General features: G+C 37.6%; 1 protein-coding gene across 7 annotated transcripts; it reads left to right on the top strand.

The window, feature by feature from the left end:
* The first annotated feature begins 69,713 nt into the window (after positions 1–69,713).
* PDLIM5 (PDZ and LIM domain 5) lies at positions 69,714–283,651 on the top strand. 7 transcript variants are annotated; one of them, XM_073805583.1, is made up of 15 exons: positions 69,714–69,823; positions 72,935–73,072; positions 135,098–135,249; positions 184,112–184,154; positions 189,148–189,164; positions 192,341–192,355; positions 194,614–194,631; positions 194,911–195,083; positions 195,448–195,484; positions 231,421–231,608; positions 262,856–263,030; positions 273,178–273,358; positions 275,985–276,105; positions 278,564–278,679; positions 280,107–283,651. In XM_073805583.1, exons 2-15 carry the CDS (start codon positions 72,977–72,979, stop codon positions 280,194–280,196), a joined length of 1,422 nt encoding a protein of 473 aa, XP_073661684.1. In that variant the 5' UTR covers positions 69,714–69,823; positions 72,935–72,976; the 3' UTR covers positions 280,197–283,651. The 7 variants fall into 7 exon arrangements, with proteins under 7 accessions (XP_073661684.1, XP_019781988.1, XP_033713277.1 ...); XM_019926429.3 differs by lacking the exons at positions 189,148–189,164; positions 192,341–192,355; positions 194,614–194,631 and adding an exon at positions 186,115–186,206; XM_033857386.2 differs by lacking the exons at positions 189,148–189,164; positions 192,341–192,355; positions 194,614–194,631 and adding an exon at positions 185,788–186,206 and having other exon boundaries at positions 231,424–231,608.
* The last annotated feature ends 4,707 nt before the right edge of the window (positions 283,652–288,358 follow it).

The following is a 288,358-nucleotide window of genomic DNA, read 5'->3' as shown; positions in this document are numbered from 1 at the left end:
CATACTGTCTTGATTACTGTAGCTTTGTAGTATAGTCTGAAGTTCAGGCACTTGATTCCTCCATCTCCATTTTTCTTTTTGAAGATTGCTTTGGCTATTCGGGGTGTTTTGTGTTTCCATACAAATTGTGAAATTTTTTATTCTAGTTCTGTGATAAATGCCATTGGTAGTTTGATAGGCATTGCATTGAATCTGTAGATTGCTTTGGGTAGTATAGTCATTTTCATAATGTTGATTCTTCCAATCCAAGAACATGGTGTATCTCTCCATCTGTTTGTCTCATCTTTAATTTCTCTCATCAGTGCCTTATAATTTTCTGCATACAGGTCTTTTGTCTCCTTAGGTAGGTTTATTCCTAGATATTTTATTCTTTTTGCTGCAATGGTAAATAGGAGTGTTTCCTTAATTTCTCTTTCAGATTTTTCATTATTAGTGTATAAGAATGCAAGAGATTTCTGTGCATTAATTTTGTATCCTGCTACTTTACCAAATTCATTGATTAGCTCTAGTAGTTTTCTAGTAGCATCTTTTGGATTCTCTATGTATAGTATCATGTCATCTGCAAACAGTGACAGTTTTACTTCTTCTTTTCCAATTTGGATTCCTTTTATTTCTTTTTCTTCTCTGATTGCTGTGGCTAAAACTTCCAAAACTATGCTAAATAATAGTGCTGAGAGTGGGCAACCTTGTCTTGTTCCTGATCTTAGAGGAAATGGTTTCAGTTTTTCACCATTGAGAATGATGTTTGCTGTGGGTTTGTCATATATGACCTTTATTATGTTCAGGTAAGTTCCCTCTATGTCTACTTTCTGGAGAGTTTTTATCATAAATAAAAATTTTGTTGTTGAATTTTGTCAAAAGCTTTCTCTGCATCTATTGCAATGATCATATGGTTTTTCTCCTTCAGTTTGTTAATATGGTTTATCACATTGATTGATTTGCATAAATTGAAGAATCCTTGCATTCTGGGATAAACCCCACTTGATCATGGTGTATGATCCTTTTAATGTGCTGTTGGATTTTGTTTCCTAGTATTTTTTTTTTTTTTTTTGGCTGTGTGGGTCTTCGTTTCTGTGAGTGGGCTTTCTCTAGTTGCGGCGAGCGGGAGCCACTCTTCATCGTGGTGCGTGGGCCTCTCACTGTTGCAGCCTCTCTTGTTGCGGAGCACAAGCTCCAGATGCACAGGCTCAGTAGTTGTGGCTCACGGGCCTAGTTGCTCTGCAGCATGTGGTATCTTCCCAGACCGGGGCTTGAACCCGTGTTCCCTGTATTGGCAGGCAGACTCTCAACCACTGCGCCACCAGGGAAGCCCTGTTTCCTAGTATTTTGTTGAGGATTTTTGCATCTATATTCATCAGTGATATTGGTATGTAGTTTTCTTTTTTTATGGCATCTTTGTCTGGTTTTGGTATCAGGGTGATGGTGCCTCATAGAATGAGTTTGGGAGTGTTCCTCCCTCTGCTATATCTTGAAAGAGTTTGAGAAGTATAGGTGTTAGCTATTCTCTAAGTGTTTGAGAGAATTTGCCTGTGAAGCCATTGGTCCTGGTCTTTTGTTTGTTGGAAGATTTTAAAACACGGTTTCAATTTCAGTGCTTGTGATTGGTCTGGTTATATTTTCTATTTCTTCCTGGTTCAGTCTAGGAAGGTTGTGCTTTTCTAAGAATTTGTCCATTTCTTCCTGTTTGTCCATTTTATTGGCATATAGTTGCTTGTAGTAATCTCTCATGATCCTTTTTATTTCTGCAGGGTCAGTTGATACTTCTCCTTTTTCATTTCTAATTCTATTAACTTGAGTCTTCTCCCTTTTTTCCTTGATGCGTCTGGCAAATGGTTTATCAATTTTGTTTATCGTCTCAAAGAACCAGCTTTTAGTTTTCTAGATCTTTGCTATTGTTTCCTTCAATTCTTTTGCATTTATTTCTGTTCTGATCTTTATGATTTCTTTCCTTCTGCTAACTTTGGGGGGGGTTTTGTTCTTCTTTCTCTAATTGATTTAGGTGTAAGGTTAGGTTGTTTATTTGTGATTTTTCTTGTTTCTTGAGGTAGGATTTTATTATAAACTTCCCTCTTAGTACAGCTTTTGTTGCATCCCATAGGTTTTGGGCCATTGTGTTTTCATTGTCATTTGTTTCTAGGTGTTTTTTGATTTCCTCTTTGATTTCTCCAGTGATCTCTGGTTATTTAATAAAATATTTTTTAGCCTCCATGTTTTTTTTATTTTTTACGGTTTTTTTTTCCTCTAATTGATATATCTAGTCTCATAGCATTGTGGTCGGAAAAGATACTTGATACGATTTCAATTTTCTTAAATTTACCAACGCTTGATTTGTAACCCAAGAAATGATCTATCCTGGAGAATGTTCCATGAGCACTTGAGAAGAAAATGTATTCTGTTGTTTTTGGATGGAATGTCCTATAAATATCACTTAAGTCCATCTTGTTTAATATATCATTTAAAGCTTGTGTTTCCTTATTTATTTTCATTTTGGATGATCTGTCCATTGGTGAAAGTGGGGTGTTAAAGTCCCCTACTGTGATTATGTTACTGTCGATTTCCCCTTTTATGGCTGTTAGCATTTGCCTTATGTATTGAGGTGCTCCTATGCTGGGTGTATAAATATTTTCAATTGTTATATCTTCTTCTTGTATTGATCCCTTGATCATTACGTAGTGTCCTTCTTTGTCTCTTGTAATAATCTTTATTTTAAAGTCTATTTTGTCTGATATGGGAATTGCTACTCCAGCTTTCTTTTTTTTTTTTTTTTTGCTGTACTTGGGCCTCTCACTGTTGTGGCCTCTCCCGTTGCGGAGCACAAGCTCCGGACGCACAGGCTCAGCAGCTATGGCTCACGGGCCCAGCCGCTCCGTGGCATGTGGGATCTTCCCGGACCGGGGCACGAACCCATGTCCCCTGCATCGGCAGGCGGACTCTCAACCACTGCACCACCAGGGAAGCCCCCAGCTTTCTTTTGATTTCCATTTGCATTGAATATCTTTTTCTATCCCCTCACTTACAGTCTGTATGTGTCCCTACATCTGAAGTGGGTCTCTTGTAGACAGCATATATATAGGTCTTGTTTTTTTATCCATTCAGCCAATCTATGTCTTTTGGTTGGAGCATTTAAACCATTTACATTTAAGGTAATTATCAATATGTATGTTCCTATGACCATTTTCTTAATTGTTTTGGGTTTGTTTTTGTAAGTCTTTTCCTTCTCTTGTGTTTCCTGCATAGAGAAGTTCCTTTAGAATTTGTTGTAAAGCTGGTTTGGTGGTGCTGAATTCTCTTAGCTTTGGCCTGTCTGTAAAGGTTTTAATTTCTCTGTGAAATCTGAATGAGACCCTTGCTGGGTAGAGTAGTCTTTGTTGTAGGTTTTCCCTTTCATCACTTTAAATATGTTCTGCCACTCCCTTCTGGCTTGCAGAGTTTCTGCTGAAAGATCAGCTGTTAATCTTATGGGGATTCCCTAGTATGTTATGTGTTGCTTTTCCCTTGCTGCTTTTAATATTTTTTCCTTGTATTTAATATTTGATAGTTTGATTAATATGTTTCTTCAGTGTTTCTCCTTGAATTTATCCTGTATTGGACTCTTTGTGCTTTCTGGACTTGATTGACTATTTCCTTACCCATAGTAGGGAAGTTTTCAACTATAATCTCTTCAAATATTTTCTCAGTCCCTTTCTTTTTCTCTTCTTCTTCTGGAACCCCTGTATTTCGAATGTTGGTGCGTTTGATGTTGTCCCAGAGGTCTCTGAGACTGTCCTGAATTCTTTTCATTCTTTTTTCTTTATTCTGTTCTGTGGCAGTGAATTCTACCATTCTGTCTTACAGGTCACTTATCCATTCTTCTGCCTCAGTTATTCTGCTATTGATTCCTTCTAGAGAATTTTTAATTTCATTTATTGTGGTTTCATCATTGTTTGTTTGCTCTTTAGGTCTTCTAGGTCTCTGTTAATCATTTCTTGTATTTTCTCCATTCTATTTCCAAGATTTTAGATCATCTTTACCATCATTACTCTGAATTCTTTTTCAGGTAGACTGCCTATTTCCTCTTCATTTGTTTGGTCTGGTGGGTTTTTACCTTGCTCCTTCATCTTCTGTGTATTTCTCTGTCTTCTCATTTTGCTTAACTTACTGTGTTTGGGGTCTCCTTTTCACAAGCTGCCGGTTCATAGTTCCCATTGTTTTTGATGTCTTCCCCTAGTAGGTAAGGTTGCTTCAATAGGTTGTGTAGACTTCCTGGTGGAGGGGACTGGTGCCTTTGTTCTGGTGGATGAGGCTGGATCTTTCTGGTGGGCAGGACCATGTCTGGTGGTGTGTTTTGGGGTGTCTGTGAACTTAGTATGATTTTAGGCAGACTCTCTGCTAATGGGTGGGGTTGTGTTCCTCTCTTTTAGTTGTTTGGCATGCGGTGTCCAGCAGTGGAGCTTGCTGGTCATTCATTGGAGCTGGGTCTTCGTGTTGAGATGGAGATCTCTGGGAGAGCTCTTGCTGATTGATATTACATGGGGCTGGGAGGTCTCTGGTGGTCCAGTGTCCTGAACATGGCTCTCCCACCTCAGAGGCTCAGGCCTGACACCCGGCCAGAGCACCAAGACACTGTCAGCCACATGGACAGGTATGTGGGGAGTTCCTTTCTGTTTGGGAAGTCTGGGGTCTTCTGCCAGCATTCAGTAGGTGTTCTGTAGGAGTTGTTCCACATGTAGATGTATTTTTCATTTATTTGTGGGGAGGAAGGTGATCTCTACTTCTTACTTCTCAGCCATCTTGAAGGTCCTCTGTCTTGCTAAGAGTTTTTTTATCATGAAAGGCTGTTGAATTTTGTCAAATGATTGTCCTGTATCTATTGAGATGATCGTATGATTTTTAATCCTTCATTCTTTTAATGTGGTACAGTACATTTATTGATTTATGTATGTTGATCCATCCTTGCATCCCTGGAGCAAATCCCATTTGATTATGGTGTATAATCCTTTTACTGTGCTGTTGAATTCAGTTTGTTAGTACATTATTGAAGACTTTTGCATCTATGTTCATGAGGGATATTGGCCTGTAATTTTGTTTTCTTGTAGTGTCCTTGTCTGGTTTTGGTATCAGACTAAATCTGGTCTTGTAAAATGATATTGGAAGTGTTCTCTTCAGTTTTTTGGATGAGTTTGAGAAGGGTTGGTATTAATTTTTCTTTAAATGTTTGGTAGAGTTCACCAGTGATGCCATCAGGTCCTGGGATTTTATTTTTGATGAGATTTTTGAATACTGATTCAAACTCCTTATTCATCATTGGTCTATTTAGATCTTTTATTTCTTCATGATTCAGTCTTTGTAGGTCTTATGTTTCTAGGAATTTATCCATTTCTTCTATTTGTTGGCATGTAATTGTTTATAATAGTCTCTTATGATCCTCTGTATTTCTGTGGTGTTGGCTGTAATGTCTCCTCTTTCATTTATAATTTTATTTGTTTGAGTCTTCCCTTTTTCTTTCTCTGTTAGTCCAACTGAAGTTTGTCAACTTTGTTTACCTTTTCAAAAAACCAACTCTTAGTTTCATTAATCTTTTCTTTTGTTTTTCTAGGCTCATTTCATTTCTTTCTACTCTGATCTTTATTATTTCCTTCCTTCTGTTAACTTTGGGTTTAGTTTATTCTTCTTCTTCTAGTTCGATGAGGTGTAAAGTTAGTTGTTTGTTTAAGATCATCTTTTTTCTTAATGTAGGCATTTATTGCTATGAACTTCCCTCTTAGACCTGCTCTTGGTGCATCCCATGAATTTTGGTATATTGTGTTTCCATTTTCATTTGTCTCAAGATATTTTTGATTTCCCTTTTGATTTCTTTTTTGACCTATTGGTTGTTTAGAGTGGGTTTTTAATTTCCATATATCTATGAATTTTCCAATTTTCTTCCTATTACTGTTGTCTAGTTTCATACCATTGTGGTCAGAAAAGATACTTGATATGACTTCGGTCTTCCTAAGTTTGTTAAGACTTGTTTTGCCGCCTGACATGTTCTATCCTGGTGAATGTTCCATGTGCACTTGAAAAGAATGTGTACTCTGCTGCTGTTGGACTCTTCTGAATATGTCTGTTAGGTCCTTTGATTTATATTGTTGTCTATGGCCATACCACCCTGAACACGCCCGATCATATCTGATCTATATTTGGTACAAGTCTGCTGTTTCCTCACTGATTTTCATACAAATGTTTTTGTAATTTTTATGAAACACAAGCACCAGAGCAAAAATCACCAGAGTATTTGATATTTAGCTCAATCAGTTATAATATGTTAATAAGGCCAATGATGTTACTAAGAAATAACTATTTAATTAATGTATTAATCATGTTACATAAATTATCACATTTAGTATTTACAAAAACACTTAAAGATACATACTGTTATTATCTCCAATTTTCAGGTGAGGAAACTGAGGCTGGAGAACTTAAGATGTTTATCCAGTGTCACATAACTACTAAATGTGTAACAATATATTCAAACCCACCTCTCATTGAGTCCAAAATCTGAGTTCTAAATAATTAGCCTAGTAACTCTATTGCTCCACACAAGGATTTTCCCCTCAGTTTCATAACCAAATTAATTCCTAACTAACAATTTAATACATTATGCACCCCTGATTACAACTTCAGATCTGGAAAGGGAAGGAAAATATGTTGCTGAAATTTAAATGATTACTACTATTTTTAAAATTAATTTTTATTGGACTAGAATTGCTTTACAATGTTGTGTTAGTTTCTGCTATACAGCAAAGTGAATTAGTTATATGTATACATCTATCTACTCTTTTTTAGATTTCCTTCCCATTTAGGTCACCACAGATCATTGAATAGTGTTCCCTATACTAAATAGTAGTTTCTCATTAGTTATCTATTTTATACATAGTAGTGTATTTATGTCAATCCCAATCTCTCAATTCATCCCACTACCTCTCCCCCCTTGGTATCCATACATTTGTTCTCAACATCTGTGTCTGTATTTCTGCTCTCAGATAAGTTCATCTGTATCATTTTTATAGATTCCACATATAAGCGATATTATATGATATTTGTTTTTCTCTTTCTGACTTACTTCACTCTGTATGACAGTCTCTAGGTCCATCCACGTTTCTGCAAATGACACAATTTCGTTCCTTTTTATGACTGAGTAATATTCCATTGTATATATGTACCACATCTTCTTTATCCATTCCTCTGTTGATAGACATTTAGGTTGCTTCCATGTCCTGGCTATTGTAAATAGTGCTGCAATGAACATCAGGGTGCATGCATCCTTTCGAACTATGCTTTTCTCTGGATATATGCCTAGGAGTGGGATTGCTGGGTCATATGTTAACTCTATTTTTAGTACTACAATTTTTTTAAACTTACAATACACATATTACAGTGGCATGATTAATATACTCACTAATAGAATACGTAGTTTTTAACTTCCAATATTTCTTTTAAGATGTGGCCAAGTAGGTAGTCAAAGGGAAAGGCTGGGAAAGCAATATCTTCAAGGTATGGGCCATTAATAAGTATAAAGATAATCTTTGGCATTCATATGACTTAATTCCATATGATATTGGCATTGGTGACACTGGCTTCTTTTGATTTCCTTGACACCATAGACCTAGATTTTCCTCATGTCTCTTTGGGTTATCCATCTCAGTTTGTTTTGCAGGTTCATCTCACTCAACTGATTCCTTTAATGTTGGTCTCTTTCATGGTTATGTTTCAGGTCTCCTCTTCTTTTCACCTACACATACCCCACATGGTTATATGCATAGCTCACGGTTTTAATTATAGTCTATATGCTGATGACTTCCAAATCTTAATCTGGAAGGTGAATTTCTCTCCTGTGCTCCATATCATATTTATAACTATTAATATCTCTACCATCCATCAGTTGCCCTGATAAGAATTGTGCATATTATTTTTTAATTCTCTCTGTCTTTCTCTCTCCCTGTCTCTCACCAGTTAATTATCAAGTCTTTTAAAGTCCACTTTCTAAATCTCCCCCAAATCTATCAACTTCTCTCCATCCCTTGATTTAAATCTCCATCATTCTTGCTGAGATCATTGCAACATCTTCCTAATCATATTCTTAACAGTATTTCCCAGCACTGATCCATTTCCAATTGCAGACAGTGTGGTTTTTATATTGTCTGTTTCCTACTTTAAAAGTCGACAATGGCTGCTCATTGCTTTCATGGCAAAGCTTGAAATCCTAACAAGGATGGAAATTGTCTTCAATATTTGACATCGCCAACCACATCTCTTCTCATTCCGTCCCAGTGTCTAGGCTCACATCATGCTATCTCTAACCTTTGGGGCCTTGCTCATGCTGGTACCTCTCATTGAAATGCTTTTCCATCTTTCTATTGCCCCTCCCCTCCTTCATATTTGGTCTTCAGATCCTTACTCCTACTTGTCCTTCAGTTTTTATTTCAGGTATTACTTTCTCTGGGAAATTTCCCAGTGTCAAACGTTGAGTTGTATTGCTTTCCTATATGCTTTCATAGCACCTTGTAACTTAACCTCATCCTAGAACTTATACTTCTTTATAGTGCTGTATCATAATTGTCTACACACTTGGTTTTATCCTACTTAAGATATCAAACCCATAGGAGTGAGGAATGTGTATTCTTTACTATGTATTCTATGCTGTGCTAGTAAATGCCTGGCATGTGGCACATACTCAAGAAATATCTGTTGTATGGAATGAATAGCATAAACCAGACACCAACTTGACCTTTTTAAGATTTATAATCAATTGAGATGAATAGAACCCATATTCTTTCATTTAAAGGATGGTATTCTAAGCCCAGTAGGATATGAACAAATTTAAAGAGGATAATAGGTCACCATTTCTTCTTAAGTAAATATAAAATATTAAAACTGAACAATTGGGATTTCCCTGGTGGCGCAGTGGTTAAGAATCTGCCTGCCAATGCAGGAGACACGGGTTCGAGCCCTGGTCCAGGAAGATCCCACATGCCGCTGAGCACCTAAGCCCATGCACCACAACTACTGAGCCTGCGCTCTACAGCCTGCGAGCCACAACTACTGAAGCCCACGTGCCACAACTACTGAAGCCCGCACACCTAGAGACCGTGCTCCACAACAAGAGAAGCCACCGCAATGAGAAGCCCTCACACCACAAAGAAGAGTAGCCCCACTCACCGCAACTAGAAAAAGCCCGCGTGCAGCAACAAAGACCCAATGCAGCCATAAATAAATAAATAAATAAATAAATAATCTTTTTAAAAAACAACTGAACAATTAATGATTCAGGCTGCACGGAGGAAAATATCTCCTGAATAACAGATACAAGGATGTGCTAAGCTTCATTTATTTAGAGGTTTACAATTATTTAGAAGTTCTTATTTAGTAAGTAAGAGAAGATAATTTACCTTTGCCAGTTCCTAAGTATATATATGGTTGATTAATCAAAATTGATAAGCAAAGGAGAAGAGAAGTTAGTGAAGAGCCCACTCCTCATTCTTTAGGTTCACACACAAGCCTAGAGCATAAGACTTTCACTTAAGCCCTAACTAACATAAGCCACATCTGTCATTTCGGTTCATTGCCTCTGCTCTATAAATAGGAAGAAACCAGGGCATACCTCATCACTTCCAACCAGTGACAAGATGGAGTGCTAAAGAATGGAGTTGAACCAGGGATAGTTAAGTATGTGGAATCTGGGCTCAGTTAGAAAAGGTAAAATGTATTTTAAAATAAGCATTATGGCCCAGTTATCTCATTTATGCAAGGGGAAAAATATCACAAAACCATACAAGAAATTGGATTTTTGAGCATTTCAAGAGAATTTTTTTTTTTGCCTCTACCCCAGTTCAAGTTATAGGGTAAATATTTTTACAATCTAAGTGGGAAATTTTTATTTTTTTCTTAAGGGAGCTTTACTCTTTGTACACGAATTCTTTGTTATTCTTACTAGAGCTACATATTTTGGACTTGTCTATGTTAAAGGGGTTCTCATGCCAGTATGTCTTGATCATGATTTTGTTAATGGATGCCAAGTGATGATTCCAGCACTTTTAGGGCCATTTGCCTTTGAACTTAGCACACTGTGTAGATGATAACAAACAGGGAGATTTTATCTTGGCTGTGAACTTATTTTCCATCGGTAATGAAAAGCATAGCATGCTTTTAAAGAAAGTTCTATTTTAACCACAATCTTCTCTCTTTGATCCTTACTTAACCCATACTTTGGCTACTGGCCTATGTATTTATTTCTTATTCCCAAACAGTGTCAATTGCAGCAAAGCTTAACATTCCTTTGTTTTTTTGTTTTTTAATATTTATTTATTTATTTGACTGCATCAGGTCTTCACTGCAGCATGCAGGATCTTTTGTTGTGGTGCTTGTTGCAGTGCACGGGCTCTTCATTGCAGCTTCTTTCTAGTTATGGCATGCGAGTTTTCTCTCTCTAGTTGTGGCACGGGCTCCAGAGGGCATGGGCTCTGTAGTTTGTGGCAGTGGGCTCTCTAGTTGAGGTGCGTGAGCTCAGTAGTTGTGGTGTGTGGGCTGAGTTGCACCACGGCAGGTGGGATATTATTTCCCCGACCAGGGATCGAACCCGCATCCCCTGCATTGGGAGGCAGATTCTTTACCACTGGACCACCAGGGAAGTCCCAACATCCCTTTGTTTTAATTCAATGCTTTCATCTAAGAATATCTAGAAAAAAGGCCATTATTTTTAATTGACTCCAATCTAACATAAACATAAAATTAGTTCAGATTTTTAAAATATACTTCTTACTAAAATCAATACTTTGCAAAAGATGTTTAAATCAATGCCTAAAATGCCTAAAGGAAATATTCACCCTCTTAACAACATTTGAAATTAAACATTTGGAGTTTAATTTCAGACTGTTTTGCTTGTTTTCATTGTGTATTTCAATAAAACAGTATCTATAACATCTTGTAATTAAAGATTAAAGTTCCTATCGTAAAAAATTTTCCTGAAATAGTAAACATATCAAATTAGTTGGTAGCATTCCAGAGTTTTTCCAGCAATTGAAGGTTTTTATTATTTATACATATATACAATAGTAAAGAAGTCAAGGAATTTCAGATAAATTTTAACAGGGATCATTGTGTTAAATTCCTGATGATCCCATAGCTCAGTCTACAGAGAAAAGGACTCTGAACATTTAGGAAATCATTAAATGGTTTAAGTTTCAATTCTGTATCTCCTACCCAAAGGAAAAAAAATTGTAGTGTAATCTCTCTCCTCTTTTATCATTTATTAATTGCAAAGTAAGCAGCTCTTCACTGCAGTGGGACATCCTCTTAGAGTAGAATAGTAGGTCAGTGCTACACTATTTCTAGGAATAATGTTGGAAAGCATTTGTTTTTAGAATCTACTGGTAACTTTTGCATATAGTACAAGATCTGGTAAGCCTGAAGATCCCCAAGCTTATTTCTAGCCACTCAGTCTACAGCATTCATTGCATATGGTCTGCTGTTCCTTCTCCAATCCTTCATCACGGACTAAAGAACAAATTCCTTAGGATAATGAGTGATGACAGTGGAGTTGATGGAGTAACTGTCAGCTTATTCTTAGTGTCCAGCAGACTTTCCATTTTAAACAGCAGTGACCTATACCTTTTATAAGTTAAAATGTTTAAATTACTTGGGGAGCAGTGGCTCTTACCTCTTTTTTTTGAATAAAAATTCCAAATATATCAAAAAGATACAAGAATAGTATAATGAATCCCATTGTACCCTTCAACTAAGACTCACCAGATTCTTGGCATTTTGCCAAAAGGTTTTCTCCATCTCTCTGTCTCACCCCCTTCTTGTTCCTCTCTCCATATATACTTATTTCATAATAGTAAATTTCGTACTACTATTTTTACTGAATCATTCTCTTATATAACCATAATGTAATTATAAAATCGAGGAAATTTTACACTGATAAATTACTATTATGTAATATACAGTCCGTATTCAGATTTTGCTAATTGTCTCAGTATCATTCTTTATAGAAATTTTTAAAAAATCTAAGGTCTAATCCAAGATTATACTTATCATGAATTTTATATTTTAAAACAATTTTATCCTACCTAAAATTAGAAAATGCAGGTGATGTCGTTGTGTGTAAAGATTGGTAATTTCATCCTTACGATGCAAAAAAAAAAAATTAAAATTATTAGAGGAAAATTTTAATCAAATTGTCTATACATTGTCAATTAGCTAAAATCCTGAAGATTTCAGAAAAGATTTCATGGTTCTTGCTCTCAGATAACTCAAGTTTAGGTGCTGAGGCAGATCTAGAACCCAAGTAAAAATTGACTGATAAAGAACTATTATTATATATCCAGCAGCTTTTGCTGCAAAGCAAGCCACCCTTAAAAGTAGTGACTTAGGACAACAATCTTTTTTTTTCTTTACCTAGCAATTCTATGAGTCGGCAATGCCTACTGGCCAGTTCTTCTGTTGGTCTTGCTTGAGCTCAGTCACGCAGCTGCAGTATGTTGGCTGGCTTGTTTGGGGGCTAGCGGCTCTAGGGCAGCCACACTCATATGTCTGGCAGTTGATACTGGCGTTTAGTTGGTACTGACCCTGGATTAGGGAGCAAGGTTGACCGGGCCACATGTCTCCATCAAGGTAGCCTAAGTTCTTTCACATGGTTGGTCTCAGGGTACCAAAGAGCAGCAAGAGAAGGCAAGCTCCAGGGCACAACATTTTTCAAGTCTCTTTTTACATGGCACTTGCTTATTGCCTCTTTGGCCAAATGTCAAATGGCCAAATCCATTTGGAGTCTCTCCAAGGCCACAGGTACAAGGAGGCATGGATGAATCAGGGTCATCACTGAAAAAATCTATCTCGACAGTATAAAATTTGACTAGAGTGAAATGATGAGCAATATCATGGAATAAGTATTATTTTGTAACTATGCCTTATTTTAAAAGTATTAAATGTCAGTCAAAATACACTATGGGAATTATGATGCAAAATTATTATGGTTAGACTAGTTTAAGAAGACCTCAAGAAAAGAATGACATGTAATGGCTCTCAAAGAATAGATAAGAATTGGATGCATAGGGAGAAATTTATGGACAGAGGGTTTGGAGTGGGAAAATGAAAGATATAACTTTGTCAGTTATGGAACTGACAAAGAACATGACATATATGTGGGATAGTGGAGGAACAAACTTAAGTTGAGTAGATGGCCCATCAGAAATAATAGAAAATAAGATCAGGGTGAAATCAGCATAAACTGTGAATGGGGCCGTTTAAAGGTCAGCCATAGTTTAGAATTGTAGTTCCATGACACCAACAATATTTTAAGAGAAATCATTTAGTAACAGCATTAAGATGGATGAGGTCAGGGGTGAGCTGTAAAAACCAGATACACATTTATTGCAATAATCCAAATTAAAGTAATGACATTGAGAATAAAGAGACTGGGCCAAATCTAGGAGACATATTAAGTGAGAAGAAAGAAAGGTATGAATTTGATACATATTTTATATAGAAAAAAGTGGAATTTTTAAACTATAGGTTTAGACTCAATATCTGTTTCCTCTTTCATTTTCTTTCCTTCTACATCATAGTCTTACATATATATATATATATATATATATATTTTTTTTTTTTTTTTTTTTTTTTTTTTTTGCGGTACGCGAGCCTCTCACTGTTGTGGCCTCTCCCATTGCGGAGCACAGGCTCCGGACGCACAGGCTCAGCGGCCATGGCCCACCCGCTCTGCGGCATGTGGGATCTTCCCGGACCCAGGCACGAGCCCGTGTCCCCTGCATCGGCAGGCGGACTCTCAACCACTGCGCCACCAGGGAAGCCCAGTCTTACATATATTTAAAACGAGCTAAAATATCATCTTTAGTGTTTTGCCCCAGTTTGTTTAGCTGTTCTCCATACAACTTCCAAAATTTCCTGCTTCTGAAAACTCTGTGATTAGTTGACATCATTAAACTCTGACACCCAGAATAGAACACAGTATCTCACACGTACCTGCCCAGGACAGAGAACAGTACTGATCTGAATATCATACTTATATTAATGCAATTGATGTCTTCATTAGATATTTTTCCTGTGATATCATATGATCTGTTCATATTTATACTATAAAATCAACTGAGTTCCTCAGAAATCTTACATGAGGGCATTCCAAGTCAGGTTATCTTCTAAATCAATTTTTTTCAAATATTTTTAAATGTATGCCCCCCAAATAGTCTTAGTTTTAAAAAGAAAACTTTTTAAGCCTATTAAAATTTAAAAGAGACTCATTCTACACATGGGCAAACTTTTAAAACTCTTTAGGAATAATTTTAAATCTCTAAGAATACCTTTTATTAGTATTATCTGACTGCCATTACATAGTCCTATAATGTGTGGGTCCACAATCAAATGTAATGTTTAGTACAAATTATATTCTTTTACTTGCATGATAAGAATTTACTGAACATACTTATAGAAACATTTATAAGACCTCCTTTTCTGTTCTTAACATACAACTATCCCTAGAGAGCAAGGAATCTGAAATCATGAGGTATAAATGCACTGGGAGGCTAGACATTTTCTGGATACTCATGCACAAGACAATGTGCTCACATCTAAGTACGGCATTAGGGTGACAATTAGTCCTATAATGTCCTTTATTGACCTGGAAAAGGAATGAAAATTATCAGCGATGTCTTACCAGTCTTTCGTCTTCTTACAAGCAAGGCAACGAGTAAATATGACAGTTTACGAAGAGGTGTAAATAAGGGACACAGCTAGGACTGTGTCCTCATCCTCCCCCATCACACACACCTATGCCAATTTTTGTAACATGGGCATCCTCTAGCACTGTAATTTTCTTTTTAAAAATTTTGCTAAACACTGAAAATCATCTTATCTCAATGACCAGTGAGTCAAGCATGTAAAACCAAAGAATTGTTTTTCTAGTAAATAAAACTCTTTGGCCTTCATGATAAAAAAAAATTTCATGTTTGTTCATATCCTCTCCTATATTAAAAGTTTCTTCAGGGTGAGAATTATCTCATACTTTTTCTGTGAATAGTCGCATACAGGTAGTTTCATAGTAGATATTCAACAAATATTTTCGGTTAAATGTAAAAATCCATGATAGCGACAAGCAAAACCCACATATATATACATATTATATATATATATAAATATATATGAGTGTGCCTTTAAGCCAGGGGGATAAAATCTCTTGGGATTTGAAGATGAGAGTGGCAATAGACTGCAAACTCTTTTTTGTTTCTTTTTTTTTTTTTTTTTTTTATGGTGCTTTGATTGAATAAGAGGAAACAGGAAACTTCTCAGGGAAATGTCTCGGGCACTTGAGGTGAGAGAGAGACATCCGGAAAGAGAGGGAGAGAGAGAACCACTAACCACTAGAGGGCGGCAGCCATCTCGCTTGCCATAACTAGCTTCACTCAAGCATAACCCCTATACCTATAGCAGTTTAATATTTCTTCTAACTAATACTTTGTCATTTTCTTCCTCTTAGAGCAAATATCTGTTATGTAGTTGAACTAACTTTAAAATACCAGTGATTTAGATGGATAATACCTGGCATCATGAGATCAAATAAAACATTTAGAATCTGTTGTTTTTATTGTTATTTTGGTCCCATAACTTAGAAATAAGGTGACACCTTGGATTTGGGAGAGAAATCACTTCTCACACTAAGCGTTATTCTTACAAGTAAAATTTAGTCTGTGGCCTGTAGAATACTAGTTAAGGTTACTTCTTCTTAAGACACGTTTTGCCCTTTATCCTAGCATACACGCAGCTACAGCCAGAGAGCCCCTTTGCCAAAAATACCTCTCCATCAGCTGTCACTCTACCTGAAATCCATTAAGACAGTGGATCCCAACCTTTTCAAAGTGAGGGCCCTTGACAAGCAAAATATCACAGACCCCCATGTGATAACTCTTGAACTCTTAAGATCAGTAGATTAAATAAATATATATATGCACACACGCATATAAACATAAAAACAATACTGTAAAAAGACATAATGTCAGTAATACCTTTTAATGAATTAATATTGTATTAGCTACAGTAGTGTACATAGCAGTACAAATAGACAAAATATATTATTTAATCAACCAACAGTTAAGGCTCTTTGCCGAAGCAAGTTCATGAATCCCTTGAAGTAAATACACAGTGTCCTTACCTGTAGCATAAGGTCTGCGGTCTGAAAGAGAGAATCATTGAATTTATGTGTTATCCCACTAAACCTCCACTTTTAAGATGGAAACATCATATTTTTTGGTTAGATTTTTTTTTAACCTCACCAACTCTTGGAAATGGAAAATGTGTATCTTTCTACATACAATTAAGAAATGCCACAATTCCTGGCAGTCATCAATTAAGACACCCGACATAAGTGTGTCTGTAGCTCCCGACATGTGTTCTCCCTGTGAGGACTTGTGAAGCTCAAAGTTTTTAAAATATCAGTGGAAGTTTGATCTCTCAAAGACGTCAGTTCCAAATACAGTTTCTCTGTATGACGCAAGCAACTTTCTTTGGTGTCCTGCTGAGTACATAGCCTACATTCTGAACTCAGCTATCCTGTGGGTTTTGACATCACAGATATCTCCTGGCACTGTGAAAAGAGTATCTGGCACCATGTGGCTAGCTCTGCAGAGAGCCAAGTTTCCATAGCTCATGTTAGCTGACAGTGAGGCTCCACCAGTCAATTCTGGCAAAAGTCAAATTGCATCTTTTATGAAAATAACTCATTGCATACTCTGCTTCTGCTTCTCATTGGAATCTATCACCCAGAGGATATTTTAATTAAATCAAGCACGTAATCACAAATCCATGCTTGTTTAATTATTATCAGAGAAAGGAGCCAAATATAATAAAGATCATATGTGGCACTTAGCTGAGGAAAACAAACATACTCAAAATACAGCATTCAATTCCTACATCAACGAAAAAGCCATCATATAATATGGGAGAACTTAATTGATTATACTTTTCTATGCCTCAAGGTTATTTTACTATAAAATAGAAGTGATTATTCTTATCCTTGTCAAATATAGAGGAAGGGTCCATGAGTTAAAAGCTAAGAGAGAGAGAGAGAAGCTTGTTCATAACCTATGGCGGTGTTTTCCACCCTTTTCAAAAGTCTTCTTTGGAGACAGTAACTCCACAACCTTTCACATGTGGTAGCGGTACTCAGTCAGACAATTCTGGGCTGCATAATTATTTGCAGACCCTTGTCAATAGATAGGACATTCTGGAATTTGAGGCCCATCAGTTGGGAAATGCTGATCTGGGCTAACGTTCATTTCTGAGGTCCAAAGAGACTAACCAGTTTGTACAAAATTACACAATTAACTAGAGCTAGAACTCTAGAGCTAAAATACAAGTCTTTTCAAACTTTGTCACATACAATTTCCACCATCCCAGAATTACAGAGGAAAGTAAAACCATGAAAAGAAGATTCTTATGCTAAATCAGAGAACTGTATTTTCAGGCAAATCTATCAGCTAAGTGCCAAGAACACTGCTATAGTTTATATCTGGAAACTCAGAAGGGTGCTCAGGAAACTTATAAATAGAATGGTTACAAATGGTTTGATGTGGTCTTAAGACATAAATAATGTTTAGCAGGTGTCAAACCAAGGCCAGGCTCTATTTGACATTTTCATCAGTGACCTAGAGAAGACATTGGCAACCGAGAGAGCCAAAATCTCTCAAAAATATTTTACATTTTAGGAAGCCTTCTGATGTCTCCTGCCCACAAATTATCACTCCTCTTCTCCCATAATCAAGTTCCATTTCATTCCCACAGCTCAACTGACCTCACCTAGGGCTTAGATTATTTAATTAATTACCGCTAAGCTATGAGTAACTAATATAACAGCTCTTCCAAATGCCTTGGAGATCTTTAATTTTTTAAAAATTAGTTTATTCATCCAGAAGAATACTAGTAGTATTCTAGTAGTAGTAGTGGGTGGAGGTAAGCATCTCTGTGCTGCTTACTGACAAGAACGTTTCTTCTTGCCAAAAATAACCATAATTCATCTAAACTCATTAACATTTTTGAGAAAATTCTTGAAGATTTCAAAATCACATCACTTTCTCTTGCTGAGCCTGAACTAAACTTCTAAACCCTTCTCCATATGATTCTCCAAGCAGCAACTAGCAAGTGATCAGTGACAACTGATTGGCACATGCAAGGAAACTTAGTTGCCATTTCTGATCTATATGATGTGAGTATATTCCTGGCTGGAGGTAAAGAATGGTATTTTACAACCTCTCAAAAACACCCCCTCCCTATAGCTCATTTTATAAAAAACGTACTTCTTTTTTTGCTCCCTACTTCTTGTTACTTATAAACCATGTGGAAGCTTAAAGAAAAATAACATAGCAGCAGCTTTAGTTTGTATTAAAGAGAAAGCAGATCCTTCTTCAGGGTCACCTAGATCTAAAAATTATTTCTGGAAGTAACCAAAATACCTGCAGTGGTGTGAAATTATATAAAATGAAGTTGTAGCTGTATGTAGTGAATGCTTAATGAATACACTACTACATTTTTTTTTTTAGTAAAAAATGACACCAATTTGGGACCAAAAAAAATCCACAAACAAGGGTTTCCAAATGAGGCTACTTCGAAGCAGCCACAAGAATCTGACAGGTCATGAAAGTAAATTGTCTCATACAGGCTTTGCTGTTAAAAATACTACAGTGATGTATTTTTATAGGCAGGAGAGGGAAAATTGTCTATAAATAGCTCTAGGAAGTTTAGCCAAGAACTTAAGTTGCCAGTAAAAATATTAAATTGACCATCATTAGAAATATTTCAAATTTAGTTAATACTTAAAAGGCAAGCATAGTAAGAAACTGAATTATTGCAGTTTTTAAGTTTGTAGCATTACCTTGTCTCTTATATTGTATTTTTCTAATTTCTTCCTCCATTTTCACATCATATGATTTTCTTCATCCCCAATTTTATTTACTTATTTATTTATAAATTTTTATTTATTTATTTTTGGCTGCGTTGGGTCTTCGTTGCTGTGTGCAGGCTTTCTCTAGTTGCGGTGAGTGGGGGCTACTCTTCATTGCGGTGCATGGGCTTCTCATTGCGGTGGCGTCTCTTGCTGTGGAGCACGGGCTCTAAGCACGCAGGCTTCAGTAGTTGCAGCACGCGGGCTCAGTAGCTGTGGCTCGCGGGCTCTAGAGCACAGGCTCAGTAGTTGTGGCGCACGGACTTAGTTGCTCCGCGGCATGTGGTATCTTCCCAGACCAGGGATCGAACCTGTGTCCCCTGCATTGGCAGACGGATTCTTAACCACAGCACCACCAGGGAAGCCCCCCAACTTTATTTTTATTCATCACTGATTTAACTGTTTTATTTCTTTTCTGTTCCAAAGTGTGGATTTTTTTTTAAACCTTATCCCAGCAACTTTCTCTTCTGCATTTCAAATCTTCAGTGCCAATCAATTTCTTTTTAAATGGGTGTGGTGAGTTGGGAGGGAGAACGTCTCCTTTCTTACACTGGCAATCCATATCAATAAGATGCCCTCCATCCTGACTTCCTTGAGTGTCAGCTGTCGGCCCTCGACCATGAACTATGACTTGGCTGCTATGATCTCTAATCCTAACTCAGGTTTGTGAAGTTTCACAACTTTTTCCCTTGAGAACAGCCAGTGCTGAGCTGGCACGACACAAGCAATTACAGATCTTTGAAGAGCACGCTGCTCAAGTCCATGTAAGGAATACGGTCCTTAGTCAAGGCAGCTCCTCCTCATTCAGTAGCAGCCCTGAGAGTGAGGGGAAGACTTTGGAACCTCCCTCTGATAGCCTTCTCCCATGTCAGTTTGAGAAAAAGCGAAAAGGAAACATGTTAAACATTTCCGACAGCATTTCAGAAAGTCTGATTCATGGTGACTTCTAACTTATTAAAAATGATAAATATTTATATATATGAAAAACCAATTAATTGGACAGTTACCTAACTGGTTATAAGTTTAAAAATTAGAAAGTTTCTTAAATCAAAGTCTTAGGTGTTTCAACTCCCTCCTGTGAAGAATTTAAAAGAATCACTTTAACCCTTCATTTATGCCTTGGCTTGGGAATGAAACAAGGAACAGAAACAGGGCTGGAGCTCAGAATCAGGATCAGGGCTTAATGTGAACAAGCTTCCTAGTCTTTTGATTTTTAAAAGCTACCTCATGTAGATTTTCTTTAGACACAGACAGTATTTTCCCATGTCTAAAAGTGTACCTTCTGGGCTTCCCTGGTGGGCAGTGGTTGAGAGTCCGCCTGCCGATGCAGGGGACACAGGTTCGTGCCCCGGTCCGGGAAGATCCCACATGCCGCGGAGCGGCTGGGCCCGTGAGCCATGGCCGCTGAGCCTGCGCGTCCGGAGCCTGTGCTCCACAACGGGAGAGGCCACAACAGTGAGAGGCCCGCGTACCACAAAAAAAAAAAAAAAAAAAAAGTGTACCTTCTTGTCCTCACTAACATAATTTTTAACTTATTAGACGTGCTGATTCTCTCTTACATTCCAATGTCTACGCCCCCCACTCTCACAGCTCTTTACTAGTTACTACAATAGAGGTCCTCTTAGCTAGCAATTTTGGAGAATATGTTATATTTTAATATAAGAACATCCTTCCCCAAATTCTTTCAACAGATGACCCATGTCATTTCTTCTGATACTCTACCACTGAAAGCTACAACTGAGGTTAAGTGTTGACCAAAGACCCCTTTTCCTGTTTTCCTCAGAGTTACTGAAGTTTCAAATTCTTCCTGGGAATTTCAACGTAAACAAGAAAGAGTTTGCAGTGATTTTCATAACATGTTCCTTGAAACCCGGGAGCCTCTTAAACACCACTAGGGTTATGTAGAGGTATGCAGAATGATCACAGCTGGATTTAATTTATTTCCCACATTTTTTTTTTCTTCTGTAGCCTAACTTTAAAAGATTGAGGTTTAGGGACATGGAAAACTAGCCTTATGATTTGGCAACACTGCCCAAATGACCCTTACCCCGTTGAAGAAGACAATTTCACAACTCACTGCCAGTTATTTTGGGACACATTCACTGTCTTAGACTGAGCTGTGCTAGCCTTCAAAACAGAGTAAGGACAACTTTGCTTTTGGCAAAGCTTATTCATTTTATACAATGACAGGAGTGAAACTAGTGAGGCTCCTCAGTGTTGCTTCTGTTCTTTATGTTTGCCTTTGGCAAGTGTATCAAAGGTTAACTTTACTTAATCCTTTGGAATTTTAATTTCCAAAACACTGTCACTTATAAACTTAAATTCACTACCAGTTGATTAGAAAGTGGTACTATCGGGTGTGAATGCTGCTTGTTTCACAGGCAAAACGTGTCTGGCAAACAATACTGGGAACTGAGCCAAGAAATGTCATTTCTCTCACTTTATACTTCCATGATAAGCCTCCATCCCCAAATACTTTCCCCAGTTCCATCCTCTGACTAATCTACCCACTCCAAATATTTCCTGTTTACACTGTGAAAGAACGGTATTAAAAAAAACACCCCTTAGCAAAAGTACCCAACAAAGCTTTGCACATAGGGACATGTAATAAAGGTCATTTTGAAAATCTTTTAAAATGGATATTCTTTTATGAATGTCATAGATCATGAAAAGAAATAACTCAAAGCTAAACCCAGCAACGGACTCTCCATTATAAAATTGCTCATAATTGAAAGGAACCAAGGAGCCGCCCCCGCTGCTGCCGCAGGGAGGTGGGGTGGGGGAGTGAGTGGAAGTTACTGCCATGCCACCGAGTCCTGACCGGAGACTTTGGGGCCCAACTAGCTGTGTGGCTGACAGGGTCTTGGTGCTCTGGCTGGGTGTCAGGCCTGTGCCTCTAAGGTGGGAGAGCCAAGTTCAGGACATTGGTCCACCAGGGACCTCCCAGCTCCACATAATATCAAATGGCGAAAGCTCTCCCAGAGATCTCTGTCTCAACGCTAAAACCCAGCTCTACTAAACGACTAGCAAGTTCCAGTGCTGGACACCCTATGCCAAACAACTAGTAAGACAGGAACACAACCCCACCCATTAGGAGAGAGGCTGCCAAAAATCATAATAAGTTCACAGACACACAAAACACACCACTGGATGCGGTCCTGCCCACCAGAAAGACAAGACTCAACCTCATCCTCCAGAATGCAGGCACCAGTCCCCTCCAACGGAAAGCCTACACAAGCCACTGAAGCAACCTTAGCCACTGGGGGCAGACACCAAAAACAACAGGAACTATGAACTTGCAGCCTGCGAAATGGAGACCCCAAACACAGGAATATAAGGAAAATGAGAAGACAGGGAAACATACAACAGATGAAGGAGCAAGGTAAAACCCACCAAACCAAACAAATGAAGAGGAAATAGGCAGTCTACCCGAAAAAGAATTCAGAGTAATGATAGTGAAGATGATCCAAAATCTTGGAAATAGAATGGAGAAAATACAAGAAACATTTAACAAGGACCTAGAAGAACTAAAGAGCAAACAATGATAAACAACAAAATACATGAAATTAAAAATTCTCTAAAAGGAATCAATAGCAGAATAACTGAGATAAAAGAACACATAAGTGACCTGGAAGATAAAATAGTGGAAATAACTACTGCAGAGCAGAATAAAGAAAAAAGAATGAAAAGACTTGAGGACAGTCGCAGAGACCTCTGGGACAACATTAAACACACCAACATTCGAATTATAGGGGTCCCAGACAAAGAAGAGAAAAAGAAAGGGACTGAGAAAATATTTGAAGAGATTATAATTGAAAACTTCCCTAATATGGGAAAGGAAATAGTCAATCAAGCTCAGGAAGCACAGAGAGTCCCATACAGGATAAATCCAAGCAGAAATACGCCAAGACACATATTAATCAAACTATCAAAAATTAAATACAAAGAAAAAATATTAAAAGCAGCAAGGGAAAAACAACAAATAACATACAAGGGAATTTCCATAAGGTTAACAGCTGATCTTTTAGCAGAAACTCTGCAAGCCAGAAGGGAGTGGCAGAACATATTAAAAGTGATCAAAGGGAAAAACCTACAACCAGGATTACTCTAGCCAGCAAGGGTCTCATTCACATTTGACGGAGAAATTAAAACCTTTACAGACAAGCAAAAGTTAACAGAATTCAGCACCACAGAATCAGCTTTACAACAAATTCTAAAGGAACTTCTCTAAGCAGGAAACACAAGAGAAGGAAAAGACTTACAAAAACAAACCCAAAACAATTAAGAAAATGGTAATAGGAACATACATGTCGATAATTACCTTAAATATAAGTGGACTAAATACTCCAACAAAAAGACATAGACTGACTGAATGGATGCAAAAACAAGGCCCGTATATATGCAGTCTACAAGAGACCCACTTCAGACCTAGGGACACATACAGACTGAAAGTGAGGGGATGGAGAAAGATATTCCATGCAAATGGAAATCAAAAGAAAGCTGGAGTAGCAATTCTCATTTCAGACAAAATACTTTAAAATAAAGACTACTACAAGACACAAAGAAGGATACTACATAGTGATCAAGGGATCAATCCAAGAAGAAGATATAACAATTGTAAATATTTATGCACCCAACACAGGAGAACCTCAATGCATAAGGCACATGCTAACAGCCAGAAAAGGGGAAATTGACAGTAACACAATAACAGTAGGGGACTTTAACACCCCACTTTCACCAATGGACAGATCACCCAAAATGAAAATAAATGAAACACAAGCTTTAAATGAAACATTAAAAAAGATGAACTTAATTGATATCTATAGGACATTCCATCCAAAAACAACAAAATACACTTTCTTCTCAAGTGCTCATGGAACCTTCTCCAGGATAGATAATACCTTGGGTCACAAATCAAGCCTCAGTAAATTTAAGAAAATTGAAATTGTATCAGGTATCTTTTCTGACTACAATGCTATGAGACTAGATATCAATTACAGGAAGAAAATCCGTAAGAAATACAAACATGTGGAGGCTAAACAATACAGTACTAAATAACCAAGAGATCACAGAAGAAATCAAAGACGACATCAAAAATACCTAGAAACAAAAGACAATGAAAACACAATGACCCAAAACCTATGGGATGCAGCAAAAACAGTTCTAAGAGGGAAGTTTATAGCAATACAATCTTACCTCAAAAAACAAGAAACAAATCAAATTAAACAACTTAACCTTATAACTAAAGCAATTAGAGAAAGAAGAACAAAAAAACCCCAAAGTTAGAAGAAGGAAAAAATCATAAAGATCAGATCAGACATAAATGAAAAAGAAATGAAGAAAACAATAGAAAATATCAAGAAAACTAAAAGCTGGTTCTTTGAGAAGATAAACAAAATTGATAAACCATTTGCCAGAATCATCAAGAAAAAAAAAGGGAGAAGACTCAAATCGATAGAATTAGAAATAAAAAAGGAGAAGTAACAACTGACACTGCAGAAATACAAAAGATCATGAGAGATTACTACAAGCAACTACAGGCCAATAAAATGGACAAACTGGAAGAAATGGACAAATTCTTAGAAAAGCACAACCTTCCAGGACTGAACCTGGAAGAAACAGAAAATATAAACAGACCAATCACAAGCACTGAAATTGAAACTGTGATTAAAAATCTTCCAACAGACAAAAGCCCAGGAGCAGATGGCTTCACAGGTGAATTCTATCAAACATTTAGAGAAGAGCTAACACCTATCCTTCTCAAACTCTTCCAAAATATAGCAGAGGAAGGAACACTCCCAAACTCATTCTACACGGCCACCATCATCCTGATACCAAAACCAGACAAAGATGTCACAAAGAAAGAAAACTACAGGCCAATATCACTGATGAACATAGATGCAAAAATCCTCAACAAAATACTAGCCAACAGAATCCAACAGCACATTAAAAGGATTGTACACCATGATCAAGTAGGATTTACCCCAGGAATGCAAGGATTCTTCAATATACGCAAATCAATCGATGTGATAAACCACATTAGCAAATTGAAGGAGAAAAACCATATGATCATCTCAATAGATTCAGAAAAAGCTTTTGACAAAATTCAACACCCATTTATGAAAAAAACCCTTCAGAACGTAGGCATAGAGGGAACTTACCTCAACATAATAAAGGCCATATATGACAAAGCACAGCCAACATCATTCTCAATGGTGAAAAACTGAAAACATTTCCTCTAAGACCGTGAACGAGACAAGGTTTTCCACTCTCACCACTATTATTCAACATAGTTTTGGAAGTTCTAGCCACAGCAATCAGAGACAAAAAAGAAATAAAAGGATCCAAGTCGGAAAAGAAGTAAAATTGTCACTGTTTGCAGATGACATGATACTATACATAGAGAATCCGAAAGATGCTACCAGAAAACTACTAGAGCTAATCAATGAATTTGGTAAAGTAGCAGGATACAAAATTAATGCACAGAAATATCTGGCATTCCTATATACTAATGATGAAAAGTCTGAAAGAGAAATTAAGGAAACACACACATTTACCACTGCAACAAAAATAATAAAATACCTAGGAATAAACCTACCTAAGGAGACAAAAGACCTGTATGCAGAAAGCTATAAGACATTGATGAAAGAAATTAGTAATACAGACATATGGAAAGATATACCATGTTCTTGGATTGGAAGAATCAACATTTGAAAATGACTATACTACCCAAAGCAATCTACGGATTCAATGCAATCTCTATCAAACTACCAATGGCAATTTATCACAGAACTAGAACAAAAATTTCACAATTTGTATGGAAACACAAAAGACCCTGAGGAGCCAAAGCAATCTTGCGAAAGAAAAACGGAGCTGGAGGAATCAGGCTCCCTGACTTCAGACTATACTACAAGGCTACAGTGATCAAGACAGTATGGTACTGGAACAAAAACAGAAATATAGATCAATGGAAGAGGATAGAAAGCCCAGAGAGAAACCCATGCATATATGGTCACCTTATCTTTGATAAAGGAGGCAAGAATATACAATGGAGAAAAGACAGCCTCTTCAATAAGTGGTGCTGGGAAAACTGGACAGCTACATGTAAAAGAATGAAATTAGAACACTCCCTAACACCATAAACAAAAATAAACTCAAAATGGATTAAAGACCTAAATATAAGGCCAGACACTATCAAACTCTTAGAGGAAAACATAGGCAGAACACACTAGGACATAAATCACAGCAAGATCCTTTTTGACCCACCCCCTAGAGAAATGGAAATAAGAACAAAAATAAACAAATAGGACCTAATGAAACTTCAAAGCTTTTGCACAGCAAAAGTAACCATAAACAAGATGAAAAGACAACCCTCAGAATGGGAGAAAATATTTGCAAATGAAGAAACTGACAAAGGATTCATCTCCAAAATTTACAAGCAGCTAATGAAGCCCAGTAGCAAAAAAAAACCGAACAACCCAATCTAAATATGGGCAGAAGACCTAAATAGACATTTTTCTGGAGAAGATATACAGATTGCCAACAAACACATGAAAGGATGGTCAACATCACTAATCATTAGAGAAATGCAAATTAAAACTACAATGAGGTATCACCTCACACCAGTCAGAATGGCCATCATCAAAAAATCTAGAAACAATAAATGCTGGAGAGGGTGTGGAGAAAAGGGAGCCCTCTTGCGCTGTTGGTGGGAATGTAAATTGTTACAGCCACTATGGAGAACAGTATGGAGGTTCCTTAAAAAACTAAAAATAGAACTACCATATGACCCAGCACTCCCACTGTGGGGCATATACCCTGAGAAAACCATAATTCAAAGAGTCATGTACCACAACGTTCATTGCAGCTCTGTTTACGATAGGCAGGACATGGAAGCAACTTAAGTGTCCATCCACAGATGAATGGATAAAGAAGATGTGGCACATATATACAATGGAATATTACTCAGCCATAAAAAGAAACGAAATTGAGTTATTTGTAGTGAGGTGGAGGGACCTAGAGTCTTTCATACAGAGGGAAGTAAGTCAGAAAGAGAAAAACAAATACCATATGCTAACACATATATATGGAATCCAAAAAAACAGGAGAGAAAATGGTTCTCATGAACCTAGGGGCAGGAGAGGAATAAAGACGCAGACGTAGAGAATGGACTTGAGGACACGGGGAGGGGGAAGGGTAAGCTGGGAAGAAGTGAGAGGGTGACATGGGCATATATACACTACCAAATGTAAAATAGCTAGCTAGTGGGAAGCAGCTGCATAGCACAGGGAGATCAGCTTGGGCTTTGTGCCACCTAGAGGGGTGGGATAGGGAGGGTGGGAGGGAGATGCAAGAGGGAGGAGATATGGGGATATATGTATACATATAGCTGATTCACTTTGTTATACAGCAGAAACTAGCACACCATTGTAAAGCAATTATACTCCAATAAATATGTCAAAAAAACAGAAAAAAAAATAAAATTGCTACTGTCATATTGCTCTGGAACCCAAGTACAAGATTTAAACTGTTGCAGTTTTTACCTTAATTAGCACACAGTTTACTCAGTCCTGTGATGCCCTGAATCATTTTCAGCACTTCAGAAAAGTTGGTCCTGACTTGGCAGAAACTTTGACTTAGTTTGTGAAATTGATCCTTCCCCAACGTAGATTATTGAACTTTGTAGGAGACATTATTAGGCATGAGCAGTTTATTCTTGAAATATGATAAAAAATAAATATTAAGTCACACAGTAAGTGCCAATCATTTCCTTTATAAAAAAAAAACAAAAAACAAACAAGAAAACTGCCTTCAACTAAGAAGTCCAGAAATACATTTATGTGACAGTACCTGCAAAAAGGTCAACTTAGAGTTAATTTTACTTTCTTCCCTTTGTGGGAGTTGTAGAAACCATCATATCTTTTTAAAAAAGTCTTCATAAATCAGGAGTTGTTTGGATGTCTCTTTAGAGGCATTGCATTGATGCGATTAAATTGTTTTTACTTTCTCTCTACCAAGGGAGAAATTTTCATCCTATAGTTTCAGCAAACATTTAGGAAGATACTCAGAAAAATTGTCTTGTTTCCCATCTCCAACATAACTCCAATTCAGCAAGATATTACCATCTCTGAGTCAAGCTGACCTTGGCAAACACAAATGCTGTTGTATCAGTGTCTACCACTCAAATCTAGCACTCTCTACCATCACATTTGACAGTTTCATGACTGTCCTGCCATTATGCTATTATAAGATCTCAAAGTCACTGTGACTGCCCCAATTATATTTTGCCTCCCTTACCTTTGTGGTTACCAGAGCTTGCTGGTTCTCTTTTTAGGCATCTCTTTGACTCAGAGCAGTTATTTTTACAAGCCTTTGTAATTCGCCAGTTGACTCTTATAATCTCTTGCCCCTCGGTTTCTCTCCCCTTTAATCACCCTAAATGCTACTTGCCTCATAGTAATACATAAGAAAATTTCGTACAATTGTATTAAGTAATTAGCACCAACTAACTTTTGTTCTTATTTTCTGACACTCAACAGACCTGAGGCCACGGCTTGGCAGGTGAGGACTGAGCACTCCTCTCCCAGCCCAGGCTGTTGGCCCTAGAGAAGGAGCCATAAGAAGAAGATTGTTTCTGGGGTCACAGCAGAGATGGTTCACTCAATAACACAGATCAGTGACAGTTCTGGGCCAGGAGGGAGTCCGGCCAGGAGCCTGCTCAAAGAAATTAGGGGACAAATGCGAGTAGAGCAAGGTCTCAAAACTTGAGCTCAGGCTTTGGCAAAATCAAAGAGTAGGATGAAACAAGGGGTGAACCAAAAGCAGGAAAAGATGGGAAGAAATTTAAAAGAATAGCCAGCCTATCCATATAAATACCCTGCACTTTATAGCAACTCTAAACCTTGTCTCACTACTACCCACTCACCTGGAACACTCAGCCCAAAGAATTTTGTTTCTCCTCACTTTCTTTCTTTGTCCCTTTCCCTACTCTTTATTATGTTGATCTACCAACTTGTCTGCCTTTTTTTTTTTTAAAGTTTTCTGTTTGCTTTACTCATTCTCCTTACTGTACATAAACAAAACCCAAAATTCAGTTTTGCAAACAGTTTTGCTCTTCTGAGATGGCGAGGAAGAGAGAAGGCTGGGAATCCTTGTTCCCCTCTAACACAACGGGAATTCTTGTCCCTGTTGTATTATAATAACATCTAGAATTGTTTTTTGTCTTTTTTCAAGTCCCATTTATTAATTTATTTCAACTGGGCTAAAGATTCTTTGAGAAAAAGGAACATATTTTACTCTTCTTACTTTTCTTTGTATTCTCTTGATGGCAGTTAATAACCGTTCAATGCTGGTTAATCAATATACATATAAGATATACTTGTGTTATGATTGTGTCAAAAGGTTTAGCAAAGTTTTATGATATGTGCTACTGAACACTTAACAGGAAAAACAGTTGGAATAGGTGAAAATCATGGGTTTATGTATGAAGCTGAAAAAGTCAAGTAGAAAAGGAAAAATACATGAAGGAATGATTTTTAAGAAGAATTTTATTTCAAGGAATTTTGTATAATATATTATTGGCAAATTCCTACTGTGTTCTAGTTATCCTTCTAGGTGCTTCACATGTGATATCTCATTTCATTTAATCTTTACAACAATAATAACAGTATGAAGTAAGGACTCTTATTATCCCTAATTTGCTAATCAAAAATCAGAAGCACATAGCATTAGCTTGTTCAAGGTCACACAGGGAATAAGTTATGGAAACAGGATTCTAACACAGGCACTTTGACACTTAGCCCATGTTATAACTCCCCCACGCACTACCTCTTCAATGCAGGGGACCCTTGAGTGGAGAAAGTGTGACCAGTGACTCCAATCGTCATATTTGTGATGATTTAATTGTATGTTTCTACTTGACTGGGCCACAGGGTGCCCAAATATTTGGTCAAATATTTTTCTGGCTGTTTCTGTGAGGGTATTTTTGGATGAGATTAGCATTTAAATAGACTGAGTAAAGCAGACTGCCCCACCTGTTATGGATGGGCCTAATAGAACAAAAAGGCTGCCCCTGCCCTTTTTGAGAAAGAGAGAGTTCCTCCTGTCTCAACTGGGACGTTGGCTCTTCCTGAGCCTCCAGCCTGCTGGCTTCTGGCCTGGAACTACCCCATGAGTTCTCCTGGGTCTCCAGCTTGCTCACTCACCCTGCAGATCTTGGGACTTACTAGCCTCCATAATCATGTGAACCACTTCCTTATAATAAATACACACACACACATCCTATTAGTTTTGTTTCTCTGAAGAACCCTGATTAACACAAGCTGTATCTATGTGCTTCCATGAAGAAATGAGGTTCTTTTTTGAGATCCTTAGGTTTTCTCAAGAGGAAACTGTTTCATTATCATTCCCTTAAAATGTAAAGACATTATTTACATTACCTTATGATATAACTTACTGCTTGAGATGAAAGGTCTTAAATGTTCACAGGAACAATAACTTTGAACTTTAGTTTTCAAGCGGTCAACTTACATGTAATACTGAGCAGCTGAGCAATGGGTATTCATATTTCAATTGAGTCACATAATGAACACTCTAGAAGCCCAATTTTAGTACTGATCTGTTGTGACCTACGTCTACTAAAATGTAGAAATCATTTAGGATTTTTAGCTGTCAATGTATAGCACTCCATTTTAAAAGGAAAAGTGCTTTTTTCACTCACTATGTCCTTCCTCTAAAATAGTTAATCTATTTGTCTGTATTTTGACTTTGCTCTTTGTCCCAAATGGAAATATTGCACTCAGCTTTTTTCTTCTTGAGCAAGTCTCAACTATTCCCACTCACTTTGCAGTTTTTATTTCCAGGTTTGATTGCCACATGAGCTTTTGTAGTTAATTTTTCAAATTAGATATCTTTTACTTGGGAGTTGTGCATTCATGCAGATAATTGATCAAATTACAATCTCAGGTTGAAACAGCATCTCCAATTTCAACAACCTATGATTTAGTTCCTTTTGTAGTTATTTCAAGGTACTCAGTTCCTCCTACTGATAAGCAAGTTTTGACATGGAACTTGTTCTTTCACGGTGAGCGTTCTGAAGTCCAAATTAGATAAAAGACCAGTTATTTCCTTTACTTTATGGCGTATTAAAAATTGTTTGGAACATGAAGACTAGACAAATCCCAATCAAAACACTAAAAATAAAACTCTTAAAGAATATAAGATAACATACTTATGGTTTCCTAAAGTTTTTATTCCTTTAACACAATAATACTCATAAATTGGGAACCTCATTAGCTCTGTTTACTCTCATCTTTGTGTTTTTTTAAATGAAATCAAATTAAAGTTTTTTCTTAGATTTTGAAACATTTAGATTCTCTCCTCCCCTCCTAACAGGAGTTCAAAGCAAAGGGATTGCTTGACATTATAAAGTAGAGGTTAAAACAACTAGAATCAGTCATCAGAATTGTTTTAATTACTTTAATGTCTGAGAAGGTAGAAATAAAATCCTGTTTCTATGCTGCTAAACAGTAACATTCTACACAGTTGGTTGGGCCCACCCTGGATTGGTGAGTTTTCTTAATCTTATACTCATGTGTCTGAACTACTTTATAAAATTTTAAACATATATAACTATTTAATTGATAGTTGAAAATAGATGAGATCAGTCCGATAAAAATGTAATATTAAAATTTTAAAATCTACTTAACTGCTGATTTATCTGAATGATTCCCCAATTATTTGGGGGTAAGGATATCTTATTCAGCCTTGCTAATTATTGTGTACTACAGGGGAATCCAAATTACATCATTTTCCATTGTTACTAGTTGATTAATTTAGTATTTCATTCACTCCATACGGGAGTTATAGGAAATTTGTGTTCAGTATTAAGGATGCAATCTTCAGTGTGCTCTTATTTTCTTTCAGTAACATATTTTCATGATGTGATTCCTTTATAATTCATTCACAGTCTCTCTTATTTTCTCCCTCCAACCTCTTTCCTCCCACGGCCCCAAAAAGAAAAAGACACATCCTCAATTTGACCTTATCTTCAGAGCGTATCCTTTCAAAACTGCATTTTCCTTCCGGTGCGATTTGTTTACTTTATAACCTATGTAACTAAGTTGTTTTTCACTTGTAAGTCCCAAGGAATAGTTAAATAAAAACTTTATAGCAGGACTTCCCTGGTGGCGCAGTGGTTGAGAGTCCGCCTGCTGATGCAGGGGACACGGGTTCGTGCTCCGGTCCGGGAGGATCCCACATGCCGCGGAGCGGCTGGGCCCGTGAGCCATGGCCGCTGAGCCTGCGCGTCCGGAGCCTGTGCTCCGCAACGGGAGAGGCCACAGCAGTGAGAGACCCGCGTACCGCAAAACAACAACAACAACAAAAAAACTTTATAGCAGCATTTAAAAGCACTTATGTACATGTATGTGTGTGTCAAGGACAAAGCTGTAATTTTCCTTCTAAGCTGTTTTGTGTGGTGTTCAGCATAAGTAAGAAAGTGGCTTAAATAATTACTCTAGTTCATTAGCTTAGAATTTGATGCCTCCTCCAGTCACTGAGGAATGGGTCCAGGATTGAAATGAAATGAGCCTTTTACTATGTGATTAATAGGAACAGAGTGATATGCTTGATAATAAAAAACATTTTTTTAAATGTGGGACTGGAGGCCTAGACACAAAGCTCAATTGGAGAGACAGTTTAGAAAAATATTAGGACCATTTAACTCTAATCTGGAGTTTTCAAACATCCCATAGGACTTTAATCTTAAATACTAGGCAGTTTAGCAGACCATCTGTAAGATAAGACACATTAGTAGCAGTATAACTTAAAGGTGACAGCACAGAAAAAAAACACTTCTTCACTCTGGTTATATCTTCTCTGACAAGATTAGGTGGGCTTTTGGGGGCTTAAGTTATCCTCTGCCTTGAACCACAAGTCAGATTGCAAACCACAGGATTATGAATACTTCTGAACTTTCCTCTTTATCTTAAAATTGATAATACCTAGGGGTTTCTATGGAAAGGAGATTTTATTTCTTTACATTACTAATGATTCATCTAAAATTTAACCCTGTTACAATCTGTGTAGAAAATATTCTGGTATATCTTCAGGAAGAAATGATTAATAAAAAATTTTTAACTACAGGTACTCTTCAGTGATGGCATATCTGAGGTATAATAGAACACTTTTTAAGCAGGTAAATTCCCCCAAATCAGTGTCTTTAATATGATGTGTTTTGTTTTAATTTTCTTGCTCACATAAAGTCAAAATAGGGATTTCTGATAAGTGGACAACCTTACAGCTTTACTGCAAGTGGTAATTTGGTTCTGTCCTTCTTGTACCTTTGCCATCTTCCATATGTGACTTTCAGGGACACCCCAACAAATGGAAAGACACAGTGGGTTGTGTATGGGAGGTTTGCATGGCCTAGGCCTGGTAGTGGCACTTATCTCTTCTCCTCATTTTTCACTGGCAAATGTTCAGTCACATCGTTACATGTAACTCCAAGGGAGGCTGAGAAACAGTCTAGACATGTGATCAGAAAAAAAGACCAGAGACCAAGTTTGGTGCTATGGCTTGGTGTTCTGGAAGTACATCAGCTATTTGGTAAAGAAAAACTATTAACCACTTGCACAGTTAAGCTACCATTATCTCTTTTTTTTGTTTGTTTTTAACATCTTTATTGGAGTATAATTGCTTTACAATGGTGTGTTAGTTTCTGCTGTATAACAAAGCGAAGCCACCATTATCTTTAATTCTCTTTTCTTTACTTATTCTTGTTAATGTTCCCCTCTTTTGCAGCAATTAATTTTTGCTTTTTAGATACTGTGAGGGAGCCACAAACTAATTTCAAAGTAATGAAATGCACAAGGGCCGTGTATATGTGCACAGGCTTGTATATTTGAGTTTGTCAGAGCTTCAGAAAGAGACCTGTTTTGTAGCAATAAAAGTTTGAATGGGATTTAGGCTTCTGGATATGATGGAGTAACAGGGACCAAGTTTACTTTCCATCTTAACTAACAAATGGACAGTCTATATGAAACAATGCCTTTCAACACTGGATAACTGGCAGTGTAACACTGTCATCCCAATAGAAGAAAACAAACAAGGAGAACCCGATAACTGCCCCAGCCTGAGGTCTGGAGGCATTTTCCACACCATAGCACAGGCAGTGAAACCAAAGGAGAGCCCAGAGTTCTCAATGCACTGAAGAAACAGAGATCAGTGTTCTGGGAGGTCAAGGCAGTTAAATTTACAAGACAGGAGTCAGCTGCACAGAGAAAGAGAGAGCTCCAGAGATATGCAGAAGGCTCTCCTGACCTTTTGGCTGGCTACTGATCTGCACATGTGTGAGAAGAAACTACTTACTCATAGCTTGGGAAAGAACCATCAGAAATCAGCAAACCAAATAATTCCTGGGATTCAGACAGAGCTGAGAATAGTTTGTGTTCCCACCAGCCAGAGCAGAAAAATCTATTAATATACAGATAGGATAGAGTGATTGGAAAGATATTACCTTAGGAGTGAGAAAACTTGGAACTCAGACTAAAGGCTGCTCTGGACACATCCTAACAAAGCTTTCAAAGCAAGCTTGAAGGGATTAAACTAATTCCCAGTAATTTAACTGTGTCTCAGAACAAATTCCTATACTACATAAAAGAATACAACAAAATATAGCGCCCATCAGTGTAAAATTCTCAAAGTTCAGCATCCGATCAAAAATTTCTAGGCATGCAAAGAAGCAGGAAAATATGACCCATAACCAGGAGAAAATTCAATCAACAGAAACAGACCCAGAAATGACAGAGATGATGGAATTAGGAGATAAGAACATCAGAACATATTTTCTATATGTTCAAGGAGGTAAAAGAAAACATGATGCAGAGAGAAATGGAAAAGATTTTTAAAGATCCACATGAACTTTCTAGAGATTACGTATATAATATCTGAATAGAAATTATACTAGGTGTGATTAAAAGCAGATTAGACACCACAGAAAAGATTTGTGAACTTGAACACACAGCAATAGAAAGTATCCAAAATGACAAACATGGAGGAAAAGAAGATCAGAAAATAATGAACAGAGAGAGCATCATGACAGAAAGGACAGTATCAGGTGTTCTGACATACACGTATTTGTGTCTCAGAATGGTAAGAGAAGCACATAAAACTGTAAAAGCAATGGCTGAGAAATTTCCAAAATTAATTAAAAATATAAACCCATGGATCAAAGATCATCAACAAAACCCAAGCAAAATAAACATGAAGAAAACCAAAGCACATCATAAATGCATTGCTGACAAGTCCTGATGAAGACAAAGATCTTAAAGGCAGCCTGAGAGAGAGAAAAAAAGAAAATATAGGGGAACAAAAATAAAGACAACAGGACCTTGTTGTCAGAAACTATGCAAACCAGAAGACATGGAACAATATCTTTACAGTACTGAAAGGGAAAAAAACAAAACAAAACCCTGCCAACCTGGAATTGACATTCAGTGAAAATCTCTTTAAAATTGAAGGTGAAATACAGGCAAATAAAAACTGAAAATTCATCAGCAGCAGACCTACACTAGAAAAAAAAAGTAACAGGAAAAACAAAAATAAAATGAGACCAGATGGAAATTTGGATTCACACAAAAAGTAAAGATGCCCAGAAATGGGTAAAAGATGGAATATAAAAGGTATTTTTCTTTTATTTTAAATCCCTTTAAAAGACTATTGACTGTTTAAAGCAAAAATAACAATAGTGCATTGCAGAGTGTATAATATATGTAGAAGTCAGGTATACGACAAAAAAAGCACAAAGAAAGATGGGAAATGGAAGAATACTGTTTTTAAGTTTCTTACGTGTGAAGTGGTATAATAGTATTTGAATGAACACCATGATAAGTTTAAAAACATATTGTAGGGCTTCCCTGGTGGCGCAGCGGTTGAGAGTCTGCCTGCCAATGCAGGGGACGCGGGTTCGTGCCCCGGTCCGGGAAGATACCACGTGCCGCGGAACGGCTGGGCCCGTGAGCCATGGTCGCTGAGCCTGCGCGTCCGGAGCCTGTGCTCCGCAACGGGAGAGGCCACAACAGTGAGAGGCCCACGTACCACAAAAAACAAACAAACAAACAAACAAGAAAAACATATTGTAGATCCTTTGAGAAACCGTGAGAAAATAAAACAAAAAGCTTAGGCTGATAAACCGATAGTGGAGACAAAATGGAATACTAAAAATAATTAATCCAAAAGAATTCAGGAAAGCGGCAGGGGACAGGGTGGGGTGAAAGAGCTGGAAACAAATGGGACAAATAGAAAACAAATAGTAAAGTAGTAGATCTAAATCCAACTCAGCAATCCTACCTCTTGGTATCCACCCAAATGAACAGAAACCTATGTCCACACAAAAATTTGTAAGCACCTTTTTATAAGTTTATAAAAGCTAAACAACTCAAATACCCATTAACTGGTGAATGAATGAATAGAATATGGTATATCCATATGATGAAATACAGCACTAAAAAGGAAAAAACTACTTAAACATGCAAAGACAGGGATGAATCTCAACACATTATGCTCAGGGAAAGAAGCCATCCACGAAAAAACTACACACTATGTGATTCCATTTATATGAAGTTCTAGAAAAGGCAAAAATACAGCAACAGAGAGCAGATCAGTGGTTGCCAGAAGCTGGAGTGTCAGGAAGAAGATTCACTGCAAAGGGGCAGTGGAGGAACCTTTAGGGGGTGATGGAATTGTTCTGTATCTTGAACGTGACGGTGGTTTCACAACTGTGTATATTTGTCAAGACTTCTCGAATTGTACTTTTAAAGCTACCCCTCAATAAAGCTGGCATTAAAGTGAATTAATGATTTGACAATCACATTTTAAAAATAGTAAGTTGACATTATAAGTGAGCTAGTGAACGCCCTTGAAATAAGACCCCACTGTGGAGAGAAGGGTAACTCATTGGAAGAATGTGAGTGGAAAAGATTAGCAGAATAACCCATGTTCCAGGAATCCCGGGACTGAGTATATTAATAGAGGCCCTAATCCCTTCTCTATAGAAATCTGCTAAAATGTCCCTGAGAGCTTTGGCAACTCTCTTATCTTAACAGAAAGAGTGACTTCATAACAGCTACTATGCTGACTGATTTCATGTCAGAAGCATCAGGTAATACGGCACGTTGGAATACCCTTGTATTTTCTACCTAGCTCCAAAGAGCAAACAAACAAGCCTCATTTGACTAATCGAGGCCAGCTGGTTTTGGTCTTAAGCAGGCACTGGATTAGGACAGATGACAAATGCTTTTGAGATAGATGTGTATAAACCATTTTAGAGCCTGAGGCAGGGCATATCGTACTACAAGTGGAACAGCAGAAGGCATAGCTGGGGAAAGAAAGCAAACTTTAATCTAAGGAGCAATGTGTCGTTAATGCCAAATGTCAAGTTAGAAGGGAGAGCCAAAGATGCACCTGTCTGCTTCTAAGGCTCATTAAAGGGTTTAGAGTTTGGATAGTTTTAAAATCTCTCTAAGCAGGTAAATGCAATTGAGTTTTCATTCTGTTTACCATATAATCTCTCATTAACTACTTAATTCTTATTAATTTTTGACATATTAAAATTTTTAAAATAAAAATAATACACGGACAAGATTTTTTAAAAAGCCTTGAACATGCCCAGAAATGTATTTTAGAAAATGAAAGCATCTCTTCCCATTACCCATGTCTATTCCCTTCTAGAAACATAAGTAATGTTAAAGTGTCCCGATTTTGTATAAATGTGATCTTTACGCTGTGGCACTTAAGATTTAGAGATTTCTTATTTCTCATGCTATACATATTTACATCATCAAGCGTCACTCTGATTTTCCTTAAGAACCTTTGCTCTCCTGTTTACCTTGACCCCCTCTGCATCTCAGTTAACAGCATCCTCACTCATATGCTTAAGGCAAAAATCTTGGGATCCTTCTTGATTCCTCTTTATCTTAAAAATGACACTCCATATTTAAGCCACAAGCAAATACCTTCAGATCCACTCCTAAATTATTGTAGCATTCTACAACTTCCTACTGTATCTACCATTACCACACCTAGATTCAAGCCACCATCTTCTCCTAACTGGTTTCCCTGATTCTACTTTCACCTTTTAAAGTTTGGGTAACTTGTGGAATTATGTCCTACCCGTATTAGAAACCTTCCAATGACTTTCTGGATACTGGAATGAAAGCCAGACTTCTTTGTGGGCTACAGAGCCTGTCATCTTGTCTTTGGCTACTTCCCTGATCTGACATCAGACTTCTCTCCTTCTAGCTCATCGCACTCCAGTAAAACCTGCCTCCTTGCTGCTCTGAAAACAAATTCAATGCATTTCCGTCTCAAGATCTTTTTTGTTCGTTTTTCGCTTTTTATTCTACCTGAAATTCTCTTCCTCAGATATCTGTGTGGCTCACTCTTCTGTATCACTCAGCAGTCTACTTAAATGTCACCCCCTCCAAAAGCTCTTACCCCACCCCATCATGTCATTACTCACTTATCCTTACCTGCTTTATCAATCTCTACGGCATTTATCACCACTTGAAATACTGTATGTACCTGTTTTATTGCCCATCAGATACACTAAAACGTTAACTCCATGAGGAAACAGTTTACTTTTAACAGTAGTTACATCTCTACCTGGAACAGTGTCTGTCATAGAACAGACACTCAATAAATGTTTTTTGAATGAATTAATGAACCTTCAGCATTTTAGCTATCTAGATTGTTTAATGAAATGCTTCCTACTTCATTAAAATATAATCATTACTGTGATCACCAAGCACAGATCAGTTAGAAGTATCTGTTGTTTTTCTCTATCTGAGATGCAAAAAAAGAGCTAACCAAAAATAACTGAACTAAGCCCATTGCTGGTTTTTAATATATTATCAATAATCAAACACACTAGACTGGTGATTAGTTATGTCTTAGGATCTTTGCCTCAAGGTAAAGAAAAAAAATTTTAAAATAGTGTTAATGTTTATGTATTTCAGAGGCTAGTTATTTGATCTATTCTTTTTAGACACACAATCTCATTCCTCAAGAAATCTTGACAGATGTCTCCCAGCGAAGGTTGGATTCATCAGCATTAATCACACGTTCATTTGCTCCAGACACTATACTGGCTTTCATGAGTCTTCAGGGCTGCAGTGTTCTATATTAAGCTGGATCACTCTGATCCAGCTGGTTCTGGAATACTGCCAAAGCTAGGGACATCTTCAAAGGCCTTTTTAAAATTGCAGGGTAGAACTGTATTCTCTGAGAGTTTGTGTTCTTCATGACTGAGATGATGAGCTTTCTTAACTTTGGACAACATTGTTAATAGATGGTTTCTATCTATTTACATCTACAAGAATACACAACACAACTAAAAGGAAAATTTGAATCACTCTTTACATCCCCCAGCTTAAACAAATGAGATCCAAACCACACTCACTTTGCTCCCCCAGCATATGTAACAATTTAATCCATTTCTCTGGTCCCATCGTACATCTGGCAAGAGAGCATCTAGTAATTAAGTAAAACAGCCAATTAAAGGGGAAAATTTTACTCTGTTCGTGGTTTCCAGTGAAATACAGATGATGGTAAAATAAATTTAGGATGTTAGTCTGAAATATTGCTAAGGCTGCCTTAATGAAAAGATGTCTTGATTTGAAGGTTGCTTGTAGGTTTCACACACTTAAGTGGTCCTCATTTAATCAGGAAAATAATCAAGTCTCAAATAGGCTAGTAATTTAATCTGGTAGTCAGGTATTGACATAAATCCATAATATTTGAAACCCTTAGAGAGGAAGGGACTAGAACAGAAAGAATGGACTTACCAAAAACTGGATTATAAACTTATCTTGAGTTTAAAATATAATGAAATCTGTCTAAAGTGGCGATTGTGATGGTACTGATGGGAAACAAGGTGACATGGTTGAAAATCCATGGGGATTACCCATAATCGCCTTAAAAGTCAAGAAAAAAATACCAGACTGCTTTCCAGATACAGTTGTTATATTTGTGGAATTGTCAATTGATCCATGTAATAATAGACCTTATTAAAGCTAAGTTCTATTGTACTTCTTTAGTCCTCTCATTTGTAGTGAGGTCAGCTTGGAGGTCTTCTTTAATCATCTTTCTCCTGGTAGTGACCTATGTAGACTGTTCTTTAAACGGGAAAATGTTCTAGGGTTTTGATGAAACTGTAACAAAATTAAGGGCTTCTCCCTGAGCTAAGCATGCAATAGGCATTCAATAAATTCGATTTTCTTTCATTTTTATGCCGTGTTGTCTAATTTCTGAAATGATGCTTGTATTCAGGTTTGGATTCTATATTGTATTGTCTTATATTTGCTAGACAGGGCCATGAAATAAATAGAACATGTAGAAAAGCTTTTATCCTTGAGTATCTGTTACTGCATATATAGCTTTCATTAAGAACTTGTTTATAACTTTCAAAGGAAATAAAAGGAAAAATTACTCAGTGAGTAGTGAGTGGTAGAGTTTAAGAGATTCTCGGCAATGTTATTTTGAAGAATAAAAATAATTCCAAACCAAAAATAAAAAGTAATTCCATACAGAAAAGCACTCACGTTTGGCCAAATAAATAGCTACTTTCCACCATGTAATACGTTACCTCTCTTTCAACAAGGTTATGCTGTTCTTCGTATCTCAAGGGATCTCACAGTTTATAGAGATCAAGTAGTGGGGATGACTTGGAATTCTTGGGCAGGCCTCAAAAAAAAGAATCAGTATGAAAGGTAAAGAAAAGTTTGGTTGAGTCTATTCATGACTGTATTTATTGTTGTTTATTTAGGTACCTATGGGCAAATATGAAAATGCTGCTTCTTCCGTGTGAGTAAAAGTAATTACACTATAAACTAATTTTATAAACCAATCACCATTGTTATAATGTGGTATATTACTGTTAAAAGATACACAACACTTTCCGTTGTTCCTAACCGCCTTCTTGGTTCTCCCTATAACCTCATTCACTATTATTAATTCCTTCCCTATTTTTCTTCGTACTCTTAGGAAAAAACAAACAGCAACAAAAGTATTTATCTCTTTGTAGAAATTCAGATACCATTTTATTTGTTTGTTTGTTTTGAGTAGTTTTAACTTTATCTTTGTATCAAAGAAATGGATGGAGGGTAGACTGGAATGACAGTGCTCTAAATCTGAGGGAGTTAAGAGCATCATTTATGGAATCACAGGTACCCAAACTGGAATTCCACCTCTACTATTTACAAGCATTGTTACAACAGAAAAGTGACTTAACCTCTCTGAGCCTCGGATTTATTATCTATAAGATGGAGGAAATAATAGCACCAGAAAGTAGTAATATGGGGCTGAGAAAATTAAGTGAGATAATGAATATAAAAGTGCGTGGCACAGGTCCTCACACACATAATACATGACAAATGCTAGCTAGTGGTTTTTCTATTATTTACAGCGGTTCCTATTCTTTTCTCCCTTACCAATATTCTATTGTAAAAATTTTCAAATATACAGAAAAATTGAAAAAATTGTACAGTGAACACCCATGCATGTTCCACCTAGATGCTACGATTAATATTTTACTATACTTGCTTTATCACATATCTATCTGGTCATTTCTCCAGGCCTCTATCCATCTAGCAATCCATCTGTTTTAGTTATTGTTGTGTAACAAGCTCTTCAAAACTTAGTGACTTACCATAGAGCTATTTTGTAATGCTCATAGATTCTGTGAGTTAGGAATTCAGACAGGGCACAGTGGGGTTGGCTTGTCATTTCTCTACCATGTCTGTGGCCTCAGCTGGGAAAGCTTGTTGGCTGCACACTGGAATCATCTGGAAGCCCCTTCACTCCCATGTCTGGGGGTTGATAGATTTAGATATAGATATAAATATAGATACATAGATATATTATTTTTCATATTCTTTTCCATTATGGTTTATTACAGGATATTGAATGTAGACCCCTATGCTCTGCAGTAGGACCTTGTTCTTTATCCATCTTATATATAATAGTTTGCATCTGCTTATCCCAAACTTCCAATCCCTCCCTCCCCCACCCCCTGGGGCAACCACAGATCTGTCCTCTATGTCTGTGAGTCTCTGTTTCATAAACAAGTTTATTTGTGTCATATTTTAGATTCCACATATAAGTGATATCATACGGTATTTGTCTTTCTCTTTCTGACTTACTTCACTTAGTATAATAATCTCTAGGTCTGTCCATGTTGCTGCAAATGGCATTATTTCATTCTTCTTTATGGTTGAGTATTATTCCATTGTATATATGTACCACATCTTCTTTCAGATACCATTTCTTTTTTTTTTTTGGCCGCCCTGAGTGGCCTGCGGGATCTTAGTTCCCTGACCAGGGATTGAACCCGGGCCATGACAGTGAAAGCACTGAGTCCTAACCACTGGACTTCCAGGGAATTCCCTCAGATACCATTTTGAATAGTTATATAGGTAATACATGGAGGTAGGAATGACAAATTTGGAACCTGTTAAACAGGAAGCAAAGGGCAAAAATCTGACATTGAATGATTATTAATGGAGGTAGGCATTTCCCTTTCCCACCACCTCCCCAGTGTTGGTATAACGTTAATGAAAAAACAGGAGAGAAATCAACTATACTTCAATAAAAAACAAAACAAAACAAAAACAGAAGAAGAGATTACTCTTTAAAAAAAAAAGGCATAATGTTTTCTTTGCATTTTTATTTCCTAAGTTCGTATATCAGCCAAACTTCAACCACTAGCTAGGTAACCTTGGACAAGTTACTTAATCTTTCTGAACATCTGTGGCCTCATCAGAAGTATGATTTAAAATTGTTGCTGCCTCTTAGGGTTGTTGTGAGAATATGCACACAAAACATCTAACCTAGTGAATTGTAAACAGTAGGCACAGAAGAAAGAGGACTATTATTATTTGTTATTCTTCTTAAACTAGGTAAGCAAAAACTTCATGCAGTTATACCGAGAAACACACTTATCCCTTTTCTCTTGCTCCATCCCACAAGAGAAATTCACTTATTACATAAATATTTATTGAACACCTACTATGTGTCAATCACTCTGATAGGTGCTAGGGATATATTGGTGAACAAGACAAATTCTGCCCTCATGGTGCTTGTGGTCTGGAAGGCAAGGGTGACATTAAACAATAATTACTCATATTATTGTGTAACTACTATCATAACAAGGGCTGTGAATTTAGAAGTAATAAATGCAGTGTGTGGAGGTGGATAACTTACTCGGAAGAGTCAGAGAATGCTGCCCCAGGAAAGTGAGATTTAAAACGAGATCTAGAGTCAACAAGACAGATTTGGAGGGGTGGCACTGACAGAATATAGTGAAGTCATTCAAATGTATAAATAAAGCCACAAAAAAGATCTCATTTCAGCTGAAGAGATTTTTATTTAAAAGTGATAGAAGAAAATTTCCTCAGGGTCCTTACAGTTGGAAACTATTATTATAGGGTATTACTAGATTATTAGACTAAACATGAATATTAAGAACATTTTATTTAGGAAAATACATTTAAATAGATTGATTTGTTACAAAGTCAGGTGTCTTATATTTAAAAAGCTAGAATTTTAAAAATCAATCTTACTAAACTTCGGGCTTCTAAGGTGCAACTTGCAAGTGGATAAGGTTTTATTTGCCAGGCTTCTAAGGTGCAACTTGCAAGTGGATAAGGTTTTATTTGCTTTGGGGAGTTTTTTATTTGTTTGTATTTTTAGGCATCGTGAAGTGGAAAGAACATTGAATCTGACGTCAGGAGGTCTGGGTTCTATTTCTGACTTATTTGCTCACTGGGGAGCCATAGGCAAGGCATTTAAACTACTGCTTCCTTGGAGATATTACTTACAAAGGCCTTGCATGACAGAAGCCTAGCAGAGCAGTACTGTTAGCTTAGGAGATGACCTGATGGTCCGGATTAGGGTCAGAAGGTTCCTGAAACCTTGTTCTTTCACCTAAACATCTGTTTTCTCCTCTTTTCTGGCTTTATAACAGTACAGGATCAGGTGTCTCATTATCTTAAGACTGAAAGGAAAGTGAGAGAAAAGAAAAGACCAGCAGCTTTGGGTAGCAGCAATGGAAAAAATTAATACGAGCAAAAGTTAACAAGTGTAAAGAGGATATGATGGGAATTGAAAATGTATCACTGCAGCTACATGGCGGCCTTTTATCTTCGAGCGTGCTTGGGGTCCTGTTGCCAGAAATAATCTTACTACCATGAGAACCAACCAAACTACTCCTTTCTCTCAGAATGTTTTTTCTCCATCTTGCTCTTTTTCCTAAGCAGATTTCTGCTTTCCCCCATTCCACACTTTCTTTTTCAGTTTCCTTGTCTCTTCTCCTTTGTTTTCTTTGCTTTCTCTCTCGTACTCTTTTCCCTGTTCCTTCTACTGTCCGCTTTCTATTGCTTCATCCCACAAAAACACAATCGTTAATTAAAATTCCCTGAAGCAAAAATGCATTTCAATAAAAACCTTAACAGTTATAATCAGTTGTTATAACTACATAGAACAATAGCAAACTTGTCAAACAAATAACGTAGAAAGGTCATTCCTCATGTTGCCCAGTACTACTTGCAAGGTTTCATTTGCAAGATAGTATCCTCCCACTCACAAGGCGGCACTTAATGTTTTTTAAGGGGAAAAAATGTGAAGAGTAAGCTCTACATTTACGCTCAACGTGTAGGCCAGTCTGAGCTAAACATATTATGCTCTGGTATTGTCAGATAATGTTATTGTTATTTTGCAGGTGGGCTCTTCAGAGAAATTATTTGTCAATCCAATCCAAATAGTGGTTATAGTTATATAGATAAGAAAATAAACACAGGTAAATAAACCTGAAGGAAAAAAAAGAATAGATTGCCTTAGATTTTGTGGAACTCACCAGGGTATTTTTTTATCTTCAAAACTAAGAAGTGAATTATTTTTGGTGAAATTATTTACATCTAACATTATATTTGCATAAAGATAACCAAATGTCATTATTTTGGAGCTCTTACTGATAATGCTATAGCCCAAGAAATTCCTCAGCATCTCTACCATTTGTTACTACATGGTCTACTAGCCAACCGTCTTGGAATAGACTAGCAGAGAAGGAAACTGCTCTTTATAAATGCCAGAGTCAGAATGTGTTGGCAGCCCTTAAGGGTACAATGGAGGGCTCTCCAATATTATTCTTTGGGTTGGAATTGATTTTTAAGAATTCATGTCAGGAACTTCCCTGGCGGTTCAGTGCTTCCAATGCAGGGGGCACGAGTTCACTCTCTGGTCGGGGAACTACAATCCCACATGCCACGGGGCGCAGCCAAAAAATAAATAAATAAAAGTCAGTGGACAGGCTGTTTGATCTAGTCAAATTCTTATTGATTGGCTAGGGTTGGGTTAGAAAGGAAGCCACTTAGAACAAATGAAAGAAGTCCAAAACCTCTGGCTCTGTTAACTAAAGTGTCTCATTTGTTACTTACTGTGAGAGACAGAGAGCTAATGAAACAGAAATTCTAAACCTATTATCTGAGAGCTCTTTGAAATTGTTTAAATTCTCAACACTTTGATAAGGAAAAGCTAAGATAGGAATAACAAATTGGTAGCAAGTGCATGCACAAAGGAGAAACAAAGAGTATGTTTTATTAATGTTATAGAGAAACAAATATTAATAGAATCAATAAGCTTGTAAAAAGATGAGAAAAAAATTTTTTTTGGTGTTCAAGTTGAAAATCTAAGCGAGAACTTTGATTCTTTGGGAAGCCATCCCATAGAGATTGAGTTGTAGGCTAGTCTTTCTTTAACAATCCCAGAAAAAAACCGCCAGGGTCCTTTCTCTGAAAGCTGGAAAAACAGGAAAAATCTGTATTTGTGTTTTGCCTGTAGTCAAGTCTAAATGACCTGAGGGATGGTAGGTGGCGCACCCAGGAATCAAGTTTCTAAGTAGATTGCTTCCTAAACGTCAGCAACAATAGTTTCTAAGTAGATTGCTTCCTAAACGTCAGCAACGGGGCTAGGAGTTTCTTTCCACTGGAAGACATTCATTTAAAATGCTACTCAGGCAGGTAAGCTACAAGCTTAGAAATTGGATATCTTCATAGTGAAGTGTTACAGTAATGGGAAAAAAGCGGAAATTAGTAACTTTCCGCTTTAGGAAAAGTTTGAAAGAAAGCCCTTGTTAGTGTTCTCCCGCCCTGGACTGGGGAAGGTGTGTTCTGAGCATCATAAGTGACCTACTGAAGTAGTCCCCAGCAAGGGAAAAGTCCATCTGATCACCCCAATAGGGTGAGGCTCTCCTTAACTTCATTCACCTCATTTTACTCTGATTCTATTCTTGCTGAGCAAACTTCTAACCTAAATTTTATTTTTCAATTAGACTTTCCTAGAAGTGAAATGACCAGAACCTTCCAGATTGCTTCACAAGTATCCTTCATTATAAATTAATAAACTGAACTTCTGGGTTTTTCATCGGCTTCTAGTGAGATTACTTTTAGCACTAATGTGTTCCTGAAAGTCTGTCCATTCCATAGTTGGACTAATAAAAGTGAATTCTGAACATGCTCAGTTTCATCGTTGGCCACCTCACGAAGATTTATTTACACTGAGAGTTTCAATCTGAAAAAACCTGCCAATTGTTTCCTTTTTTTTTTTTACTAACTCTTTAAGAGTAACATGGATGAACTAAAATTCACATTCTTTCACTGAACCTGAAAAATAGTTTGGGGAATCTTGTCATGTATGAAACTTATTTTTGCTTAAAACTATATGTAAAACTTTAAAATTATATTCTTGTTGGTAATCACTGAGGCCGGGTAATGGATACACTGGGAGTTTTTTATATCATTCTTTCTATTTTGTGCATGTTTGGATATTCTACAATAAAAAGTAAAACAAAAACAAACAAAAAGACATATCAGGAGATTTAAAATTCATCTTCAAAGAACTCTCTAAAATTGAGGTAACATGATTTGTTCACTGCCTGGATTTTCAGTGTATCTGTCTCCATAACAAGCAAAACTTGAGCTCAAGTTGCTGGGGCAGTGCTCTCAGGTGTCCACCAGCTTTGCCTCTGCTCTTTCTTTGCCAGGAGGTACTATATTTGGATTTGTGTGTAACAGGTGATACTTTGGCTCAAGGTGGAATGAACCAACTCATTTCTCTTCCAGGAGGGGTTCATACTTGTTTGCTCCTGTGGATCACATTGAGCTATCTGTGAAACAGATAAACTATCTGTGAAATAGATAGGATTTTGATTTTCCTAGGGGTGTTTCTGCTTTCTCTTAAAATAACTAGATGTTCTCCTTGTACTCTAAGGTCTCTGTCCCTTTGTACACCAACAGGATCTCTTATTCAAAACTAAAATATGCTCTTGTCTTTAGGTCAGAAACGCTTAAGTGTTTCAGAGGCTAAGTTCGGAAATGACGACACTAATTTAATTATTATATGTACAATTCACATATTATATTATACTATATAATATTGTATAAGTTCAGTATAAAATTCAAAATAGTATAAATTGAATAAATAGTATAAATAATATACTTTATAAGTAATATAAAATTATATTAACTATAACAACGAGGCTCCAAGCAGTTTTCAAGAAATCTGACCAGACAGAAAACTAGAGGTGCCCTGTTTTTTCCCCCTAAAGATTAAATCCTACGTAGAACAACTTATCAGCCTAATAAATTTCATTAAAGGAGATGTTCAACAGATGTTAATTTGGAAAATGTGCCTCATTTATCTCACTGTGGTATTCATTTTGCCTATGTTTTTCACAGTATTTTTTGTCATATTACTTTAATACTATGGTATGTTGAATGTGTTTGTTTAAAAAATTATCAACATTTTCTTTTAATGTTGTATGTAGCTTTGATTAAGATGGCTCTATTAAAATTGATTAAGGTGTACCTATACCAAGTGCCTTGGTTAAATTAAAAAATAAAATAAAATTAGATATTAAAAATATCTAAAAGTTTGGTTTTATCTAAACCAAATTTGTGAGTATTTGATTTTTCAGATTTAATTTGGATGTTTGACTTTGTATTGATGGAACAACCATATACACATTCTCAAATTTTTCTTCCTATGTTACCGACCAGGGTTCTTGGCCTCCTTAATCAATAGAAATTAATCAGAAGCCAGACAAGGGACTTCCCTGGTGGTCCAGTGGGTAAGACTCCACGCTCCCAATGCAGGGGGCCTGGGTTTGATCCCTGGTCAGGGAACTAGATCCCGCATGCATGCTGCAACTAAGAAGCCCGCATGCCGCAACAAAAGAAGCCTGCATGCCACAACGTAGATGCCACGTGCTGCAACTAAGACCCAGCACAGCCAAAATAAATAAATAAATATAAATGAACAAAATTTGAAAGATTAAAAAAAAAAGAAGCCAGATAGTGTGTCCAGGGGTCTGCTGGAGGAGTGGCTTAGGTGTTTTGCCCACCCCTTAGGTCGTGTTGTGTGCAGGGGGCATGCACAGTACCCTGCTTTGCTCCAGGCTCTTCCAAAGCGGCCGTTAGGTTTTTTGGCCTCTTTGTATCTTTTGTCCAGAATTTGCCCTAACCGCACATGCATGCAGTTATTTTTAGTCCCATATAGTTTCCTTGTATTTGTAGCTCGAGGAGAGGTGTGTCCAGGTACAAGCACTGCAGCACTGCAGCAAAGGGTCCCGGGTCCCAGCCTGTCTCATCACCCTATAAGAGACTCTACACACTTATTCTTAAGGGGTAAGGGACCGAAGGTCTCTTCTGAAACTTCTTCCTACTGGACAGGGGCTGCAGACCCTAGCCTACCCTAGAGCTGTAGAAGTCCCTCGCTGACTGTTCTAAGGACCTGTAGGGACCTGGGCCACTTTCCACTGGAATGGGCTGAACTCCTTGGGCCATCGTGAGCCTTCAAACTGTTGGAGCTTAAAAGACACAAACTTAACCAAAAGGTTAAACAAACAAGGGCTAAGAAGGAGAACAACAATAGCCATCAAAGGGCCAGAAAAGGAAGGAACCAGGTTAACTTTGGGCTTCCTTAACTGTTGACCAGACAGGGGAGGCGATATCGCCCCACCAACATTGTGAAGCCACTCTGCCTAGGCATATATTTCCTTCATATTAACTTTTACCTGTCCTGTCCCATTGATCCAAGTGCAGCAGGAAGTATCAATTATCGCACAAACGCTACCTTGTTCTGCCGGAAGGTACTCAAGGGCCAGACAATGGTCAAGAACCACATCAGCCAAGAAAATAAGAGAAGTCCCAAGTCCCGTTAGGGCTTCAGATAGGGACCAACCCACTACATCATTTTACTTATCTGTTGATGGTGCCTGTCTTTTGAATACGTATCTCAGATCTTCCACTGGCTCAGAGGTGTATTGTTCTTCTGTTGTGACCTGCGGGGTTTCTGGAGGTAAAAGCTTTAGTCTGGACAAATGTACCCAACTAGATACCCCTTGCACTTTGACGGCAGTAGGGGTGGTTAAAATAACTTTATAGGGGCCCTTCCATTTTGGCAATAGTTGGTCTTGGGTTGGGGGGGGGCTCTTTCCAGGTTTTAAGAAGAACTTGGTCCCCGGGGTTTATTTGTGAGGGAATTGCTCCTTCCTCTGTATTTTTAGTGGGAGCTGGCAGTGCCTTGTGGGCACAGTTCTGGATGGCCTTCTGAACTTGTCCTAGATTAAGAATATATCTCAGGACCCGGTTCACTTCCTCATCCAGTAGAATGTCAGTAGTAAGAAAAGGCCTCCCTTAGGTCACTTCAGATGGGCTAAGCCTCAGACCACTTCTGGGGGCTCCATGGACCCTGAAGGGTGTGATAGGAAGCACGTTGGTCCAGGGTGCATGAGTTTCTTGTCAGAGCTTTGCTAAGGTTTTCTTTAAAGTATGGTTCATTTTCTCTACCTTCCCCGAAAACTCGGCGTGCCAAGAGGTGTGTAGCTTGTAGTCTATCCCTAGGGCCACTGTGAACCCCTGTGTGATTTTGGCTATAAAAGAGGGCCCGTTATTGCTCCGCAGGGACTTTGCAAGTCCAATCCAAGGAATTATTTCTTTTAAGAGGGACTTACAGACTTCCATAGCCTTTTCAGATCGGGTCGGGCAGGCTTCAACCTATCCTGTGAAAGAATCAACAAACACCAGAAGATATTTATAACCTGATTGCGGGGGCATTTGGGTGAAATCTAACTGCCAGTCTTCCCCTGATATGTCCCTCGGTGTTGAACTGGCCTGAGAAATGAAGGAGGGATTGGATGGGTCTGTGGGTTATTAAGGGCACATAAATCACTGGCTAGCATTACTTGTTTTACTGTTCTTTTAATCCCCTTCCCTGAAAAAGCCTTTTGCATCAAGTCCCGCAGTGCATCCCTCCCATAGTGGGTGGCATCATGTAACTCTCAGTGAGTTTCCATTGTTGGGCTTCAGGGATTAGAACTTTATCCTCCTTTTTATACCAGCCTGTGCTTCCCTTCTCATAGCCCCATTTCTCAGCATTTTCTTGTTCCTGTGGGGAATACTGGGAAAGGCTAGGGAGTTCAGGGGGACAAATCACTAGAGCCGTAACTTGTTCAGGTTCCTGCAGTCGAACTGCCTGTTTTGCAATTTGATCAGCTTTGCTGTTCCCTTGGCTCACGAAGGATCTATCCCTCTGATGGCCTCTACAGTGGATCGCTGCCACCTGGGTCAGAAGCTGCACTGCTTCTAAAAGAGCCAGAATCAAATCTTCATGTTTTATGGGGGAATTTCTAGCGGTTAACATTCCTCTTTCTTTCCAAATGGCAGCATGAGCATGTAGCACGTGGAACCCATATTGAGAGTCAGTAAAAGTATTGAATTTCTCATCCTTTGCTAATTACAAAGCTCTCATTAATGCAACTAGTTCAGCCTCCTGGGCTGATGTCTGGGGTGGCAGGTCCTTGGCTTCTATGACTTCATCTAGACTAACTGTTGGCATACCCCGCCTTTTGGGTTCCCATCAGTAAATCATTTGACCTCAGGGCTGTCCAGAGGCTCATCTAGATCAGTCCTGCTGGAGTAAGTTTGTTCTATGGTCTCTATACACTGATGCAGTAAGTCTCCACTCTCGAACGCCAGAAGCAGAGTCGCTGGGTTCAGGGTTTGACATACCTTTAACGTAATGTCGGGACTGTCCATTAGGAGGGCCTGATATCTTGTTAACCTTCCCCCAGTCAACCAATGATGTCCTTTGACCTCCAGCACAGATTGTACCTGATGAGGGGTTAACACATCTAAGTGTCCCAGAATGAGCTTAGAAGACTCATTAACCAACAGGGCTGGGGCTGCTACTCACCACAGGCAGCTTGGCCATCCCAGGGCCACTGAGTCCAGTTGTTTTGAAAAGTAAGCCACTGATCTCTGATTCGGTCCCAGCTTTTGGGTCAGGACCCCTTGTTCTATCCCTGGCCTCTCGTGAACGTAGAGTGTAAAGGGCTTGTCCCAGTTTGGAAGCCCCAGCACTGGTGCTGCTACTCAACTCAAGCTTTAGAGTCTCAAAGCCCTGCTGGCGGTCCTTATTCCATTGAAGGGGTTCCCTTTCTCCTCCCTTTAGAGCCTCATATAGGGGTTTGCCCTAAGGCCATAATTTGGAATTCAGATAGGACAAAACCCAGCCATCCCAAGAAAGCCCCGGAGCTGTCTCTTTGTGGTTGGAGATAGTAATGCACTAATTGCTGTTTTCCTGTCTATGGCCAGGGCCCGTGCCCCTGGGGTCAAAACAAGTCCTAAATGTTGAACCCATTGTTGTGAGATCTGAGCCTTGGAAGTAGAGGCTTTATATCCCCTTTTAGCCAGAAAATTTAGGACCCTAAAGTATTTTGATCTGAATCTTGTGTGGTCTCTCTAATTATCAATAAATCATCAACATACTGTAGCAGAGTTCCCTTCTCAAGGCTGAGTTCCCTCAGTTCTCTTGCTAATGCACTTCCAAAAAGATGGGGGCTGTCCTGAAAACCCTGCGGAAGCACTGTCCATGCATATTGGGTAGCCTCCAGGGTGTCAGGGTCCCTCCATTCAAAGGCAAAAATGTATTGAGAGCCTGGATATAGGGGAATACAGAAAAATGCATCTCTGAGGGCCAAAACAGACAACTGCTGGGTGCTCCCTGGCACTTGGGCGAGGACGTGTGTGGGTTTCGCACCAGTGGGTGAATAAGGATGACTGTCTCATTCACTGCTCATAAGGCTTGCACAAACCAATACTCCCCATCAGGCTTCTGAATGTAGAGGATCGGGGTGGTGCAAGGGGATTGGCAGGGCCTAATGAGTCAGTGTTTTAGGAATTTGCTGAGCAGCGGTTGGATTCCCCTTAGGGCCTCAGGCTTTAAAGGGTATTGTCTCTTCCAGGGGTATTTTCCCCAGGCCTTAACCTTGTTTTTATTGGGGGAACACGTTTTGCCCTTCCTGGCACTGAGGTATCCCAAACTGCAGGATCTACTTGTTCTCTAATTTCTTGAGGGATGTCTTGGGGAATATTCTGATGCCCAACAGGTGGGTCATCTGGGGCTACTAAGAGATGCATTCTCTGTTTCAATTGTTTACATCCTTGGACTTCACCCAGTCCTAAGAAGATACTAGCTCATAACTTATTTAGCAAATCTCTCCTAAGGAGAGGAACAGGGCGTTCTGGCATATACAAAAAGGAGTAATAATAATGGACCTGATTCTGCAGGCAAGGGAAGACGTAAATCTCCTTACCTTTGGCTGTCCATCAACTCCTGTCACAGTACAGTCACGGTTGGAGAGGGGGCCAGCTGGCCAAGTCAGAACAGAGCAGGCGGCTCCAGTGTCTATCAGAAATTCAGTTCTCTTACCTGCCACATTGAGGGTGCCCCAAGGCTCCACTGGAGTAATGAGGATGGATCGGGTGGAATCTGGAGCCCAACAGGCGATCGGGCCCCATCAGTCAGTGTAGGGGAATCTCTCATCAGAGAGATTGTCAAGGAACTGGGGCCGGTTGGGGCTGCGCCTCGGGCATCCCACAGGAGGGCGCTCAGGACATCCCCCCTTCCAGCGGCCCTCCTTCCGACAAAAGGTTCGGGCTGGTTGGGGCTCAGGCGGCTTCTTGGTGGTCTGTCCAGGCTTCTTGGCCCTCCAGGGTGCCCTCAAGATGGTGGGTGCATCCGAGTAGCCAAAAACTGTTTTCTTTATTAGCCTCTTGTCCTTATTGGCCTCTGTTAAGTCCAGGTCGTTATCGACCTTGAAGGCCTCCTCTACCAACGTTGACAACGGAGTCTGGGGCCCAACCTCAAGCTTTTGTGATTTTCTCCTGATATCAGGAGTGGCCTGGGTGATAAAATGCATGGCCAATTGTGCCCTCCCTTCTGTGGGCTCAGGGTCTGTATTGGTGTCCTTCCTGAATGCCTCTGTCACCCGGCTCAGGAAGACTGCTGGGTTTTCATCTTTTCCCTACGTAACCTCTCAGACCTTATCATCATTTACAGGCTCCACTATACACCTTTCATTCCTTCTGATAGACAAGTAATAGAATGTCTCATCCTAGCCTGGCCTACATATCTTCACAGTCCCAGCGTGGGTCACGTTCTGGGATAGCGTCCCCACCCACCTGATACATTTGCTCGTGTGGATTGGCAGCCAGTAGGTCATCTGGGTGTTCCCTGGCCTTTCTCAGTACGCGCTCCTTGTCATCCGGGGTGCAACAGTGGGCCAGAATAACCGTGATGTCCTGCCAGGTTAAGAGATCACTAAAAGGCACGGAAACTCACACAATCTGTTATCAAAAGCAGCATTCCAGGACAACTTTGTTCTCTTCTGCGAGAGAGAAACCGAATCCAGTCTTGCATCAGCCTACTTGTAATAAAATCCATTTACCTAATTAAATTTAATCCAACCCTAGAAAATCCTGACCACATACAAAATTCTTTTCTCAATGTTCCTCCTCCACACACCTTCTGCAACTTTCTGTAGCCATACTTTGTCCCTTATTCTTTTCCCACTCAGAAACAGCCAGCTCTAGGACAAAATCACCCTTTTTCTCTTAACAAAATGTATTTCCGTTCCTCATACCTTCCTTTTTGAAAACACACGTCCTACTTTCCTTAAGCAACCATGAACTGTCTTTTACATTAGCGTTCCGTAAACTGGTAGAGAACATCTCAAGGCAGCATCAAACGGTTTTAGTTTCTCTCTCACAAGAAGACAAAAGTAGGTAAATTTTGACCTGTTTAGCAATTAATGTTCCAACATTTTATCTTATTTGACATGGCCTGGATATTCAATTAATTCCTATCATTTGACTTAATTTAGCTTCAAATTACCAAAATTTGGAGAGACTGGTTTAGATGAATGTTTCCAAAACATAATTATTCCTATAGAGTTTACCAAAATGTTCTTATCCCAGTTACATTTACTTAAAAATGTAATCATATCAGATTTTTTTCCCTGTTGGCAGATTTTATAACAGAAACAATATGCACTTATTGACTTCCAGGAACCCTAGGTACAATGAAAGTATTGTACTTTATGTTGATGACCCTAAAGACAGGTCTGTATTAATTAAATCCACAAGTTTAAGCTAGACAAGTTAATTTCTATACAACCAGAGATCTCATAGTTTTCCCGCTTGAATTTATTTATTTATTTAAAAATCTTTTTTTAATTAATTTATTTATTTTTGGCTGCGTTGGGTCTTCGTTACTGTGCGCGGGCTTTCTCTAGTTGTGATGAGCAGGGTCTACTCTTTGTTGCGATGCACGGGCTTCTCATTGCGGTGGCTTCTCTTGTGGAGCACAGGCTCTAGGCGCACGGGCTTCAGTAGCTGTGGCACACAGGCTCAGTAGTTACGGCTTGCAGGCTCTAGAGCTCAGACTCAGTAGTTGTGGCACGTGGGCTCAGTAGTTGTGGCACACGGGCTCTAGAGTGCAGGCTCAGTAGTTGTGGTGCACGGGCTTAGTTGCTCCGTGGCATGTGGGATCTTCCCAGAACAGGGCTCAAACCCGTGTCCCTTGCATTGGCAGGCGGATTCTTAACCACTGAGCCACCAGGGAAGCCCTCCCCCCACTCACCCTCGCTTGAATTTAAAATGGTCCTCTTTTTTTGTTTTTTCCTCAATCTGGGGACTGCAGATGAATCAGGTAGTTCCTGAGAGCCCAGGCAGAATAGTTATATTGCAAGAGCAGAGGCATGAAGAATGCAAGCTCCTGTCTTTTCTTTTTGTTCTTTAAAATCCCACTAAGTAACCCAAGGCTGGAGTCTCAGGCAATGCGGGCTGTGCTTGTATTTCAAGGCTGAAGCGCTCCACCGTGACCACAATGTCAGCAGAGGCTTGCATGAGCAGTGGGACAGACAGAACTACAACACAAACAAAGACGCCAATCACAAAACTTAAAGACACACGCAAGAAGTTTTCAGGATAAAGGGAATGGGAGTGCAAGTGCGAGGACCAAGGGAGAGGTAAGGGGAGGCGGGACAGAAAAGACTGAAAAAGTGAAAGAGACAGAAAGAGAGAGATTGCCTTTTCAACCCCTCCCCTACGGGTGTCTATTCTGCGTGCTTCCAGAAAGGGCCAGTGAAGGATAAAGCACCCTGTCCACTGCCCACCGGTGTGATCAAGCCCAGAAACCAGCCAGTGGTACGTTGTCTGTGGGCCCCCAAGCAACAGGTGGGACCCTCACCCACGGGTACACCAGTATACAGAAATCTGCTGTTTCAGCCTGTTCCCAACGGGACTTCTCTTGGTGGCAGGAAAATAAAGGTGAGAATATTGGGATGATCGGCCTTCCAGCTACTACGTGACATGAGGTTTGAACCTCTATCGCCCTCATGAATCTCTCAGGAAGAGCCCACTGGCCCAAGGTCTGCACGTGTGAGGCGAGCCTCTCCCGCCTCTGCTTGTCACCTGTCAAGGTGAGCCGCTGCCGGCCAGAGGAAGCAGATCTCACAAGCTGAGAGGAATGATGCTGTAGCTGCCCGATGTCCACTCTCTCGGAAGGACAGGACAGAAGTAAGAGAGGACAGAGAGAGGAAAGGACAGAGAAGGAGAGAGATTTCAGGAGAGGGAAAGGGACAAAGGGGAAAGGGAAAATGGTGAGGGGAAAAGGACAAAGGGGAGAGGGGAAGTGTTGCCTGAATGAGGGTACTGAGGTCCCGCAGGGGCCAGGAAGGTGGACTTAATGAAAAGGGGTGATGCTGGAACAAGAGGTTCAGGCCACTGCTTGTCACCCACAGGGAAGCTGCGTTCGGTGGTCCCGGAGGTGCCCGGATCCTCTCCCTAGAATGGGACAAGTGCCCCATGTTGGGCGTCACAAAGTATGTTACTGACCAGGGTTCTTGGCCTCCTCAATCAATAGAAATTGATCAGAGGCCAGATAAGAAATTCAGGCAAGGCTTTACTGGGGCCCCTGCTGCAGCAGCTGGGAGTGAGAACAAACAACAGGTTCCCTTGCTTGCTCTCCCCGGGGAGGAGTGGCTTAGGTGTTCTGCCCACCCCTTAGGTCGTGTTGTGTGCAGGGGGCATGCACAGTACCCTGCTTTGCTCCAGGCTCTTCCAAAGTGGCAGTTGGGTTTTTTGGCCTCTTTGTGTCTTTTGTCCAGAATTTGTCCTATCTGTGCATGCATGCAGTTATTTTTAGTCCCATATAGTTTCCTTGTATTTTGTAGCTCGAGGAGAGGTGTGTCCAGGTGCAAGCACTGCAGCAAAGGGTCCTGGGTCCCAGCCTGTCTCACCTAGAAGAAATTCATTTAGGTTCTGTGGAGATTTTAATTTGACAGTTTTTAAACTCTTTTTCACATATTGAAAGACATGTTATTATTACGAGACCTTTTTCTGTAGGGAAAGCTATAAATCTTCATAGAAATAATGGTTTCAGATTAAAATATTTGAAGAAAATTTTCCTTATGATCAAGTTTAGAGTTTTCTCTCAATGCTGAAATGACTTTTATTGTGATCAATCTTTTTATCTTATTGTAACTTATTCACCTAATAGTTATGCGAAGACATAAAAATCATCAAGTTTACAAAGTGAATTAGACCCACACTGGGCTGAATCAGACTTGCTTGAAAAGAAATTTTCAGAGATACAAACTTTCATAATATACTCTGTAAAAGCACCCACTTGTTTTACATGTGCTCTATAGTCAAATATTTTGGTCTCAAAATCTAGCTCTGCCTATACGAGCCATCCATATGACTGTAAGTTATATTAACTCTGTACTTTCATTTCCTTATCTGAAAATAATTGTACCTCACTCCTGTGGTTGCTATCAGGATGAAATACATATAAAGGATTCAAAAGAGTATCTAGCTACTAGAATTTAATAAGTAAGAGTTATTGTTCATAATTTTAATTTGTTCCAAATATATTTGTTATGTGTATATGCCAATGTATATAACAATGTTATGTGTATTAATATATACAAAAAATGTTACTCTTAATTTTCAGTTTATTAGAAAAGTAAAATGTTTTCAGAGGAAATTTGAAAAGCACAAAAAGCAAATAGAAGTAAAATATACACCAAGTTTCACTACCCAGAGGCAACCACTGATAGCATTTATATCTAGACTTTTCCTATAAGTTTTAAAATATAAGACTTAATGTCTAAAGTAATAATATTTAGGTCAAAAATGGATGAATATTGTTATTTATATATCAAAAACTGCAGTTATTTTGTTAAAGCTTTTAATTCTGAGACGAAGCAGGCATCAAACTTTGGCTAAAGAATAGTTTAAAGATATATTGCCGTATGAGATAATCAGATTATGAAGATACTTAAAGATTCCAGTTTCATATCTCATAGATTTAAAACAAATGTCTTGTTTACTTTCTTCATTTGTTAACCTTTTCACAGCTGGCAGAAGATGGCTTTGAGTAATTTCCTAGAATTAGTTTTATGAAGTTAAAGGCCAATAAATATGTGCATATTACATACATACTGGCAGAATTTGATGTGATGTATAATCCATTTTCAGTGGAATTAAGTATAGTTTTGGTTTATGTTATTGATCCATATTTATTCCTTCATATCATTCCTTATTTTAAAAATAATTCTATGTGGGTTTCCCTGGTGGCGCAGTGGTTGAGAGTCCGCCTGCCGATGCAGGGGACGCGGGTTCGTGCCCCGGTCCGGGAGGATCCCTCATGCCGCGGAGCGGCTGGGCCCGTGAGCCATGGCCGCTGGGCCTGCGCGTCCGGAGCCTGTGCTCCGCAACGGGAGAGGCCACAGCAGTGAGAGGCCCGAGTACCGCAAAAAAAAAAAAAAAATTCCATGCTTTAATCAGATTTTTGATGAATTGATTCATCATTCTTTGTACAGCAGCCCTTACATTTTGGCCAGGAATGACATGCTTTAATGCATTCCACTATGACCACACATGTGGACACCTTCCAACGAAAATATTAGTTTCTTTGCTTTTCCCAGAGTATGTAAATGGATTTTAAAAATACTTAGTAGAGGTACTATTTTTTGGGTGGAGAGATTTTACTGTAAATAAAGATTGCTATGATTAGATTTCCTCAAGGATCTTTCCAATCCAAAATACCACTTGCTTAAATGACCTTATTTGTACACTAGTCTTGTTAATAATTATGTCCTCATAGCTCCACCATTGATGGGAGAGACACATGGAAAAGCATGAGAAATTCTAAACCCAGACAATGTGAGAAACTACCTAATGGATCAGTAAAGATTACATCAGTGGTTTGGGACAAAACCATACTTAAAGAAATTTAGATTTAAACACCAATTAAATTAAAATTAATTGGGGGCTAATATAAGTTTATATTATTATGATGAATTTAGTCAATTCATGTAGTTTTAAAAAAACAAGTACGTGTTCTTTTATTCTCATTATAGATATAGTAAATATTCTATAAAAATCTGAAATTTAGAAAATTATAAAGGAAAAAAGTAACAGCCTCATAATCCCATCTCCCAAAGATGACCACTGTATATACTTTATTATATATACATAGACAAGATCTTGATTTAAGAAGTATTTTATTTGTGATAAATAATTGCAATTTTTACTAGCTCTTTTAGTTAGAAAATTAACGATATAGAAAGAAAATATTTATTTCCAGATTTTAAGTGACAGTGAGTCATCACACAACATTTTAATAATGGGAATACTTCTAAAAAACTGAAACTGCTTAATATAAAGTCATCCATTAAAAAAACCCAAAAAGCAAAATCTAATATTTTCCCCCAAATGAGTTTGCTTTTAAAATCACTTATATGAACATGGTAAATGCTCAGTAAGTAAGCATGCATAGCATTTTAATGATTTATCCAGGGTGGTGATGATCAAAAGAATCACCAGCAACGTTATCAGTCAGGATCCTGAGAGGAAACAGAGGGTACCCTCAAAGGTATTTAATTGAAAATGACTTAACAAAGGGACACTGTATAGAGGTGTAGGCATAGTGTATTCTCCAAAATGACCTAATACCTTTGATAAGTAAAATCTTTCTAAGTGAGCACTCTCACAGTGTGCATTCTAAACCTTCTTTCTTCACATTTTCCTTAACTCATTTAGTACAAATGTGCAAGATGTTATATATGGAAAGCTGACAATTTTCAAATTTATCTCTTTTTGGTTTCTTAACACACTTCTTAACTTTTTACGTGAAGGTAAATTGGAAATAGGAAAATGAATAAGGTTTCTTCCCAGCCTGCCTTGCCTCCCAGGCCAGGGAGATTGATTTCTTGGTAGTACCAACTAATAGAGAGGTTATGCTCCAGGCCCATTTCTTACTTTCTTGACTTTCTTCAAATAACATTTTTCTTCAGCTTTTTCAATGATTGACCTACATGTTTTGTTTCTATCTCACCTCCAAAATCATATATTGGTCTATCCTTTCAAACTCCCCCAGACTCCTGAAAGAAATGATTTTATCTGAGCAAAACATCAGACTGGCTAAACCTGGATCTTATCATGAGGAACATTCCTCCCCTTCTGCAATCTCAAACTTGAAGCTCCTAAGGACTTTTTTCAGGGTCTTTACTATCTACCCTTCTTATTGATACCCCTCACTTACCAATTGGATTGTTTTGCTTACTGGAAATTGCCAGTGAAATGCATATTCATTTTAATACTTGCCACTCTTTCTTCAGTATCAGTCAGTTATTAATACCACCCCCAAAACCCAGACTTGAAACTTGAAAGCTAGTTTTAACAAGTTTAAACTTCTTTTTAACTTCTTCCTCAAGCACATTTACTCAGTTACCAAAGCTTCATGGATCTGTTCTTAGACTCTTTCTCATCCATTTATTTCTTTCCACTCTCTGGGCCTGTTTTAGCTCTGGCCCTTCTCCCACGAGTCAGTAGTAAGCTTTAGAATGACAGTATGCCTTTCTCCCTAGATTACCAAATGTTTCTTTAGGTATTAAAATAGTTAATACTCCCTCTCCATTCCAGATATTAAACATTAAATACTCACACCTATGAGTGGTTTATTTATCTTTCAGGATTAGGACTTAAAAGATAAATTGACTTAGAGTAATGTAGGAGCTTTTTAAAGATTGGCACTTTATAGTTTGTTGGGTGCACCTGTAACAGCTCCTCACAGCCATGCCATCATATAATTTAAAGTTTCTGTTATTTTTGAAGTACTGCAAGAGGATCCTGAGTCATACATTGGATCATAAAATGTTGGAGCAAACAGTTATACATGGAGACAAATACTGTTTAGGTGGAATATTCTTAAAAACTCTTCCTGCTAAATTAGTTAATCTTTTGATCTACTTTTCTAATTTAGCTTTTTGTGCACTGGTTTTGATAAAGTGATGCTAATATGGTTTTCTTTGTGGTGAGTGCCTCATTGCTTAGGCCATAGTGTTAATGAGGTTAAGGACATTGGTCTGATTTCCCAATGGTTCAGTTATCTTCCTGCAAGTCTGTAGTCACAGACTGACCTTCAAACCATGGTCAACCACTTCATAAACATTAGTCACGAGGGAGAAAGAGTAGGGGAGTCAGAATGGCTCAGTGTCAATTCATTCTAAAGCAAGTTAAGGCAGATGCCCTACCAAGAGTGGTTTAGGAGTTTTGTCTTCTCTTGTTTAGAAGTAACTCAGCATTTATTTAATTTCTATAATTTGCTACAGATTGCACCTCCATGGCCCTCAACAATGTTAGTTGCTATAGCTTTCCACCTTCTTTCTCTCGTCTTTAAGCTGGATGGCTTACTGAATTTACTGAGATGCAGTGTGTTGAGATGAAAAGGGCATGGTTTTGGGAGTCAGGCCCTCGGCTCTACTTCTATCGCTATTTAGTTGTGTGCCCTTGCTTAAATTTCTTAATCTCCAACTTTCTGATTCTTCCTTGGAAAAAAATACCTACTTTATATGGTTGTAAGAATAAAATAATATACATAAGTCAAGAAATAGTACCTGCATAATAAATGCTAAAGTTCTCTATTTGTCTTTTGTGATACATAAATAAATCTAATCGGTTAGGAAAGTTTCATACGGCTACCTTTTTTTTTTTTAACATCTTTATTGGAGTATAATTGCTTTACAATGGTGCATTAGTTTCTGCTGTATAACAAAGTGAATCAGTTACACATATACATATAACCCCATACCTCCTCCCTCTTGTGTCTCCCTCCCACCCTCCTTATCCCACCCCTCTAGGTAGACACAAAGCACCGAGCTGATCTCCCTGTGCTATGCGGCTGCTTCCCACTAGCTATCTATTTTACATTTGAGGCTACCATTTATTTAACGCCTACTTAGTGCCAAGCGTACTTTATATATATATTATCTCTACTCCTCATGATAACCTCAAAAGGTAATTTACAGTTATTTCTTTTAAGATGAGGAAACTGAGATAAGTTGCTGCTATCTGGGATGCATGGTTTTCACTGAAGCACAGGACACGGTAAATTGGGGATATAGGGATATTTCTAGGGAAGTGGTTTTTAAGCATTATAGTTGAATGACTACCTGGAGGGGTTGTTTGTTAAAAAGGCAGACTCTTGGGGCCCATCTGCAAGGACCCTGGGTCTGGAGCCCAGGAAATTGCAGTTTTAACGAGCTGTCTGTGCCATTTCGATACAGCTGGTTCTTTGGAGGGCACTTAAACCTATGCATCATTCTTGAATTTGGTTCATTTCCCTTACACCCCCCCGCTTTAAACTGTGGTCGGAGGAAGAGGAGAATTCAGAGGCAGGCTATGGTCTTTAGGCTAACACTAATTTGCATAGGTAAATAACACTCTCAACTCTTCATTACCTAAAGATGCTTACCCTCTAGTGATACCTCTATACACTGCCTGCAGTTCTTGATGTCTTGTCAACCTGGATTCATTCAGGCTCTAACTGTGTTAGCATCAAATAGATGAGGAGAAGCAGAGATGGGTACAGGGTAATTCCGGTCATTGCCCTGTGGAACTGTTACAAGATGCAATCTTTTGCAACTTCAATTTTCTTGACCGTAAATGGGATGACACTTGTCTTATAAAGTTATTGTAAGGATTACTACACTGTCTAGCACATGGCCGGTATTATAAATGGCAGGTATTATTATTTAATTAATTATTTATTTATTTTTGTGAGATATCAAACATGATGACATATATTAAAGCACTCTATAAACCAGCTCATACTCGGAAACCCTTCCCTCCAACATAATCTTTTAGAGAATGTGAAGAAAACTGTGGACTAACTATAGCCATCCTGTGAAAATATAATAATGCCAGTCAACATAGATCATTTAAAATGTCTCAGGTTTGGTTCAAGATGGCAGAGTAGAAGGACGTGCTCTCACTCCCTCTTGCAAAAGCACCGGAATCACAACTAACTGCTGAACAATCATCAACTGGAAGACACTGGAACTCACCAAAAAAGATACCCCACATGAAAAGACAAAGGAGAAGCCACAGTGAGTCGGTAGGAGGGGCACAATCACAATAAAATCAAATCCCATAACTGTTGGGTGGGTGACTCACAGACTGGAGAACACTTATACCACAGAAGTCCACCCACTGGAGTGAAGGTTCTGAGTCCCACGTCAGGCTTCCCAACCTGGGAGTCCAGCAATGGGAGAAGGAATCCCTAGAGAATCAGACTTTGAAGGCTAGCGGGATTTGATTGCAGGACTTCAACAGTACTGGGGGAAACAGAGACTCCACTCTCAGAGGGCACACACAAAGTAGTGTGCACATCGGGACCCGGAGGAAGGAGCAGTGACCCCATAGGAGACTGAACCAGATCTACCTGCTAGTGTTGGAGGGTCTCCTGAAGATATGGAGGGTGGCTGTGGCTCACCATGGGGACAAGGACACTGGCAGCATAAGTTCTGGGAAGTACTCCTTGACATGAGCCCTCCCGGAGTGCACCATTAGCCCCATCAAAGAGCCCAGGTAGGCTCCAGTGTTGGGTCGCCTCAGGCCAAACAACCAACAGGGAGGAAACCCAGCCCCACCCATCAGCAGACAAGCTGATTAAAGTTTTACTGAGCTCTGCCCACCAGAGCAACACCCAGCTCTACCCACCGCCTGTCCCTCTCGTCAGGAAACTTGCACAAGCCTCTTAGATAGCCTCATCCACCAGAGGGCAGACAGCAGAAGCAACAAAACTACAATCCTTCAGCCTGTGGAACAAAAACCACATTCACAGAAAGACAGACAAGATGAAAAGGGAGAGGGTTATGTACTAGATGAAGGAACATAATAAAACCCCAGAAAAACAACTAAATGAAGTGGAGATAGGCAACCTTCCAGAAAAAGAATTCAGAATAATGATAGTGAAGATGATCCAGGGCCTCGGAAAAAGAATGGAGGCAAAGATCGAGAAGATACAAGAAATGTTTAACAAGACCTAGAAGAATTAAAGAACACACAAACAGAGATGAACAATACAATAACTGAAATGAAAACTACACTAGAAGGAATCAATAGCAGAATAACTGAGGCAGAAGAATGGATAAGTGACCTGGAAGACAGAAGGGTGAAATTCACTGCTGCAGAATAGAGTAAAGAAAAAAGAATGAAAATAAATGAAAACAGCCTAAGAGACCTCTGGGACAACATTAAACACACCAACATTCGAATTACTGGGTCCCAGAAGAAGAAGAGAGAGAGAAAGGACCAGAGAAAATATTTGAAGAGATTGTAGTTGAAAACTTCCCAAACATGGGAAAGGAAATAGCCACCCAAGTCCAGGAAGCGCAGAGGGTCCCACACAGGATAAACCCAAGGAGAAACACGCCAAGACACAGCGTAATCAAATTGGCAAAAATTAAAGACAAAGAAAAATTACTGAAAGCAGCAAGAGAAAAATGACAAATAATATACAAGAGAATTCCCATAAGGTTAACAGCTGAGTTCTCAGCAGAAACTCTACAAGCCAGAAGGGAGTGGCATGACATATTTAAAGTGATGAAAGGGAAGAACCTACAACCAAGATTACTCTACCTGGCAAGGATCTCATTCAGATTCGATGGAGAAATCAAAAGCTTTACAGACAAGCAAAAGCTAAGAGAATTCAGCACCACCAAACCAGCTCTGCAACAAATGCTAAAGGAACTTCTCTAAGTGGGAAATACAAGAGAAGAAAAGGACCTACAAAAACAAACCCAAAAGAATTAAGAAAATGGTAATAGGAACATACATATCAATAATTACCTTAAACGTGAACGGATTAAGTGCTCCAGCCAAAAGACACGAGCTCACTGAATGGATACAAAAAACAAGACCCATATATGTGCTGTCTACAAGAGACTTACTTCAGACCTAGGGACACATACAAACTGAGAGTGAGGGGATGGAAAAAGGTATTCCATGCAAATGGAAATCAAAAGAAAGCGAGAGTAGCAATTCTCATATCAGATAAAATAGAATTTAAAATAAGGAATGTTACAAGAGACAAGGAAGGACACTACATAATGATCAAGGGATCAATCCAAGAAGGAAATATATCAATTATAAATATATATGCACCCAATATAGGAGCACCTCAACACATAAGGCAACTGCTAACAGCTATAAAAGAGGAAATCGACAGCAGCACAGTAACACTGGGGGACTTTAACACCTCACTGACACAATGGATAGATCGTCCAAACAGAAAATTAATAAGGAAATACAAGCTTTAAATGACACAATAAACCAGATAGACGTAATTGATATTTTTAGGACATTCCATCCAAAAACAGAAGATTACACTTTCTTCTCAAGTGCATACCGAACATTCTCCAGGATAGATCACATCTTGGGTCACAGACCAAGCCTCAGTAAATCTAAGAAAATTGAAATCATATCAAGCATCTTTTCTGACCACAATGCTATGAGATTAGAAATCAATTACAGGGAAAAAACCATAAAAACCACAAACACGTGGGGGCTAAACAATACATTACTAAATAACCAGGAGATCACTGAAGAAATCTAAGAGGAAATCAAAAAATACCTAGAGAAAAATGACAATGAAGGCATGATGATCCAAAACCTATGGGATGTAGCAAAAGCAGTTCTAAGAGGGAAGCTTATAGCCATACAAGCCTACCTCAAGAAACAAGAAACACCTCAAATAAACAACCAAACCTTACATCTAAAAGAACTAGAGAAAGAAGAACAAACAAAACCCAAAGTTAGCAGAAGGAAAGAAATCATAAAGATCAGGTCGGAAATAAATGAAATAGAAACAAAGAAAACAATAGCAAAGATGAATTAAACTAAAAGCTGGTTCTTTGAGAACATAAACAAAATTGATAAACCATTAACCAGACTCCTCAAGAAAAAGAAGGAGAGGACTCAAATCAATAAAATTAGATATGAAAAAGGAGAAGTTACAACAGACACCTCAGAATACAAAGCATCCTAAGAGACTGCTACAAGCAACTCTATGCCAATAAAACGGACAACCTGGAAGAAATGGATAAATTCTTAGAAAGGTACAACCTTCCAAGACTGAACAAGGAAGAAATAGAAAACATGAACAGACCAATCACAAGTAATGAAATTGAAATTATGATTTAAAATCTTCCAACAAAAGTCCAGGACCAGGTGGCTTCACAGGTGAATTCTATCAAACATTTAGAGAAGAGGTAACACCCATCCTTCTCAAACTCTTCCAGAAAATTGCAGAGGAAGGAACACTCCCAAACTCATTCTACGAGGCCACCATCACCCTGATACCAAAACCAGACAAAAATACTACAAAAAAAAGAAAATTACAGACCAATATCACTGATGAGAATAGATGCAAAAATCCTCAACAAAATACTAGCAAACAGAATCCAACAACACATTAAAAGGATCATATACCATGATCAAGTGGGATTTATCCCAGGGATGCAAGGATTCTTCACTATATGCAAATCAATCAATGTGATACACCATATTAACAAATTGAAGAAGAAAAACCATATGATCATCTCAGTAGATGCAGAAAAAGCTGTTGAGAAAATTCAACACCCATTTATGATAAAAACTCTCCAGAAAGTGGGCATAGAGGGAACGTACCTCAACATAATAAAGGCCATATACGACAAACCCACAGCAAACATCATTCTCAATGGTGAAAAACTGAAAGCATTTCCTCTAAGGTCAGGAACAAGACATTGATGTCCACTCTCACCACTATTATTCAACATAGTCTTTGAAGTCCTAGCCATGGCAATCAGAGAAGGAAAAGAAATAAAAGGAATACAAATTGGAAAAGAAGAAGTAAAACTGTCACTGTTTGCAGGTGACAAGATACTATACATAGAGAATCCTAAAGATGCCACCAGAAAACTACTAGAGCAAATCAATGAACTTTGTAATGTTGCAGGAAAAAAAATTAATGCCATAGAAATCTCTTGCATTCCTATACACTAATGATGAAAAATCTGAAAGAGAAATTAAGGAAACACTCCCATGTATCATTGCAATAAAAAAGAATAAAATACCTAGGAATAAACCTACCTGGGGAGACAAAAGACCTGTATGCAGAAAACTATAAGACACTGATGAAAGAAATTAAAGATGATACCAATAGATGGAGAGATGTACCATGTTCTTGGATTGGAAGAATCAATATTGTGAAAATGACTATACTACCCAAAGCAATCTTCAGATTCAATGCAATCCCTATTAAATTACCAATGGCATTTTTTTTTACAGAACTAAAACAAAAAATCTTAAAATTTGTGTGTAGACACAAAAGACCCTGAATAGCCACAGTGGTCTTGAGGGAAAAAAATGGAGCTGGAAGAATCAGACTCCCTGACTTCAGACTATACTACAAAGCTATATTAATCAAGACAATATGGTACTGGCACAAAAACAGAAACACAGATCAATGGAACAAGATAGAAAGCCCAGAGATAATCCCACACCCCTATGGTCAACTAATCTATGACAAAGGAGGCAGGGATATACAATGGAGAAAAGACAGTCTCTTCAATAAGTGGTGCTGGGAAAATTGGACAGCTACATGTAAAAGAATGAAATTAGAATACTCCCTAACACCATACACAAAAATAAACTCAAAATGGATTCGAGACCTAAATATAAGACCAGACATCATAAAACTCTTGGAGGAAACCATAGGAATAACACAGCAAGATCTTTTTTGATCCACCTCCTAGAGTAATGGAAATAAAAATAAACAAATGGGACCTAATGAAACTTCAAAGCTTTTGCACAGCAAAGGAAACAATAAACAAGTCGAAAAGACAACCCTCAGAATGGGAGAAAATATTTGCAAACGAATCAGTGTAGAAAGGATTAATCTCCAAAATATATAAACAGCTCATGCAGCTCAATATTAAAGAAACAAACAACTCAATCCAAAAATGGGCAGAAGACCTAAATAGATATTTCTCCAAAGAAGACATACAGATGGCCAAGAAGCACATGAAAAGCTGCTCAACATCACTAATCATTGGAGAAATGCAAATCAAAACTACAATGAGGTATCACTTCACACCAGTTAGAATGGGCATCATCAGAAAATCTACAAACAACAAATGCTGGAGAGGGTGTGGAGAAAAGGGAACCCTCTTGCATTGTTGGTGGGAATGTAAATTGATACAGCCACTATGGAGAACAGTATGGAGGTTCCTTAAAAAACTAAAAATAGAATTACCATATGACCCAGCAATCCCACTACTGGGCATATACCCAAAGAAAACCATAATTTAAAAAGACACATGCACCCCAATGTTCATTGCAGCACTATTTATAATAGCCAGGACATGGAAGCAACCTAAATGCCCATCGACAGACCAATGGATAAAGAAGGTGTGGTACATATATACAATGGAATATTAGTCAGCCATAAAAAGGAACGAAATTGGGTCATTTGTTGAGACATGGATGGATCTAGAGACTGTGATACAGAGTGAAGTAAGTCAGAAAGAGAAAAGCAAATATCATATATTAATGCATTTATGTGGAACCTAGAAAAATGGTACAGATGAACCGGTTTGCATGGCAGAAATTGAGACACAGATGCAGAGAACAAACGTACGGACACCAAGGGGGAAAGTGGTGGGTGTCGAGGGGTGGTCGTGTGATGAATTGGGAGATTGGGATTGAGATATATACACTAATATGTATAAAATGGATAACTAATAAGAGCCCGCTGTATAAAAAAAAATCAATAAAATAAAATTCAAAATTTCAAAAAAAGACAGCAATGGTTACTGCACATAAAATAAAATATAATGTCTCCTTACCCACATTAAAAAACAGGCAAAATTAATTTTATGTTTAACCAAATATAAAAAATTTTGTCATTTTAACATGTAATCAATATAAAATTATTAACGACATTTTACATTATATTTTTCATTATAAGTCTTCAAAATCTACTTCAACTATAGCTCAATTTGGGCACTACATTTTCAGTGGTAAAGTGAAATCTAGTCCTTCCCAAACAATAAAGTTTGTGTTTAATGGAAGCATGTTATCCTACTTCAGGTTTTAAATTTAAATTAAACTTACATAAAACAAAAAATTCAGTGCTTCAGCCGCAGTAGACACATTTCAAATGCTCAATAGCCACACGTGACTAGTGGCTACGGGTTTGGACAGAGCATAGTTTTGGGTCTTCTCTAGAATTTTGTTTGCACTTCTAGGAGACTCACGGACCCCATGAACCTTGCTTTACATGTCCCTTGGTTAAGAATTGTCCTTTTCACATTTTATAAGCCAATTCACTGTTTAAAAGAAGCCTACAAGTTACTTTCTGTATGTTCACTGAACATTATTCAAATTTGCTCATGAATAAATTCCTTGGGCTAAATCAAGCAACTTTACAGAAACTGCGAAGTGAACTATTGATCTGGATTTAGAAAAATAAGCTGAGGCTATAATGGTTGAACCACTTTTGGTCGCTGCTGTTTATCACGGTCTTCTGGTTTGATAAGAAGATTTAACTTCTAGATATTAAAGTTACTGATTTTCACTTTCCTGACAAGTAAACTTTAAGCGTCTTCACTTTTCAGGGCACATAAAGCTCACCCAAAAAACCAGGCAGTGGCTGCTGAACTTGCATAGACAGGAATTTATCCAAAGCCCTCTCCTATTTTAGCCAAAGCAACTGCTGGCCAATTCAAAGTTTCTTTAGAGAGAAATGCATCCACTATAAAAAAGGCAGGGGGAGCGGACTTTTGCCAGGTACTGCTCAAAACCCCCTAAGACTACTGCCACCGAAAGTCTGTAGTGCAATTGTTTTACCGCAGGGGCTTCTGCTCGCCGCAGCACCCTTCTCCCAGCGCCTCCCAGCCCTGCTCGGCCCGGGGGCGTGGCCGGGGAGGAGGGGGCGTGCCTTGGCTCGGGGGCGGGGCCTGTGGGGGTTGGGGAGCCAGGAGGCGGAAGTTCCCGGGGGCCGTGGGGACGGCGTACACACCACGAGTCACTTGTCAGCGCTCGTCTGAGGCGGAGGCATCGCCGCGCCGGACCCGAGGTGAGTGGCCGCCCGCCGGCGATGCGCGTCTCGGATCCCCGATAGGGAGGAGGGAAAGAAGGGGTCGCCGTACGCAGAGCGCGTGGAGGGAAGCCCAGCTAGTGGAGAGGAGGGGGCGCGCCTCGCGCCGGGTGGCTGCTCAGGTGTTTGCCGGACGCCGATCAGCGGAGGTGGGAGAGCGGCGTGGGAAGAGGAGCGCCCGGGAAAGGGCGGCGCGGGAGCGGGCCCCAGGCCAGAGGACGGGCACTGGAGCTCGGGCGGATTGGGACGAGAGCGGCGGCGTCGCCGGGCACGCACCTAGGCGTCCCGAGACACTCGCGTCCTGCGCGAGTCTCCCGGGGGTGTGGGGAGGAAGCGGGTCTAAACGGGAACGGCGTGCTGATTTTTTATTTGCTCTCACGCTACTGAGAAGCATTTATTTCCCCCCGAATATTGAGGATTGTGTAACCTGTTAGGGGACAACTTCCATGCGTCCAGAAATAAAGCTTGTTTAAAAAACAAATCTGTCATGAACGCCAGATTTATTAGTGCTCGCGTACTTGGTGAGGCTGTTTTTAAAAGACTGTGGTCCCGTTCGTTTGACAGTAAGTGGAAAAAGGAAGGACGTATGGACAGGGCAGTCCTTGGAAAGAAAATTCGTGGCTGCGCTGGGCAGGGTAGGTCTCGGCTGTGATCGCCAGAGCCTCTCCCAAGTCTGCCTTCCTGACCACGGGGACGTTGGAAGCCGCCTGCCTAGGGAGCAGCCGGCTCGGGAACCTTATTTGGCAAACAGGGCTAGGCGTGAACCTCTCTGCTGGAAAACTGTCTCGTCGGCTACTTTCACCCGGTGCCTGTGGCTTTAGTTCTTACACTCTACCTCCACAGTCGCTCAATCTGGGGAAGAAGAGGATCTCAAGATACAGCTTTAATTTCAGACCCTTCTCGGAGAAATTCATCATGAGTTCTTTTCCTTTTCCCACCCACCGAAGAAGCTGGGCTAGGAGTGTGGGAAATGCCAGGCTTCCTGCCTAAGTACTAGAGCGAAGACATTGTTTGGACTTTCCCCTAAAAGACAATCCAGCACGGTACAGAAGTGCCAACATTTTCTACGTGCTTGAAAGCAGAAAGGCTGCTCAATATTTCCTGCCTGCTTGGTATTTAAGGAAGAGTTTGGGCACTAATATTACCAGACCTGGAAAAGGGCAATAGTATTAACAGTTGCTTCGGTTTCAGAATATTTTAAGGCACGTGAAGCTAGCAAAGGGAGAATACTGGAAGGGAAACGACACTAGAAATGAACTGACACTGGTTCTGTAGTGGGGCTGTGACCTTGCCAGTGCTAGAGATTTTAATAACAAATGGGAGAAATCAGGAAGGGAACTCGTAAGTAAAGGGAAGCTGCAGGTACATAGGTTGATATATGAATTAAACACATTTTCTTGTAGGGAACATTGGGATTAGAGGAAGTGGAACCTAACTTTCAAATTCTTCTCTTGACAAAAAGTTAAAGATTAAAAAAGAAGGAGGGGTAGGCTGCCTGTGAAATATCTGTTGGCTTTACACACTTTTGATTTATATTGTGTGCCATTATCCAGTCTTTCTCTACAAGTTCTCTGAAACTTTTATTACAGTGAGAAAGCAATTAGACTATGTGGCTCCTTACTATTTGTGTTTCACATATATCAAATAGCTTGATCTCTGGTTTGGCCTTTTCATCTTTTTAGTGTTTGTTGCATCAGTATTGACGTAATGTATTATTGGCTAGTAGTTCAGTCAACTACTATGCCAGTGGAAAAGCCCATTTTGTTTCTGGGCAGATGCAGGGCAGATTTTCACTGATTTTTCTTTAAGAACTGGACTTATATGAAAGTTTTGCCTCATTTTCCCCATATGAGAAGATGGAATCTGCTTGCTTTTAATATACCCAGTGATTTGCATATCTACATCTGCCACTATTAATTTGGTGTGATGGAATAGAAATTTTCAATGGGTTAAAAAAATGGGATAATATTTTAAGACAGATAATAGGTGATGATTTGGCTGAATAGCACAGATTTTCCAAGGAAGTGTGTCTGAAACAGCTTTTTTTTAAAAAATGTGATTTTAAAATTATTACACGTGTCACATTATTTTTAAAGAGGGAAATAATAGGTGTCTTAGTATTACATTTTAGAAGACCTCCATTCCTCCCAGTTTCTCCCACTCACACATAACCACCATAACAACCAACACCAAACTCCGAGTCACACTTTTTTTTCTTTAGTTTTTTTTTGTTATATAGAAGTACTACCATGAGAGTCATTATGAGCGCACTTCCAGCAAAACACAGAAGAAAGAAAGCACTGAAGCGCTGGTTCTTTTCTAAAGCTCTAATTCTTTCATGCATTAAGATTCACCTTTTATTCCTACCATGTTTAGTCAGACTTATACACTGTGTGGTAAATGCTCACTCCACTTTGCCTGATGAGGTGTGTATATAAAACAAAAAGCAGGTTCTGATTGAAATATCATTGTGCTAGAGTATTGCCCATCATTGCCTGTCCGAAGGAAATGTAAATAATTTCTTTGCGTGGAAAATAACATGTTCCCAGAAGAGGAAATACAAGTTGTACTTTATAATTGGAGAGAATAGTTTTATGCATTAAAAAACAACTTCTCGTTTTAAAGAATTTAGAGTTTGGAAAGCATGAATGAGAGTCTACCGATTTGTAGTTCTTTTCATATGTTAGGATAACTTAGAATTTAAGTAAGTGAAATTGAAGGACTCTTGCTAACTGCAGGCAGAAGGACAGGGAAAATCATTTTGAATTAAACCTGAAATAAAGTTTTGTTGTTTTTTTGTATAAAATGAAGTGTTGTAAAGTACTTTGAATTAAAGTTTGTATGCAAGAAGCCACAAATTGTAGTGTAGCAAGTTGTAAAACTGATCAAATGTCTAGAAATATACTCTGATATGGAATTTTTAGACTATGGAAATTGGCATGAGTTTAGAGATTATGTATTAGCTCATAGATTCCTTTTCTTTGACTGAAATGAGAACTTAATATGACTTATTTTGCATATCCCCTCTTCCCCCCAAAACAAAATACTGAAGATAAACATTTTTGTTAACCATCTAATTTTCTTTCACAGTTTCTTTCATTTTTGGGCATTGGACTTTGAGCCATTAGAACCATGAGCAACTACAGTGTGTCCTTGGTTGGCCCAGCTCCTTGGGGTTTCCGGCTACAAGGTGGCAAGGATTTCAACATGCCTCTGACAATCTCTAGCGTAAGCAAACTTTACAGATTTTATTGTGGATGTTCATTCAATGCATAGTCCTAGAAACATCACGGCCGAGTTGTCGAATTCTCTGGATGACCTGCGCTCTACTTAATAGAATTGCTTATGGAATATGATCTCAGCAAACTTAGTTATGTATAGTAAAGGATGGGCTGGGGAGGGAATTTAGCAAGGATAATTGATTTCAATTAAGCTTATTTTCCCCCATCTTAATAATAAAATTGAAAGCATTTAACTGGGGGGACAGACTCCAAGTCTTTGAAGAGTGGCTAATTTGGGGAGTTCTCTGGACCTTAGTTTCTTCATATGTAATAGAAGTTTACACTGGGATTTTCACGGTCCCTTTGAGCTCCAAAAGCTGTTTATTAGAAACTGTTGATCAATATTGAATAAAAGGACTGTTTTTGGTGTTATTTCCTCAGCTCGCTCTCTGGTGAGGGGTTAGTCTACAGTAAAATGGCCAAAAGCTACTTACCTATGAAGAGAAAACGAAGGGCTTGGATGGCCAACCAGATAGTCAGCCTTTGAATGCTTAAGATTTGGCTGTTTACCTCATGGATTTAGTTTGAATGTATTCTGTGTATATATTTTAATGACATGTTTTCATGATGATAATGACACTGATGAAGGGAGTAATTATAGCTTTCATTTATTGAGGTTTGACTGGGTGTCAGGCATTGTTTCACTTTCATCTCCAGTAGATAATTATTGCTGTTAATTACTTGTATAACATTTCATAGGGTTTTTTGTATATTCAAATAAATATGAATATCTATTCACCTTTTACTTACATGGTAGCATCTTAATACACACTATTCCACACATTGCTTTTTTTCTTAACAATTTACCTTAGAGAGCTTTCCCTGTTACTATTTTTCTTTTTCTTTTTTTTTTTAATAACAGATGTATAGGATTCTTTTGTAGGGAAGTAAAATTTATTTAAGTAATCCCCTATTGAAGGGCATTTATACTGTTGCCAGTATTGCTATTACAAGTAATGCTTCAGTGGATATCATATATACATAATTATATATGTATAATTTTGATAGGTTATGCCAGTTTGCACTTTTGTGTAATACATAAAAAAATCTATTCCCCCAACAGCATTACCAGCAAAGTTTTGGGCTTTTGCCAAGTTCTTTACTTCATCTCAGTTAATTCTCACACCAACCTGTGAAGTAGTGGTTTTATTCTCATTGTAAAGAACTGTGCTGTGAGCTCCCATGGCTGGTGTGGAAGAACTGGCTTTCAAGCAGTTAATGCTCTGCTTCCTCCCCAATAAGCTTTATCCTAAATTTAGGTAGATTGCTTCTCTACTTAGATATTTAGAGAGTTATCTTTTGGTTTAATTATATAGGTACTTATTATTTAATTATATATGTGTATATATATATATATACACACACACACACACACACACACACACACACACACACACACACACACTGCTTCTTACAGTATGTATATCCAACTCGATTTTGAAAGATTAAAAATAAGTTTGTAACAATTACGTATCTCTATTAAAATACTTCAAATCCCAGTTTACTAATGAAGTTTTCCTTGTTTCTTGGCTCTGGATTTTTAAAATAGTTATCTTTATCAAATTCCATCTTGATTCCAGTTACTCAGATTTTACAAGGAAACACATGTATGTAATCCAGCCTGAAAGTTTTAAGACTTTGCCTGGTTGGATGAAATTTTAAATGTAAAGCATCTGTGTGAAAATGTGTCTTGTGATTTATTCCTGTTTGAGGGGGGCAGTATCTTTTTGCCTCCTACTGAAGAGCCATCATGAAGAAAGGAAGAATATTTGAATATTGTCTGTTTTTGCATTCTGTTTACATTATTTTACATTAATTTTGAATATCCTAGTTTATGATAATGGACTAAAGAAAATTATGGTTTAAATGCTTCCATTTTTTTGCTGCAAAAAAAGTGTAGAAACAAATTAACACCTCATGCAACACACTTTGTTGTTTGATTGTAGAAGTGCAAATGGAGTATGTAAATATTGTGGTACCATACCTTTAAAAAAGTTTTCTGTGCTTCAGTTTCCTGGCAGACAATCTGAGTTCCATGTTGTGATGCTGATACAACAGAACACTGTGTACATACATATGTGCCCTCTCCTGGCACAGAAGAAATGCTTTCCTTGTGTAGACAGAGTGTTAATTAAAGGATTTTGAACACACTGATTAAAAGAGACTACGGTAACAAAGCTGCTGAGTTATTTCTGTTCTCTTACAAAAGTCTCTGCCATCTCCTGTGACCTTTTTGGGCCTTGTGCAGTGGGGCATGCAATTCATTCTGGATTGGCGAGGAGAGGGAATGTTGGTGCAACTGTGCAGCTAGGCTGTTGGCCTTTCATTGTAGTTATTTTTAACCCCTTGTGTGGTTCAGTTTAAACAGGCCTAGAAACATTGCCTAATAAAGATGGGTGCCTAATAACTAATCCATATTGTGGTAGTAAGATTATTAATGTTATACCTCATCTTAATTAGTTCTCTGGTTATATTTATTCTGCCTTAATTATGTAAAATTATTGGGATATATTTCAGTGGTCACCAGATTATTTAATTAGTAGTATCAAGAAGCAATTAAAACCTGAAAGCATGCCTTAAAATATGTAATTTAGTGATTCTCTTACTTTAATAATGTATGTGGAATTCTTAACAAGGTCTGGCATGGTATTCTCTCAGTTGTTATCTTTTACAATAATATGAAATTAAAAAGAAAAAATTTAGAGACTTGAAACATCAAATCCCCCATAATTTTAGGGAACATAGCAGTTATGTATTTTTTTACTTACAGTCTGTTGGAATTGATAAAGAAAAATAAACTTACAGGTTTGTGCTTCGCTAGGAACCTGCATCTATATATAGTTCAAACGTATACAGTATTTCCTCCGGTCATGTATTATTATGATGAACTCCAAAGGGCTCTTTACGTTTCCTTATAATATTGGAACTCTGTGATATCAAATGTATTTGAGATAAATAAGCCATTGGCTGGGACTTGAACATTCTGTTTTCTTGAGATTTCGTTACCAGCATAGGAATATATGGATTATGACTTGCTTCGTAAAGCATACAAACTGTAAAATTTTAACATTACTCTCAGATTTTGTTCCCCGTCTCTTCTGTATGAGTTTTGCATACTTTTTTAGTAGGTGGGTTTCTAAGATAAGATTGGTGATTGTTGCAGACTTTTTGAAAAGATCGTCAAATTGCTGTAATTGCCTGATCCCATGTCATTGTCTTAAATTTCCTATCCTTAAAGTGGTGTGTTGGCTACTGGAGTTTGCAGGCTGTCTTTTTATGACCCTGTATTTATGGAATTGCCTTGAAGCCATGGTATGTGAGGATGGGTTTTATTGTAGCAGTGTGGGTTTGTTGGTCTTTGCCAATATATTTTATAAGAAGAAATAGGAGACTTGTTGCACAATTCAAGGCCGTATTTTGGCAAGTTGCTGACCCTCATGATGGAATTACAAGAAAGATAGTGTATTTGTGAATAACATTTTAAGTACAGCATCCTAAAATTGAAATACTCTCCTTGTGTTATTTTCTGATGTATGACATTAGAATTTTTCCCTTAGCTGTCAGTATTTGGATTTCCTGAAGTTGATCTCCCAATTCTCTATAAACACATCTATGGTGTTTCTTTAGCAGATAAAATCAGGTCAGACATTTTAATACCCAAATAATAGAGATTTTGATTCTCAACAGTTAGGGGCGGATCATTTGTTACCAGGTCAGACAAGATTTTAGTTGGATTTGAAAAGCAGAAGAAATGTACCATTTCCTGGAGTATGGAGTCCCGTTTAGGAGTATTAATAGAACAGAGAAAGAGGCGTGAAAACACTTTGCTGTGAATTCATTCATTCAGTAATTAAAAGGATACTTCCTAGAAGCCATTGAAGAAGAGACAAAGCATTGGGGAGTACAAAGGTTGGGGAGAAAAATAAACACAGTACTAGACAATGTCATAAGACCTGTCACAAGACAATATTTGATGGAATGACAGAGATACAGATAAGTGTTTCTCAGTTTCAGTGGGCACAGACCTTTCATATCTGTTTAGGGGTAGAGGGTTGGCTTCCTACAGGAGAAATTAATTGAACTGGTCCTTGAAGAATGAAATCTGAACACCTCAAAGTCAGTATTTCTCTGTGTTGGTTTTCAGTTCAAAGTGAAGACGAAGACTTTTCTTGCCATTGCTTGAGTCTGAGTGAAGCTGTGAATATAGCTGAGTGATTCTCCAGACAGGCCAGCTGCAGAGTTTCCCTCCTAGAGGTGGGCAGAAAGAGACTTTCAGTCCTCAAGCTGAAATGGGAGAACCATCCTCCCTTGAATAAATGGGCCCATTGTTAATTTTAAGCTGTTGAGTATTTTCTTTTACATTCCCTTCCAACTACCCTGTTATTATGCCAAGTGAGAAAGTTGATAATTTAGCTTGTTTAACTGCATAATGTGCATTTCACATGTATGTTCACCCTCTGCTTTTAAAATATTAATCACCTTTTGTGGGGGGCTCAGAGACCTGTCTTTTCCCACGTGGCAGTTTTCTGTCATTTGTGGTCCCAAGGGTCAAGAATCTCAAGATAATTCTGAAGGTTTTTTTCTGGTTTGTTATTTGTAAAGAAATGAAAATCTTTATCAGTATGTTTTATTGTAAGTTAATAGTTTGAGGAAAAAAAGGCTTTTTTTTTTTTTTTAGTTTTTAATGAATATTGGGCATTTTGGAAAGTTATTGGTTAAAAGGAATTTTACTGGTATGCAGGATTTTTGTATCTGATGGAAGAAACAATATTGTAGAGATTGGGTGAAGTAAGAATAGCACTTTAGACCTAAGTAAGGGAGATTTTCATACAAGCTATTCAGCTACTCATGAGTTAGGTCTAATATTTGCTTACTTAAACTCAGAATAACCAAAGCCTATAGACTTGTTTTCAGTCATTTTTGAGAACTTTCAATGCAAAGAGCTTGTGATGATTGTTGGTTAGGCTGCAGTGTGAATATATAGTTAATCTGAATATACAGTTACTCTTTGTCTGAAATATCCTGTTTGCAGTAGTTCTTACCCAGGTTCCCATGCACTGCAAGACTGGTCATGGCCTTTTCCCCCAGTTACAACTGCATGGAGGAGAAATACGATATGAGCTAGTTAATCTAGGAGCAAACATTGCTCCAGATAAAAAGGGGTTGTTTCTTTGGCATCTTATTATTATTATTTTTAATTTATTTATTTTATTTTTGGCTGCGTTGGGTTTTTGTTGCTGCGCGGGGCTTTTCTCTAGTTGCGGCGAGCGGGGGCTACTCTTCCTTGCGGTGCACGGGTTTCTCATTGCGGTGTCTTCTCTTATTGCAGAGTATGGGCTGTAGGTGTGCAGGCTCAGTAGTTGTGGCACTCAGGCTCAGCAGTTGTGGCTCGCAGGCTCTAGAGCACAGGCTCAGTAGTTTTGGCTTACGGGCTTAGTTGCTCTGCTGGATGTGGGATCTTCCTGGACCAGGGCTCGAACCCGTGTCTTCTGCATTGGCAGGCGGATTCTTAACCACAGCACCAACAGGGAAGCCCCTCTTTGGCGTCTTATAAGAGATAATTATGTTTCAGCTTTAGGAGGTGAGACTCTAGGCCTTTGTTTGAATTTTTGAAATGTAGAAATATTGAGTATACGATATAAAACTTGACAAAACAAGATCCTCACATGTGAAATGTTAATATATGTATGGATTTGCAAATAAGTGATATAATATTGGGAATGAAAAGAAAACATTAAGAAAGTAATGAGCAGTGACCATGGTGTGGTGACCCCTAATTTAGGTATTCTGGGTGCAGAGCCACTGTATAGCCCTGCTGGGAATTCAGGTTTGTTTTTCAAATTACAGAGTGGGAAAATCACTTTTATAGCATAGATACTCTTTTTTTTAAAGGTAATAAAATATTTAGGTATGGACAGAACAGACAGTATTGAATGAATGTTTAAAGTCAGGCTTGGAAGAATTTTTTATAGTATTAAAATGGAATCTCTCAAATCTTCACTTCCCCATCTTCTATCACCTTATTATCATTTCTTTCTTGTTGCATAAGTGGAGTTATCTATCCTTCTGTAAATACTCAGATTTCTGTTACAGCTGAGTTTGTTACCCATTTTGTATGATAATTACTGGAACAAAGTTCATCAACCTCATTGGCATTTAGTCCACCCGGCAGGGCTAAGCAGTTGCAGCAGATGTCCTTGTCCAGCCTAAATGGAGGAGAGTAAAATGAACCGGGGACTTGATGGGAGGGAAAGAACAAGTTAGATTGAAAGAGAAAAAGAAAGAGGCAGTTTTAAAAAGGTCACAGTGGGAACAGTTATTTACTGGGTCAGATTTGGTACTCAAGAAATCTTCACCCTTCACCCTTTTCCCCCTTCTAAAGTTTGGTTAATTTATGCTTTTCTTTAGGTAAGATATTCATATGCGTTGAAAGCCAAATGACTCAATAGCGTTTAGAGGAAAGAGCCTCCTGTTGTCCCGTCATTCATTTCCTCTGCCTGGAAGCAACCAGTGTTAGCAGTTTCCTGTGTATACTCTCAGGGATAATCTATACAGATGTGTGAAAATACATATATATCCTCATCATCCCCCTTTCCAACACAAATAGTATCCTTAAAAATCTGCTTTTTTTTTGGCATTTTGCTTTTTTCACTTAACCCCAAGTCAGTAAATATATCCTCATTCTTGTACAGCTGCATTGTATTTGGATTTATCATAATTTATTTAACCAGTTCCTATTGATGGACAATTAGGTGGTTAGGTTGTTTCTAATCTTTTCCTTTTAGTAACACTGTAGTGTAATTTTTGCATCAATAACTATATCTATCTGTATATGGCATATATATGAGCATACCTGTGAGATAGATTCCTAGAAATGGAATTGCTGAGTCAAAGAGTTGTATGCAATTGTAATTTTGATTGATATTGCCAAATATCTCTATAGAGACACTCCTACCCACAATGAGAAAGCCAGTTTCCTCATACCTGTGCTAGCACAAGTTTGGACAGACTTTCATCTTTTCCAATCAGATGGGCCTATTTCCATCTTTCTCCTTTTTTACAGGGCTTAATCACAGGTATTCTACAGAGGATTCTGTATGTTTTTAAGTGGCTCTTTTTTTTTTTTTCCATTTTGCATGAGAATGTACAAAATAAAGATGTGCTGACCTTCTTTAAATGATTTTTTAACTTCTGGGGGGATGCTATTTATTTGAATTTTTTCATTTAGAGCTTTGGTTAATAATTATCCTCTATCATTTGTTTCCTATTTCCAAACGGATTTCCTCCCTCTGTTAACATATTACTTCCAATTACATGGTGAAAGGTTTTTTTGTTTTTTGTGGAATAGTTTTTGGCATAGTGCCCTGTCATAAACTTTCTGAAAAATTAAGCAAATCACATTTAATAGATTTCAGGTTGTTGCCTTTGGAGTTTCTCCAGCAGCCTGATATATTGTGGAATTTTAAATCCTACTCTTCTCTAGCTCCCCTTACGGATGTGACAAAGAGACTGACCATAATGAGGTATTTGGCCTGGTCCCTGGACATAGTAAAATTCACCCTTAGGAACCTCACTGTTTTCATATCAACTGTTATTAGCCAGTGGAGCATAACAAGTCACAACGGTTTCCAGTGTTTCATAGCATAGTGAGTCAGGCATGTGAAGGCATCCTAACGTGTGGCACGATATATTTCTTCATTTTACCTGGGTGTAAGCAGCAGAGAGTGTAAGTGTTGGTAACCTTGGTGACAAGAAGAGTCAGAATGCCAGGGATGTTTGTTTATGTGCTTAAAGTTGAGGGAAGGAGGAATTTCCCTTTACTATGCTGTAAAATTTTTAATATGATGAGAAGTGTTTGGAACTAGATAATAAGTTGCACCATTTGTTATTTGAATTCTGTGACTTGTTAAACACTTTTTCCTAGGATTCAAAAAGTGATTTAACAATGACCACTGTTCTTCATTGTAATTATCTTGGGTAAATTTTGATTTACCAAAAGAGGAAGTGTTTTGTTTTTTTTTTTAATGACATTAACAACCGAATCCCATTTACGGTTGATTCCTTAGGGGCTTGAGTGTTGTGATTTGGTTCCATTGAGAATCCAGTTACAGTATTAGACCAGTATTTCTCAAATGATTTCTGAGATATTAGCTTTTAGAGATGGTGAAACTTAAAATTTTAGTAAGGTTGTATAATGCTAGCCAGAGGAGATTGTAGATATGTTCTGAAAGTGTTTTCTTCTTGAGAAAACATACTGGAGGACAGATATCCTTCAGAAAGCAAATGCTTTGTTCCTTAACTAGCAACCCTTAGGGATCATCTGGAGAAAGAAGTTTGTAAATAAATACAAGCATTGTTATGCATGTAATTTTCATGACTTTGGACATTCTCTTGAAGAATCTCCGTGCTACTGACTTCCAAATATTCTATGATTGGTTCTTTTGATCTTTTTATACTAGGCATTTCTGTTTATATGTACCTTTATTCATTCTGGAAGATTCTAGTTCGTATCTAATTCTCAGAGTGACACTTTGATAGCTTAGCAGACAGAGGTGTTTCCAAACTTCATCAATGGCTTGTTCCCTCCTAGGCTGTTTCCTCATCTTCAGGGTGGCACCTTGCCGAGGCAGGAATTCTAAAATCCTGCATTTAATATATTAATCCCGTCAGACCCACTTGGCAGAACTGAGTTTACAGTCCAAAACGCCTGTTTTGAACCCTTAAGTCCTTGGTCTCTCTATTCTCTATGCACAGTACCTTTAGCCCTACCCATCCATCAGGGCACATTCATATACTAGGTGCTCTTTGAAATGTTTGACGGCTCCAACTCACTTGGGTCTCCACTTTCTTTCCTATATTAAATAATAATAATGACAATACACTGACATTTATTGAGCCCCTGTTATTGTCTAGGCCCTGATGTAGATACTTTGCACATGTTCGATTATTTAATTCTCATAGTGACCCTCTGAGGAAGTATGATTTAAAACCTCTGATTTGCAGATGAAGAAACAGAGAGACAGAGCAGTTACATAAGATGCTCAAAGTTACACAGCTAGTAATTGGTTAGGCTTAGGATGTGATACCAGACAAACTGAGTAGTAATACTGTAATGCTTTTAAACCAGTATACTCTGTTTTCTGGGAATAGGTGACAGTTTTTACTACTGACAACCAAGTTTGTATGTGTTTCTTAAAGAGAGAATCAAAGACTTGTGTAAATGGGAGTAACTGAGATTACTTTTAAAACTATGACTAGTTTCTAAACTAATCATTAGCATCATAAGAGATTTTTAAAATGTACCTTCTAGGCCCAGACTTTGAATTCAGGATGTTTAGGGATTCTCACATGCCTTATGGATGTTTCTCGTGTACCATCGAATCCCATTTTGTACGCTAATGTTTGGGAACATTATGTAGCTTTTATTTCTTAAAAATATTTTTAGTATGGATCTTTTGTTATTTAGATCACTTCATCAAAAAGATTAAGGCTAAATTGCAGTGGAACTGCCACTGACTAAATAATGTGACAGATCTGCTTTTCTCCGACTACTGGTCTTTTCACTTTTTTCAGGGTTCAGTCAACATAGGTCAAATCCTTTTTGGAAATAAATGTCAGTGTTAATAATATATGATATCAGGCTTCAGTTCTATTTATGATGCTGAAAGTATCTTTAGAACACTTTGAAGTTGGCACATTACTTATAATATTTTAAGACTATAAAATTTAATAATGAATGTTAAATTTACCAAAGACGTCTGGAGGAATCTTTAGTAAATTTAACCAGTATATAACCAAGTATATAACAAGTATAGTTGGTTTTGTTTCATACCTCATTGTTAAGATAAAGTGGTAAAATTTATGTTAAAAGGAACTGCATATAGTCTTTTTAAGGCCACATTTTTGGTCTTCATATTATGTTTCACGGTGGTACAGTTTAAGAACATACAAATAGGTCATATACTTTGTTAAATCATGAACCTCTCTCACCAGGAAAAAAACCGCTACAGCTCTGGGTCTTATTTACTCAAGATAGTACTAAAATTCCCCGTACATGTTCAATAACTGTTGACTGATGATTGTAATGATGATGGGGACAAATGGGAAGCTGGGTTGCAGTTATAGTCGTTTCTTCTAGAATTGTTTCGTTAATGAAAATGATTAATAGTTATAGTTAACTGATGAGACATTTTGGTTTTCTTTGTTTTTAATCCTAGTCAGGGTTGGTTTCTAGGAAACGCCCCCTATGTTACTTAATGTAATAGCCCTCTGCCTCCCTAGGTACGGAGTCTTCCTGTGTGTCAGCCCGAGTTTGTTTTCTCTGTATTTGACCCAGTAGTTCTCTTTCTATCCTTTAGTGTCATGCACAACAAAGGATAGCCCTCGCACACATTACAGCCTTTCCAGTAGGTGACTGACTTGTATTTCCTTTTAAGTCTTGTGGATCTTCTGTTGGAAGCCATTTCTTCAAGTGTTTCTTTCTTGACGGTTGCCTCTCTTCACACCCCTGAGCATTTGCCTTTAAAAGTAGTTCAGTTTTTAAATGTCTCTTTATGTGTGACTCCCAGAACTGAACCTAACACTTCATACATTAAGACCAATGCAGAAGTATAGTTACTAAGTAAGGAAACTGATTTTTGTGACCAGACAGTGCAGGATTTAGAACTGCCCTGGGCACTGGGCTTGATAGAATTTTTACTGTTTTCTCTGTATACTATTATACTATTTGCAGTTTTTACAATGTGTGTGTCTTTTGTTTAAAAAGTGAAAGGAAATTAAAACTGCCCTGTGCTTTGTAGACATGCAAACTCAGGCTTGTCTGGACATATATGGAAGTTAGGAGAGCCTGAGAGGGGCAGGTGTTTGTGTATGTGTGTGCTGTTTGCATGAAAGATAAAGGGACTTCATGGGAAGGAATTCAAGAAACACGTAAGTGAGGTGTGTTCAAGCTTAGTCCTTGGAGATTTTATTATTATTATTTATTATCTTTTAGGAGAGATGGGTAAATTCTTGGTACAGCAGAGTACGTCCTCTTGGTATTGTCTTCTGATGCTGCCCTTCTCCTGAATGACTCATGCCAGAGCCCTAAGAGAAGGTGTTAACATAGATTCGTTAGGCTCTTACTGTGTATTAGGCTTGGATAGAGAGGGTGGTTCTCTGTTTTCTGACAAACAGGTACGTGGAACATGATGTGGAATATAAGAAGGAGCTTGGAAGTAGGAGAGGACATATATGTAATGAGACTTGGTCAAAAACCACAGTAATATGAGCTTTGATCATACAGCCTAGTTAGGATGGTAGGGAACTTCTCGACTAGTGTCTATGGAATCCATAGAGGAGATGGAAGTAGCAGCGGTGGACAGAATTTACTATTCCTACATCTGGGCATGGAGCCATTTATTCAGTATCACTATTGAGCACCTACTGTGTGCTCAGTCCTGGTCTAGGCACTGAAAGTACACAAAACTAAGTCATTATTGTTATGAACCTTATATTCCAGTAAGAGGGGCTGTTAACTCACAAGTGTATAGATAAATAAGCAATGTAATTTAATAAGGTGATGTGCCAGGGAATAATTGGGGGAAGGGTATATGGGGGAAGGGTTTTACCTTAAGTTGGGCCGTCAGGACAGGCCCTTCTGACTGAGGAAGCAACATTGACTTAAGGATAAGAAGCCAGTCATGGGAAGAGGAAGGAGAACAGCACTGCAGGCATCAAGAGGCCTGGAGGCAAGAAAGAGCTTGGCGTGTTCAAGGAGGAGAAAAGGAGTGGCAGGAGTGCAGGGAGCGAGGAGGCAAGTGGAATGAGATGGGGGATGGGAGGGAAGCCAAGTGTCAGAATAAGAGATAAGGAGGCTTAAGGGAGTGAGGAGATGTCACTGGGGGTGATGGTGGGACAACTGGGGGTTTGAGAAGGATTCTGATGCCTCTGGATCAGAGCTGAGCTAGGAAGAGTGGGTTACTATTACTGTGATTTTAGCATATCTGCAAGCTGGTGTGTTTTTAAATTGGTTTTGATAGAAATTTCAGGGGAAGAATTCCAAAAATATTTTGAGCAAAGGACTAACCATATAACCTTCCAAGGTGGCTACTTGGAAGTAAGATACTCATTTTAATATGTTTGTTTGGAAAAGTTAATTATAAGTTGTAACACATACATTATTATTTTCTCATTGTTATTTGCACACTGATTACAGTTTTTCTCTTTTGTGTTCTTTTAAGTTTTATTATCACTGTAAGAAGCGGCTTGTTTCCCAGATGGCTTCTGTTTTCAGTTACTTGTGATGTTATGACCTTTTCTACTTTAATAAGGAAATGTTGCATACACCTTCAGGAGTTGTATACAAATTATGCTGGTAACACTTTTTCAAGAGTCTGCCTCAGAGATAAAGTGAGTGTTAGGGTGTTTATTCTAGGTCAGATATGTTGAGCTGGAAAATATTTTAATAGTGTTTATTTTTAAAAAGAATGTTTTAGCCTGTTGGTTAATGTGCCCCATGCCGAAAGTTATGTTTTGTGGCCCCTTTATTATTTCAAGTGGAGGGAGTTTATGAGATTTAATGTTTTTCATTTCTGAACCTTTCAGAGAGGTCACTGGAACAGGATTAACATCTCATAAGAAAAGACTGACAGTTGACACTTCAGTAAATTCAGATTTTCATGCCTTAAATACATTGTTAATGGGTAAAAGTGTTGTCAATATCATGTAGCTCTAGGTCTGTAATAATAAATCATAATGCTTTAGCAAATGATGTAACTGCATACTTCATATTTAAGGTCAACTTTTTATAAATTCAGGGAATGAATGAGTTTCCTATGAGTTTTGGGGTATATTTGCAAAATAACACTTTACAGCCAACTTAGGAATATCTGTGTTACATTAAGTATGACAAAATAATAATACTAGTGTAAAAGAACTGTCAGTCTAGATAAAGTTTTCTGAACAACTTTATCTTAAGATTTAAAGTAATCTAATAGTAATTAATTTCCAGCCTAAAGAAAAACACTGCAGGCAGTTGTGATTATATCATGATGAATGGTCAAACGTCCATGACTGTGTTTTATTACCAAAGCTAATATAGTAGTATTGTATTTTTTATTAATTTTTTTTACCACAGTCCTTGGAGGTTTAGTTTTTCTCCCAATATACCATTTTAAGATTATATTTTTAGTGGACAATATTCTACATGCTGTTTAGTGTAGTTGTTACCAGTGCAAGCTCTGGAGCACAATGTCTGCGTGTGAATCCTGGCTCTGTAATTTACCAGCTATATATATCTGGACAAATTACTCGACTGTGCCCCAGGTCCTTAACTGTCAAATGGGGGAAAAATATTTACATCATAGGTTTGTTGCATTGAATAAATAAACACCTGTAAAGTGCCTGGCACATAGTAAGAACTCAGTGAAGTTTACCTCATAAGAACAGAGGTTATCTTATAGTAATAACTATTTACTAGTAATATCTAGTTGAAGCAGTTTTGACACTATATATTTCTAGATCCCTCACTTCTTAGATAGTGTCATCTTCCAAATTAATTCTGGTTTTCTTTTTCATAAGTTTTTATAGAAAATTCTCTAGAAGCATCCTTCTCAGTACACACACAGACATACACATGCACACGCACACACATACACAACATACACACACTGCAGTTTGAATTATTTCATGTAACATCTTTTTAGAAGGTATATAATAAATATTTGTTGAATGAATAGCCCATTTCCTTCTTCCATCTGTCATGATCTGGCATAAACTCTCAAAAAGATCTGAAAGGAGAGTTTGCACCGGTAATAACCTCCAATTCGACATTCTTCCCTTAGTGATTGCCATTCACTATAGTTTTTTGTTTTTTTAATTCTTCTAAAGAGGCATGGTAAGCTGTATTGCTGGTGAGAGACAGTCGCTCTAGGGAACAATTTTCTCCTCCAGTGAAGGATAGATTTGATTATAAGAGAGAATATATAAGTGGAATGTAGACTAGGCAAACTTAGCAGTGTGTCTGCCATTTGTACCATTTCTTTCCAGTTTTGGTGCATCAGCCTTTGTGTATTGGTCTCTGATCCTTACCTTGCCCTCTTGCTTTTCTGGCCATAGCCAGCTGGACCTGGGATGGGTGCTTGACCGTCTATAGGCAGTGTAGCCACCTATAGACAAAGTTAGCAGATCTCTGTATGTGGTCATACTATTTGCAAGCCTTATGAATTTTATGAAATATAAAATTTAACTACTCTGAACTTTAGCCATACAAATCAGTATAAATAAATCATTGCTGTTTCTTCGTTGACTTATTTATACTTACTCCACAGATATTTACTGAATGTTGTTATATGCCAGGCACTGTCCTAGGCCCTGGGGATACAGTGGTGTGAATAAAACAAAGTCTGCCTTCCCAGACTTACACTTTAGGGAAGTGAAGAAGTGACAATAAATAAATAAAAATAGTTGGTGATAAATAGTTTGGGGCAAAGCAAAGGAGTATGGGGAAAGGGAGTGGTAGTTGAATGTGAGTTACTGATTTATAGAAGGTGAGCAAATAAGGCCTCATAGATAAGGTGACATTGAACAGAGACTTGGATGAAGTGGGGCGGTGGGGAGAGTATTTTGGGCAAAGGGTAAAGACCATGAGATGAACATTTGCTTTGCATGTTTCAGGAACAGCAAGACTTGAGTGGCTGGAGTAGACTAAGGGGGAAAGTGGTAGAAGATGATTTTAGAACGTTGAAGGTAGTTATTTCCTAAGATTAATTGTATTAAAATCTACAGCAGGTTAGTTGATAGGACAGAAGCATTTTGCCGCTAGTTTAAAATAAGACCTTGTCAACAAATTGATAGGTTTGGGTTTTTTGGGGGGTTTTTTTGGTTTGTTTTTGGAAAACAGTACTGTGGTACACAGAAAATATTTCTCTGAAGTCTGAGAAGTCTGCTGACTGCAGTGTTATTTTATTCAGGATTGATACTAATTGTTAATGTATTTGAGGCTTAAAAGGTTGTAAATATTGGTATTTGTATCCTTAGTACTGTTGTTTATCTGTAGGAAGAGTAACTAGAAATGAGAAGTGGTGTCAGATTTAATATATAGTTCAGTGATGGTAACTTTTGTGGAGTGGTGAGTGCTCACTAATTTCATTGCTGTCACCCTTCCAAGAATATTTAGTTGGAAAGATAAGGTGAAACAAAAAATGATTTTTGTCTTTTCTCCAAGATTTTGGTTTTACCCTTATTTTTCAGTTTTATAATGGAGATCGAGAAATTTTGGTATCTGTTGGGTAATTACTAAAGTAACAGGCAGATTATTAAAGGCATATTAGTATGTAAAATGATTCAGTCTATTTAGGGATTGGTCAAATAATATTTGAAATTGCCTTTTAAGTTTTACTTCCAGAAACATTTCCTGGGAAGCTTTGGTCTCATTACAATGAATGATCATTAAAACATTTCATTTACACCTGGCAGGAATGACCTTTTGAAGTCAACTAGCTTCTCAGGTGGACTGGTAATTATTGTCCAGTTGTCTTCACTTCTGTTACAGTCACAAGACTGTGTTCTGTTGAAATTTAAAATAAAAATAGCTAAATATTTTCTTGGGGAAGGGCAGTTTTCCCAAAGTGTTTATTTTATTATCACCGTTAGCCTTCATCTTTTTTTAAGCTTTAAGTTTTATTATTGCTGGACAATTATCTGTTATCCCAGTGAAAAATTTCGTAATCAGTTGTATTACCTTTTCCGTCAGTGAAGCCCCGCCCTTTGAATTTGCCTGAAGCAGGGACAAGAAGTGTTATAAACAGAAATTTTCTCATCAAAGGAGATTGCTGTGTAAAGGACAGATTTATTCTAATGGAGAGCTACTTTCTAATCTAACTGTAAAGCTCCAAACGTAATCAAGGTAATTTGTTTTTCTAGAGTTGGTAACAATTTAAGACTGATTTTTCAGTGACTTTGTGAAGCAAGTGTTTTCCTCAGCAACATTTGGAAGTTGATTTAGCAGGCTGTTTAAATAATTAGGTCTTGTGCTTGTCTGGTTTTGATAATTCACATTTTGGCAAATGCAATAGACTTTGAGTTTCACGGTCAAATTCGGCCTTCGCCAGAAATGGTGATTATTATTTGCATTGATGTTAATTTTATTTTAACCTCAACAAAGTCATAGTTTTTCTTTAAAGAGGAAAATAAAAATTAAAAACAATAGCAGAAAAGTAGAATGGTGGTTAAAGGGCCTAGGGGGAGAGGGAGATGGGGAGTTGTTTAATGGGTATAGAGTTTCAGTTTTACAACATGAAAAAGTTCTGGAGATCTGTTGCACAACAGTTTAAATATATTTACCACTACAGGACTACACGAATTGATATGACTTTTATTTGATCAATAGAAAATGACCAGCTTATAAGCCTTTGCTATTTCTTATGTGTTACAAATATACATTCTAAAAGAAAGATTTATTTTTTCTTGAAGTGCCAGAGATATAGTAATAACATTTAGACAGGAATGAGCAGACAGCAAATTACTAACTTTTACTTGAAATTGTGGGAACTAAAATTTAACTTCAGGGATTGGTATAGTTATGGTAACATGATTTCTTAATGAAATTGAACAGATTTACCAGGGAATAGCCTCTATATTTAAAGACAGTGGAAAGTTTGTCAGAATTGGCAAACCATCTCCCAGTTCAGTAACTCTAAGGCAATTCAGTTCTGTTTTCTCTTCAAACACATGTATATATCACAAATATTGTATTTATATATAATATATAAATATATATATGTCTATACTCCCAGGTCTTTTAAACTATTAAATAGTAACTCTTAAATTTGCATCATATCTAAACTAAAAAATGTTGTAAATATGCCTACATATCTCATGAGTATGACGTATGAATGCACTTGACAATTTAGTGTTAACTGATTAACACTCTGAAGCTTGATTCTTCATATATTGGTGCAACGTGCATACAAAGCTTACACATGTGTGAGGAAGCCAGTGTCGTATTTCAGTTCTGATGGTCTAGAATCATTCCCCTTGTTTCCTCTATAGTTTTGTGGCACATGTTATTTCTGATTGGATGTTATTTGTAATTCTGATATTTTGAACATTTTAGTGTAGGTGGATAAGAGTGTTACTTTGTTTTTTAGGTAACTCAAACCTCTTCCCACTTCTTTCTGCCTAAAAGTATAGTCTGTAGAATTGTTTTGAAGAATTGTTATATTTTAATTAAAGGTTGTTCTTTGTCATTGTCATCTTTTTTGTAAGTAGTAATTTATTACAATCTAATTTTCAAGAGGAAAAAATTTTTACTTTCGATTATAAAAATTATATATATATATACACACACACACACATACACATTCTAGTTGAAAATGCATAGGAAACAATGACAAAAAAAGCTGAAACCAAAACAAAACACCTCACCAAACCTGAAATCCAGCTACTCAGAAAACTGTGGACATTTTCCTGAGTATCCTTAAAAGCAGACACTTTACCAACATTCTTCATGTAACAGTTCATCTTGGATCTTCTTCCATCATCAATATATAAAGACTTTTATCATCTCTTTTTTTTGGTTGTATCTTGTTTTACTGTGTGTCTCATACTTAAATATTTTGAGTTTTTATATTGATAGTTTAGAAGAGATATAACAAGTATAGGGATAGAGAGGCAGGATATCATAGTGTGTAAGAGTATGGACTCTGGAGCCAGTCATTGTGTGTTCAAATCCCAGTACTTACACTTTCTTGCTGTGTGACCTTGACCAAATTACAAAGCTTCTCTGGGTCTCTCCTTTCTCATTTGTAAAATGAGATTAATTAGTAGTGTACTTATATTGATTGAGTTCATATTTTTTAAGTACTTGGCATACCTGGCAAAGAGTGCATGCAATATAAATATTAATATAAACTATTTTTGCTGTTATTATGGGTATAATGGTTGCTAAAATTTAGTGAGAGGTAGATACCAAATGATTTTAGGTATTTAGTCCAGGCATCAACACATATCCTTTTGCCAGTTCCCTATCTCTTCAAAAGTTTGTGCATGATATTATTAGGTATTTGTTGGATGGAGGTAGGATGAGGGGTGGGTGGTAGAAAGGAGGTTTCGAGTTTCAGAGACCTGGATAGAAAAGCTGTTGGCAGTTATTCAAGCTTTTCTGGCCATATTGCCTTTGGCATATCTTGGGTGGCCTTTGACTAGAGCTGCTCTAAGTAGAGCCAGCCCTACTTGCTGTATCTTGGAATTTAGGGAATAGTTTTAAAGGTTCTTGATCCAGTAAAAGGCAATTTAAGTTAATATGAGTTAGTGAATTTTGGCATGTAGTCTAGCCTGGAGATGCACTCTGTAACCTTACTGACTATTTACTTTCTTTTTGTGTTTAACTATTCTTAAAGCATTAAAAGTAGCATGCGTTATTTGAGAGACACTTCTTTTTTTGGAATTTGCCTTTTTGACTTCTCCACGTATATAGTTTTCTTTTTTTAAGTTTAAATTTGGAGGAAAAGAACCGTGACTTCTAGTTTTTCATATTAAAGTGGTTTTAAAAAATGGCCTGGAATAGATGAAATGTAACGAAACAAAAAAGTTAAGAAAATTTGGCCTGTGGTTTCATGGATTTGTAAAATTTTATTTTAGTGTAGTCTTCTATGAACCTCCTTAAAATCAATGAAAAGTTATTAATCAAACGATCATTTTTTATGGTAAGTATACATTTAAAATATTTGATTTCTGCTTACTAATTTTTAGGTATATTTCACTTTTGATAGCACGTCAGGCACATAAGAAGTTAAAGAAGCTTACTGTGACCAGTAGAATATGGTTTAGTGTAATATTTAGTGTACAGTCAGCCCATATATCTGGGGGTTCCATATCTGCAGATTCCGCATCTGTGGATTCAACCGAACCGAAAATATTCGGAAAATTCCAGGAAGTTCCAAAAAGCTAGATTTGAATTTTCTATGCTAGCAGCTATTTACATGGCATTTACATTGTATTTACAACTATTTACATAGCATTTACATTAGATATTATAAGTAGATGATTATTATAGAGGTGACTATTAGAAGTATTATAGAGATGATTTAAAGTATATGGAGGGGCTTCCCTGGTGGCACAGTGGTTGAGAGTCCGCCTGCTGATGCAGGGGACACGGGTTCGTGCCCCGGTCCGGGAAGATCCCGCATGCCGCGGAGCGGCTGGGCCCGTGAGCCATGGCTGCTGAGACTGCGTGTCCGGAGCCTGTGCTCCGCAATGGGAGAGGCCACAACAGTGAGAGGCCCGCGTACCGCAAAAAAAAAAAAAAATAAATAAAATAAAGTATATGGAGGATGTACATAGGTTATATTGCAAATACTATGCCATTTTATATAAGGGACTCAAGCATCCCTGAATTTTGGTATCCGCAGGGGGTCCTGGAGCCAATCCTCCTTACTGAGGGTTGATGACTGTACCAGGTGACAGTGAAGTTCAGTCTGGCTATCTGGCTAGAAGTGTTTTTTTTTCACTTCTAGTTCTGTAAAAACATGCCACTGGTAATTTGAGAGGGATTGTATTGAATCTGTAGATTGCTTTGCGTAGTAGAGTCGTTTTCACAATATTGATTCTTCTAATCAAAGAACATGGTATATCTCTCCATCTGTTTATACCATCTTGGATTTCTTTCATCAGTGTCTTATAGTTTCCTGAGTACAGGTCTTTTACCTCCTTAGGTAGGTTTATTCCTAGGTATTTTATTCTTTTTGTTGCCGTGGTGAGTGGGATTGTTTCCTTAATTTCTCTTTCTGATCTTTCATTGTTAGTGTATAGGAGTGCAAGAGATTTCTGTGCATTAATTTTGTATCCTGCAACTTTACCAAATTCATTGATTAGCTCTACTAGTTTTCTGGTGGCATCTTTAGGATTCTCCATGTATAGTATCATGTCATCTGCAAACAGTGACAGTTTTACTTCTTCTTTTCCAATTTGTATTCCTTTTATTTCTTTTCCTTCTCTGATTGCCGTGGCTAGGACTTCCAAAACTGTGTTGAATAATAGTGGTGAGAGTGGACATCCTAGTCTTGTTCCTGCTCTTAGAGATAATGCTTTCAGTTTTTCACCATTGAGAATGATGTTTGCTGTGGGTTTGTCATATATGACCTTTGTTATGTTGAGGCAGGTTCCCTCTATGCCCACTTTCTGGAGAGTTTTTATCATAAATGGGTGTTGAATTTTGTCAACAGATTTTCCTGCATCTATTGAGATGATCATATGGTTTTTCTTCTTCAATTTGTTAATATGGTGTATCACATTGATTGATTTGTGTATATTGAAGAATCCTTACATCCATGGGATAAACCCCACTTGATCATGGTGTATGGTCCTTTTAAAGTGTTGTTGGATTCTGTTTGCTAGTATTTTGTTGAGGATCTTTACATCTGTATTCATCAGTGATATTGGTCTGTAATTCTCTTTTTTTGTAGTATTGTTGTCTGGTTTTCATATCAGGGTGATGGTGGTCTCATAGAATGAGTTTGGGAGTTCCTTCCCCTGCAATTTTTTGGAAGAGTTTTAGAAGGATAGGTGTTAGCTCTTCTCTAAACCTTTGATAGAATTCACCTGTGAAGCCATCTGGTCCTGGGCTTTTGTTTGTTGGAAGTTTTTTTTTTTTTTTTCTTTTTCAGTATGTGGGCCTCTCACTGCTGTGGCCTCTCCCATTGCGGAGCACAGGCTCCGGACGCGCAGGCTCAGCGGCCGTGGCTCATGGGCCCAGCCGCTCCGTGGCATGTGGGATCTTCCCGGACCAGGGCACGAACCCGTGTCCCCTGCAACGGCAGGCAGACTCTCAACCACTGAGCCACCAGGGAAGCCCTGTTGGAAGATTTTTAATCACAGTTTCAATTTCAGTGCTTGCGATTGGTCTGTTCATGTTTTCTATTTCTTCCTGGTTCAGTCTCGGCAGGTTATGCATTTCTAAGAATTTGTCCATTTCTTCCAGGTTGTCCATTTTATTGGCATACAGTTGCTTGTAATAGTCTCTTATGTTGCTTTGTATTTCTGCGGTGTCCACTGTAACTTCTCCTTTTTCATTTCTGATTTTATCGAGTTGGTCCTCTCTCTCTTTTTCTTGATGTGTCTGGCTAAAGGTTTATCAATTTTGTTTATCTTCTCAAAGAACCAGCTTTTAGTTTTCTTGATCTTTGCTATTGTTTTCTTTGTTTCTATTTCATTTATTTCTGCTCTGACCTTTATGATTTCTTTCCTTCAACTAACTTTGGGTTTTGTTTGTTCTTCTGTCTCTAGTTCCTTTAGGTGTAAGGTTAGATTGTTTATTTGAGATTGTTCTTGTTTCTTGAGGTAGGATTTTATTGCTATAAACTTCCCTCTTAGAACAGCTTTTGCTGTGTCCCATAGGTTTTGGATCGTTGTGTTTTCGTTATCATTTGTCTCTAGGTATTTTTTTTTTTTTTTTTTTTTTTTTGCCGTACGCGGGCCCCTCACTGTCGTGGCCTCTCCCGCTGCGGAGCACAGGCTACGGACGCGCAGGCTCAGCGGCCATGGCCCACGGGCCCAGCCGCTCCGCGGCACGTGGGATCCTCCCGGACCGGGGCACGAACCCGCGTCCCCTGCATCGGCAGGCGGACTCCCAACCACTGCGCCACCAGGGAAGCCCTCTAGGTATTTTTTGATTTCCTCTTTGATTTCTTCAGTGATCTCTTGGTTATTTAGTAACGTATTGTTAGCCTCCATGAGTTTGTGTTTTTTACCTTTTTTTTTCCTGTAATTGATTTCTGATCTCATAGCATTGTGGTCAGAAAAGATGCTTGATAGATTTTGATTTTCTTAAATTTACTGAGGCTTGAATTGTGATCCAAGATGTGATCTATCCTGGAGAATGTTCCTTGTGCACTTGAGAAGAAAGTGTAATCTGCTCTTTTCAGATGAAATGTCCTATAAATATCAGTTAAGTCCATCTTGTTTAATGTGTCATTTAAAGCTTGTGTTTCCTTATTTATTTTCATTTTGGATGATCTGTCCATTGGTGAAAGTGGGGTGTTAAAGTCCCCTACTATTCTTGTGTTACTGTTGATTTCCCCTTTTATGGCTGTTAGCATTTGCCTTATGTACTGAGGTGCTCCTATGTTGGGTGCATAAATATTTATAATTGTTATATCTTCTTCTTGGATTGATCCCTTGATCATTACGTAGTGTCCTTCTTTGTCTCTTATAATAGTCTTTAAAGTCTATTTTGTCTGATACAGAATTGCTACTCCAGCTTTCTTTTGATTTCCATTTGCATGGAATATCATTTTCTATCCCCTCACTTTCAGTCTGTATGTGTCCCTAGGTCTGAAGTGGGTCTCTTGTAAACAGCATATATATATGGGTGTTGTTTTTGTATCCATTCAGCAAGCCTGTGTGTCTTGCTTGGAGCATTTATTCCATTCACTTTTAAGGTAATTATTGATATGTATGTTCCTATGGTCATTTTCTTAATTGTTTTGGGTTTGTTTTTGTGGGTCCTTTTCTTCTTTTGTGTTTCCCACTTAGAGAAGTTCCTTTAGCATTTGTTGTTGTAGAGCTGGTTTTGTGATGCTGAATTCTCTTAGCTTTTGCTTGTCTGTAAAGCTTTTGATTTCTCTGTCAAATCTGAATGAGATCCTTGTCGGGTAGAGTAATCTTGGTTGTCGGTTTTTCCCTTTCATCACTTTAAATATATCGTGCCACTCCCTTCTGGCTTGTAGAGTTTCTGCTAAGAAATCAACTGTTAACCTTACGGGTGTTCCCTTGTATGTTATTTGTCATTTTTCCCTTGTTGCTTTTAATAATTTTTCTTTGTTTTTAATTTTTATCAATTTGATTACTATGTGTCTCTGTGTGTTTCTCTTTGGGTTTATCCTGCCTGGGACTCTTTGCGCTTCCCAGACTTGGGTGGCTATTTCCTTTCCCATGTTAGAGAAGTTTTCGACTATAATCTCGTCAAATATTCTCTTGGGTCCTTTCTCTCTCTCTTCTCCTTTTGGGACCCCTATAATGCGAATGGTGGTGTGTTTAATGTTGTCCCAGAGGTCTCTTAGGATATCTTCATTTCTTTTCATTCTTTTTTCTTTATTCTGCTCTGTGTCAGTAAATTCTACCATTCTGTCTTCCAGGTCACTTATCCATTCTTCTGCCTCAGTTCTTCTGCTATTGATTCCTTCTAGTGTTTTTTCCATTTCAGTTATTATATTGTTGATTTCTGTTTGTTTGTTCTTTAGTGCTTCTAGGTGTTTGTCTTTAATTCTTCTAGATCTTTGTTACACATTTCTTGCCTCTTCTCAATCTTTGCCTGCATTTTTTTTCTGAGGTCTTGGATCATCTTCACTATCATTCTGAATTCTTTTTCTGGAAGGTTGCCTATCTCCACTTCATTCAGTTGTTTTTCTGGGGTTTTATCTTGTTCCTTCATCTTGTACATAGTCATCTGCCTTTTCATTTTGTCTCCCTTCTGTGAATGTGGTTTTCGTTCCACAGGCTGCAGGATTATAGTTCTTCTTTCTTCTGCTGCCTGCCCTCTGGTGGATGAGGCTGTCTAAGAGGCTTTTGCAAGCTTCCTTATGGGAGGGACTGGTGGTGGGTAGAGCTTGGTGTTGCTCTGGCAGTCAGAACGTGTGTCTTATGCCATAAGGAAAAGGTACTGGATCTGAAATCAGATGTTCTGGCTTCTCATGCTCTTCATTAGTTATGTAGTATAAACTCGGATAATTTATTTCAAATCACTAAGCAACATTCTCATTATAAATTTGGATAATTTGCTACAGAACTTTCTGGGAATTAAGTTGAAAAATATGTAAATGAAAGGAATGTAATTTATTTTTAATTTGAAGAATAAGTTCTGAGTTCATATTGTCATTTTTTCCATCTTAGTAATATAATCTTTAATAAGTACTTGGAAGTAAGGATTCATTGCCTTTTTAAAAAGTTTTCATAGAATTCTAACTAACAAAACAATAACTGGAAAGCATCTGTATATGTTTTCTAACACAATTTGTTCTCCGTGGAGTTCCTTTTTCTGTAATTGGGAAATTCAGTGTATTTACATTTCATTCATTTGGTGAATTTTGATAGGCTCTGGCAATACAAAAATGCATAAGATGTATTTCATTTCCTTGGAGACATCACAGTCACATGGGGGATACAGACTTAAAAAAAACAAGTGAATTTCAGCAGAGCATGAAAGAGCTTTGTTAGAAGATGAAAGAGTGCCGTTTAAGTTTTGGGGAGAGATTAGTTATAATTGTGTGATATTATGTACAGGACAAGACTCGTATATCTGTTATTTATCTAGACATGAGAAGGTTGTACCCATATGGGGCTGTTGGATGGTAAGTTGTCACGAGTAGCTTTGTGGAAACCACATGTCATTAGTCAGGTGGGGTCTTCCCTCCACCAGAAGTGCCTCTGCTGTTAAAAGGTGGGGTGCTCTGAAGGAAAGGAGTGACAGGGGAAAGAGAAGCTAATGTTTTGAGAACAGAATCACAAGGTGAATACATGCCTTAATGGGCATCTGTTACTTGACAGAAGGACAGAAGAAAGTACAAATCTCTACCTTTATCTCTTTGAATCTGGCCAAACTCTATTTCTCTCTTGTTTGTCCATCTTTGCTAGTTTCCAAGTTTATTTCTCTTAGGCTTATCTGTTTAGTTATAATAGCACTCTAGGATTACAACTGCAATATGTCTTCTTTTGGTTATATATTATTATTGTGCTAGAACTATGTCATCAAGTGATATAATAAAATATTCTACAAATAAAAGCATTTGTTTCACACATTGCGTGACCAATGTAATATATATGCAGTTGGGAAATTATGTGGTTAAAGTGAGGTGAACTAGTGCATACCTCTTATGCTTAAGGAATATTATCACCACCAGTGGCTATTCTATCTCTTAAAAAACATAAATCATGTGACATCTGTGTGGTAAAAGGTGAATGGATTAAAAGTCTCTGCTAAGGATTATAGGTGGTCTCAAAGGTTTTCCTCAAGGTCAGGAAGGCAGAACTGGGGAGTCATTGTGCTTCTCAAGATCCCTTACATTCACCTCTCAGATGAATCGTACACATCTAAGTTCTGCCACCATGATATTAGTTGTATTTCTTATGCTCCAACCACTCAGAGTAGATCTGTAGATTACTACCTGTAAGTATCTACCTTAGCACTAGAATTTCTTTCCTTAAAATAGTCTTTACATTTTTTTGTACTTGGAAATACTACCAAATAATAAAGGATACTATTCAGTAAGGATCCTTTTGCTTTTGATAAATTAGGGTAAGGTTTACATGTAGCTTCCAGATAAAAACGCTATACTCACAGCATTAAGGCTGTAGGAGATAAAAGAAAGATCTTTTGTCAGTAGGATAGCTTGGTATGTTAGACCTCATGGTGAGCTCTCTAGAGGGAAATGCTGACATGACTTTTCTCATAAGAAACTTTTGGGTGACAGACACTGCAATTTGCTTATTTAGTACTTTTGATCAACGCTTTTCCTTACTATAAATTCTTTTTGGGGTGGCAGTGTGCCCAGGTAAGAGATTTGCCTTTGTAGACTCACTGCAGTACAGTCTAAGTGGATGTTTGCTAGGGTATGTTTCTGTTTGCCTGAGAGAGGTGCCCCCCATTCCCTATTGATTGTCTTCTTCTCCTTGTCAGGAAAGTGGACATGGTGCTTGGACTTTCTTGTTACCGTTTGTGACAATTAAAAAGTAGATGAAATCTATGTATGTGGGTGGCTGAGGAGAAAGACTGAGGAGCCTGTGACAAGGATGCGTGGAACTGCCTTGGACTCCTACCTTTACACCTCTCTTTACGTGAAGAAAATAACAACTTCTTTTTTATTAAAACCACCGTAGAAGGATTTTCTGGTATGTGCAGCCGAATATAATCCTAACTTTGCTTCATAAGAAACATTTTGTTTATCTTCACACCAGAGCCTTTGTTACTAAAAGCTATTAGTGCATGCCAGATACAGATTTTGTCAGTGAACTTCAACTATTGTTGAACTTGACTAGCTGGGATGGAGGGATTATGAGAAAAAAGCATATATTTCAATGTAATTTGAAATTAACATTTCATCAGGAATCATATGATTCAAGACCATTCTCCTCCTGAACGGGAAATTGAAGAAAACATCGAATCCAGATAAGTTCTTACAGTTTGGATTCTGTAAGTTGTTTGCAACTTTCTGATCTCTTGCAGCCTGGCCATTCCTTAAAAGATCCACCCCTTAGACGATGGCACACGCACGTATCCAAAACGTTGCTGGGTTTCTCCCTGCTGAATTTAGCCTGCTGGTACTCCACAGGAGTTATTCCGAGGTGTGGTGGGAGTATTCACTTTCCTTTGAGTACTTGCAGATGGCTGTGTGTGTTTCTTAAGAAACTACAGAGGGTGTAGGGGAGCCTCTGGAACCGTGTTAATTGGCCCACCTGTATCAGAATTACCTGCGGCTCTTAATAACAGTACACTGAATTTCTAGGTTTCCCCAGCCTCTTTCACAAAACCTTCAAGTTGCGTGTTTGTATTAAGATGCTGAATTAACCTGTTCCACCGGTGAGTGCATCCTTCACTGCGGGCATTTGTTGTCGATGGCTTCCAGCTTCCGGAATGGTGGCTTTGTGTGTGAAGTCAACTTTTCCATCGATTTTACATGAGTGTTTAATGTTTGAGGAAAGTATTTTATCATGGAGTAATTGATACTATTCTTGAATTGAAACAATTTTTGTCTACAAATAGCCAGGGAACTGTTTTTTCTTTAATGGTGCTTATTTGACTTGCAAGATTCATATTCGTTCAGGTTTTCCAGAAATTCCTATTACCTTCATTTTATTGAGGCGATCTTTGTTTTCTTTTATAGGTGTTAACTTTTTAGTCGCTCTTGCCCAAAGTCCTTTAGAAAGGGAGATGTAATTTTTAAAAATCAGTGCCATCCTTAAAAAAAACTTATACCTTTGAAAAAATGCAGTGTCACTTTTAAATCATATCTTTGCCATTAAATGTGTATTATAAGTAGCCATAAAAAAACCTCTTGTTATTTTTTTGGTACAAATATTTCATTTCCAGGTAAAATATATAAGCAAGCAAAACCTTTCTCTGAACCTGAATCTGTACATCTGTAAAATGAAACACTTAACACATTTTACAGTGTTTGTACTTTTTGAGTTAGTTCTTCAGCCGTGGCAAGTTCAGCTTAGCTAGTAGGTGTTTTTGAGGCCTTCTGGTGAGCACGTGTTTTGCATTCCCCCTTACCACCTCCTTCTTTATTGAGCTGTTTCCGTCATCGTAAAATGCTTTGCCCTTTACTAAAGCGAATGCCATAAAGGATTTGCCTCAGGGGCAGTTATTTCTCCGTGAGTTAAGGTGGAGTAAGAGTACTAAGGAAGTGAGGTCAACACAGAGTACAGCTCATCTCCTTTTATGGAAAGTAGTTTTGCCGCAAGAATTACTTTGCACACCACCCACTGAGAGTGAGGCAGTTCAGTAGATGCCCCTTTTGGAATGGTCATAAACATGTATTTTCTTCTGTTGATGAAATGCAAGTAGTTCTTCCGTCTCAGATAGTATGTGGGCTCTTTTTAGTCATGGGGGGGATAGAATGGATGATCGAGGCAAGTAATTATCCTAGGAGCTGTGAACCAGGCACACTTCAGTCTGGGACACTGTGTCCCTGGTTCTAGAATTTGACAGGCTGATTGGGAATGTTTGATCGTCTTAGGTTACATGAGATGCAGTTCCTATGAATGCATATGCATGTAAATTATATATACTTTAGACACACACTTGTATGTGAATGATAAATATCATGTAAATGGTGAAGTCATTCTACAGTTTGATTATCAGGCAGTTAAAATTTGTTGCTTTTATGGTTTTGGTCATAATATGAACCTTACTGATTAGGTGTAGAATGTCAAGAATATTGCCTACTATCTGGTAATATCTTTTAAAACAAGTATCTTTATCTAAAAATTAAAGTTTAATGAACTTGTAAAATATTCAAATAATATAAAGTATACAAAGTATAAAGTAAAATTTCCACAGACTTTTCCAGCCTCCTTTCTTAACCGGATGTATTCTTTCTGACTTTTACTCTTTATTTGTCTATTCCAATGTGCACCACTCTCCCCCACTAATACATGTTGTTCTGCAACTTTCCTTTTGTTCTTTTTTTATATATAAATTTATTTATTTATTTTTGGCTGCGTTGGGTCTTTGTTGCTGCGCGCGGGCTTTCTCTTGTTGCGGTGAGCAGGGGTTACTCTTCGTTGCAGTGCACGGACTTCTCATTGCGGTGGCTTCTCTTGTTGCGGAGCATGGGCTCTAGGTGCCCAGGATTCAGTAGTTGTGGGTCACGGGCTCTAGAGCGCAGGCTCAGTAGTTGTGGCACACTGGCTTAGTTGCTCCGCGGCACGTGGGATCTTCCCGGACCAGGGCATGAACCCGTGTACCCTGCATTGGCAGGCGGATTCTTAACCACTGTGCCACCAGGGAAGCCCTTCCTTTTGTTCTTTAATATGTATCATGGATGTTTCCAGGCCAGTACATATAGGTGTCTATTATTGATGTACATAATTTATGCATCAATGTTTTTGAAATAATTTTATTTATTTATTTATGGCTGTGTTGGGTCTTTGTTTCTGTGCGAGGGCTTTCTCTAGTTGTGGCAAGTGGGGGCCACTCTTCATCGCGGTGCACGGGCCTCTCACTATCGCAGCCTCTCTTGTTGTGTGGAGCACAGGCTCCAGACGCGCAGGCTCAGTAATTGTGGCTCACGGGCCCAATTGCTCCACGGCATGTGGGATCTTCCCAGACCAGGGCTCGAACCCGTGTCCCCTGCATTGGCAGGCAGATTCTCAACCACTGCGCCACCAGGGAAGCCCTGAAGTAATTATCTTTATATCCAGATTTTTTAAATGAATGTTTGCTTATTTATTTATTTTTGCCCAATACATATCTTTATGTGGCTGTTAATAACAGAAAAAGTTAAATATAAAAGGTAATCTTATTAATGAGTGTTTTGGTGAGTTATATGCAAATTTCCAATTAAAATTAAAAAGAATCTGAAAACAACCTAAACATTTTTGTCAACAAGGACTGTAAAATATTATAAACTCTGTTTATGAATATTTTTCTGTATATTTGATTCTATGTAAAATAAGACTCGAATGATTCTAGATTTTTTTTAAATCTTTGAAATTTTGACATCTGCAAATATGCTTTCCATTCAGTTTTTCTCGAAATTAAAAATGTGTAACTAATACATTATACCTCTAAAAATGTTTATTTAAAGATTTATAAATAAAGTAGCCAGAATTACAATCCCATATGCTATATATTATTTATCTATAGTACTTAAAATTCCTGAACATGTCCTTCCATATAACAGTGGATAAAAAATTAGTGAGATGACCCAAAGGAGTAAATGGTCAAAATTAATTTCTTTTGTATATTGCATGTATTGTCTTTCTAGAATTTCTCTTTAGTTTGATATTTATAATCCTATTTTATGTAAGCTGCTATTAAAATAAGTCAGTGTTTCTGATAATTGTGCAAATGGTGAATGGCAGCAGAAGCCAATTTAGGATTGAAAAAAAATGTGGCTGCTCTGCTTATCATATGATCCAGATATGAAAAACTGAGAGATGATTCAAGAAGTGATGATGCGATTAGGTAAATGATTCTTTTAGACTAGCATTTTACTGAATAGCCAGTGTTGCAGTGTTAAGTAATTCAGTAAATTAATTTGGGTTCTACCCAGAAGAAGGTAAGAGTGGATTCTTAATATACTTTTCAGTTCTATGTTTGGTTCTTTTTGTATTATATGTGAATATAAATTTTGTTCTGAAATATTAAATGACCGTGTACTGTTGTTTTTTATACAGCTTTATCTGTCAGAAGCTCTATCTCAGTCACAAAGCAGCACTGTTTATTCCCAGTGGAAATTTTTACACGCTAGTGTGACCCTTGTTTGAGTTCACTAACAGAGATCCTTGATATTTTGATTTAGGGGTATGGTCACTTGCTCATTGTAGAAAATGCAGTGATCATCACCTTATTCAGAATAAAAGCCAGAAATGGATTCTGGCATTGATTTAATTGGCCTCTAGCATTTGCATTTGAGACGAGAAACTTAACCCACTTTCAAGCTCTTGAGCTATTCAGGTGTTTGATTAAATCATTTCCTTTCATAACTTCTTAGCTCTGACATTGATTTTGGTATTTTCGAGTTAATATGATTATATTAAATAATGAACCTTTTACTGTTGCTAGTTCATACGTAAATCCTGGGACAATTTCCTTTTCTTTTTGAACTGAGAACAAATTGGATATTGAATAATCTCTTCAGAATGTATCTTCAGTGTTTGGCTAACTTGCGGAATACATTACTTGCATATTATATCGCTATTCCTTTATGCCTTCACAAGTTTTCAGTGACAACCAAGGCTCATAATCTTTACAACTGACATGTATAAACTGAGCTTTATTTTTTCATAGCATTGGTAGGATGAATATCCATTTCATCATCTCTATCTCATTTAAGTTAGAGATTTCTTATGCCAGAATCAGATAAGGGAAGGAATATCATTTTTATAGTAACATGGAGATCTTTCACCTACTTTTAAAGTATGCTGCTATAAAAATAATTACATAATTATCAATATAGGTATACTTTTTTCAGCTTTAAGATCCTGAACTAATTCCAGAGGAGCTATTTAGTTTTAAGAGGTGCTTTTTTCCCCCCATTTCCCAATGGTTGAGAGATAATAGGACCAAATTAAATGTATGAAGCAGAGTCTCCTATATGTATTTTGTAGATTAAAAGGCACTCCAGAGTTTTATAGCACAGTGTGTTGGAATTAACTGATTTTTATGTTGAACTAAGCTTTCTTACCTAGTAGAAGTTTAGGGTTTTTTTGGTTGAATTACAGACAATATTCAAGTACATCTGTTTAAAAAATTTTATTTATTTATTTATTTATTTATATTTGGTCGCACTGGGTCTTAGTTGCAGCCGGCCGTCTCCTTAGTTGCGGCTCGTAGGCTCGTTAGTTGCAGCTTGCTGGCTCCTTAGTTGCAGCTCACTGGCTCCTTAGTTTCGGCATGTGGGCTCCTAGTTGCAGAAGGCTGGCTCCTTAGTTGCAGCAGGCGGGCTCCTTAGTTGTGGCATGCGGACTCTTAGTTGTGGCATGCATGTGAGATCTAGTTCCCTGACCAGGGATTGAACCTGGGGCCCCTGCATTGGGAGCACACAGTCTTAACCACTGCACCATCAGGGAAGTCCCCAAATACATCTGAGTTTCCATGATGGAAATAAAAAATAAAAAATACCTTATAATCCTAGTAGGAAATATATACTACCAAGAAAACTGTTCATATAAATATTTATTTTTAAAATGCAGAAATGGAATCACTATATATGTTTTGTAGCCTAAATTTTTAGCTTTATTGATGTTTAGTTGGCATGCAATATAGTGCTCATATTTAAAGTGTACAATTTGATAACTTTGGACATAATCTATGCACCCCTAAAACTACTCACCACAATCAAGAGAATGAACATATTAATCACCCCCAGAAGTTTCCTGGGAGCTCTTGTAGTCCCTTCCGTCCACTCTCCCACCTCCCCGCCGTCCCCTCATCCCAAGCAACCACTGATATGCTTTCTGTCACTATGTTACTGTAGATTAGTTTGTATTTTCTAGAATTTTATATAAATAGAACTATATCGTATGTACTTTTTTTTTTTTGGTGTGAGTTTTTTTCACTCAACAATTATTTTGGGATTCATGCATGCTGTAGCTAACAGTAGATCATTACCTTATATTACTGAGTAGTATTCCTTTGTGTAGATATAGCATTGTTTGTTTATTTACCTGTTGATGGGCATGCAGGTTATTTCTCATTTTTGACTATTAATTTATGAAGAAAGCTGCAGTGAACATTCACGTACAAGTCTTTGTAAGGACGTGTGCTGTCATTTTTCTTGGTTAAGTACCTAGGAGTGAAATGGCTAAATTATATGGAAGGTATTTGCCTAACTGTTTTAGAAATTGCCAAACAGTTTTCCTAAGTGGTTGTACCATTTTACATTCCCATTAGCAGTGTATGAGAGTTCAGTTTCTGTGCATCCTCATCAACACTTGGTATGATCAGTATTAATTTTAGCCATTCTAATAGGTGTATAGTATCTTTTTTTTTAAAATCAAGATAAATTACTAGAGTCTTCAACATGTGATGCACTGTTCAAGTTTTCCTTTTTTAATTGAAGTGAAATTCACTTAACAAAAGTAACCATGTTAAGCTGAGCAATTCAGTTGCAGTTTAGTACATTCACAGTGCTGTGTAACTACCACCTTTATCTAGTTTCAAAACATTTCATCACCCCAAGAGGAAATCCCATCCCCATTAAGCAGTTACTCTCCGTTTTCTCTTCCCCTCAGCCTCTGGCAACTACCAATCTGCTTTCTGTCTCTTACATTTACCTATTCTGAATATTTCATATGAATGGAATCATACAATATGTGCTCTTTGGTGTTTGACTTCTTGAACTTACCGTAGTGTATTTTTATTATTATTATTTTTTTGTGATACACGGGCCTCTCACTGTTGTGGCCTCTCCCGTTGCGGAGCACAGGCTCCGGACGCGCAGGCTCAGTGGCCATGGCTCACGGGCCCAGCCGCTCCGCGGCATGTGGGATCCTCCCAGACCGGGGAACGAACCCGTGTTCCCTGCATCGGCAGGTGGACTCCCAACCATTGCGCCACCAGGGAAGCCCTGACCATGCTATTTCTTGACTAACTTTCATGTCTCTGGGGGCATTGCAGCTTTTTTTTTTTCCTTCTGATACATGTTTCTTACATATTGATAAGATTTTTATAGCTACATTTCTTGGTGCTTTTGAGCTCTGTATATCTGGAAATTCCCACACATCTTTTAAAGTTGAAGCCAGTGTGGCCCTCCTCAATGAAGTCTTTCTCAGTTTTAACCCCAGAGTGTAAATTTATTCTAAGCATGCAGTACATTTTATATATTCATCTTTGAATTTCAGAACCTACCACTGTGCCTGGCATCAATACTGACTAGTTAAACTACGCATAGATCAAATCAGGTTTCTGGTCTATATTATTTATATTCTACAGTGTATCTTTCATATTAATGCGAATTTCAACTTGAAAAGTTTATTGGTGTGATTGTACCCCTAACTTCTAGCATTAAGTGAGAGATCATAGTTAGGTTTGGGAATCTAGATATCATCAACATATATGTAAGAATAATTTTTTGTTTGTTTCAGGGTTTTGTAATCTCAAATGATACAACTGTATGAGCCTGGTCTGGTTTTACTATTTAGAATTACAGAATAAAATGTTTTGTTAAACTTTAGCCTCAGATTTTCCATTAAGTTGCAGTAAACTGTAAATATGGTTCAATTAAGGTTGTGTTCTAAGTTGACCTTGACAACGTCTTCAGTTAGGTAGCATGCCAAAATTAAAATGGAGCTTAGTTATTTTAAAAAAAAGGTTTAGTATTGTAGTTATTTGTCTATCGCCTCTAGGCTTACAGATTTGTCCATCAAGCAGTGAAGACATAAATTTCATATAACCAACTGTCTAGGAAATTTTTAAAAATTAGAATCTTTTGAATGTTAAATTGAAATTAGTAAGTAAATATATTAGTTGCTTTGTATGTAAAAACAGAAAGGACGATTCTATTAGAATTCTTGTAGAAGTCTTACTGACTTGATGAATATGTAAGCGGACATTTTTGTGAAGATCAGTACAAGCTGTTTCCCAAGGTAAGGCTGGGGAGGTATTTCTGCAACTTGAACAGCACTCATGCAGCAGGTTGAGTTAGTGGGGGTTGCTTTGGCCAGCAAGCACACTGGTGCCCAAGAACATGGCCGGGCTGATGGCTTGCTGGATGCACATTTGACCTGATAAAGGAGAAACGAAACTAACTGACCGCTCACTGCCAATTTCAGTTTCCAATTGACTTAATCCTGAAAACTAGAGCATAAATAGATAACAGCCTACACATTCGGGTAGTTCCAGAAAAACCAGATTTATCTAAAATTATATCTCTCACTGTAGTATATAGTTCCTCTGTAAATTTTCATTGATGGTAGTAAATAAAAAGGCATTAACATTTGAGTCTTTCTGATTTCAGAAGATTTATGCCTAGCAGGTGGGACACTTTCAAACTCATACTAAATTAGTGAGCTGTGATTTAAGAATTGCTTAAGACTATCCTCTTGTGTAGGTTTCTTTTTTTGGAAGACTGCTTTATGTATGATTCTTTGTCATATGTATTATTTCCCTCTAAGGAAGGTATTGTCAGTGGATTTAATTTAATTAACACTTTTCTGTTATGTTTTTGTGTTCCTAGTGATACTGCTGAGCATTATGAGGGCATGTCTTAACAATAAAATATTTACTGTCAATAAAATCTTTCTGCGTAGTATTTTAAAATTGAGAAGATAATTTTTTTATCCTGCTAGTAATGACTACGTCTTATTTAAAGAAGTGAAAATAATAATTCAGACACTTAATACCAGTATCCTAATAGAGGTAAAAAAGTAAAGGAAGAGTTTATACCCGATGAACTATATAAAACATGGTATGATCCTGATAGAAATATGGTTACCAATTATATGATCAAAATTCATTTTGGAAAAGTAAATTGACTGTGCTCATTTGTTAATGAGGATTTTGGCATTCCTATTAGAGAGATAAAGTGGGAAAAGCATCTTGGTGAATTATTCTGGAGTTCAGGCTTCAATCTTATTTGTAGTGTAACTTGTCTATGTAGCGTCACAAAGAGTTATGTAGAGATCGTGAAACAGCTTCATTTAATAAAGTGGGCATCTCTTTCATGTTAACTATATATGTTATTGTAACATAGGAGAATGTGTATCTAGTGTGCCATTGTCCAGTTTCAAATCATAGATTTCAGATCACTGTTTGCCACCAATACTTTTCTCTTCAAAGCTGCCAGACTGAGTGTAGAGCTACAAGCTGTAACAGAGTTTTAACTTGCTAGATAGCCTGAGAGGAAAAACTACATTCATTGTTATATCTGTTATTGGAGAATCCTTGGAGAACTGCTTAGCTAAACCTAGATGTTCAGCCAGTAATCCAAATGAGGAGTGACCTGGCCTTTGAGGTCATTGCTAAGCACTGGGAAATCAAACGTGTGTGCTTTAAAAAGCAGGTTCTGAGGTTGCTTCATGTGCTGTTTTCCCATCTAGGTTTTAATTACTCTCGTGTCATTACTTTGTAAAACATCATCTATATAGTTACATACTAATGTTTAATGCACTTTTCTCTGTGTGTGCTTTACTTCAATAAGTATTACATTAAAAAATCAAAAATGGCTGAATGATTAATTGGGTGTGAGGAAACAATGAAAAAATAAATAAAAATAAAAAGCAGGAAACACAAAAGACCCCGAATAGCCAAAGAAGTCTTGAGAAAGAAAAACGGAGCTGGAGGAATCAGGCTCCCTGACTTCAGACTATACTACAAAGCTACAGTAATCAAGACAGTATGGTACTGGCACAAAAACAGAAATATAGATCAATGGAACATGATAGAAAGCCCAGAGATAAACCCACGCACACATGGTCACCTTATCTTTGATAAAGGAGGCAAGAATATACGATGGAGAAAAGACAGCCTCTTCAATAAGTGGTGCTGGGAAAACTGGACAGCTACATGTAAAAGAATGAAATTAGGACACTCTCTAACACCACACACAAAAATAAACTCAAATTGGATTAAAGACCTAAATGTAAGGCCAGACACTATAAAACTCTTAGAGGAAAACATAGGCAGAACACTCTATGACATAAATCACAGCAAGATCCTTTTTGACCCACCTCCTAGAGAAATGGAAATAAAAACAAAAATAAACAAATGGGACCTAATGAAACTTAAAAACTTTTGCACAGCAGAGGAAACCATAAAGAAGACCAAAAGACACCCCTCAGAAAGGGAAAAAATATTTGGAAATAAAGCAACTGACAAAGGATTCAATAACAAAAAAACAAACAACGCAATCCAAACATGGGCAGAAGACCTAAACAGACATTTCCCCGAAGAAGATGTACAGATTGCCAACAAACACATGAAAGAATGCTCAACATCATTATCATTAGAGAAATGCAAATCAAAACTACAATGAGATATCATCTCACACCAGTGAGAATGGCCATCATCAAAAAATCTAGAAACAGTAAATGCTGGACAGGGTGTGGAGAAAAGGGAACACTCTTGCACCCCTGATGGGAATGTGAATTGGTACAGCCACTATGGAGAACAGTTTGGAGGTTCCTTAAAAAACTACAAATAGAACTACCATATGACCCAGCAATCCCACTACTGGGCATATACCCTGAGAAAACCATAATTCAAAAAGAGTCATGTACCAAAATATTCATTCCAGCTCTATTTACAATAGCCAGGAGATGGAAACAACCTAAGTGTCCATCATCGGATGAATGGATAAAGAAGATGGGACACATATATACAATGGAATATTACTCAGCCATAAGAAGAAGCAAAATTGAGTTATTTGTAGTGAGATGGATGGACCTAGAGTCTGTCATACAGAGTGAAGTAAGTCAGAAGGAGAAACACAAATACTGTATGCTGACACATATATATGGAATTTAAGGGGAAAAAAAATGTCATGAAGAACCTAGGGGTAGGACAGGAAAAGACAGACCTACTAGAGAATGGACTTGAGGATATGGGTAGGGCAAAGGGTAAGCTGTGACAAAGTGAGAGAGAGGCATGGACATATATACACTACCAAACGTAAAATAGATAGCTAGTGGGAAGCAGCCGCATAGCACAGGGAGATCAGCTCAGTGCTTTGTGACCACCTAGATGAGTTGGATAGGGAGGGTGGGAGGGAGGGAGACGCAAGAGGGAAGAGATATGGGAACATATGTATATGTATAACTGACTCACTTAGTTATAAAGCAGAAACTAACACACCATTATAAAGCAATTATACCCCAATAAAGATGTAAAAAAAATATATATATACAGGAGTACTTCATTTTATTGCACTTCACTTTACTGTGGTTTGCAGGTACTTCATTTTTTATAAATTGAAGTTTGTGGCAACCCTGAGTCCAGCAAGTCTATTGGTGCTGTTTTTCCAGCTGCATTTGCTTGCTTTGTGTCTCTGTGTCACATTTCAGTAATTCTCATAATACTTCAAACTTTTTCGTTATTGCTATATTTGTTATGGTGATCTGTGATCATCTTTGATGTTACTATTATAGTGGTTTTGGGGTGTCATAACCTGCGTCCATGCAGAACAGCAGACTTAATCCACAAATGCTGTGTGTGTTCTGTCAGCTCCACCAACCTGCTGTTCCCCCATCTCTCTCCCTCTCCTTGGGCCTCCCTATTCCCTGAGACACAACAATATTGAAATGAGGCCTATCAGGAACCCTACAATGACCTCTAAGTGTTCAAGTACAAGGAAGAGTCAGTCAGTGGGCCAAACATCACTGTGGTCCTATTTCAAGAAGTTGCCACGCCACCGCAGGTCCCAGCAACCACCCCCCAGTCGGTCAGCAGCATCAACACTGAGGCAAGACCTTCCCCCAGCAAAAAGATTACAGCTCACTGAAGGTTCAGATGACGGTTAGCATTCTTTAGCAGTAAAGTATTTTACATAACGGTAACTACACTTTTTAGCCATAAAGCTATTGCACACTTCATAGACTACAGTGTAGTGCAACCATAACTTCTATATGCACTGGGAAACCAAAAAATTCATGCGACTTGCTGTATTGCGATATTTGTTTTCTTGTGGTGGTCTGGAACCGAAACCACAATATCTCCAAGGTTTTGCCTGTATACACATACACACTTGTAATTTTAACACGTATATTGCCAAACTGCCCACCAATATTGTATGAAAGTGTGTATTTCCCCACATCCTGGCAACACACAGTTATCAAATTATAGATCTCTGATAGGTGAAAAATAATTTTAGCATTTATCTACTTTTCATATGTTTTAAGAGCTGTATATATTTTCTTTGGGGGCAGATTCTTTTAATATTAAAACCTTGTACATAGTAGAGAATCCAAACGTGGTATCACTTTGCCAATGGTGACTATTCACACCTGACAGTGTAATTTTTTTCAAAGTATAATTTTTTTTCTGAACAAGTTACTGTGCCTGTCAGCAAAAGCAGCTCCTTTCAGAGCATCTAAAACCTTGTAAGAGTATTTGAAAAGTTGTGAATTTTATTAACATCTGTGAATTCTTTCATTAATTTTTAGCCAAAGGGACAGGTGTAAACACAGTTAACATTTTAATAGATCTTCCAAGCTAGGGGATCCGTACCCATAATCTGCAGCCTCAGGAAATTTTACATAAGTTACGCATACATTTTTCTTTTTACACTGGGGGATTGAAGGCTGAGTAAAGAGAGGAGGAACACACAAAAAGTCTAAAAAGATAAAAAGGCAGAAATGATGTTTTGGGTATTCAGGCTTTTATGTATCATAAAACAAGTTATAGCAACTGAAATGATATTTGTTTTTTAAAATTTTATTTACTTCTACTAATTTAAAAAATATAGAGTATAAAGAAGAAATATTGTAAAGTTGCCCATAATCACGTTGTCTAATCCCTTCTGGTAATTCCACTTAGAAAAAAATATTTTTCTAAATTTCTAAAAAGAATTTTTTTAACTCTTTTAAAATATCATGATATTTAAGGCACAGAAATTGGTCTTTGATGTTCTAATACAGTGTTATTCGAAGTGTTGTCCAGAGAGTTGTCAGTTTGTGATAACGTAAGTTCAGAAATTGAGAGTATTTAGAAATTTTTATAGCATTTTGACCCAGTAATTTTATTTTATCTTATTTTAAAAAAATTTTTATTGGAGTATAGTTGATTTAAAATGTTGTGTTAGTTTCAGGTGTACAGCAAAGTGAATCAATTATACATATACATATATCCACTATTTTTTAGATTGTTTTCCATATGGGCCATTACAGAGTATTGAGTAGCATTCCCTGTGCTATACAGTAGGTCCTTATTAGTTATCTAATTTGCATATAGTAGTGTGTATATGTCAATCCCAGTCTCCCAGTTTATCCCTCCACCCCTTTCCCCCTGGTGACCCAGTGATTTTATGTCTGTTGAATCTAATAGTAGAAATATGAGACTTTTATTTTATAAACTTTTTAAATTTTTCAGATAATTTTTTTGTTGTATTTTTATTAAGGTATTGGTCTGAAACAGATTGGAGATTTAGAAAAATAACTGGCTCTTCACAGATGCTTTGAGGAGATGTGCTCTGTATTATTTCATTGATCAATTATATTTCATTGATCAATCATACTCGTACCTCACCAGCCTCCTCTGAGAGAGGCTTCTGTCATCATTCATCAGCGGCATCTTAGGGAAGATCCTCCTACCAAAATTAAAATGTTGGGAGGAACTATGGTACTGCCCCATCTTGGAAGGTAGAAACTGGGCGGGCTACCTTGTCTCCCCCCTAGGTGAGCCTATGAGTTGGATTTTGGAGTAAGATTAGCTCAGTAAGAGAACTGATTTTAAAATGAGGAAAGGAGATTGGGTGGAGGGGGTCCTGTCTTTTCTGCCACTTTTCGTCTCTTCCTTTACTTTCTCTTTCCTCTCCTTTTCCCTCCTTTCTCATCTTGCTCAGTTTCCCTTCTTTTTTGGTCTGCATGGTTAGAAATTTTGACTGAGGAATTTTTTTTAACTTGTGTGATGTATGGATACCTATTTTTGGATACCTGAGAGTTAATCAGGGTAATGGTTTAGAGCTAAACTTTAAGGGAGAGAGATTTCCTTCCTGCTTTATCCAGCCTAGTTTATCTAAATTGGAGGGACAGATGGATGGGATTTAAGGGAATAAACTGTGAAGAGTAAAACGTGTACATTTGGCTGGAGGGTGCAGTGTGTTATCTCAGGAGGGAGTGACAGATGATGTGCCGGATGGGAGAGCAGCCCAGCTGGGGTCACAGGATGGACCTTGAAATCACACTGCCTGGGTTCCAGCCTCAGCACTGTGACTTCCTAGCTCTGTGACCTTAGACTAGTAACTCTCTGTCTTAGTTTCCTCACTTACAGATTAGGAATGCTAGTGCTTTATCGTGTCTTTCTGAGGTTAAATGAATGAATACCATCTAACTCTCCTCCTCTTCTGTATTATCAGCATCAAGCCTGTACCAGGCAGCATGTGGAAATAGGTATCTGTGTGGATGTTGTCACTGGTGTGAGTACCAGCCAAGTATTTTGCAGGATGGGCACGTAGTCCGATTTCTTCCTTCCTACTTTACCATTTTGAAAGTTTTGTTGTTGATTTTTAAATCAACAAACAGAAGTTTGTGATAGTGGCTATCTTTTTGTTTTCAAGATCAGAGGTATTAGATGTATCAGATGTTGGGTATTTCTGAAATTATTCAATTATTTCCCATCTCCTTATGGAACCAATGGTCACAAACAGGCATAGGAAGTTATATTGTTAGTGGCAAGACACCTTAGATTATATAGTCCAAACTATCTCCCTTCCCCCGCCACTTATTTTCTTAAATAGCTGAACAAGCTCAGGAGAGATGCATTCAGTGTGGGTGTACTTCCTTTTAAAAATAACTTTCTTGAATATTAATTCAGTATTTAAATTATTACTACAAGAGGATTCCTTAACCTTTCTTTAGCTGGTAGAATTTTTAATTAAGATGGGTATTTTTCACTGATCGCTCCCAAAATAGTATTGTTTTATAGTAGCCTTTCATCATGTAGAAAGAAGATGTTTTTGATGGTGCAAGTTCACATTGGGACAAAAATAGCAGTAATATTGTCCAGGTCAGATGTGGATTTATTTTAGACATCTGCCAAGTTTCTCCTGCTAGGTGTTTGTATCTGTCACTTGGCCACCAGAAGAAATTCTTTTCTTACCAATTAAACCATTCAAAATCTGATAATAGTCCTGTTTTAAAAGGCCCAAACATCTTCCTACCTTTACCAGGTTTGCTCTCTGAGACTTGCTTCTTATCTGTCAAACACTCAAGAAATGTCATTAGAACATGTAACTCCAGACCACTCAGAGCTCTACCCCTTTTATGGTTTTACTCTTTTGCTTGTTTCTGTGAGCTCCTAAACTGCAGGTTGTGATTTTGACTGTCTAACATCAGTTATTTAATATGAGAGTTTATATTTATTCTATACCGAATGATAGGGAAATCGACTGCGTTTAGCTCACACAGCATCTTTTTATTCCTGTTTGGAGTGATTACTGTTACATCTTTATGGGACAATTTAAATATTCAGTGTAGAGATAATTTATAGTACCCTGAATAATCAATTCTTTCTGACCTAGGAAACGTCCTCCTCTCTCGTTTCTTCCATTTACCAGTGTCATCACATTTTAACAGAAAGTTACTGTACTTCTTTTTGAAATTATTTTGAAGCTATGCTTATTATTTATTTTAATAATATAAATTCAGTTTCTCTGAACGCTAGCTAGATTGAAACTCAGTTTTCATTTTCTAGCACTTGCTATGGTAAAACAAAAAAATTTTTGCAATCTGATTGAGATGACTGATGTGTAATGAGAATCAGAACTTCATGATTTTATTACTCTCATGGAGAAAGACCATTTACAATGTGTGACTAAAATTATGTAATGGTTTCTTGCATCTGGCTGTTTACTCACCAATAATTTATTGTGTACTTACTCTAGTTTTCATTTTCAGATTCATATATCTCCTGTGCAGTACCCATGGCATGTGGCTGTCTGCCTTCTGCGTAGACATACCCAGGAATAGGAATCTCATTACTTTGCAAGGAAACCATTTCATTTCTGGAATGTTCTGAATGTTTTCAAGCCCTTATCTGTGCTGAGAATTGAAATCTTTCTTTCTGGAACCTGTACCCATGGACCCTCGTTCCTGCCTAGAGGATTATTAGATTCCTGGATTCTCACTCAGACTTTCTAGATGAGAATCTCTTGTAATGAGTCCCCATCACCTATACTTTTAAAAAGTGCCCTGAGAGATTTTGATCAGCTGAGTATGGGAATCACTGCTTTGTAAAACACAGTAATTCTAGTCCACTATCATATACACTCAGTCTTCTCACTTTTCAGCAGTGAACATGGGGGTGCATATATCTTTTCAAATTAGTGTTCCCATTTTCTTTGGATAAATCCTCAAAAGTGGAATTACTGGATTATATTATAGTTATATTTTTAATGTTTCGAGAAACCTCCATAGTGGCTGCACCACTTTACATTCCAACCAGCAGTGCAGGAGGGTTACCTTTTCTCTACATCCTTGCTAATAATACCTATCCTTCTCAAATGATTCCAAAAAATTCTTGCTGATTTTTTTTGTGATTGTGGAGTAATTATCAAGTGAAAATCAAGAAAGATTTCATTCATTTACTTAAATACCTAAATATAGTTTTAGATTTTGAGTGAAGAAAATAAATATACTAAAACATCCATTTCAACTGGGGCTGGGTCATGTCTGCCAGTTTTTAAGGTTTTTGTGTATTTTACATTGCCTTAAGGAGACAAGTTTTTGGTTTGCAAATCACCTTGGTAGGGCAAAATGCCTACTGTCTCTGCTTCCTCCCTTGTTGCTTCCAAACAAAATGAAATATAACAACAACAACAACAAAACCCCACAATACTTACTGAAAAAATCTTTACCCTTGAAACTTGCTGTAACTCTTCAGAGAATTCTCAGTAAAAATTTATGTTTCTATTCCATTGGTTTTGTGCCAGAACAGTTTTTAGTCCATGAAGTGTGCCTGTGATTAAAGAATCTGTTGCAAGGAATATGTTTCTTTCCTGAGTGTTTCTGAGCTATTAGACGTTACATGTGAGCACATTGGTCTCTAGTTTATGTCTATAATGTTGAACAGTGTTGCTGGAGAACTTACAGACTAGTTACAGGCTTTTACGTCAGAGTAAGAGTTTTCTAACTCAAATAATATTGTAATATGGTGTGCTATTTTCCATCTTACTTGGAAGTTGGGGAAATGGCTTACAATAATTGTTAGCAGAGAATAATACCTAACCTAACCAGGGGTTTGCCAGATATATTTTCTTGGAAATGTATTCTTAATGTTTAACTTTTTGAATAGATGTTTGCATATATCGAAGAAATTTTAAGGCAAGATGTTAACCCATGAGATGAAGAGCAAATGTGGTATTTTTCATTTGTTATCTGATCTTTGTCGTTTTGCATATGGAAATGGAAGGTTTTGTAAAAAGAGAAAGTCAACAAGTGTCTAGTATAGTGCCTGGCATGTGATGAGTACTCAATAAATGATAGTTAGTCTTATAAATATTATGTTAATTTCACATACTTCTAACAATTAAAAATATAACTCTGTTACCTCCCCTTTCCTGCCCCTCTCCCCCACATTCTCTCTCTCTCTCTCTCTCTCTCTCTCTCTCTCTCTCACACACACACACACACACACACATACATGCATGCAAGGTACCTTATTCACTGGTATAATCAGGTACTCAATAACCATTCACTGAAAGAATGGAATTTATGTCAACTACTGGGTTGGCCAAAAAAGTTCGTTTGTTTTTTCTGAAAGATGGCTCCCGTAGTGCTTAGTTGCCTTTAACTGTATTCAGAACAATTTTGTTAGATTGTATTGTGACAGCTGTCATGTCAGCATGCATTTTTTTTAACATCTTTATTGGAGTATAATTGCTTTACAATAGTGTGTTAGTTTCTGTTAGTTTCTGCTGTATAACAAAGTGAATCAGTTATACATATACATATGTTCCCATATCTCTTCCCTCTTGTGTCTCCCTCCCTCCTACCTTCCCTATCCCACCCCTCTAGGTGGTCAAAAAGCACCGAGCTGATCTCCCTGTGCTATGCGGCTGCTTCCCACTAGCTGTTTTATGTTTGGTAGTATATATATGTCCATGCCACTCTCTCACTTTGTCACAGCTTGCACTTCAACCTCCCCATATCCTCAAGTCCATTCTCCAGTAGGTCTGTGTCTTTATTCCCGTCTTACCCCTAGGAACTTCATGACCTTTTTTTTTTTTCTTAGATTCCATATATATGTGTTAGCATACGGTATTTGTTTTTCTCTTTCTGACTTACTTCACTCTGTATGACAGACTCTAGGTCCATCCATCTCACTACAAATAACTCAATTTTGTTTCTTTTTATGGATGAGTAATATTCCATTGTATATATGTATCACATCTTCTCTATCCATTCGTCTGTCGATGGGCACTTAGGTCACTTGCATATCCTGGCTATTGTAAATAGAGCTTCAATGAACATTTTGGTACATGACTCTTTCTGAATTATGGTTTTCTCAGGGTATATGCCCAGTAGTGGGATTGCTGGGTCGTATGGAAGTTCTATTTGGAGTTTTTTAAGGAACCTCCATACTGTTCTCCATAGTGGCTGTATCAATTTACATTCCCACCAACATGCAAGAGTGTTCCCTTTTCTCCACACCATCTCCAGCATGTATTGTTTCTAGATTTTTTTATGATGGTCATTCTCACTGGTGTGAGATGATATCTCATTGTAGTTTTGATTTGCATTTCTCTAATGATAATGATGTTGAGCATTCTTTCATGTGTTTTTGGCAGTCTGTATATCTTCTTTGGAGAAATGTCTATTTAGGTCTTCTGCCCATTTTTGGATTGGGTTGTTTGTTTTTTTGTTATTGAGCTGCATGAGCTGCTTGTAAATTTTGGAGATTAATCCTTTGTCAGTTGCTTCATTTGCAAATATTTTCTCCCATTGTGAGGGGTGTCTTTTGGTCTTGTTTATGGTTTCCTTTGCTGAGCAAAAGCTTTTAAGTTTCATTAGGTCCCATTTGTTTATTTTTGTTTTTACTTCCATTTCTCTAGGAGGTGGGTCAAAAAGGATCTTGCTGTGATTTATGTCATAGAGTGTTCTGCCTATGTTTTCCTCTAAGAGTTTGATAGTGTCTGGCCTTACATTTAGGTCTTTAATCCATTTTGAGTTTATTTTTGTGTATGGTGTTAGGGAGTGTTCTAATTTCATACTTTTACATGTACCCTGTCCAGTTTTCCCAGCACCACTTATTCAAGAGACTGTCATTTCTCCACTGTATATTCTTGCCTCCTTTATCAAAGATAAGGTGACCATATGTGCATGCATTTATCTCTGGGCTTTCTATCCCGTTCCATTGATGTATATTTCTGTTTTTGCGCCAGTACCATACTGTCTTGATTACTGTAGCTTCGTAGTATAGTCTGAAGTCAGGGAGCCTGATTCCTCCAGCTCCACTTTTCGTTCTCAAGATTGCTTTGGCTATTCAGGGTCTTGTGTGTTTCCATACAAATTGTGAAATTTTTTGTTCTAGTTCTGTGAAAAATGCCAGTGGTAGTTTGTTAGGGATTACATTGAATCTGTAGATTGCTTTGGGTAGTACAGTCATTTTCACAGTGTTGATTCTTCCAATCCAAGAACATGGTATATCTCTCCATCTATTTGTATCATCTTTAATTTCTTTCATCAGCGTCTTATAATTTTCTGCATACAGGTTTTTAGTCTCCTTAGGTAGGTTTATTCCTAGATATTTTATTCTTTTTGTTGCAGTGGTAAATGGGAGTGTTTTCTTGATTTCACTTTCACATTTTTCATCATTAGTGTATAAGAATGCCAGAGATTTTTGTGCATTAATTTTGTATCCTGCAATTTTACCAAATTCATTGATTAGCTCTAGTAGTTTTCTGGTAGCATCTTTAGGATTCTTTATGTATAGTATCATGTCATCTGCAAACAGTGACAGCTTTACTTCTTCTTTTCCAATTTGAATTCCTTTTATTTCTTTTTCTTCTCTGATTGCTGTGGCTAAAACTTCCAAAACTATGTTGAATAAGAGTGGTGAGAGTGGGCAAACTTGTCTTGTTCCTGATCTTAGTGGAAATACTTTCAGTTTTTCACCATTGAGGACGATGTTGGCTGTGGGTTTGTCATATATGGCCTTTATTATGTTGAGGAAAGTTCCCTCTATGCCTACTTTCTGCAGGGTTTTTATCATAAATGGGTGTTGAATTTTGTCGAAAGCTTTCTCTGCATCTATTGAGATGATCATATGGTTTTTCTCCTTCAGTTTGTTAATACGGTATATCCTGTTGATTGATTTGCATATATTGAAGAATCCTTGCATTCCTGGAATAAACTCCACTTGATCATGGTATATGATCCTTTTAATGTGCTGTTGAATTCTGTTTGCTAGTATTTTGTTGAGGATTTTTGCATCTATGTTCATCAGTGATATTGGCCTGTAGTTTTCTTTCTTTGTGACATCCTTGTCTGGTTTTGGTATCAGGGTGATGGTGGCCTCGTAGAATGAGTTTGGGATTGTTCCTCCCTCTGCTATATTTTGGAAGAGTTTGAGAAGGATAGGTGTTAGCTCTTCTCTAAATGTTTGATAGAATTCACCTGTGAAGCCATCTCATCCTGGGCTTTTGTTTGTTGGAAGGATTTTAATCACAGTTTCAATTTCAGTGCTGGTGATTGGTCTGTTCATATTTTCTATTTCTTCCTGGTTCAGTCTTGGCAGGTTGTGCAGTTCTAAGAATTTGTCCATTTCTTCCAGGTTGTCCATTTTATTGGCATAGAGTTGCTTGTAGTAATCTCTCAGGATCCTTTGTATTTCTTCAGTGTCAGTTGTTACTTCTCCGTTTTCATTTCTAATTCTATTGATTTGAGCCTTCTCCCTTTTTTTCTTGATGAGTCTGGCTAATGGTTTATCAATTTTGTTTATCTTCTCAAAGAACCAGCTTTTAGTTTTATTGTTCTTTGCTATCGTTTCCTTCATTTCTTTTTCATTTATTTCTGATCTGATCTGTATGATTTCTCTCCTTCTGCTAACTTTGGGTTTTTTTTGTTCTTCTTTCTCTAATTGCTTTAGGTGCAAGGTTAGGTTGTTTCTTCGAGATGTTTCCTGTTTCTTAAGGTAGGATTGTATTGCTATAAACTTCCCTCTTAAAACTGCTTTTGCTTCATCCCATAGGTTTTGGGTCGTCATGTCTTCATTGTCATTTGTTTCTAGGTATTTTTTGATTTCCTCTTTGATTTCTTCAGTGGTCACTTCATTATTAAGTAGTGTATTGTTTAGCCTCCATGTGTTTTTATTTTTTACAGATCTTTTCCTGTAATTGATATGTAGTCTCATAGCATTGTGGTCAGAAAATATACTTGATATGATTTCAGTTTTCTTAAATTTACCAAGGCTTGATTTGTGACCCAAGATATGATCTATCCTGGAGAAGTAACAATTCTCATATCAGACAAAGTAGACGTTAAGATAAAGACTATTACAAGAGACAAAGAGGGACACTACGTAAGGGATCAAGGGATCGATCCAAGAAGAAGATATAACAATTGTAAATATTTATGCACCCAACATAGGAGCACCTCAGTGCATAAGGCAAATGCTAACAGCCATAAAAGGGGAAACACAGTAACACAATCGACAGTAACACAATCATAGTAGGGGACTTTTAACACCTCACTTTCACCAATGGACAGAACATCCAAAATGAAAATAAATAAGGAAACACAAGCTTTAAATGATACATTAAACAAGATGGAGTTAATTGATATTTATAGGATCAAGTGCTCAGCATGCATTTTTTAAAAAAACTTACCAAAACTGGTGAATTTTTGTGTAGCCATTTCCATAGTGAAGATGGAAGAAAAAAAGCAACATTTTTGGCATATTATGCTTTATTATTTCAAGAAAGGTTAAAATTCAAGTGAAACGCAAAAAAAGATTTGTGCAGCTTATGGAGAAGGTGCTGTGACTGATTGAACGTGTGAAAAGTGGTTTGTGAAGTTTAATGCTGGAGATTTCTCGCTGGACGATCTCCACGGTCCGGTAGACCACTTGAAGTTGATAGCGATCAAATCGAGACATTAATTGAAAATGTTACACCATGTGAGAGATAGCCGACATACTCAAAATATCCAAATCAAGTGTTGAAAATCATTTGCACCAGCTTGGTTATATGAATCACTTTGATGTTTGTGTTCCACGTAAGTTAAGAGGAAAAGGCCTTCTTGACCATATTTCCCCATGCGATTCTCTACTTAAACGTAATGAAAACGTTTTTTTTTTTAAACAAATTGTGATGGGCGATGAAATGTGGAAACTGTACAGTAACGTGGAATGAAAGAGATAGTGGGGCAAGCGAAATGAACCACACCAACCACACCAAAGGCCGGTCTTCATCCAAAGAATGGGATGTTGTGATTGTGGTGGGATTGGAAGGGAGTCCTCTATTCTGAGTTTTTTCTGGAAAACCAAACGATTAATTCCAACAAGTACTGCTCCCAATTAGACCAACTGAAAGCAGCACTAGACGGAAAGCGTCTGGAATTAGTCAACAGAAAATGCATAATCTTCCATCAGGATAACGCAAGACCACATGTTTCTTTGATGACCAGGCAAAAACTGTTACAGCTTGGCTGGGAAGTTCTGATTCATCTGCCATATTCACCAGACATTGCACCTTCATATTTCCATTTATTTTGGTCTTTACAAAATTCTCTCAATGGAAAAAATTTCAACTCCCTGGAAGACTGTAAAAGGCACCTGGAACAGTTCTTTGCTCAAAAAGCTAAACAGTTTTGGGAAGATGGAATTATGAGGTTGCCTGAAAAATGGCAGAAGGTAATGGAACAAAAGGGTGAATACGTTGTTCAATAAACTTCTTGGTGAAAATGAAAAATGTGTCTTTTATTTTTACTTTAAAAACCGAAGGAACTTTTTGGCCAACTCAACACCTTAACTCAAAGACTTAAGTAAGACATTGGTCTTTCATCATTCAAGAGTGATCAACAGCTGGTAGTAGTGATATTTTTGATTTATACAAGAAAAGCTCTGAGACTAGATTTACCTGTAACCTCTGCCAGTAAATGTTTGCTTTCTTTAACAATAATGGCTTTAGTCCTGTCCTTATAGTTAAGTGACCCTGGGCTCTTACTTTGAAGGGAAGAGGTGGTTTGATTCATCGAAGTGCTGGTGTAGTAAGTGGGAAACAGGGTGAAGATGAAACAGCAGACGATATGCTTCAGGCGTATTCTACCAGGGAACCAAAATCTTGGCCCCTTCCACTCCCTCACTCCCACCTCTGTGCAGGCTTTGCGCAACTGGAAACAGTGACATTGCTTAATAGACTTTCCCTGACGGCTGTCAGCACCCTGCCCCCTGCCAAGTCCCATGTTGCCCAGAGCTCAGACACATATGGTACACCAGTCACACTGAAACAAGAATTCTTCAGTGTTGCTCCAGTCTCTTTTAGTTTAAAAAAGGAAAAAAAAAAAAAATAGTGGCACTGACGTAAGAACATTTCCTTTTCATGTCTTGCTGCTGTTTGTGATCACGTGTTTGCTTTCTGTGGAGGGAGTAAAGCCTCTAGGGTAAATCAGTGTTTTGTGACTAGAGACCCGAGTGCTAGACGTGATCTACCAACAATTGGTGCCCTCTCAATGAAAGCCAGCTGTGCAGGCTGGATTCCTGGGCTGGAAAAATAAACCTGGGATGGCAGGAAAAGGCATAGGAGACCCATAAAAGGGTATTGGTGGTAGTTCTGACCTAAAGAAAGAGAGCTGGAAGGAAAGGATTCCCAGGGGGTTTTGTTTGTTTGTTTGTTTGTTTTCTTATTCCCCCTCAACAAATCCCAAGCGGGATAAATAAAATAATTCCATGTACAGCAAGTGTTAAATCCTTGGGTCCAAGTTTTGATGAGTCTTAGTTCTTAAAGGCTACAGATGTACAAAGGAAACTGAGATCACACTTCCGGAGATGGGAATGGAGTGAAGACTTACCCATCTTCTTTAAGGGATGAGAGAAAGGGCATGGTAGAAACAGCACTGAAAGGAGCCAGGAATTGACAAGCATGGATTTCTTGGAACAGTATGGTGTCCAGGAGTAATAGTTGTAAATGTAAGCAGTCTGTTCTAAGCAATGGAAACGTGAAGAGCACCCACATGAGTTGATGTGGAAGCAACTTGTGGACTTAGATTCTTCTGAAGTTACTTATTGTCACTTACTATGCCCTTTATTATAGGCCTGACATTTAGTTAGTTATCTGCATGTTTATATGTTGACTTTCTCTTTCCAGTTGATTGAAGTAAAGTTCCATGAGGGCATGGATTCATTTTGTTTGTTGTATCACGGTGTCTAGAATAGCCTGGCACATAATAGACACCTGGCAAGTATTTGTTAAATGATGGAATAAATGAGTATTTGGTTTCCCCATTAGCCTAATAATTTATTCTTATAGTCATTAGCATCTGGTCCATATGTACTCACTCGGTATGAATGAAGGCATAACTCACCATTAAATGCCATAGGGTTCAGCTGCTACCAGTGGAAAGGAGAGTCTTGTCATTTAGGCTAATTCATTCTAAAAGAAAAACTCATTTGGAATCTGAAAAAGTAGATAAGCTAGATTCTCTTCTCTCCTAATTAGCTCCAAAATCCAACCTTTTGAGTTTCTAATGTTGACACAGTTTCAGGTTTTTGAAAAGCACGCATGTTTGCCATTTTAGTGTTTTGTAATGAAGAAATAAGTGTAATATGTATGAAGTAATTGGAGAATAATACAAAATTCATTTTAGTGCCTGAGTAACGGATACTGATTGTAATGACTTTAATGAGAGGTTGTAAAGTCTGTGTAAATATTTATTATGGTTTAGAGTTGAAAGGGACCCTAGAACATTTGATCCAACTCTCCTGTACAGCTGAGCAGAATGAGGCCAGAGGGGTAAATGACTTGCCCAAGGTCACAGGATTTGTTAGTGGTGGAGCTAGAATTACCCTCAGGTTTCTTTTATAAAACTAAGGGTCGCAACGGTGTGGATAACGGACATTCTCATACACAGTTTGCAGGATTGTAAATGGCTGCAAATATTCTTGCCGGCAATCTAGTGTCGTGCATCAAAAATTTAAATGTGCATACCTTTTTAGAAATAATTCCTAAAGAAAGTCAGATAAGTGTGCCAAAATAAATGTACAGTATCATTCATCACTTTGTTTAACATAAGAGCAAAAAAAAAAAAAAGGAAATGGGTTAAATTATTAAATAATAGCCTATTTACTAAATACCTTTAATTTCCAGTGTGGTGATTCATCACATGTTTATTGTGTATTATGTTTAAGTCTTTGTACAATGAACCTAAAGAGAAATAAAAGATGTAGTCCTTGCCTAGAAGGAGCATCCTTGCTGGTCTTCAGATCAGCAAACTGTCAGTTGCAGTTTGAGATGAAATAAGGATAGAAGTGAAGAGTAAGTATCTAGAAACTTTTGTCTTTTGACAGAGTAATTTTATGTCTATTGAATCTGATGATAAAGAATTTGGTCTTATAATTTGAGTGGCTTCTTTAAATTTTGTTTTTTCAGTAATTTATTGTAGATTACAGAAGAATTGGTAAAGGCAAATGGGGGGAAATCTTTCCCCACAGATGGTATCTTCCACCACAGATAGTTTGAGGAGCACTGCTTTCTGAAGAGTTGCAATACAGGTGGGAAAAGCTAAATAGTAGAAAACGGTAGATGAGGGGAAGGGCCATGCCTGTTCTCAGAATTCCATATTGAATGTAGTGCCTCATTGGAATAGAGACCCTTATTAGATGTTAGTGATTTATGCTATGAAGACTTTAAAAGTTTAAAAGCGAGACCCCGCTTTTTTAAGCTATACTTATCTGCCGTTAGCATGTGAAGTCATGATTTTGCACCACTTTGAATAAATATTAATTCTGTTCTGAGTTCTTAACTTTTCTTGATGCTAACAGATTTTTGTTTTTGTTTTGAAACATCTTTAGCATGTGGGTTTTGAAGGTCTTGTGATTTGTTTCCCCTGTCATTGAAGTATGCTGGCACTGGTGGTTTAGGAACCACACTTTGAGAAACAGTGTTCTAAGATTTCACTAAATCATTAGTTCATAACATTTCTTTTGGTCATAGATACCTTTGAGAATTTGGGGAAAGCTGTGGACCAACTCAGTGGAAAATACATGTATACTTGCACACAATTTGCGTACAATTTTGAGGGGGATTCATCTCATCATTGAAAAGAACCTTAAGAGGAGGGAGGGTTGAAATGTGTGAATTTCAGTGTTAATCTGTTCTCAGGTAAACTAGAGTTGACTAATTCATTTTGAACCTGTATAGCTCTCTGACGTTTCTTACCATTTTCCTTATAATTATAGAATGGACTATATAGAAACACTAGTTTCTCTGTAAGTAACAAATTTGTTTGATTTTGAGATGTTTGTGGATGTGCTCTTTTTTTTTTTTAGCAAACCGCCATACTTTTCACATTTCTGGTAGAATTATATTCGCACATGGACTACAGAGCACATTAAATCTCTGGGCTTAAACACATATGGATTAACTGAAAGAAAATGTTATGTGGCATCTTAATAGTGAATTGCAGTTTAAGAAGGCGTGTTTCTATTTTATTAGGTCACTGGTAGAGAAGAATAAAGATGTTGTTTCAATTAAGTAGGACTCATCAAGGAAATATGTTTAGACTACTAGAACAAACATATTAGCAGAGCAACATATGTTTTGAACTAGGTAGCTCAGTGACTACATAAGGAAAGAGGAGTAATCACCCTCACTTCCGTTTGGTTTTGTAAGGCATAATGACACATACTTTGAGGTATTCTCTTCGTTGCTACCATATAAGGTGTATTCTCAGACTTTTGGGTAAAATTGATTACTGTTTGACTCATAAGCTAAAAAATAAGGCCCATAGTTAAAGTAACCAGTGCCCACGAGTCAGGATTTTACAAACGTACTCACTGAGAGACATCAGTGATTGCTTGTTTTATCTCCCTATTCTGACCTATAGAAAGCCAAGTCAGTTTATTTCACAAAAAAGGTGTTCAAATGAATTCAAAGTAGCCTCCAGGTTTAAAGGGGCACATTCACACTAGACATCCAGGCCAGAGACTGACATTTTGTACGTAGCTGAGTTGCATTTGTAGGCCAGTGGAGGTGCCAACATTATATAACAATAAACAGTGCAAGACAGAACACCTTTAAGTGTTGAGTGTAGTAACATAGGGCAGTGTAGTAACATAGGGCACTGGAGCGGTAGTAAATAAATTGGGATTTGAAAAAAAGCCTTGAGGATATGTTTGGAAAAAATTTAGTACTTCTCAGTGTTCTTCGGCTCATTTTGGTGGCTGAAAACTCTGACCATTTTTCTTCATTTGTGATATTTCTTGGTAATTGAGTAGCATTCATCATTTGGCAGGAAAACAAGTTCTGTGAGTTCTCTCTTTTGGAATAATGCTCATTTAGTCTTAGGTATTTTTGGGGGGTGGTAGTGCAAAAAAATCATATTCACAGTATTCTGGGAAGTATGTGGGAGATAAACACCTAGATACTTTTGACCATAGGCTCCTAACTGGATTCAGATTTTTTATTCTACAGTAGGTACTACTAGAAGATATATTTTAAAGCAAAATTAAAGATTGCCCATTAATTAGGTATTTTTTAAAATGAGATTTTTCTCTGTGCTTTCCTCTGCCTCACGAAGATCCTGTTGGTCAGATGGATATAATTTTTTTAGTATATGTATTTCTCTGAATTTTGGTAACGGCACTGTTAGAAAAACAATAGCTTTTCTTTTCCCATGGTTTAGTTCCCATGGTTTTTGGACATGGGAAATTTCTGTTAGTGTTTCTTTCTGTAGCTGTCATATTTATGTGTTCCTTTTTTTACATTTACTAAGCCTGATGGCATTCCTGTCATACCCATGGCGTTAGGGTCACACATTCCCAAGCATTCCATATTTGTTGAAAATATGCAGGAGGTTGAAAACTGGACGTTGGCAGTGGCCTATTATATAGGTACCTGTCTTCTATTTGTTACCTGTAGCATATAATAGGATTAATACCAATCTTGATCTTATTAATCGGATTAATACCAGTTCTTTTGAACCAGCATAGATTGTTCTCAGTAAACATCTGACTGATACAATGTTATCTGTATTATAAAATGATCTCTAATGTTCTTGGGCACATATATTTTCAAAAAATATTTCTATTGCTGGCACCTGTTTTCTGAGGTTTGGAACTGCTGGCTTATTTCCAAGGGAAGACAGATAGCGGTTTCTATGTGCATACTGAGAGTTCCCTATGATTTGGAAGGATACATTTCATTAGGGAATTCTAAGATAGTGTTGGAGTCACTGCTATGACTAAACATTTTGCCTTTTTATGAAAAGGCTGCAGACAGTATAGCAGCTGTGTTAAATGTTCATTTTAGACAGAAAGCTTAAGCAGTTAGACTTACTTAAAATGATATCTGCCATACTGTGTTCTAACTTTTAAAAATGAAAGCTCTATACTGCTTCCTTTGATTTTGTTTGGTTTTTGCTATGAGTTCAATGATTGGTTTGCTTCTATGATATGCCTCTTAAGAGGTAATAGCTATGGGGCAGGGTTAGTTTAACAGGGATAGCTATAACCCCTTATGAATCCCAAGTAGTTTACTTCTTTATGGATAAGACAGATTTTTCTCTTCAGTGTGTCTTTGAGATCCTCGTCTAAGTGGTATGCTATCTTGAGATAGTATTTTACTTTCAATGCAGTTTTATAAAGACATAGTACTACTTTCCTCTTTTGTTAAAAAGTTTTAAGAAGAAATACTGTTGGATCCGCACATTTGTATAGAGGCTAATAAGCATTTGGGAGTTTAGTTATAAATTTTACTTGAGTCCAATAAAGATAATGACATGTTTGATGACATACATAAATATTACTGTGAGTTAATTGTCTCTACATCATAGTTATAGTCATTTAGGTTATTTTAGTTATTCAATTAAAGTATAAGATCTTCTTGCTTCTATAATTAGTTACTATCTTGATGTTCTGTTAAATATTTCCATTATTTTGTGCACGTGCACGGTGATGTACAACACACCCAGAGAGAAGGCCTGGACCCCAAACCAGGGACATCTCATGACCCTTTCTTTGCTCATGGCCTTGGTTCCCTATTCTGCCTTCTTCCCAGTGCCCTCCCTTGTCATGTATTCTTTTGTTTTCTTTCCTTCCTGCCCTTCCCTGACCCCCAGTTCAAGATTTCTTCACCAATATCACCTTATTGATTCTTTTTTTTTTTTTTTTTTTTGCTGTACGCGGGCCTCTCACTGTTGTGGCCTCTCCCGTTGCGGAACACTCCGGACGCGCAGGCTCAGTGGCCATGGTTCACGGGCCCAGCCACTCTGCGGCATGTGGGATCCTCCTGGACCGAGGCACAAACCCATGTCCCCTGCATCAGCAGGCGGACTCTCAACCACTGCGCCACCAGGGTAGCCCACCTCATTGATTCTTATCCTTTGGCCTTTTGGCACAGTGGCCAGACTGTCCTGGAAAGTGGTGATCTTGAGGCCACCATTCTGTGGGAATGGAGTTTGGAAAATTCAGACTTGAATAGTGGTAAGCAGGGAAGGAGGACACGGGGAGCCAGGGTTCTGATTCGGTGGCATATCAAGCTCTTTTGGTAAGTGAAGAGAAAGTTGAGGCTTAGAGAAGCAGAGGGAAGAGAAGAGGGGTGTTTGGTCTTCCTTTAAGGAGGGAAGGGAAAAATCAGGTCTGACTGGTCAGTTTGAAAAGTTGTCTTCTCTGCCCTTAGGTGCTTGAGGTAGATGTCCAGCCTATGTGAATTGATGGCATAGTCTGATAACAGGTGGTTGATATTAGATCCTTTCTTATCTAAGTCAATGGGGAGGCTCAGTAAAGAGACCATTCTCTTGAAGAGCATACAGTTGTCCTGGTTTCTGCATCAGTAAACAGAAGTTCAGAGGTAGTTCTGACATCTGCAGCCATGTCTGCTTGCAACTTAAGTGAGACCACAAAGCAGTGTTTTTAAAGAAGCATACAGCTACAATTAAGTTTATGGAAAACTGGACAACAGTACTGAAAAATGTATTGAAAGATCAAAGGAGAAGCATTTGCTTGTGATTAGTTTGAGTTATAATGAAGCTGACCCAGGAGCCTCCCATGACTGCTTGCTTCCTACACATTGTGCATTTATGAGATACACACACATTTATGGCTGTCACATAGTATGTACAAGAGTTACTGATGACAGAAGGTTATTACTGCTTCAAACAAATGCAGACTATTTAGGCTTGAAAAAACAAAGGAAAAAATGAACTATGCAAATAATGAGTGACCTTGTAGTCTTTTCTTAGCTGCTCACAATTCCTAAGAGTGATACATCCTACCCAATTAAGGCAAAAAATTTATCGTTCTATTGAGTGGATGCCTTGAGGAAGTAGTTCTGGGGATAAATGAAAGCTCATAGGAGTTTTCAATGAGATGCCACCTTTAACAAGCTTTACATTTGTTTCTGTGCATTGGGCCTTTCCCACTGGCGTTCGTTTAGGCTCTTTCTGCACTTTAAATAGTGAGTAGAAAGCCTGAGTATTGAATAATAAAGATGGTTAGAGATTTAGAAAAGATGTTAATGTCAGAAATCCAAGATGATTAATATCAGTAAGCTCAAAAAAACTGTAGACAAAAAGGAGTTTGTTTGACAGTTTAAATAACATGAAAGATTGTACAGATGGCAATGAGCATTTGTTTACATTTCTGATAACTGATTGAGAAAGGGTTGAGATTAAATACAATTAAACTCTTCTTAATACTTGTTAGATAAAGTACCAGGGGGAGTTGTGACACCTCTTTGGAAATCCTAGGAAAAGTATATTAACTAACTATCCAAAATGGATTTACTTTGTTCTATTGAAAACACAGTTTGATTTTTGACCTTTCTTAGGTTAGCTCAGCCTAATGTTTAACTGAAGGTTCTCATTTTCAGATTATCTATTTTTCTCTTTGGTGAATTAAGTATATTTATACCAGAATTTCACATATTAAACTGATGGATAGATTTATTGATTTCTTATTTACTGTGGTTTAATCATCTGTTTTTCTAGTACCTACAATCTTCAAGGCTCTTGAGAACATAGTATAAAATATGATCCCTGACCTTATGGCGCTTGCTTTGAAGTTGGAAACAGCTTGATGACTGGTTATAGATTGCTTCTATTTCAGGCTTCAGCTTTATTCTACACTGTAGGAAGTAGAAGATATTTGAAGTTTTTCACCCTCATTTTATAAATAGTGGACATGATGGAACTCCTCAGTGTGAAGTGGTAGTAGGGTCACCATTATGGAAATACAGTAAGATGGAGGAAAGGGCAAGGAACATGCAGAGTTTGGCAGTAAGGAGGTCTTTAGAAAACTCTACTGTAGGCAGCAGGCAAGATCAAGGTGACAGATGATCAGGGTATGGACTAGCATGGGAGACAAAAGGAAGAATCAGCAAAATTTAGTAATTTCCCTAGATGTGGTGCTCAAGGAAACGGCAGAACACAGGGGCTATATGATTTCTATGCTCCATGTTTTGAAAATAAGGGTGGCAGAGTAAAAGCAAGTCTAAAAAGATAGGTAAGTCTGAGAAGTTGGATTTGAACATCTTGAGATCATAGGCTCTCAGAATCGACTAGGCAGCTGCAACAAAGGAGTAAGTTTTATCTAGTGTATGACATTTGATTTGATTAGATTATTTTCTTTTTTTTAAAACATCGTTATTGGAGTATAATTGCTTTATAATGGTGTATTAGTTTCTGCTTTATAGCAAAGTGAATCAGCTATATGTATACATATATCCCTGTATCCCCTCCCTCTTGCATCTCCCTCCCACCCTCCCTATCCCACCCCTCTAGGTGGTCACAAAGCACCAAGCTGATCTCCCTGTGCTATGCAGCTGCTTCCCACTAGCTATTTATTTTACATTTGGTAGTGTATATATGCCCATGCCACTCTCTCACTTCATCCCAGCTTACCCTTCCCCCTCCCTGTGTCCTCAAGTCCATTCTCTACATCTGCATCTTTATTCCTGTCCTGCCCCTAGGTTCTTCAGAAACTTTTTTTTTTTTTTTAAGATTCCATATATATGTGTTAGCATACGGCATTTGTTTTTCTCTTTCTGACTTACTTGACTCTGTATGACAGACTCTAGGTCCATCCACCTCACTACAAATAACTCAATTTTGTTTTTCTTTTTATGGCTGAGTAATATTAGATTATTTTCTTAATTGCTCATTACCTTTATATTACTGGACTGGGAGTGTTTAAATTGCTTTAGTTGGGTACATTTTGAGCAAATGCCCTTAGGTTTCAGTGTTTCTATTTTAAGGCTGCCTTACGTGAAGAATGGTGAGGTAGGTAATTTAGCTGTGTTCTATTTCTGGTTAAAAAAATTTTTTTGGATGCCCTTCTTGGCTAAAACAAAATGTAGGATAAATTATGTTTATTTTTTGTCTTATTATCAGGATTCAAATTTCCATTCATTTATTTTCGTAGGGAATAGATGTCCCTTTGCCCTACCATTCAGATATGACTCTTATTTTAGGATTAGAGTTATACCTTTGTATAGACAGTTCACAGATAGATAAAACTTTTAAGACTGGAAGGGACCTTAGAAGGCCTTTGACATCATCCAGTACAACCTCCACGTTTCTTGGATTAGTAATCTGAGGTCAGGAGAATAATAATAGCTAACATTTATTAAGCTGTTATCTCACATAATCTTTATAAAACCCTACAAGTAAGTCCCATGGAAAATGGGTGGCATTGCTAGATTTAGGAGTTGTTTTCTTTGTAAATGTCCTTCACAGTTTGAACAATTTAGTTCTGTGCAGGAGAGACGAACAGTTATTTGTTATTAAATTAAATTATTTCTTTAATATTTATATTAATAAAAAAGAAATACTAATTATTAAGACAGTCCACACCTATTATTTATTTATTTATTTTTATTTTTTGGCTGCGTTGGGTCTTCGTTGCTGCACGCGGGCTTTCTCTAGTTGTGATGAGTGGGGGCAACTCTTCGTTGCAGTGCGTGGACTTCTCATTGCGGTGGCTTCTCTTGTTGCAGAGCACAGGCTCTAGGCGCGTGGGCTTCAATAGTTGTGGCACATGGGCTCAGTGGTTGTGGCTCGTGCGCTCTAGAGCACAGGCTCAGTAGTTGTGGCGCACGGGCTTCAGTAGTTGTGGCACGCGGGCTCAGTAGTTGTGGCTCGTGGGCTCCAGAGCGCAGGCTCAGTAGTTGTTGTGCACAGGCTTGGTTGCTCCGTGGCATGTGGGATCTTCCCGGACCGGGCTCGAACCTGTGTCCCCTGCACTGGCAGGTGGATTCTTAACCACTGCACCACCAGGGAAGTCCCCACACCTGTTATTTAATACAGTAAAACTGTAATATTTAATGTAGATATTATTATTTTTAAAGACTTTTTTCTTACTCCCACCACACGCATACATTACTTTCATATTTTAATAAATATATCTGTCTATACAGTATTTTAAAATATACTTAATAAAGTTCTATCTTAATTTTTTTCTTCTTGATCCAGTGATCCTGGAATTCAGATTAACTTTATTTAATTTTCATTGAATTTTGGTATTACTTCGTCAGTCATATAATATATAATGAAAAGTGTGTCTATATGTATGTATATACATACACATGTGTGTAATATAGCTATGTTGATAAGTTTGATATGCATTAAATTTTCATCTGTTTTATTACTCTGGAAATTTATTTCTTTATTGTCAACATTTCATTAATTTTTCTTACCTTTAAATATCTGGGCGGCTGAGAGGAGTTGTTTTGTTTGTTCACATTAGTACAAAGATGAAAACAGAATCACTACACTTGACCCTTGAACACTTGGGGATTAGAGGCACTGGCCCTCTGCGAAGTTGAAAATCCGCCTGTAATTTATAGTCTGTCCTCCGTACATATAGTTTGGTTCCTCCGTATACAAACACGCATATCATGTAGTACTATAGCATTCACTGTTGAAAAAAATCCGCATGTGAGTGGACCCACGCAGTTCAAACTCACGTTGCTCAAGGGTCAACTCTATGTACTATGTATATAATAGAGAATATTTCATTTGAAAGGTTTGAAATCTTTTATTTTATACTTTGTATCTGTTAGATTTTACATATTCTTGCTCAAATAGATATTTTTTCTTACTAATTTCAAGAACTATGTCCATCATTTGATAGTTATGTGTTAAATGAGATAAATTTCAAATTATTTAAAATTTTAGTTCTTCCTAATTTTGCACTTTAAAACAAACCATAGATTTTGCCAGTGTTAAATAATAAATACGTGGCATCCATTCATTCAGTATATATTATAATGAAGGTCTATAGTGTCAGGCACACTTCTAGCTTAAGGGTAGTTGGGGAGAAGCGCAGACATGGGTGCTGGCTGGGTGGATCTAGCAGTCAATACTGTTTTCTTGATTTTAGATCCAAAGAGTTGTTCTTGTACACTAGGATTGATCTGCCTTGATCATTATTTTTAAGGAAAGGATTTGACAACTGATGGTAATCAAAACCTATCTGAGCATACAATATCCAGTTGTATTTATTGCTTTGCTTCCAGATTATGAATTCTAGCACTCACCCCTTGTTCAGTTTGCTGAGGGATGTTTTTCTTTTAATCAAAAAGTAATTTTAGTAAAATGTTCTCTAAAATATTTAGTTTTTGTTAGTTTTAAAAAAATTGTGGTAAAATATAAAAATTAGACATTTTGGGCTTCCCTGGTGGCGCAGTGGTTGAGGGTCTGTCTGCCGATGCAGGGGACGCGGGTTCGTGCCCCTGTCTGGGAGGATCCCACATGCTGCGGAAAGGCTGGGCCCGTGAGCCATGGCCGCTGGGCCTGCGCGTCTGGGGCCTGTGCTCCGCAACCGGAGAGGCCGCGGCAGTGAGAGGCTGGCGTACAGCAAAAAAAAAAAAAAAAAAAAAAAAAATTAGACATTTTAACCATTTTTAATTGCACAATTCATTAATTGCATTAAGCACATTTTCATTGTTGTGCAGTCATTACCACTATCCTTTTCCAGATGTTTTTCATCATCCCTGCATAAAATCTACACTTTTAAGTATTAGAGAAATAGTGGTTGTTTTCTTTCTTTCTTTTTTGGGCCTAGTCTCACCTGTCTTCCAACAGCCCAGTATTCATTGTGATCTGCTTGTACTTACTGAATTCTAAGCTTGTCATTTTAATTAGAATGGTTCCTTTTGATTTGTACTTGTTCCATGTTTCTGAGTATCTATTAAAATTGTATCATCTTTCATTTTACTGTCATTTTATATTTGTTTGCTCCTTTTGGAGCAATGAAATAGATACACATGAAGTTTGAAGGAGATCAAACTAAATGTAAACATGTAGAAAATTTTGTAAAAAGGGAAAAAAAGATTGGGGATTAAAGATCGTGGTACACAAAAGAGTCTGACAGTCTCAGACACAACTGGTTTTCGTCCCCTCGTTCTAAATGCCTGGAGCAGGAAGCACAGCCAGCATAAAAGATATTTGGGCCTGTGATCTTAAAGAATTCAGTCCCTCAAACGCTGGATATGAATTGGACTCAACAGGAAGGATAGTTCAGTAGATCCTCCATCTGTATTACTCTTTGTGCTCAAACAAAAATACAGCTGTTTAAAGAGTTTTGAAAGTTATTTCTAAAAGAGTATTAAATACCCTATTCATATTACTTTCTTTTTTTTTCCTGCTAAAATGTAGTTGCCTTGCCTACTTCTCTTCCTTATTTGTAACAATCACACACTACTGTTATACAGTAAAGAAATGGAGGACTTATCAGGGACCTTTTCTCAGACAATTAGTTCAGTTTTTTAGAAAACAAATAAGAATTTAAGGAAATAAGTATGAAAGTCATTTGAATTTTAACTTTACCTGTTAAGCAAGATAATTTGTATTACTTTGTCTAATAGTATATTAATATACTTCTCTTTTGATATAACAAAAGTATAATTTTCGTCTGTGTTTATTTTTAAAGAGTGACAATTCTAATGAAATATATTTTTTACAGCTAAAAGATGGCGGCAAAGCATCCCAGGCAAACGTAAGAATAGGTGATGTGGTTCTCAGCATTGATGGAATAAGTGCACATGGCATGACTCATCTTGAAGCCCAGAACAAGATTAAGGGTTGTACAGGCTCTTTGAATATGACTCTGCAAAGGTAAATTGCTTTTTGTTTGGCTCTGAGAGAAAAGACAACACTGAGGAATGTGTTTTCGTGTGTCTGATTCATGGTGTTAACTAAGAAGCAGTTTCTGTTGCCATTGTTTCAGGTGGGTAAATAAAAAATAGAATGGCTTTTAAATTGGGTAATTGAGCAGTATGAGAATTGGTGAAAGCTTTGGATTATAAGGCATGTATTCACATACGCATAAAGATTGCGTGTGGAGTTTCAGAGAGTTTAAGAATTCCTGAAATTTCTCAATGGAGTGCAGCCCAAGAATTCTTGTTACGGGGTAAAACTCTTGGCCTTAATATTCTGGGCAGTATATTAGGGGTATTCTTTTAAGATATGATTTGGCTTTTCTTAGTATGTCCTTTTCCCTTTCTTTCCCTGGGTAGAAAAACAGAATTTTAATATACTCATTTGAAGTCCAAATTTTCTGAACTCAGTTTGGCTTCAATTTAAAAATAATCATCTCATTGATTGTACTATATCAGATCTTTTCAGCATCCCAACATTTGAACTGAGATCACCTGGATTGCTTGTTAAAAATAGTGATAGGGCTTCCCTGGTGGTGCAGTGGTTGAGAGTCCGTCTGCTGATGCAGGGGACACGGGTTCCTGCCCCAGTCCAGGAAGATCCCACATGCCGCGGAGCGGCTGGGCCCGTGAGCCATGGCCGCTGAGTGTGCGCGTCTGGAGCCTGTGCTCCGCAGCGGGAGAGGCCACAGCAGTGAGAGGCCCGCGTACCGCAAAAAAAAAAAAAAAAGTTGTGATAGGAATCAGAATATCTGGAAGTAAGGACCAAGAATTATATATGAATAAGTTTTCTATGATTATTATGAAATATGAAGTTAGAACTACTGCAGTGTCTTGGGTTGAGGGGAAGGGAGGAGAAAGAGGGGATAGAGGGAGGGTGATTGAATGATGGCTCTGAACCTTTAGGTTTATAAGGAAGTAGCTATCATTTACCAGGTGGTCATGGAGGGTTTTAAGCAAGTCTTGCTTTTGATAATTACATAAGTGTTCTCTGGTCTATAAATTTTGGAAAATGCCATTTTCCCCAAAAACGTCTCATAGGCTTCCGTAAATTGTTGTCTTTATTATAAATCTTTAAGAGGGGAACAACATGCCATACCTTCCTAACACTTATAGCTAAGAAACCTTTTTTTTCTTGGAGTCTCTCCTGGGAGTATTTAAAGGATATATACAGGGCAAATTATATGTACTTGTCTGGAAGAGTATCAATTTGGTCTTAAAACTGAATAGGAAAAATTTAGAAAAACTTAGACTTATAGATTTACTTTGTTGTAGCATGACTTTCTGACCAGTTTTCTTTTGGGGGAGTGTGTGTGTGTCTGTGTGTGAAATTGCTTTCAGTGGAACTGTTGAATCAAAGGTCATGTGTATTTAAAATTTGAAAGCTATTAGCTATACATTTTAATTCATAGAAAAGTGATCAATGAGAAAAAATAACCTTGCTAAAAAGTCCTGTTTCGATAGTATCCTTTCTGTTCTATATATTTAGACATGTAACACAAAAATTGTTACTAATTAAGTGAAAATAGTCATTTTTACTCATAGGCATTTTTGCTAAGTATGAATTTTGAAAGGAAACCAAGAAGTCAAGAAGCTTAACTTGTCTGAGATATCAACAAAGCAAAACAAATACAGATGATGTTGGGCTGTTTCTCAAATTCTAAAGTGAAAGTTTATGTAGGGTATAATCTTTCCTTCTGGGCTGTGTATCATTTCTTTCATAGTAGCCTACTTGTTTTCACATTGTGCTCCTTATTTTACAACCTAGGACTCAGTATCTTATTTTCTATTGACAGCACTTCTGGTTCCATAAAAGTAGATGAAAACCAGATGTTACCCTGTTTGGATGAATTTGCAATTTAAGTAATCTGCTACTGACTCTAATACAGATTCTTTTAAGCTACTTGAATACAAAATCTGACAAACCAACTTGTTATAAACATTTGGAGATACTACTTAATCTTATCTTCGTATTTCTGAATATGGATATTCAGAGACTCAAACTATGAGAGAGAATTTTAGAGTCCTGTTGTTATTCATTGTTATTCTCCTTAAGGTTTTGAACACTTCTTGTGTTAGGTAATGTCAGCCTAAAAGAGATTTGCGTTTAAGAGAATTCATGGTATAACATTGACAGTACTACTGAAGAAAGACTTTTTGTTTTTTATGGAAAAAATAAAACTTTGAAGAGTTATCATCAATTCTTCCCTATACCAAAGCCATTTTCTTCTTAAGTTCTCTCTTTCTTATATCAGAGCAAATATTTTTTCTTCCACTTATTTCTGAGTTTGAACAACAGCACCCTTAATTGGCCTCCAGTCACCTTACCCTCTTTATTCCATCTGTCACCAGCCAAACTGCTGAGCATTCTTCTTCCAAACTGAGTGACCCACAACAGTATTTTCTCTGTGTAACTGTTTTCTTCATGAATATCTAGGTATTTTCCTTTACAGACTTGTCTTAGTCCAGTTTCCCTAGAAACAGAATCTGAGATGGTATTCATGTGCAAATGATGTATCAAGAGAGTTCTTTCACATGTTACTTAAAAGGGAATAAGTCAAGCGGGATTGGGAAGAAGAAGAAACTGAGATGAGGAAGGGTTTAGTTTCATCGGATGTCTAGCCTCAGCTTGACCCAGGAGGGAATTTTGGAACAAAATTGTACCATAGAGTCTGTCTTGCCTTGAGGCAAGGGAACTGGGCTTTTGTCCCCTCTCCCCTTCATTCGTTACTTATTGACCACCAGCTGTCCTGGAAATATGTGTGTGTGCAGGAGTGCAGAAGAGGTCTAGGAGGTAGCTTCTGTTACTTCCACAGAAAGTTGCTGGTATGAACCATTAGCAATGCAGGGAGCACCTTTGGGACTGGATGTACCAAACCAGTCGAAGGGTTCCAGAGGACCCAAGCTGGGCACCAATAGCACGTGCTGTGAGATTCCTTCCAGACTGGAGTCCTTTGCTCAGAGGATTAGGCTCTCTGTGACCCAGGCACACTCAGATTGTCCTCCCCCTAGGACTTCCCTGGCAGTCCAATGGTTAAGACTCTGTGCTCCCAGTTCAGGGAGCGATAGTTCGATCCCTAGTCAGGGATATATGCCGCCTGGTGCAGCCAAAAGTTTAAAAAAAAAAAAAAAAAGAAAGATTGTCCTCCCCACATCATCACTACTCGTCAGCGAATACCATTTTTCCATTTAAGGTAGGTTTCTTACTGTCCCTCACATGCCTTTTTTGTCCTCTCATGAAATTTGCTTCATCTGGAATGCCCACCCACCTTTTCACTGCCAATACATACCTCCACCTCCACAAATCCCATATCAAACCTCATCATCTACCCATGGTCTTTTCTTACTATTGCAACTTACTCATTTTTTTCCCCTCTAAACTCTTATGACAAGTTTATACCACTCGACTCAGCGTTTAATTGTACACTAGGTATAACCAGGAATGACAAGGCAGATTCCATGAATCATATACAAATAAACCTAACTGGTTAATAGTCATACCTAATACTGCCTATGTAATTAACTAATTACTCTGTGTTTCACCAACTAGACTCCTTGAAAGCAAAGACCTTGTTTTTTGCGCTATTTGTATTTGGCATCTTGTATAGTTTTGTGTTTTTAGTGTCCAATAAATATTTGATGGGCACCAGCATTATTTCTCAAATTTGGCATCATTTATTTATTCCACAAATGCTTTTTGAGCTATTGCTATGTGCCAGGCACTGTTGTAGATGCTGGGGACATTCAGCAGTGAGCAAAACAAACAAAATCCCTGCCTCCTTGGTGCTGACCTTTTAGTGAGCAGAGGCAGACAATAAACAAGTTAAGTAATGGGAATTCCCTGTCTGTCCAGTGGTTAGGTGCTTTCACTACTGGGGCCCAGGTTGGATCCCTGGTCAGGGAACTAAGATCCCACAAGCCGCGTGGCACAGCCATAAATAAATAAATAAACAAACAAGTAAGTAAAAATGTATAGTATATCACATGGAGGTGGTAAGTGCCTTGGGGAAAAATAAAGCATGTAAGGGACATAGGGAATGCAGAGGTAGGAAATTGCAATTTAAAATAGAGTGGTCGGGGGCTTCCCTGGTGGCGCAGTGGTTGAGAGTCCGCCTGCTGATGCAGGGGACACGGGTTTGTGCCCCGGTCTGGGAAGATCCCACATGCCGCGGAGCGGCTGGGCCCGTGAGCCATGGTCGCTGAGCCTGCACGTCTGGCGACTCTGCTCCACAACGGGAGAGGCCACAACAGTGAGAGGCCCGCGTACTGCAAAAAAATAAAATAAGAGTGGTTGGGAGAGCCTCAGTGAGAAGGTTATTGGATATCTGGGTCACGAGTGTCCCCGGCAGAGGGAAGAGCTGGTGCAGTGGTCCTGTCAGGAGGCCAGTGGGCCCGGAGCAGAGGGGGTGAAGGCAGCAAGGTCAGAAGTGAGGTCAGAGAGATAGCAGGAAGTGAGTGGAGATGGGACAGTACTTGTAGGACCCATGCGTCACTGCAGTATTTGTAATCGACTTTAAATTTTCCTGGGCCTGTAGAAAGTTGTGAGAAAGCCTTGAAGAGTTATAGCTGCTTGGCCAGCTCTACAGCAGGATTTGGGAGAGAGGTGGTTTCATTATTGGAAAGGGGCTAGAAGGAAGAGCAGACCAAGCCTCACCCCAGTCTTGATAGCCATGGCACTGCCTTTTTCTTCTAGTGCGGTAGAAATACTGGACGATTACCACTTCTTCTGATCTCCACTCAAGAACCCCCAGCAGGAGACTATGACAGAGAAAACCCATCTTTTTTAAATTAATTAATTAATTAATTAATTAATTAATTTTTGGCTGCGTTGGATCTTCGTTGCTGTGCGTGGGCTTTTTCTAGTTGCGGTGAGCGGGGGCTACTCTTTGTTGCAGTGCATGGGCTTCTCATTGCAGTAGCTTCTCTTGTTGCAGAGTATGGCCTCTAGGTGTGCAGGCTTCAGTAGTTGTGGCACGTGGGCTCAGTAGTTGTGGCTCGTGGGCTCTAGAGCGCAGGCTCAGTAGTTGTTGTGCACGGGCTTAGTTGCTCTATGGCATGTGAGATCTTCCCGGACCAGGGCTCGAACTCGTTTCGCCTGTATTGGCAGGCAGATTCTTAACCACTGTGCCACCAGGGAAGTCCCCCATCTTTGTTTTTGTTTCGTGAATTTTTTTTGTATTAAGTATTATTGTTATATATTTGTTCATTTTATATATATATATATATTTAATTGACCTCTTGTTTAAGCCCAACCTCAAAATCCTAAAATAAGGTTTAGATAAGAAAAGGTAAGATAAAGATACTTGCTTGCATAAGGTTATTTTGGAACTTTTTTTTCAATCTTGTCTTATTTGGGGGTATGTAATAAAGCAAACATATGCTCTCTCATTGATATCCTAAAAAAATAAGACTTGACTCACTATATTCTAGTATCTAATGAATATAGAGGTGTGGAAGATTTCATTTTGATTTCTTTTATCGTTGGGAAAGATGGGAAAATATTTTTTTCCCCCTGAAACTGGCACTGATTCTAAGAGTGCTACAACTGGACAATGAAAAATTCTATTTGAAATTATTTTTCCTCTTGGGAGAACAGGCAAATAGTAGTGTGCTTGTTTTTAAATATCAAGTGCTTTTTGCCTATGCTTTTGATCCACGTCAAAGTGGATCATTTTAACAATTACATTATTTCAGCTAATAATAGAAGAAGACTACTTTCTGAAGCTTTGATGTCAAATAAATCTATGAACTATATTAGAGTTGGAGTCTATGAATAAGATTTTTAACTATTTCATTTTATTTCATTAATTCTTTGCATAACATAGATAAACTTGCTACTGACTTACTGTATGAATTGGGGTAAGGTGCTGAACTTCTGGGCCTTAATTTTCTTGACTATAAAATGAGGTCATGAGTGATCTCTAAGTTCTCTTAAATTCTGGTTCTTGTTCTGGTTTTTTAGCTGTAAATGGATAAGTTCCCTAAAGTTTGCTATTAGATCAGACTAATGTCAGTTTGCTTGTTTTGGCTGAGAGAATCAGGAAATTGGACTTTCTTCACTGGAGTTATCTTAAACCATGCCAGGTTAGCAAAGTGACTTGTACTACCCTGCCGACTTCAAGGTGAAAGGTAGGTCAGCTGGATATTCAAACAGAACTTAATCATAAAAAAATACTTTATATACTTGTCCTTATTTTATATTTTAAAATTAATCCTTTCAGAATCACAGAGAATATATATAACTTTCTAATCTTCCTTGTTTTTTACATTATCAGTAGTGGCATATCTGTGGGTTTATTTACTTATTTACTTTGGTTCCTTAAATTTCATTTAGTGTATAACTTGTTATGATTGGAAGTGAAAGATCTAGAAGGATTGAGTTTTGAAAAATATTGATGTACTCTCTGCCTCCCCCTTCTTCCTCATCCTTCAAACAGCAGAAAAATTGTCAGAGGTCCGGTAACTACTACTAATGAATGACAGACTGGAATAATTTAATAGGCACAGTGAGTTACAAAAAGAAAAGAAGTAGCTGTGGTACCAGACTGAAGCTATTAGCCATCTTTTGTTTCATTTTAATGGATTGCTTAACATCCTGTTACTGTTAACTTTAATGAGTTCACCTCTGCTCTTTCTTTCACTATTAGCACAGAGGCAAGATATTAAAAAATACTTTTTAAAATCCAAGTTTTCAGTTCTCTATCTGGGATGTTTCAATTCATGTGAATTAAAAGACATTTAGTTCGATTACCTTTTCATTTAATTGGAGTTGCACATTATCCCACCTCAGGTTCCTTTTTTCCCCCGGTATTTCACATACTTTTTGAATGTGTTTTCTGCAATATAGGTTTTACTGTTTGTTTGTTTGTTTGATTGTTTGTGTTGGTTTTAGTTTCATTTTTTAATTCTTTTCCAGAAGGACTGTCTGATTAATCCTCCCTCTCCCTCATTAAAATTAGAAGTGCTGCTTAGGAAAGGGGATGAGGACAAGCAGGCATTGACATCTCTTTTGTGCAAGTCTTTTTTTTTTTTTTTTTTTTTGCGGTATGCAGGCCTCTCACTGTCATGGCCTCTCCCTTTGCGGAGCACAGGCTCCGGACACGCAGGCTCAGCGGCCATGGCTCATGGGCCCAGCCGCTCCGCGGCATGTGGGGTCCTCCCGGACCGGGGCACAAACCCGTGTCCCCTGTATCAGCAGGCAGACTCTCAACCACTGCGCCGCCAGGGAAGCCCTGTGCAAGTCTTTTCACATATACATTTAATCCTTCTATCAGTCCATTGAGAAAGGAGTTAACATACCCATTTTTCAGATGATTAATTTATGGTTTTGAGGGTTTATGTGACTTGCATAACAAACCCAGGTCAGTTCAAAGACTATTTCCTTCCCCACTTTCTTATAGCTAGGACTTAGTGACTATAGTCTCCTAATAAAATTTGATAAGACAGGATAGTAATTCAGTAGGGGTAACTCTTTGACTCTTTCACTTGTAGGCAACAGTGTCTCTGTTTTCACACTCACCTGTTGGTATTCTGTAATAAATATTATGCCTAAATTATTTTCTATGTGTTTCGTAGACCCTGTAGGTTAGAATAAAAGTAAAAGAGAAAAAGGAGGCTAAATAGGTTCACGGGTCACTAGATAGGAGCATTCATTTGGATACTGACTTGTATATATGGTTGCCTGTCCTAAGTCAGAATATCATCTTTTATTTTTCCCTCCCAAGTTTATAAGCCTGTTGACTATATTTGCTAAATTATTACTGTATTAAAGTTTGAAGACTTTGTTCTTCAGCAGGCTTCTGTGTATGCATCCCATGAGTAACTAAGGATTCAGCAATTTAAAAAAATACGTTTTTAAGACTATTTGCTCAATATGACACTGACTGGAAAAGATACCAAAACTGTCCATCAACAGACATGGAAGAGAAGTATTTCTCTTCTGTGTCTTTTTCTTCAATTCAGTAGGGATAAAGATTGCTGAAAATGAACTTGAAGGCTCAAATTAGTACATCTTGTTTGATAGTCTGTAGCAATTTGAATATCGGTTCATCGGGGTGTATTTTGCATTTTTAAATTCTTCCCTGAACTTTCCCTCTTGAAAGTGCTCAGTTATCTTATATAAATTTATGTATTTAATTTTTGGCTGAGTTGGGTCTTCGTTGCTGCGTGCAGGCTTCTCATTGCGGTGGCTTCTCTTGTTGGAGAGAACGGGCTCTAGGCACGCGGGCTTCAGTAGTTGTGGCATGCGGGCTCAGTAGTTGCGGCTTGTGGACTCTAGAGCGCAGGCTCAGTATTTGTGGTACATGGGCTTAGTTGCTCCGCAGCATGTGGGATCTTCCCTGACCAGGGCATGAACCCGTGTCCCCTGCATTGGCAGGTGGATTCTTAACCACTGTGCCACCAGGGAAGTCCCTTTTATTTTTAACTTTTATTTTTTAACATAAAAGTCTTATTTATTTTTCTAAAGGAAAAATTACTTCAGTTATAATCCTTTGGGGAAAAAATCCTAGGAAATAATATATTTAAAGACATGTTTAAAGCTTTATTGTAAAATTTTAATTTGTAGAACATTTCATCTGTGCAGAATTTTTTTTTTTTTTTTTTTTTTTTTGCGGTACTCGGGCCTGTCACTGTTGTGGCCACTCCCATTGCGGAGCACAGGCTCCGGACACACAGGCTCAGCAGCCATGGCTCACGGGCCCAGCTGCTCCGCGGCATGTGGGATCTTCCTGGACCGGAGCACGAACCCATGTCCCCTGCATCGGCAGGCGGACTCTCAATCGCTGCGCCACCAGGAAAGCCCTCATCTGTGCAGAATTTTTAAACGAAACCATGAAATAGAGATATAAAGAAGGGGAAAGGTAATAAAACTGACTTTGAAATTAAACAAACTTGGTGCAAACCTTGATTCTACCACTTGTCTAGCTTAGGCAAGTTACATAAGTGAGTTTCCGTTAACCATTTGTAAATGGGCATAGTAATAACTTGTAAAGATTATTACAAGTAATAACTTGCAAAGATTAAATAACAAATGTAAAGAACCTAGGATATAACAGAGATAAGTTTTCTCTTCTTTCTTCCTATTTCTCCAGTATAAGTAAGTATTAATATAGTATCCATTGTAAAGTTACTTCCAGGAGGTTATATTTATTTTGTTTCTTAGCAACAAAATGGGTGTGACTGGAGGGAAATAGGGAGAAAATGAGAGAGCAGTCGGGTAGGTAGTTATCTTGGAAAGTCAGAAAGATGATTATGCAAGTGTTAGAAGAAAGGATTGTTTAGTCAAGTGAGTGGTTTTTGATCACACAGTTGTAATTAAAGCTTTTTAAAAGCATGAGGGGATACAAACATTATGCTGAGTGCCAGCTAACTACTGCTTTGGTTAAAAACTCTCAACCAGTAATTTATGGCAGCGAAGAGAAACCAGTACATACCTAGTCTTCTTTTTTCTGCTGATTCCTCTTGTTCTCCTTAGAGGAAAAAATGCAGGTGTAATTCTCCTTTACTGTGGGTTAAGCCAGAAAGACAAACAAACAAAACAAGTGTTTTTTCTGTCACTCTCCCATCCAAAATCATGTGTATTCCCTTTAAAGTAATTTAAATTAGTTAAATTGCTAACTTTTGGACTGTGTTAGGATACTTTTAGAAATAATTTTCTCTTGTAACTTCTCATCAACACTATCATTACTTAATTAGTTGAAAAATCTCATAATGTTCCAAATTTTTGAACATCGGACTTCTCTAGATTTACCTTATGACCAGAAGCCATAAGGGGTAGATATAAAGAGAGTGATTTATGATTTCTGCCTTTAATGAACTTATATCTATTTATTAGGACATTCATTGAGATAAGAAGACACAGAAAGTGCAACAGAGGTTCAAAGAGGACAAGATCTTATTGAATCGGAAAGGCTTCCTGGAGGTGCTGCATCTTGGGCTAGGCTTTGATGAGAAGGCCATCCCAGATGGAGGTGGCCAGTCCCCAGGCACCTGTAGGGAGGAGTATGTGAACCAGTAGGAAATGGAGATAAGAATAAGAGTTAGATTCAAATAGTGCTTTGCAGAGTCTTAGACACTGAGATATTAAAAGTTTTGATCAGAAAAGTGACATTTTCTGGATAATATTTAGTGAGATAGCTTGGAAGAAGGTGGAGAGGCGAGGCAGGGAGACTGGTCAGGCAAGTATTACAGTAACGTGGCTATTTGCGGGCTTGGAGTGGAAAACAGAGGAGAAATGGGAGAAATGAGAACTTGTGAACAGGAGTTCTGAAAGCCACAATAATGGTGTGGATATGAGGGAGGAGGGAAAAACCGAAGACAGCTCAGGTGCTCAGCCTGCTGGACCCAGGCTCCGTTCTCCTTTCATCTTCCCCTCGTTCCTCTTCTCACTGGAGCCTGGCTTCTGCCGCTGTCATGTCACTGAAACTGACGCTTGGACGTCTCACAGATTCCTCAAGCTCAACTGGTCAAAACTGAGCTCCACACTGCGTGTCACCAATTTGCATCTCCTGCTGCGCTTATCTTGGTGAAGGGCTCACCATCCACCCCGTTACCAGATCAGAAAGACTCATTCCTTGCTGAACCTCCCACGCCCATCTCTAACCACCTGTTCAGTACAATTTGCATAGATCTCCAAGCACACTATGAATAGGATAGAATAAATTAGCATGGCCTCAGGGTGGGTTGGTGGGGAGAGACACAGCTCCTAGCCCTAATGCCTATATTTTAAACAGAAAGGTTTAAGGTCCATCTAATTGAACAGTTGCTGTGCTGGTCGCTGGGGAGGGAAAGGAAGTCCTCACACATGCCCTGTAGGAGCTCACAGGGTGGAGCAGTGGTTTCTGACCTTAAATAAGGACCTTTGTTTTTCAATGTCAAATATTTCATGGGCAACCCTTCCCCCACCATGTTAGGATAACAATTATTTTTAAAGTAACTGCAGATTTTGTAAGTATTGTATTGCAGTTTTAAATGAAGAGGAAGTTTTTTTACGTTTATGTATAAGAATCTACATTTATTTAAAAATCCAAATATATAATACATGATTTAAGCAGACTTTAGTGTTTAGTACATAGATGAATTCATGAATCATTTGTGAAAACTTAGAACTGTGTGCCTGTTACCTCCAGCTGCTTCAAGTGTGGTTCACAGATTGGGAACCACTGGCCAAAAACATTTAAGCCATTTGGAAGTAGAGAGACAGGGGAGCAGAGACATCCACAGGGAAGGCGAGACTGAGGAGAGACCGCATGAGGATGGGGAGGGAAACAAAGACAGAAAGACACAGACTGCAGGACCGTTGAAGGAGTAGAGTAACAGGAGAAGATTCTCCTGGTGACATCGGCTTATAGCAGATTAAAAGGACCCATGGTTCCACAACATCGGGTTCTACCAAATTTACCTTCAGTATCATTTTAAGAAGAAAAGCTAATTTCAGAGTGTAAGAGGAGAAGCATACAGTTATTTCCTTGTATAAAAAGGAATAGCTGAGAAAGATGTAACATGCACCCTAAGTGGAAAGAATATCATGCCCAACTTTTGAAGGGAAGAAATAATATTCTATTTTTACACGCTCCAGTGCCTATCACCGTGGCTTGGACATAGAAGATACTCAGTAAATAGTTATTGCCTTGAGTAGTAGAGACTGCTACTTTTAAAAATACAGTAATTTTTCTACTTTTGCATAACAAATTGAGAAATAATTTACGAGGAGTTATTAGTGAGGTAGAGTGACAGACTGGTCATCCTTGTGTTTTGAATGGCAGCAGTCTCCTTGGAATTCAAAATAAACATGTTGTCCATTGCATTGAGAGCTTTTGAAAGGATTGAAATTCAGGTCACTCCCAACTGTTTCCAGCGGCTGTTGTTGCTATTAGGGTCTCAAAGGCTGAAATAGCTTAGGCTTTATATGAGTTGGAAAGTAAACAAGAGTGAAGGGCTGTGCAGAGCACAAGCAGCAGAGTATTTATACAGTTGAACTTTGCAGCTTACTTTTTCTTTCATGTATTTCAAAGGCTGTATTTTCCTAGTAAACCAGCTTTATAAATAGATTTCTAAATATTACTAGTCCTAATAATTTCTTTTATCAGCTATGATCCCTATTAACATTTGCTCTGAAATTTAAAGCATATGAAAGTCTTTCATTCATCTGTTTTTTGTATGTATGAATTTTAATTTCTTGTATAATACAGCAGGAGTTCATTTCTACATTACAATAAAAATCCATAGATGATAATCTTGAGTTCAGTGACCTCCCTTACAATCGAGTCTGCCTTAATCTTGACTGTTGTGGCTGAAGTTTATGGCACTGTTTTCCTGTGTAATTCATCCTGTTACAATGAATATGAGGGGCTTTCCAGATTCTTTTGTTTTATTGGAATTTTGTCATATAGACTGTGTTTTGAAATAGTGGATTATTTATTAGTCCAGAATGTTTTTGTTATCCTGAGGATATGTCTGGTCACTAAGTTATTCTTAAAATTAAGAAAAGTATTTTTGTATTTGAAAGCTAAACTAGTTAACTGCCTCTTTCAAACTAGGATTTTAATCTCTTTGACACACTGAAATATAGAACATCTCTTTTATAGATTTCATAGATTCTGTAACGTTCACGTAGATTTCATTTTCTAATGAGAACCTCTTTACTTTAGTAAGGCAAAGAGTTATGTCCAAGGGATCAAAGTGAATTGTTCCTTTATTGAAAGTTTGCTGTGATGTTTTTGATTTTTATGTGTAATTTTTATTGCTATATAATATTTACAGTTGAATTATTTTAGTATTATGCAGAAAAGTGTTCATTTTTATTTTCCCTTTATAGAAGCTTATATGGGTTATAGCAATATTCATGTTCCCAAGGACTTTAGATAATAGTTTTTCTTCTGAGATATCTGATGGAAAAAGTGTTAAAGTTGCTAGGGATGTCAGTGTTCATAGCAGCATTATTTACAATTGCCAAGGTATGGAAGCAACCTAAGTGTTCATCGACTGATAACTGGATAAAGAAGATGTGGTATATATACACAATGGAATACTACTCAGTCATAAAGAGGAATGAAATCTTGCCATTTGCAGCAACACGGATGGACTTGGAGGGCATTATGCTAAGTGAAATAAGTCAGACAGAGAAAAACAAATACTGTATGGTATCACTTATATGTGGAATCCAAAAAAATACAATGAAGTAGTGAAAACAAACAAAAAAGAAGTAGACTCACAGATACAGAGAACAAACTTGTAACCACAAGTTTGCCAGTGGGGCGAGGGAAGGGGGAGGGGCAATATAGGGTAGGGGATTTAAAAAAGGGTTATTATGGGATTGTATGAAGTCACGTGTGTGAAACTTTTGAAAATTATAAAGCACTCTAGAATTTAAAAATAAAATACCAAACACTTAAAAAAAAAGTTCCTAGGAATGCTATTTCAGTCATGTTTCTTAGTACACAGTAGGAATTTAGCAAGTAAAGCATATTAAAGAAAAAGAAACTGGAATTTTAAAGTTCTACTCCAACAAGTTACTAAGCTAGGAACTTTGTATACTTTAGTCATTTAATCTTCACAGCTGTTATTGTGGCAGATATTGATATTATCACTGTACTTTACAGGAAAGTTAAGTAAATACTTCAAAGTCACACAACTTGTAAGTAAGCCAGAAGTCAAGCTCAGATCTGTTTCCCTCCTAATATAATGATTTTTCTACAATGTTACACTGTCTCTTTAAACAAAGGAATTTAAAAAATATTTTTATTGTACAATCATCGTAATACATGTTGTCTAAAAGTTCATTTTGCTTTTCCAAATACAGCACAAAATAAGCATTTTTGCCATTAACTTTGTTTGATATTCCAGTAAATTTCAAATTCCATGGAAAATACTAGCAAGGAGTCAATGCTCTTTGAAAAATTTGCTTTTTTAGAAACTCACAGAATATTCTAGCGGTAATATTACCTCATTCATTCCTTTAGCAGCTCTAATGTATACATTTTCTGGGTAAATTAAAGCAGCTTTAATAATACCTTCATCTGTGGAACAGTTTTTCAGTTGAATTAAAATGCATGGCTAAGTTCAAGTATAGGGAACAGACTTTGTAGGTTCACAGTATTTTAGAGTTTGAAGCAACTCCAGCTGTCAACCTGTGGAGCCGTTAGTCCACCTACACAATTTGTCTCTTTTTGTATTTCAAAATTTCTTTTTGATGTGTGTAAAAAATACCTACGGTGACCACTCTGTGACAGTCGTGACACTGCGTTGGAGTTGTACAGCAGAGGAGCTGAGGTCAGCCTATGAGCTGAACCTCCGCACCCCAGCACCTTTCACCTGGCTCTGCTCTTTTCTCATGTGTTTTGTGGTCTAATTACAATGTTCTCTTAGGTCTCTCATCGGTATCTTAAGCCGAGAGTGGGAAATAATGCTGGATTTAGTGGTAAATTGGTTTATAGGAAATACCGTAACTGTTAAACAAACCAATATGTTTCCTCTTTTCTCTAATCTTTTCTCCTACTTTCTTTAAGTTGCTTATCTTCCTGCATTTCTTTCTTTCTTTGGAGCCTTAAAATCTCTCCTCTTGACTCTAAGGTGTCAAAATGTCCTCCCCAAATTATACATGTCTGGTGCTTGAATAAACCTTATGTAATTGAGCTACAGAAATAAGTAAAATGTTTATGTTGTTTCAGTGGATATCGAGACCTTAGAGACACTACGATACAGCCACCTTCACCTCACCGCCCCTCCCCCACCGTAACACACACACACACACACACACACACACACACACACGTGGGATGAGTGGTGATGGCAGGAAGGAACAGAGTAGCATTGTTCAAGCACCTGAAGTTTCAAATTCTGAAAAGGAAGAATTGTTTAGACTAAGGGCAGTGAGAAAGTTTGCCGGGACCCCAGGGAAGAGAGATCCTAGTTCAGGGTGATTCCATGATTAAAATACAGGGCAAGTTATAAGTTAGTACAAAAAGAACTCTGTTTTCTCAGGAATCAAATGAGATGAGCTGTCCTGGAGGTTAAAAGGACTGTACAAACTTCAGCAAGATGTGCATGAGTGACAAGATGAACTGAGTTTTCTGTAACTTGTGCTTATGCATGTGTATCTATATGTAATACCAAATTCATACCCCCAATTCCTTTGTAGTGTAGAAAACTTTGTAGTGTAGTGAAAGGAACTTTGTAGTGTAGAAAACTTTAGGCTGCTGAGTGAATGTGTTGACTAAAGAGGACATTTATGAGAATGGAGAAATGTCGGGGAATCTTGGGGCCACTGAGGCCATGATGTATGGGAGAGAGAGCGCCCTCTTTTCCTCCCTCCCTTTCCCCCTTTCTTCTGAAAGCGTATGTTTAACTATAGTTAAATATATGGGCAGTGACTATGCTAGGATCAGGGACTAAGTAGAGTAAATGCATCTCTTAGTTCAAGAAGCCCCTAATGGGAAGAAGCAGACATTTTTATAATACAGGTAAGTGATGGTCAGAATGCAGGTGTGTACAAGTAGCATCTGGGACATAGAGGAAGGAGTCAGAAGGAGGCAGAGAAGATATTCCATGAGCTAAGGCATGAGTCGAAGCTTGAATTTAGAATCGGGGCTTGCCAGGGGGTCAGCAGTAGGAAGAGAGAGGGGCATTCTAGGTAGAGAGGGCGGCACACCCTGCTCTGAGAACTTGCCAGTAGTCCACTATGGCTGAAACGTAGTTTTTTGTTTGTTTGTTTGTTTGTTTTTGCGGTACGCGGACCTCTCACTGTTGTGGCCTCTCCCGTTGCAGAGCACAGGCTCCGGACGCGCAGGCTCAGCGGCCATGGCTCACGGGCCCAGCCGCTCCGCAGCATGTGGGATCTTCCCGGACCGGGGCACGAACCCGTGTTCCCCTGCATTGGCAGGCGGACTCTCAACCACTGTGCTACCAGGGAAGCCCTGAAACGTAGTTTTTGAGAGAACAGGAGGAGTAGGACATGGTTAGAGGGCTCAGAGGGTTCGGGTTATTCTAAAAGGTGCTTAGCTGCCATAAGTCACATTTTGAATTTTGGTTCTTCATCAGTGGGAAACTGTGGGAGAGTTATTGGCAATAATATGTTTAAAAATAATAGATTATTGAGTAGGTACTGTATGTCAGGCATCCTTTTAAATGCTTTACGCATAACTCATTTAATCCTTTCGAGAACCTGCGAGGCTTAGATGCGGTTCTTCTTCTTCTATCGAAGATAAGGCAAACTGTGCCTGCACTCAGCTGCGGAGTCAGGAGCCCAGGCGTTCGGGCTGCGTGCAGGATGTGTAGGGCCTGGAGAGGAGGATGCCAGTCAGGAGACCGTTCACAGGTGCAGGTGGGAGCTAGTGAAGGTCTGGGCTGGACAGAGGTGGTGAGAGTTCTGCTGCTGGTGAGGAAGAAAGTTCCAAAACTGCTTGGGTAACTTTCTGGTGAGCAGCTATGCTGATTCCGGTCTTCCTGCCTCCTCGCTTATTGCTTCTTTCTCCCATTTAGAACTTGATTCTGTTCCTTCTGTTTAGTTTTTCTCTCTTCTCTCTTCTCTCCTGTTAGTAATGCTTATTTCCTCATTCTTTTAACAAATATTTGTCAGGTTTTTAGTTGGTGTGAGGCTACATTAATTACTGTGCAGTTACAGAAAAGAAAATAAAAGAGAGAGACACACACAGTCCCTGCCTTAACGAGGTGTACGACAGGTCAGATAAGTGCAGAACCTGTAATTCGAGTCACTGTGAGAGGGGCCATCAGAATGATACAGACTTCTGGGAAAGCCATGGTTATTTGTATGGTTCATCTTCTGTTTGTATTTCTTAAGCGATTTGAGGGATTCATCTGGGCTGAGGAGGTCTACAGTTCCCTAGCTTCTCAAAGGTCAGAGCTGGGCCCCTCATTGAGCCATTATGTAGCTATTTTTAGGGGCATAGAAGACTTACTGTCTGTGTCTTCTCCTCTTCTGTCTCTTACATGGAGATTTGTCATTGGCTATAGGGTCTCCTCAGGATGATCTCATCGCCAGATCTTTAACTTAATTATATCTTCAAAGACCCGTTTTCTAAATAGGTAGCATTCACAGGGTCTGGGTATAAGAACATGGACATATCTTTTTGAGGACCACCATTCAATCCACTACAGGTGCATATTCTTATTACCCCAGTTTTCCAGGGAGGCTCTGAGTGAGTGAGGGGTAAATCCATTATGAGCAGAAGCTGTACCTCTCCACAACCTCCGGACGCGCAGGCCCAGCGGCCATGGCTCACAGGCCCAGCCGCTCCGCGGCATGTGGGATCTTCCCGGACCAGGGCACGAACCCGCATCCCCTGCATCGGTAGACGGACTCTCAACCACTGAGCCACCAGGGAAGCCCTCTGCTCTGTTTTTAGATGATCTGTTTTGAAGTATTACCTGTATGATAGCTAGTCTTTTATTTAATTAGGAATGAATTCACGCTTGGTAAGTTTTTTCTGCTTGTTGCCTAGTATCTGTTTTGGGACGTATAAGCGTAAGATTCATTGATGAATTCTCTTGATAAAGACTGGAGTTACTGTGCCATGGGTAACTCCAGCAGAGAAGAGGCAACATAGACTGGTTTTTCTGGTTCAGCGGGACCAATCAGCAACCTCAGAGCTTTAACCCTGACTTCATCACTTACTAGCTCCAGGGCTATGAGCAAATTACTTCCGCTCTTAAAACCTCAGTTTATTTACCCATAGATTAGGAATCTCTATTTTGTAGAGTAGATAGATTAGTCGAAAAACTAAACCTGAGCATTTAATAAGTAGTTTGCTAAATCAACTGTACTTCAGTTTAAAAAATTAGTTTGCCTAAATTAAGCATATTAATTTTTAAAAACTATAATTCCAATGTCCATGAATTTTTACGGCTTGTTTCACGCTCTTTACTAACAAAAGCTATACTTTTTAAACAGTTCTCTGTATCACAAATGATGGAGCTTGCTTCTTCTTTTTTTTTGGCTGCCCCACGCAGCTTGGGGGATCTTAGTTCTCTGACCAGGGATTGAACCCGGGCCCCCGGCAGTGAAAGTGTGGATTCCTAACCAGTGGACCGCCAGGGAATTCCCGGAGCTTGCTTCTTTAAATTAAAATTTTAATACATGAGCATCGTTCATTATCCATGTACATATATGGTATTTTTTAAAGCCTAGATAATATTTGCTTTACCTGTTTGTGGTATCTCCCTCAGCACACTTTGGTTTTATGGTTTGTTTTTTTTAAAGATCATTTCTCTTACCCAGTGCCTGACGCACATATCAAAAAGGTAGAAATTACAAGAAAGAATGTTGCTTAGGTCACAATATTGGATTATTGTACTCTCAGCATTTTGTGAGCGCTAGCTTCTTCCTAAGGAGACATTCTTGTTAAGGTTGGAGGTCACTGTTTCTTTTTAAGAGCCCTATGTTCCAATTCTAAATAATATTTCCTAGATGGAAAACATGACTATCTTTCATTTTATTGAAATGAATGTGCAGGCTCAGCGGATGCACAGGCTCAGCAGCCATGGCTAACGGGCCCAGCTGCTCCGCGGCATGTGGGATCATCCCGGACCGGGGCACGAACCCGTGTCCCCTGCATCGGCAGGTGGACTCTCAACCACTGCGCCACCAAGGAAGCCCTGCCCTTTTAAAGTAGATGTTTACTGAGAATACTGGATGCTGGATAAAACAAACTGCCCCAGTCTAGTCGTTCTTACTTATTCTTGTTTGTTTTTCACTTACTTATTCTTGTTATTCTTGTTGTGTAAGCCTATTTGATAATAAGGTTATGGTGCTTGGCTATATTTTTCATCTATTTTTCTGGTGAAAGGACTGATTTTTTTTTCAATATTGTCTTCTCTTATCCTATTAAATTCCTGACAACTGAGAAAATTTCAAACGTAGATATTTTAGAAAACAGTATTTTTTGAAACATGTCGTATTTTTTGGTGTTTTATAAAAACTTTTAGACTAGTCTTAACATAATCTGTCTTGAATAGAACTGTTGTTTAGATGATGCGAAACGCTGTGAAGTGGTAGGCCCAACTGAGTAGTATTTGTAAATATTTGTTTTCTACTTTTGTGCAGATAGTACAATAATAGCTGCAAAGTTTTTGACCATTAGCATTTATGATGCTTGCTTCGGGCAGAGTATATTATCACAGAGTTGAATGGAGTGATGGCTTTTTAAAAAATTAATTAATTAATTTATTTATTCTTGGCTGCATTGGGTCTTCGTTGCTGCACGTGGGCGTTCTCTAGCTGCGGCGAGCGGGGGCTACTCTTCGTTGCTTTGTGCAGGCTTCTCACTGTGGTGGCTTCTCTTGCTGTGGAGCACGGGCTCTAGGCACGTGGGCGTCAGTAGTTGTGGGACGCGGGCTCAGTAGTTGTGGCTTGAAGGCTCTAGAGTGCAGGCTCAGTAGTTGTGGCGCACGGGCTTAGTTGCTCTGCGGCATGCGGGATCTTCCCAGACCAGGGCTCGAACCCGTGTCCCCCGCATTGGCAGGTGGATTCTTAACCACTGCGCCACCAGGGAAGCCCGAGTGATAGATTTTTTAAAATATTCTGACCCAAATGATATTGCATTACTCATACTGCTCCTGCTATTAATCTTCTCCTGGAGTAGAAAATGGTTTGTTCCTACCGCACCCCATTTAAACATCTTCACCTCCTCCTTCACACATACATAGACACCCATGTGTACACACCCACATTTCTAAGTGGATGTAACAAGGTAGAAAAAGAAGATAAACTCCACTTAGAGAAGTATATGTAAGTAACAGTTTTCCTCTCTGCATTTACTTTTTCTTTAAATTGATATCAAACAAAAGCTACAGGCATACCTTGGCGATACTGTCGGTTTGGTTCCAGACCACCGCAATAAAGTGAATATTGCAATAAAGTGAGTCACACAAAATTTTTGGTTTCTCAGTGCATATAAAACTTATGTTTACACTATGCTGTAGTCTGTTACGTGTGTAATAGCATCATGTCCAACAATGTACATACCTTAATTAAAAAATACTTTATTGCTAAAATATGCTAACCATCCTCTGAGCTTTCAGCAAGCCATAGTAGTAAAAGATCATTGGTCACAGATCACCATGACAAATATAATAATAGTGAAAAAGTTTGAAATGTTGTGAGAAATTACCAAAATGTGATGCAGAGACTCGAAGGGAAAAAGGCACCAATAGATTCACTGTTGGTGCTGTTGGAAAAAGGCACCAATAGATTCACTGGATGCAGGGTTGCGACAAACCTTCCATTTGTAAAAAACAAAGTGCAATAAAGCAAGACGAGGTCTGCCCGTATTTGGAAATCTTTTGGAGTTTGCTCTGAAAAGTTTCCAAATGTGTTGTTTTCTGTACCCTTACTCTTTAGGAACTACATTAATGGGTTTAATATTTAATCTGATATTAAATATAAATAAAAATTTCTGTTATTAATAGAAGATGTTTTGAAACATGTGTAGGTGTTCTTGATTATTTAACATCCCATCTATAATTTGAAGTAACTTTTAAAACATAAAACTAAATTTAATCTATGGTAAGAGATATGAAAGCATCAGGGATGTCAAATTTTTAAACTTGAATATTTTAGGATATTTTACACACACACACACACATTACTTATACTTTTTACTTAATATATTCAACCCTAACATTCCTTTTGGCAACAGGCCATTCCTTTTTCAAATCTAAATATGTAATGGATTTAAAGTATTAGAAATTGCATCTGGGTTATGATGTGGTTATCTCAATTAGCATCGTAACATCTAGTTTTACGGTTACTGTTAGTGATTTTAGGCTTAAGGAAACAGCATTTATCAAAAGTTAGTGGTAAAACTTCAGTTACCCCCCAAACCTCAGGGCATAGCTAATTCTGAATAACTGAATTTTCTAGATAAATTGACATTAAATACCTCAATTCTTTAAAATGTTTACTGTAACATTTTCATAGAAGTCTTTCAAAAATGATTTCTTTGTGTATTAGTTTCCTATTGAGGCTGTAACAAATTACCACAGACTTAGTGGCTGAAAAAATCCCACAAATTCATTATCTTACAATTCTGGAGGTCAGAAGTCCAAAATGGGTCTCACTGAGCTAAACTTACGGTGTTGGCAGGGTTGCCAGGGTTCTGGAGGCTCTAGGGGCAAGGATGTTCTCTTGCTTTTTCCACCTTCTAGGGGCTGCCTGCTTTCTTTGGCTCCCATTCTTTCCATCTTCCAAGGCGACAAAGACCACAGACTATATCTCACCTCACATCATTCTAACACTGACTCTTCAGCCTTCCTCTTCCATATTTAAGGACGCTTGTCATTACATTGGGCCCCCTGAATAATCCAGGATAATCTCCTTATTTTGAGATCATCTGATTAGCAGCTTTAATTCCACTTTAAGGGTACCTTAATTCCCCATTGCCACGTAATTTAACATTGTTTACAGGTCTGGAGATTAGGATAGGCACATCTTTGGGATGTCCATTTGGGCCATTATTCTTCCTACCACACTTTGCCTTCTTAAAGTGTCGAACCATATGTACTGAACTGACTGTAATTATGTAGATTGCACAAGATAGGAGGTCCGACTGATTTATTTTATCACCATCTACTGCCCCAAAGTGAAATTAAAAGTCCCTTGCAAGCCTCCTCAGCTTGGTTGCTGGGCCTTCTTTGTGGTTCACTAGTACTTTTTGTAGGTGACTATACTTCTGCAGACACAGTAGAGATTTTCTCTACCAGAGTCACTAAGGGCTATTTTTGTTGGGATACAGATCAGTGTTTTCACACCGCTTCTCACTCCTGGGAGGTACAGTGCTATTCAGTAATCTTTCATTTGTCCACTCTGTTTATTACCGAAAAGCCTGTTGCTGTCCTTATCATCACATCTCTCATCATCACCACGGTTGATGTATCTGCCTTCTGGTCACTTAGGGTGCCAGTTTTTTAAGACGTCTGATCTTTGTCAGATTCTAGTCTTGCCCTGGTCTTTTTGCTGTCTGCTGCACCCTTTGTTCTTCATATTTTTTTTTCCTTTGTGTACCAGAGTACTTTGTGTGTGTGTGTGTGTGTGTGTGTGTGTGTGTGTGTGTGTGTTAAGGTGAAGAAATGGAATTCTGAGTAATTTGCACAGTTACTCATCAATGGCTGATTCAGGATTTGAACCCAAGGTTACTTAATCCGGGAGAGCCCGGGCTTACCGCTCTATTGAATTGCTATCCAACGTTCATTCTAAACCCTGAGCTTTTTCTTTTGAAATCCGTTTGTCATGACATTTTAATGAAGACGGCTTTGCAACTAGAAGGGAGAAACTTACATTGAACATAATTTCATTTACTAGCAGGAAGATAGGAGTAAGATGGACTGATGCTTTCACTCTGCCTTGCCCCTTTAGAGGGCTGAAATAGGAAATCTGAGGGATGATAACTTTGTTTTAGCAGATTAAGTAGAAACAGTTCATATAAACCGAATTCTCAACTTGGGAAGAGATAAGGAATTGGGCTGTTTTTGTGACAGTCTTCTAAGGGAAGATAAGAGAGGAAATAAAGGGGTGAACTGAAAGACATCAGATATAAAGTGCCTGTTTACTCCCTGTGAGTCACTCACAGTATTCTGCTTTAAAAACATGTTAGGAATTCATCTAATCTTCTTCGAGGCACACCCACTTCCCTCTAAGCCTAGTACAGTTCACAGATAAATTGGTCTTTCTCAGCTCACCACTTTTGCTATGCAGTTACCTTGCCAGCGGTGATTTGATGTCCTCCGGCGGGCCAAACTTCCTATTCTGTCTCAGTTTCTTCCTTATATAAATGAGTACCTGATGACTAACAAATATTTTGCCCAATCCTGAATGTTCCATTGCCTTGGCAATATTTCTGGGAGCTGAAAGTCATCTAAGGTACTAAGTACACAGTGATGGTCACTTTGTCTTCTAATTCATGTTTTGCTTTATTTGGCCACTCTTCTTCGTTTCTACATTCTTGGTTTCCACAAATGATTATTTGCAGAAAACATCCATTTTCTGCATATTTGCTCTCTGTCCTAAAGTTTAGGACACTGTATGCAGAGTTAATTTTCCTTCATTTGCGTGCTTTTGTATTCTATTTGGGCCAGTATAATGCCTGAAGCTTCATATTCTTATGTACAGTGAGGAGATTTTATACGGAGCATATAGTTAGTTGCTAAATGACTTCTATACTCCTTAATTCCTTCCCTTCCCTTCCCTCCCCTCCCCTCCCCTCCCCTCCCTCCATATGCATTCTCATTCTCTTGTTAGGTTACCTGTTTGTATGCGTTCTCAGAAAAGGCCCTTGATGGACATGAGCTCTGACAGTTGGAACTGATACCTTAACATATTTATATTTCTTTAGTTTTAAATTTTTCTTTTAGAAGAAGAGAATGCATAAAAAATATTCTCTATATTAGAAACTGTACTCGAAATCAGGAGTCCTAATTGGAGACTGTACTAGAAACAAGGATTCATGCTCTTTGCTTCTATTGTCAACTTTTTCCGAAAGATCTAGAAATCTTTTATGCCTCATTGATTAAACCATAAGAATGACTGAAGTTACTTAGAGATTTGGCATCTGAATAGTCCAAAATATTGAAGTCGTTATTCTTGAAAGTAACTACTGCCTCTAGCAAAAATGTTTTGAAACTATATATATGATAATTTGGAGCTGGGAAAATTTAGTTAAAACCTGAGAAAATGTCTTGGCTATAGCAAATTATTACTATCTGAATCTCCTGGATAAATGAGTTATTCTCTCTAGCTGAAGGAGACTACATGGTACAACGGAAGGAATATGAACTTCATTGTCAGACAGAGCTGAAGTTTATCTGGGTAACATTTACTTGATTTCTGTATTAGAAAGTGCATGATTAAACATTTCTAGGAGTTCAGAATCTTTTTATAAGCAGCATTTATTATAAGGTGCCAAAGATGCAGTTGTAAGGTAGCGGCATGCTGTAATGAAAAAGTTTTTGATTAAAAAAATTGCTAGCAGAGTAGAAAGCAGGCACCTTCTTGTCCCCCTACTCTTCTGTGTCATTTGCAGTGTCATGGAGTGTGAGAGGCCATCCTTGATGCGCATAAGAATTTAAGCTGACCTTTATTCCAGTGCTTGCAAATTTTCCTCAGGCTTCAGAAGATGCATCCTCTTCTGCTTTTGGCATATGACCATGTCACAGGCATCTTGAGGGTTTTTGTTTTTTTTTTTAATTTTTCTAGTTTGAACTGAATTCTGGGTATTTGGCACATTAACCTTTCGTAATAGTCTGAGAGTTTGGTATTTTATCTATATGATAGATCAGTTCTTGAACGAACTTTTCTAATAACATTCATTGTCTGAGGTACACCTTGCACCTGGGTGCATAGGGAGGTGGTGAAGATCAGGACAAGAGCCAGGTACTGGAACACCTGTCACGTAATTAATAATAGCTAAACCATTGTTCTAACTGATTTATATATATGAACTCATATAACACTCACAGCATCTTTTCTGTGAAGTAAATGATATTCAGTAATTTATATCCAAGCCAAGTAAAGCACAGAAGGATTAGGTAACTTGCCTGAGACCATCCCTTTAGTAAACGGCAGCACCGTGCCTTTGAACCCAGCCAGGCTCTCCCTCTGTGATATCCTACCCTTAGGTTAACAGATGCATCTTTAGTGTGACATTCTGGTGCTCTTAGGGACTGCTGAAATCTAAATGACTGTCAGCTTAGCCCCCTCCTGTCACCTATCTCTACCCACCCGTTCCTTCACACACACCGCCACACACCACACCCTGCACAAATGCCCTGTGGTGGCCAAAGTGCTACTGTGCTACTAAATTTAGATTGTACTTTGACTCACTATTCTATTTTCTGGTTCTCTTCTCTGAAGTTAGCATTGTAGAAAAGTTATAACCTATTGGAGCACCCTCTCTTTCGGCACACTGAACGAAGCAGTCACTTTTCTAAGCCATGTTTACTTGCCCTGGTCGTCAGAGGTGGCTTCTTTATTATTGAAGAAGGGGTGTTTTGCCAGCTGCTTTACTCATTTATTCTTAACCATTTATTAAACATCCCTGGGCCAAGTTCTTTACAACTGTTAGGAAAATGGAGATTGGTAAATTGTAGCATGACCAGAAGGCTTGGAGTCTAGAATACCATGATTCTAAAATTCTTCAGTAAATCTTCAGGAGCATAAATCTTCAGGAAAATGACAGTGATACCAGTACCTCATATCTTTCAAATGGTTTGCAGAATATAAAGCTTCTATTTATATGCTTCCTTGCTGAAGTCAGTGGTACAGTATCCGGCATACACACAAACATACACATATTGATTTTATAATAATATAATATTATATAGTTATCTAATGATTCAATAGGATTATCATCTGAACACATTTTCTTAGTTTACTTATTTATAAGGCTTGATTTAAGACATCTCTGTAGTCTTAAGTACCATTTTTGTCCTAATCTATGATTGCATATGAATTATATTTCTATATGAAATACATTTTATTCTCACTTTTTGGATTCAAAACTAAGACATTTCAGAAAGATTTATGCATTATCTATTTAGTAGAAATCTTTCAAGCACTTTCTAATATGTAAAGACTAAATGAATCACAGAAGAGGAGGAATTTACAATAAAAGACTTGTTAGCAAGCGTTTAACATGTACTGCCGTCCTTGTAAAATTATTTTAAGCTCTATCTGTTGTCACACACTGAAGGATGAAGGAAACAATGTGGCTTTGGCTGGAGCTTATCACTTCTCAGAATAACTTTGGTGTATTATCTTCAGTGGCATTTTAGCTTAGTTGGCCCTCTTCAAAATATCCATCAGAGACACTAGAGATTGACTTAAGCATTGATGACTTGCAGCTCCATACACGTCTAATTTTGGAACCCTCAAAGATTGGAATTCTAAAACTCTAATTTTGAAATTCTGCCATGTCCAACAGCAGTTCTCCCTACTTGAGGGGCAAAAGGGAATAATAGTTCTGATATTTGTAATTAATGATTTTTTTTATTATTCTCATATTAAAAATTACCCATTATAATATTTCAGCATTTTATTTGCACAAGCATTACTAGAAAGAAGTCCATGAAGATAGTGTGTAACCTTTTATGAAATTACACTCTACCTGAACTATGAAGTCAGGGTCCTTATCAGAATAAAATTAAATAGGTATAGAAAGAACCAAGAGAAGGAGAAATGCCAAAAAAAAACCCCAAAGAATAGAAGCTTGAACTTTAAACATTGCCTATTTAAAAATTCAAATGGAAGAACAAACACTCAAGAAGAGTTTAGAAAATTTTGAAGAATAAAGTGAGAGGATTGTCCTACAATACATCACAATATAAAGCCAAGGGCAGTGTGGAATCATCGCTATGAGGCTGCGGAATCATTTTAATGCTTCTGCTGGAAAAGATCATTCTCATCTCAGAGTTTTCTGGCTGATCTGTCTCTAGTTAAATCCACAGGTTTCTTTCCTAGTGAAGCTATTTCATTTACTAATTAGCATTTATTTGGTAAATTTACTGTGTACCTCTTTCATGCCAACCATTCTGCCAAATGCTTAGGAGAGAAAAATTGGTAATCTGAGTGAAGACTGCTGGATTTACTGTTTATACGGGGCCCCGTAAACTGCTTGTACTAAAACGGGATCCTAGTGAATTTATGAGTTTGCAGTAAATCAAGGGGCATCCCTTAGATCCTCCAAAATCAAGGCCCTGAAACTTTATTGAACTTAAAAAGCTCGAGGCAGATTACTGGGTTCCATCCCAGAGACTGATTCTAGAGTGAAGTCTCTCTCACTCCACAGCCCATGTATTTACTGGCCCTTACTGCTTGTTTATTTCATCTCCCCCAGTAAATGGTAAGATCCTTGAAGGAAGGATTCATTTCTTATTCTGCTCTGTGATATCTCCTACAAACCTATAACAGAGTCTTAACGCGCAAGAGATGCTAAAATATGCGTACACGTGAGGAATTAAATCCAGGTAACACAGTGGTTTACCTAACCAGCCTCTATGGCCAGTATATGACCCGTAAAGGAAAAACTGAAAACAACTGAGGTCAGCTCAGAAGGAAAAGTCTTCTGGTGCAGCTGAATATAAATCGTTCTCTAAGAAGAAATGGAGGAGTGGAAGAAGCTTCCTTTCTTTTTGCTTTAGGAAATGATATTCATTCGCTGAAGAAGGACTGATTGACTTTTTGACTCTTGATGAACTGATTATTTCTTATATGATAAATAGGCAAAGATATTGTATAGTAAAGTTCACTTAAATATGGTAGGATTTTTGGCTCTGCCTAATGATTTTAAAGCTTGCTTAATCAATTCTCAGAAGCTACCTATTGGCTAACAAGAGTGTGCTTCTCTAGCTGAGATGATGTGGACATACATGTGTGTTTTACTGCTGTTGGAAAATGCATACTTTGATGATTCTTTTTTATGTATCATCGCAGTTAACTATTTTCAGATATGAGGAGCTCAGTCTCCTTTATAAGTCATATATTCCATTTGGTGGCAACTGTTTCTTGACAGTGTAACATATACTCTGGTATAATTTAAAAATATCCTCAAGTTGTCAGGTTGAGTGGCTGAGAGATTTGTTTAAAGAAATGTGGGCAACATTCTTGTGGTTGGAAAAAATAGGGAGAAAATGAAATTATTGTTCAAAAGATGTTTTTAAACTAATATTATGAAGTGGATTATACCTGAGATTTAGGGTCTGTTTTTAAAATAAAAATGAGAACAGACTAAATGCTAACTGTAAATATTGGGTTGGCCAAAAATTTTGTTCGGGTTTTCTGTAGCATCTTATGGAAAACCCGAACGAACTTTTTGGCCGGCCCAGTGTCTTCTAAATAGGAGTTACGTAAAGAGACAGTATTAAAATTAACTTCTGATTATGCATTCTATGACTTCAGTAGAGCATTTGTTGACTAAGTGAATTAAAATAAGGTATAAAAATCTCTTAATATATAGCAAAGTTTACTATAGGTAAAAATCTCATTTTAATGTATACTAGTATTATGTAAGTCAGAATAAGAAACTTTCCCTAAGCAAAAAGATACAAGAACACAGAGAAGGAAAAGATTTTTGTCCCTCAGATTTTGCTTCATAAAATAGTAGTATTTGAAATTGGCTAAAAAGGGACTGATCTAGTTTCATGTAGTGGCAGTTGGAAAAAAAGGCCCATCAGAGAAACATCAGGCCCATCTGTGACATGGTTATAGAGCCTGGAAACGGCAAGGCAGGGTTGGGTAACTTTAGGTGGTCTGGTTTGAAGTGCTTCCGGAGCAGGAGGGGAGTGGCGAGAAATGTAGTGAAGTTGTGTGTTGGTAGATATGGGTCTCCTTTGTTTTGCTTTGTTTTTTAGTAAATCTAATTTTCTTATATGATATTTGAAATTATTAGGCATAAATTCTCTCTTTATATATATCCCTCATGTTTCTACCTTATTTTATATTTTGAATCACCAAATGTACTTCTTAAAAGTTGGCTTTGGGCTTCCCTGGTGGCGCAGTGGTTGAGAGTCTGCCTGCCGATGCAGGGGACATGGGTTCGTGCCCCGGTCCGGGAAGATCCCGCATGCCGCGGAGCGGCTGGGCCCGTGAGCCATGGCCGCTGAGCCTGTGCGTCCGGAGCCTGTGCTCCGCGGCGGGAGAGCCCACAACAGTGAGAGGCTCGTGTACCGCAAAAAAAAAAAAAAAAGTTAGCTTTTTTTTAATCAAAATGTTTTATGCAAATAGTATACGAAATTAAAAGCTTTATATACAGAAAAAGCTCCTCAGCAGTCCCTTTTTTGCACCTCCACTTACCTGGTCTCTTCTATCAGAGGCAACCAATTATTTCTCCTGGTATTTACCTTTGTATTTCTAAATAATAATCATCTGCTAACTCTTGAATCATCAGTTTTAGTTATTATTCACTGACTTCCTCTTTAGGTAGGTGAGAATTTTACCTTACTTCTAGTTCTGTTTCTCTTCCAGTTTTGTCAAGATCATCACTTTAGGACGATTATTTAACAGTAAATTTTAAAAAAAATCTATATTCAATCTTTTCATTGTTAGGACAATATAAGTATTCAGTGCTGAGCCAAAGTTTGGGAAGTTTCAGTGTATCAGAATTCAACAAGAGGGTTGACAGTGTCCCACAGAGACCAATTCCAGGTATTGTGGGCCCTAAAGGAGTGTATGAGCCATGGCCCCCTCACTCTGTGGATTAGCTTAGTGTGCTGGGCCCGCGATTGCAGGCCTTCATTTCCATATATATATGCGTATATATATAGCATCTCAGAGAATATATATAAATTGGTATTGGAGGATGACTGGATTAAGTAAGCTTGTGGGAAATGGGATAATATTTTCCAAAAATACATTTTATGAAAAAACTCTTCTTTCACATTCTTCATATATTTATATTGTTCTACTGTGTTGTCTGTACAGATAATGTCTTTGCTAGGAATGAGACGTGCATCTTCCCTTTTGTTATTGGACTTCTGTCTTATCTTTCTATTGTCTTTATACAGTGTTCATTGTTTTATTACTTAAAGCTACTTAATTGCTTTTCTCTGTCCCTTTATGTGAGTAAAGGGACATGCCTTAATCCCTTTAAGAGGCCATCTTCCATCAAGAGATTACAAAATCATTTGAGTTGAAATGGCTTTCAAATTAATGCTGTTGTGTTCCTTGTTCTTATTATTTTTTATTTCAAGCACTTTTATCTTTAAAAAAATATTTTGTGGCTTCTTCCTATTTGTAAAATAGTTACACCTTTCTTGAAGAATATTTGGAAGATACAGAAAATAAGAAATTCGTATGCCATCCAGAGAAGACAAACATATTTTGGGATGTGCTCTTCTAGTCTGACTATATACATACACGTACACAGATAGTACATTTTTTTCAGGAATATAGAGGTGAACGAGAGAGATATGGCCCTGCTATCATGGACCTGCTACACTAGCTAATAAAGGAGATAATCAACATATAGTAACATAATTAATTATAATTTGGACAAATGCATGGGGTATAAGAACACAAATAGCTTTTTAAAAAATTAAAGTATAGGGAATTCCCTTTCAGTCTAGTGGTTAGGATTCGGCACTTTCACTGCTGCGACCCCAGGTTTGATCCCTGGTCAGGGAACTAAGATCCTGCAAGCTGCATGGAGCAGCCAAAAAATAAATAAATAAAATAAAATAAAAATTGAATAGTTGATTTACAGTATTATATTAGTTTTGGGTGTACAGCATAGTGATTCAGAGAACACAAACAGTTTTAAGGAGGGGACTAGCATTATCAAATCTGCGAGCAGATTTCATCATTTAAAAAAAAACCATTGTCATAATACATACTAAAATGCCTCTGTAATATATATATATATATATATATATATATATATATATACACACACACACATACATTCTCCAATGTATGTAAATTTGTCAAAAGTTATTTCTCCTTAGGAGATATTATAGAATCGTGACCTAGTAGAATTGAATACTAACTAATGTGAAGAATCCTTCTGCTTTTAACTTTTATCTTTCGTATATAAACGTTTTCATTTGAATCTTTCATTTCAGCCACTGGTCAAGTGGCAGAGTAGCGGGACATACTGCTTATACTGAACTTGCCCATAAAAGTACCGTATGATGATTTTAATGTTAAGTAGATTTATTTTATAAATACATGGAAATGCCATACATATTCTAGGCTATTTTTTTGTTCACTACAAGTTAAGGTATAGTGCTAGATAATTTACATATATTACATCATTTAATCCTCAGAATAACCCAGTGAGATAAGTAGTAACCTTTTTTACAGATGAGGAAGCAAATTTAGAGAAGTTAATTAACTTGGACTAACTTACTGTTGTGAAGATCTCAACAGTAAGTCTTGCTTGGCTCCAAATAAAATTCATGCTTTTAATTTTCTTGATACTATGCTCTCATCTTGTAATGGTGAGGTAGATGAGTAGGAAGTATTATACCCACTTCTCAAATGAGAAAACTGAAGCAAAGAAAAGACTAAGATTTCAAGTATAATGTAAAAGGCAATGAAATAGTAGTCAGCCTATTCTTCCTGAACTTGACTTTTCCTGTCTCTGTATAAGGGGATTCGTCTGTATCAAACTGTGCTACAGTGGTGGTACCAGGAGGCCAGTGGATGCATTCTGCATTTTCTGCTTATACTTTCAGTTCAACTAGAGAAGCTGTACTTTTAAAATTTGTTTTATATACTGAACCTTGAAACACACTTAAGCATAACGAAGGATTATGTTCCTAACCTAGCTTGGAAATAAAAATTTGGACTTTCAGGTTTGATTTGCTACTTTACTTTTATTCTAGGTGAGATCATAAGTAAATCAGTTCTCTATTTTTCTATTAAATGACCTGTCATGGCCTTTTTTTGGATAGTAAAAAATTTAATGAGAATTAATTTATATAAGTGGATATTGATCTTTATGAGTGTTTTTAATAACAACATGCGTTGGATTTCCTATCCAAGTAGTTATGATGAATTTTTTTTTTTGTCTAAAGCATTTCATATATAACAATGATATTGAGTCTGTATATAGATACCCATGCTCCGTATTTTTGGTGAACTAAAGAAAATAAATTTATATTATAGAATGAGAACTTTTGATTAGACTAGTAGGAAATTGTGATAATTTGACATTGACTAAGTTATTATTGTTTGTCTATCAGGCAGCCTGAAAAAATGAAGATTTCATTATGATTTTGATGTTGATATTAAGGAAAGTCAGTCTAGATGACCAGTTAAGATCTGTGTGAGTCTTTGATTTCTCAAGCCTTTTCTGAGAATTTTGTCAAGTTTCAGAAACTGGCCTAGTTTTCTGAATATCCAACTTTATCAAACATAGGCTATACAAATATCTAAGATACAGCAAATATTATTGGTTATTCTGAAATGAAAAACTGTAATGATCTCAACTGGACCTTCTGTCTAGTGCTATTTTTGCAAGTCTGCTGTACCTCAACAAACGTTCCTACTAAATAAGTGGTTTCTTACAGCCGTACACATCAATATTCCAGCACATTTAACTGCTAGTCTCTTTTTTTTTTTTTTTTTTGCGGTACGCAGGCCTCTCACCGCTGTGGCCTCTCCCGTTGCAGAGCACAGGCTCCGGACGCGCAGGCCCAGTGGTCATGGCTAACGGGCCCAGCCGCTCCGCGGCATGTGGGATCCTCCCAGACCAGGGCACGAACCCACATCCCCTGCATCAGCAGGCAGACTCTCAACCAGTGCGCCACCAGGGAAGCCCAACTGCTAGTCTCTTTTTTCAGAACTAACGTAAGACACATAATTCAACCAGAGCACAGTGAGTCGTGCCACGTTTTGTTTTCATGGGAGCGCCAAAGCATAAGCATATGCCAGTGTTTGCTTTGGGGTAGGTTTCCCTAGAAAACAGGAGATCAGTGAGGTGCTAAATTGCAATTTTATGTGACAGACAGCTGAAAGCAAGGCCATGTGTGAAAGCAGCCAAACCCTTAGATGTTGTGCATATCAAAATGGGAACAAAGGTTATAATGCAAGTTTAATTTCCTTAAATATGGATCCCAACGTTAATTGAGGTCTGCAGCTTATCCACAGCCTTGGGTGTGGCCTGTGAACGCAGCTGCTAACTCTGATCTGTAATTTTTATGTATTTTTTTGCCATGTATGACTGGGCCTTTGGGTTGTAACCATTGATGCAAATGAAAATGAAGGAAACATAACATACATATTTCTGGCTTTGGTGTTTGTGTCATCAGAATTTTTTTTGTTCATAGAACTTCAGTACTTGGAAGCACTTTTGGAGAAAGTTTAATATGCTGGATTTCTTTGTGGGGATTGGAAACAGCTTGTTCTCTGGCCAGTCTGTGATAGTTTTTTTCTATGTAAACTCCATTGCTAATCACTGTGATGGTTTCAGAGGCATCCAAGGCCCACACTGTCCCCCATACATGACCTCTGCGGGCAGGTGCACATAACTGCCTGCTTTGGTGAGCCTAGGTGTTGTCCTTGTACCTTGGATTCAGGGAAGTGCCTGAGGGGAATTCAGAAAAGGAGAGTCATTGACCTCACCTTTCTCCTCCATCTAACTTTTCAGAAACAAATGTAGCCAGCACCAAGTCCTGCATTGTTGTTAGGTGAAAGAACTGTCTAGAAAACCAGTTCTGGGAATTTAGGGGTGATTCTGTATCTTATGGATGATTTGTAACTGAGTTATCTCTGCCATTTCCCATTGCCGCCAAAACTCCCCCAGTTACTTTCCCGTGATTACAGTGGCCAAGAACTGACGTTTTCTGAAATGGAACCTGTGAAGTGGCTTTCACAAAACTATATTGTGTTTAATGTTAGACTCTTCTCTTCTCTTACAAAAGCCTAGAGCCTGAAAGATTATAATTGCCATTTATGTTCAGCTTTCATGTCATGGAGAGTGATAAATATCATGGCTGACACTCTAATAGTGTATATTTATGTGGCAAGCACTATTCTGAGCACCTTACATTTTTCCTTTTGTTTTCACAATGGCCCTGTAAGATGGATTAGTGATGGATTAATATTGTTATTATTCTTATCTTACATGTGAAGAAACTAAGAGAGAACGCCTAAGTAACTCTTGTTCTAGGTCGAACAACTAGTGAACGGAGGAACTAGTGTTTCTTGAAAACTGGGTTTGCCTAGTGGTGGGTGTCGAGCCAAAAGACACAACCAAGCCAAAGATCAGAAGGAGGATTTATTACTTGCAGCCAGTAAGGAGAACACTGGGGATCTTTCCCACAGCAGTGTCTCCCAAACAGCAAAATCGGGGACCTTTTAAGCTAAGGATACAGACATATTCATGAAGGGGTTTGAACGGAGAAGAATTCAACATAGAATTGGGGAAGCGGTTCACAGAGTGCAAGCTTTAGTGGATTGAAGTCACAAGGGTCGGAAAAGGTCAACATCATCATTCCTTAGGTTCTGACCAGTCTGCGGTTTTGGCATCCTCCACCTGGGTGGGGGCCTTAGTGCCTGCAGAGTCCAAAGATATGGATCACATGGTTATGTATATCCCTTGAGGAGGAGCTAGGACTCGGTTTTATCACTGAACTAGTGTTTCTTGACTGCTTTCCCTCTGTTCCTGCATTCCCTCAATTTCCTTAAGATCACTAATTACTGAGACCCTTCAAAGGCAAACATTGTGGCCAGGCTTAGATCACAAAATGGCTTAGGCCAAGATGGCTTCTCTTATGTCAAAAACCATGCCTGGTTCTCTTTCTCTGGGGACTCCCCACACTACCTGCTTACACTAGGATTTGACTCAGAGAAATCTGCTTCTCAACTCTGTGAGATACTGGACATTCTAGGGACTACATTGCTCATCAAAGTGACCAGGCTAAGAATTTCTATTTTTTAAAAAAATATTTATTTTATTTTTGGCTGCATCAGGTCTTAGTTGTGGCACGTGGGATCTTTGTTGCGGCACATGGGATCTTCGTTGCAGCGTGCGGGCTCTTTGTTGCGGCATGTGGGCTCTCAAGTTGTGGTGTGTGGGCTCTCTAGTTGTGGCGCGTGGGCTCTCTAGTTGTGGCTCGTGCTCAGTAGTTGTGGCATGCGGGCTTAGTTGCCCTGTGGCCTGTGGGATCTTAGTTCCCCGACCAGGGATCGAACCTGTGTCCCCTGCATTGGAAGGCGGATTCTTAACCACTGGACCACCAGAGAGGTCCCCAGGCAAAGAATTTTTTAAATTTACTTATGGTTTGCTTGTCTTTGAGGCCAGTATTAGTGTCGGGGTTATTTGCCAGTCTGTCCTGAGTCTCGCCCCTGTCATATATACCTAAGGGAAATAAAAGAATTAGCTAATATTGACAGATTTTTCAGAAAGAACAAGAACACTGTATGATACAAACTGTGTTATAGAGGTGTTTGTGTTCCCCTGAGCTTGAAGGGACCTTGTGGCCAATTGGTCTTGTCTTCTATGAAAGAATCCCTGCAACAGTATATAGGTCCTGTGTGAACATCACCACTGGACAGCCCATTCCAGTTAGACACTTCTCATGGTCGGTGTTCAGCAAGAACATTTTAGAAAAAGCAGCCAAAAGAGTTAAATATCAGAATAGTTATGGAAGAAAAGAAGCATTGTTATCTTGAAAGGAATCAGGAACTTTGGTGTCAGAGTTACATAAATGCATATTCATTTATTGTAAAGAGTTTTTTACGGATCACAGTATAGAGCACACTGTGTGTTTGTCTCTGAACTGGTTCTAATCTTTTGTGAGGTCTCAGGTCCTTCTGTGAATTTTTGAAAAGAGGAAGTAAATAGGACAAGAATCTCCTATTTCTGTTCTCTAGAGATGTTTTAGGGGATGCTTAGCACCAGCTTAAGGGAAACATCACATTAGAGGTTGTGTTTTTCTTTCACTAAAGAATCAAATACACTTCAGATTATTTGTCTTAAGAGTTAAGTATTAGTGTTTGGCTTCTCTAAATTTTCACGCATTTTCAAATAGGGAAAATGTTCATTATCCACTTGAGTTTTTAAGTACTTGCTGGAGGATGTCGTTGTTGGAACAATACGTGTAGTAACCTATGGTCAGCACTTCTGTTCTTCTCAGTAATTATAATTCTGTCAGAAGCAAATTTGGTGAGATGGAGCTTTAAGACATGTACTAGCCAGAACTTTGTGTTAATTATTGTTGTTGCTACATTTGTTTATTTTGTGCCTTTAAGGATATTATTGAATGCAATACTTCTCACAAATTAAAACCAGCTTAATATTGTTTTGTGAATGGGCTGTTTCAGTTCAGTGAGGATTTTTGTGTGACCACTGTTAGGCAGCCATCATGTTTATTATATGACCTATCAAGCTTCCAAACCCTTCTGAGTTCCCTGCCCACCCCCTGCCCCCCATCAAGATTAGTCTTTATCAAACTGAGGCTTATTATGCATTCAGTTTATGGAGTCAGGGCCAGCATCTGCCCTAACCTCCTTTTTTTGTTTTGTAAATAAAATAGACTAGAACAAAACATAATAATGGATTGCACGTGAAAATATGTTTTTATTGGTTCAGATTTGTACCATGTAGGTCATGATATAAAATATATCTCTGACTGTGTATTGTGATGAAAACTTTGAAAACAGTAGTCTACTTCGGTGCTACTAAGTTTGCAGTCCCTGAAGTCTGGTGCCAGTTTGAACTGTTTGTCCCTGGTCTACAATGAGATAAGTACTGAAATTGAGAATAAGCATTTAGAAATTTTGTAGCAATTTGACATAGCCACAATTGTCAAGCTTTGGATCAGTGGATTTGTCCCATTGAAAGATGTAGAGGGCTTCCCTGGTGGCGCAGTGGTTGAGGGTCCGCCTGCTGATGCAGGGAACGCGGGTTCGTGCCCCGGTCTGGGAAGATCCCACATGCCGCGGAGCGGCTGGGCCCGTGAGCCATGGCCGCTGAGCCTGCGCGTCCGGAGCCTATGCTCCGCAACGGGAGAGGCCACAACAGTGAGAGGCCCGCATAACGCAAAAAAAAAAAAAAAAAAAGAAAGATGTAGAACAGTTTGGGTGTTGTTGAACGTGCATGATGAGCCACACATGTTCTGAGTTGTGTATTGTTGAGAAGCACTATTCTAGGGTCATTTTCTAATATATTAGATTCACACTGTGGTGGAGGGAATTAATTCTCTCAAGATAACAAGCATGCTTTTTGGTAAAATAGGCAGAATGTGTTTCTAATTTGCTAGTTTCAGATTTTCTTCCTGTAATGACAGAGGTATTAGAGAATATAATGTTTTATATTGTCTCTTTGTTTAAAAAAATATTTTGTTAACATTGGAAAACTTTGGAATTCTAATATAGCTTAAATTTTACAACAAAATCCATTGAATTATCAATCAGAAATATAAGTAATACTGTCATTTTATAAACAAATTTTTGTCTCTATAAACACAACTAGTTTCTTAAATTAAAGAAACAATTGAATGTGTTTCAGCCCTTTATGTGTGATAGTATAAATGTGAAGTTAATCACAAATAATATAAGAATTTTCTTAAATGACAAATATATGAACACTTGCTTCAAATTTTCTTTTTTCAGATTTAGATATTATTATATAGAATACTTTGAATTAATTTAATAAGACTCAGTGATGAAGATGATTCTACTTCTGAATTGATAGATGTGAAATTTACAGCTCATCTTAAAGTTATTAAACAAGGACAGACCTGGCTTATCTATGGCTAAAATAGCCACATTTGATCACTAATTTTTAAATTCCTAGACTCTGAGTACTCCAGATTTTTAAAAAACCTAAACCCACCCCCAAGTTATTTTTTAAGAGTTAAATAAATAAATGGAAAAACCTAAGTTTAGACTACAAAGAATGAAAAGTTTTCATTTCTGTGCTTTCCACAAGACAGCAGACTGACTTTGTTTTCCTAATAAGGCTGTGCTAAATGTTGGAATGCTTGTCCCCTTGAATTTTATTGAATTACCTAAAAATACCCACTTTACCAAAAAATTTTGCAATTGAATGTGCTTAGCCTAGACAAGAATAGAAAAAGATGTATCTGGAAAAAGTTAGTGCCAAAATTGTGCCTTCAATATTAGCATAGGACAGAGCATATAAAAATGAGCCTCAAAGAGCATTTTCTTACCCTTTGGATGTTTGAAGGACAAATTAGATATTTTGCTATTTCCCATTTGTATTCTATTTGTCTTGATATATTTAAGATTTGGGGCAAGTTTTAGTCCCTCTCTCTCCCCCTTCCTTTTGTTAGTAAGTAGGCTTAAACAGTTCAAACATATTTATAGGCTAATTTATTGGTCAACACTGTATTTAGATTTACTGTTCTGTAATTTGAGGTTTGGGTTAAACTTTCTTACAAGATGAAGTACTGTATTTAGAAATATGTTTCTGGGGCTTCCCTGGTGGCGCAGTGGTTGAGAGTCCGCCTGCCGATGCAGGGGACACGGGTTCGTGCCCCGGTCTGGGAAGATCCCTTATGCCGCGGAGCGGCTGGGCCCGTGAGCCATGGCCGCTGAGCCTGCGCGTCCGGAGCCTGTGCTCCGCAGCGGGAGGGGCCACAGCAGCGAGAGGCCCGCGTATCGCAAAAAAAAAAGAAAAGAAAGAAATATGTTTCCGTCTCACTTAGAGGAGGGAAAGACAAAGACCGTATAGTGGCATGGAGTAGCTTATGTGTCCTGGCTCCCAGTGAGCTTTCTGGCTTCATCTGTCACTGCTGTTTTTGCTTTTACTCCCATTCTAGCTCGTTGGCACATTCCTGCCTCTGAGACTTCACACTTGCTGTTTGGTCTGCCTGGAATTCTCTTCTTCAGGTCTCTGCTCAGATTTCACATTATAGAGGCCTTCTCTGACTTCTTCATATAAAATAATGTATCCCTGCCCCTGTCTTGCTTTATTATACTCCACTACACTCATTACCATGTGACATTCTTTGCTTGTTTGTCTTTAATCTGCCTCTTCCAAGTAGAATGTAAGCACCTTCAACGTAGGGGTTTTGTCTGTTATTCATTACTGTTGATGAACCTCCTACATCAGAGCCTGTTCCGTTAGGGGCTCAATGAATATTTGTGGAATTAATTAATAAATTAACAAAATAAATTAATTTAAGGAAAATATATAGTACAAGTATTGCCCTTGAACTTGAAGTGGCATTAGGCGTAACACATATTGGTCAGGAATGAGAAGTGCTTGGTTAAAATAATTTATGGTAATAGAGAAGCCCATACTAATTATAATAGATCTGGAGGGTTAACAGGAGTTAGAGTCTGACCATAACATAAGGGTGTGTGTTTGTTTATAAAAGTATAGGCTGATTCAAAAAGAATTGAACTCTATTAAAATGTATTATTCAGTGACTAGGTATATATGAATGTATGTAGCTAAACCAAATTGAAAAGGAAGCATCATGGTTATTTCTGTAATCTTACATGTGCGGTGTACACCCCTGTATCACAGGGCACACATCAGACCAGCAGTCTTACTCATTCTGCGTTATTGGTAGCATATCACCATCAATAGCTGTAATGGAGACTACAATGGTCCTTTATTTTCTCAAGATCGTCAGGAAGACGAGATATAAACATGAGGTTCTCGACACATACCCACAAGAAGATCTCATGATGTGGTGTCTTGGGATCTGCATGGCTGCTAACTTCAGAAGCTGGCTGCTATTTTGACCAGAACACCTAGTTTAGCACCATAGGTGATGTTCATTAAGGAACCTCCAGCCCCATCCTGCTGGAAAATGAAGTTATTAAAGAATTCCTATTACTATGGGGAAAAATATTCCTCTTCTCTGGAACAATAAGGAAGAATGGACTTAAGGCGCTTGTTTCTTTGTTTTTGCATGTTTATAAACCTTTAACTGGGAATTTCCTGAAGTACTTAAACTCTTACTTATGTGTATATTGTTCATGCTGTAAAATGTGTACTTTCTATAGATCCGAGAATCAGATAGGTAGATAGATGTCCACATATATATCCTCTCTCTATGTATATCTATATGTTAACTACATATGTACACATATATGTATGTATTACCATGAGTAACTTCAGTTTTTACATGAATTAATCCAAAAATGACATTCTATAAGTAACATGATTGAAAAATGAATAGTTACTAGTTAATAGAAAATTAATAGTCATTCATTGTTTGAAAGCATTTCTAGATCTCTGAAGTTCTTTACCAAAGTTACTTTTATGACTTTCACTTTGATATTATTTTTAGAAGGCAGAGTGTTAGAGTTGCATTTAAAGTATCTGGAGGACTTGTGTTCAAATCTTGCCTCTGCTATTTTCAAATTCTAAGTTGTGGTCAAATTATTTAACCTATTTGAGCTTCTGCTTCCTGTAATTAAAATGAGCACAATACTACTTGCTCAGGAAGAATAAATGAGATAATTTACAGAATGGGCCAAATGAAATTATTGCCATTTGGTACGTACTCGATAAGTGATATTTTCTCAATAATTTCTAGTTTGTTGTTGTTTCTGTTGTTTTCTCTTGAAACCTATCCTGGTAGATAATTTGGTTTGGTTATAACAGTATATAATCAGAAACAGAGAATAATTTCCAGAACTCCAGGGTCGTATCTTCTACATAAGGGGTAGAAAAGTAGTCTGTTGCTGCTTACTTTGTGCCAGTCACCGTGAGGTGTGTTACATACATGACCTCATTCCATCCTCAAAATAATTCTACAGGGGAAGAATTACTGTCCTCATACTAGCAAAGAAACTGTAGAGTAGCTATTTTATTTTGTTGGTGACCTAGACTTGCAACCTTCATTAGCTATTTCTCCTGTTTGTCAAAGTATTCCTCTATCAAGGAAGAACTTGATAAGAGAAACCCTGAATATGAAAGGTAGGAGGATCTCTCTGTCTCTTTAAGGCTCTAAGCTTTTCCTAAAAGGAAGGAAAAAATAAATAGACAAACATCAGGGTGTGAGTCGTACCTACTTACCTTTTATCCTACTCTTCAGTATCTGACTCTTACCATGCATTGCTAGGTATCTGGGAAAAGCCAATTATGCATATGGTTTGTTATTGATGCCTACTCTCTTTTTTTTTTTTTTTTTTTTTTGCCGTATGAGGGCCTCTCACTGCCGTGGCCTCTCCCATCGTGGAGCACAGGCTCTGGACGGGCAGGCTCAGCGGCCATGGCTCATGGGCCCAGCCGCTCCGCGGCATGTGGGATCTTCCCGGACTGGGGCACGAACCTGTGTCCCCTGCATTGGCAGGTGGACTCTCAACCACTGCGCCACCAGGGAAGCCCGATGCCTACTCTCTTAATGTGAATTTTAACCACATTTGTTGTTCAAGGGCATTTTAATAATGTCACGAAAGAACCAGAAAAATGTAGATGTATAAATGGAACTCCTAATTTTTCACAGGCAGATTATTTGCTTTGCAAATCTATTAGTTTCTTATTAATAATGAAGTATTATGTTGATAGTACTATGTTGATAATGTTTTTTTCTCTACCGGATGAGTTGGAAGAGAAGATATATTAAATAGAATTATCGTGCCCTAAGGAAGGTATAAACGTAGTAGGTTTTGAGAGAATGCAACTCTGTTATAGATTGCTTGTTTATATTAATCCTAAAAGTATTATAATCTATGTCTGTTATGAAATAAAGAATAGGGTTTTAGTGGGAAAGAAGGAAATGATACTTCTCAGTTTCTCTTACAGAATGTATGGTGCGTCCTTTTTAGTTGTTCTTTTAGAATTAAAAAAAATTACTAATAGTTGCATTTATAATATGTAGAAGCAGAAGGTGAGAGAGGTTTTTAGTAGCCTTTATCATGTATTAGTAAAGGAACTGAGGTGCAGAGTTAAAAATAGTGCTTAAAATGTCATCCTTAATCCAATAATATTACACCTGTCCCTTTACCAAGCTTCAGTATCAGTGCCCTGTGGTGTGAATTTTATTTGAATGGGTGGTTTGGAAGTTTAGATGGATCATTTAACGGCTAGTATGAAAGTTGGAGTAGAGGAGTTAAGAGGGATTGAAAGGTAGTGTCCTGCAACCACAGAAGGAATAATGGAAGCTCAACTCTCGTTTCTTATGGCAATCAGTGGCTGAACAAATTGTAATCTGAGGTTTTCCGTTATGCAGAATGGTTATGAGGTTTAGACTCGAAAAGAGCCGTGGTCATGTAAGATATTTCCTAGAGTGTTTGTTACAGTCAAAACCATAAAATAATCTAAACGAGGGGTTGGCGAACTATGACCTACAGGACAAATCTATCCCCCTTCTGTATTTATAAATAAAGCTTTATTGGAACACAGTCATGCTCACTCATATTTTGTCTGGATTGTCTTCCTAGCTATAATGGCAGAGCTGAATAGTTGAATCTACAGCCTGTGACCCACAAAGTCTAAAAGATTGACTGTCTGGCCCTTTGCGGTAAAGTTTGCCATTTCTTAACAATCGGGCATACAAAAATAGCCTCCTTGTATAAAACCCTTTATTGAAATGGTATTTTCACTCTAAAAGAATTTTACTTATAATAAGTATGAATTATCCTGAACTTTGAAATTACTTTTATGTAACCTTGAACACATCTAAAATATTATATAATTTCTTCAACAGTCTTCTTTATAGAAATTATTTTATAAATACTAGTTAGAAAAATGCATTTTTTTTTCCTTAAATGAGGCTGAGGTTATTGGGAGTGTGGACATGAGGCACGACAGACAAATGAAACTTTCTTTCCCAATAAAAATGTTCTTTTGGAAATAAACGTAGGGTAAAAAAACATTTCTTGTATCTAGAATCAAGTAGAATAATGGGAAATTTTGGATTTACCACTTTATAAAACTACCTTACTTATTGACTTACTATCTGCCACCTCCATTAAAATGTAGACTCTGGGCAAGGACCTTCTTTGGCTTGTTTTTACCACCGTGTTCCCAAACTTGGAACAGTACTTCAACCATAGAAAATAAAGTAGCATATCATGAGATGAAGAAATATTTGTTAATTTGTTGGCTTCTGCTAAGTGAGATGGATATATTAGAGGGAGGATAATGTAGAAATTGGCATTAAACTTTTTAGTGGTCCAAGTTATTTAACATTTCTAGACTTTATTTCTGAAACTTAAGAATTGTATATAAGGCCTTTAATTCAGTATGACTGACCCCAATAAATGGTAGCTGAATGCTGACACCAATCCTCTCATTGTTCAAATAATGGGAAATATGTTATCATTTTAAGTTTAGCCTAATGCTCCCTTCTCTCCCCTCCCCGCCATCCCCTTTTTTTCCTCCTTGATAATACTGTAACCGTGTGGGTCAGGGAAGCTCAGTAGAAGTCCTTTCCTTCCTTCCTCACCCTCTCTCCCTCTGTGGCTTCATTTAGAACTGGTTGCTGAAAATTTCTTCTCAAGCCCCATCAACTCTTGTGACCACCTGAAAAGGATCTTTACAACAAAAGCCCTTTCCCTTACCTAGGGAGGTAATTATCAAGTGCTAACTGCCTGTTCTGGATTTCTCTGAGCCACACCCAATTTCAAGCCAAGCCCCAGCAGAGGGGGTCCTGGGTACTCAGATGGGCTCCAGCAGTTCCTTTGCTTCTCTCTTTTTACCTTCTTTCTCCCACTCTTCAAAGTCTGTCCAGCTTTGGGTTATTTCTTACTCTCCAGAGGAAAATATATACTTTACTTAGTACCCATAGTAAAATAGAGAAAATGCAAAGAGAGAGAAAGAAAATGAGACTGTGTATGAATGCATGTGTATGTGGTGAATATAATCTTCTATAAGCTAAAAGGTGTTATAACATGCTGATATTAAGTACTATTTTGTACTTATGTTTGTAGAAAAGATAATCTTTATGTGTTCTCAGATCATTTGGAAAAAACCACTGATGCATTGCCATAAGTGATTTAAATGTTTAAGGTTTGAGTTTTTAGGAAAGCCAGCTGACTAGAAGTACAATTAAATATAGGGAAATGGTTTAAAGAGACATCCCTCTACACACTTGAGTGCTCACTTTTTTCCCCTCTGGAGTTGCTTTGTTATTGTAAATTGACAACTTTGCAATTAAAGTGATTAATGATGTGCCCTAGTGTTTATGGGTCCTGAGGTCAGTGAGCCCAAAGATGGCCATGCTGTGGGAAACTTAGATAGAGCTCATCTCACGGAAGATGAACTAAAAATCCTCCTCTTTTCTGTATGATTGTTTATGAGTTAAGTGTATTAGATATGGTTGAAGGCTTCACCAAGACATAATGAGTAATGCGAGTAATCTTTATCACTCCAGTTCTGTTGCATAATTCCTCATTCTTAAACACTAATGTGAACATTCATTGGCAACTTTTATTAGCTAAAAACGTATTACTTTATACAGCAGTATTGGAAAATTCATTGAGCGTTCGAACAATGCAGTTTTTCATGATTCCTTTGAATCTAATCTTTAATAGATCTGTCGCTTATTTATGGTATTATTTTTCCTATACATTATTCTAACCAGGGCACCACAATTCCAGTTTTGAATACAACATTGTAATTTAGAACTCCTTTCAACTGTTCAGCCAGAAGTTCTGAAACTGGTTGTAATGCATCAGGGATTTTTATTTTGGATACTGCTCTCACAAAAGTCAATCAGCTTTCAAAATAGATTGCTGTAGCCACACTGACGGCTTTGTTCTTTGAATTCCATGAGCTGAGGATAGTACCGGGCCAGGGCACTAGCCTCCCGCCATCGTGGCTTACTCCCATACAGGGGCTTCGCACTAAGGGAAGAGAGAACAATAAGAAGACTGTTGGACCCGTGGCACCAAGCCATTGCCAGGATCTCTTCTGGTTTGAAACACACCACACTGCACAAAAGTGACTTGTGTCGCTCGCTGCGGTTGAAAGGGAAATCTATTATCCCATTGTGTATTTCCCAGGATTTGAACAGAAAAATGTAGCAATAATTTTTAATAATTCTACATCAGGTTTTAAAACTTTATTTTAAAGTCTTTATAAAATTATTTGCTTTTAAGTAATCTATCACATTTCTAAAGTAAAGGAGCAGATGCTCAATCCAATATTGTTCTAAAAAAAAGAAAGACAACTATAAAAATTTTAATTTTGAGAACTAGCTTTCCTTATTCATATATTAGGATTTTCTCCTCAGGAAATATGGGAAATACATATTTCAGTTTGGTGAAGGAAATGAGATTTTCCTCGTTAAACATCGATTAAATTATGCTCAGAGGCTTTGGGTATCTTATTTAACCAAGTCCATGAAAGCACCATCTCAGTAAGAACGATATTCTGTATGACAAAAGGTTTCCAGGATTTTGTGGACTGTAATGTTTCTCTCCCTTAATTGTAGCCACCTGGAGGAGACTTAAAACTTTTCAGGCTGACAGAGATTTACTCTCTTTACTGTTTCTTTAAAATAGCATTTCTCAGAGGGTTTTTCCCTTTCCTAACTCCAACCTTGAGAAAGGTTTCCTGAGCAAATGAATATTCTGAAAACGAGTTCCATAAATGAGTATTCTAAACTCCAAATGGGTGTGGACCATGATCCACAGTATTTTCTTCCTGGGCATTTAAAGGCTTTGAGTAGTCCCTTTACGTAACTTTAACAATGCTTACGTAACTTTAACTTCAAGTTTTCTAGATATCTTTGATAACAGAACCTTTGTTTTGGGGGGTGGGGCGGGGTTGTGTTTTAGAAAGTAGTTTTCTGTGAAGCATGCTTTGAGAAATAGTCTTACTTATTATAAAAATAGCACGTGTACAGTGCATAAAATGTGGAAAACACACGAAAGAGAAGAAAACAAATATCATTCATAGAGAGCTTCTACTAAATGTTGGTGTGTTTCCAACCACTTTTTTCCATGCATTGATCATGCTCTATATGCTATTTTATATTTCTCTTTTTTCACTTAATATCGTAAAGTAAGCATGTTATCATGCAATTCAGAATTCTTTCTCAAAATGATTTTTAATCATTGCATAATGTTTCATCATTTGGTTATATTACAGTTAACCATTTCCTCATTGTATATTTAATTGGTTGTTTCCTATTTTTCACTATTATAAGTTATACTGTAGGGAATGAGTATATTTTTACGTAAAGTCTTTTTCCTCTTTTAGGTTATTTCCTTATGATAGACTCCCAGAAATTGATTTAATAAGTCAAAGGGTGTGAGCTTTCTTCAAGCCTTTTATAAATAAATGCCAAATTATTTTCCAAAAGAGCTGTAATAATATATAATTCTTCCAGCAACAGAGTATTCTCACAAACATTATGCATTAATATTTTTTAAAAATCTTGACACTTTGAAAATAAAAGGTGTTGTATCTTTTTATTCTGTTGTTTTGTGATAATTAGTAAAGTTTGATTTTTAAAAAGCTGGTGTGATTGCTGTTCATTATTCAGATTTCAATTGTCATGTATTCTAAATTTCCCAAGCCACAATAGTTTGTGTTGTAAGAATATGTAATCACACTTAAATATGAGATTTATGTACCCTACTGATCTTTTAAAATGTAAATAATGTATGTTATAGATTTGTATACGTATTTTGTGTGTTAAAAATGCTTTTCCAAATATTTTTAATGTGGACCAGTTGACTTCTTCTGTTTATTCCAAAAAAGCAAAATAACATTACAATGAAGGCCATTTTAAACAGGATTCAAAAATTACATGTCTTAAACTGTGAGCTCCTATATATATTCAAACAGAGGTCAGACATGTATCTGATTGGCATGTGATAGAGTAACTCTAAGGAACCTTCTAAGTTTTAATGATTCTAGGACTCATTTGGTAGTTATTTAAATAGTTAAACCAGAACTAATTTTTATTGCATCTAGTGTTCACTCTTCCATTTGACATTTACTTATAAGCCATCTTTTTTTTCTTCTTTCCACCTACAAAATGATGCTTGTGTTTCTAACATGTAGTGGATTCAATCCTGGAATTTTGAGGACAGGTTGTCCCTCTTTGACTGCTTTTCTTATTTCATGTCATTGCACTTACGGGACTTTATCAGAAGGCAAGCAGGGCAGATATTCAAGATCCAGTTTAAAATTTTTTTGTGAATTCATATTTTAAGAAGTATTTTTGTAGAACTTTCATTCCATAAAATATGTTAAGACTCATTACTCTGCGTTCTCAACAAACTAAGAGGTTGGGCTCTAAAGTTAATGAAAACTAACCATTCTGGGGCTTTTGTTATTGTTGTTGCTAACCTGTTTAAATAAGAACTAACACCTAGAAAAAAACTAAGGGGTTTGTTTTCATAGATGTAGGATATGTGCGTTTTCTTCTGTTTGGAAACCTAGTGACTGTTAAACATCCGTCTTTTGTATAAATTGTTTTTGTGTTGCTAGAAGAGCTCCATGTACCTTTAAGTGTCCAGATGAAAAATGAAAAAGAATATTGTCTTCTCTATTATGGCAAGCTTTCTTTTTTTTTTTTTTTTGGCTGCGTTGGGTCTTTGTTGCTGCACGCAGGCTTTTCTCTAGTTGTGGCGAGCGGGGGCTACTCTTAGTTGCGGTGCGCAGGCTTCTCATTGCGGTGGCTTCTCATTGTGGAGCACGGGCTCTAGGCGCACGGGCTTCAGTAGTTGTGGCACGTGGGCTCAGTAGTTGTGGCTCCCGGGCTCTAGAGCACAGGCTCAGTAGTTGTGGTGCACGGGCTTAGCTGCTCTGCGGCATGTGGGATCTTCCCAGACCAGGACTTGAACCCGTGTCCCCTGCATTGGCAGGCGGATTCTTAACTACTGTGCCACCAGGGAAGTCCCATGGCAAACTTTCAATCATGTCTTGGGTAGTTTTAATGAGTAGATCCTTTGTGATTACATCTTACTGTGAAATGTCAATGAAAGGAAGATTCCACTGTTCTGTATTTGAACTTGTTTCCTTTGCTTGTTATAATAACCCTATAAGCTAAAAGAGAAATTGTCTGATTGAGACCACACGTGGAAAGTTGTACAACTGTCAGAGGGTAATTCTACATGGCACTAACCAAATGTTAGCATCCATTGTGGTCTCTCCTATTAGATTAGCCAATTATTCAGTCTGTGCCTGCCCTGGCTAACCAAATTAGTTGTTATTGGGAAATTCAGTTGCTGCTAAAAATGTTGATCAGAGTTCATTACTAGGTTATGATCATGGAGACCAAATATCCTGTGTTAGCTTCTCTGTAAGTCAAATGATCTCATGGTTTGCATCTTAAAATTATCACTTATTATTTACCTACTATGGTTACATTTCTTGAATTCTGCACTTGCTGTCTTATCCTCAGGCTTATGTGTTGTAAGAGGAGTCAGACTGCTTCTGACATTATTAAACATAACATGTACCTTAATTCTGGGAAAATAGCCTTTAAATCATTAGAAGCTCTCCAATCATTTAGTTACTGTCCTTGACTACAGCCAGTGTATTGTAATATATAAGGACCGTTGGCCTTAGTGCCATCCTAGAAGTAATTTACTTTAATTTTGGAGTTTCTCATGTGAAGCATGGGGATAATGATAGTTGCTACTTTGGTTGTGTCTTGATTATATGACATACTCACTCCAAATCAATTATCGTTATTATTAGTCCATGATAACCAAAGGGACAGTAATAATGCAAAAAAGCATAGATTAAGAATAATATATTTGAATATGAGAATAGTTCTGTGCATGGATTTTTGTCCTTCTTCCCTGTTCTCTCCTTTCTACACTCATTACTGATGACCTATTACACGCCAGGTGCAGTGCTGATACAGACACAAGTGGGGCGCGGTCATTGCATTCACTGAAATTATAGCCTAGTGGAAGAACTTAGTTTGGTTTTAGTAGAACAGATACAGTAATGTGCACTGAAGAATATAAATACAAAATTAGTATGCCTTCAGTGACCCAGTTCAACCAGAATTTATTCAGTATCTTCACAAAAACATCCAATGTCCTCTGGGCATATTCATGGATGATAGGAGAAAAGGCAGATACTATTGGAGATAGAGATGCAGATTATTTGTTTCAGGAGCCATGCAGGGATCAGAAAGTCATGTTTATTTTACCTTACCCTTTTTGGTAGGGAATAGCCTTAATTTAAAGGTTAAACATGGATGCATTAGCAAACAGGACTGGTGTTTGTCTTTCCTCATTCTTGAGTGGGTAGAGTGGATATTCATACACTAATGAATACCTAGTATATGAGGTACTGGATCTTACGGCATTTGAGCTGCATGAACTAATTAGATTGTGAATAGTAAAACCATGAATTATGAAACTGTAAATTCTGATGATTTAGTATATTGAGGTATATAATAATAAAAATTCCATTAGTAAGAAGTTTGCAAAAATTCATGTTTTTTTCCTTTTTCTTTTTTTTCCTCAGAGCATCTGCTACACCCAAGCCTGAGCCGGTTCCTGTTCAAAAGGTGTGTTTCTAATCTAGCATCACTAGGACATTATTTGACTGTCCCTCTTGAACCACTGTAACTTGCGTTCCTGTCTCCAGTCATACTGACAATTTATAGTTTCGATGCAGTTCTCCGCACAGTTCTTCTTTAAAGATGACGAGGGAAAGTGGAAATCAACACATACAGAATTATCATCTGAAATTATTCCTCATCATTTAAACATTATTTCCAATGTCGTATGTTATCAATAACTCATATCCAGATTTCTTACCTTCACTTTTAATTTGCCTATCTCTATTCACATAATCTAAAAAGATGAATATCACAGTAAGTCTTTAATAACATTTTATTAGGAATATTAATGAGTTTTTAAATTACATTTTCAGAGTATTCTTGGATTAGGTTATTGGCAAGTACCCTTTTTTTCTCATATATATCCTGAAATTGTCCTAAGCCATTATTCATATAATCTGGTTTTGCGCTTTTGGGGGTTTTCTCCTTAATTTTACTTGTGCCTTTCCATTGAATTTATTTATATTGATTCCCAGAGGCATGAAGGTACTTTATCCCCCGCAGTTAGCTTTATTATTTCTGTAACATTAATTTAGATTACTTTTTTTTCCTTCAAATTAAACATAATAGAGCCACCATTGTATGCTTTTTAAGGAATTTTGATTGTTTTTCTTTGGGGATGGTAGGGACTTATTCTTGAATGTCATAGAAGCTTAAGCTGTTGTTTTTTTTGTTTTTTGTTTTTAACTTCATACTTACTCTGGGATAGGGATTTGCAAACACAAATTCTGTTAATTTTAGGAGGAATTGAGCTTTCTTAGTTGTTTTTTTTCTTTGATGGCAGTGAAGAAACATCTAAGATCTTTTTTTTCCCCTCATGTAACTACTAAATATTAAATATTTATTTTAGAAAAGGGAAGAAATCTATTCCATCTTTAGTGATATCTCACAACATTCCAGAGAGAGAAACAACAGGTGGATTACAGGAAAGGGAAAGGATTGATTTTGTTTTGTTGATTTGTTTGCTTTTTTTGTTGAGTTTTTTTTAAAGGAGCGATTTCTTGATTCAAAATAATTAGAATGTGCACATTTCTGAGTCAGATGAAAATGAACATTCCTTCGGTTGTTTTGTTTTGTTTTTAATTGAGTTAGAAATGTGCTGCTGCTTCTGCATGAATCAAATAATTGTACTCTGGAGAGTAATTAAACAGGTTTGAAAGATGGAATTATAATTGAGACTCTGGATATTTTAAAATAAATATTTTGGTTAGTGATGTTTTGTTTACTGTGGGGTATTTAGAAAATTTTCCTTTGGAATATGTCTGAATTGGTACTTATTTTGGCCTTTAGGCTTTTTGATAACTTTTCTAATCTACTTCCTAAATATTTTGAACTCCTTTCATTTTTATTAAAAAAAAATATCTACTCAGTATGTGCATCCACGTTATGCATGTTGGGACCAGTTGGCATGCATACTGTGTTATATCAACTCATTGTTTTTATCTGAAAACGTGTGAAGTTTGGCTTGCTAACATGATTGTGTTTGTCTTTTTACAAACTAGCTGTGTGTTCTTTTCAGTGGATCTATTTTGCATGTCTTTGGCCTGTTTTTGTGTATGTTTATTTTTATTTTACATAGGGAGAACCTAAAGAAGTAGTTAAACCTGTGCCCATTCCATCTCCTGCTGTGTCCAAAGTCACTTCCACAACCAACATGGCCTACAATAAGGCACCACGACCCTTTGGTTCTGTGTCTTCACCAAAAGTCACATCCATCCCATCACCATCGTCCGCCTTCACCCCAGCCCATGCGACCACTTCATCACATGCTTCCCCTGCACCCGGGGCCGCTGTCACTCCTCCCCCATTCGCTGCATCTGGACCGCATGCTAATGCCAGTGTTAGTGCTGACCAGCGGTCATCTGCACTGAGCGCTGGTAAACCTGCAGTTAATGTCCCACGGCAGCCCACAGTCACCAGCGTGTGTGCCGAGACTGCCCAGGAGCTAGCGGAGGGACAGAGAAGAGGATCCCAGGGTGACAGTAAACAGCAAAATGGGTAGGTGGCCAAGGGTGCTTTCTGCTCTTATCAAAACTCTTCTTTCAGGCAATTTCCAAGCAAAACTTAATTTCCATCCCCCCCAAAATCAGCTGTTCTTTGAAGGGAGGGAGATGAAGTTTCATTTGCTTCATTAACATGTAGCGTTATGTTACATACAATACAACACTTTCTGCAAGGCGATTATAGGTTAATCCAGACCTAATTATGCATTTTGACCTGTTATGAACCATGTAACAGACTCTGTAACTCTTTTTCTCCAAGTCCTGGCACAACGTGGAGCAGCTGGCCCTTATAATGCAAGGCAAACCTTGAATCTTTCTTCCTCAATTTTTCCATCCTTTTATGAGCCACCAAAAGTTGAAACAGAGTGGTTGCAGTCGTGTCAGCTTATGTATCTCATGCTAAAGAGAGGAAATGAGAAGTCTGTAAGAAGCTTTTTCTCTAGGAAGTAGTTTTAAGACAGAAAACAAATTTAGTTTTGACTCATGTCTATGTATGATGCATTAGCTTAGGTCAGCTGGCTAAGCAACATTCTTTTCAGATAAACTTATGCTGGAATTTAGTCTTTAAAATCAAACAGTGATGAGAGGACAGTAACATTAAAGGATGCTTAAAAAATATCAGAAGCAAATTAAAGGATATTTCACTGTAAAAATATTTCTAAAATTTAAAGCAGTGGACACTAAATATATAATGTTAGCAGAATTTTTTGAAAATCCATTCCTTATAATTTTCCCCTTTATGGTACAGATTTTTTAAAAACTGGTTGAAGTCTGTTTTCAGCAGCCTCCATTTATAGACGGTTATTTTATTCTTTTTGGAATCCAGTGACCGTACTTTAAGCCAAAGTCATTTTTGTAAAATCATTTTGATCAGATTTATTGTGACAAAAGTGTCTTTTAAAAGGAAAACAAAAGGAAATAATCTGCATGCGTGATTGTTTTTACCAATGCCGGTTCCCAGGAAAATATAATTAAAATAATTGTGTAGATAGGTCCTTTCTGAGATAATCCCTTCTGAATGTTAATTCATGTAATGAAGGGGCTGTGCTTTCATAGCACTGCTGCCATGGCAACTTGGGGGCTTTGAAAAAGAAGGTGGCAGGGTTCCAGGCTGTTGCTGAGAGGAAGGGGCAGGTCTGGAAGGACAGCTACTGGGCCCTACATGCGGTTTTGTGGTGGTGGATGGCTTTTGAAAGTTTCGATGTATAAATTGAGGAAAACTAGTGTCCTAAGTTATCTCTTCTTTCATGTGAGGAAGAGAAGTAGTATGTAGTGTTGAGATGCGTTTGGTTATATTTTTTTTGGTATGTCTTTTTTAAGACAATAGATTTTAGAGTAATCAAAGTAGTACCTTGAAAAAACAGATGCTGCCTGTCAAATGCTAGCCCCACAGAAAACTAAAAGCAGAAGTTTATTGTGTTTGTTAAATTCCAGGCTCAGTAGAAAAAAGTCCTTTGAAGGAAGTATTTGAGTTAAAATCTTTTCTCCTTGCTAACATTTCTTGAAATTTTATAAGAAAGCCTTCTTAATGGAAACTTGTAGAGATAAAAGCAAATTGAGGTTACGGAAAGGTACTACATTGAAAACATGTGAAAATACCAAGCTGAAATTGTGTTTTATGCGTACAGCTTTGGTGATCAAACTTGAAATGATTTAAAGCTTATTATTTTTCAACTGAAGCTGTAGGCAGCAGAGGTATGGTTACAGGGTCTCTACAGTGGCTTCTTAATCAGTCGACATGTGGTTATCGAGCACATGCCTGGTGTTCAGCGCTGCACAAGGTTCAGGACAGAAGGGATTATTACATATTTTGCATCATTAGCAAGCAAATTACTGCTTTGGATTCGTAAATTGATTGCATTTAAAAATAGCTTAATTTCAGATGTTGTACAGATATGTTAGCACGATGAAAACTTGAAAACAAAGTATCTATGAAGTTCTGAGACATATTTGCTGTGCTCTTTCTCTTACTACATTTAGAGCAGAAAAATCGAAAATACATCACACATTTTACTATTTACTAGTCAGTGATGTGTCATTTTGAAGAGCAGGTGTTTTGTGATATTGATGAATTTCCTGCATCCGGTGTCAAACTATTTTCCTGAAATCACTGTCAGCGTTTTTACTAATTATGTGATTATTGAATTTTCCACATTTTTATAGTGTGACAAAAGATCTTCAGCAAAACTCTTTCACAGTTGAGGGTTGTTCCTTTTTTTTTAAGAGAGAGTTGTTACTTTTTATGAATTACTTTTTATTTTAAAACTAATACATGCCAGTAACCAAAAATTTAGGAGTTTAGGAGGATGTGAAGTTAAATGCATAAGTTATCTTTTTCTTCAAAGCAGGAGGACTATTAGTTTTTAAGTGATTTATAGGCATCCCACCCAAATTTGTCTAGGATTAATAAACATAAGACAAATAAGTGCTTATGAATTATGCATCATTACTGAGAAATAGTTATTCATCCTAATGGTATGAAATCTAACGATTGTGTTGCTATCTTTATAATATTTCTTAATAATACTACGTTAACATTCCTATTCCTTCTTATAAGTAATAATGAACAAGGTACTTCTAAGAAATTTTTAGTCCATCTTGTACATATATGAATTTTTAGTTTTGGCTTACTGTCTTCTTTATTACTCTCCTTACTCTACTTAGAGCAAAATGGAACTTTATATTCCAAACTGGAAAGGAGTCTATTTTACATGAAGTAGTTTAACTGATTTACCTTTTCCCTTTCCATATGCCCTTGCATTATAATGTGCCACTGCTTTCAAGAGGTAAGTCTCTCATGCATCCTTAATTAATTTTAATTTCATTGGACTGCAGTTTCTTCTAACAGTTCTTATGTGGGATTTTGAAGAACCTGGCCTTGGAAGATACAAAACATGATATGACAGTAATATTTTTAAATGCTTTTCTCTTTACAGAAAACAAAAGTGACAGAGTTAGTATCCACATTACTGGAGAGAAAATATGGTGACTTATATATGAGTAAACAGCATGAATGCCCGATTTTTGCAAAATTAGGCTAAATTTTGCGAAATAGCTGTAATTTAGAATAACCACATTTAGCCTTTTCAATAAGTTTGGTTTTGCATTGCTGTGTTGTGGTGAATTCCTTTATGGTAGTAAATAGTAGTGTTTAACTTTTATCATAAAATATATGTGGGGTTTGCTGTGTAATGGTTTAAAAGAGGTAATGTTCGGGGTAATTTGTATCAGTCAAGACTATTAGAATACAAAGATAAAGACAGAATGTAAAGCATAAACATATGTACCACTATTGAATAGTACATATAAAACTGAGTTGTTTTCCAAATTCATATCAAAACCCAATATTTCCCAGGTAAAATCTTTAAGAACCATTTCGATTTTTCAGCCAGTGTTACTGAAAGTTTGAGAACTCTATATATGCAGTTGTGTGTCACTGGATGATAAAAATTCTGTGCACCTTGGAATTTGTTAAGAGAGTTAAGTACCAGTTTGTTAAGTGTCACAGGTAGTTGGCATAGGCATTGAAAATAACTGTGGTATAACTTCAAAACCTTGCTTTTGTGTCTGTTGGTATTGATGATAAACTGGTGATTACTAGCTTTAAAAATAGATAAAAATCACATTAGGTAAGAACTTAAATTAATTTTATGTTATGATTATTCTGAGCATGTGCTGAAATTTCCTTATCATCATACTCTAGAGTAGAATTGGAAATATGGAATATCTATCTTAGACACACTAGAGGGATTAACTATTGAATTATTAGAGCAACTTTCTTCCAGCGTGGCTATGATCTCACTAATTGAAGAGTTTCATGTTATAGACACATAAGAATATTGCATAATGCACTAGAGAAACACCCCCAAGCCCTGATTTATTGTTTGTCTATTTAAAGTTAAATTCTGTACACAAAGATTTCCACTAGTTACTAGATTCCAGTGTAACAATTTGACTTATAAAGGGGAAAAAAATGGGACTTGGAAAAATAAATTTAAGCATTTAGGTTAAATATACATTTTTTAAAATGCAGATTAAGATTCATTAATTTTTTCATTATTACTAAGCATTGTGCTAGATGTTTTTAAATGCAGTATGTGATTGAATTCTCAGGTGATAGAGCTAAGATTCAAGCCTAGGGTTTTTTGAAGCCAAATTTTGGTGTGTCTTGCCAAATTTTTGGTTCTGTCACCTGTTTGTGCCCTGGGCTTATTTCTGTTACTTTGAATTAGTATTTGTTTTTCATGGTTATAGACTTGAGGATAAATTAAGTGAATTGAGGCTACATGAGTGAATAATGTGCATAAACTACAGTTGAGTTTGATAATACTTTTTCTATGTTGAGTCGCTGGAGGATCTATTCTAACAACAAATCTGTATTTGTATAGTTTTCAGAGTGCTTTCAAATACAAAAACATACACCCTTACAAGAATTCTGAGAGATGAAGACATTGTAATCCATTTCACCATTGAGGAAAAGGAGGCTTCTTGGGGATTGCCGCTTGTCCAGGCACAGAGGAAGTGGGTGGCGTAGCTAGGGTGAAAAGCCACGTCATCTGACTTGTCACGTTGGCACAGATGCCACTGTGGTGTATGATGGGCTATTCCACTTGGGCACATTTTCTAAAATTCATGAAAATATCTGTTCAAAGTATTAAAATTGGCATCTTCAGGTTTTAACTAATCAACCCTCTGCTGGCTACCCCTTACCACATCATAGAATATTTCCCCCCAACTTCATTTTGACATGAAACTTCTTCCCTAAATTTTAAAATGTTTAAATATATATCTAAGATTTTATTCTGAGGTGATTCAGAGGAGGTTATTTTGAAAAACTGTTTCCCTACTATTTAAAATAGCAAGGCAGAGGAGAGAATGCTTTGCATTATGGTTTAGAGAAGACTAAATACCCATAAATTACTGAGATTAACTTAATCCTGCATCTCACCCCCCACTCAGCAAAACTCAGCCCTTTATTGAGTTAATGAAACTGACTTTGACGTGCGGAAATACCGCTTAGCTACAATGCACAGTCTTAGTATTCAAACTGGTAGGCAGCTTTTCTCACTGCGTTTATAATGAGTAATTAGTTACTCTGACCAAACATCATTGCGGTAGGATTGATTCAACAATGCGTAGAGAAGCTGTGTAGCATTTTATACTTTCATCGTCTCTATACATAATAGAATGTGAATATATTTGTTTTTAATGATTTTATGCTTAATAGGCTATATGAATGAATTATGTCTTTCCTCTTTAGGTGCTATTAACCTAGTTCTTTTATCATATCAAACATGCCTTTCTGGGCAATAATTAGGTTGCTGATAACACAGAACTCTGGAGTTCCTCCAAGTGAGCTCTAAACTTCCTGGAATTTGCTTCTGAATGAGGGCGGTGGTAACGATGGACAGGGGAGAGTATGAAAATTGAGTAATAGACTATTATTTATGACCCACTGCTTCATATATTTTTCATCATAATCACTTCATTTTAAAAAATAAGAGAAAAGTTTCATATAGCATATTATTCCTTTATAATGTATGGCTCAGGATAATTTATGTGAGAAGATTACACTTGCTATTAGTAATGTATACTTCTTATCTTATGTGAGACTGAAAGATTTTCTCTTAGTCTGCTCTGATTTTAAAAGTGATTCTAAAATGATCTGTTTCTATATCTGACATCTTATTTATATTTTAATCTCTGCCTTTTATTAGGAACCATGGTAGGAATTTGGATTCACTCTAAAATAAATTTTGTAAAAACCTAGAAAAAAATTTTAAATAGTGAATCTTTCTTGGTATTAGTAACTTGAGACTTCAACTAGCATTAATATATAAAATATTTTTCAGTGTTTTTTGGAAACAAACAAATACAGATAAAACTGTTCTCCAAATAATAACAGTGTAACAGAATTTTGACTAACACTTGTTCATTTTTGTTTGTCTGCATTTACGTGATTATTTTGAAGCATGATGTTTGGTGTAATGTCTTCATTTTTTCGAATTTTGTTATTTCATTTTTTCTTCTTTTTTTTTTGGCCTCATCTTTGTTGCCCATCATCCTGGGAACATCACTGTCTTCTCTACTCTATCACATCTTTCTGTGTGTGTGTTATTCCTCCTTCAGTAACCCTGGCACTGTGTAAGTACCTCATCAGTGGTATCTTTTCTAATTTTCATCATTGTCTCTCTGCAACTTTTCATCTGGCTTTCAACTTAACACCATCACCAAATTTTGTTAGTCTCTTCTCATTGCTTAGAATTTTCAAATATATTAGGAGCCTAGGAAACTTGTTTTCCATGCTAGAAAGCTAAACCTTCAGAAAGATAGATTATTATTATAGACAGTATATACTGGAGTTAGAGATATGGTTGGGGCCTCCCGTGTTTAATATTTTTTAAAATTTTGAATAAATTTGCTAATTTTGAATGTATTTTGAAATAAATTGTTTGCTCTTGATAGTTGAATTTATATTCTATCCCAAATACATTTCAAAAAATCAAATTATTGAGATTATTCCCTTCTTTAATCATAGTCATGAGAGTTTCAAAGGCAGTAAACGTTTAGAAACTTTCTATCACTTGACACAGACCTTAAGCTGTGGTGAATGTCACAAAAGAGTCTAAGACGCACTGTACTTTTCACAAGTGTGTTGTGGCTAAAAAATATTCTTAAGTGGTGACATTTTATTAATCTTGGTGTCTTAGCTTAACACTATTTTTTTGTATTTTTGTAGTCCAAACCCTTTGTAGAGGATAAAATAGTCTTATAGCTGAAATTGGCACCATTTAAGAGTAAACACTTACTGATTATAGAGAAATTTAAAACTATAAGTTTAGTAGCTTAAATATAAAGTTTTTCAAGTAATTGCATAAGATAAAGTGTTGTCTGTTTGGGAATCTGCCAGAGACAGTGTATTTATGAAATAGCGTATGTCTATTATTTTGTAATTAAAGAAAATTAGGTCTATTTTAAACAGGGTTAGGAGGTTTTGTTCCATATCAGTAAAAGGTATTTTAGGTATTTCACTCCTGGAATATTAAAATTTTATCATAAATAATAATTTGAATTACTATTAAAATATGCTACTAAATATACCATTAAATACTATTAAAATACTATTATTAGTATTATGTGTAAATACTATTGATTCTGTTCTTTACATATATGATGACGTGTAGTCTTAGAACATGCATTGCAAATAATTTTTCTAATAATCATAAAAGAACACATTATGTTACTTTGTGTTAGTGTGGAAAGCACTTTTACATACTTTACCTACCTTATTTATTCCTCAAAACAACCCTTTAAAGTAGATGCAATCCCCATTTCTCAGGTGGCAAAAATCGAGACTTGGAGAAGTTAAATGACTTGCATAAAATACACACTGAATGGAGGATGTATGCTTAGAACTACTACCTGTCTGACTGCAAAGCTAGTGTCAACGTTAATTCTACCATGTCACTGGGCAAAAACTGTTCTAGTGTACTGAGACAGTTTTTGATGGTATCCCTATTACAATGACACCAGTCACGTGGCATTCTGATAGCAATGTGATTTTTTAGCAGTGAGTTAACCTAGCAGGTGTTTCTCTTCTGAAACGAAACTCATAATTTAGTTTGCATTTATCCTATTTGGGGGGCGGGGTTGAGAAGGGAGGAGTATTTATAAAGTTACCTAGATCTTAGGTTAACGTGTTAATAAAATAATGTACATTGTAAATTCCGTAATATTGGTATTTATGCTTTCTTAATAGAAAAATGAATAGTCTTAGCAAACTCAAAGTTCTTGAACTCCGTAGTTTACACATCCCTTTCACATATATTATTTCATTTAATCCTGAGAACAGTGCTACTTTATATGTGATATTCTTATAAATGAAAAAACTGAGGCTCAGTGAGATGGACTAGTCAAAAGTCATAGAGCCACAATTCATATCTTGATCTTTTGATGAATATTTCATTGGTTTCTGATAGACCACAGCTCTTTACAGCAGTGATCCTGCACCCAGCTTTATTTAGGGTTAGGGATATCTGTACACATAAATGAGAATACTGTAGAAAATAAGTTCTGACCCTTTTCAAAATTGTGTTTGGAATTGTTGGTTTAGCCTGTACTACACCATTCATGGCTTCTGGGCCCGGTGAAGAAATGATCATTTAATTTTGTGAAAGCCAACGTATTTTAGCAGCATATGGGTATTTAACAGTGGTTGTGGATGTAGTCCATATCTGCTTCGTTAGCCATAAGATGAACAATACCAGTAATTTTGAATTGTTTGATTTTAATTACTGTGGACTTTGCAATTTCTTGTTATTTTCCTTCTTTTCTTATTCTTTTCTTTTTCTTTTCTTCATGTTGAAATCTCTCTTCTGCTGCCTTCTTCTGTCAATTAAAAGGAAAATCCTACCCAAACGGTAACCTTTCTGTTGAATAGCCATCTATACTATTATTTTATATTAGCATATAAGTACCTTTTTTAAGACTAATTTAAAAAAATAACCTAGTCTACTCTATTTTAGAAGGATGCTTTCTTTTTTTAAGAAAAATTGTTACTGAGTATACTTGAAAAAGCAAAATACACAAAAGGAACATTGAGGATTAAATGTATAAGTTATAAATAATATGGGAGAAGTTATTTTGTTCTTAACATAATTATAAATACTTTAATCCTTTTTTTTCCTTTTGAACCCTAGCCCACCAAGAAAACACATTATGGATCGTTATACAGAGTTTTATCACATACCTACTCACAGTGATGCCAGTAAGAAGAGACTGATTGAAGATACTGAAGACTGGCGTCCAAGGACTGGAACGACTCAGTCTCGCTCTTTCCGAATCCTCGCCCAGATCACTGGGACTGAACGTAGTAAGTGAATACCTAGGGATTCTAATGGATGAATATTTCTCTGCCACAGAGAGTGGCATTTAGACTGATGGACAGTTATTGGAAAATAGTAATTTTCCTGAGACAGTTTGCTTTTAAATTATGCCATGCATAGTGGTACTGTAAATAAGCAACCAGCTCAGGAGAGTTATATTGAAAAGTGTAGCAGTAGTAGTAGTCATAGTACTGACTATAGCATATAGCCAATGCCAACGTGATAAGGCACTTTTTTAGCGGCTCTGTGTAACTTGACCATTTGGTATTAATCGATACAGGTAATTGCTTAAGTGATTTTAAAGTTAAAAAAAAAGCAAACTGACATTGGATGTTGCTTATTTTATTTCAGTGAAAGAATCTGAAACTGATAATACAAAGAAGGCAAAGTAAGTTGTCCTTTCTTTTGGTAAATTGAATGCTTTCCTTTTATGAATGGTCTCAATTTGTGGTTTTTCAAGTGAATGGTATGGCATTTTGTCTTTGCACCTAGGAGCTAAGCTTAACTTTGGTGCCTTTTGTGGGACTGAAATGTACAACTTACAGATTTTTAAATTAGTTGATGCTGTCTGGATTTTTTGTCTGTGGCTTGTTTTCTTCAGTATTGAAGTGAGTGGGCAGAAGGGTATATCTGGGGACGCTTCGCTAACACTACAGATGTTTGTGAATGAGTTCGTGTGTTATCTTGCAGTCGCTTTGTTTGGGGAAAAAAAATGGATGTTTCCAAGAGGGCTCTAGAGATTAATTTCTGTACTTCTAAACATGCTCTACCCTTGAAATCTTCTCTGTTAAACAAAACAGCTCTGTGAAATTAAGCTTTTGGAAGGCACGTTTTCTGCATGGTGATCTAAGTGTAGAAACCTTTTCTTTCTCTTTCTTGTGACTCTTCTATCACTCTCTTTTCTTCTTTCTTTTCTTTTTATTTCCGCAGGGAAAAGACACCCCTTCACGTCTTTAGTCCCAAATACACAAAATTACGTGACTGGCACCATGAAGTTTCAGCACGCGCTCTTAACGTACAGTGATTTATGAACCTTGCCCCAAGAGCAGCCAGCACATGCCTTTTCGTTCCCTTTTTCTTTTCCTCCAACTTCATAGCAAAATCCGTTTTAAATTTGCCTTATGAAAGACAAAATAGAATCTTTTCTATACTTCTCAAACCATTTCCTGCCATTGTGAAAACAAGGAGGATGAACACGTTTTGTGCTAGTTGGTAGCTCACAAATGTTAAACCGAGAGAGCGAAGTAAGGAGCCAGATTGATTCAGTGGATTTACATCTGTTTTTATTGTTATTATAGGAGTAACCTTGGAAAAGGAATTATTTTCGTAAGTGGAATCTGGTTGGTTGGTTGAAGCAGAGGTAGATGAGCAAATAATGTCCTTGTCTAATTTGGAAAATACTTCCTTTATGTTACTGCATTTCCCAAGGTTACTTTATTGTAAAGTTCATTATTACGTGATGTTCAAAGTGGGCTGTAAACGCTTCTAAGTAAGCAAATATGAGGAGGCAAGATAAAAGAGAAATGACTTTGTTAGAATAGAGTTCATTACAGATTTGGGTATTTTTGTAAAGCAGAAACTATTGAGGGTGACTGTCTGAAGAGCAGGAGGGCCCAGATTTGGCTCCCAAAAAAGGAAAGAAGAGAATTCTGCCCCTGTTTGCAATGGGGAAATAATAGTGTTCGTTTGGTTTCATTAGTTTTAAAAATCCTGTTTTCTACCAAAGCAATTATTTCTAAGCTGGTGGATGTGTTTAGGATATAGACAACTTCTAGGTATAAGCTAGTAAGTTGAAGAAAAGATAGCTTTGCTTTATTTCTAAATCAGGGGAAATGAACATAAAATAAATTGCAATATGAATGATTCTTTATGCAACATCAGAGAAATATTTTACTTAGTGATATAAACTATTATGGTTTTTGCTGTTCCAAGGAAGCTCTGTATTGGGCTTTACATGCAAGCTAAATATCTGACCAGAAATGCTTTCTGTCTTGTAATATAATGTATTATATATTAGATTAAATTCAATAATAAATGCATTTTGAAGTTTGGAAAAGTATTGTAATAAAGTTGCCTTTAACTTAGCTTTGTAGTTGTTTTCTGTTTCCTTGAAGCTAGTAACAAGCCTTTCAAGACGTACATTATCACTTTGGTAAAATAAATAATTCTCCTGACATTTAATTTGGACAACGTTTTTAATTTTGTGAGGTTGCTAAAATGTGAGTGTGGAATATGACAAAGATCCATATTTTTTTTCCTGCATTGTTTCATTATTTTACATAACGTCTTATGTGAGTAACAGGTAAGATCAGTTAGACTGGGGCACAACATAGAATGAGGCTTTGTGTGAAAATTATTACTGAAGCATCTTTGCTTGCATTCAAGGTTCCGTTTTTTTTTTTCCAGGTTTTCTTGATTTTAATCTCACTGTAAAGTAGGAAAACTGCCTGATAATTTTGAGAAACTAACATTAATTTCAGTTAGTGATTACTATTTAAAATTTGGCTTGCCAGATGCATTTTTTAAAATAATTCTAGGATTTATCTATGTTCATTTTTACTATATAATATATTACGATGTCTTTCTTTTAATTATATCAGTACTTTTTCAGATGCTTCTTATGATTTTATGTTTCTGACATCAATCCCAGTTACCACTGTGTCTCTGGCCTCTGTAAGAAAATCTATTTACTTACACCAGCTTTTCCTATACCCTTTAATTCTTCATTGATCTCAAAAGATGATTCTTGAAAGAAGAATCAAATTCTCATGAAAATAAATGGTCTGGGTAGAGTAAACATGGTATTTTACACCAAGAACCAAATTTCTAGAATAACTTCAGAGTTGAGAGAAAGAAAGAGCGTTTTAGGTAAATAAAAGAGTTTTTCCTTAATAAAGACAAGAGAATGTATATGCATGTATGTAGAGCTCTATAACTTGAAATAGGTGCAGTTGAAAATAGGAGTTTAATGCCTTGCCTAATTAAAGATAAAATACTTGATGTCTTACTGAAAGCATAGATTTAGGTAAATGGAGTGATCCACATTTGAGACAATGATCCACATTGTCTCTCTTATACAGACTTTCTTTATCACAGGCTTGTTTTTCATGTAAAATTAGAAAGTTACTCTTCAGAATTTTCAACAGTTTTTTTCGTGTAATATTTTACCAGCCGGAAGATAGAATGTCTCCCACACAGTCAGTCTTTTTGCTACTTGAAAAACAATTATCTGTGGAAACAGAAACCTACTCCTTTTATACATCATTATGCCCTTTAGGAAGACTCAGGTAAAAAACGTCTTAGCGAGAGTGTTTAATAAAAACTGTGGTGTTAAGAAAGAGAGTAGCAGTCCCTTCTTTTATTCATTTTTTTTTCCTGAAATATAGGATGAATTGATTTCCCAAGACAAATAATTTTGCAGTAGTTGTGCTGCTGATGTGGATTTAAAACCTTATAAATTGTAAATATTCATTTGTTGCCTGCATTCATTCTTTCACATGAATAATTACTGAATGCTTAAATTCCAGGGACTGATGTGTGCTAGGGATTCAGAAGAATAGCATATCAATATATAAACAAGATAATCTAAGATAATTGTGTTATCAAGATAATAAAATAAGTTAATATAAAGGAAGTTTGGCTTAGGTAGAGTGGGATTACTTAGATTGTGTGGATTTCTGAGGAGATGACCTTAATGCCATCACCTGAGGGAGGAAAAGGGGTCAACCATGTGATGGCTTGGGGTGAGTGCTCAAGGCAGAGGAAACAAACGTGGGAATCCCGAAGTGGAAAGGAGCATGGCGGGTTCACAGAACCAAAAAGACAGCGTGGCCCAAATATGGCATGTGAAGGGAAGCGTTATCCAAAAACACAACGCTTAACGTGTAGAGGCAAATAATATACGTTCCCAGTACTATCCACAGCATTTTAAATGGGAAGTTGTCTAATTATCATATCTAACCACCTTCAAGTAAAATTAGAAAATGAAGAATCGGGGAGGTTATCAACTTGCTAAATAAAGTATACCCACCTAGTTAGTGCCAGCCCTGGGCATAATGATCAACTTAATGCTTTTCCCATTGAGACCCGCTGAAGTCCTAGAAATGTAGTAGATGTTGGTAACATATTTGTAGGGAACAGAATGCCCCTTAAACACACATGAAGTCACTCAAAAACAAAACTTTCATGTGTAGAAATGTGACATACAGTGCTCTCTTCATAATTTAGTGATGAATTTGACAATTTAGTCTTCTCTATAAAAACCTGTCTTGGTTTTCACATGTCACCTCAGCTCCAGCCACCCATCCCCTCCTCCAAGGCCGCAGTCTCCGTGAGTAGCTGCCCACATGCAGTGAATTGAGGGTCGGGGGGAGGGTGGAGAGGAAGCCTGGTCGCTGTCAGGCCGGCTGACTGGGGAGGACCTTGCTGGCTCTGTTAGGTCCTGGTTTGGACCTCAGTTGTATCCATTCTCTTCAGCGTGGGCCTTGTCTTCACCTTCTCATCATTCTCTCCGTCTGGGACACTTCTCATCCCTTCTCCTACATTTTGAAACCAGATCACAGACACTATTTAGGGAGATCATTAAAGTGAAAGATCAGTTTAGGGTAGCCTGAAACGTGTATGGAAGTCAAAAGAAAGACACTTTTCTTTCTCTCGAGTAAAGGATGTTTGTCCTTTACATCCTTACATCAGAAGCACCCTGGGAGTAATGAGTAGGTAAAGGTATTTCTATTATAAATAACTTTTGTTTCCTACCTTGGTGTTTGTAGGGTTTTGTTCTTTATCCTTGCAATAAAGCAAGTGTACTGGCAAAACAAAAGAAAGAAATCAAATATAATCAGGGCTCTATGAATGAATGAATGAAGGAAGGAAGAAGCTTCAAGACAGAAAATTAATATTAACTCTGAACAAATGTGATAAGATCTTGGAACTGGTGAGTGGCAGGATAAGTTTTGTAGCAGTAATTTTCCATATGCCATTTTTAGAATCACACGTGTTAATCATTTAATGGGTCATGTAATATGTTTTATTTGAGCACCTCTGCCATTTCCTTCACATCTTTAAAAGTTTACCTCTAGTTCTTCTCTCCTGTGGGAGACGCTGCTGCTGAGCAGCCTTTGGAAATGTGTAAGGGGATATTACAGATCTTACAGGGTCAGGAGGGTGCTACTGGGGGACCAGGGGGACCAGCCGTCTTGCAGTGCTCTGAGTAATCCCATGGGATCGAGCGTCATCTGCCCGAACGGCCAGTGCTGGGCCCCAGAGAATGCGGGCCAAGCGCAGATGCTCCCTCATCCCAGCTCCCCTGCTGCCTCCTGAGCCCGTCGCCTGCACATCCTTTCCCGCAGCACCCCACCCCCAACCCCACCCCAACACCTACCCCAACCCTGCCCCCAGCCCCAGCCCTGCCCCCAGCCCCAGCCCCACAGCGGAAAGAGCCTCACTTCTGAAGTAGCAGTTGTGCCGTTTTTACCACTCCCTGGCACCTCCGTTTCTAATTTGTACTGTGGATACTTGTCTGCATGTCCTAGATCTCCCAACTAGAGTACGAGCTCCTTGAATACCAGAGTCTCCGTGTAATATAAATTGGGAGGAAAAGGCATTCTAACAGGCATGCTACTTCTTTCTAGACATTTATACACAAAGAGATATGTAAATATACCATAAAAATATAAATATTTACGTATGTAAATACAGTTGCCCCCTGAACACAGTGGGGGTTAGGGGCGCCAACCCCCGTACAGTCAAAAATCCACATATAACTTTATAGTCGGCCCTCCCTCTCTGTGGTTCCACACGCGTGGATTCAACCAAGCATGGATTGTGTAATACTATAGTACGCATTTAGTGAAAAACATCCACGTATGAGTGGACCAGTGCAGTTCAAACCCGTGTTCTTCAAGGGTCAGCTGTATATAAATATACAAATTCAGTTTGAAGGTGGGTGTTAGGAGTGTAAGCTTCATGTCTAGTGAACTACTTCTTAAATTACAAATATTCTATATTAGTCAGCTGAGGCTGCCATAACAAGATACCCAAACTTGATGGCTTAAACAACAGAAATTTATTTTCTCCCAGCCCTAGAAGCTAGACGTCTAAGACCGAGGTGCTCGCAGGGGTAGGTTTCTGGTGAGGCCTGTCTGGCTTGCAGGTGGCCACATTCTCGCTGGGTCCTCACATGACCTTTCCTCCAAGAGCTCTGGTGTCTGTCTGTTCCTCTCCTTCAAGGACACCAGTCATTTTGGATTAGGGCCTCAACTGTTATGACCTCATTTAACCTTGATTACCTCTTTATAAGCCCTGTCTCAAAAATACTATTGCATTAAGGGTTAGGGCTTCAACATGCATCTGGGGGAGGGACACAGTTCAGTCCACAATACACACCAGCTACCGTTCTGTATTAATATTCATTTTGGCTGATGAGCATTTAAGAAAAAGTTATTCTGCAGTAGAGTCACTGACTTAGACCCAGTTGAAAGTAGCATTGTTACCTCTGTTGTGGTGCATCCTCTTCTAATTTGGTGACAGGTATTTGTCTCCATGTCCTGTATACTTAACTAGAGTATAAGCTTTTTTAACACAAGTTGTTGTAGTCTTCACCACCCCCCACCCCCATATTTGGTTCTAATTAGCACTTACTAATGGTACCAACTGTATATAATTGCATATTTCTCCAATTCCCTAATTGTTAAATTTTAGGGAGATTGTTTACAATATGGTCTATGTAACTTTTAATCTAATAAAAAGTCAACATAAGGTCATAAAAATATCAAGGCATTAATATCTATACTGAAGGTAAAGTAGAATCATACCTAAGCTGCTTGAAAGGAGAACTGTGCTCTGGACAATGTAACTGGCAAAAGTTGATGCTTTTCCCTTGGTATTATCTGTTGAGTAGTCGTGCAAGGTATTTTTTTTTTAATTAAATGAACGTTTGTTCCTTAATCCATCTTCCTTTGTGTTTTTGATCTGTTTTGACATGAATAGCTCAGTGACTCCTGTGAGGTGACAATACCTGACTAATTTTAGAAACAGGCAAATGAAATGCTTAGTGCTGTGATTGGAACAACCAACAGAAATTTTTATCATTACTAAGGAAACATTTAAAGTTAAGAGTCTAATCTAAAACATTGATTAAAAAGAAACAGCTGTTCCTGCAGCTTGTAGACCCTCAGGCTTAGAGTCATTTGGAGTTGGCTGGACTATGAAAACACTGAAAGTTACAGCTGCTGACCCATCCAAGAGAACATAGAACCCCTGGCCTGATTGGATGGATTTTCCTACCAGCATTGATGAGACCCATTCTACAATCTTCTTAACTGGTGAGTCATCCACCAGAGAGCAGAGAGCAGAAGCAAGAAGAACTACAATCCTGCAGCCTGTGGAACAAAAACCACATTCACAGAAAGACAGACAAGATGAAAAGGCAGAGGGCTATGTACCAGATGAAGGAACAAGATAAAACCCCAGAAAAACAACTAAATGAAGTGGAGATAGGCAACCTTCCAGAAAAAGAATTCAGAATAATGAGAGTGAAGATGATCCAGGACCTCGGAAAAAGAATGGAGGCAGAGATCGAGAAGATGCAAGAATGTTTAACAAACATCTAGAAGAATTAAAGAACAAACAAACAGAGATGAACAACACAACAACTGAAATGAAAACTACACGAGAAGGAATCAATAGCAGAATAACTGAGGTAGAAGAATGGATAAGTGACCTGGAAGACAGAATGGTGGAATTCACTACTGCGAAACAAAATAAAGAAAAAAGAATGGAAAGAATTGAAGACAGGGGCTTCCCTGGTGGCGCAGTGGTTGAGAGTCCACCTGCCGATGCAGGGGACACGGGTTCGTGCCCCGGTCTGGGAGGATCCCACATGCCGTGGAGCGGCTGGGCCCGTGAGCCATGGCCGCTGAGCCTGCACGTCCAGAGCCTGTGCTCCGCAACGGGAGAGGCCACAACAGTGAAAGGCCTGCATACCACAAAAAAAAAAAAAAAAAGGAAGACAGCCTAAGAGACCTCTGGGACAACATTAAACGCAACAACATTCACATTATAGGGGTCCCAGAAGGAGAAGAGAGAGAGAAAGGACCAGAGAAAATATTTGAAGAGATGAGAGTCGAAAACTTCCCTAACATGGGAAAGGAAACAGCCACCCAAGTCCAGGAACCGCAGCGAGTCCCATACAGGATAAACCCAAGGAGAAACACGGCGAGACACATAGCAATCAAATTGGCAAAAATTAAAGAAAAAGAAAAATTACTGAAAGCAGCAAGGGAAAACCGAAAAATAACATACAAAGGAGCTCCCATAAGGTTAACAGCTGATTTCTCAGCAGAAACTCTACAAGTCAGAAGGGAGTGGCATGATATACTTAAAGTGATAAAAGGGAAGAACCTACAACCAAGATTACTCTACCTGGCAAGGATCTCATTCAGATTTCATGGAGAAATCAAAAGCTTTACAGACAAGCAAAAGCTAAGAGAATTCAGCACCACCAAACCAGCTGTACAACAAATGCTAAAGGAACTTCTCTAAGTGGGAAACACAAGAGAAGAAAAGGACCTACAAAAACAAACCCAAAAGAATTAAGAAAATGGTCATAGGAACATACATATCGATAATTAGCTTAAACGTGAATGGATTAAATGCTCCAACCAAAAGACACAGGCTTGCTGAATGGATACAAAAACAAGATCCATATATATGCTGTCTACAGGAGACCCCCTTCAGACCTAGGGACACATTCAGACTGAAAGTGAGGGGATGGGAAAAGATATTCTATGCAAATGGAAATCAAAAGAAAGCTGGAGTAGCAATACTCGTATCAGATAAAATACACTTTAAAATAGAGAATGTTACAAGAGACAAAGAAGGACACTACATAATGATCAAGGGATCAATCCAAAAAGAAGATATAACAGTTATAAATATGTATGCACCCAATGTATGTATTGAGGAGCATCTCAATACATAAGGCAACTGCTAACAGCTATAAAAGAGGAAATCTACAGTAACACAACAATAGTGGGGGACTTTAACACATCACTTACACCAATGGACAGATCATCCAAACAGAAAATTAATAAGGAAACACAAGCTTTAAATGACACAATAGACCAGATAGATTTAATTGATATTTATAGGACATTCCATCCAAAAACAGCAGATTACACTTTCTTCTCTAGGGCGCAAGGAACATTCTCCAGGATAGATCACATCTTGGGTCACAAATCAAGCCTCAGTAAATTTAGGAAAATTGAAATCATATCAAGCATCTTTTCTGACCACAATGCTATGAGATTAGAAATGAATTATAGGGAAAAAAGTGTAAAAAACACAAACACATGGAGGCTAAACAATACATTCCTAAATAACCAAGAGATCACTGAAGAAATCAAAGAGGAAATCAAAAAATACCTAGAGACAAATAACAATGAAAACACGACAATCCAAAACCTGTGGGATGCAGCAAAAGCAGTTCTAAGAGGGAAGTTTATTGCTATACAAGCCTACCTCAATAAACAAGAAAAATCTCAAACAATCTAACCTTACACCTAAAGGAACTGGAGAAAGAAGAACAAACAAAACCCAAAGTTAGCAGAAGGAAAGAAATCATAAAGATCAGGTCAGAAATAAATGAAATAGAAACAAAGAAAACAATAGCAAAGATCAATAAAACTAAAAGCTGGTTCTTTGAGAAGATAATCAGAATTGATAAACCTTTAGCCAGACTCATCAAGAAAAAGAAGGAGAGGACTCAAATCAATAAAAATAGAAATGAAAATGGAGAAATTAGAACAGACACCTCAGAAATACAAAGCATCCTAAGAGATTACTACAAGCAACTCTATGCCAATAAAATGGACAACCTGGAAGAAAGGGACAAATTCTTAGAAAGGTATAAGCTTCCAAGACTGAATCAGGAAGAAACAGAAAATATGAACAGACCAATCACAAGTAATGAAATTGAAACTGTGATTAAACATCTTCCAACAAACAAAAGTCCAGGACCAGATGGCTTCACAGGTGAATTCTATCAAATATTTAGAGAACAGCTAACACCCATCCTTCTCAAACTCTTCCAGGGCTTCCCTAGTGGCGCAGTGGTTGGGAGTCCACCTGCCGATGCAGGGGACACAGGTTTGTGCTCCGGTCTGGGAAGATCCCACATGCTGCGGAGCCTGTGCTTCCGGACCCTGTGCTCCGCAACGGGAGAGGCCACAACAGTGTGAGGCCTGTGTACTGCCAAAAAAAAAAAAAAGGAAAAAAACTCTTCCAGAAAATTGCAGAGAAAGGAACACTCCCAAACTCATTCTATGAGGCCACCAACACCCTGATACCAAAACCAGACAAAGATACTACAAAAAAGAAAATTACAGACCAATATCACTGATGAACATAGATGCAAAAGTCCTCAACAAAATACTAGCAAACAGAATCCAACAACACTTTAAAAGGATCATACACCATGATCCAGTGGGATTTATCCCAGGTATGCAAGGATTCTTCAATATTCGCAAATCATTCAATGTGATACACCATATTAACAAATTGAAGAATGAAAACCATATGATCATCTCAATAGATGCAGAACAAGCTTTTGACAAAATTCAACACCCATTTATACTAAAAACTCTCCAGAAAGTGGGCATAGAGGGAACCTACCTCAACATAATAAAGGCCATATATGACAAATCCACAGCAAACATCGTTCTCAATGGGGAAAAACTGAAAGCATTTCCTCTAAGATCAAGAACGAGACTAGGATGTCCACTCTCACCACTATTATTCAACATAGTTTTGGAAGTCCTAGCCACGGCAATCAGAGAAGTATAAAGAAATAAAAGGAATACAGATTGGAAAAGAAGAAGTAAAACTGTCACTGTTTGCCAATGACATGATACTATACATAGAGAATCCTAAAAATGCCACCAGAAAACTACTAGAGCTAATCAATGAATTTGGTAAAGTTGCAGGATACAAAATTAATGCATAGTAATCTCTTTCATTCCTATACACTAATGATGAAAAATCTGAAAGAAAAATTAAGGAAACCCTCCCATTTACTATTGCAACAAAAAGAATAAAATACCTAGGAATAAACCTACCTAGGGAGACAAAAGACCTGTATGCAGAAAACAGTAAGACACTGATGAAAGAAATTAAAGATGATACAAACAGATGGAGAGATATACCATGTTCTTGGATTGGAATAATCAATATTGTGAAAATGACTGTACTATCCAAAGCAATCTACAGATTCAATGTAATCCCTATCAAATTACCAATGGCATTTTTTACAGAACTAGAACAAATCATCTTAAAACTTGTATGGAGACACAAAAGACCCCGAATAGCCAAAGCAGTCTTGAGGGAAAAAAACGGAGCTGGAGGAATCAGACTCCCTGACTTCACACTATACTACAAAGCTATATTAATCAAGACAATATGGTACTGGCACAAAAACAGAAACACAGATCAATGGAACAAGATAGAAAGCCCAGAGATAATCCCATGCACCTATGGTCAACTAATCTATGACAAAGGAAGCAGGGATATACAATGGAGAAAAAACAGTGTCTTCAATAAGCGGTGCTGGGAAAACTGGACAGCTACATGTAAAAGAATGAAATTAGAACACTCCCTAACACCATACACAAAAATAAACTCAAAATGGATTAGAGACCTAAATGGACAACTGGACACTATAAAACTCTTAGAGGAAAATATAGGAAGAACACTCTTTGACATAAATCACAGCAAGATCTTTTTTGATCCACCTCCTAGAGTAATGGAAATAAAACCAAAAATAAATGGGACCTAATGAAACTTCAAAGCTTTTGCAGAGCAAAGGAAACAATAACCAAGACAAAAAGACAGCCCTCAGAATGGGAGAAAATATTTGCAAATGAATCAACGGACAGAGGATTAATCTCCAAAATATATAAATAGCTCATGCAGCTCAATATTTAAAAAAACAAACAACCCAATGCAAAATGGGCAGAAGACCTAAATAGACATTTCTCCAAAGAAGACATACAGATGGCCAAGAAGCACATGAAAAGTGTCCAACATCACTAATTCTTAGAGAAATGCAAATCAAAACTACAGTGAGGTATCACCTCTCACCAGTTAGAATGGGCATCATCAGAAAATCTACAAAGAACAAATGCTGGAGAGGGTGTGGAGAAAAGGGAACCCTCTTGCACTGTTGGTGGGAATGTAAATTGATACAGCCACTTTGGAGAACAGTATGGAGGTTCCTTAAAAAACTGAAAATAGAATTACCATATGATCCAGCAATCCCACTACTGGGCATATACCCAGAGAAAACCATAATTCAAAAAGACACATGCACCCCAATGTTCATTGCAGCACTATTTACAATAGCCAGGTCATGGAAGCAAGCTAAATGCCCATCGCCAGGCAAATGGATAAAGAAGGTGTGGTACATATATACAATGGAATATTACTCAGCCATAAAAAGGAACGAAATTGAGTCATTTGTTGAGACGTGGATGGATCTAGAGACTGTCATACAGAGTGAAGTAAGTCAGAAAGAGAAAAACAAATATATTAACGCATGTATGTGGAACCTAGAAAAATGGTGCAGATGAACTGGTTTGCAGGGCAGAAGTTGAGACACAGATGTAGAGAACAAACGTATGGACACCAAGGGGGGGAAAGTGCAGTGGGGTGGGAATGGTGGTGTGCTGTATTGGACGATTGGGATTGACACGTATACACTGATGTGTATAAAACTGATGACTAGGGCTTCCCTGGTGGCGCAGTGGTTGAGAGTCCGTCTGCTGCTGCAGGGAATACAGGTTCGTGTCCTGGTCCGGGAAGATCCCACATGCTGCGGAGCGGCTGGGCCCATGAGCCACGCGTGGTGGCTGAGCCTGCGCGTCTGGAACCTGTGCTCCGCAATGGGAGAGGCCACAACAGGGAGAGGCCCGCGTACCACCAAAAAACAAAACAAAACCTGATGACTATTAAGAACCTGCAGTATAGAAAAACAAACAAACAAACAAATAATACTAAACTTTCTTTGGGTTATTTCTATGGAAATATGTTAATATAAATGTTTCAGACATTACACCAAATTTCTAAAAATCTTAAGAAAAAAAGAAACAGCTGGCATATTATTAGTTAGATATTAGTACTGAAAGCTAATAGTAATACGTGGCCTACCATATAGAGAATTATGGGATGCCATAGAAAATTTCATTTAAAAATAAGTCTTTTAAAAGCATATATACCTAAAATATATCATTGTGCCAAGCACCATACAATTTATTTTAAGTTAAAGTGTGATTTTCTTGAGCTCACTATTTTCTCAGTTTCTATTTTGTATAGTACAATATTTATGTAATAGGCAGTTTCAAATTTTTTATGCCTGTATAGGCTTATATAAATATATAAAGCAGCATTTTAGTTTAGCAAAAAGATGCCTAAAATTATCATGATCAAAACATACTTTTATTAGTCTTTCTTTTCTCTCGTTCAAGGAATGGTGGGTCCTGATTTTTCACATATTATGATTAAGAATTATAATGTATGATGTGCTTTCCCAGTTTTCAAAGACTTCAAATATAATCCTCAAGGGAGGAGTGACTGCCTCTCCCTTTAGTTGGAAAACAGTACAAACTCCACCACAAGTTACATTACCCAAAACTGAAGCAGTTATAGAAAAAAACTATCCTCTTCTAGGCTGTCCACTGGCACTAACTAATGTCCATGCGATTTGCAGCTGAAGGCCATCGGTACAGATGTTAAGTTGCTTCTTGAACAGAATCTTATTGCCTTTGTACATTCATTGAAAGTTTAGAAAGCAGAACCTACATAAGTGCTTCCAAACACTCTTTTTACAGCAAGGTTTTAAACATTTTAGCTTGTTCACAGATAGTCACAGGATCCACATAAAATAGATGAATGAAGAAACACAGTTTGCTGACCTGCCATGTCTTCATTATTGCTGTTTCACAAATATACTGGACTCGTGTTGCCTATCCTTATTAGGACACATGTCATTTGAGTAAATTACCTAAAGCTCTCCTCTGTAAGCTATGCAGAGAAATCAGGAATCATTCCCTAGGCTCATATTCTCACATATCTTCATGAGGTAGGAATTAACAGTCAGATTTACCCCCCAACACAGAATACCAAGGCTTTCACAGCATAGTCTAATTTTAAAAAGTAAAAATAAAACATTTACAGCTAGATAGAATCACTTAGCCTATATTATCATATGCATTCCTGCAAAGCATTTCACCAACCTGGAAAAAAGACCACAGGTTCAAAAAAATGGGTATATAACCAAACAATAATTATTGTCTGTTGCAAAATATGGTATTTGTAATTTATCTCCTTTCATTTTCTACTGTTGGATTACACTGTCCTAGGCTAATACTGGTTTGGTAACTATAATGTAAAGGTCGCCATCTATTGAACATTAGTAATTACTACACTTGAATTTCTTGTGGGAAAAGTACTTATAAAATGATTGAAGCGAGAAACATAGTTCCTATCTACTCTGTATTTTCACACACAAATTGTTTAATTCTCTGTTTAATTATGGAATTACTTGGGTACTTTTCCCAAATTAAACTGGGAAGACTAGCATTTATGAAGTTTTTTTCATAAAAATCAATATTCATAATAAGCAAAAATTGACTTTCATAGTCCAGAATATGCACTGAGTTCTTTGGAAGTTTTATCAGGCCAGCAGTGCTTCTCTTATGATGCTGTTTGAATAAATTCTTTTCTCTTCACCTTTAGAGAGGTACATTTAACAGCAAAATTACTTTATTGAATTAAACGAGAAAAAAAGGAACTTATTTTCTTCACTAATACTCAATATTGCAGATACCTCCTGCAGCTTACTTTTTTAATTCAAAAGAAATTACAGCTTAAAATGATTAATTAGGGGTAATGATAATAGACAGTCTTCCCCATGGTGGAAGGCTTAATTTTCTATCTTTTCCCACTGTTCAGCTTTACATATTTCAGTCATGTTGAAAATTTCAGAAGCCCAAGTTTTTCTACCTTTATGTGAAGGTGTGTTTATTATGATGGTATGATTTTATAAAAGGAAATTGAAATAGTATATTACATAGTGTAGCATAAAGCATATGACAGGTATGGACATCTAGACGTCCTAATTTTCTTCTTAGTCAAATTAAAGAACTCTATTTTCAAGTTACATTAATCTTAAAAGCGGTCTCAATTGTCCATGTTTTCTCTTTTATATTTCTCTATTTTTATATCTATTAACAGTTGTACATTGAGTGCTGCTTCTTTGTCCAACTTAGATATAGGCGTTCATCTCCCAGGTTCACCTAATCAATTACTTCTGAAGAGTCTGTATTCATTTCTTTGAACAGAAGAATATGTTAAAGCTAGGATAACACCTCATCAATTTTTGAGTTAGTGGTACCTATGTATTTTATCTTTTCACATACTTTATGTATCCCAATATGCTCATAAATATCCTCGTAATTCATGGATAGGAAAAATATTTGAGGATAAATTTCTGAAAGATTCTAATGGCTTCAGGCAGTTGTATATCACTGTTTAGATAATGGGTGAACATGAGGTTTTAATACAAAGAAGTGAAACTTTTAAACAAACTTGGTGTACTCAAACTTACCCTTTGCTTACAGCAATGGAATCAAATATCTCTTGTTAAAATCAGCAAATCTCTTAGCAGTGATACTAGCAGGGATATTGAAGCAGTACCACATGCATGTTCAGAAAATATACGTACACATAACAGTCATTTAAGTGTAAAAGATGAAAACAACCTGGCAACGTTAATTAAAGAGATAAAAAAAAGTTTAAAAAAAAAAGGTATGTCAAGGATTATTAAAATAATAAATGCTGGTTGTTGAAAGATCATAACAAGCAAACAAAAGTCACTCAAACCCAGAGATAAATACCGAAGAAGTTTAGGTTTATTTACCTTCTGGAGGAAATTGAAGCCCCAGGTAGAAAGTTGTTCTTAATGAGCTCCCTGGAGTCTCTTTTTCTCAATGATTTATAGCGTAAGTATTTAGAGAACTTACAGATGAGATTTGTGAAGTAACACAATTTTTCTTTTTTTAAGTCTGGAGAATGGGTAAGTAGAAGACTGGGAACAGGAAATATAGTGCTGATTTTCAAAAAGAAAAAAGGTCAGCTTCTAAACTATAAACTAGTTTGAACTTGAGGTCACCTGAAAAAAAGTCTAGAAGGCATTCTTAAAAGCCAGCTAGTGAGCACTGAGAAAAGGAGGGCAGGATTGCCAAGACCGAGAATTAAGTTCTCAAGAAACAAATCACCCAACTAACACATTTTGGATAGATTGGAGGAAATGTTAATTTTAACAGATTATCAAAGAAAAACTTTTCAGATCCCATTTAATTTAATAATAAAATGAGGCTAATGATTATCAAGTTTTTAGATTCATAACAGATTGAAGGAGTTTTAACCAAAGGCTGTTGTTTAAAGATGAATCAGCGCCTTGGATGAGGACCTCTACGGCTTACTGCCTAAATTTGTGGGTGACATGAAGCAGGGAGGTATATCATTCATGTTTCATAACCAGATCCTCCTTCAAAAATATATTGGGCGTGTAGGAAAATGGACCAAATCTAGTTTAAAGTAAATGAAAGAAATTTCATATGGTTTATGTGCAGTTTGGATCACATCATTTGCTCTTCTGGGACATATGCAGGGGTGGGGTTGGGATACGGTTAACAAAAACTAATACTTGAAAAACTAGGGCTTTTAGAAGAAAATGAACCCAATATGAGTTTGTCATGTCATATGGCCTCTAAAATTATAAGGCAAGTCATAGTTCTGTTCTGTGCTAGTAAACGTTAACGTGGCATATTGTGTTTTATCGGTGGCATTGACCTCTGACAATTGCATAGATAATCCCAAGAAAATCAACTGGAACGTCATGGGACATTGAAGCTGTCTTTGGGTCAGAGGCAGTTATATGAGTGCCTGTTTTTCGCTGATAATATGAGCTAGTTCCTTGACCTGAATCCACAGCTGTGTCTTCTTCCACAAACATTCTCCCTCAGTCTCAGGCCTCATAGATGGCAGTGGAGAGTGACAGGCAAATTGAGTGAAGAAGTAGTCAGGGGGCAGATCACTTATTGCCTTGTAGGTCGTGTTAAGGGGTTTAGATTCTTACCTCAGTTAAATAGGAAGCCAGATATAGGATTTTAATCATGGAAGTAACATCTGATGTATGGTTTTAAAAGATCACTCTGAATACTATGGAAACTTGATTTTAAGGGAGAAATAATGAAAGCAGGAGGCTAGTTCTGTGTATTTTCTTATTTCAGGCAAGAGTTGGTAGTGGCTTAGGCCATGAAGTTCCTAATAGAGATGCAGAGAATTGGATGGGTTTATATTTTAGAGGAAGAACTAACAGGAGTGCAGGAATCGTGGGTGGGGGAGATTGGTGATGGATAATGGAAAATTGCTGAGTCAGTGAGTTTGGTAAGAATTAATTCGGTTGGTAAGAGTCAGTGAAATTGATGAGTCACTTCAGTACAGTAAAAAAGCTAAGGGCATCAAGAGGTAGAGGAGAGAGTGAGTTAGGAAAAAAGGGGCTTAAAATCCAGATTTTAGACATGTTATACTTGTTGATGAAAAAGCAGAGGTTTTGAATGTTGGAGTGCGTGGCTAGTGTATTCCAGGCCTAAGACTTAACTGTAGAGGGATTATCCTTGAAGTGAAGAAGTCAGAGAATTCAGCAGTCGTGTCCTTCAGTGATTCAGCATGAGAACATTGAAGTCATCAAGAAAGATTGTTGGACTGGGGTAAAGAGGAAGACAGTGAGCCGGGGGCTCAAGCAAACGGTGGGCGGGGTCGAGACAAGACAGTGACTGGGTGCAGAGTCAGTGGTGTCGTCTGGTGACACAGGCCTCCAAGGACTTGGCATTTTGCAGGATCAAAGATGATTGAGGGTGTCAGAAACAGTAATGAGAAGGACATCTATCTCCAGGTTTATAAACATATGCAGTGTGAAAGAAAAGGGACTTCTGTTTGAAGGAACTACAAGGAAGGTATAGAGTGGTGTAGAGGGTTTGTGAGGGCTGAGAGGGATGGAAAATGGATCAGATTAGGAGATACACAAAACAGTAAAGAAATGAGTTCAGGAGGTGATGGACGACTCAAGGGGTCTGTACTTCTGGTTGTGGCAGGTAGACAGGGATGGAAAGTATGATGGGACTGATCCTCGTGGTCTGTTAGAGGGAAGTGGACACCAGACTGTAAGCTTCATGAGAGGAGCTTCAGGTGGGCAATATGCCTGGCGTAAAGTGGGACTTCAAATATTTTGTTGTTGAATGAATGAGTGGACGCAATGAGTGACTGAATGGGAGAGCTCAGCACGTGTGATCCAGAACATTTAGCCAGAGAGCATGTGGCCCTTGACTTTTGTTGTCTAACGTTGGAAGGACATTCTCGCTGCGCATGGGGTGCTGTGGCAGCTTTCTCAAGACACGTGGCTTCTCCAAGGACTCACAATGGTGGCTGTTGAACACTAGGCATTCAGACAGATTTATTTATATTTTCAAATTGGTAACAGATTGACTGAACACTGTTGAATAATACATCCTTTTAATCTGAATTTGGAGAAATACTTTTATCATATATTAATTCTTTTTGTAATGTTAAGATTACATTACTACTAGCAAATGGCAGATTTTTGCCCCATAGAAGAAGCTATTCCTAACTAGTAGAAATCACTGAAATCACTAATAGGAATGATCCAGTGATGAAACTGATGATGCACAGCGAGAGGAGCTAAGATTAGTGGTAAGGACGCTGCTGTTACTGAGGGACTCATACTTTTATCAGGGGATTGTTACAAGTGATTTTTAAGTTGGTGTTACACCTTAAAATCATTATAGTTTATTGGTATTTTTTATAGACATAGTATAAATATATGCTCATTCTTTACCTATCTTATCTTTAGACCCCATACTACATTTTCTCTGAAGAGATCAAGGAATAGTATAGATAACTAAAGAGTTCACATCATATTAAGACTGGACATTTAATAACGTAAGATCCATTACGGGAAGGCAAGAGCAGAGAAATGCGTGAAAGCTAAGGCGGAGTTTGAAAGGCGCTGAAGAAAATGGGATATAACGACAAAGAGCAAATTCTTTCCGCCTAACAAATAAGTTCCAGTTCCTTCAGGATCTCCCTTTAGGTTTCCCTCTTTTCTTTGCATCGGTAAATTAGAAAGCTCCAAGAGAAGTTTCTCTGAGCCAGTCCTTTTCTTTTGCTCTCACAAAAAATAAACCTCATTTTATTTATTGAGGTGATATTATTATTTACTTCATAATCTTCTTTTAACCTCTGACACTTAGTCCCCTCGTCCCCTCCATGTGCAAATCAAGGAGGCGCCTACTTGCTGATTTTTATATTCTCTTCAAGATGCCATTTATAATACCTGTAGAATTAGCAGGCTCAAATAATGTTTTTAGGCTGCTAAAGAAACAAAGGCTGTCGGAGTTAATTAGTAAATTTAGCTTGTGATTAAGAGCATCAGAAATTTCCCACTGAGGTTTAGTTTTTTTAATTTTCCAAAGGGGAGATTGTAGTTACAAGTGAACACACTCGCCATATTTATTGTCAGGAAGCCAGTGGAAGATACCCATTTTCCCTGACGGCAAGCAGTTTCCTTGGCTAAAATAAATAGCTTTGCTATACCAGTGAACCCCAAAAGCACAAAATACAACCACGATCCTGGTATATCCCACTTTCTGCTTAGCAGTATTATTCCGTGAATGTTTGCTTTGTGGAAGAGTGAAAATACCAACAACAATCTGTTGTCATTTTCCTCCTTTACCTGCTATAAAATACATATTTTAAGATACCTGAATTTCTCTTATTGAAAACCTGCCATGTAGGGATGCAATAAGTCCCTTTCTTTGATTATTTTGTGACATTGCTGTGGAAAGTGACAAAGCACTGAAATTTGTAGCTGGAGACTTGAAGTTTTCATAGTGCAAAGGAAAGTTTCTGCATTCTTTCTCAAGATTAGCCCTTGGGAAGAATTTATCCTTACGTAGGTTGGATGTCATTCCATCAAAATATGGATGAGCCAAATTAACATTTTGAAATTCTATTACTGATGCTGCGTTTTACCATCCTGCCACCAGGAATAGCCAGTGAAATAGTACTAGAAATAGGCAAGTGTAGAGATAGGGTCAGAGCACAGAAGACGGAAGAAGAGAAGGCGTTGTCAGTTGGGTCCTATGTTGAGACTAAGTGAAATGAGGAATGAACCCCAGAAGACGAAACAGTATGTTTCCACCTGTGTGAGGTATCTACAGTGGTCAGATTCATAGAAACAGAAAGCAGAATGGTGGTTACCAGGAGCTGGGGGAAGGAGGGAAGGGGAGTTGTTATTTAATGGGTATAGAGTTTCAGATTTGCAAGATGAAAAAGTTCTGGAGATCTGTTTCACAACAGTGACTATACTTAACACTACTGAACTGTACCTTTAAAATTGGTGAAGATGGTAAGTTTTTTTAAATTGAATTATAGTTGATTTACAATGTTGTATTCAAGTTTCAGGTGTACAACAAAGTGATTCAGTTGTACATATTCTTTTTCAGATTGTTTTTCGTTATAGCTAAGATGATAAATTTTATGTTGTGTTTTTTACCACAATAAAAAGAAAATGAGGAATGCAAATTGTCAATTGAATTTAGCCCCAGAGAGGTCACTTGTGACCTCAGCAAGGATATGGCTTTCTAGGGGTTGGGGAGTGAGCCCCAGTGAGGCAGTGGAAGAGGGGCAGGCAGGTGAGGAAATGGAGACTACGTGAGTAAATGGTTATTTCACAGAGTTTGAATGTTAAGGTGAGTTGGAAAATAGAAGCTGAAGGTACTTTTGTTGTTGTTGTTGTTTTAAGAGCATTTTTGAATGGGGATGCTTTCTATAAAGCCTGCAGTGGGGAACTGGAAAAAGTGAGAGAAACAGAGATTGATTAATTGAGGCCCCTGAGAAAAAGGGAGGAGCTAGAGTCCACAGCATAAGGATGTTGCTCTTTGACAGTTGTCAGGACTGGTAGATAGAGAGTTCCTCACGCTGGTCCTGCAGGATGGTCAGGTTGGTAAGTTAATAAGGTGGGCAGCCTCACGCCTGCTTTGCCTGGGCAGATAGCTAACATGGGTCCCCGATTTCCCCACGGAAAAGCGTACAAAGACTCAGTGCGGAGATTATGCCAAGAAAGGCACAACTGCAGAGAGAGATAATGCACAGATAGCTTTTTGTTCATTTTTCCTGAGAAAAGCAGGCCAAAAGGCTGCAAGCCCAACTCTCCCGATATATCTGGGAAGTCTTCATACCTCTTTCTGGTGAGAAATGGAAACTCAAGTAATAGACAAAGCAGAAAGTCTGGCTGCTGTAGAGGTGCTATTAATCAGAGCTTCTTCCAACCCTAAAAAGAATAAATATTAAGGAATGACAATGAGAATAGATATTGATGTCTGTTCCATATTAAATGAGGTAATTTTAGATTTTCTTAAGTCTAGTATTGGCTAAGCAAAGGAATAGGTAATCAGTGTGTGTGTAACACATGGGAAACCTCCCAAGTGCATTTGTTTGGAAACTTGGAGATCTGGCTTTCAAAGGTATCTCATGAATTATATGAACTTTATTCTCAAGTGGCATTCACTTTTCCAATCCACCTAGTTTGTGGAGGTGTTGGAAAACTCAAATTCTCCAATTCACTCTTTTTTCTTACCTGTCCTCATTATATATTATTATATAGGTATTGATAATTCTTTATAACTGTATTTTCTTTTTTCCAAGATACTGATACTTCTTTATATTTTAAAGGACATTTTAAAAGGTATTTTTGGAGTTCTAGTCACTTCTTTGAGGTTGAGCTCATATCAATTCTTAAGCAGTAATACCTGTTTCACCTGAATTGGGAAGCAGTCTCTAGAAGGTACAAATATGTTCTGAGAAATACGTGTGTATCGTGAGTGAGTCTGTATTTGAAAACAGTAAGTTTCTTTCATGCATTTATTCAGCAAATACTTGTTGTTTACTGTGTGGTAAGCACTTTGTTATACCAGTGAACATAACTGTCCCTGACCTCGGGGGCTTCTACTCTAGCGAGGGAGTCCAGATTCAAACAAATAAGCACACAAATTGTATAATTGTAATAATAACAAATTCTGTGAAGAAAAAGTACAGGGTAGTATGAAAGTGTATGACGTGGGCAACCTTAAGGTGGGGAATCAGGGAAGCCTCCCTGAGGAGGTGATATTTAAGCTGAGGCCAGAAGGATACTTAAGAATTAGCATAGTAAAGGTGTGGCAGAGAGGTGGGTATAGAAAGTGAGAATAGACTCCACAGAGGCCTTGAGGTGAGAAGAAGTTTGGCCTGTTTAAGAAGAGATGGAAGACCAGTTGGACTGGAGCAAGCCAAAGAGAAAGCTCCATAAGAAAGGCTGGCGAGTAGGGAGCCCAGGATCACAGCTGTCCTTAGAGCAGCGCTGGAAGTATCTAAGAACCAGACAGGATCAGATTTGTGTGTTAAAAGTTCACTCTGGTAGCTGTATGGAAACATTATTCTGTATGACAGGAGGCAGCAAACTTTTCCTGTAAAAAAGCCAGATAGTAAATATAATAAATTTTGTGGGTCATATGGTCTGTTGGAACTACCCAACTCTCCATGTTTTATGAAAGTAGCCGAGACATATGTAAGTGAACAAACCTGGCTCTGTTCTATAAAATTTATTTATGGATGCTGAAATTTCAATTTAATACAGATTTTTATGTGTCGTGAAATATTCTTTTTATTTCTTTAAAACCACTTAAGGAACTTCCCTGGTGGCGCAGTGGTTAAGAATCTGCCTGCCAGTGCAGGGGACACGGGTTAGATCCCTGGTCTGGGGAGATCCCACATGCCGCGGAGCAACTAAGCCCGTGCGCCACAACTACTGAGCCTGCGCTCTAGAGCCCACATGCCACAACTGCTGAAGCCCACGAGCCACAACTACTGAAGCCCACGTGCCTAGAGCCCGTGCTCCTCAACAAGAGAGGCCACCACAGTGAGAAGCCCGCACACCGCAACAAAGAGTAGCTCCCGCTCTCCACAACTAGAGAAAGCCCACGCACAGCAACAAAGACCCAATGCAGCCAAAAATAAAAAATAAATTAAATTAATTAATTAAAAAAAATACTTAAAAATATGAAAGCCATTTTTAGTTCCCAGGCCATACACAGATAGGAAGCAGGCTGACCTGAGAGCCACAGTTTGCTGACCCCTGTTATAGTACTTATATTTCTTATTTGTTTAACTTTTTTTACTCTGCCTCTTAAATGATGTTTTACTTCTACCTTGACATTTTTCTTAAGTTGTCTACATGTTTTTCAACACTCTGGTAAAGGTATGACCAACGCTAAATAAAAAATGGGAATATAACCCCTTCTTTTCTATTTCTTTATCTTAGTGTTACATTTTCCATTTGAAAATGACATGACTGACCCATTCTATTTTTTTATCCATAGGCTTTTTAAAAAATAATGGGTAGTTTTGTGTTTTTCCTGTTTATTTTTTTCTTCCAAAAGTGTTATACTTGGTGCTTTCTTCTTTCAGACCTAACGCTGAATTTTTCATCTTTTCTTTACCTGGTAATAGTTCTAAAATTTAATTCTGGCATTCAAAACAAAAACTGGTAGAGACATCAGAAGAACAAAGTGAATAATATTCAAACAACACAATTGCATGTAAACATTTGTTGTGTGACTAGATAAAATACTTACATCAAGATAAACAATATCCATATAATATCAGATCTGCAAATACATCATCTGACTTGAGGGGAATTCCTAGTTGCTTCTGTGTATTGCACTATTCAGCCCCACAAGATGCTGGAAAGCATAACGTAGTGGAAATTGTACAGATAGACTTGCTTTAAATTCCATCTGAGTCTTACTAGGTATATGATATTGGGCAATGTAATTAATTTCTTGGAGCCTAAGTTTCCCTGAAGCATGCAAAATACATAGTCAGTGATGGAAATTCCCATCCACCTTTCTTCCCCTGTAAGCATGATCTTTCATCACAAGAAAGTCGCCATGTTAAAAAATTAGGGGGAAAAACAGCCCATATTTGGTGATGGTGAGGGTGTTTGGTATTAGTTTTAATCTTACGCAGATATGAAGTTAAAAAAGAATCTAGCAATGTACTAGATTTTTGTACATTGTACAATGAACCAATGTACTTTTAAGGTAGTATACATGATAAATGTCTATACTTTTCATTAATATTTCCTCTGCCTTTATTTTACTTCTGAAAACTCAGGTTTGACAGTTCTCTGGAAGATCTACCTGAGAGTGGACCTCACCCACCTGCAACTCCTCAGGTTTTACATGTTGGTAGCCAAGTAGCCACACTTTCTAAAGTAACTACATATCCTAGGTAGAGTTTTTTCCTCTTGGTATGTCTAAATTTTAATGCTGGTGGTGAAATTAAAATACTAAAACTGTTTGACTAAAAAGGAAAAAGGGATCATAGATTACAGAACTGACATCACTAATATATAGACAAAGCTTGGCCTCAGCTTTGGAACACTGCTTTACACCGCTTTTACATTTTTAATTTTTTGTTTAGATTCTAAGTTTTAGTGTCAGGAAATCTGTGCCTTTTGTTTATTCACTGTGATTTGGAAAGTCAGCTTCCTTAAGTTTGACATAAGTCTGCTTTACTGAATTAGAGCATTCCCCTCTAAAAAAAGAGTGATAGAGATTATGTGTTCCAGTTGCCCAGATATTCTAAAGGTATTCTGGTTAATTCTTCTTGTGAGATTTTTCTGGACTCTGCTGATACTGAGTCTTTTTATATTATTATTTGTGATACAATATGATAAAAGAAATTCATTAGTTTCCTTTTCTTTTTACAGAAGAAGGATAATTTAGCTGATTTATTTTTTTAGCTGACTTTTTTATAGACTTCAGTTTCTCGTTATTATTCACCATTACTTCCCTCAAATAGTAGCCATTGCCTCAAAGATGCAGAGTAATTGAGAAACTCAAAGTTGTGTCACTGATAACTTTATTCTTCCACTTGGCATGACACTCATATTCCCCTGCTCTGCCACTGATAACATCTTTCTTTTCTCTTTCTCAGCCCCCATTCTTTATCTTCTAGCCATTCACAACAGTTAAAACATAGCCATAGAGTTCAGTTAAATTATAGACTTAACAAAAAATTATACTTAATTCTGTGTGTGTGTGTATATATATAATATATATTATATATGTAATATATATATTATATATATATATATATTTAATGGCTTGCCACTGTTTTTTAAATTTGTCTTCTAATGGTTTGTAAAATTGTAGCCAGTGGAACTAGGAATAATGGATTATCAGATTCTTCTGACAGGGAGAAGAGACTTATGTCAACCCTCACAGTTTTAGACATCTGAGCTCTCATTAGCCTGGGTTGAGTTTGGTACATAATTACTTTGTTTTGGAGGTGGCCATTGTTACCAAATTTTGGAAAAGGTGATCGTAGTGTAGTGAGGATGTTCATTAAGAAGTTGCACTCATAAATGAAGGAGACACAGATTTCACCCCATGCATTTTAGACTTTCTTTTTACTTAATAAAAAAGAAATTCTCAAATTCCAATTTGATAACCAGACTTGAAAATCATTACAGTCCTAATGATGGAGTGTTAAGTCCTGTCTAGGTGTACGACCTTTTCTAAAAGACCAAAGGAAACTAATTATTATTTTAAGTAATAAGAATTCTGAAGATAAAATTTCATACCAGCATTTTTGAATCTTTACAGGGCTAACTGAAAATAGAAATGCAGCGTGTCCGCAGAGAAGGTGATCTTTTAGTCATATTCACTGTAATTACTGTTTATTTTACAAAGGTGCTTGCCATCCCCAAATAGTTTTACTCTCAGTATTTTAAAGTTATTTCTTGTCCATATTAATACATATTGCTGCTTTTGAATAGGCAGCTGGTTGTACCTGCTTCTCTTGAAAACACAAGTCTCATTAAAATGTGAGGCTCTGGGTGTATATCATCTCTAAGGTAAAACTCTTTATGTAGAGACTTTTTTGAAAAAATTAACATAACCTTCCTTCTTTCTCTGCTTACGGAAATTCACACTTCATGTTTGGATTCAGTTTCTACTTAGTTGTTGACAAATCAGTCTTCAAATGTGTGTTGTTATACTGATTTCATTATAAATAGGATTAGAGACAGTGAACTTAAAAACATTCAAAGAAAGTTTGTATGTTCAGAACATCAGTTTTACAGAGGATTATGTATCAGATTTGAATTTCTGAGAGAAATCCTAGCAACAGAAAATAAAGGACCCAAGCTCCTTTTACACTTGTGACATGTCACACCTTTATAAAATCTAAATATTAATATAGCATGGCTGCTATCTTATCTTTATTATGCTACCTCTTCTCACTTTCCTTTTTGTTCTTCTCCTCTGTTTTTCTTTCTCTACTGATCAATTTAAGCAGCTCCACAAGAAATGTGGCGACAAGTTCTTTGGAAGGGTCTCGAAACTTGCCTACCTTGTCTTCTCCTGCTAGATATAGTGCTGCCGTTCTGAGCAGCGCAGCCGCTACTGTGTCTGCTGTTCTTGCTGCAAAAACCAGGTAGAACTACATGTACAATGTGCGTCTCATGTGAACCCGGCACTTTTCACTGTCTTACAACTCACCTCCGAGAAAACTTACCCATTTGAAATAGTCACAGCCCTACTGTGAGATCTTCATTGTATTGGGGACATTTTTTCTAGGTTGCGGATATATCCCACAGTGTTTATTACTGATTTTTCTTTAAATTATCCTTTTATCTCTTTTCATTACCACCATTTATCTGTGATATTTCTCAGTTGTGTGGATTGTTGCATTTTGTTTGCCTTATTATCATTTTTAATCTTTATATCTGAAACACAATCCATTATAAATAGGTATTTTAAGTTTCTGTTGGTTTTACCTTCTCCCACTAACTGGTTATGTTTGAGGTTGATCTAAAGCCTAACTATTCTAATATCCCTTTCTCCTATAAAAATAGTAAAAACCTTTTTATTGTTGTGGGGTTTTGTTTTTACATAAGTTATAGTAGTCTTCATAGCTTTAAATGCTTTCCAAAAGATTGCCTTGATCAGTTTTGGTGAAAATTTAATCAATTCTGTATTAATGAGTAGAATAACATAATAGACTTTTCTCTTCGTCCTCTTTCCACTTCTTTGTTCTCTCTGTCTCTGTCCCTATCTCTCTCTTTCTCTGGAAATGTTTCAAATCATAAACTGTAAAAACTACATACTTTCTTCACTTGGTAGTGTGATTTTTCAACTTAAAACTCTTTCTGAATGCTCACCAGGCTCTCCAGTCCTGAAAAATATCACTCACTCCTGGATGCACTTTGCATCAGCCCTGTTTCCAAGCCTTTAGCTTTTTCGTATCTCCAGCCCTCGAGGAAATCAACTGGCTCTGTCCATGTTAAGAAAACCAGGTACTGGGAGAGCGGATGTCACAAGGGGTGGTTTGCTGTGGAAGGTACTGCTTTCTCTAACGCTGAAGTGTCATATTAACAGCCCAGATGAGAAAATCCTAGAGCTCATTTGTGTCCAGTTTTAAATTAACTGTAATTTCAATGCAGTGATAATGCACAAGCATGTTATTTTGTATGATTATTAACTTGCCTTTTAATCCTTTGTGACATCTTTTGTTAGCACATTTGATATTTGGTATGAAATTACGAGTAATAGTACAAGTATTTAACTTAGAGTAGAACCCTGTTTTTTATTGCATGGATGTTGCTATATGAGAAGAGTTAAATGTTTAATAAAACATACCTTTATACCTTTTGAAAAAATGAAAAAGAATAATAAAATAATTGGTTTTGATTGGCTACTATCTTATAGCTCGTAGATATGAAGGTTTTATGTGGGCAAACAACTTAATTTTCTCCATATCTGGGAAATACTGAAACACAAAAATGAATTTTTCTCCTAAACTTAACAATTATGCTAAAATTATTAGGTATACCATAAAAATAAAAATATCTTAAGTATTTACTAAAGGTATAATCTTAATGAAATGACTATATTATTTCTGACAGAACATAAAATTAATGACAGAGGGTACAACTATGACTATAATTCGTAAAAGCATGATATGACACAGGCTGCCTGTTGATCATGTGTTTGTGTCCTACCCACTGTTATGGATATTCTCATTATACTTAATTACAAGCATACCTCGGAGATATTACGGGTTTGGTTCCAAACCATTGCAATAAGGTAAATAATGCAATAAAGTGAGTCACAAATTTTTTGGTTTCCCAGTACATTTATATAAAAGTTATGTTCACACTATATTGTATTCTGTTAAGTGTGCAATAGCATTATGTCTAAAGTTAATGTATATATCTTAATTTAAAAATACTTTATTGCTTAAAAATGCTAACCATCATCTGAGCCTTCAGTGAGTCATAATCTTTTTGCAGTAGTAACATGAAAGATCACTGATCACCAATCACCATTAACAAATGTAATAATAATGAAAAAGTTTGAAATATTGTAAGGATTACCAAATTCTGGCATAGAGACACTAAGTTAGCAGCAAATGCTTTTGGAAAAATGATGCCAATAGACTTGCTTGTTGCAGGGTTGCCACAAACCTTCAAGTTGTTAAAAAAAAAACTGCAATGTGTGCAAAGCACAGTAAAGTGCAATAAAATGAGGTGTCCCTGTATAATTCTAGATTACTTTTAAGGGAGAGTAAAACAGGGGGACAAACAGCAAAATGTACAAGAGGTCATTGTACATTTTGCTCCAAGAAAAAATATACCCGAAATTATTTTATACTTGTGGAATTGTGATTGTTAAATGAGCAGAAATATTACATTGTCAGGGCTAAGTCTGTACAAAGACAGGTTACTAACTACCCTTGGAATAAAAGGTTCCTTTGAGAACCTAATGGAATGCTCTAAGCATTGATTGACATTAAATGGAGATGGGATGGGGAAAGATGCTGATTATGAGAAAATACTCCCTTTCTCCATTAGTACCATGCTCATTCAGCTTTTCGCTTTATATTCCAGTAAGTTATTTTGTTCTCCCTGTTTTAACAGAAAAAGAACAACATAAAAATCCTGGCATACCTTGTTTGATTGGAGAATTTTAATGCTTTTCATTTATCATTGTAAAACTGAGGACAGTTTTATAACTCTTTTGTATGTAGTTGTTACATGTAAGGCAATCTGTAAGCAGGAAAATTTACTCTAAAAGAAATGAATCCTAGATAGTTTTTCCTTCAAGTCAGGTGTCTTATAGTTTAAATAAACTTTTTGTTTTTGAAAAAAAGGTATGCCTGTACTTATGGACTAACTGAATATTTATCCATGCACCCACTTCTAGAGGAAGTGTTAGTAGTCATTTACATTACTTTTTATTAACAGCAATAGGCACAAACTAAATATGTTTCGATATTTGGGAAAGGAAAATGGTTCTCAACAAGGTAAGCTAGTTGGCATTCTGCAAAGCTGCAGTGCAGGGTTTCCTGAGGAGACCTTGCCACTTCAGTGAGAGGAGTACCAAAAGAACAGTTGGGTTAATGTCAGAGGTATTTTATCCCTGATGTTTGCTTTTGTATAACAGTAATCTTTAAAATAAAATTATAATAAAGTGTAGTATAATACCAGAATTGTGCCTTTCTATTATAGTATATTTAACATGTTGAATTTTGATACAAAACGTCTAACTTAAAGAATTTTGCTTAGGAAAATACAAAAAATTTTCTTGTAAATAGGATTCTGGAACAAAGGAGACTCATGACTGCTCTATACATCTAGGTCCTTTCATAGAGTTCTGACAGGAGAATTCTATTGAAATTAAAAGTTGTTTATAATTATGACCTTCCAAAAATACTCCTTTTCTACTACTTCAGAATCTATGTATATCAATTTTTGTAAAACTTTAGCTAAAAACTATGTAGTTTAAACACTGATAATTAAACTTGCAATGTACAGCTGGCTTTTTAAAAAACATTTAAATGTGTAATTAGAATAAAAGTTACCTCCAGATTATTCTTTGAACAGATTTTCCTTTGAAAATAGACTTGAACTTTCCAACTGTTCCCAATCTGCAGCTGAAATTGATTTGTTGTAATAGTTAAACAAATGTGGGAAAAGAATGTAAACTCAAGATAAATCAGGTTGCTGACACTGAAAGTTAACTTCTCTTCGTTTTTCTTTTGTCCTCATTAGCTCAGTTTTGAAAAGAAACCTTTGCTCTGTCAGTATGTTTTTCTCCATTTTCAGTTTTTTGAATATGAAACAGAATCTTTAGTATTCTTGAGATGGAAGTCATATTAATTTAACATTTTATTTCAGTGCTTGTTTATTTGGCAGACTAGTGAAAATAACCATATTTGATTGTTAGCTTCTGTGGTATTAGCCAACAGTATTTACGGATTTGCTCTGATTTCCTCACTAGAATCTTTCAGAAAGCATTTTAATTTTGTTTAGAATTTAGGTATACCTTAAACAATTTAAATTTAGAAAAAATATATGTGAGTCATTACTTCAGAAATAAGATACCAATCTAAGTATTCATGACATATTATATTAATAAATTAGTCATCAATTTGAAATATTTTGCTGTTAGTGATTACTGATAACATTTTCTTCCCAAATATAAAATTACATAGCCAGTGGCTTTACTAATTTTTTAATCTTTAGTATACGATACCTAATGTTTATGTATTTTCTTTAAATAGTAGCTAACAGTTAAAAATTAGAAAAAAAGACATGGGATTTTTAGAGACCTATACATCATATATTCCAATATGTGATTGTCTAGATAAAACCTAATATCTTCCCATTACTACATTAAATATTTTAAGTTGATAGAGCTCTGTTTCCCCAGAGATTAACTTTACTGACCAATCCTGAATATAAATGTAAATGGAAGAACTTTCTTGCTTATAACTTAGATTTTTATAAATTCTTTATAATCTGCACACTCTTTGTATCTGAAGAGTACTGTTTAAGATGTAAACATCTTAGGCCTTTTGGGAGAGAATATATACAAGACTATGTACAAAGGATACAATAAAAAAAATGAAAACTTTTTTTGCTTATGAATTATAGTCCATGGGAATTTTAAGAAATATTGTGTTATTTAAAATTGAGGAAGCAGGATTGTGCCTGGTCTCAAAATCCTGGACCAGAACTATCTACAAACTACATTTAGAAGCAGAATTATTAGTACAGATGGAGGATGTTTATTTGATGAATGTATTTATTCCTGGATATCCTAGCTAGATATTACAAGATAATAGCGTTTCTTGAGCATATACTCTGCTCAGCACTGTGCTCAATACCTTACATGTGTTACATGTATTATCTCTACTGCCATACAGTAGGTCCTAGTTGTTTATTTTATATGTAGTAGTGTGTATCTGTTAATCCCAAACTCCTAATTTATCCCCCCTGCCCTTTTCCCCTTTGTTAACCATAAGTTTGTTTTCTATGTCTGTGTAGTCTATTTCTGTTTTGTAAATAAATTCATTTGCATCTTTTTTTTAGATTCCACACGAGTGATAGCATATGATATTTGCCCCTCTCTGTCTGACTTACTTCACTTAGTATGATAATCTCTAGGTCCATTTTTGTTGCTGCAAATGGCATTTTTTCATTCTTTAAAAATTTTTATTTTATATTGGAGTACAGTTGATTAACAATGTGGTAGTTTCAGGTGTACAGCAAAGTGATTCAGTTATACAAATACATGTATCTATTCTTTTTCAAATTATTTTCCCATTTAGGTTATTACAGAGTATTGAGCACCATTCCCTGTGCTATGCAGTAGGTCCTTGTTGGTTATCTGTTTTTAAATATAGCAGTGTGTACATGTCAATCCCAAACTCCCTATCTATCCCTCCCCCAACACACATCCCCCATCGTAACTGTAAGTTCGTTCTCTAAGTCAGTGAGTCTGTTTCTGTTTTGTAAATAAGTTCATTTGCATCTTTTTTTTAGATTCCACATATAAGTGTTATCATATATTTGTATTTCTTTGTCTGACTTACTTCACTTAGCATGATAATCTCCAGGTACATCCATGTTGCCACAAATGGCAGTATTTCATTCTTTTTATGGCTGAGTAGTATTCCAATGTGTGTGTGTGTATGTATGTATGTATACGCCACCTATTTTATCTATTCATCTGTCGATGGACACGTAGGTGTCTTCTATGTCTTGGCTATTGTAAATAGTGCTGCTATGAACATTGGGGTGCACGTATCTTTAGAGTTTTCGTCTTTTCCAGATATATGCCCAGGAGTGGGATTGCTGGGTCATATGGTAACTGTTTGTAGGAGCCTCCATACTGTTCTCCGTAGTGGCTGCTCCAATTTACATTCCTACCAACAGTGCAGGAGTGTTCCTAAAAGTATTTTAACCTCATTTTACAAATGAGGAAATTTACCAAGTTTAAGTAACATATCAAGGTCACAATAAATGCACCAACCTCAAATAGTTTATAATGTAGTAGAGGAGCCAAGATACATAAAGAAGTTACTATTAATTAAGAAAAACCGTAGCTATTACAAATTGAAATGTAGCTTTATGCCATGCAGCTAATATCTGCCATGCGTTGAAGCAAGGGGTGTCTTTACTTCTAGGAGATTGAGTGATTAAATAAAATATGTTAATTGCTTAGCATAGTGCACAATGCATGATGGGTATTATTGTGCTACTACTCCTATTGCTAATTATGGATAAGGTTTGGACAGGTGCAGAGGGACAGTGGGGGAGCACCTTCCATGTAGAGCCTGGCAGAGATGTAGAGCTGTGGACAGAAAGGAGCTATGGCAAGAATATAGTTTGTGTAGCAGAGTGGTAGGAGATATGACTGAACAGAGAGATTGTAGCTCTATCTTAGAAGGCTTCAAATGTCAGGCCGACGTGTAACTTAGTCCTCTACTCTCTAAATGGTTGGATCTGGTTGACAGCATCTCCATCTTTTGTGAAGTGCCTTCTGGAAACAAACCTCTCATGGAAAGTGTTTCCTTTGGATGATTTTTCATATTAGGAAATACTTCCTTTTATTGAACCTAGTCTATCTCACCATAGATTTGACTCAACGTTCAGCAAACAGAGAGAGCATAGCCATATAGAGTGAATCCACATGTCAGATATTTGAGCATTAGTCTTATGCTTCTTCTGAGTTTCTTTCATACCATGGGCCAGTTAACCATTTCCCTCAACCTGACTTCACTAGGCTTGGCATTGATTTCCTGTCGTCCTGGTCACTTTCTTCTAAGTAAGTTGGCAACTCTCCTGTAATTAAATTTTAACGATTTCAGGTTATTACACATTAAATGATGATTTGGGTTTTATTATTATTTTCAGATTCTGTGTTTCATCTGTAGATTCCAGTATTGCTTGGTCATGAATTCTCTTTTCAGAATTGTGGCTATATGGATTATTAGTTGTTTTTATTTTTCAAATCCTCATGAGTAATTAACCCTAGAATTAAAATAGTCTATAATTCTCTGTTACTTTCAAAAATAATTTCTTTGTAATGTGTAAAAATATTGAAAATAAGTCTTTATTATTTGAATACATTAATTATCTTTTTCATATGTTAAGCTCATATTCTGTATCCTAGAGTATGGTTAAGTACTTTGTACATAAATATCTTAATTAAGTCCCTGGAATTCTTATGAGCAAAGCATTATCCCCATTTAAAGTTTAGGTAACTGAGGCTTAGAGAAGTAAAATAACCTGTCCCTCACAAATCTTTTATAAGAACTGACCTATAACATTTAAACCCTGTTTCTATTAATATTATTTAGTGTGTCATCTTTACTGAGAATTGTGTTCAGCACTACCATTAAGTAAACCATCTTTCACTTTTTATTTATGATAAAAATTATTAAAGTGCTTATTTTTTTCATAGTATAGTATGTTTTAACATCAAGCAGATGTGAGGTTTTCATTAAACTGATTAGAAATGTTGGGAGAAGGTGATGGCTCTACTGCACTTGAATTTGAGGGGACAGTAATAGGGAACAGTATTTCAAGAAAGTTAAAATAGCTCTAATATAATTTTTCAAAACTATTTAGTGTCAGAGGTGCCCAGAACCCACCCCAAGGTGTGATGACTCACTAGAGGACTTGACAGAACTCAGTCCATCGTAGCGCTCCTGACGGAGAGTTACTACACTGAAAGAGTACCAAGCAGAATCAGCAAGGAGAAAGGTGCATAGGACCAAGTCCAGAAGAAAGGAGGCTCAGGTTTCCAAAAGTCCTGTCCCAGTGAGGTCATACAGGATGTGTGGATTCCTAGAGCAGTGAGTTATGAGAAGACGTGCAAAGTGTGCTCTACCAGAGAGGCTCTTCAGAAACTAAGTACCTAAGACATATTTAATTGGGGCTTGTCATGTAGGCACGCTGTGCCTTGTTCATACCCAAACTCCAGACTCTCAAAAGGAAAGCAGGGGTTTATCATAAACCACATTGTTGGTATAGTTTAGGCACAATGAGCCACTGTTTATGTATATATATATATATGTTGTGGCCTCTCCCGTTGCGGAGCACAGGCTCCGGACGCGCAGGCTCAGCGGCCATGGCTCACGGGCCCAGCCGCTCCGCGGCATGTGGGATCTTCCCGGACCGGGGCACTAACCGGCGTCCCCTGCATCGGCAGGCGGACTCTCAACCACTGCGCCACCAGGGAAGCCCGCCACCGTTTATCTTTCGGAGAAACTTTTATATGACCATAGGGAACTGTTTACCAGCCAAGTTGCCAAAAGCCAGTCAAAGGGCAGCCTTGCAGCGGGGCTTCCTAAGGATAGGCAGCCTCAGGCCTGCTCTGTTAGGTGTTACCCAGGGTTCAAGAGGCATTGCGAAAATTAGGTAATCTTGGTCATTTGGTAGTATAGTGGGCACGATTGCATTTGAAATTGCATTGAAATTTCCACCTAACAGTATAATTAAGGCTATTTATTTTACTAAAGTCATTTATATAATATCCTATCTTTATTGACCTATTCCTCTAGCTGTTGATTTCAGGTATTGAAGGAATTGAGTTTCTGTGCATGGAATTTTTAGCAAGCGGTAGCTAAATTTCTGTTGAAAACTTAGTAGGATGTATGTATTATTGTTGTCATTGTTGTTACTATTATTATACTTTACCTGAGAGAAACTTATAGTATTGCATCATTCCAAAGAGCATATTTTATAATTTGAACTACCTAAAATTTTTTTTTGAAATGATGATATATAAGTATAAATAACAAATGACTGGGATAATAAAAGCCATATGATCTTCTAAATCAAACTGGAACCACCTGTTCCACCTGTTAAGCAAATAGCTCTGATTGAAAGAAGGCAGTGGCAGGCTTGTTTCTTGTTTTCCTGTAATCCTGAACACAGAACACTGGATGTTGCGTTAGGCGGTGGATGTTGTCTTTTGTTTACCACTGTGTAACACAATGTCTGGAATATAGTAGGTGCTTAAGTACTTATTGCATGAATGAGTGACTGAGTGTGTGAGTGAAAAGAGTGACTGGTAAGATGTCAGGGAAGCTTGGTTCATAAAATACTAGAAGAATGTGGAGAAGAGGAAAACAGCATCTGTGCCATTTCATAGAAATTATCAGGGAGTCTCCAATAATTAATTGTTTTAATGTAGATGACCCTTCTGAAACGTTGAGATAGAGGCAATTAGCTTCTTATTTAAAAGGATTGGCTGTATAAGTTTTTCAGTGCCTCATTTCTCATGGTAGAACTTTTTAAAGAGAATTTCCAAAGCATTGAAAGAACTGCAGTCTGACTCCTTTCCTTCCCTTTTTCTTTTTTTCTGTTTTAAAAAAGGCAGCCCCTCAGTCATGGTATTAGAGTTTTTCTTTTTAAAATATCAGTTAATTAATTAGTTGTGTTTTTTTTAACATCTTTATTGGAGTATAATTGCTTTACAATGGTGTGTTAGTTTCTGCTGTATAACGAAGTGAATGAGCTATACATATACATATATCCCCATATCCCCTCCCTCTTGCGTCTCCCTCCCTCCCACCCTCCCTATCCCACCCCTGTAGGTGGTCACAAAGCACCAAGCTGATCTCCCTGTGCTATGCGGCTGCTTCCCACTAGCTATCTATTTTACGTTTGGTAGTGTATATATGTATTTTTGTTTTCCTTAGAGATTTAATAAATTGAGGAAAGAACAAATCATTGCTAAGTTAGATCGCTAGCGCATCACCAGAAATGTTTCCTTCTTTTCTCTCCAGCAGCGCCCAGGAGCCCTCTCAGCCACTGGCCGCCGCCGCAGCTGCAGCTGGGAGCACGCCTGAGGGGCCGGGAAGCCCAGGCTCGGCCAGACCAGGGGTGGCCGGGCTCACCACTGCTGCCGCCTTCAAGCCTCTAGGGTCCACCGGTGGCATCAAGTCACCAAGCTGGCAACGGCCCAACCAAGCAGGTACTACGCCCAAGAAATCTCTTGCTTTTTGCCTTTAAGTATAATTATGAAAATGTGTTCTGGGAAACCCATTCTCAACGATCTAAGATTTACAAAGGACTGGGAAAAGTAAGTACAGCACTAGGTACAGTATAAACATTCTCTGTGTGTGTTGCCACTTGCTATTTATAACTATAGAATTGAGAGCGTGGCCTGGTTTCCTGGATTACCCAGGAGGCATGGGTTCCATTGTAAATTTGGGGTCTTATTAACAAACTATGTTGTTGGAAGGTTAGCCCTGGAAATACATTTTAGTTTTCATCACGTATACAAAATAACAACAGAAGCACTTGCTGCCGTCAAACAATTATTGAAGAAAGTTCTTTTACTTCCTGTCCTTGGGCTCCATCTGGAAACCTGAGTTTTCATTCACTTCTACAGATAAAGAGCTTTAAATAAAGTCACTTAACCTTGACCCTCAGTTTTCTGATCTGCAAGGTGGAAGGAGACTAAATGCTTCTCCCAACCTGAATGAAGGTTACGGTCATCGGACAAAAGTACCTCTCTTAAGAGGAAAATGGGACTATACTTAAATGTTGCTGACGCCACCCTCAGTCTTACCTCTTGACACTCTTTACACTCTCCCTGATTGATCTCTCGTCCAGGTTCCTTTTACTACCCAGCCACTGATAATTTACAGTCCTCTCTCTCCTGATCTCCGTACCCTCAAACTTGTTGACCTCCTTACTGTTTCTGGGTGGCACCTCAAATGCAGTGTGTCTGAAAATATCGTACCTGTCTCTGGAGATGTCACAGTCACCCAGGCGCCAAAGCTAGAATGGAAGCTTGAGAGTCCCGCCTCCACCCCCATGTTCCCACAGTAACTAATACCTAATGATTCCACATCTTAGCATTTCTCAAATCTCTTTTCTCCTCTTTGTGGTCACAGCCATTGGTTTGGTTCGGGCCCTGGTCTTTACAAACAGCTCCTAACTAATTTCCCCATCGCCTTCTCACCCTGTCAGTCTGTCCTCCTTAGTGCAAGTGATCTTCTAAAGCTCTCACTTGCCCGTGTCACTCTCCTGCTTCAGGTGCTGGACTGTTTCCCCCTCCTTCACTAATCATTAAGACCTTTGCCACTCTGACCCCTGCTAACTTTTCAAGCTCATTTCCTGCTGCTCCCAATTTATAATCTGTGCTGTGGTTTTAGTAGAGTATCTTCAGTTACTGAGACATGCCATGCTACTCTGCTTTTGAAAGTTCTGGTTCCTTTGCAAAGAAGGAACATTTTTAACCTAATCCCCTATGTATTTCTAGTCTTCCCTCATCAGTTTTGGGATGAGTATTGATTGAATACACAAGGGGCTGCTTGAAAAATATGATAGCTTTAAAAATAGGTCATTTATTATTAAAAATTTTTTTTTTTATTTTGCTTATTTTTGGCTGCATTGGGTCTTTGTTGCTGCGCCCAGGCAGCGAGCGGGGCTACTCTTCGTTGCAGTGTGAGGGCTTCTCATTGCAGTGGCTTCTCTTGTTGCAGAGCATGGGCTCTAGGCACGCGGGCTTCAGTAGTTGCAGCACGCGGGCTCAGTAGTTGTGGCTCACGGGCTTAGTTGCTCCGCGGCATGTGGGATCTTCCGGGACCAGGGATCGAACCCGTGTCCCCTGCATTGGCAGGTGGATTCTTAACCACTGTGCCACCGGGGAAGCCCGGTCATTCATTATTTAAGAACTTTTTTTTTTTTTTTACAGTTCGCAAGAGTGGAAAAAGTGAACTTGTAATTAATTAGGAATCCATCTTTGTATTTTCTATAACATTTAAATACATTAACACTAACTTCACTTATTGTAAATTATCTTTAAGAAATCATGAATTTTTTATATAGTTAAAAATACTTCGTAGTGTCATTTTGTATATTCTTGAATTTCCATTACTAATTTTGCAAAGAAGCTCAAAGCTTTGTGCTGTGGGAGAAAGAGGAAAGGCTACTGCATACGATCTAGACTATTTTAAAGAAAAGGCTATTTTATTACTTTTGAAAACTTAAAACTATTTAGACTAATATCATTAGCCTCTGAACTTTCTGGACTATTAATTGACTTAGCACCTGTCCTCTTGGAAAAAATGCTGACACCTTAGCCCCACACATTTTTAATTATTTCCATTTACTTAAAGCTTATCTGTGTCGATGGAGAGTTGTTGTAATTATTTCGTATGTGATTAGAATACTGGAAGCAACTTTCATAAAAAAAGTTTTTGGTATGGTAATTGGAAGGGAACAGGAGAATGTTTCCTAAAAGAGCAAGGAAAAGGCTAAATTTCAGAGGTAGAAACTGAAGGGAGGCTACAAAGTATATGTACTGTGAAGGACAGAAAGTATATGTAGTGCCTTTGGAAATTCAGAAACTATGGACAGAAGACCACTCTGACTAGAGTAAAAAGAAAAAATTCCAGTTGACGTGGAACTCCTGGAGGATACACTACAGCAAAATTACCACAAGAGGGCGATCGAATCCTTCTTTCTCTCAGTCTAATTTAATAATCAAAGCAGGTAAATAACTATAATCATGATTCACGTGGTTAGCATTTAAAATACTAATCTTTTTACAGAAGATATAGCTGAATCTAATTTGAGCAAGACTAGAACAGGTTAGAAAATTATACATTATATAACGTAAAGCATTAATTATTGAAAGAAAATGTTTTGCCATTGTGAAGTCTTAGTTGAATTACATCATGATGCTTAGCTCAAATCAGAAAATATTTGCAGAACTCCTGCTGTTTATCTTGCTCTGGGTGCCACAAACTGGCACTTATGTTATTTAAAAGTTACTTATTTTATGCTATTTTGTAAAAATTGTAAAATAAATACAGAATTCCCAGTCACTCAAGTTATTTTATTCTACTCTACCTAACAGTATACCATATTTCAAAAAAAACCCAAAACAAAACAACACCCCAGAATCTACTCTTAGTCTTTGATAAATAGTTTCAAGGGCTTTCTAATGCAAATGGGAAAAGTTCTTTTGATTCAGAAGGTGGTAACTGTCACATGATGGGTTCTTATGTTCTTCACAACTCACCCGTGAAAAGGACAGTTCCGACCAAAGGGTGCAAAAGCTACAAAGGCAAGTCACTGCACTAGTGTGGACTCAGATGAAGTGCTAAGCAGGCGGCAGTGCTTCTCTCACATTGAGAACTTCAGGTGTCTTTCTCTTGATAATTCACAGCTGTGCTCTAGTGTGGGTAAAGTAGGAGGAAAAAAAAGATTTTTTATTCCTCCCACCCTTCTACCATCACCCAAGAGTGCCTATCACTAATGATGTCATTTTTATTTTATTTATTTTTAAGGCATTTCTTTCTTTTTTAAAATTTATTTATTTTTGGCTGTGTTGCGTCTTCGTTGCTGTGTGTGGGCTTTCTCTAGTTGCGGCAAGCGGGGGCTTCTCTTGTTGCGGAGTGCGGGCTCTAGGCGCGCGGGCTTCAGTAGTTGCAGCACGTGGGCTCAGTAGTTGTGGTGCAAGGCTTTGTTGCTCCGCGGCATGTGGGATCTTCCCAGATCCAGGGATCGAACCTGTGTCCCCTGCATTGGCAGGCAGATTCTCAACCACTGTGCCACCAGGGAAGCCCCACTAATAATGTCATTTTAAAGTAATTCCTACAGTTGAGTGGGCAGGGTGGGATTAGAATCACTAAAATGCAGTCTGTGGCCTGCTTAGTTGATTATGAAAGTTTAATGAATCATAGCCAGCATTTTCATTAAAAAATGAAATTGAATAGAAAATATCAGAATATTCTACTATATGAAGTATCTTAACATATTAAGGGTAGGTATCATGTTATGAAAATGTGGCTTTAGATTATATATATGTATGTAAGTGTATATCTATACACACGTACTAACATATATTTTGGATCAGCAGGTAAAATGAACAGCAGGTAAAGTGTATTTCTTATTTTTTATAGTTAAGAAAAAGTTTGAAAGTCACTTACTTAAATAAGTATTTTAGTCATACTTTTGTCTATTTGGGATGACTAATTTAGTTTTGAAATGATAACCGAAAAAAAAAAAAGACTGCATTGAAGGGGCTAATTGAAATTTTAAGACCTACTAGAGTATTCTGAACCTGTCGGGGTTTCTATTACCTCCATTGAAATTCTGACTTTAAATCTTAGATCATTTCACTTGTGGTGTAGTATAACCTGTGTATCCAGAAGTCTTTCAAGAAGACAGTAACGTAATGCCAGTTGGTAAACAGGAACTAGGTGAATATGTAACAGCGTTATGGTTTAGACTGGATCCTCTTCTTTTTCTCGGGCATGTGGTTTTAACGTACACCACCACACATGCACAAGCTTGCCGGTGACTGACAAACAGAGAAATATTTTCAGATGCAACGTGTTGAAAAGTTCATAGTCTGCATGAAAGTATCAAGATACAAAAGAAGTGAGAATCCATGCTTGAGTTTTTAAGTAAGCTAGCAATACTACTGCCTACTTGCCCTGTGTTTTGGTAATACTTCCATAATGCAGATGCAGTAGTCCCTTTAGAAATGTTTACTTGTTTACTTGATCTAGAAAAATACACAAAAGGTGAGATTCTTCTTGATATTTTTCAGAATTGAGGATTTGTAATTTTATACTAATATTTTAATTCACTATATTTGTATGTCTAATAAGTTTTTTAATGCTCAAAACCTTCATATTATATACAATAAGTAGTTAGATAGATATTCTTAAAAAGTTCATAAATTTAATCATATAAGTTTAAAAATATGTTCCTGTGTTTATGTAGGTGCCCTAATTTGCTATATAATATTTTTTCTAGATTCTGTTTAGGTTATAGATACCAGTTTAGGTAAATTTAATTCATTTGACACAAGTATATATATAAAATATTACTATCTTACCAAATACAGTCAGATGTTTTTTAACAAATCCAGTCTTAAAGTTATGAAGGACTATATGTTTGATGCACATCAGTTTTCTAACTTTAATTATATAAACTAAATGAGAATGACCAATTCATTAGAATATAAGCAGTGCTTTGCTAGATCAGGCCTACTGTTGTTTTTTTTTTTTTGTCATTTTTATTTTTTTTAACCTTTTATTTATTTTTACTTTTTATTTTCTTTAACATCTTTATTGGAGTATAATTGCTTTACAATGGTATGTTAGTTTCTGCTTTATAAAAAAGTGAATCAGCTATACATATACATATATCCCCACATCTCTTCCCTCTTGCGTCTCCCTCCCTCCCACCCTCTCTATCCCACCCCTGTAGGTGGTCACAAAGCACTGAGCTGATCTCCCTGTGCTATGCGGCTGCTTCCCACTAGCTATCTATTTTACATTTGGTACTGTATATATGTCCATGCCACTCGCTCACTTTCTCCCAGTGTACCCTTCCCCCTCCCCGAGTCCTCAAGTCCATTCTGTAGTAGGTCTGCGTCTCTATTCCCATCCTGCCCCTAGGTTCTTCATGACCTTTTTTTTTTTTACATTCCTTATACATGTGTTAGCATGCAGTATTTGTTTTTCTCTTTCTGACTGACTTCACTCTGTATGACAGACTCTAGGTCCATCCACCTCACTACAAATAGCTCAATTTCATTTCTTTTTATGGCTGAGTAATATTCCATTGTATATATGTGCCACATCTTCTTTATCCATTCATCTGTCCATGGACACTTAGGTTGCTTCCATGTCCTGGCTATTGTAAATAGAGCTGCAATGAACATTGTGGTACATGACTCTTTTTGAAGTATGGTTTTCTCAGGGTATATGCCCAGTAGTGGGAGTACTGGGTCATATGGTAGTTCTATTTGTAGTTTTTTAAGGAACCTCCATACTGTTCTCCATAGTGGCTATATCAATTTACATTCCCACCAACAGTGTATGAGGGTTCCCTTTTCTCCACACCCTCTCCAGCATTTATTGTTTGTACATTTTTTGATGATGGCCATTCTGACTGGTGTGAGATGATATCTCATTGTAGTTTTGATTTGCATTTCTCTAATGATTAATGATGTTGAGCATTCTTTCATGTGTTTGTCGGCAATGTGTATATCTTCTTTGGAGAAATGTCTATTTAGGTCTTCTGCCCATTTTTGGATTGGGTTGTTTGTTTTTTTGATATTGAGCTGCATGAGTTGCTTGTATGTTTTGGAGATTAATGCTTTGTCAGTTGCTTCATTTGCAAATATTTTCTCCCATTCTGAGAGTTGTCTTTTCGTCTTGTTTATGGTTTCCTTTGCTGTGCAAAAGCTTTGAAGTTTCATTAGGTCCCATTTGTTTATTTTTCTTTTTATTTCCTTTTCTCTAGGAGGTGGGTCAAAAAGGATCTTGCTGTGATTTTGTCATAGAGTGTTCTGCCTATGTTTTCCTCTAAGGGTTTGATAGTGTCTGGCCTTATATTTAGGTCTTTAATCCATTTTCAGTTTATTTTTGTGTATGGTGGTAGGGAGTGTTCTAATGTCATTATTTTACATGTAGCTGTCCAGTTTTCCCAGCACCACTTATTGAAAAGGCTGTCTTTTCTCCATTGTATATTCTTGCCTCTTTTATCAAAGATAAGGTGACCATATGTGCATGGGTTTATCTCTGGGATTTCTATCCTGTTCCATTGATTTGTATTTCTGTTTTTGTGCCAGTATCATACTGTCATGATTACTGTAGCTTTGTAGTATAGTCTGAAGTCAGGGACCCTGATTCCACCAGCTCTGTTTTTTTTCCCTCAAGACTGCTTTGGCTATGCAGGGTCTTTTGTGTTTCCATAAAAATTGTGAAATTTTTTGTTCTACTTCTGTCAAAAAAGCCAGTGGTAGTTTGACAGGGATTGCATTGAATCTGTAGATTGCTTTGGGTAGTATAGTCATTTTCACAATGTTGATTCTTCCAATCCAAGAACATGGTATATCTCTCCATCTGTTTGTATCATCTTTTTTTTTTTTTTTTTTTTTTGTGACGCGGGCCTCTCACTGTTGTGGCCTCTCCTGTTGCGGAGCACAGGCTCCGGACGCGCAGGTTCAGCGGCCATGGCTCACGGGCCTAGCTGATCCACGGCATTTGGGATCTTCCTGGACCGGTGCACGAACCCATGTCCCCTGCATCGGCAGGCGGACTCTCAACCACTGCGCCACCAGGGAAGCCCTGTTTGTATCATCCTTAATTTCTTTCATCAGTGTCTTATAATTTTCTGCATACAGGTCTTTTGTCTCCTTAAGTAGGTTTATTCCTAGGTATTTTCTTCTTTTTGTTGCAATGGTAAATGGGAGTGTTTCCTTAATTTCACTTTCAGATTTTTCATAATTAGTGTATAGCAATGCAAGAGATTTCTGTACATTAATTTTATATCCTACTTTACCAAATTTATTGTTTAGTTCTAGTAGTTTTCTAGTAGCATCTTTAGGATTCTCTATGTGTAGTATCATGTCATCTACAAACAGTGACAGCTTTACTTCTTCTTTTCTTATTTGGATTCCTTTTCTTTCTTTTTCTTCTCTTTGTTGTGGCTAAAACTTCCAAAACAATGCTGAATAATAGTGATGAGAGTGGGCAACCTTGTCCTGTTCCTGATCTTAGTGGAAATGCTTTCAGTTTTTCACCATTGAGGATGATGTTGGCTGTGGATTTGTCATATATGGCCTTTATTATGTTGAGGTAAGTTCCTTCTGTGCCTACTTTCTGGAGGGTTTTTATCATAAATGGGTGTTGAATTTTGTCAGGAGCTCTTGCTGCATCTATTGAGTTGATCATACGGCTTTTCTCCTTCAATTTGTTAATGTGGTTTATCACATTGATTGATTTGCATATATTGAAGAATCCTTGCATTCCTGGGATAAACCCCAGTTGATCATGGTGTATGATACTTTAATGTGCTGTTGGATTCTGTTTGCTAGTATTTTGTTGAGGATTTTTACATCTGTGTTCATCAGTGATATTGGCCTGTAGTTTTCTTTCTTTGTGACATCTTTGTCTGGTTTTGGTATCAGGGTGATGGTGGCCGTGTAGAATGAGTTTGGGAGTGTTCCTTCCTCTGCTATATTTTGGAAGAGTTTGAGAAGGATAGGTGTTAGCTCTTCTCTAAATGTTTGATAGAATTAGCCTGTGAAGCCATCTGGTCCTGGGGTTTTGTTTGTTGGGTAATTTTTTAAAAAATTTTAATTTATTTATGGCTGTGTTGGGTCTTCATTTCTGTGAGAGGGCTTTCTCTAGTTGCAGCAAGTGGGGGCCACTCTTCATCGCGGTGCACGGACCTCTCACTATCACAGCCTCTTGTTGTGGAGCACAGGCTCCAGATGTGCAGGTTCAGTAATTGTGACTCATGGGCCTAGCCGCTCTGCGGCATGTGGGATCTTCCCAGACTGGGGCACAAACCCGTGTCCCCTGCCTTGGCAGGCGGATTCTCAATCACTGCACCACCAGGGAAGCCCTGTTGGATGATTTTTAATCAGTTTCAATTTCAGTGCTTGTGATTGGTCTGTTTATATTTTGTATATTTCTTCCTGGATCAGTCTCGGAGGTTGTGCTTTTCTAAAAATTTGTCCATTTCTTCCAGCTTGTCCATTTTATTGGTATATAGTTGCTTGTAGTAATCTCTCATGATCCTTTGTATTTCTGCAGTGTCACTTGTTACTTCTCCTTTTTCATTTCTAATTCTATTGATTTGAGTCTTCTCCCTTTTTTCTTGATGAGTCTGGCTAATGGTTTATCAATTTTGTTTATCTTCTCAAAGAACCAGCTTTTAGTTTTATAGATCTTTGCTATTGTTTCCTTCATTTCTTTTTTATTTATTTCTGATCTGATCTTTATGATTTCTTTCCTTCTGCTAACTTTGGGGTTATTTTGTTCTTTCTCTAATTGCTTTAGGTGTAAGTTTAGGTTGTTTATTTGAGATGTTTCTTGTTTCTTAAGGTAGGATTGTATTGCTATAAACTTCCCTCTTAGAACTGCTTTTGCTGCATCCCATAGGTTTTGGGTCATTGTGTTTTCATTGTCATTTGTTTCTAAGTATTTTTTGATTTCCTTAGTGATCTCTTGGTTATTAAGTAGTGTATTGTTTAGCCTCCATGTGTTTGTATTTTTTACAGATTTTTTTCCTGTAATTGATATCTAGTCTCATAGCGTTGTGGTCGGAAAAGATACTTGATACAATTACAATTTTCTTAAATTTACCAAGGCTTGATTTGTGACCCAAGATATGATCTATCCTGGAGAATGTTCCATGATCACTTGAGAAGAAAGTGTATTCTGTTGTTTTTGGATGGAATGTCCTATTAATATCAATTAAGTCCATCTTGTTTAATGTGTCATTTAAAGCTTGTGTTTCCATTTATTTTCATTTTGGATGATTTGTCCATTGCTGAAAGTGGGGTGTTAAAGTCCCCTACTATGATTGCATTACTGTCGATTTCCCCTTTTATGGCTGTTAGTGTTTGCCTTATGTATTGAGGTGCTCATATGTTGGGTGTATAAATATTTACAATTGTTATATCTTCTTCTTGGATTGATCCCTTGATAATTATGTGGTGTCCTTCTTTGTCTCTTATAATAGTCTTTGTTTTAAAGTCTATTTTGTCTGATAGAGAATTGCTACTCCAGCTTTCTTTTGATTTCCATTTGAACGGAATATCTTTTTCCTCCCCTCACTTTCAGTCTGTATGTCTCCCTAGGTCTGAAGTGGGTCTCTTGTAGACAGCATATATATGGGTTTTGTTTTTGTATCCATTCAGCCAGTCTGTGTCTTTTGGTTGGAGCATTTACATTTAAGGTAATTATGGATATGTATGTTCCTATTACCATTTTCTTAATTGTTTTGGGTTTGTTATTGTAGGTCTTTTCCTTCTCTTGTGTTTCCTACCTAGAGAAGTTCCTTTAGCATTTGTTGTAAAGCTGGTTTGGTGGTTCTGAATTCTCCTAGCTCTTGCTTGTCTGTAAAGGTTTTAATTTCTCCCTCAAATCTGAATGAAATCCTTGCTTGGTTGAGTAATCTTGGTTGTAGGTTTTTCCCTTTCATCACGTTAAATATGTCCTGCCACTCCCTTCTGGCTTGAAGAGTTTCTGCTGAAAGATCAGTTGTTAACCTTATGGGGATTCCCTTGTATGTTATTTGTTGTTTTTCCCTTGCTGCTTTTAATATTTTTTCTTTGTATTTAATTTTTTTTTTTTTTGTATTTAATTTTTGATAGTTTGATTAACATGTGTCTCGGTGTGTTTCTCCTTGGATTTATCCTGTATGGGACTCTCTGCACTTCCTGGACTTGACTATTTCCTTTTCCATATTAGGGAAGTTTTCAACTATAATCTCTTCAAATATTTTCTCAGTCCCTTTCTTTTGCTCTTCTTCTTCTGGGACCCCAGTAATTCGAATGTTGATGTGTTTAATGTTGTCCCAGAGGTCTCTGAGACTGTCCTCAATTCTTTTCATTCCTTTTTCTTTATTCTACTCTGCAGTCGTTACTTCCACTCTTTTATCTTCTAGGTCACTTATCCGTTCTTCTGCCTCAGTTATTCTGCTATTGATTCCTTCTGGAGTTTTTAAATTTCATTTATTGTGTTGTTTGTCATTGTTTGTTTTCTCTTTAGTTCCTCTAGGTCCTTGTTAAATGTTTCTTGTATTTTCTCGATTCTATTTCCAAGATTTTGGATCATCTTTACTATCATTACTCTGAATTCTTTTTCAGGTAGACTGCCTATTTCCTCTTCATTTCTTTGGTCTGGTGGGTTTTTACCTTGCTCCTTCATCTCTTGTGTGTTTCTCTGTCTTCTCATTTTGCTTAACTTGCCGTGTTTGGGGTCTCCTTTTTGCAGGCTTCAGGTTCGTAGTTCCCATTGTTTTTGGTGTCTGCCCCCAGTGGTTAAGGTTGGTTCAGTGGGTTGTGTAGGCTTCCTGGTGGAGGGGACTAGTGCCTGTGTTCTGGTGGATGTGGTGGATCTTGTCTTTCTGGTGGGCAGGTCCACGTCTGGTGGTGTGTTTTTGGGTGTCTGTGACCTTATGATTTTAAGCATCGTCTCTGCTAATGGGTGGCGTTTTGTTCCTGTCTTGCTAGTTGTTTGGCATAGGGTATGCAGCACTGTAACTTGCTGGTCGTTGAGTGGAGCTGGGTCTTGGCATTGAGATGGAGATCTCTGGGTGATTTTCGCCGTTTGATATTACGTGGAGCTGGGAGGTCTCGGGTGGACCAATGTCCTGAACTTGGCTCTTCCACCTCAGAGGCACAGCCCTGATGCCCAGCCAGAGCACCAAGACGGCTCAGAATAAAAGGGAGAAAGAAAAAGGAAGGGAGGAAGGAAGGAAGGAAGGAAGGATTGAAGTAATTAAAAAAAAAGAAAAGAAAGAACAGAGCGACCAAACCAAAAATCAAATCCACCAATGATAACAAATGCTAAAAACTATACTAAAAAAAAAAAAAAACAGGGCTTCCCTGGTGGCGCAGTGGTTGAGAGTCTGCCTGCTAATGCAGGGGACACAGGTTCGAGCCCTGGTCTGGGAGGATCCCACGTGCCACGGAGCAACTAGGCCCCTGAGCCACAACTACTGAGCCTGCGTGTCTGGAGCCTGTGCTCCGCAGCAAGAGAGGCCGCGATAGTGAGAGGCCCGCGCGCCACGATGAAGAGTGGCCCCCACTTGCCACAACTAGAGAAAGCCCTCGCACAGAAACGAAGACCCAACACAGCCAAAAATAAATTAATTAATTAATAAACTCCTACCCCCAACATCTACTTTAAAAAAAAAACAAAAACAAGAAACAAACCAAAAAAACCAGACAGAACTCTAGGACAAATGGTAAAAGCAAAGCTATACAGACAAAATCACATACAGAAGCATACACATACACACTCACAAAAAGAGAAAAAGGGGAAAAAATACATATATATATCATTGCTCCCAAAGTCCATCTCCTCAATTTAGGATGATTCGTTGTCTATTCAGGTATTCCACAGATGCAGGGTACATCATGTTGATTGTGGAGCTTTAATCCACTGCTTCTGAGGCTGCTGGGAGAGATTTCCCTTTCTCTTCTTTGTTCGCACAGCTCCCAGGGTTCAGCTTTGGATTTGGACCCGCTGCATGTAGGTCACCTGAGGGCGTCTTGTTCTTCTCTCAGACAGGATGGGGTTAAAGGAGCAGGTGATTTGGGGGCTCTGGCTCACTCAGGCTGGGGGGAGGGAGGGGTACGGATGCTGGGCGAGCTTGCGGCAGCAGAGGCCGGTGTGATGTTGCACCAGCCGGAGGCGCGCCGTGCGTTCTCCCGGGGAAGTTGTCCCTGGATCACGGGACCCCGGCAGTGGCGGGCTGCACAGGCTACCCGGAAGGGAGGTGTGGAGAGTGACCTGTGCTCGCACCCAGGCTTCTTGGTGGCGGCAGCAGCAGCCTTAGCGTCTCCCGCCCGTCTCTGGGGTCCGCGCTTTTAGCCGCGGCTCGCGCCCGTCTCTGGAGCTCCTTTAAGCAGCGCTCTTAATCCCCTCTCCTCGCGCACCAGGAAACAAAGAGGTAAGAAAAAGTCTCTTGTCTCTTCGGCAGGTCCAGACTTTTCCCCGGACTCCCTCCCGGCTAGCTGTGGCGCACTAAGCCCTTCTGGCTGTGTTCACGCTGCCAACCCCAGTCCTCTCCCTCCGTTCCCACCAAAGCCCGAGCCTCAGCTCCCAGCCCCCGCCCGCCCCAGCGTGTGAGCAGACAAGCCTCTCGGGCTGGTGAGTGCCGGTCGGTGCCGATCCTCTGTGCGGGAATCTCTCCGCTTTGCCCTCCGCACCCCTGTTGCTGCGCTCTCTTCCGCGGCTCCGAAGCTTTCCCCCCTCCGCCACCCGCAGTCTCCGCCCGCAAAGGGCCTTCGTAGTGTGTGGAAACCTTTCCTCCTTCACAGCTCCCTCCCACTGGTGCAGGTCCTGTCCCTATCCTTTTGTCTCTGTTTTTTCTTTTGCCCTACCCAGGTACGTGGGGGGTTTCTTGCCTTTTGGGAGGTCTGAGGTCTTCTGCCAGCATTCAGTAGGTGTTCTGTAGGAGTTGTTCCACGTGTAGATGTATTTCTGATGTATCTGTGGGGAGGAAGGTGATCTCTGCGTCTTACCATTCTGCCATCTTGAAGCTCCTCCAGGCCCATTGTTCATCACAGTTTGTTGATTGGAGGGGCCTAAAGAATAGGTACCCCTGCCCTCTGGGGTAGGAATTTCAGAAAGCCAGGAATGTTCCCCAGATGGAGGATTCTGAGCCTTCGATTTCTTGATCTATTAAAATAAGTGTCCAGAAAGTCCACTAGAGCATTGTTGGGAAGCTCAAATGATATAAATATATTGAAGTGCTTTGTCCATAGAGGGTACTCAAGAAAGGTTAAGCTTCTAGCCCTTTATTCCTTTTAATGATAGTATTAATAACTTACACTGTTACCATCCAATAAAACAGTTCTCCTCATGTGACTTCCCTGCCTGAAAATGTTTTGGGCGCTCTGCCGCCCACATATTAAATGTTTGGCTTCTTAACAGGGCTTACCGTCCCCTCACATCCTCGTGCCAGCCTCTCCTCCAGCCACACGTTGTCATGTCGTTCCTCATGGTCCCTCCAGCCCAGCCACACTCAGGCTCATGAGTTCATACCATTCCTCAGGCACACACCTCTGAGCTTTGTACAAGAGGCTCCTTTTATTTGAAATGCTTTCCCACCCTTCCACCCCTGAAATTTTCTCTTCCCTCTTTAAGCCCAGATGTCACGTCCTTTGTGAACCTTTCTTGAGCCTTCTAAGTTGCTTGTTCTTCCTCTGTGTTCCTACAGAAATTTGATGATTGCTTTGTTATAACATTCATCATGTTCATTTTGGTCGTTTACATATGTGTATTTTACCACTGTTTTTAGATCCCCGTAAGGACAGGGACCAAGTCTTACTAATCTTTATGGCGCTTACCCGATAGCTGGCACATTTATAGGCCCTCAGTAAATGTCAGTGAGTGAGTGAGTGAGTGGCTGGATAGGTAAGTTTGTCTTATTTTGGACATCTTCACATGATTTGAGGAATTCCCCAGGCTTTGTTCTTTCCTCCTATCAGACCTGAAATTCCCGCAACAGTCCTTGAACAAAGGTGGACGTGCTGTCTGCCAATGGCTGCCATTAAGAACTATACACATTGGTAAAGGAGAAGGGGACTCCACTGTCCTTGAAGCATTAAACTCCCAGAAACCTTAAAAGTCGTGAACATTAGCAATACTGTAACTAGTACTCTTATTTTTATTTTCCAGTAATTAAAAAAAAATTAGTAATAGGTCCGAAGCTGTATCACAGGAATTTTTTTCTCAGAAAATTTGGAAACTTAATGGCATATAAGGAACCAAGCAGTGGAATGCAGAGGAAATATTAGGGATATTCACCCACCTTGTCACTATGGACAAATTAACTTGGATGCAAAACGCCAGTAACAGAAATCAATTTAAAAAAAAAAAAACCTCAAGGTAAATACAAAGAGTTAAATCCGATAACAAGGTCCAGAGGCGTGGAGGTCTGGATCAATGGAAGGGGGAGAAAGAGGCCAGTGATGTTGCAGTGATACAGTCTCGAGGTGTAGTAAGTATTTGTTTATAGTGGAGTCGTATTTTATGCAAGAACACAGTGTTCATGTTTGTGCCTGAAGTAAAATTGTATGAAGTCAGTGTTCCTTGAATATTTTTAGGAAGAGGCCAAGATGGAGAGAGAACAACACATGCAAAAGCTGTCAGAGAACTTGCCTTCTTGGTGGAAGGGCAAGTAGTTCAATATATCCAGGATGGATATATTCCAGTGGCTGGAAAGAAAACTGGATGGGTTAGTGGGGCTGGTCAGAAGGGGCTTTGAAAGTAACAGAGTGTGGATTGATGCCGAAAGATTCCTAAGTTGGAAAGTGACACAGTATTCACGTATCCTCTGTTAAAACCTGGTAGAGGATTGTACTTGGCTTGAAGAAACTATACTTTGTTCTAAGTCAGACTATGGCACAAAAATTTGGTTGAATACAGCTTTGTTTATGTAATGTGTGTAGTTACAAAATATAAATCTGAGTAGATTGCATTTTGTATTGTACTTGAGAAATAACTTAAAGTTTACTTTTATAACATAGCCTGTTTTTGCAGCATTTCCTCAGGTGAGTGCATTGATTTCCCCTAAGTCAGCATTTTGTAAATGTTGACTCTTTCAGTTCTTTATAGTGGCAGATATGAGACTGGTAGCTTTGGCATGATCCTCACCGAATTGCTTACCTTTTCAGGAAGCACATGTATTATACTACACGTTGTCATGGAAATAAACATTATGAGATGGAAAAGAGGTTTCTTCCAAGACAAAAGAAGAAAAATTCTGTAAAATCTCACTGATCAAAAATTAAATACTCATGTTGTTATTTGTATGTAGTTCTGAAAGCTTTAAGTCCGTAAATAGGCTTTCAGGGTTTTTTTCCATTAATTACAGGCTTTTTCCTTCTTTCCCACTTTCAAAATATGTTGATTTTGAGAGCATTTGTAATAATACTTCAATGTGTTAACATTATGATAAGTTTTTAATAAATAACTTGTAATTTCTTACTCAGAAAATCATGGAGCTATATAGTCTTGGCTAATACTTTAATCACCATTTTCTATAGAAAGCAGTGTGACCTTATTTCATAGGGCCATTGAAAATGAAAAGCTTTGTTATGTTTTCTTTCACAGTAGTTAGTGTTGTCTAGCTGTGCTGAAATTTTTCCTTTTTCTGTTTTCATTAGCAGTTCTTATAGCATTTTAGGCCAGTGCCGGGGATACCTGTAATATGTATATAGGCTTTTTATTAGTGAATTGCTTTTTTCTTTATGGAGCAATTTTAATATACGTAGTGAAGACAATGGCTCATAATTGACAGTGAGACTTGTAAAAATTGGTGATTCTTTTTTAAAATATGAATTGTGTTTTGAAGAAGCACAATGCAAGTAAGCTATAAATAGAAAAGTTGGGATCATTGGAAGATCTTTTAGTAACACAGTAAGTTTATTTTGGTCAAATGAAAAAGGGAGTAAGGCACAAACTTGCTTTCAAAATGAATATTTAGTTAATTTTAGTTTCTGTTGCATCCTGTCTTTGTGGAATACTCATCATTTGGCCATTTGGAACTCAAGACTGTAGTTGGTAGACTCGAAGGGAACAGATATCCTCTTTTAACAGTAAAATGGTGGGTATCATTTATTAGTAGTAAAAAAAATTATGTTTTTGTAATACTTTCAGTTTTTAAAAGTATCTTTTTATTCAGTGTACAGTAAGAGAATGTCATTAAAATTTTAAATGGGCATCATTTTCCCAATGAGGTGGCAGAGTCTGAGAAATGTCAAAAGAATTGTTCAGAGTCCTATCGTGATTTGAACCCCTGTTATTTTGACTAAATAGTGCAGTTTTCTGTATGATAGGATAAAATCAGTGAATATACTTAGGGAGAACTAACTCTCTTTGGGATAGTCTAGAAAAGATTGCATAGGGCAGATAAACTAGGTAACTAGCAATTACTAAGATCTGTTTCAAGTAACATTTTCATTGCATCTCAATTACATTTTAAAAATTTAGCTAAGATTCTAGTTAATATGACCCTTTATCATACCCTGCCTCTGCTGTATGCTACATTTTAGCAACAAGCAAAAGCTTCTTTATTCACTATGGACAGAGCTTTGGGGAGATCTGATGTATTCTTTGTTTTTTTCAAGGAAGACTCGAATGTATTTGTGAGATCTGATTAGATCAAAGACTGAGTGATGTGCATCTCAGTTATAAGTGGATATAAATTCTATATTTTATTTGAAGCCTAAAGAAGATAGGGGTGAGAAAGGAAATTACTGTTTCTACAACCATCCCAAATTTCATTGTAGGCTTTAGTCTGCAGTAATAAATCAAGATAACTAGATTTGCTTAGCTAAGACGGATAGATTTATTGGTTCCATTTTTAAATTTTGATATGAATAAGTAAACTGCTACCAGTTGCGTATGTTTCATCTCTTCTAATAATGTTTTATTGCCATCTGCTCCCCTGCATTTTGACATCATTAAACTAAACAGTCCACTTGCCGTAAAGGCCTGACTGGAGCTGTCCATTGTCAAAACCATGGTGTGAAGCATATAAATATGCTCTATCTCTTTATGTAACAAATATATTTTTGTTTAGAATTATGGCCCTGACATAGGAAAAAATAAAAGTAGCAGCCATTAAGTGCCCTCTTTTTTTTTTTTTTTTAAATGTCCTCTTATTGGAATTTTTTCCCATGTTGGAACCTTCCCAGCTCTGATGCAAGTGCTCTGTGTTGAAAGCTCTTCTTTTCTCCCCATTTTCGTCTCATCCTGAGATTAAAATATTAAATCTTTTGTAAGGGAAGATACCTGGATTTATTCACATATGCTTTTCATAAAGAATTATTACTTCCTTAAGTCAGAAGAGAGAAAGACAAATGCCATATGATATCACTTATATGTGGAATCTAAAATATGACACAAATGAACATATCTATGGAACAGAAATAGTCTCACAGACATAGAGAACAGACTTGTGGTTGCCAAGGGGGAGGGGGCGTGGGGGGAGGAAAGGATTGGGAGTTTGGGATTAGCAGATGCAAACTATTACATATAGGTTGGATAAACAGCAAGGTCCTACTGTATAGCACAGGGAACTATGTTCAATACCCTGTGATAAACCATAATGGAAAAGAATATGAAAAAGAATATATATGCGTAACTGAGTCACTTTGCTATACAGCAGAAATTAACACAACATTGTAAATCAGCTCTACTTTGATAAAATTTTTAAAGAAAGAATTATTACTTCTTATTATTACACACCTGTCTTTGTAAATAAAGTTTTATTAGAGCACAGACATGCTCATTCATTTACGTGTTGTCTGTGGCTCCTTTGGTGCTCCAGTGGCAGAGTTGAGTAGTTGCAACATAAACCATATGGCCCACAAAGCCTAATATATTTACTCTCTAGCCATTTACAGAAAAAAAATTACCAACCCTAGGTTTAGACCACAGGAATAAGTAAAAGTATGCTTGCTAATTCTGCATAGTAGATGCACACTTTATTGGGGGTCACGAGCAGTCTTGACAGGCACTAATCCTAAAGCACTCTGTTCACTTTGATTGTGAACATCACCCATAAGAAGATAAATTCTTTGGGGGCAGGTATCTTATTCTTGGGTGTATCTTTCCTACCAGAAGAGTTCCTAGACCTAAAACGTTGAATGTGCTCACTAGGTAGCTCTTGAATGAGTGGATACTTTATTTCTTTTAACCATGTTAAGATCTTATGTCAGAGTATAAAATAATTGACATTTATGAAGCATTTCTTACACACTCAAGGAACTATAAGTAAACACTTATAGTACCTTATTTAACCCTCTCACACTTTGAGGTAGTTATTATTTTTGCTGTTTTACAGATGAGGAAACTAAGTCCCCAAATGATGGAACTTCGAAGTTCACACTAGAAATTAGAAGAACGAGGAGCCCAAGTGTCTCTTAACGTCAGTCATTATGCTAGAGATACTGCTCCCTCCAGCATAAAATAGCTGAGCAATGTTCTCTGCTTTTAAAAGATATGAAATTCAAGCATAACTTTGGATAATGATAATATAATTTTGTTTATTTTAGAGATCTAATGACTTTAATTGAGAAAGATACCTTAGAGAATTAATAGTAGTAATGGAAATGTAAGGAGTATCCCAGGTTTTACATTTTCCAGTAACTTGTATTCATCATTAGAGACATGTTTGGTATTGTTTGACATGGGGAGCTCTTCTTAAATTTTCTTTCCCTTTCTGCTTGTTTTGCCTACCTTAAAAGAATCCTTATTTATATGAGCACTCAAGTCTGAGGTCACTTTCTCCTTTACTTCTAAGACTAGGTTGCTTTCTCACTTAAATAAATAGGTGAAAATTGGTGGGAAAATGGTAAAAAGGCAAGCCCATTTGGATTTCATGTTACTTTGGCAATAAAATGTGTGAGAAATCTAGATATAATGTGAGTATAAATAATTTTAATATATGTCCTTATGGTTTTCTCATTCAAATATGAGTAAAATTCTACAAATTTAGTATTTTAAATAAATTCTTAGCTTGCACAGTCTGTATGAGTTTACCAGTGATCCTCTCTAGTACGCCGGAGGTCATGAATCACGTCTCAGATTTGTGGATTTCTTAACTATTTTATCTGACTTTGTTTCGTTTTCTTTATTTCCCCCCTCCCCTCCCTCTCTCTCCCTCCCCCATGCCTCTCTCTCAGCATGAAGCACATTGAGTGCCCATGATTAGAGCATGGCCTTGTCTTCCCATTATAAAAGTCGAAATTGTAACAGTGGTACTGAGATGATTTAGAAAACTCTGTAAGTGATAAATAATTTGTTGGTTTTTAATAGAATGTTGGCAAAAACAGATATTTTTTTTAAGATCTGTTATCTTTATTTACAAGGTACAGACTGGGTTTCTTTTAGTTGTAACTCTGACCAAATGGAAGTTTTCTATGTAAGTAGTTAGTTAAGTTAGTTAGTAGGGTGATAAAGGCAAGTTTTTGTATCCCGAATTTTAATGATGTGTGAAGCAAAAAATTGAAAAAGCAGAGAAAACCTAATCCAAGTCCCCACACTCACTTTAATTAAGACACCCGAGATCCAGTTTAATCTGCGTTCTTAAGAGTTGAAAGGCTGGTTGCTAATGGAAGAAACAAACCTCCTGAAGTTGCGGAAATATTCGATACTTCAAGGCTTGGGTGCACCTGTTCCAATTCTTTATGGTGTACATACCAGCATTCTCCACTGCTTAGGGAAATGATAATAGTTTAATCTGTCCAATTTTGCTTTTAATCATTGAATTAAAAATTTTTTTGATTCCACTTAACAAAAGTTGTACAAACCTCTCTAGAATGTATTTTCCTCTGATCCTAGATCTTGGCTCAACATTAAACCTTTTCTGTTTCTACTGGATATGATTTCATGCCTGGATTATGAAGAGTAGACTGTTGTTTATGCTTTCAACATAAGGGGCTTGACAGACAAAACGCACAGATTCTACGCTTCTCATGGCCACCATCTATTTGAGGCGGCTGGGGACAGGACAGAGAAGAACGCGCTTGCTGCCCGTGATAATATGCAAGTGTGTTGCCATCACCGCTACCCAGTTTAGTATGTGTAAAATTTCTACCATACCTTCGTGAACATATTCTCTGAGATGTTGAATTATAATGTTGTATCTCCCCAAGAGTGCCAGAGTGTCACTGTGATGTAGCCCAGTTATTTATATGAGGACACCATTATCCTCAGTGTTTATAACAGGAATATGCCTTTTGGTAGAGCCAGTTGTTTTTCACACCATAAAACCTCACATATGACTTCTCGGTCCAGGCTGTAAACATCTGTCCTTTTTCTTTTGAGGGAGAATGTTAAGATTCTTAATTTCAGCCTTATTTCTGACTTAATGAGAATGAAATATTACAGCGTTCTTAAAACATATTTGATGGTTATCCATAGATTTACTGCTATAACTTTCTCTGTTGCTTTCTCTTAATTCAAATATAGTAGTTGAAATATTTACATCCATATAGTTTGTACAACAAAAATGGATTCAACATTTAATGCTACAGGCCTCTTTGTCTTTAGCAAAAGCATTAGATCTATAATTATATTTCCCTTTCTGAAGCAGTTTATATAAATTCTCTGAAATGTTTCTCAAAACATAAAGAATTAGCTTTATAGCCATACGTTATATTTTAAGAACTTTGAAGCCATTAATTATAATGGCTGAAAAGGATGGACAGCCAGGTTGAGGAGAAGAAAGTTAGATCTCTGTAATAAACTTATCTCTTTTTTTTTTTGCGGTATGCAGGCCTCTCACTGTTGTGGCCTCTCCCATTGCGGAGCACAGGCTCCAGACGCGCAGGCTCAGTGGCCATGGCTCATGGGCCCAGCCGCTCCGTAGCATGTGGGATCAGAATCAGTCCCCGGCATTGGCAGGCAGACTCTCAACCACTGCGCCACCAGGGAAGCCCATAAACTTATCTTTTACAGGTACATGAAGGACTTAAAAGTGATAATCTAAGATGTTAGGCATACCAGGGCAAATAAAAAAATAATGCTTTCATACATTATTCCTAAGTTTACCATAGCAGCCTTATTAAGAAAATTAAAATAGCAGAAGATAATCATCATTATCATTATCCCCTCCTTCTAAACTGGTCTAGAAGTTAGTACTTCCACGTTTAGATCACAGTCAAGAAGATCTGCCTTCATATTTTCTTGGGTCAAGGTAGTGCCTGGCAAAGAGCTTGGCACACAGTAAGCACATAATAAATATTTGGTGAACGAGTGCTTAGGGACATAGGCTTTGGAGTCAGATAGAATTGATTTTGGATCCCATGTTCTCTACTCTGCTTCTCTGGCTTCCATGATGCACTCTCCTGGTTTTTCTCCTACCTCTTTCTCTGTTCCCAAAGTATTTCTGTCATTTGTCTTGTACCTTAGGAGCTTTTCTATTTCATGCCACTCTTTCCCTGAACAATTTCATTTATTCCCACAGCCTCAGTTGTCATCAATGTGCTGATAACTCTTGAATCATTCTTCTAGCTCAGATCTTTTTCCTGAGTTCATATATTCAGTAGACTGTCTATACTTAGATGAACCACGAGCACCTCCAACTCAAAAAAGAAAAAGAAAAGGCTTGAGCTCTATGAGGGAAAGGACGAAACATGTACACCTACTCTACTGGGTACCTGCGTATAACATAGTACCTGCCACACCGTAGGCTGCAGGTATACACTTGACTGAATGGATATCTGTAATTAAACTGATTATCTTTCCATCATCCTAGCACTACCTCCACTATAACATAATTGACTAATTACTGGTCTGTAACCTTCTTTAAACTCCATGAGGGCAGAAATCCTATCTGTCTTATTTGCAGCAGTTAAGCCTAGCGCATTATTTGGTATATAGTAGTTATTCAAAAAATATTTGCTTCATTTTATTGCTGTACATGTCTTTGGGCAAATCACTTATCCTTTCTGAGCTTTGTATTCCTGACCCATCAAATAGTAATAATATTACCTTATATTGTTGTTGTAAAGATGAAACAATTCAGTTTAATATGTATAAAATTTTTCTTTAACTTTTTACTATAAAAAATGTTCAAATACACACAAAAACATGTAACTAGAGACTTAGTTTCTTCTACATGTATATTGCAAGGAGTGGGGAGATGGAAAGGATTACAGACTAAAAGATTTAGGAGACATACACCAACTGTAGTATATGGACCTTCCTTATTTGGATCCTGATTAATATTGTGTTGGGGTGTGTGTGGTAAGCTGAATAATGTCCCCCCAAAGATGTCCATGTCCTAATATCCAGAGCCTGTGAATATGTTATATTGCATGTCGAAGGGGAATTAGGGATGCAGATGGAATGACGATTGTTTATCACCTGACCTTAAAATAGGGATATTATCCTGGTGGGCCCATTGTAATCACGAGGGCCTTTAAAACTGGAAGAGGGAAGCAAAGAGAGGGTTAGGGTGCTGTAGCGTGAGAAGGACTCAACCTGCTGGCTTTGAGATGGTGGATGAACCATGGAATTTGGGCAGCTCTAGAAGCTGGAAAAAAGCAAGGAAATGGATTTTCCCTAGAGCTTTCAGGAAGAAACTCAGCCCTGCCAACGCCTTGACTTTGGCCCGGTAATATCAGTGTAGGAGAACTGTAAAATAATACACTTGTGCTGTTTTTAAGTCGATGCGGTTTTAGTAATTTGTTACAGCAGCGAGAGAAAACTAATACAGAGGTTAATCAGAAGTAAATTGGAAAATTGGTTATTTGATGATGATAAGGAGATTTTTGTTTTATTTTAGGTGTGATAATGGTATTATGGGTAGATTTTTTAAAAAGAGTACTCTTAGAAATGATGTTGAAATATTATGGATTAAATGATAAATCTTGAATTTGCTTCAGGACAGTTCAGAGACGGCAGGGGAGTGAGCGAATATAGTCGAAACATGATTGGTTATTAGGTGATACGTTGTAAAGCTTGATTTTTTTCCTCTTTATTAAATTTTATGGGTTTTTAAAATAATGAATTGTTTCCGTAGCATCCTCTAAAGATGATCAATGTGGTTTTTTTAAATTCCAGGATCATTGTAAGTTCATGTTAACTTATTTGAAGTATTTCAATCCTTTGTAGTTATTATTATTAATGTTCAGGCTGTCTCATCTGCTTCTTTAAGTCCATTTGATACAACTCTAGTTCTTTGATAGCGTTCTTGCTTTCTACTTCGACAAGATATTCTGGACTTTCCATGTTCATTGTTTGTCCCAATCCTAGAATCAGCAGTTTCTCTAAGGAGTCTGGTTCCTTTCAGTGGGAAGACAATAATTTTGGTGCCAGAGTCATTCATTCTCTAAACAGAGATTTGTTAAGCAACGTGCTGGGGACTGTTCTAGGTGCCAGAGATACAGCAATGAACGAAACAGACAGTGTCCCTGGCCTCAAGGTGTGGAGAGAGAGATAAAAAGCAATAAGAAGAATATAAAATACGTTAGATGGGGATGATAAACCAGTTAAGGAGTATAGAGAATGCTGGTTTGGAGAGAGAGGGTTGCTGTTTTATGTAGGGTGATGAGAGAAAGCCACATGGGTAAAAGGGCCTCTGAGCAGAGAACAGGAAGGAAATGAGGGAGCAAGCCATGCAAGCAGCTGGGGAGAAGATTTCCAGGCAGAGGGACTAGAAACTACAAAGGCCCTGAATTAGAAGCATACTGGCCATTTAGAGAAATAGTAAGGAAGACAGTGTGCCCTGTAGCTCGTGAGCAAAGGAAAAGTGGCAGATCAGGCCAGAGAGGTCGCAGGAGTCAGATTCTATAGGACCTCTGGTTTTAGTTCTGACTTAGAAGGGAGTTGTTGGAGGGTTTTTAGCAGAGGAGCAGCGTGACCTGATTTAGTCTTTCCTGGCCTCTATGTCCTTGGAAGGGTAGAGCAGGATCTTTAGGCAGTCACTGCAATAAGTTATCCAAGCAAGAGGTAATGATGGCTTGAACTGGGACGTACTCTGGACGTTGTAAGAAGTCATCAGGTTATATATTTCTCATATTGTCGTGGGCAGTTCATCTTTCAACACCAACTTGCTCTCCTACTGAATGATATGTTCAGCAATTCAAAAGCACTACATCTAGTAAGAGTAACCTTCCTTGGAAGACGCTTAGCGACATCTGTTTGTTTAGGGGGATATCATCCCCCAGCCTCATTTGACTTATGTTAAGTTTCCAAGTAAGGTTTGATGTAACGTAGTGTTTTTTCACCTAATATATGCCAGTAATAAGAATATTTTACTGGTAGTTGAGTAATTTGACTTGAACCAGAGAGTTAACTGATGAATTTCATGCCTGTTCAGGTACAGCCTGGCAAGATATTTAAATCTACATTATAATCTTCACTACTCTTTTTTTTTTTAACAATATTGGTTTAGAGTTAACAGCTGTTTTTGAAAAAATATCATATAACCCACCTTATTCCTATCTTAACACCTCTTTATTTATTTATTTATTTATTTTGCAGCATACGGGAATCTTAGTTCCCTGACCAGGGAGTGAACCCATGCTCCCTGCAGTGGAAGCGCGGAGTCTTAACCACTGGACTGCCAGGGCAGTCCCTAACCCACCTTATTCTTAATATAGTTGGAAAACATCTGTTTTCAGAGAATTCACACATTGTACTACCTGGAATTCTAATGGTCTTAATCTTTGTTTTCTCTCTGGAAACTTTATATATATAAACAAGAGCCTTTTAGTGAGCTCAGCTATATTTGAAGCACATAGTAAATAATTAGATGATTTCTAATTCCTTATATGTTACATAGTCTTTTATAACATAATACTCTACAAATCCCCAGTAATATATTTATGTGGCACATTACTGAGAAGTTACTTGGATAAACTTGAAAATCACATAGTTAGGGCCTTAAAATGGTTAGAAAAGAAAATTAAACCTCAGGATAAGATTGCTTAAAACTTGTGTTAACTAATTTGCTAAATGATGCAAACTTGAATCATCTGCTTGGGGAAAAATGCAATTAAGGTCTTTCTAGAGTAAAGAGTTTTCACTTTATCTTTCCAAGTGATATACCACAAAAATTTCCCCAATATCAGGAGGTACATGTTCTACTAAATTAATGAATATCACGTGGTTCAATTTTTAAAAATTCTTTATCACCAATTTATAGTCTATAGTCCAAAAGAAATGACCTTATTTCTTTGTAGTAAATTAAATTTCATGGTTAGTAAGTCAGTGGTCTGTTTGCTTTTTTAAAAAGTATTGCCCCTTAGAATTCTCAGATATATCACTATGACAAATATTTTAAAAACTAGCAACTCAACATATTGTGCGTTGGTTAAATTTTACTTGATTAATTTGACAACTTTACATATTATATACTGAGAAGGTATTCTAGTGTGCTGCTAGGTTTCCCACTAATTTATATTAACTTATTTAATGATAATCTTTGTAATCTTAGGTTTGACTATCATAGTGCTAAAAACAAAAGCTTAGAATAAGTATGAATGTATGTCATTCCAAACCTTTAAGACTCATAAATTATCATTCTAAAGTTAATAAAAGATATCTCACTAACACTTACTTTGGAGAGTAGCTACTGGCTTTAAATTTCTCGATGAGTTTTATGATGCTGAAATATATTTAATACAAAAGAAAAAAATTAACTTTTAAACATGGTTCCATTGGGATAGAGATCAGCCATGAAAGAAGCCTAATTTAATGGAAGATGTTCAAGATTAAGATTAAAAAGGAAAACTTGAGTCAAGAACTAAGCTCCGCTTCATGTTCTCATTGTGACACTTTACTGACTTACTCATTATTCAGTTTGAATAAGTCACTTAAATTTTTGTGACTTAGGTTCCTAGATTATGAAATAGGGCTAATTCAATGCTCCCATTTAATACCTCTATTAGAACTTAAAAGAAAAATCTGGTTTTATTACAGATAAGTAGATTGAGGTCTTTAAACTGCTGTCTCTAAAGAGATGTATATTTTTTTCTACATAAAATTTATTTTTATGGCAGTTTCAATAAATTTGAAGTATTTTGGTCTCTCTACTCCCCGTGGAAGACTGTTTTTGTCTGTGTGGTAGTGCAGTTTTTTTTTTGTTTTGTTTTGTTTTTTTTGCGGTACACGGGCCTCTCACTGTTGTGGCCTCTCCCGTTGCGGAGCACAGGCTCCGGATGCGCAGGCTCAGCGGCCATGGCTCACGGGCCCAGCCGCTCCACGGCATGTGGGATCCTCCCGGACCGGGGCACGAACCCGCGTCCCCTGCATCGGCAGGCAGACTCTCAACCACTGCACCACCAGGGAAGCCGGTAGTGCAGTTTTATACAGAATTATAAAGGAAGCTGGGCTCATTTTGTGGTGCTTCCCCTTTTCCAAAACTTCACCTTTTTACACCTCCCTCTCCCCAATAAGCCAAGGGAGCAGAGGCCAGGGAGTGGGCACTTGACAGCTCAAAAGTTGCCCACTCCTGTGCTAGACTAGTGAGAAATTCAGTCTGAAGAAATGAAACAGCACTTTATTCATAAGGGAAATAACTGTTCCTTGGAAATGTTCAGGGCTTGGTAAAAATTAACAAGGCTTGTGTAGCTTTGTGTGAGGACCAGTGTACCAGCAACACAGCAACAAAACGGAGCTGTGAGAATTTCTATCTTATCCAAAGTGGTTAAAATGAGGCAGTAACAAAAAGCAAGGCTTTTCTTCCCAAGGAAGGAACAGCAGTGAGCTCAGACCCTCTTTATATGTGTTTAAGACACAGTCACATGTTTCATGTTTAAGAATGGCTTCTCGTGTTAAATAAGTTAGTTCCCATGTACCTTCTCCTTGAAGCATGGGCCAGATGGATTCTGTCCCCTTTTACAATGACTGATGGGGAATTACTACACTCTTTTATTGCTATAAATGTCTCAGTGACTCAGTACTTTAGGGCTTATGCATAGATGTGATGAAATAAAGGCATATGGTAGATGAAAGGGTTTGACTCTCTTTGAGGTCTGATTTTCAGATTTTTCAATTGGTAACTTTCCCACTGTTTGAAATCCTGAACCTAATCCATATTTTAAAAATAGCTATCTCAATTGTGTTCTTTAAAAAGGCAAAATGAAAGTGATTTGGAAACTTTCCTTTTTCATTTACTTGATTAAATATTAATTTTTTGCCTTCTTTTTTTTTTTTTGCGGTACACGGGCCTGTCACTGCTGCGGCCTCTCCCGTTGTGGAGCACAGGCTCCGGACGCGCAGGCTCAGCGACCATGGCTCACGGGCCCAGCCGCTCCACGGCATGTGGGATCTTCCCGGACCGGGGCACGAACCCATGTCCCCTGCATCGGCAGGCGGACTCTCAACCACTGCGCCACCAGGGAAGCCCTGCCTTCTATTTTTAAGGCAGTTTTCTGGTAATGGGTAGAAAGAAGTTAATAGAAGGAAGCTGTCATTTTACAGAGTTTATCATTGATTTAGGAAGGAAAAATATTACAGGATATTGATAAATAGCAAATATATTTCATAGGTGGAGGTGTTAAAGATGTTAAGAGGGACAAGAGAACACTTCTGCCTGGGATAATCAGGGAATACTGGGGAAGAAGATGGAATTTCCATGAGCCTTACAGAATGGGAAATCCATGAGTAGTCATGGAGAAAGGGACATTTCATCGACTGTGCCTCATAGAAGCAGGGCCTGTCACGGCATGTCCCGGGGACAGTGAGTAGACGATAGCATAGTGTTTAAGAGCACAGACTCTGGAGCCAGACCGCCTGGCTTTAGGGTTGCCCTTAATTTGCTGTGTGACCTTGGGCCGCTTTCTTAACCTCTCTTTGCCTCAGCTAGAGTAAAAGTGTGGTACTAATCATGCCTAAATCATAAGGCTGTTGTGAGGATTTGAGAATAGTGCCTTCAAATAGGGACGGCACAAGTTAAATGGTAAATAAAGATCACCGAGTTAGGTGATAATGGCGGGGATGTGGGTGAACATAAAAAACAAGGTTGTAAAGAAGATTGGAGTGAGCTCATGCAGGGACTGGACTGTCAGGAATGCATAGAGTTTGCAGGGAAGAGTTAGGGAAGCTTTATAAGCAAGAAAATATGATCAGAGTAGTGTATTTGGAAAAATAATCCAGCAGAATAGGCTGAAAAAGAGACTGAAGACAGAGAGACTGGTTAGGAGACTTGGAATTGTCCAGACTTGAGGGGTTCAAGACCAGGACTCAAATGCTGGAGCCTGGGTTTGGATTAAGGGACAGACCTTGGAAACATTTCCAAGGGAACAGTTCTTAGGGTCTGGGGGCTGACAGGGACAGCAGAGCCAGAGGGCCATGCGTGAGTAAGTGGGAGAATGCAGACATGCAGGAATAGTGAGGATGAGCTGGTGATGTGCGCAAGCAGATGAAATCCATGTTGCCTGTCTTGAATTTAAAGATAAGAACAAGCTTTGCAGCGGTGAAGATGCATATCTGCCTTTCTCCAAGAGCAGTCAGGCCTGGATCTAGAAATTGAAGGTGCATTGTGCTATGCAAGGCAGTGAGGGAATTAGGAAGAGAGTAGACAAAGCAAACATTACAGTAACTTTCTTTTGCATTTCTGTAAGAGAAAGTGTGAGTCCAAGAGAGTGAAAATGTGTTCCTAATCCAGTTGACTCACTTGAAACATGGGCACTAGTCGAGCTCCCTGGCCTGTCAAGTGCCGTTTCACAGCTCACGTGCCAAGCAGAGCTGGAGGAGATGTGCTGCGTGTTTATAAATGCAGGGCTTCTGGATCTGCAGTTGCACATCATTGCAAACAGGCTTTATTCTCCTGAGGGAGAAATAGCCTTTCAAGTATGCTAATTAACCTTATCCAGTTCTAACCACGCCTTTAATGTGAATCCCGTCAGCACACACACACACATACATACGTACCACATACGTACCACACACACATACATACACACACAATTTATATTATTTATATGCTTTTCCTAAAAGTTGTTCCTTGTCAACCATTAGAATATATGCCTTTTCTCTTCCACTACACTTTAATCACCTGTGGGTAAGTAGCAGACCTGTTGGTTTTAATCCTTCGCAGTTTTTGCTGTTGTTCATTTATGTATTGATTCCACTTTACTCATTCATTCATTCATTCATTTATTCATTCCAGACACTGTATTAGTTGCTATGGTGAAGAATAAGACGTAGTTCCTGCCCTCAGGGAGCTTACTCTCTAGTTGGGGAAGAAAAGACACAAATACATGCAGTAGAGGCAATAATCTAGTCATTCGGAAAATTACGGAACATGGGAAAAAGACTAATTATGTGGAAGGGGAAGCGGGGAGAGAGAGTTCAGGGGGGAGTTGTGGAGCAGCTGACTCCTGGGCTGCATCTTTTTTTTTTTTAACATCTTTATTGGAGTACAATTGCTTTACAATGGTGTGTTAGTTTCTGCTGTATAATAAAGTGAATCAGATATATGTATATATATATCCTCATATCTCCTCCCTCTTGCGTCTCCCTCCACCCTCCCTATCCCACCCCTCTAGGTGGTCACAGAGCACTGAGCTGATCTCCCTGTGCTATGTGGCTGCTTCCCACTAGCTATCTATTTTACATTTGGTAATGTATATATAAGTCCATGCCACTCTCTCACTTCGTCCCAACTTACCCTTCCCCTCCCTGTGTCCTCAAGTCCATTCTCTACGTCTGCGTCTTTATTCCTCTCCTGCCTCTAGGTTCTTCAGAACCACTTTTTTTTTTTTTAGATTCCATATATATGTGTTAGCATACGGTACTTGTTTTTCTCTTTCTGACTTACTTCACTCTGTATGACAGACTCTAGGTCCATCCACCTCACTACAAATAACTCAATTTCGTTTCTTTTTATGGCTGAGTAATATTCCATTGTATATATGTGCTACATCTTTTTTATCCATTCATCTGTTGATGGACACTTAGGTTGCTTCCATGTCCTGGCTATTGTAAATAGATCTGCAATGAACATTGTGGTACATGACTTTTTGAATTATGGTTTTCTCAGGGGATATGCCCAGTAGTGGGATTGCTGGGTCCTATGGTACTTCTATTTTTAGTTTTTTAAGGAACCTCCATACTGTTCTCCATAGTGGCTGTATCAATTTACATTCCCACCAACAGTGTATGAGGGTTCCCTTTTCTCCACACCCTCTCCAGCATTTATTGTAGAGAAATGCAAATCAAAACTACAATGAGGTATCACCTCACACCAGTCAGACTGGGCTGCATCTTAATGAGTGGTGGTTACTAGGTGAATAGGAAGAATGGTAGAGAAGTGAGGTGAGGACAGGCTGTGAATAGATAGCCCCATTCACAGGGGAAATGAGCCAGTTTTGTATTCACTGTAGCATAAAGAGAAAAGCAGAGGGTGGTGACAGATGAGGCTGTGCGGCAGGCAGAGACCACTGGAGGGACCTGTATGTGGTGTTTAGAAGATTGGACTACACTCAGTGGTCAAAGAAGAATGACATCCTTGAAATGGTTTATGCAGAGCTGTGATCAGATAAGATTTCAGTCCTCGGTGGCAGTGGGAGTACGAATTTAAGGCGGACGAGGCATTTGGTGGTTAGTCCAGGTGGGAGACTTTGAGGACATGAACCAGGACAGTATTGTAGGAATGGAGACGAGGGGGCGAAATCAAGAACCATGTGTGATGTAAAGTCAGCAGGACCCATTATAACCACAGAGGAGGGAGAGGAAGGCCCTAGGATGAGATGATTCTTACGTATCTGCCTTGTATGACCGGGTGACCGATTTCACAGTCTACTTAGGCAGTACAGGAAGAGACAGAATATAGGGAGTTCATTTTTGCTTTTATCTTCAACACGTTGAAATCTTTAACGTGCTCTGACGTATTTTGAGTTAAATCTAATTAATGGTTCACAGAGATGTCTGGATGACTAGAAATATTTCAACATCAATATTCAACATTAACCATATCTCCTCTTGGAAGCAGAGGTGACTCTGCTTTTCCTACAAAACCCTCTGCAGTCATCTGTCATAACTCCTTCACTGGGTTGTCATCCTTGAATTTTTCTTTTTTAACTCTGTAGTCTCAGACCAGTGTTTGGTCTGTAACCTATCCATAAGTGTGAGTGAATGAGTGAAGAAGTGAGTGGATAGATTATTTTTTAAAGTAATGTTATTATTTGATTATTGGGAAAAGTTTATATTTGGCTTGTTGTCATTCTGATTCTTCTGTTTTAACTCCTAGCACCTTCTACCAGAAGAGTCGCAAGCAGCGGGACATCCGCAGGAGCAGTGGCATCAGCCAACTCAGCCGAAAGGCAGCCCCAGCCCAGTGATGAGGACACTTTGGTGCAAAGGGCCGAGCACATTCCCGCAGGGAAACGAACTCCGATGTGTGCCCACTGCAACCAGGTCATCAGGTTGGTTATTTGATTTTAATTTTTTCTTGAAAGGACTTAATACCAATATGGATTTTTTTTTAATATTCTGGAAGATTAGAAATTTTATTAGTGAAAATATTCTTGCTGTATTTCTATATAATAGTATTAAAGTAGACACATAAGAATATATATACATTTGTTAGAATCTATTTTAATAAAAAGTAATTCTGGGCTCTGTGATAATAAAACTAAAAATACCAATCTAGTCAGTTATTAATTCCTGTCAGAACTAAGGGAAAATAATGATTAATGTGGCTTTTCAGAGAATAATAAAATATTAAGACTCAAAGGGACCCCAAAGAACTCCATTATTTCACAAATTGTAAAAGTGAGGACTTTCATTTAGATGAAAAATAACTAATGATGTAAAATAAAGAACTTTGAGTCCTTGAGAAAAGAAGATTGGATTTTTGAATACCTAAGCTCTAAAAGATATAATTACCTTCAGATCTATTCATAAATGCTTTACATTTTAGATTAGGTCATAATCTGCTTCTTTAAAATATTTTTTATCCCAATGTATTTTATTGTTTCTTTAATTCTGATAAGCAGAAAAGGCTAAAAATAAGCTCTTAAGTGAGTGTATTACACTGGCACTTATAAACCTCAGCGTTTCTGAACAAGTGACTTTTAAAACGTTATGACGTGGGGCTTCCTTGGTGGCACAGTGGTTGAGAATCTGCCTGCTAATGCAGGGGACACGGGTTTGAGCCCTGGTCTGGGAGGATCCCACATGCTGCGGAGCAACTAGGCCCGTGAGCCACAACTACTGAGCCTGCACGTCTGGAGCCAGTGCTCCGCAACAAGAGAGGCCGCGATAGTGAGAGGCCCGCGCACCGCGATGTAGAGTGGCCCCCGCTTGCCACAACTGGAGAAAGCCCTCGCACAGAAACGAAGACCCAACACAGCAAAAATAAAATAAACTTCTACCGCCAACATCTAAAAAAAAAAAAAAGAAGAATGTTATGAGGTTTAGGTGTGAATGTTAATGCAGGGATCCCACCAGAGGACCCTGTTGCCTCTGTGAGTTGTCTTGTTGGCAGTAACAGATGATTACTTGAAATGACTGCTCAAGCTCTCTCATCATTTTTAATTTACCTTGCTTTGTAATAGTTGAAACAACAGCACCTCTAAAGCTGAAAAAGGTTAAGACTTACTTGCATTTTCCCCTCCTCTCTTACATAATTATTGCTTAGGATAATGTTTCTAGTTACTACTTAAAATGGAGCACAGGGAGTCTCAATATCTTATTTAAGAACCAAATATAAATATTCTTCTCCTTAATTCACTATTAAATAATAAATGTGTCAAGAGCACAGCACAGGGTACATGATTTTGAAAAACAGCTTTTGCCTTTTAAAGGTAGTCTGCGTTCATTGTGACATTGCCAAAATATGGAAAAACAGAAAGCGAAAATAAAAGTTCATGCATAATTCCACATCCCAAGGCAACCACTATTAGTATTTTAGTTCACACTTTTAAGACACACACACATAAGGACAGATGTTGTTTTACAGAAATGAAATCATGATATTTTGTAAGCTGTTATTTTTCCCTTAGTTTGTATTTTCCACAGTGAGCACCTGCTGTATAAGAATTAGCCAGCAGCAGTGGGAGGGGTAATAATGGTTTATGGGGAGAAGCAGAAAATCAGTAGAAGTTTCCAGAGTCTAGCACAGTATCCGACACACAAAAGCCATTCGGTGAGTGTTTGACCTGAACAGATCATACATGACTCTAGACCCACTCACCCTTCAGATCATAGTATCAATTTGGTTAGAGACATTTTTTTTAAAGTACTACTATAGGGTCTTAACAGAAATATTTAAACTATTATAGAATCTAGTGTGGTACTGCTTTGTCTCAATAAATAAAGCAATGTTTTTAATTACTAACTCTATATAGGGTTATGTTTTTAAGGTTAATGTTAATAAAAATAAGTTTTGACTTGTAACATTGTTTCTGTAAGTTATGGTGCTTTGGTTATGTAGACTGGTATGTGGGGATTCTTTAGTCTGGAGAAAAACACCCTTTATGGAGGCAGGAGTCACTGCTGTTTGTGTCCTGTTGTAATAAGCAAGTGATTACTGGATGGATTAACAAAATGTCAAGTCATATCAGTTTCTGATTCTTGTTGTCTGATTATAAAATTCTGTGATATCCTGCTATCACCACTGCCAGCACATCTGAAAAACTTAGTATGGAGAATATATGAAGATCAAAATAGAAATTACATTCCCCACCCCTAACTGCCATGGTTTCAGTTTTTAATGCTAGCCTAGGATATAATTTTAATGCACAGTCTTCTGCCAAGTAAAATAAATATTACATTAAAAACATGAATGGCCACCACTTATTGCCCCCTCATCTGTTAAATTTTATACTACTCTGGATTATCTCAGCACTTGTTATCAGTTAAGCATTAGAGCTTCATTTACTGGGGAAGTTAACAGGAACAGGTATTAGCTCATGTCAAGATCCTATAACAGTAATTAACATAGCACATTTGCTTGGTGCTCAAATGCTAAAGCAGCTTGAATAGATTGTGGTCAGTTCAGAGAGCTAGTCAACGCATAATTCTAGTTCTTGGCCTCAGTGTCAGTATCACTTACCAAAGCAAGGAGGCGTTAGGTCAAGTGACATTCTCTTGGACACCTGTTTTAAAAACAAGCTGCAGTTGTAGGCTTGATACTTTCAGTACAGAATATTGTAACCTGGCAGAACCTGAGAAGTTTAAGATTATTTTATAATTTATATTTTTGTTTGGTTTTCCACAGTGTAATTTACATTATTTGTTTATAATTTATATTGTTTTATATTTATTTTCTAAACGTTTAAAATTTTCAAAAATATTTTTAAGTAAAGGCAAACTAAGGCAAATTTTATGTTTTATTTTATTTTTTTTGTAGAAAAGTTCATTGTTTTTGGAAAATCTCAGAAACCTGGGTCACTGAATGTTGGTACTGAACTGATTATCTCTTATTGAACATATTTTTAGCTTAAAACTCCATAGATCATTTTATTTTCATCTAATGTTTATAATTCTTTGGTTTATTTGAATCTTGAAAAGATTATGGATGTTTTGCCTAAATTGTATTATTTAGGCAATACTTTGATTAGTCAGTTGCCTTTTACAGATGGATAGAACGTTACATTTTAGGAAATCCTACTGAAGCTCTGATTAAATTGCTCTAGAACATTTCCAATCCATTTATGATAGAAGTGCCATTTCCTCAACTCATACTCATGAACAGATTGACTGTTTGGAGTGCTGATATAATAGGGAAACAGAAAATCAGGCTACTAATATAGCCAAAGCCATATTTAGTTTCTCTGGTAGAACGGGCTTATGAAAACACTAGCTTATTTCTGAACTGTTACATCTAGTGGCATTAAAATCCACTTGTATTACATAAAGTTAAATGGACCATTCACATTTAGCTTCTTAGCATTTTGGTGAAAGAAGTAAGGGATTCATGGTGCTTGATTTCTTCTTTGATATGAAATGCTTAAAAAAAAAAATAGCCACAATGCTATTATCCTGTCTTTGCCTACAGTCCAGCACCAGAACAATCACAAACTCATTGTTTATTCCAGCGACAGAGAAAATTTTAACATTATTGATTTATTTCCTGCTCACTTATTTTCAAACTTTCCTCATAAGGAGGACCATCTCAGTTACCCCAGGAAGAAGCCAGCAGAGTTTTTTTGCCTGTCTCACCATCCAGTTCTATCTCTGAGCACTCCATTATTAATAGGTTTTATTTATTTTCCCTTCTGGTTAAGATTTTACTTGAAAATAAAAGGCTTCTTGTCTTAATGTGTTAGTCCTTCCATTTAAAGAAATAACCAAAGACATAGACCAAGATTTATGAGCAATGCATAGACCAAGAGTTCAGATCTACTGTAGTGAAAAATTGGAAAGAACAAAATGTTCAGCATCTATATGATGTAATATTATGGTGCCATTAAGATGCTGTTTTGGATAATAATTGTTTAATGTATTCTTAGCATATGCCAAATACTGTGCTAAGAATTTTAACTGGCTTCTCATTAAATTCTTATAACCTTGTAAGACAGTTATTATAATTGCCTGATTTCACAGATGAGAAAACTGAGGCACAGAAAAGTTACATATTTGCTGAAGTTACCTAGATAGTAAACGGTAAAACCTGCATTTGAGCTCAGATCTAACTTTAAATTATATTCATGCTTTTAACTTCCACTACTTAGGAAGAAGTTATAGTATTAAGATAGAAAAAGGACTATAGAACTCTAAATAAAATATGATTCTAACTTTGTGTAAAGAAAATACATACCAAGATATATAAATATATAATATATATAAATATTGTGACTCTATATATATGTAATCATATATACTACTATATTAAATCAGGAGAAAAAAACAGCTTAAGCAGACCTGTCATAACTTGAGTGTGGCAAGGTACTCGTCTTCATAATGTTAGAGTGGGTAAGTGAGAAAGGAGAAAGTAATAGATAGGCCAAACAGTTACAGGTTCTTTCCTCCCCACCAAATGACTTTGTACCCCATACATGCATTCCTAGACTCATAGAGATGACCGAGGGGATGAGAGGTTTACATTTCCAGTTTCTCGTCTAACTATAGATGAGACTATAGGATGACTATATTTCTATTTCTCATAGAAATATAGCCATCCTATAAGCAGTGCTCATTGAGTATTTTATGTGCCACCTCCTTTAAATACCAGTGATACAGAAATCAAAGACATATTTACTCCCTTCCCTTAAGGAAGTTACTGTTATAGACTGAATTGTGTCCCCCCAAAATTCATGTTGAAATCCTAACCCCTAATATCTCACTGTGACTGTAACCGGAGATAGGGTCCTTAAGAAGTAAAGTGAGGTCATTAGGATGGGCTCTAATCCAGTATGACTGGTGTCCTTTTAAGAAGAGATTAGGACACACACACATACAGAGGGAAGACCAGGTGAAGGTGACCATCTACAAGCCAAAGAGAGAGGCCTTAGAAGAGTTTAACCCTGCTAACATCTTGGCCTTAGACTTCTAACCTCCAAAACTGTGAAAAAGTTAATTCCTGTTGTTTAAGCCATCCCATCTGTGGCACTTTGTTAAGGCAGTTCTAGCAAATTAATAGTTACACTCTAGTAAAAACTACAGACAAGCAAATCAACAGCCATATCAATGTGGTAAGTCTAATAAAGATACCTCCAGAATCCTGTTGGTGCAAAGAGGAGAGATGGGGATTATCTAGCTTCAGCAACCAATTACTTTTATTTGAAAGAAATTGCAAGCAATAAAGTTCAATAGTCTACTCATAAAATGATACTTTTATACAACAAATATCCATCAAAAACTTATAAAGTATTAGCTAATGCTAAGGTGGGTAATCATATTGCAATACATAAACATATCAAACCAACACGTTGTGCACCTTACATTTACACAGTGTTATATGTCAATTACATCTCAATTTTTTTAATATATTAAAAAAAGAAAACAAGTGCAAGTTGCCATACTAGCACCATAGTATATAAATGTTAAGAGGCAGTCCCTGGTTTCATGTATTTTATCACCTGATAAGGAAGCCAGAGACCTGAAATAGATAACCATAATGCAGTAATGTAAGTGTCATGAGCAGTACATAGTACCCTGGTAATATAAGTAATATATATGTACTGCCCTTATAGCCATAGTAAGGAGTCCTGAATCATGGCACTGAGGAAAAGTCATGAGATATCTATAGGGCTCTAAATTGTCATAGTTGTAAAGTTCAAAAATTAATCCTGCCTCAGGAACATCTTTAATAATGGGAATTCATTTTGGTGATTTCAATACTTACATACATATGGATCTGGTATAATATGTCACATCTTCTGCTTCACTGATCCCTGTAGCCAACTATCAGATTCCATATTTATTTTTGAGCATGTGAGTTATTTTTTATGTGGCTTTGTTTTTAACTTTTGTTAATTAACTTATTTTGATTTTTTTTAACTTTCTTGTTAACTTCTTTTGATGCACTTAACTTCTGGTTAAATAAAACATTTTAACCTGTAGTTGCTGGGCCCTGGAGGATTCTAGCTTTCCAGTTCATGATCCACATCATCTCAGAGAAGTTGCCTAACTTCTCTGATGTTTTCTCCATCTATTTATAGAGTTAAGTTCTATCAGTGAGGGTTACTGTTAAGAATTAAATAACAAAGGGAAGCAAGAAGTAAGCCTTTGAATCAACAGTGCTGTATGTTACCTTTGAAAGTTAAGGGAGTAAATCCTGAGAGTTCTCATCACCAGGAAAAATTTTTTTTCTATTTCTTTAATTTTGTATCTGTATGAGAATGGTGGATGTTCAATAAACCTATTGTGGTAGTCAAAGAAAAAAAGAAGTAAGCGTTTGATTTTCAACCTAAATCCCTATTAGCTGTGCCTGTTGAAATTTGCAGTTCTTTTCACCTTTCTGACTAAGCTCTTCTTTTTCTCTGAATTATTCCCTTAGCATCCTTCCCTACCTTTCCTTCCATTATTAATAATTTTTTTTTTTGGCATCAGTCCCACAGAAAATGAACAGGGTGAAAAGTTCCGCGCCATAGCTCTGCTCTCTCAGCCAATCAGTGCTTCAGCTGTCTCCCCTTCCTTCACTTGTCCGTCAGCAGGGATTCAGGGGGGTTCATGGATGCAGAGAGCTCTGAGAGGGAGCTGAATGCTTCATTCCACTGTGCAGTTACACAAGCCTGCCTTCCAGTTCCCAGACGGAAACCCAATCCTACCTGGGATAAGAAGAACGTATTCTGTTCATCCTGTGTTAATGAATTTGTTAAATTAGTCTCTGCTGACACAGACAAGACAGGACTCTGTTATGTATAGATTTTATTGTTTATACATAACTTCAGTGGCATTGATGGGGAAGATACTCTTTCAGTTCAGCCGAGGAGTATCTGCACAGAGCCTGTTTATGTAGGAAAGGAAGGCTGGCAGGAGCACAGGTCACTGTCAACTCACTTTTTTACTTTTTTTTTTTTTTTTTTGCGGTACACGGGCCTCTCACTGTTGTGGCCTCTCCTGCTGCGGAGCACAGGCCCCGGACACGCAGGCTCAGCAGCCATGGCTCACGGGCCCAGCCGCTGCGCGGCATGTGGGATCCTCCCGGACCGGTGCACGAACCCGTGTCCCCTGCATCGGCAGGCGGACTCTCAACCACTGTGCCACCAGGGAAGCCCTCAAATCACTTTTTAAAGGTGCAGAGGGAATTTCTTTACTGTCGTTAAGATTGTTCACTATTCAAATTTGACAAAGAAACTTAAGTAAATACCTTAAAATACCCTTTCAGTGGGTCATTTATTTATTTATATATAGTGGACTCTATCCCAGAAAGCTTTCAAAAAGACTTTTTAAGAATATATGAAATATAAGAAAACCTTCTAAATTACAAAAGGGAGCAAAAGAAGAATGAAAATCATGGATGGGACTATTAAAAATGAAGCCTGGAGAAAAATTTGTCATTGTGTCTGGACAGTAATGACATATATACTTGCCTTTGGTTAGACTGAATTTGGCTGTAAGCCTTCTAGCAGCTGACAAAACAAAGAAAATTAATTTTGCAAATTACTGTTCAGTGAGATAAAAAAATAAAATCTCTTGTCCAGAAAAAGCAAAACCGTTCTTGTTACAAAAACCTGAAAGGAACTTCTCCAAGGAATCCATGTAAAAACGGCCATGTGTGATCTAACGAACAGCACTCTCAACAGGAACTTCCAGAAAGAGCAGGGGTGGGTTTCGTGGAGCTGTTTCCTTTCACAAGTGTCAGTGCAGACTGATGGTGTCACACTTAGCACCCATCATTAAAGGAATTATCCTGTGGGAAGGGGCAGGCCCAGTCTGCTCCGATTCACAGAACAGGGTTCTCTGAGTTGATCTCAACACATATTTTAGAAATTCTAGAAAATGCAGTCAGCTGTTCTTAAATGTCTTTTTTTTTTCTCAGATGAAGTTTGTTAAATATTTGGTAGCACTGATGGGCATGTTTCAGGAGGAAAACTCTTTCTTCCAAGTGCATACTACCACTTCTGCTTTAACAGAAAGTGGAAATTGAGATTGAATTGACTTCTTTTGCAAACTGAAGAGTCAATAAGGATACCAGCCTCAGGGGCTATCCACCCTTCTGGATGAGCTGAAGATGTGCCCTGATAAATTCACCCTCGTAAATAGTTTAGAACCTGCTTTAATGTCCAGGCAAATCATAGCATAAAACCCTAAAGTTCTACCATACTCTAAATTTACACAGTAAATTTAGCCTGGCAGATCTTTCAGGCCTACATAACGAGCTACCTACCTGGTGGAAGAGCTAAGTGCTCTCCTAAAACTTTGTCTGTCTTTGAGCATTGTGACTCTTTGGCTTATCTTTGAAAGTAAACTACTTGCCAGGTATACACTGAGAAAATGAAATGAACTCTTGAGTAGGACTGTAGTTTATAAACCAGTTACAAGTTGAGGGACAGCCTACCAAAATATTTGGTTACAGAATAAGTGATCTGTAGCCCTTTTTTTTTCCTGGCAGGAATTAGTTAACAAAGGCATTCCTTGTTAGTGGTAACAAGAATGGTACCCTAAAGTTTAAAAATAATAGTAATAATAAACTACTTTTCTCAAATGTTAAGAGAGTTGCATGCACTAGCTTATACAAAATGGCATCATATTAGTAATAAGAAACAAGTTAACAAAAAGTAGGTAAAAAATACCCTCTTATTCCCACAGAACACATTTTAATCATTCATCAAGGGCCTTTCTACTTACCTGACTCTTGCAGAGAAAATGACAGTGGTTCTGAGAAAATGACAGTGTATTTGCAAAGAATTTCCCAATGGAAGATAGTTACTGAATATCAAGGTTTCTGTTATTGTCAGAGGCTAAAAAATGTTTCGGCTTTGTGATGCTCGTTACTGTGACTTTTCCCACTAATAATCTATCTAAAAGTCAGATATCCTATGCTTACTAAGAATTAGATACCCTGTGGTTACTCAGTGATGATAATTGATGGTAGTGTGATCAGAGACAGAATATCATTTGACTAGAGCAGTGTAATAGGAATCAGGAAATTCAGCTTCTGGCCTTCATTCAATCAGTGATTTTATGATATATGTCATACCTTGTGAACGTTCTGTATCTCAGCTTCTCCATCTGTTAAACTGGGTTCATAATAACTGCCCTGGTCTGTCTCACAGGAATGTTGCATGGACAAATTAGATAACTGTAAAAGTGGCTTGGAGGTAAAGCCATTCTATGAATGAAAATTAGTGTGATGTAGCTACTGAAAAGTATGTTGCAGAGGCTAGAAAGGTTAATGTCCGCAGGCTTCATGACTAGATAAATCTTCATAATGGATTCCTGTCAAGCAAACCAAACCCATCTTATCAGTTCATGGCTGTATAGTATTTAATGGAAAAAAAATCACTTTACAAACATTTCTTACCTTGATACAAATGTACATTAAAAATCAGTCATGTTTGAATTAAATAAAACCTTTTTAAGTAGCTTCAAACCATCTCTAATACCCAGTTTATAATTTCTGTAGTCATTTTGGAGGGGGAGGATTTGGTGTGTTTAACAAAGTTGAGAAATAAGTATAAGAAACAATGTATGGGGAAGAGAAATTGACTAGAATGTTTTTTCCAGTAATAATTGTTACTGTTTTTAAGACGCTGACATTACCAAACTGAGATTTTTTTCCTTTTGTTTATTTTATGGAAATTTCGAACTCTCATTTCTGCCTAGCCCATATATATTTTTCCTGGTTACTTCATTTTCTGTCACAGTTAATATTCTCATTCTCAGTCGTAATCATGACGCACTCACCCATTGCAGCTCAAAAACCCTAACTACCAAATCCCTTGAATACAGAAAACCGGGGGGCAGAGATGGCCTTTCTTGAAGGAATCCCTTCAGTGCTTATTCCTCTCTCCTGTCCTTTTCACTTCAACGAGCAGAGTTCCTATGTAAATTTCCAGCACCCCTGAGAAGGACAATTGAGCAAGTATTTAATTGTTTGGACATTGCGTACAAGAGGTCCTCTTCAGGCTAACTAGAAACCTCTTTCCTAAGCCAACTTGATCTCTTTTGTTTTGGCAGGGGACCATTCCTAGTGGCACTGGGGAAATCTTGGCACCCAGAAGAATTTAACTGTGCTCACTGCAAAAATACGATGGCCTACATTGGATTCGTAGAGGAGCAGGGAGCCCTGTATTGTGAGCTCTGCTATGAGAGATTCTTTGCCCCTGTATGTGGTCGATGCCAGAGGAAGATCCTTGGAGTAAGTATTGGAAACCTTTTCACTCCGAGTGAGTTTTCAAGCAGAACAATTTTTTGGTATGAAACCCTTCTGTCATTTTTGCTCTCTATTTTCTTCTTGCTTGATCCCCTCTCTGCTTTCATCACTATTTATTTTTGCAAAACAAAACTAAATAGACCTCTGTAGAAGTCTATCAGACTCATGGGGTTAAGTTGTCTTTGGTTTTGTCTTACTGAGTGCTGGCTTGTCTGGTGAAAGTCTAGCCACTGTGGGGAAAAAATAATTTACTGTGGGTCTGCTACCTCAACAGGACCCTGTTTGCTCAGGAATGAAGAGGTCGCACAGGACCACACACATCTGACTTCTCAGAATTGACACCTTCACTGTTTTAAATTAAATTCCATCGCTTTTATGAGAGCAGCACTTCCCCATCTGTCAGGGTTCAAGCTCAGGGCACAGATCTCATGAAATATATAAAACATGAGGCTTATAAATGATATATTTTTCTTGAGTGCATATAATGTTTAAAAATATAACCTCAGTTTTATGAGGTATACATGTGATAGAAAAATAAGCCACACCTTTTTTTTTTTTTAAACAAAAAGGGAGTAATTTAGGATTCAGGTACATAATAAATAATGATGAATTAATGAATTTCCTACTCTGGAATACCCAATTTGCAGTTGTGAAGTAAGGATAAGGCATTTCCTATGGGTGACCAGGAGTTGAAACTTTACTTTAGAAGCAGCCAAGGTACCTGGACTCATATGAAACTCATGCAAAATTTGGAAATTACATTGCTGAGTTCTAATATTCTCAATATGAAAATACAATAATGAAAGTGTAATTCATACCAATTGAGAGAAACGCTAGTATGAATTACTGAGTAGCCTTAATTTTAGAATACATCTTTAAATGGGTCTAAAACTTTGAAGACACTTTAAAATTATAAATATACTACTGGAATATTCCTATATTATTAATTTGTACAGTATATGAAGAGGAAAAAGAGGAGAATGATTCAGCCCGTACCTTTTCAAATGACAAATAATTAATAAGTAGAATACATTAATACTCTTTTAGTGTATAAATGTATTCCATGAGTTCTAGAATGATTAATAAAGTTAAGTAAGAGTCTTAGCACTAAATGAGGTTCTAGGAAATGGAAATCTTAAACTCATTGCTTCAGACATGGGCCAGAACTTCACTAAAGGGACAGATTTTCTGGACTGTGTTTTAGTTGTTTGATAACCTGTTAAAGAAGGGATAGTAATCTGTCTCAAGGATAGAGAGTTGAATAGATCTAGAAGCCTTGAGAAATGATTTGGTTGAATGTCCACTTGTACATGTTCATGGTGATCTCTTTGGATATAAATAACTTCCATTTCTTCCCATAGCCCTTCAGTAGTGAAATATGGCATTTTCTATGGCCAATAACTTATCTATATCATCTTTTTTTTTGTTGTCTTTTATTTCGACAATATTTATTATTAGAAAAGAAAATATTTCACTCTACAACAATTAGAAAATATAAAACATGTAAAGAATAAAATTAAAATGATCTATATATTTACCAGTCCCAGAGAGTTCCTCTTAACCTTAGGATGTGTTTTCTTCCAGTTTGCTCCTTATGAGTAATTCGTTTACAAAATTGTAACCATACTTTATGTATAGCATCCTCCTTTTTGTGATAAATGTTGTGGAAAGAGTAAATTCCTATAATGTTAACTATTCTTCAAAAATGATTTTTTTTTTTGCGGTACGCGGGCCTCTCACTGCTGTGGCCTCTCCCGTTGCGGAGCACAGCCTCCGGACGCGCAGGCTCAGCGGCCATGGCTCATGGGCCCATGTGGGATCTTCCCAGACCGGGGCACGAACCCGTGTCCCCTGCATCTGCAGGCAGACTCTCAACCACTGCGCCACCAGGGAAGCCCCAAAAATGATTTTTAATGACTCCATCTCGTTCTGTCAATTCAAAGAAACAATTCCTTGCAAATCCAACTCCCCAGAACTTCTTTTACTAACTAAAATCTGGCCCAGGTCTTTGATACTTGGTATATGTAACCATAGGATTATTGTTGACTAGAATCCGTGCTTTATGGTTCAAATTTTAGACACTCATATGAATGTGTGCTTAGTACAGCCATAGCTGATTTCCAAGATCCTAACCATGTGTTAAACATGATTGGGTTACACTGATTAAGTTGTTGCTTCCATCGTGCGACACAGTATAGGCTTGTTTTAGTTTTTAAGTGTTTTGCCATTCCTCCATGACATTTTCAAGATAATACTGTGAAATGCTTACAAGTTAATGTTTCCTGACACCCTTTCAGGGAAAGCAGAATGTAGGGTAGCAAACACTTATGAAATGCTTACTTGGATTCACCACATTTATAATGTTTAAATAACACTACTCATTCTTTAAGTAAGTTTATTGATGTGTATTTGTGAAAATGCGTATTTTATATGATGCATCAGTTTAGATGATTTGTGAGTCTGTCCTTAAATATCTCTAGTTCATTAGATGAAAAGCTTAGGCAAAGACAAAGCATGTGTGTCTACTTTGGGTCAGTTTAAAAGGACTGTATTGGTACAGCTAGTAGAATAATCATCACCTTTCTTTACGTCCATTTCCTTTCTATAACAGGAAGTCATCAATGCTTTGAAACAAACTTGGCATGTTTCCTGTTTTGTGTGTGTGGCCTGTGGGAAACCCATTCGTAATAATGTCTTTCACTTGGAGGACGGCGAGCCCTACTGTGAGACTGGTAAGATCCTAAAGCCAGGAGTTTCTTAAGGTTTGAATGAAGACAAAACATTGTCCCTTATAGTGCTATAAAGCCGAAAGGAAATATTGGGCAAAATAGTTTTGCTGGATGTTCTAGGAGCACTTAATGTTACTTTAAATATATAGCAAAAAAAATACGTAAGATTTGCATGTGACTTGGTCAAAACATATTCCCAGCTTCATTAAGAGAAATGACCATGTAAGCAATTTAGAAAACTATTATTCTTGAATCCCGAGTAACTTCTGGATATAAATCCTACCAAATCGTGTAGCTTAAAGCCACCCCTTACGCTCCACTAGTGAACTTTTAGTGGTTATAAAAATGATAAATATTCAACTTTTGAATATAGTAGTGATATGCTCTTGAAGACCACTGCTTTGACAACAAATTGGAAATCCTTTATTACTTTTACTGAATGGCAGGGTAATTGTGGTTTGGACTGCTCCCTTGGTTAAGATTATTTTTTTAAAAACAGGCTCTAAATACCAGTCTACGACATTTGTCCTATTACCTAAACTGTGAACACTTCCTTTTCCTTCCCAAAGACTATAAGTGAGCTTTCTTAGCACTTATTTATTAATATTATCCTTACTTAGATATTACAACTCCACATACATGTTTCAAAAAATAAAATATTTTTCCTTTTTTATGCCTCGACTCAGTCCCCCTGCATTGCCACTCTGGGGTTTTATTGTTGTTCTACCTTGCAATTCACAGGGTGGTGCTGGACAAAGGGAATAGTCCATAGTAGTCAAGTTAAAGAAGCAGCCAGCTTCTAATTTGAGGCCGGTCAGCATGACTTGACGCTTCTTTGCCCAATCTAATTAGTAAATTCTAACAGTTCTACCCCAGTGGATATGGAATTCATTCATTTCTCTCACCTCCACTGTCCCCATTAACTCCAGTTCACCCTCACTCTTTGCCTGGGCGTTATAATTGCCAGCCAAAATGGTTTCTCTTCTTCCCCCCTACCCTCAGATAGCCACAGTAATACTTGTGTGAAGGTGAATCAGCTTGTGCTTGACACCCTTATGGCTTCCACTAGAGTAAAAACTATACTCCTCCCTAGGTCCTGCTTTGCCAACCTCATCTCCTCCCCCTGATTTTCTGTCACTGGATTCTAGCCATACCTGGCCCCTTGGTTGTTTCTGAACCTGCTGGATACTTCCGGCCTCAGGGCTTTTGTACTCGCTATTTCTTCTGACTGGAATGTCCTTCCCCAGCTTTTCTGAGGTGATTTCTGTCCCCCTTTTTTTCAAGTCACAGCACAACTGTTTTCTCCTCAGGGAAGCCTTTCCTAACCCTCCTCTAGAGTGTAGTGTTATACACCTCCCCCAACTATTCTCTATCGCATCACTCTTTCCTTTCCCTTATGGTCTTTGTCACAATCTGAAGTTGTTTATTATCATTTATTTTTAAAATATAATAAATGATGACATCCTGCTCCCAATGAGACTGTAAAACCCATGAGGTGAACAACCCCGTCTGTCTTCTCCCCTGTGCCCCCAGCCGGTGCCTAGAACAGCGCCTGGCACACAGTGGGGCTCTGTGGGTGCGTGTTGAACAGCTGGCACTGAGGAGTATTGAGGATTGCTGGAAAGGTGACTCACGCCGCGGGTGGTAGCCTACTTTCTCCTCCAGCCCAGGTGGGATTGGAAGTGTCCAAAGTCACAGAGTGAACCATGAGTGAACACACATAGGAAGAGCAGCTGCAGAAAAGAAAAGAAAATTGCCAGGAGGTTCTAATTTAGTGATAATACAGAGACATCTTGTCAAAACTGCTTTCTTCAGAAGGAAGATATTAATATTTTATGACTCTAATCTGTGTCAAGTAAGAGGTGTTCTCTGGCTAAGGATTTTCAGCATGAAATCATAAAATGGAAAAGAAAATACAGCAAAAGAAATAGTGGCTAATATTGTTGTGATACAGTCCAGCCAGAAACTCAGTCACAGCATTTCTTCATGGAGGTTTCCTGTGACTTGTTTTTCTTCCTTACCAAGTCAGATGTGCTATGAAATTTGCTAATATCGGGTATTTCTTCTTCATTTATGTTCATTAGTCTTATTGTTCCTAGTTACTGGAAGTTCTCTTATATTTTATTGAAACAATCATGGCTATTGATAACATCAGAGAACAGTGTTCTTCTTCATGCATATTTGGGCATTTAAGAAGTTGGACAGAACTGAGGAGTATTATATGGAAAAATATAATAGAGGATGTTAAGCTGCGTATATAACGTTTACCAGGGGTAACCTGAAATATACTACGCGTGTATCTCAAGCCAAATTTTATGCCATCTGAAAATTTTCCAGTTACTAGTAGCTTTATCTTCATCATCTCATTTAATTCCCATTTTGTTGCTATTTTCTAAAACCTATCATTCTAAAGCTTTGGCATGTTTAACTTGTGTCTACCCCTACCCCTGCCCCAATACAGATTATTATGCCCTCTTTGGCACTATATGCCATGGATGTGAGTTTCCCATAGAAGCTGGTGACATGTTCCTGGAAGCTCTGGCCTACACCTGGCACGACACTTGCTTTGTATGCTCAGTAAGTAAACTCTTGTTTCCGAATTGAAGGAGCACAGTATGGCCGGTTCTAGCCTAAGCGCTAAATGGGAGTAACAGTTTTTATATCTTTCAGTGCTTTAAACCAAGAAATATTTTTACAGTGATTTTGAAAATTGTTTATTAAAATTTTCGGTACTTTTTGAAATTGTTTAGCAATTTCAAAAATAATGTGATGTTTACCCCTTTAGAGAAAATCCTATTTTTGATACATTTTTGTTTATAAGGAGAAGCTATATATTTCTTAAAACAATAAGAGCCTTTTACTTTTTTTAAACTATGTTTTATTGGAGTACTTTTAGTAATTTATGAAAACATAGGTACTTCTTAAAATAGAAGTAAACTGTTATAAAAATCTATTACTGACTTAACACTGGAAGTAAACTGTACGTTGATCCATTTCCTTCCTTAGTAATAGTCTATGAATGTTCTTTTCTTTTTGAGACTATAATAAACTTGTAGTATATTTACCTCTTTCATTTGACATTTTAATATTTTTGGATTTATTTTTAATGATGAGTATAGATTCAGAGATTAACGTGAACCTAAGATATATATTTTTTAAATTTAGAAGTAAATATCTAATAAAGTATTCTGTTCAGATGTTTGTTTTTTTTAATTATATTTAATATTTCTAATAGTTTTTAAAGCCATTGTAGGAAGGGTGAAAAGGCTTGTTAATTGAAGTCAAATAATTTCCTCAAACATTACCATTGAACCCTGTCTTGTTTACCTCATCCATCTCTTAGACTTCATAAAATCTATAAAAAAGCCACAACTGTTAGCAGATTTGCCGCCTCCTATTCTCTGGTAGATCTGCTCAGGAGCATTAAAATTAACAAAGACAGTAGGAAAAATAAGACATAAGTGTGAATAGTTAACTGACGACATAACTTCCAGCAGCCAGATGTTGACTAGGGTTTTCATTTTAAGAAACAAAGAAATGAATTAAAAATAACTGTCAGATATTCTGTGACTGTATAATAGGGGCTTGGGAATGGGTGGCAAAGCAACTGTGCTGGGTTTTTTGGTTTGTTTCTCTGAATGCTTTGTTTCTCTGCAACAAGAGGCAGATTTAAAACATTGACTAGAATCTGAGAAGAGAAATTATATTTAATGTGACCTATTTATGTGTTAATTTTTTCACTAGGGCCAAGTAGTCATTCCCAACAGAGAAAAATAATGATCAGTGAGTTTAAATAAATTAGAATGCATTCCAGGAAAAAGTCATTCTTCATTGCTTTTGAAAGATTCCATGGAATATAATAGTAATCATGAAATGCTAGGGGGTCTAACACAACCACCTAAAGTGCTTTGTCATGTTATCCATTGGGTAAAAAAATCATTTTCCCCTTGTTAGGCGTACTTGATAAAATAATGATATTCTCTCAAATAATGCTTCTTTTTCAGGTATGTTGTGAAAGTTTGGAAGGTCAGACCTTTTTCTCCAAGAAGGACAAGCCACTTTGCAAGAAACATGCTCACTCTGTGAATATTTGAAAGTCAACAGTCCAGGGGAAGAGAAGAAATTTGAAGAGAAAGAGGAGAATTTAAATCACCGATTAATTTTTAGATTTAATATTTATATGGAGTTTTGAAAAATAATAGTGGCCCTGAAGGGATAAATTCCAGGCTTTGAAAACCAAGTCTATGAGGAAATATCTGGCTTCATAAAGTAAAGAGACAGTTTGGCGTTTATTATTACTTTTTTTCCTGCATTTTCTGCCCATAAAATAACTTTTATAAAAGCCAGTTTCCTGGTTGACTATTAAATTCATCTTAGAATAAATCAGTGAAGAATTAAATTTTAGAATAAAAGCCTTCAACCTCTATGCTGAAATAATTATACCTTCTTTCCTTACTAGGTAGTTGTGAGTAAATCTATAAAAGGCAATAAAAATGCCTTACACTTAATTAATAAGTGAAACATGGTGTTTTTTTTTTTAAAAAAAAATAGTGTTTATCTTTAAAACAGTAAATAGGAGTTTAAACAGAATTTTATCAATAGTAGGTGTCAGGGTTTTTTAAACTGTATACTTTTTTTTTTTTTTTTTGTCTTTACAGTTGATCATTCCAGTAGGAAAGGCCGATGAGATTTTGATCAAAATGTGTCATGCCCAAAAGAGATGTTATATTTTTCTCGGATCCCCTCCACCTCAGAAGAGCTACCATATAGCTTATAAACTTTAAATTTTTGCCTTTTATTAAAATATGACCATTTCTACTCATTGTGTATGTTTCACCACCTGTATTAGTCAAACTATTTTTTTTCCCTTCCCCATGCTGAGGTAAAGAGCTTGTTGAATAACTTTGGACTCTGAAAGTTTTCTCTGTCTTTAAAGAGAATAAAGAGAAAAGAATGCTGTTGGGAATTATGGTAAATCAGAGGATTAGATCAGAAAATTTTTTAAATTCCCCCTTTTTGGACAATGAATCAATTAGATCAGTTTCAGAGTTATACTACTGACTGATGAAGGTTTGAAATTTCTCTTTGCAGAATAATTTTTTTCTTTAGTTCTACATTGGAAAAATAAAAGATTGGCTTGGGGATGTGATAAAAATTTAGATTTTTTTTTCTTTTGGTAGTTCTTTCTCAGTAATAAATGAACCACTTCCAAATGTAATCATGAAGTTTGGAATTCACAGAAGTTTGATAGTATAGAGAGGAACGTGATTAATTATTCAGACCAGCCTTTCTTTGTTTTTTTCATTTAAGGGAAAAAATTATGTAGATACCACAGGAAGACAGAGAAGCAATTGTGGTAAAATTGTGGATCCTATAGATATTTGAGAGAAGAGATTATGGCATTTGATAGTTGTTTTTTATTTCTTTGTTACCAAAATGGACAAAAGCCCATGATCACATTGAGTTATCATTTAAGTTTGTTCGGGGAAGGGTGCTTTTATAGTTGAGACTGAGCCCCAAGCCCTGCCTGTCCCATCAGTCACTTGCGACTTCACTTCCATTGTGTGCATGTTTGTTAGAGAGGGCGGTTTTAGGCTATAATATTTGTTTAACCTCCCTAAGAACTTTTCAAGGTATCTGTCCTGAAAGCTGCTAATTTATCGTCTAGCAGACTTAACATGCAGATAATAATTAACTGGGGATAAAAGAGTGAGAAGGGTGACACAAAGCGGCAAACTAAATGGTTCACCAACAGCACCCCCAAACTACCTCCTCACCCTGCATCTGTAGGGAGGCAGGAAGTTTTTTGTTGTTTGTTTTCTAAAAGCTGGAACTGAATTGTGCATTATTTCCCATTGCTGCTGAAACCACCTGTAGAAGACATGCCGGCTGTGTGCATTGTCACGTTATCTTAGTGTCAGTCCTTTGCTTTACACAACATAAAGTAAGTTGGTGGTTTTGTTTTGGTGTGGTAGAGATTTGTTGTTGTTGTTGTTATTTAGTTTTGCCTTTACAGATTATATGCCAAGATAGTATTTGATAAGTCAGTGGCATTGGAATGGCATTTGGGTATTTCCTTCAAAGAATTTTATTTGACCTGTATTTCTTATAAAATTATCTTACATTAAGCACTTCATTTTTATTACACTTTTCTTTCTGCATATTATTCATAGAGCATAATGTTGCATTTCTCTAAATTTTATCCCTAAAAGGATAACGTCGCTTCCTAACTTAACATTTTGTCTTTGTGCTTTGTCCTTCTCTTCTGTGGCAAAGCTTTCTTCTGTCTGTTCCTAAAACAGTTAATCCCGTGAAATAAATATTGCTTATAACCCAGAAGAATCTCTGTATTTTACAGTGGGGAATGCCATATTTAATACACCAGCATTAATCTTTTAATAACTGGCAGCACTTTAATCTTCTGGTGAGCTCCCTGAATATTTATTTTTCTGATTATAAATATGCCATGTCAGTAGCAATTTTTTAATTATTACCTCTTTATTGTAGAGCATTACTTTCAGTCTCTCTAGATGTATATTTTGGAATGTTGTGCTTAGGATAATACAGATTAAGATCACAGTACACGACTCTAAAGCATCGCCTGCTTGAGTTCCCCAGTTTCCAGATGTTAATGATCGGTTCAGATGTACACCATTTTACAGGGACGGAATGTTGCTCACTGAAGCAGCAGCCTAAAAATAATGCCCTCTGCATATGCTTGTAGCATTCGTATTTCCTGTTGATTCAGATTACAGTTAGAGCCTAAAACTAAAACCTGATCATCTGGTCACTGTATGAAGACAAGTAGAAATAAGAGTTTAATCTTCAAAATATTAGTTCAGCGTTATGTTTACAAATGATCTATAACAAAAAGGCATTCGTGGTACCGTTTTCAAGGACCACTTTTATAGAAAATAATTCCTCTTCCCTGTTCAAGTGTGAATCTAGAGTTATATTAACATTTTTGTGATATTTGGAGTTTAGTCATTCCTATTGAAAGAAGCTTTTCAGACATAAGGGAAGGGAAAACACACTGAATAATTTTACACAAATTTAATGTGGCTTCATTTTGTCCCCCATCACCCCCCAAATGTTTTAAGGTTTTGGATTTGGATTTTCAATGTGTCATTTGCCTTATGTGTTAATCTCTATCTTCTGTTTCTTTACATTTTTCAATTGGTATATGTCTGTGCTGTTTTGCTTTTGGATAGATTTTCTAATTAAAAACCACATGAGAAATATAATCAGTATAGTAATACCTTCATGTGCACACACTCAGTAAATAAATGGCTGCAGTGATGTAGACAGGCTTTCCTGGTTTTTCTTTTTGGGTGGCAAGTGGTTTCCATTAAGTCATGGGAAAAAAAAATCATGTTCACAGGATAGGCTGAGATGTGATAATTCTCAGGAGAATTCCTCTTTTATGGTATTTGCCTATCAAAATGTCCCAGAAACAATAGGTTTGAAAATACTGTCACTTTTATTCTATTTTAATCCATATTTATGCTCTGCATGTGGCATGTGCACAATAAATGGTTGTGAATAGATAGTAAGCTCTAATTGTCTTTCTTTTAAAAATATTTATTGCTGAAATCATCGATTGGAGTAACCTGTCCTGTCAAGCATTATATTGTATCATATATCACATTCAAACAACATCAGTTGTCATCCACATTCTCATCTCTTTCATTGACCAGGATATGCTACTTCATTTTTAACTCATTCTGATCTCATTAGCTAACTTTTCTGTAGCTAGGTAGGCTCACCTATTCCTTGTCTGTTCATTGCTTTCAGATTTTTTTCCAACTGTGTAAATTTGAGAGGAATGTTTCTGTTGCAGGCTGTATGTTGGAATAAAAGACAAATTCAAGTGTATTTGCTCACAGTATATGAAACTCCAGAAGCCAAACTTATAAGAACATCAAGTCTGCATCTGACATTTTAATAGCTGCTGTTTGGTTTCTATCAATCACGTCATTGCACATTAAAATGCACCGACAAAATAAGAGATCTGTCATTCCTTCTTTAAGAAACAGTAATCCAGTACCAGATTTATAGGCTTAAGACTCAACAGTGTGTGTTCACAATAAGTCCCCATTCAGTGCTCAAACCAGAACAAGCCTCCCTGTCATTCAGTGTTTTCTGGCCAAAATGTCCCCCATGTAAGATTATCAAAGGTTTTCTTACAGAACTACCTATAAAATCTTTTTTGCCAGCAAAAGCTTAATTTAGGTTGGTGGTTTCCGTTTCTGAGTCCTCTCAGACAAGATCTTGGTTATATCAGAAACACATAGGACCTAATGTATTATTAGCAGGCCTGGTGTTAATTAGGGAGAATTACCAGAAATAGTGTGCTTCGTGGGAATTTATTACAGAATCACACTTGACTGATGGCAGAATAGGAGTTGCTGAGAGCAGCTCCTACTCATAACCACTAATTAATAAGGTGCCAAAATTCCACAGGGGAGGTTTCATCCCCAGTGTGGGAGCCACCCAGGGAAAGTGGTTCCTTTGCAGTCTTTAAAATTTTAAAGAGGAAAGGGGCTAGGACACATGGCTACCCAACAGAAATCTCAGACTGATACGGTTTTGTGTTGTATTTATGAATGAGAGCATTTAACTCAGGAAACACCAAGTCCAGAAGTTTGTGAAAGAATCCCTTTCCCTCCAAAAGTCAAAGTAGCCTGTCTGTTCGTCATACTAAGCAGATATGGATAGTATTTGGTGGCAAGTGTCTGATCCCCTCAACTGTCCATGTTATGAAGAATATTGTCTGTGGTATTCTATTACTGAACTTTTACTCTTTAGTCCATGATTTAGAAGCTGACTGAGTAGGTAGCAAGATTGCATCAATGATTAATAGGAAGGGTGTGGCTTCCACACCTTAAACACAGAACTGGGGAAAAGCAAGGTGTGTTTAGTGATTGGCACTCATGGCAAAACACTGGAGGAGCCCTATTAAATGAAAGTTTGCCAAGAAGGAATTTTTTTTCCTGTGTCTGTAACTGTGTTAATCATATACAAGAAAGTTTGGAACCATTGCTTAGTGTAAAAGAAGAAAACATTTCCATGTGAGAAAAGCACTGATCACTGACCTCAGGGGAAAAAATAAAACAATTGAGAATTCACAGAGAGTATAATTTGTCAATTTCTCTTGAGCTCCCAAGGAAAATGACTTCTGTGCTAGCTCCATGAATTGATTGACATGGTCTCTAATGCATCCATGTTCCAAAGGGCAAAGTTTCTGTTTAATAATTGGGTTCCAAATTAGTTTTTCAGCTTCATGTTCTAAATTGTCACATTTGCTAAGTTCAAATATACTTTTTAAAAATTTTTTTCTTTTGCTTGTAAAGCACACACAGCTGGTACTATTCTATGCACTTACTCAAAAATAATTCTGTTTGTTTGTTTAAGGTATTTTAGTAGTCTGTAGTATTCTTTAGAGGTGTCTTTTGATTTTTTTTTTTTCCCCTAGTGTATCACTGATATGCCAAACTGTTCCCTTGGTAAGTAGGAAAGTAAACTGAACTCCAGTGACTTCTACCAATATTAATTTTTGCATAAATAATAGCTTTTGCTTAGGTAACCTCCTATTGGTATCATCTGAACCTGGAAATTTTCTCTACCCTGTTTGCTTGAGAACATTGGCAATCCCAAGCGTCCTTAGTTGAATGAAATGAAGAGCAGAAGAATCCATGGTGCTTTTCAAGTATGAAATTTGAAATATAAGTTAAAGTAATTATGGCTTTATCAACTGAAACCTACCATTTATTCTGCTCTGTTTATTATACTACTTACTAATTTTTCTGGTACTATTATAAATACTTCAAATAAAAATGAACTTAATAAGCAAGATGAGAGGCACTGAAGTGAACCCAGTACTAATGCCTGAAAAGATACAAATCAATGATGTGAATCTATTATAGTTTTCTTATGCCTGAATCAGGGAGTTGTAAATGATCTTTAACAATATATCAACATAATATAGATGTTCAGAGTATAAATTAGAGCTTGCAAGGGAAATGTGTTTGATGAGTCCTGGTGGGTCAGCCTAAGTCCCATCAGGAGTCAGATATTACACAGTAACTTAACAGGAGAAGTTTAGTGCAAAGAATTACTAAGCTATGATAGGAAAATAAGTATGAAAATATAAAGAGAACTCTAAGGGGTAACCTTGGGCTGAGAGAGAGAGGACCCAAGGAAGGCCACCTTTAGAAGGAGGCCCCCTTCCCATGGCTGGAGGTCAGACCTTGTTGAAGAAAGTGTGGTTGCAGCTCACAATGACACAGAAGTTCTCTGCACCAGAGCTGGTCCTTAGTTGCCCAGAACTAGGAAACAACCCTCTGAATACAGGTAAGCTAAGACCGGTAGGTAGGTGTGCAAAGGGCATTGGGGTACTGCTAGGGACACGAGGCGTGGAACAGGCAGTATCCACGTCGAGGGGGCTTTGGCAAGGCAGTCACCAGGCCCAGGCCAGGGACGTGAGGTCATTGAGGGACCGTGCACGGTGGACACGCAGCTGAGGCAGAGCTCCACCAGACGTTCCCACACACCTGCACCGTGATTGAACCATGCAGCTGGAGCAAGACAAAGCCAAGTGCAGCGCCTGGAGCCGGGAAGAGAAGCCCCTGACTTCTGCACTGTTCCTTCAGCTTCCTTGGCTGACAGCTGACAAAGCCTAACGCTGCGCTCACTGTATTGGAGAAATGGTTGAAGAGTCTGGTGCAGTATCACGGAGCAGGTACTGAAGGGTGAATTGGGAACTGAAAATCAGTAAGTTGTTAACTGGCATGTCTGGGTACAAAATAAAACTTTAGATTCTGAACTAAATTGAAACCTCCATTATCCAGAACATCAATGCCTATTCTTTTTTTTTTTGCGGTACGCGGGCCTCTCACTGTTGTGGCCTCTCCCGTTGCGGAGCACAGGCTCCGGACGCGCAGGCTCAGCGGCCATGGCTCACGGGCCCAGCCGCTCCGCGGCATGTGGGATCTTCCCGGACCGGGGCACGAACCCGATGCAGGGGACTCTCAACCACTGCGCCACCGGGGAAGCCCAATGCCTACTCTTGATGAAGTGGAAAGTAGAACAAGAAATTCTCCTAACTTCTCTCTTCATTGTCAAAATTCTCTGATAATTAGTATACCTTCAATATGCGAAGTAAACATAACGTAGCACTGATTGTTTTTTTTCAAGAGCTACCATCTAAACATACCGTATAATTGAACAGTTCTGAATATTTCAGAGATTTAGTTGGATATATCCTAAGATATAGCCAAAAGGTTCTTTAATGAGTTTATTTTATTGTACTAATGCTTTCCTATGGTTAAAATGAGTAAAACATTCTTAAATGAAAGTTTGTGTTAGTTAATTGGAATTTTAGTTAATAGAAGTTTTTCTGTATAAACCTACACCCCTATCAAATAGAAAAAATGGATTATTTTCATATTAGTATAGAAAGCAAAGAGATTAATAATTTCCCCTTCACAATAAACCATGAAAGATCAAGTCCAGTGGATCTATAATAATAACTTATATTTGTTGTATAGTCATTGTAACTTGTGTGGCATATTATCTCATCTCTCACACTAGGGTACACTAATACACTGTCAGGTTCTAATAAATGGAGAGTCAAGTATTTTTAACCCAAGTATTAGAGATGAGAAAATGAAGACTCAGAGAAATGATTCTCTAACAACATAGTTATTAACTGGCAAATCTGAGACTTAGACTTTTTAAAAGATTAGAGAGAAAATTTAGTATTTCATTCACAGTCCTTTAGAGTTCGTCTTATTAATAAGGGAGAATTCCCATATATTCAGTTAGTAAAGGACAGTTTTAGGAATTAATTTTGATAGAATGTGTAAAACTTAAAGCTGTATCTCTCTGACTTGTACAGTTGCCTGCCACACAGATGTCAATATTTGGGAGGTTTGCAAATGGACCATCTGTTCTTCAAGGGTATTTGTGATGCAGTAGCCCCCTCTGCAATGCACCATTTGCTGTTCTTTGTGTTGCTTCATTTCAAAGAAGCATAGGGATAATGAGAGTAAGTTATGTTAGTTTGAAGTGGAGATAATACCCAATGTGATACCAAACAAATGAGAAAGCTGTAGGAAATGGAATTTCCATTAATTCCACACTCAGAGGTCAATAATAACCTATTTATAACATGTTGGAAAACATGTCAGGGTGGTTGACACCCAGTTCATTGTTACCTTTGCAGTGTGATGAAGTTAGTTCCAGGCCCTGAGTG

The sequence above is a fragment of the Tursiops truncatus genome, chromosome 5 (assembly GCF_011762595.2).
Source record: "Tursiops truncatus isolate mTurTru1 chromosome 5, mTurTru1.mat.Y, whole genome shotgun sequence".
In the NCBI taxonomy this organism is placed as follows: Eukaryota; Metazoa; Chordata; class Mammalia; order Artiodactyla; family Delphinidae; genus Tursiops; species Tursiops truncatus.
The sequence above is the reverse complement of the archived record's forward strand: the minus strand, read 5'-3'. Positions and strand labels throughout refer to the sequence as shown.

Excerpts from the sequence above, each read along its gene's own strand:
- PDLIM5 (XM_019926428.3), top strand. The coding sequence starts at position 72,977 with ATGAGCAACTACAGTGTGTCCTTGGTTGGCCCAGCTCCTTGGGGTTTC. Across the intron at positions 186,207-194,910 it reads GACAGTAAACAGCAAAATGG|CCCACCAAGAAAACACATTA; the intron begins GTAGGTGGCCAA and ends TTTGAACCCTAG. Across the intron at positions 231,609-262,855 it reads GCAACGGCCCAACCAAGCAG|CACCTTCTACCAGAAGAGTC; the intron begins GTACTACGCCCA and ends TTTAACTCCTAG.